This window comes from Taurulus bubalis (assembly GCF_910589615.1).
Source record: "Taurulus bubalis genome assembly, chromosome: 11".
Taxonomy (NCBI): Eukaryota; Metazoa; Chordata; class Actinopteri; order Perciformes; family Cottidae; genus Taurulus; species Taurulus bubalis.
This window is the reverse complement of record NC_136599.1, coordinates 10083522-10301071: the sequence shown is the minus strand read 5'-3', so window position 1 is coordinate 10301071 and position 217550 is coordinate 10083522. Positions and strand designations below refer to the sequence as shown.

General features: G+C 39.9%; 13 protein-coding genes across 14 annotated transcripts; 7 read left to right on the top strand and 6 right to left on the bottom strand.

The window, feature by feature from the left end:
* Positions 1-14433: 14433 nt before the first annotated feature.
* fam43b (family with sequence similarity 43 member B) lies at positions 14434-15628 on the bottom strand (the record flags this gene model as incomplete). Its single annotated transcript, XM_079226442.1, has 1 exon — positions 14434-15628. Exon 1 carries the CDS (start codon positions 15424-15426, stop codon positions 14434-14436), a length of 993 nt encoding a protein of 330 aa, XP_079082568.1. The 5' UTR covers positions 15427-15628.
* Positions 15629-30422: 14794 nt separating this feature from the next.
* Positions 30423-33845, top strand: mul1 (mitochondrial E3 ubiquitin protein ligase 1; the record flags this gene model as incomplete). Its single annotated transcript, XM_079226693.1, has 4 exons — positions 30423-30542; positions 30652-30739; positions 30863-30983; positions 31985-33845. 4 exons carry the CDS (start codon positions 30423-30425, stop codon positions 32712-32714), a joined length of 1059 nt encoding a protein of 352 aa, XP_079082819.1. The 3' UTR covers positions 32715-33845.
* A 6857-nt stretch (positions 33846-40702) lies between these two features.
* Positions 40703-59294, bottom strand: vwa5b1 (von Willebrand factor A domain containing 5B1; the record flags this gene model as incomplete). Its single annotated transcript, XM_079226265.1, has 21 exons — positions 40703-41344; positions 41907-42030; positions 42926-42995; positions 43442-43513; positions 44767-44901; positions 45731-45868; positions 46175-46468; positions 48496-48736; positions 49734-49933; positions 50209-50398; positions 50641-50826; positions 51046-51160; positions 52430-52632; positions 52740-52850; positions 53705-53881; positions 54806-54930; positions 56217-56348; positions 57215-57369; positions 57587-57806; positions 58821-58982; positions 59156-59294. The coding sequence occupies 21 exons, from the start codon at positions 59292-59294 to the stop codon at positions 40703-40705; spliced, it is 3831 nt and encodes a 1276-aa protein (XP_079082391.1).
* A 5381-nt stretch (positions 59295-64675) lies between these two features.
* On the top strand, positions 64676-71409 carry ddx19a (DEAD-box helicase 19a; the record flags this gene model as incomplete). Its single annotated transcript, XM_079226529.1, has 11 exons — positions 64676-64738; positions 64882-64945; positions 65021-65213; positions 65430-65522; positions 67713-67815; positions 67914-68028; positions 68142-68319; positions 68427-68664; positions 70826-70988; positions 71068-71259; positions 71348-71409. The coding sequence occupies 11 exons, from the start codon at positions 64676-64678 to the stop codon at positions 71407-71409; spliced, it is 1464 nt and encodes a 487-aa protein (XP_079082655.1).
* Positions 71410-73112: 1703 nt separating this feature from the next.
* Positions 73113-73805, bottom strand: ubxn10 (UBX domain protein 10; the record flags this gene model as incomplete). The annotated part of the gene is made up of 1 exon (XM_079226527.1): positions 73113-73805. The coding sequence occupies one exon, from the start codon at positions 73803-73805 to the stop codon at positions 73113-73115; it is 693 nt and encodes a 230-aa protein (XP_079082653.1).
* Positions 73806-74971: 1166 nt separating this feature from the next.
* On the bottom strand, positions 74972-77143 carry cptp (ceramide-1-phosphate transfer protein). The gene is made up of 3 exons (XM_079226597.1): positions 77056-77143; positions 76788-76921; positions 74972-76693 (listed from the first exon to the last, which is right to left on the bottom strand). The coding sequence occupies exons 2-3, from the start codon at positions 76913-76915 to the stop codon at positions 76171-76173; spliced, it is 651 nt and encodes a 216-aa protein (XP_079082723.1). The 5' UTR covers positions 76916-76921; positions 77056-77143; the 3' UTR covers positions 74972-76170.
* A 441-nt stretch (positions 77144-77584) lies between these two features.
* On the top strand, positions 77585-85468 carry ints11 (integrator complex subunit 11). Its single transcript, XM_079225570.1, has 17 exons — positions 77585-77748; positions 78037-78134; positions 78787-78860; positions 78972-79200; positions 79314-79412; positions 79505-79539; positions 79624-79762; positions 79854-79918; positions 80103-80292; positions 80377-80460; positions 80536-80625; positions 81386-81548; positions 81674-81784; positions 82434-82495; positions 82652-82794; positions 83201-83330; positions 85140-85468. Exons 1-17 carry the CDS (start codon positions 77721-77723, stop codon positions 85200-85202), a joined length of 1803 nt encoding a protein of 600 aa, XP_079081696.1. The 5' UTR covers positions 77585-77720; the 3' UTR covers positions 85203-85468.
* A 129-nt stretch (positions 85469-85597) lies between these two features.
* On the bottom strand, positions 85598-86566 carry LOC306743279 (lysophosphatidic acid receptor 6; the record flags this gene model as incomplete). The annotated part of the gene is made up of 1 exon (XM_079225784.1): positions 85598-86566. The coding sequence occupies one exon, from the start codon at positions 86564-86566 to the stop codon at positions 85598-85600; it is 969 nt and encodes a 322-aa protein (XP_079081910.1).
* A 1590-nt stretch (positions 86567-88156) lies between these two features.
* On the top strand, positions 88157-92370 carry LOC306743966 (PHD and RING finger domain-containing protein 1-like; the record flags this gene model as incomplete). The annotated part of the gene is made up of 7 exons (XM_079226526.1): positions 88157-88306; positions 89014-89097; positions 89184-89323; positions 89521-89612; positions 90610-90803; positions 92144-92240; positions 92333-92370. 7 exons carry the CDS (start codon positions 88157-88159, stop codon positions 92368-92370), a joined length of 795 nt encoding a protein of 264 aa, XP_079082652.1.
* Positions 92371-100724: 8354 nt separating this feature from the next.
* On the top strand, positions 100725-164122 carry LOC306743186 (arf-GAP with coiled-coil, ANK repeat and PH domain-containing protein 3-like). Its single transcript, XM_079225677.1, has 24 exons — positions 100725-100851; positions 128125-128182; positions 130409-130528; positions 131193-131246; positions 139040-139098; positions 139480-139663; positions 141878-141922; positions 142038-142133; positions 142698-142772; positions 149627-149739; positions 150506-150557; positions 150928-151028; positions 151850-151961; positions 152705-152913; positions 154496-154565; positions 154749-154843; positions 154928-155145; positions 155970-156059; positions 156282-156371; positions 156485-156711; positions 157469-157578; positions 158603-158713; positions 158807-158868; positions 163722-164122. The coding sequence occupies exons 1-24, from the start codon at positions 100805-100807 to the stop codon at positions 163826-163828; spliced, it is 2505 nt and encodes an 834-aa protein (XP_079081803.1). The 5' UTR covers positions 100725-100804; the 3' UTR covers positions 163829-164122.
* Positions 164123-166073: 1951 nt separating this feature from the next.
* Positions 166074-178606, top strand: hipk1a (homeodomain interacting protein kinase 1a; the record flags this gene model as incomplete). Its single annotated transcript, XM_079225749.1, has 16 exons — positions 166074-166113; positions 167821-168554; positions 168752-169125; positions 169207-169330; positions 170033-170152; positions 170643-170729; positions 170949-171130; positions 171249-171399; positions 172159-172363; positions 172467-172585; positions 174229-174380; positions 174513-174653; positions 175397-175558; positions 175652-175836; positions 176212-176342; positions 177012-178606. 16 exons carry the CDS (start codon positions 166074-166076, stop codon positions 177426-177428), a joined length of 3324 nt encoding a protein of 1107 aa, XP_079081875.1. The 3' UTR covers positions 177429-178606.
* A 300-nt stretch (positions 178607-178906) lies between these two features.
* sdf4 (stromal cell derived factor 4) lies at positions 178907-184180 on the bottom strand. 2 transcript variants are annotated; one of them, XM_079226589.1, is made up of 7 exons: positions 183938-184180; positions 182983-183299; positions 182193-182329; positions 181903-182016; positions 181644-181802; positions 180899-181074; positions 178907-180252 (listed from the first exon to the last, which is right to left on the bottom strand). In XM_079226589.1, exons 2-7 carry the CDS (start codon positions 183291-183293, stop codon positions 180076-180078), a joined length of 1074 nt encoding a protein of 357 aa, XP_079082715.1. In that variant the 5' UTR covers positions 183294-183299; positions 183938-184180; the 3' UTR covers positions 178907-180075. The 2 variants fall into 2 exon arrangements, with proteins under 2 accessions (XP_079082715.1, XP_079082716.1); XM_079226590.1 differs by having other exon boundaries at positions 184037-184150.
* A 2838-nt stretch (positions 184181-187018) lies between these two features.
* c1qtnf12 (C1q and TNF related 12) lies at positions 187019-201421 on the top strand (the record flags this gene model as incomplete). Its single annotated transcript, XM_079226160.1, has 8 exons — positions 187019-187198; positions 196405-196509; positions 196673-196784; positions 196964-197148; positions 198183-198291; positions 199055-199148; positions 201154-201232; positions 201323-201421. The coding sequence occupies 8 exons, from the start codon at positions 187019-187021 to the stop codon at positions 201419-201421; spliced, it is 963 nt and encodes a 320-aa protein (XP_079082286.1).
* Positions 201422-217550: the final 16129 nt, after the last annotated feature.

Below are 217550 nucleotides of genomic sequence, written 5' to 3'. Positions count from 1 at the left end.
TATTCAGAGCCTAACTTTCATTTCATTACCACTCATACGTTTTATTACGGAGTCACGTAGTGTTATCCACGCGTCTCACGCAGAACGCTGAGGCGTCCTGAACTGACTAATGTGGGGCTATTTATGGACGTCAGTGAGAGCTTCATGATTAACTGTGTCAAGTGTGGGAGGCAATGCTTTCACACACTGGGAAAATTACACCATATCCTTCCTCTCTACTGATCCTGTCCATGTGATTTATCTAATGGCTTTGGTATCTCAGCCTGCCTCCCTGGTGCCCTTCGCTGTGTTCATATAAAATAGAGAAAGAAGGAGGGGGAAAAAACATATGCTTCATATTCAAGGTAAACACGTGTATTGAAACAAGAGTCTACAGCCATGCTCACAGCTCTCTGAGGCTGCTAACATCAGCGTCATCACAAGCTCACAATGGCAATGCTAACCCGCTGATGTATAGCACAATCTTAATTGTCAGCATAATATCTGCTATTTAGTACAAAATCCACATTACAGCAGAGGCTGAATATCATTATTCTTATAATCATAAAATAGAATGTTGGACATTTTGGCCCCTGGATGGCACTAGATGAAATGGGTCATCAAAGTTATTACAATTCACCCTGAGAAAAACATGAATGTCCGAACCGAATTTCATACATCCCAATGTTGAGATGTTTCACTTAGAACCCAAATATCATCGTCTTAGAACCATGAATGTATATCCACTAAATGTTCTGCCAATCTTTCAAGCAACTGTTTAGATTTATCACTAGGTAAGTGAGAACCTTGACCTGATGATGATATTAGATTAAAAGTCAATGGATTTATTCAGGAGACCTCCACTGGGTAACATGAATAACTGTACTAAATGTCATGGCAATTCACTCAATATGTATGGAGATACTTCACTCAAAACCATAAATGTCAACCTCATTGTGGCGCTAAAGAAAAAAATCAGGGGATCACCAAAGTCATAAGGACACATCCCCTGGGAACCATGAATGTCTGTTCAAATGCAATCCATCAATAGTTGTTGAAATAAGGACCAAATCAGTCTGGACCAAAGCCATGAACCGTCGGCCGGACCATCCCTCGAGCCATACAGCCAGCGTGGCTAAAAGATGAAAGAATGAGGTTCCTTTGCAGCAGTGGACTTGCTTCAAGCACTCTGATGCACATTTCTGCGCTGCACATCTGGCTGCAGCAGAGCAGAGACACGAGTGTTGCTGGGGATCATTTGCCACTCTGAGAGTCAGCTTAGCTGAGGGGCTTGGCGGGCCATGCCTCTGACAGACGCATTGTTTAAAGCTTCAGGAGATTAGCTGAGCCACAGCCGCTGCCAGACGCTGATATGACTGCTGCCGAATTTACAGCAGGCTTGCTGAATGGAAGTCGGGTCTGGGTCTGGCTCTCTGTGTGGCCCTGACAGGCAGGTGTGCTTATTCCAGCTGAAGAGTGGGAGCAGGAAAATCTCTGCAGTGTTGTTAGAGCGGTGAGGTCAGAGGTCAAGGCCCTCCGGCGATGCCCCTAACCAAAAGCAATCTCATTTTAAAAGGTTCTCATTACCCCCAAGTCGCTGCAATCAGGTATGCCGTAAATCCTTTCGGATCCAATTTATTCTGGAGTTGGCTGACACTGAGCCTCCATACTAACTAATACAGCTCTACAGGACGTCCAACCTCAGACTAGAACTCACAATCCACTGATTACACTAACTGTCAAGGGGAACCTATTGCTAATCAAATTAAATAATGTAAACTTTGTGACATGTTTATTATCTGGACAGTTCATTAATTTCTCACATCTTCACGAAAGCACCAGATCATGTCTTTTTTTGCGTTTTAAACTGTTTTTGAAGAAGTATTTAAATCCTTTACTTAAGTAGAAGTACTAACATCACATTGTCAAAAATGTTACTACGTTGAGGTAAAAAGTACTAATTGTGCACAAATATTTTGGATTGGATTTTTTTATTAATATTACTGCTGCATTAATGTTTGTATTTCACTGCTGAAATGTAGTGGAGAAGAAATATAAAGTCCCAAAAATGGTACAAGTGCTTAAAATGTGTACTTTTGTACAGCATGCATCTCAATTTAAATGATCAGTTTAAGTCAGTACATTTACATCTGTAGTATTATAGTGTTTGGCCCTCTGTCTGTTTCTATGTAAAAATGAAATGTAATGTATATGACATTAGTGACATGTTAGTGTTGAGACTAATGAAACCCGTTTATTCATTTGATTTGTGCGGCTCCCTCCGGCTTCTTTTTACATATTTTAGACCCAATCAAGTTCAATGAAGCACTGCCTTAGCTGCCAATTCCTCTAACTCAGATTGGAATCTAATCTCACACACTTTAAGGAGCCCTCAAAATCACACAGCATATGTTTGGAGAGCTCAGCATATGGCAAGGATACTCAGAGCCATTTGCCTGATGAGTAAGCCTTAACGTTGTTGTTAGTAGAGACAAAAGCTAAACATTGAAGACAGATCAATTTACAGTCAAATCCAACTGAAGCCTGTGAAAGGAATACAGTGGAATTCAGGGCAAGTATTTTATTTCTGATTCTTGTTTATGTGGATGTTGGACTTTTCCTGAAGGTAAGGATTTTTGATTTTTGAACATGAAAAGTTCTACAGAGAAAAGGGAGCCCAGCCTGTCTTGGTGACACAACAAAAAAACTCAAATCCTACAGCTGCTTCATTGACATTGAATAAATCTGAATGGCTCATAACAATGTGTTTCCCTGAGTTCAAAGCCTCCAGCAATACAGTAAAAAAAAATTATGATGTAAGACACCCAAATGAAGTCCCCCAAAAAAGAATTCTCACCATTAAATATTTGTGGAACAGCACCAAGTTTCGTCTCGTCGTCATTGCACAGATGGAGGCTTTGGCTCTTTGGTTTCCTGCATTTTTAGATTCAAATAAGATTTGAGGAAATATTGAGACTGTGTTCATGACCATAGGCAAAATGTATACATGCTAATATATGTATCTGTGTCATGAGCACAGCTCACACTTTATCTTCAGCGGTCTTGATAGGTGGCTCCTCTCTGGTCATTACGGAGGATGCACTAAAAAGTGTAAGCTCCTCCATTTTTCATGGAAATAGTGTACATGAATGAGTAATGAAGACTAGGTGGCTTGCTGTGTGCACTGCAGCATTCAGTTTCTGTTTAATGTCTTGTTAGCATCCCATCCTATTACTCTCTCTCTCTCTTTTTCTCTCCCAAGCATGATTGGAGGTAATTGTTTTCAGTATGCATCATTGAAATAGTCCCAAAAAGTAAGGCTCTGCCAGACAAACACAGCAGCATGACAGTGGAGAAAACGTCATCTCAGCCAATCTCTCTCTCTGTCACATTTGTTATTCCTGATAATTAGTGCGGTTCTTTGGAAAAGTTCCTACTTCTGACAGAAGGTCCCACTTGACCCCATAGGCATCACTTTTTAGCACAATTTGAAATAGATTAAAATCTTTTCTGACTCTGAATATGTAGAAAATAGAGTGGTTTAGCAGACAGTTTTCTTGGAAAAGGTTGTGAAACCTTGTAATGAGAAACCCGCCACGAGACCTCAACCTGCAAATGAAAACGTAGAGTTCTCATTTGCAAGAAAACTGTTCGTAGCAACATCTGTTTTGCCTGGAGGGAAATCTGAATTGATACCCAAATCTCACCACATTTTCCTTCCACTGATAACAAAACACTTTTGTAATCCCTTTTTTCTAGCATAACCCAGATACTAACACTGTTAATTACTGTTAATTATCTGCATGTTTGCATTGTGAATACGCACCAATTTCTAAGTACAGTCTCACAGAGCTCCTAGCATGGCTGTGATCTGTTCTCCCCTTTCAGTGAAACCCTCAATGTGTCCTTCCGTCTTTAAAAAAATATATATATTTCAGGCTGTGAGGTGGTGGGCTCTCTGCTTCATGGCTCAATGCTCAACATCCTCACAGATCTGCCTGGCCTTCAAGGTGTCCTGTTGGCGCCATATCTACAGATGGCATCGGAAAGTTACTGGTTGTGCTAGCGTCATGCACAATCTGCTTTTTTACCTGTTCATATCTTCAATTTGTATTTAACAATTTTTTTCTCACATTTCTCACAAGCATTTCTCTACAAAATAGTATATATATACATATATATATATATATATATATATATATATATATATATATATATATATATGTATAATATATGTATATATAACACAAATACAATTCCATACTTCTTGTTCAGATGCATTAACTGTAATTGTAGTCCTTGTGCATAATACACACATTCATACACTCCACATGAGCACCTTGTTAACTTTTGCTCCTGATGAATGTTACATAAGTGACCTGGATATTTCTTTTGATATGATTAGTTGTGATAAATCACCATAAAATGCCCTTCATCAGTGTATTTACCATGAGGGGACAGAGCTGATACAGCAGAGCCATGTGACAGTGTGCATGTACAGTAGTGTAGCACTTGCAGATCAAAGGCCAGAACTATGTGCTAGAGAGAAAGCATTTAGCCTTAGGACTAACTCTGACATCTGGGGAGAACCGAGTGGGCGTTGAATTAGACAGAAATGTAATTTGAATGAGATACGAACATTAATGTGTGCTCAAATGAATAATCTGCAGCCTGACCAAGCACAGAAGACTGAGAAGCCCAAAGTACAAGAAGAAGCTTGAGAAGCTTGGAAGAGGAAAACAACTATAAATTGCAAGCCACAAATTTGATATGACAGTCCTTTGATTGCAGTTTGTGTACTTTTAACTGTTTATCAGTTGACGATATACTGTGCAAAAGCCACATCAACGGGATATTTACTTTCAGAAAACAGCAAAAACGCATCAGACATGTGTGTCAGAGCTGTGGTAAACAAGAAGACTACTGTGCAGGGGAAACCCAAAAGAACATTGCTATTTCACGCGTTGATTCTAGTAGAATATCATTTTTCCCACCTGGCGACATAACCAAGATATTCTTTGGACCCCTAATGTGAGAAGACCCATATTCATTATTGACGATTATAATTTTTTAAAGCAAACCTCGAGCTTAGCCTTTTGAGTTGTTATTTCTAAGCATCCTATTTTACCTTTTAAGAAGATGAAACAACTTTACCGATGTCATTTGGAGGCTCAATTTATGCCGTCTTCTCACAAAATGACAGCTGCATTTATACATTCATACATCTCAGGAACTCCACCACAGCGGGGATAACAGCTTTTTTGTTCAGTCATTGAGCGTGTTCTGTGGTGTTGAAACCGTCTCATAAGTATTCATAGACAAATGTTCAAGTTACATAATTTATATGACAGCATGCACAAAAACAGTAAATGCAGAGTTAGTTGTATTTGTAAATCTGTTTATAAATAATAATACATTCTCTAATTGAGAACTTATACTCTATATATTATTCCTATATTTTCATTTGTACCTCAACTTTTCAATGGAAATATATTTGTGAATCTCCACCTGCTTGTGTAGATTATTTTTGAGACTGCATTTGTACACACCATAGATCTGTGTATCAACATTTGTTACACATTTTGAAAAAACAGGGAAAAGGCGTCTCGTGTCACATTTGTAGGCTGCGTGCTAACGTGCTCAGAGACTTGACTTCATTCCAAGTCTCTTGAATTAAATTCACGTTTCCCTCACTGGCGTCTTTTATAGCCAGCCAATTACATTTCCTAGGAGTCTTAATCCGCCATACTCTGCATCTGATTGGCTAGTACTCACTGTTGTCATTGGTTATATTTTGGCATGAGGAGTGAATGGTTAGAGTAAGACATCAGGTAAAGCCAGTCTGAGGAAAAAATACCGCATATTGGTGTTAGCCGTAAATTAGTTAGCATTGAACTGTGTATATTTGTTTGAACTCAAACTCACTGACTGAACTCAGAAACACTCCAGTCTCTCTCCTTCTTCCACTCATCTTTGTACATTCATAGATCTATATTTTGAAAACGATTAAACATAGTGAACTTGCAAGGACACGTAATCGCCTCTTTCCATTGATGTAGCGTTCTATCTGAACACAACATTGCATCCCAAAAAAGTTAAAGCCTCTTTTGAAAAAATTAAAAATATTGCTCAACAAATATGCTTCGATGTCATTATAACAATAATGCACAAAAAGTCAGGGGAGTTTGATTTACAGTTGAACTTTCAGTTGGATACTTATCAAGCCAGCAGCACACGTTCAGTCTATCTAATGAAGACTCTTGATGAAAGAAATCAAGCACAGCATGAGCAGCAGGCAGACGGATATTCAGAGAACATTATTTGAATGATCTGTGATGATGGCTGTCTGTTTTTCTAGCTCACAGGAGATGATGAGTTTGAAAATGAATTAGCATCACAGTGTGTGTATATGTGTGTGCGTGTGATGTTTTAAAGGGACCACATCAATATCCCCCCTTAGCTATTTATGCAGACAATTTATGGATGCTTGAATGTTCAAGCAGTTGCATGTGTCACGCAATGCTGTTAAAAAATAAAAAATAATGTTATATGTCTTTTTCTGCCTGAAATAAGCCTCCATGTGATGTAAAGGGTTACATCTTTAATCTAGGTTATCTTTTATTGAAACATGCCTCGCATGATGAAGCCCCTCCTACTCTTAGCCTCAAGGTCGTGACCTGTGAAGATTGGCAGGTTTCATAATGACTTCCTGCTGATCTCTCTTGCTGTCTGAGCGACCAAGAGGGATTTGTCATGCATGTCAATCGCCAAATGGGTTAAAACAAGTGCAACACAATATCTCTGGATAGGGAAGTGTTTATTCAATATTTGTATTTCTTTGCACGGGTTAGATTAAATTAAGAAAGATTTAGAAAAAGAAGGCTAGACGTACTTTGAGAATCCAAAGTTATGATTAACCCTTAATTTACTTGTTGTAGAGCTAGCAGCGCTGCCCGAGAGGTTGTGTTTATCATCGTCAGTCCGCCACTTCGGTCCACACTAAAATATCTCAGCAACTATTTAATGGATCTCAATTATGAAATATTTGTCCAGACATCGGTGATGCCCAGGAGATGAAGCCTACTGACTTTGGTGATCACCTGGCTATTCCTCTCGCTCCACCGTGAGGTTTACATTTGTGATTTGGGGAAAAAGTTTCAACAAATATGGATGAATTGCAATAACTTCCGACGATCTCTTAACTTTTCATTTAGGTTGTATAGTTATATGGCAAGGCATTTTTTAACACAGCAAATACTAAACTTGTAAAGGAAAAAAAAATACTTAATACTTAAAGAGTTCATGGATGAAAAAAAAATCAAAATATTCTGCCAGATGTCACAATATTGTGACAATATTCGTAAAACATGGAGACAACAATTAATCCTGAAAAGTCGGAAGGCTGCCTGCCGGCCCTGTCTCTTTTATTCAGTATATTAAAAAGAATATGATGTGCTTTCAAATTAAGGAACCAAGGTTAAGTTTAAGTGGATTAAGTAAAAAATATAATGGAATATTGTCCTTTCCAGCAACTTGATTTGTATATTGTCATAACTTACATTTTTATATCTTTCTACTGTGTGTGCCTACAATGTATACATGTATCGTGATCCTTGATTCATTTGCAATATCCTCATACACCCTAAATAAGGGTCTAATGCAAAATGATTTATTCTGGACGATAAGGCTGGCAAATACAATAAATATGTAAAGTCTGCAATTGGTTTTGTATTTATTTCACTATTGTTGTTGCTGTCTTATAATACTGTTTTATTTAAATGTAATAAAGGGAGAGAATTACAAAACAACAAAAGAAAAATTCACTTTCGGGGGAAGTTTAAATCAGCCATCAGTCACTGACACTGACACTGATGGTCAGCAGTGCATATAAAGTGATGGTAAAATAAAGCTACTGCAGCTTTAAATGTACTGTGGCGTGTCCTCTAAAAGGCTGCTGAGGTCCATCCTGTTTGTTTTGGTGCATCCTTGTTTATTCAGGTACCGTGACCATGGCTCATGTCCACACACGGCCTCCTCTGTGGCATGCCGGCCAAGTCCATCCACTCCACTGCCCACTTTATCCACCTGCCACTCTCCGTAGCTCATCAAAGGCAGAAAAAAAGCCTTATCTTATTCTCGAAAACTGTCTCCCTAAATGAAATGCCCCCAGCTTTGCGTTTCTGTGTCCTGGCTCAGTTTCTTTGTGTGTGTGTGTGTGTGTGTGTGTGTGTGTGTGTGTGTGTGTGTGTGTGTGTGTGTGTCTGTGTGCGTGCGTGCGTGTGTCTAAGTGGTTACTCTTCAGTACCTTGTTTCGCTGCTCCCCAGGTAATAGGAAACTTGGAGACAAACGGATGCTGGAATGATTGCCTCTGTGCTGTCCAACAAAATGCTTCAGGGATAAATAGGAACCTTTTCCTCTTTGCGATGGAGCCTTATTTTCTTCTACTTTACAAAACTTTCATCATGAAATTAGTCGTGCCTTTTACTAAGACATTGGAGAGCTGACAATGCTGCGTCAGACTGAGCCCAGAGAGCCACAGGTATAATGACAACACCTCCACTGTTACTGCAAATAGCGACAAATGTGGTGATAATTGCAGCCAATTACTCCTGTTGGCCCCTGGTGTTTTGAAAGAACTAAATATACGATGCCTTTAGCGAGGAGGTAGATGACATGACTGTAATAAAATGCCTCTCTCCATCTGCAGCAGTGGTTTGAAACAAAGACAAAGAAGACATCTAAAGGGGACATTATATTTATTGCAACCCAGGGGATGTTATTAATCTAAGATAGCTTCTTATAGTGAGGGAGAAGGTTAACGGAAAGGCATGACGTTTTTTTTGTGCCATATTTGAAAGACTTGATCCACTCTGGCACTGATTCCATTGCACTTGTGTCTCACATTTCTTGAAGGAATTGCTAGTGACACTCATTTAAATAAGCTTAATTGCTGAAAATTAGGTAAGAAGATTGATTGATACATGCTGTTCTAGCTGTAACATTCATTGCAAACAGCCATGGAAAGATGACAAAACAATAACTAATACTTCTTTCAGGATCAGGAACTGCTCTCAGGAGCCCATATAGGTCCCTCACTGGTTGAAGTCTCAATTTACCATGTGCCTGTACCGACTCAGAGCAGATAAGACTCACGACTCAAACCGCTAAGGCGGAGTCTAGCTTGTTTTATGACCCCATCTGCACGGCCCATCTCTCCTTCACGGCTCTGATGGTCCCGCCTCTTCTCTGGCCTTTTGTCCCTGACCCATCGACTACGGCCATCCCGAGCCCTCTGATGTGCCATGCAGCTCCAACCTCCGATGCACCATCTATTCCAGTCACTATTGATAGAAAACCTGCCCTAATGACCCTCGCAGCTACGGAAGGGGGGTGGTAAGATGACTTTGCATCTTGCTGAGAGAGATGGAGACAATGAGTAGCTTGTGTTTATCAAACTATTAATACCAAAGTATTGATTTGCCTATCTCTAGTCTACATCTGGTGAGTCGGGGAAGCAGATTAGCGTATTTCTCAAAAAGTACTCCTTCAAAATGTAGTGTAATAAAAAAAAATTGCTGCTCTTTCTATCCAAGTATGTGTTTTTCTGTGAGCACTGCTGATGCCAGTATGTAGTTACAGCGGTCATCGTGTCGCACAAGGTCGATGCAGCGTGTAACTAGATCTCACTATTACAGCCAGCGATGCGGCTGACGCACAACAAGCACAAAACAATTAAAGCAGACCTGCAAGGATACTACCTGCACCGTCTCCAATTGGGTGCCATAAAAGAACACACTACGGTGCTCCCAGGTTATTGATTTCCTAATCAGTCTGTTTAATGGTGTCAGGGGACGAAAGATATGTGCAACCTTCCTGCAATCCTCCCATTCTGTAGCCTGAGGTAGAAAGACATCAGGTGCTGTGTGACAAGGGTTATTACATTTCCTCTTGTAGGTTTTATAAAATAATCTGCTCTAATTTGCGCATCCTTATTCACGAAGGTGTTTAAAGAATATTTTTCCAATTTTACAAGAGTAATTTATACAGGCTTAAGAGTGAAAGCATGGTGGGAAGGGCAGAGGATATCTACTGTAGCTAATTTTCAATAAACTCGGCAGCAGAAATGAGTGCAGGGATGAGCAGGGAAGCCGACTGACACACATGCACTGTTCTACAAAAGAGACGACACAGAGATATCATTTACTTTCCCGGACACAATTATTAATAAGCAAATTGCATCTCCATATGGATGATTTATCGTTGCAGAATTTCTCCCTGACAATTTTGGTGTTGCTTATTATGTTTTTATGGGATGCAACCATAAATGCTTTATGGCAGTGCACCTGATTCTCATGAATTAGTTAGCTCATAGTTATGCTCACTAGCACTCAAGATTTTTTCCTACAGGATTCTTCTCACTTAACAGGAACAGCTGTGGCCTCAGGCAATAATTTGACAACCTAGTCTAATGAGTTCTCTTCACTTTCAGAATAAATAAGTCATACGATATCTTAGTCAATCTAAAAAAAAAATCATGAATGTGCATCTTGCATTTAGAGTGCAGTTTTGTTGTTTGTTCCAACACAGAGATCATCCTCCATCTCAGAATTTGACATTGTTGCTGAGCAGCACAACGCAGGGCGTCTCATTTGCAAATTGCCAGGTGCGCCGCTCCTTTTCTCAGAATATGCTATAAGATATGTATGAGATAGAAAACGATGCTTGTTTGATTTGATAGCCGGATCATTTGAACATGTAACTCTAACTCAAGTTTTCTCCTTCGACTGTAAAATGATAGGAGGATCAAATAATGTAAGAACACTGTTGTCTCAAGAAGAATAAGGCCGTTTCAGCAAAAGCCCCAAAATGGTAATATCAGTCAATGTTCTTTTATTGTCCTGTTCAATACCGTCCCAGAAGCTCCTGTCGAAAAGGAGTTTGCGGTTCAAAGGGAAGCAGCTGTGTGCTGATCTTTCATGGAGATGGTCAACATAACTAGAGGTCATTTCAAATAATTTATTTACTCATTTTTTTGTCAGAACAGCTTCAAAAACTAAATGAAATGTTTGATGTATGCTGAATTAAAGATTGAAGACTGAGACCATGAACTCATGTTTACAATGTTTATGAGGTAATAAATCCAGTGAGAAGGAAGGTCTAGTTATTAGAGAGTGACAAAGTATTAAAATATCGGACAGAGACCTTCATTCGTTTTCCATTTCCAATATATTTTATATATATATATATATATATATATATATATATATATATATATATATATATTGGATGAAGAAATACATATTCTAAATCAAAGAATAATCTTTTCATGTGTGTGCCTACATCTAACCAAACATCATAGTGCTGTCACATGAAATCTGTTTTAATGGTAACTTTGGAAGACTCAGACAAACAGTTTTGTCCTTGGAATATGGATGTGACAACATTAAACATTTCCATGTGTCGTTCTAGGACAGAGACAAAGCACGTATTTTGTCGTTTAATTGGACTTTTTGAGACAATTCATTACTGTTCATTTCTCTCTGTACTGAGCAGTCTCATTGATCCACAGTGTTGCTCCTCTCTGCCACCCTCACACAGAAGCTGCTCAACACCTTTTTTTTTTGTTACAATTATCACTGGAACAAAACGGACTGCCACCTGCTGCCAGCTGCTCTCGGGCACAACATTTTGTTCCTCCGCTCCTCCCCGTCGTGATGGGAGACGAGCCGGCCCCATGGCGCTGTCACTCTGTCTGTGTTTGCTTCACAGACGCTGCATGAGGATGAGGAAGCCTTTGAACAGCTGTGTGCAGGCAGAAGCAGCTTGTTGGCTCTCCAAAGACACCCTGCTGTAAAATGGCACAGCACGATTATATGTGATCCTTGACAGGCCAGTGTGTGCCATGTTTGATTAGATCTCGTGTTCTTTAGGAGCGTCTCCTGTCGCTGAATGATGTGACAAAACAACAACAAGATTTGGATCAGAGCTGAGTCCTTATTATTCTGGAAGATGACTGTGATAAAGCCCAGCGTGCACCTTGCTGCTGCCATCTGCTCCCTCTAATTCTGCTTGCTTGACAAAAGTTACGTTAACACAGAAGCACTATGGTTCCTCTTTTAACCAGTCCACGTGAACATTGGCAGCATTTTGGACACAATGCATTTCTGCATGAACGTCAGTGAGCATACATGACTGTGTTTATCCCTGTTTTTGTGTGTTCGGTTTTATATAAGCAGAACAGGAGCCTGTCAAACTGGCTTGAGATTAAAATGCAGGGAAAATAAAAAAATATGGCAAAGAAATATGGTTTCCCTTAGTATTCACAATGTGTAGTTGTCCTTGCGACGAGATGATTTGTTGCAAGGACACAGGAATCCTTTATTATCTATCTTTTGACATTAGATCCTGTTGTTGTTCAGAGGTGGCTTAGTACTGGAAAAAAAATATATTGATTTTAAAGGTTCCAGCTGAAAGTATCCCTTCAGAACAATCCATCTCAGTAATCCAAACCAATTCAAAAGGATTCTGTTTACTGATACATCAGCAGAGCGGCACCTCTCCAAAAGAAGGACTTTTTAACGGGGACTCTCCACTGTCATCTGTCAAATCAAGAAGCTTTCAATGTTGTTATGTAAGACAATTAAACTGAATGCATGGACAATAATTATTTCCAATAGTTTCACAGGGTATTATTATATTTATTGCACTACAATGTGATAGTGATAAAATAATGTTGAATATATTAAACAAATACATTTGTTAAAAGACAGGGATGATTTTAAAACACCAGATCTCACACATGCTTCAGTTATAAATATTTCATTGTCGTCACTCGCCGATGTTTGTGAGAAGATCTTAAAGACTCAGTCATCACTAAAATGGCTGATGTTTGCAGTAAAATGGTTGATGGGTGAGTCAACTTCCTGGTCCTCGTTTTGGATCACTTGCTTCCGTCAGAGCCTGACAGCAGTCCTGCCGAGCCAGGTGCTTTATGTTCATTTCCTGAACAATTCAATGCACTGATTAATTGCTCCCCTTAGAGTAAAAAGGCTGAGAAGGCCTGCAGGCATTTCTCAAACCACATTAACAAGTAATGGGACTGACTGGCAGTTTTAAGTTGGGTCTTTTCTTGTGGCAAAAATACTTTTTTTAAATTCAGTTTTATAACTCACGGTGCAGATTATGCTGGTGTTGTTTTTTTTTCTCTTTGAAGTGTAGGTCAGACATATTTTCACATCAGGAAATATGCAAATGCTCACTAGTGGGATACAAAATTGTTGGATTCATTTGAATAATCTCTTCGAAAACATCTAGAAATACTCTCCCTCTGTGATTCAAGAAGAAAACACAAATGAGGGGCATTTTTATTCATCAGATTTGGAAAATAAATAGCTTCATCTCATAATAATCACAATGCATCTTTAGAAGGTCGTACAGATATTATCAACAAGAAATTAGCTAAAGTCATATTCAAAACCGTTTGTGTTAAATTGTCAGGGTCCATCAGGGGTTATGTGAAAAATCTGCCTTAGCAAAACGTGGCTAAAAAGAGCAAAGCAACGAGATATGTTTTTGTTGTTGTTGTTGTTGTTGTTGTTGTTGTTGTTGTTGTTGTTGTAATACTGCAATAGGTATATGGAAAGAAATGCAATACATAAATGAGACACTGCTGTATGAACAGTTGTGTATTTTATCCCCGGCCACAAATTTATCACAGTGTTAATTTTAAAAGCCGAAGGATCAAAGGTGTCACATGAATAAGACAAAAGCTCAGCACGAAAAGGTTACTGCTGACACGGCATGCATACATGATAAGGGCTGTAACAAATGACAGCAATAAACACTCAATGGCTTGCTTCCTAAATTATAGCCTTATTCATTAGTTGGCCGTCATCATTAGCAAAATCCGTAATAAACTTCTCGCAATTCTAAGCAGAAAGGTCAGTCTGCTAACAATTTCAGTGAGGATTGTCATAATAGAAAAAAACTAAATACATTTACAAAGAACGTCCCTGAAAAAATATTACAAGTCCATCTGAAAAATGTCCCTGCTGGCAAACACAGCTTTAGTCATACTCACAAAAAATATAACGATACAAGACCAACGAAAAACATCCCGCTTGGTGCCGTGATTAATGTGTGACCCAGTGATCTCAGCATCAGCGCTCGCCTGTTTTTTCTGAAACCGTTGTCCTCGTTCGTCATTGTGCTACATCGTTCGCCCTCTTTGTAAACACGCAGTTTCCCAAACTGCAACAGTCAAACCAGCACTTTAGCCATCTGGTCCAAACAGAAATGACTCCCACAGAACGACCGTCTGCCTTTTCACCAGCACCCGGTAGTGGGAGAAGTTCCTGGTAAACACTTCACATAACATGGACGGGGCAGAGGTGAGCCTGAGTGGGGTACCAGTGAGAGGAATGTGTTACTGTAATGTTGCGTTCCTTAAACTGTCACACCAGAGAGGTTATAAATGTAAACGTGTTGTTGTTGTTGTCACTGACAAAGTTGATTTGGCACTGCTCCAGTCTGGCAATATCCCCAATGTCCAACTCTGATAATAACTGAGTCGGGTCTGTTTTTGTTGTGAAAACCTGTTTCCCCTGCTGCACCTCTACATCCTCCACGGGTTTCTCCATTTCCTGCACGTCATATTCATCGTCCTCCCCCTCTTCTTCTTCCTCCGTGATGGAGCATAGGCGGGTGGCGCTCCCGGGATTGTCAGCAGACGGTCTGTAGTGGCACTGCCCGTTCAGCAGCCTCCTCAGTGGCATTAGAGGAACCGCTTCCTCACCCAGCAGCTGCTGCTGGCAGTGCCGGAAATCGCTCTGACGCTTCAGCCGCTTGAACTCGCTGAAGGCGGAGGTGGCGTTCTGGTAGAGGCGGTTGGCGATGGCTCGGGCCTTCTCCGACCTGCTGACCAAGACGGCGTGACACCGGAGCACCACGGCCATGTTCTTGACCTGGTGCCTGTAAATCCAAGCCAGGATCTTGGGCCGTGACGGGTCAGTGCCGCAATGGGTGATTCTGTTCAGAGAGTAAAGATGGATGGGTTTCTTTTTCCCAGATTTGTCAGCACTCATCCGAACGCCTTGCGGCCCAACTGTTAACCTCATCTTGACGCTCTGCTCCCCGTAGTTGCTCCTCTCCCAGATCTTGGCCACAGCCTCCTGGGTGCAGCCGTCTCCCTTTGCCGTGATAGTGACCACGCTCCCCAGGTAGCGCACATTGTAAACAGGCTCCTCTTTGTTCAGTTCCACCTTTTGCCGTTTGGTATGGAAGATGTTGCCCACCCATTCGAAGGGGCAGTCGGGCAGCAGGTCCGGACAGGAGCGCAGAAGAGAGGAGATGATGGAGTGGTAGGTCAGCCCAGTCCCCAGGCTCTTGGGTTTACTCTTGGCCTCATCCTCCACCAGAACAAACTTATTCCTTCTCCAGGGCAGCATGGTGCGGGAGTAGTTGGAGCGAGGTGGCCCTCTGCCGCTGCGCTGGCTGTTGTCAGCTCGGGCAAAAGAATAAGAAACCGAGAAAGTGTGTGCGAGGAAGAGAGCAAAAGCAGAGAGAAGCTACTTCACTAAGCACAGAGGAGAGACTGAGCGCTGCGAGCCTCAACCAGCCGGTTCCCCCGTTCGCTCCTCCTTCCTCTCTCCCTCCTCCTCTTCCTCTTCTTTCTCCTCTGTTTTCTGCATCATACAGCGCGGATCAGTGCAGGAGCCTCAGCCGGTGCTCAGGCACCCTCAACCCCCTCCTGCTTCAATGTTTTGCTTCCAAATGGCTCCCTACCAAAGCATTATTTATCCTTCCAGCTTTGCTCTGAGGTATCTCTGTACATGTTTATTGTAAACCTGAGGAAGAGGGTACACACACACACACACACACACACACACACCTCTCTCTCTCTCTCTCTCTCTCTCTCTCTCTCTCTCTCTCTCTCTCTCTCTCGCTCTCAGGCTTATGTGACTTGTTAATTCTGCTGTAAAAGTCAGTCGAGTCCATAGTGTTATTAATTATTTATGTTTGGCGTGAGGTTTAAATGCGTTTGTCAAAAGATTGATCTCATTAGCATGAGGATAAAAGAAGTGTGGAACCAAAATCACAACCAGATATGCCTCTTTAATCAATCTGGCAGTCTTTTAAAACATAGACATTGCATAACAACTTCCTCTAAGTTCTAAGTACTATTCCTCTACATGCTATAAAACACGTTTTTACATCAGCAGGTTTAAAGTACAATTATTTGAGAAATACACTGAATTTCCATCTTCTATGAATATGTATGTATGGACTACTAGCCTTATAACTTCCATTAGAGTGATGTCACTAATAAAAAATAGCTTGCAAGCTCTTGCATCTCAAGATTCAGAGGATGAAACATTAATTATGCATTTGAAATAAGGAGTCTCATTTGTAATTTATTTAATGTGATTTACATTCTACACCATGAAGCAAAAATAATATAATATATATTGTCAACTTCCATGATGTTTTGCCAATTACATTTTGAATTAATGGGGTGGTCAAAGAGCAGGATTTTGCGATCCCAGACTGGGGTTCCTGTACTGTGTGTAGGGGTCAGATTAGGGAAGAATAACAATGTAGTTAAGTGTTAATAAAGTAAGGACATTCAGTCTCGCTTGAGGTCCCTATTGACCTTATAGCCAGGCTGACAGCATCAGTCTATGGTTGCAAATCACAGTCGGTGCCTCGGTCCACCATTTCAGTCTAGACTGACATACCTCAACAAGTATTAAATGGATTGCTATGAAACTTTGTACAGACGTTTCTGTTCCCTAGAGGCTGAATCCCACTAACTTTGATGATCCTCTGTCTTTTCCTACAGTGCCACCAGCAGGTCAAATAGTACACTTAATTGGGGAAATAGCTCAACGTCTAACCAATTGAATTGCACAACATTTTTGACAGCTATTCATGGTTCCTGTAGGATGTATCCTCTGGACATTGGTAATCCTCTGAGCTATCATCTAGTGCTATCATGAGGTCAAACTTGAATCTCTCCAATAATTCAGTTCGACAAAATAGTAATTTTCTTCATAAAAAAAGACATTCCTATTAGCTGCACTTTGTGTCTCGTGCAAGTGTTAGCATACTCAGATTTGGATGTTTTCATAAGTATGAAAACCTTCTTGTGTAGTGCTCTTAATATATAATCACATTGTCCTGATTAAGGCAGACAAATGTTTTATTTTTTTTTAAACAATGTATTTATTGATTTTCAGTCTGCAAGTCACATCAAATTGAATAACAAAACAATACACAGCAGACATTTCCCCCCTTTTCCCCCTCCCATAATAATAAAGTAACTAAATAATAGTTAAATTAAAAACAGATAATAAAAAGAAACATAAACATAAAAATATACTTTGCAAACTGAATAATGGGTGTTTTTTGTTGTTGTTTTTCCTACTAGTCAATGTACATAATCAGACAGTTGTCCTACTCCCCCTGAGCCTGTTCTTGCTGAAGTAAGTCACCAACATTTGTATTATGCCTGAAGAAATACCTAAAAGGTCCCAAGATATTATCAAAAACCGTTTTGTTTACGTCTAACAATATACGCCATCTTTTCCATTGACATGTTTGAGGCCATTTCTTTAACCCACATACCAATTCTTGGGCCATCAACACTTCTCCAGTTAAGGGCAATTATACATTTAGCTTGTAATATACACATATCTATGAATCTGAGCTCTTTGCTTTGTAGAAGTGGTATGATAGGATATAAACCAAGAATAAAAAGCTTGGGAGTCAATGGTAATTTCTTTGATAAAATTTGATCAATCATATTAACAACATCTTGCCAGAAGGTTTTCACTTTCCCACATTCCCATATACAGTGAAACAGTGTCCCCCTTGCCTCATCACACTTAATACAGGTGTCAGGAATATTATCATTAAATGTATGCAATTTCACAGGAGTTATATATGTACGCATCAGCCATTTATACTGTAGAAGTTTTAGGTTACTGCTGACTGTCTGCCTCTGTGCCTCTTTACATGCCTCACTCCATTCTTCTAAAGATATTTCCTCCTCTATATCTTCCTTCCATAATCTCAGTTTTGATTCTGATGATTCAATAGATCCAGACACAAACAAGTCATACAGAGTTGAAATTAAACCTTTATCATAGCAGTGTCTAGTGACTGCTACTTCTAAAGCAGAAATGGTCGGTATAACTACTGAATGGTTTTGAGATGAAGATATAAAACTCTTAACCTGAAGATATCTGAAAAAAATAGTATTTGGAATGTCATATTTGGTAGATATTTCCGCAAAAGACATAAATACTTTATCCTTCTCCCTGTACATGTCTAGCACTTTCCTTAACCCCTTTTCAGCCCATAATTTAAATCCTCTATCCTTTAGCCCTGGTTCAAAGTTGGCATTACCCCAAATGGGACTGAAGCGTGAATGGGACAAATTTATATTCAAATATTTGCAAGTGTCAAAACAAACATCAATCATGTTCAATATAATAGGGTTGTCTGTATTTTTCTTCAGATATTTACGGCCTGCTGAGTACAAGTACAAGTGCAATGGTAAACTTGGTTTAACAGAGCAGGATTCTAAATTAATCCAAGCAGGGGGATTTCCGGAAGAAAAGAAAAACATGATCGACCGCAATTGAGCTGCCCAGTAATACCATTGGATATTTGGGCATTTAAGGCCTCCTCGATCATATGGTAAATAAAGTAAAGATAGACGTAATCTGGGACGTTTATTTTGCCAAATAAAGTTGGTAAACAGTTTCTTGATTCTTGTGAACAAGGATGAGGGAGGGGGTAGAAGGATATTCTGGAACAAATAAAGAAATTTGGGGAGTATATTCATTTTTAGGATATTAATCCTGCCAATCATTGAGATAGGTAAGGATGTCCAACGCTCTATCGAAGAAATACTAGCTTCCAAAATTGGGTCATAGTTTATCTGAGCAATCTTATTCACCTCAGGGACAATTTTTATTCCCAAATATGCAAAATTGTCTGTTGATTTGAAAGTAGAAGCACATACAGGACTATGTTTCCTCTCTGTTTCATTAAGTAGCATTATAGATGATTTTGAATAATTAACTTTATAACCGGATATTCTTCCAAATGTTTCAATTAGACTTAGGAGCGCTGGGATAGACCAATGTAGATTTTTAATCATTAATATTACATCATCGGCGAAGAGCGCTATCCTATGTTCTAAAGGACCATCTCGAATTCCATAAATATCGCTATGTGACCTCACCGCTATAGCAAATGGTTCTATCGCAAGGATAAAAAGCAATGGCGATAAAGGGCTTCGACAGATGTTAAAAGGTTTAGAAACCTTACTATTAGTCAAAACTTCTGCTGTAAGCCCTGTACAAAGCAATCTAGCCCATTTAATGAATGTGCCTCCAAAGCCAAATTGTTTTAACATCTCAAACAGATAGGGCCATAAAGCACGGTCGAAATCCTTCTCTGCATCAAGTGAAAGTAACGCCATGTCTGTCGTCTCTCTCTGACTGTAAAATATTGAGCACTCGTCTGACGTTATGAAAACCCTGTCTCCCTTGAATAAACCCATTTTGGTCTTCCCCCACCACCCTAGGTAGAAGGTTCTCCAATCTTCTTGCTAAAATTTTACAAAGTATTTTTGTGTCTGAATTTAGAAGGCTAATTGGACGCATATTTTCACATTTTGTATTTGGTTTCCCTGGCTTTGGAAGTAAAGTGATTAAGGCGCCCCTCATAGAAGTGGGGAGAAGACCATTCTCAAAGGATTCCTGAAACATCTCCAAAAGGGGTGATATTAATTTGGTTTGAAATTTTTTATAGATATCTATAGGGATGCCATCCGGGCCTGCCGATTTACCAGCCTTCATACAGCCAATCGCTTCTGCAATTTCCAATACAGTTATATTTTGATCTAATGCTTTCCTCTTCAGAAATTTTGGGAATATCAAGGTTGTCTAGGAATTATGTCTGCGTGTCCAGATTAGGAGAACACTCAGAGCTGTATAATTTCTCATAGAAGACTCTGAAAGTCTCATTAATCTCTGTCGGGTCCACTATAGTTCTACCACTTGGGTCTTCAATACAATTAATCGATCTTTCTGTTTGTTGTTGTTTAATACTCCATGCTAGAAGTTTTCCGGGCTTTTCCCCCTGATCATAGTAGGACTGTTTGAGTCTCATTAGATCAGCAGCTGCTTTGTTAGCTGCCAATTCATTGTACTGAGATCTACGCAGTTTTGAATGTACATCTGTAGATATATGTCTGTTATGGTAGATTTCTGTTTCCAGTTTCTTAATTTCCTCATCTAATGTCTCCATTTCAAGTCGTGTAGCCTTTTTCTTTGAGCTGGTGAAAGAAATTATCTGGCCCCTAATAAAGGCCTTGAAAGCTTCCCATCTTGTGCTAGCAGAGGTCTGGGACTTGTTACATTCAAAATACAGGTCTATTTGTTTATCTAAGAAATCAATGAGTGTGGGATCCGTAAGCCATCCCGGTTGGAAACGCCATCTTGAAGGATCACTCATTAATTTAGTATCTTCATAGGTCAAAGATACAGCTGCGTGGTCAGAAAGGACTATACTACTATAATGACATTCGTCAATTTTGGAGGTAAGTAGTTCTGAAACTAAAAAGTAGTCTATGCGTGAGTGAGTTTTTTAAGTGCTAGAATAGCAGGAATACTGTACTGCATTTGGTTTACTATGACAAATTTTTTATTAAATGCTATGTATGTTGCCTATGGACGGAATGAAATCACAGACACTAAACTTAATATTACACTTAACGTTGATATGGCACACTAATAAACAAGAACATTTAAAAAAGGGCACTTCATCTCAAAAAGATCTTATCTAAGATGTCGAACAAGGTAAACATTTGTACCAGCATGATAACATTGTGGTTGTGAGCATGCTGATGTTACCTCACAGAGCTGGGAGCCCTTGCTGTCGACTTTTATCTTGTCCAATATGACTACCATCTTTCTTAAAATGCAAACAAGTGCCTCGAGTGAAGATTTGTGAGTGGACGTCTTCAAAAACATTCTGTGTTAACATCTTGCAATTTTGCCGATACATTCATCAAATAGCTTGGCCTTATTATGCTAATGATACTCTCTAGATGTGTCCTTACATTTTGTATATGTATATACATATATATATATACATATATATATGTATATATATATGTATATGTATATATATATACATATATATGTATATATATATATATATATATATATATATATATATATATATATATATATATATATATATATATATATCTGTTGTTGCAAATTAGTAGTATAAATATGTAATTTCCAGGAGATTGGAGTGAACATGAGTTGGAGAACATGGTATGAGCGTCAGTGTGGCTGGCCGACACAGTGTAATGAGGGCAGATAGGAGGCGGCTGCTCTCTTTGAGGAGGATTCTGGTGCAATAATTCAAAAGAAGTATAATATGTGTCTGCCACTGAGCTGGTCCTTGCAGCACGGAATGAATTGTCAAGTGTGGATGGTGGAGGAAGTTCTCTGCTTTGCTGAGAGGGTAGTTTCTGTGGCTATACAGAAGAAAGAATGTATCTTTGTCTGCCTTTGATGTATGTACTGTATATATATATATATATATATATATATATATATATATATATATATATATATATATATATAGAGAGAGAGAGAGAGAGAGAGAGAGAGAGAGGTGTAGATTGAATGGGATTTGAAGGCGCTATCTCGTTTGTAAATGTGATTTAAAGAGCAGTTGGATGTTCAGTGCTCAAATAATGGGACCACGGTCTGATCCAGGATGAGCCGGTGTCTTCTTGAGCCCCCAAAGTGCAGTGAGATTGAGGAGGCCTCATGCAAACAGCTGTAGTCCCATTACTCGTCTCTGCGGCGTGAGATAGCTCATCTCTAACCACAGCAGATAAACACAGACCTTGATATACTAAATTGAAAATAATTCATCATGTTTTGGCCTTTACAGAAATGTGTATTCAGTATTGACTTATCTGCCATCCGAGTTACTATCCTGAAAGAGTGGGTTTGTCTGATGCAATTAGGAAATGTCTCGACTCTCTGCTCTTACATGGCCAGTGTCTTTATGTCAATGCCTCTGAATATGTGGGAAATGTGTGGTTAAAAGCATTATAATACAATAATCTGTGGCATGCAATGTGAGTGCATACTGCTGGGAACAGTGAGGACTGAGGAATATGAATATATTTCTTCTCTTAGAGAATGGGACGTATTTAAATAAATCTCTGTATTCAAGGTTTCTTCAAAGGTAAAAATGTGTCTCACATATGCACTTAATATCATATATATATATATATATATATATATATATATATATATATATATATATATATATATATATATATACATTTTTCTTTTGCATGGTAACAAACATACTCATCATACAGTCTAATGCTGTGCATTATTTCTGTGTTCATGAGCGATTTCCCCTGGTCCCTTTCACTTCAAAGTCGGCCATTCACTGTTTTTACTCATAGCTTGTTCACAGATTATGGGTATTAACGAACCTTAGGCGTATGCCATAATGGTGTTCCTTTCCCTCTCCTGATCCCTTCTTTTTTTATTTGTGAGTTTTGATGTCCTCACGTACTGTATTTTTTTTTATGGTTTGTTGTTTTGTGGATACAATTGTGTTTTTTATTAAATGTACCTGTCATTTTGAGACAGAGAGAGAGAGAACTACATTTATAAATGCATACAACCTTATGACATGCTTGTCTCTGAGATGCCTCGACCAGTACATGAACATTACGATTAGCCTAGAAAAATACATCATATCTGTATTTTTGAGTCGTGAGGTAAAGGTGATGAAGGAAATTGTATCAAACAAGCCTGATTCCTGCTGCTTCCTGCCTGTCCTGCACTCCAAACCATGAATTGAATTTGAATCCATCCAATAGTTAAGGAGAATTTCTATATAAGTTTCCACCAAAAACAAATATCAAGGAAAAAAAACAGGCAACCACCACCAGAGTCAGTAGGCTTCATTCTCTGGAGACCATATAATAATATATAATAATATTTGTGCAACATTTTACTTCAATCCATCCAATAGTTGTTGAGATATTTTAGTCTAAAAACTGTTTTTGTTTAGTCGAGCTACACATTCGATCCCCAGATCAGCCCTGCCTCCTAAGGCATCCTCATTCCCTGTAACTCTGCCTTCCTCTCTCACTCTCCTTCGGTTGAATATACACATCCATTATGAACTCACACAAGCAACCCAGGGAGCAGACTGTTATCATCCCAATCCAATTACTTTTATCAGAGTGATACTACTCCCTCACCTATCTCGTCCTCCCCTTCCTTACCCTCAGTACCCTTTTCATTGCTCTAGAAGACATCCTTCTATCCAGGGCAGCATATGCTCCATTTTTCTGTCCAGCAAAGGCAGCCTAATTGAATTGGTCTCTCTATTCATCACGCCACACTTACTCAGCGTGGTGTAATCAATTAGAGGGGCCTGGCAGAGAGGGTCCCCGCTCTTATAGATGGCGGATTTATGGCAGTACGTGACGGCGTGAAGAATGAGAAAAGGGGAATAATGACAGAAAGGGATACTTCAATATATCAGACCGCTGCCATAAATAACACCCCTACGCCCCGTCAAAAAAAGAAAGATACTCACAAAAATGATAAGGGAGCCACATGAACATTAGGGCTGAGGGGATTCCTTTGTTTACAAAAGGAGGAAGTATACAAGCCTCAAAGGATTAAAATCGATATCATCTCATTCCGACACTATAGATTTCCTTTGGCTCGGATGAATACATAATGCAGTTCAAGTCAGCCGTGGTTTAATGAACAGTGAGTGTGCTAGACATTAGATACAGGAGGCTCATTCCCACCTTTAATCAGGGGCACGATACAGTCACAGGAGACCTGCAGGTCCACGCCCCCTCATTTACTCTTGCAGGGAAAGTGCTGCATGACAGTAAGCCATTCATCAATTTGCATGTTGGGTCAATTACTTTTTTTTTTATTTAGCCAAATTAAATTAGAGATAAGAGCCAATCGGTGCATATTAAAACTATACATATATTCCATATTTGATCTGGATTTGAAGCACTTGAAGGAATAGTTATTCATTTGGAGAAATATGTTTATTCCCTCGCTTGCTAAGAGTTATATGGGGAATATTGGTGCAACTCTCATGCTTGTACAGTTAATATGAAGCTACAGCCCGCGGCTGTTTAGTTTAGCTTAGCTTAGCACAAAGGCAGAAATGGGTAGAAACAGAAAGCCTTGCTCAGTCCAATGGTAAACTAAATACATAAAATAATCTGCCTACCAGCACCTCTAACACTCACTAATTAACACACTATATGTAATTGATATAATCTTTACAAAAACAGAAGTGTACAAATATTGCTGGTTTCATTCCTTTGTCGGGCCAGAGAAGTCCTGGACTAGAAAAAGTCACATATTGAAGTTCATTGTAGACAATAAAACCACTTAGTTAGGGTGAGGAAAAGATTGGGGTTGATGCTAACCTGACTGACTAACGGCTCACTTGACAAACGAGTGCCTAACAAGTCACGTGGTTGATGAGACAAAATAAGATGCTAAAAACATTGTGTGTCGGTATCAGATGCTGAGGGTCGCTGACTAAGCGTCCGTATTTAATGGCTTGCAAGAGTTAGTTAAGAAGACTGATGTCACTCTCCCAATATCAAATTTAATAATAAATCTTGAGTCTCCTCTTTGCTAGGAATCCAGCATTTTCTATCATTGCTTATTCACAATGTGATCACTGATATCCCCATATTCAGTATCATTAGCGCCATCAGTGTTTCATAATGTGTTCAGGTAAATGTGTTATACGTTTGAAGGTTTGAGGGACAGAATATTAGGCATGCCACAATAAAGTCTATGCCAAATAGCTTTATTATACATTCAGTCCTCTTGTTGCGTAATCCTCAGAGGCAATCCTTCAGGCACAGAATGCCAGCTAATTTAAATATCTCAAGGAACTGAGACTTTTCCAAATAATGTGCTTTTCAGTGGAAGAATGAACAGATTGCGTGCCAGGGTAGAGCTAAAAGCCGTGCGATAGGGTGAGAGGACAACAAAAGAAAAATCTGCAAATTATTTCAAATGGGTTTTTCACAAGACGATTCTGAAGTTTTTTGTCCAAATGCCACAAAACGCTTGATTGCATCCTTGATATCATATGTTTGAGTCCATCAAAGGCACCTGACTGAAGTCAAATGAGAACAATGCTATTTGTCAAGTCAGAATGACATTAAAAGTTTTGAGTTTGCTGAAACTTTGAGACAGTAAGGGCCAAATGTGTCCTGTTTTGCAGCTAAGTGGTCAAATCTGACATTTCAAAAGTGAATTTTTGGGCTACATAACAATAAAAAAAATTCTCATTTCTTCTGATCTGCACTGAAGTACTTTGACATTTTAAAAAGTGCTTCAACATCTGAGCTGTAAATCCGACACGTCATCACGTGAAGTGAAAGCGACTACTGTGTGTTTTGGTTCTTAGTGTATAATTGGATAGACTCTACGAGGAGCAGAGTTTGTCTGGAGGATGTCGCACAGAACGAGTCACATCAAATCCCACCTGTCATCCTTTTAACACACCAGCTCAAGAGGACACATAGGATGTTATTCTCGCCTATGTAGTCCTCCCATTAAGCTGCTGCCTCCATCTGCTGTCGCTATTTCTGTCCATCTGAAATCCACATGAATGCGTGTGCTGGCATTTGAATGGAAATCATTATGTGACACACACACACACACAGAGGAAGCGGGATGTTTTTTTTTTTGTAGGCAGAGGGGGCACTGGATCAGCAAGGTAGACTTTGTCCACAACACTAGGTGACTAATGTGGAATAGAAGCCCAGAGGACATGTATGTTCTTTTGCTGGGGTTGAAAACATTGTTGCACCTTTTTCCCTACAAGCCACAAAATCCTCGTAGGGCAATCATTCACATGTCAGACTGATTATGTCAGACTGATTCAGCCAGAGGAGTTTTGTGTGGCAGCTATTCTTGTTATTATTTAAAGTTTCTAGACGGTAGTTCAGAGAAGAAGCCATTGATGTTGCAAATGCGTTATATTTTTGTTTATTTAAAATATATGATCGATTGATGGGAAAAAAAGCAGAGAAAAATAATTAAATAGAAAAGGTGCCTAAGTGGATGCAATAATGTGTTAGATTGGCTGATACAGATGATCAATTGATAACTATTCTTTAACACTTTAGTGGTTCACCACTTTTTGCACACGTTGCTTTTGTAAAATATAATTTAGCTCTATCAAGTCTCTTTAAAATACCTTTTGAATTCTGAACCGCTGTGTGCCTGTCAAAGTACAATGTTTACAGTGTAAAATACCGGAAATTCATATGATACAAAAAATATACAGTGAAGATGGTGGGAATCGTAATTCTTCGTTTGATGATTGTTTTTTTTATGTAGAGCTTGAAAATGTCACCGGAGCAATGCAATATACAGTATGGCCCTATGCAAGTACTAAAAGCATAAATACTGATCTTACTCCAACAGAAAGCATCTACTAAGAAGGTTGTGCCCGGCATTATGAACACTTTCAGTCAGTGCTATATTGCAGCGGGGGTGTAAATATAGACAGTGCTGGCAGTGTGGGTGCATTGAAGCAGGTTTGGGGGGAGTAGAGAGATCAGCCCATCTAATACAATCCTTGTTTTCCACCTCAGAAATACACCTGTGTTTAATTATAAACTCATATTGTACTTGTGGTGGTGCCATTTGGTAAATACATCCTTGAGAAGGCTTTTCCATCTCCAACAAGGTTTTCCATTCTTGAGGTGTAAAACAGTCAGAAGCAATATAAAAAATATGATTTCATACAAGTATATGCTTATTCTACATGGAGTATAAAAACTGTGAAAAAATAATTAAATTAAATGAAAATGTTCATATTTTCTTTTACACTGGTTTGGGTAAAATGCATGGTCTATTTTAATCTGATAATATTTATTTATTTTCTTTATTGGTTTTATTGTGTATTTTACTGTGCCTTCTTTTATTGTGTGCCTTCTTAAATATGTGTCTTGTGTTCAAAACCTCTTGTAATGTATTGGCCCCTTGCATGGTCCCTTTGTGTTCATTCTTGTTGTTCTACTCCTGTCAAGCACTTTGTGACCTCTGTATGTGAAAAGTGTGATAGAAATAAACTTGACTTATTACTTACTCGCTTTGTGTGTGTGTCTTTACTAACTGGCACTACTGGTTAGCGGGGCATGAATTTTCAAGTAAAAAAACAGCTTTGTTCAAGTCCTAACAACTCTGAAGAAGTACACTACACACATGATGCAATGACAATGTGCAAAAAAGAAATATATAAAAAGACAAATTCAGTTATTCCAGTTGAAATATTGTGCTTGTCAGAGTTGGGGCGCAATGTATCATAACAAAAGGCTTACTGCACACATTGTTAGAAATCTCTGACAATCTTTTTTCTGACAACATCCAATCTTCCTGGGATTTTTTTGTTTTTATCCCAAAGCAACTGAGTGCAATTGTTTTACTTTAAAGTATAGACTCAAAGTCATGTTCTTGTTCTGGTTGTTTTTACTTCAGGTATTTACATTACAAGTCATCAGTTTCGCCACTTGTGTCATTCATTCTGCCATATTTATAGTTTTACTATGTGTCTAAACCAAAGGAATAAAATTGACATAATGCTAATAATAATAATAATAATAATAAATATATACCTAAAGTCGTGGTAAAGGTTGCAGTGTGCCGGTAATACTACTGCAGAAAGCATCATCTATGCAGCCTGCAGAGATGATTTATAGCTGAAAGTGTTGATACCCTCCAGGTGGCCTGTGGGTGCCGGTGCCCCCTCACATCTTCATGGATTCAAATCTGAATTAATTTCCCTATCGCACTGACTTTATGTCCTCTGCAGTGGCACAAGAAGAATGTGTAAGAAGGTGCAAGAGACATATGGAATGTGAGATGGAAAACACTCTTAACACCAACAGAGTAACAGAGAGACAAGCTGTTTTTCATCGTATTAGACATGTATGTATTGCTTTGTGATATTAAATTAATGAAATCATGAACATTGACCAATTACTGCAACTCTATGTATTTAGGTGCAGAGAAGCAAATAAGGTATTTGCATACCATTAATAATACTGTAGTTGCACGGATGAGTGGCTTGCCAAAAAGGAGCAGAACCATCATTAATGTTAGTTGTTGCATCTGTGTTTGTCCTGCAACAACACAAGTAACACAGCATCCAAATCCATGCATGCATACAATATGTATTTAACAAAAAAAGCCTTGTACAAACAGGAAATGGTAATAAATGGGCCTTATATCAACATCTGTTCTTATTTCAAGCAAGTCTTTCTTGCAAATCAGATCTTAATCTCGATGAGAAGACCTTACTCAATAAATGTTTTTACTAATTACAATTGATTAACTGAAACTATCATCTGATATTTGGTGTTTAATTATTTTAGAGTTATACTGTATACTGTAAATGGACTGAGCTTTTAAATCTAAATCCATAGTTGTAAATGTACTCTTGTAAATTGTAAATTGTGTGCATAGCTGTCCAATCACCTTTGTTTGCATTGTTTCTGGGAAGTTTGTCTTTCACACAACTCTGATCTCCGTATAAAGTAAATTGTGCTTTTTTGGTGTGAATAGACTACAACTCAAAACCTGCTCCAATAATGAAGGAGTATATTTACTCAAGTACTGCAATTCTTACAATACTTCAGATACTCCCATGTTATGCTACTTTATACTTCCACTAAACTACAATTCAGAGATAATTAGTGTACTGTATAATCCACTATATTGATTTGGCACTTACAGTTACTATTTACTTAAGTTATGATATGATGCAATAATCTACACAATATTATTATTATTTGCTATAACCTATTCTCCACTGCCCTCTGCTGGCAGGGAGGAATATTACATTTCAGAAGCTTTTATTTTGAAGCGTCGAGTCCCACAGCTGTTGTTAAACCTCTGTTGACAGTGGGACGCGTGAGAATACAGGTTAGAAAACCCATTTTTACAGCGCTTCAAATAAGTTATCGCTTATTAAAATACGTTGTAACATGACAGCTACGATAGGCTTTAAACGGGCGGTCATACTGTATTAATTGTGAGGCGTCGTGAGCTACAGTAGCAAACAAACTGCTAATGTAACAGTTAGCGCGAGCTAGTGAGCTCAGTTAACGCTAAGGAAGTGTTTGGCTAACATGTGGGTTAGTTAGCGTTTAGCTCGTTTATCAGTTAACTAACTTAACGCTAAGTTGTAAGGTTTTCCAGGCTGGTTATTTAACCAAGGACAAAATCATTACAAAAGGTCCCGGTTTAGTTCGCGTTAGCATTAAGTTATCTTGCGTTAACTTCAGCTAGCGTTAACGTTCGTGATTGACGACGTAACGTCAACACCACTGGACGCCAATAATCAAAGTGTCTCAATGCACAAGGGAAGTACGTTATGGTTGTCGTTTAAGAAGCTACAGCGTCTTCTGATTGTCCTCGTTGTTGACTATTATCAAGCTAGGCTTCGCACTAAATTGAGTTCAATCTAACAGCCAGCCCAGTCCCATTTGGGCTGGCTGTTAGATTGAGAAAAAACAGTATGTCTACTGTCTGTGTTGTCATACATGTTTTGTTCAGTGGTGGAAGAAATATTCACAACCTTTATTTAAGTAAAAGTTGTAAAATCACTCTGTAAAAACACTCTGTTACAAGTTGAAAATCCAGGGTTCAAATGTTTACGTAGTTAAAAGCGGAAATCTATTCGTAATATATATTTAATGCATCAAAAGCCAAGGTACTCATTCAAAAATGATACTTTAAGAGGACCATATTATCTGTATTTATAATAGGATTAGTATTGTATAGCTGGTCCATAGTTACTTATCCTAAGCAATGCATTTATAAGATGATCATATGTCAAATCTGAATTTATGAAGTAACTAGCTGACAAATTAATATAGCAGAGTAAAAGGTGCACTGTTTACCTCTGAAATTCAACTACAGTCTTTTGATAATTGATTAATTGTTTCAGTCATTTTTCAAGCATAAACAGTGAAAGAAATCGCAAACATTTTCTGGGTGATGATTTGTGGCTTTTCCATTGTGTACCTTTTGTAAACTGATTGTCTTTGTGTTTTTAAGTTGTTGTCGAACAAATAAGACTTTAATACCTTGGACTGTGGGAAATTGAAAAGGAACATGATTATTAATTGTTTCAAATCTCGAATAGAGGAGGAACTAAGAAGAAAATGACAATACTCAGTACAAGTAGCTCGAAATTATATGTCTTTCCACCCCTGGTTTCTTGTAACAACAACAACAAACATACCTGTTATTAATCTGTCATCTCTGTCACAACAGCACTGAATGCTGCAAATCACAGGATGGACTCCAGTGGGAAACCCTCTACTGTACAGATCGTGGTTTTAGCCACGAGCTCAGCCCTGACTGGACTCTTCTATTCTATTTACAAGAGTCGAGCTACAACAGTTGCCAGATTAAAGGTCAGCCACATTTCTGAGCACTCTGTTTTGGTCATGTGAATGTCAGCAGTGTGTTAATGTATTGCCTAGTATGTTCTATTTGTTAATCTTTCAATGTTTGATTCTACAGGAAGCCAAGAAAATATCCATTGATCAGGATTTGAAAAACCTCCTGTCTGAAACTCCTGGAAGATGTGTCCCATATGCTGTCATAGAAGGTTTGTTAGGCCACCTCAAACACCTAGTGCAAATAACATGTCCATTTAAATCTAAGACTAAAAGTTACCATGCATAATTATTACTGTAGTTTTACACTGTGTCCTGTTTATTGCACACTGCAGGCGTAGTGAGGTCTGTGAAGGAAACTCTAAGCAGCCAGTTTGTTGATAACTGCAAAGGCGTGATTGAAAGACTGACATTGAAGGAGGAAAAGATGGTGTGGAACCGCACCACTCATCTCTGGTAAGTGAATGCAAATGTATACAGGCAGAAGGCTTGATGAAGCTTCTATGGCCTATTGTATTTAAGTCCAACTCAAATAGCATTTTTTAACCATTGTCAATACAGCCAATCAATACTGCTCAGTAAATCACATGTTCTTCTCTGAGAAAGGAAGTCAGAAACTGAAAGGGGAAAAAACATTATCATGTTTCATGATGGTTTCTTATTGTCTGCATTAATTTGTCAGAATACTGATTGTTCTCCGTATGCGTTGATGATATGACTTGTTTTCCTACAGCCAATCAAATATTACATAAAGCATAACAACACTGTTCTTCATCGGCAAACAACATTAGTTTTTCTTATCTCACTTAAAAACGTAAACACATCCTTAGCTTGCTGAGCGACCAAACAAACAAACATTCACAGCGGAGAAATTCACCGATGTCAGTCTGCAGCCCAGAAGGTTAATTAGCTGCTGCAGCACAATAAACAGCATGTAAAGTTCTCTGTAAATGTCACTTTGGTCCAATTTAGTCTATTTGGTGTGTTCGATACTCTTATCACAGGCACTGACTCTCCTCCAGCCCCTGAGGGGAAGGTAGTGGTAGTAGACCTGTTTCCCCCCTTTTTATTATATAACAAAAACCTATTAATTATACTATATTTAAAAATGTGTTTGCATTATTTTTATGGAAGGACTAAATATTCATTTGGACTTAATTGTGACCGACATAATCTAACAAAACTAAAACAATAAGTCTGTCTGCGGAAATTTTATCTGCGACTCTTTTAATACTATTTATCCTATAAGCAATTTTTAAACAAACAAAAATGCCCCAAAAATGTCATAACAAATTGAATATCTTTGGGTTTGGGACAGTTGGTTGGACAAAAGAAGATTTGTAAAATGTTCTCTTTGACTTAAGGGAGTTCCTGTGCTGAATACAGAATAATTGGGAATGAAAATAACCTTTAGTTGCCCCAATAAAAACATTAATAACTGTGATATTTGTGAACAGGAACAACACAGAAAAAATCATCCACCAGCGCACCAACACAGTTCCATTTTCCCTCGGGTCTCATGATGACGGTATCGCTGCCGCAGTTCGGGTTGTACGTCCACTAGACGCTGCAGAGTTGGACCTGGAGACCACATACGAGAACTTTCACCCCACAGTCCAGTCCTTGTCCAACGTTATTGGCCACTTCATCAGCGGGGAACGACCCAAGGGCATCCATGAAACGGAGGAGATGCTGCGTCTGGGAGACAGCATCACAGGTGTTGGAGAGCTGGTCCTGGATAACAACCTGATCAAGCTCCAACCTCCCAAACAGGGCTTTCGTTATTTTCTCACACGACTGGATTACGAGTCTCTTCTAAAAAAGCAGGGGAATAGCGTCCGACTGTGGAGGATTCTGACCGTTGTCTTTGGCGTCGCTGCTTGTTCCACACTCCTCTTCATCCTGTGGAAGCGATACTTCCACCACAGAGAGAGCAAGAAGGAGAGGAGCATGCTGGAGGAGTTCACGGAGCAGCAGAAGAAACGTATGCGTGAACTCAACATAGAGGAAAGCAGCGTGTCGCCCACCAGCTGTACTGTCTGCCTGAGCCGGGAGCGGTCCTGCGTGTTTCTTGAGTGTGGCCATGTGTGTGCCTGTACCCAATGCTTCAACGTCCTGCCAGAGCCAAAGAAATGCCCCATCTGCAGGGCGACGATAGACAGGGTGGTGCCTCTTTACAACAGCTAATGTGGTAATACCGACATGTGTAATGCATCACATCAGAAGTCTACTTTTCATTCTACAGTCATAACACTGGAAATGTGTCATTGTGTCATGGCTGGCTTGACAAATATCTTAATGGTACATTTTGTTTCCCTTTTTACATACTGACTGGTGTCTGTGCCGAATCATGTTCCCCATTAAAGTGTTCAAATTAACTTTGAAACCTGTAAAAATAGAGAAAATTAAATGATTTATTTCCTCCCTGGAGAGAAAATTAGTATTCTTCATACTCCTGGCTAATATTGGTTGATCTTAGAAGAGAAGAACATTTACTTGCATTTTACACGTGTCCAAAGCAGCTCTTAAGAGCGAGTGCACAGTTAAGCCCTTCAGTTTAAAGGCATATTTAACTGTTAGTAAGCGGCGCTATATATTCAAAACAATTCTTTTAATTTGGGGATTGCTTTGGTAAGTCATTGGTTTATTACATGTTGTGTTTTGGGTAGCTCAGACCAAAAGGTTGTGGTTTACACAGTCAAATTATCTGCTAGAATCTCAAGCTTCTCTCGGGTTGATTCGATGTTTTGGAGAAAGGGAAAAGGCTGACCCTGTCCTGTTTTTTCCTTTTTAATTTTACTCCTAGACACCAATGTTGTTAAAGGGTACTGTACAGTAGCAACCTCTGTACCTTCACAGCCATTGATTGTTGGACTTTTCTTGGGCAAAAAACAGTTTGCTTGCAACGGAAATCGTATTAAAGAAAGATGCAATGCAGACCAAATACTCATTGTTACTCAATCATTTACAAGATAAAGACACAAGAAGAAAGCCGAAAATGTAGATGTCTGCCAGTAGGGGGGGATGTCTGCCTGTGAGGGAAATCACAGATTCAGGATTTGGAATCCAGGGACCATGAAACACAAAATTATGATGCCACATATGTAAGCAGCTGTTTTCACCTCCTGCATTTTTATTTTTTTATTTTGCTATTTTTATTATAATTTGTGCTTCTTTTAAAACTGGCTGTACATTAAAATATAAGGAACAGAGCTATTTATCCAAAGGCAATGTTTAAGTGCTGCGTCATGTATCGCTTTGTGACATTTGCATTAACATACATACAATCAATGATTGAAAGTGTGTTTGTTTCTCTGTGATCCAGCCACTTCTTTCTTTTTTTTTTTTTTTTTTCAAGCTAATTTTTAGCAAAAATTAAAACAGACTGGAGAGAGGAGAATAAGCTTCAACTCGATTCAATTTGAGGCCAGCAGGGATCCTTGTCTGGCTCTAGAGAAAGCCATATTAAGGCAATTTGCACAGAATAATCCCTTTTTTACTTTCAAATGATTCTGTATTATTAAAAAAAAAAAAATCCATTCTATCATTCCACGTTATTCCATGAATATTTTATTGTGCATTACATTGGGGGGCATTATTAGTATTCAGCAGCTTTTCCACGGATATCTATTTTCTTGGAGTGAGCTGATGCCGCTTGGTGTCTGAGAGAGCCTGAGCTAAATGTCATGTACAGTGTAATCAAGCAGGAAGAGCATTATGCACTCCCTCTTGTACTGTATTGATGGCACTAAAAACTGCATCATGGCCAATTAACTGTCAGGTCCAGATCTGACCCTGAACTATACTTACAAATGTTCATGTCACTCCATTTCTTGATTTCCGTTCCATTATTTCTTGGATTTGTTTTGTTTATTATATATGTTTTGCTCTGCTAGCAGTGTGCCTCTACGGGGCTGGTAATGAGTACATCTCCATCAACCTGTTTCATGAGCATTTTCAATTTGCTCATTAAAAAACTGAGTGGTGGAATAAAAAGTCCAATAAACCATGACCTGCATGAAGCATGGGACTTAAATGTCTGCTGGAGAGACCCAAACATCCAATCTGTTTGGACCAATGAGGAGACGGTGACCCTCCTCAAGCCACGTAAACAGTCAGAAAGACATTTCCTCTATTAATCCCCACATGAGATTATGAATTTCAGTACCACATGAGTGTGCAAGAACTGCATGATGAAAGCTATACACAGGCTGTTTATGTGATCACAGCATTTATTTTTCTGATTAACACCATTTGCAATTGGAAAGAGATCACATCTTCCTGCACAGCCCTGATTCAAATCCTCAGAATTCAAACGGCAGTCAACAGTTTAGATATATTTTTTGCAAAGATAATCTCAGACAGTGAGAATAATCGGGCGAATAGCACCTGAGGCATGACGTTGACCTGAAACTCATATGGGATTACTGTGTAATCTGCTCCGACAAACCATGGAGGCTGGCTGCTAAATTGTCAGATTATTGTTTCACTACTAGTAATTGTTTCACTTTGGTCCAAAATACACTATTGTAAATGTACAATTCACTGCTCTTTATCGCTGTAATTTAATTTACATATAAATGGAATCAGAGGGCAGTATGTACAGATCAAAGTCTTACGGGGCGACTGTGGCTTAGTGGTGAGCATGGTCCTTTAATCAGAGGATCGGCGGTTCGATCCCCGGCTCCGCTAGCCCATGTCGATGTATCTTTGAGCAAGACACTTAACCCTAAATTGTTCCTGTAGATGTTCTACGGTGTGTGAATGGTTGATAATCTGATGTGGCTCCTTGCATGGTGCTCCTATCATCAGTGTATGAATGGGTGAATGATGTCATGTAGCATTAAAAGCGCTTTGAGTCGTCATAAGACTAGAAAAGCACTATACAAGTACGGGTCCATTTACCATTTAATCTTGACTCATTTGTTCATATTGTATTATTTGTTTGTATTTTAAATGTTTTTCACTGCACTTAAAGCTCATTCAAGTTATTTTATATGCAGTACACGGCTATTTTGCAATGGGTAAAAGGGTACTTTAAACGCCACATTGTTGATTAATTAAACTTAATTAAAGCTTTTTGAGTCCTATCATTATTTTTGCTTTATTACTTCCAATTTAATTGTTTGCAAGATGAAGCTGATACCACAGGGACCTTAACACAGTCTATGCATCTGACTGTAGGATTCTGTATTGGCTGAAGGCACACATGCAGAAATATTTAAATCTTACATGAAAATTGCAATATCGCAGTGTAAAAGTACTATCACCAGCCCTGCATTCAAAGTCTTAGTTAGTATTATCAACAAAAGTAACAACACGTATTATGTACAATGGCCCCTTTAGGTGTTATATTATTGATATATCACTAATGTATTTAAGGGTAAAAAGCACTTGAATGTTGTAGCTGTTTGAGGTGGATCAAATATAGCTATTAAATATACTTTTGGGTGGCTTAATGTATAACAATGTAACATTTGATATGATTTGTTTGCAAAATAGCTGTCAAATAATTAAGTGTAATGTAACTGAGTGCAATACTGTCCTCTGAAATGCAGTGAAATAGCATCAAATACCATCAAATGTTCCAGTACATACTTGAGCATCAACTTGAGTAGAAATGTCACTCAAGTTGACAAGTGTAAGCTTGGCTAATGGGTTCAAACTTGAGTACTTTATTTTTAGGAATAATGTATCACCATGACTAAAAGGTGTTGGTCTTTCATTGATTCTTTCCCCGTTTAATAAGACGGGTTTCTTTCTCTCCTGATTGCAAGTGCATTGTGAAATACATATGCAATCATTAAATCAGCCAGTCACAGTTATAACAATGTTCTTTTCTCTCAAAAACACTCTAACATGAGGTTCATCGAAAGTATAAGTGAGTTACAGTATATTACAGGCTGTTCTTTCGCTAAATCACACATTTCTGGTTGACATCATAAGGTAATGGTTCATGAAGTGTGGAAGTATAGACTTCATGTTATATGTATGTATATATATAGAGAGAGAGAGAGAAAGAGAGAGAGAGGGGGAGAAAGAGAGAGAAAGAGAGAGAGAGAGCGAGAATGTGGAATATTGTATTTCAAAGATAATTTAAAAGGTACAAATATTAACAAATTCAATCAATAATTCTAATAACATCAATGATTAAAAAAGATTCCACAATTATTTTCTAATGACTGCCTAATTGTCACTGAGCTACCTCGACCATTAAGGTTTGTATCAACTTACATTGGAGCCAGTTCAAAGGTATAATGTTTCCATGCATTAATGAAATACTTCATATGTTATTTTCAGGACATACGTGATTATCTTTAACAGCATACAGTTATTCATTTGAGATATCTATTTGGATATATCTACAGTATATCAATACATTTTCTAGAACTCTGACTGTAATTAGTGTGTTATTGGGAGACAGAGCTCTGACTAATGGGATTGTTGTATCCATGATTTAGCTTGTACCAGATGTTCACATGAATCACAACAAATGTGTTACTGTGAAGCACCTTTGTCAGGCCAGGTAATACAATTTGCTCACCCAGAATTTTTTTCAGTTGCAAATACATAAAGTGTTTGTTAGTTTGATCATGTTCCTCTTTCAGCTCTTCAAAGATGGGAATGGTGCTCAAGGTATCGCATCCCCCCATCGTGCCAAAGCAACCTAAATATCATCGTTGAGTTTCTATGCAGCACTCCTGATGGACCACGTAGTAGGAGGGGGAAAAAAAACAATGGTTTCCATGGGAACTGCTCATCATCGCCCGAAGTCGAGACAAGTTTAATTTATTTTACCCCGCGACCTGCCCGTGGACTAGCTTTCGACCTGACAGTGTAATTACTTGTGTTTGTTCTGTGAGCTATTTATGTGCACGTTAAACTGTTGTGATATCGAGGCCGACGTCAAATGAGACAACGGCCTTCGCAACAGAATAATTGGCCCTGTTGGACTTCTGTGAAAAAACAAAGGAATATAATGACGTAAAGAATATACCTATTGAAATTATATAATTCAAACAAGTATAAATATGCTCATGCCTTGTCTAGTAGTCAGTAACTTAGCAACAGTATGTGGTCCCTATCTGGTAATTTTCCTTTGATTGTGTATTTGGAAAATGAATAGGCACGCTGTGTTTACTGTTTCCATATGTAATATCACAATGCACCTGAATAGATTGTCAGATTCAGACAACTGTGTGTTTACTGTCTGCATGTATGCTCTTCACAGCACTTAACTGTCAGGGCTGAGTCTTGTTTGATCTGTGAAGGAGGGGCGAGGGGGGCTATTAATCAGTTTTTTGTTTTCACTCATCCTCTTAAATGGCGTGCTCTCATGCTTTGCATGTTTTATCTTCTAAAGGGTGGAAGTTTTCAAATGATGGCTTGGCATCCTAATTGCTATACTCTCTTTGATTTTGAGTAGCCATATTATGGCAGCTTTTGTTGTTAATAAGGCATGTGTCCGTGTCACATGTCCCTGATAAATACAACCAATATCGTGGATGTCGCCTTGACATCACATCACCTATTGAGCCAGGTGTGAATATACAGCATGTCCTTCACGATGAGATCTACTCGAGAAAAAACAATGGGCCTTATTCACTAATTATACGTGTGAATCAGAGAGGTGTACCCTGGAGAAAGCGGGGACGTTGTTGTAGAAGAGAACCGTTGCTCCAAAAGCATAAGAATTTCACGACTAAACACTGACTACATAAGGCATAAAAAAATGGTGGGAGTAACCGTCCATTCATAATATAAACAATTAAAAACTATACTATATACTACTCTTTTCAGTATTGACTGGGAGACACCGTTTTTATGAAGGGTATCAATTGCATATTTATCTAATACGTCTGTCCAACGCATTAGTAAACATTTTAGCTGATTTTTTAAAATTGTTTTCTATTAAAGCCTTTTTAATGAATGCAATTTTAATATGCATTTAGTTAACTGTGCGTCTGTTTAAATTTAGCAGTTCTAGATGTTTTATATATAAATTAAGCCTAGATCTGTGTGTAAAACACTTGTATGCCCAGTTTAAGCATAGATGTAATGCTTGTATGAAGCTCAGTGTTCATTGTGAATTACAACAACTAGATGTGGTATGTTCTGTAAAGTGTGGAGCAAAAAGTGTTCAAAGTGACGTACATATTAAGTACAGTCCAAACCACAGTAAATGGAGAAGCCATTGAGAATAAGTGCCACAACGCTCAGTTTTGAATTTCACACAAAGGGCCACTGGGGTGGGTATATAAAGAAGATCCTTGTTATTGTTGAAAATAATAGCTATAGAACCTATAACTTTAGTGGTAGTAATTTTATTACATGCACCTGCAGAGCTGATCATAGCATCAACATTTATAAGACACTAAGCATTCAACACCCTCAAACAGTCAACAATCATGTATAAAGGCACACACAGCAAGTTGAAATATACTGCACTATACAACTGAACCAGTACATAAAAATACAATTTATAACACTCACAGCTGTACTTAACTACTGCAATTACAGCACAAAAATAGTACTTTATGACATCTACCGTATTTATCATATACTGCATTACTGACTCAGTCATTAAACATCATAACATAAACACATTTGTTCATGCAGAACAATTAATGCAACTCAGCCTTGGAGTGGACAAATTAAGAAATACCTGAGTAAAGCAACACTGTGATGGAATAAGAGTCAATCAATAGAGAAAGATGCCCATAGAGGCCACACACAGATTCAAGAAACAAATCAAAAAGAGAGAAGGGTATATTTGGGGGAAAGGGTCCATCATTACCTACGCAGCTTCTACTGCAATGACCAGATCTACCTTTTCTGCCAACTTCAGACCTGGGTCAGGCACTTGCGGTAAATGAGCTGTGAGCATGACAGAACTAGCAGGGCTCTTTCGTCTGTGATTTCCAGAGCACGACTCCTCAGGATTACCAGTAGGTTGCACCAGCTGTGAAAGAATGAATTGCTAAGTGTGCGTGTATTGGCATGTCATTTGTGATTAAATACTAGCTAGTTTCAAACTACTTATTTACTAAATCTGTGGTAAATGCAGTCGGATTCTCTCATGCTGTCTGGAAAGAGAATTCATACAGACTTAGGTAAAGAGTGTTCGGGGGACATCAGAGGTTTGGAAAAGACATTCTCTCCGCCAGCCAATTATGGGTTGTATACATTTAATCACACATTACAATAGTGGTTGTTGCAGACACAGCTGGCGGAGATGTGAGTGCACCTTTCTATTGAATTCATTTTTTCCCCACTTTTGTGGGGGAAACTGAAGTCTTGGACATCTCATGTTATAAAATCTGGTTTGTGTGGTGCAACCCCTTTTTATATTACATCGGAAACATTTAGTTATAACGAGGCTGATTTTGCACCCTCTGTTTGGGGCTACTGAATCCAGGTCTGTGTGACTCTTTGAATCAAAAAAATGAATGCATGATCAAAACCGTCGGGTGTACTTAGATAAGTGAGAACATATAAACTACATGTATAAATAAATAATAAACAGTAAATGACATGCTACCGAGATACACATTCATAGATTCCCACCAAAGCCACATATTTTTTAAACAAATCTTAACATACATGTTATATTTCTTTAGCTTTTTGCATATTTTTCTGTGTTTGCAGAATGGCAAATATTAAGAACACTGTAATAGTAATAGAAAAGACAGGCAGTAATGCTTGCAAGTACCCAGATGGTGTCATGTAACATTTTCTACCACAATACAATCAATTCAGAAAAATCTGTAAAGATTAAAAAATAGTATGTGTCAATCAGTTTTGCGGCATTCACCCCATAACATCAATATGATGACAATAAGAGCTTTTCTCAGATGGTGACGGTCAGTGGTCGAGCATGCTACTAATTTAACACTGATGTTCTTTGCCATTAAAACTCAAATCTGTGGAATACATCTGATTAGATCCTTGCGCTAACACGGATCCAGCTACAGTATGTGGCACCAGCGAGGTAAAAGCTTGGACATAGTGCCTCTGAAGGGCCTGTGATATGTTTGGAGATACAGCACATAACAGAAGAAAATACATATTGTTTACAACTGCAACAGCAAAATCTGACTCCAGAGGACAAACAGAGAATACTACAGCCTCAGTTAGCATAGTATGGAATTGTTTCATCCTTGGATGAGCAGGCCTCAGACACTGTTCGGGTTGTAACAGAGCATGTTTAGTTGCAGGTTTTCATCCCAGTGTCTGAGGATCATGAAGAGCTGGTTGGCCGTGGCCTTGACGGAGGCTAAGTCTCGGCCCTCTGGAATTTCTTGCGCGGTCAGCCACATGCTGGCCTTGGCGGCTACGAGTTCCCACTCTATGAAATGACTGGCAGAGCTGTGCTCCAGCCAGGCCAGGGCCACAGCTGTGGCCCACACCATGCTCTCTGGATCTAGCATTCTCTTTGGCACACTGCTGGGCGATGCTGCTTCCAAGCCCCCTGGTCCAGAGCCCCGTCCACTGTCCAGCTGGGAGGGTGGGGAGAAGGGGGGCTCCGACGCCGTGGAAGGACCAGCATCCGTCCAATAACTCCTGGACAGTTGAGAAGGGCTGTAGATGCCTACAGTGTGTTCTGCAGGTTGCTGATTTGTTTCTGTTTCACACGGTGATCTGTTTCCATCATCGGCACTCTCAGCACGCCGGCTGCTGGAGTGAGACTGGTGGCCCAGGCTGGTGCGATGGCTGGTGAAGGGGGACGTCCACTTTAACTTGTCCATGGGCACACTAATGGCTTCACACAGAGCTGTGTCCAGTGGAAATGCACCACTAGCCAACTGCAACAACACCTGTGCAGAAGAAAATCGTTTACATCTTGACAGAAAGTAAAGCTCATGTTTTTTTTCCAACCTTTAAAGGGGGCATATGCTTATATCCAGGTTCATACTTTCATGATTTAATTATTTAAAAAACTAAACACTTACCTTATACTGTCTGTCTGTATGTACCTGTATTCACCTTTTGTCTGAAACGGCCTTAAAAAAGCCCAGTCTGCTCTGCTTGCCTTGTGAGATAATTATGGTGCAAGGGAGCAAAAGCTGTTATCATAGAGTTGTAAAACATGACAATATGATCGCACCCATTGTGGATTTACGATTATTCAGAAATTGTAATTGGTTTGTTGTGTGTATGTGTAAGTGTGTCTCTTGCTTTGTCACACACAAGGCCCCCTGTTGTCTCTAGCCAGCCCTTGGGGTTGGATTTAAATCACATATGCATGGTGCAAAACAGCTTAGAACTGACACATTCGTCTCTTCAGACAAATCTACTGTCAAGTCAGTCCAAATGAATGTCCATCAGAATAAATGCAGGTTGACAAGAGCCATCGCATGTTATAGATCTGCAGCTCACCAGAGGAATGTAGTCTTTGTTCTCGTTGTCGCTCTCTCCAATTGAATCACCGGACTTGCTTTGAGATCTACCCATGAATCCTTTGGCAGCCCGAGTCAGGAGACGAGTCCTGCTGAGGGCCAACCTTATAGCCCAGAGGGAGAGGCGGATGTGAATCACAGTATGCTAAGCACACACCACATACTGTTTTCATAAAGATAGAGAAAGCAACTGTTATTGATTATTCTGGTGCATGTGTAGATTTGCTTAAGGAATCCAATAAATTGATGCTTTTTAGCCATGCTAGCAGCCTGTCTTTAGGCATGGCAATGTGGGTTGAGCAGTCAAGGTCACTTTGTTTCTGACAAAAATATCCTAACTATGGATTGTCATACAATTGAGTACATACATTTACTGTACCAGCGTCACCATGAGGCTTTGTGTGAAATGTCTCAATAACTATACATTCAGTACTTAGCCCAAATCACCGCTCTGCCTAAAGCGGCCAGTATATTCTATGAGGTTTGATTAGAAGACTGTCAAATAGCTCCTGAAACTATTTCCATTTTCCACCTTTCCAACGTCTTGATTGGGATTTTCTCACACAAGCAGCACTTTTAATGTAATCAAGCGAGTGCAACACTATGAACGCCTTCCGTCTCGCCAGCTTTCACCTCTCCCTCGAGTGAGGCCACCAGAGATCGGACAACACATAGTACAGACGTATTCTTTGGCATAACCCAGACGTAAAGCCTCATAGAACTACTAGCATGGCTGAAGACTCCTGGTCTTGTTTTTTAAAAGGAGAAGCTATCGTCAATCAACATTACATTGTCGACTGGTCCTCAAATAGTCCAGTATTATCCTGATGCATTAACCTCAAGATAGCACTCTCCAAAGTCAGAATTAGCTGATATACAAAGATGTTAAAAAAGAGAGCAGTTATAAATAGGTATCAGGCTGCATTCCCTGTGTTTGCTCATGCAGCAGTACCACAGCTACAGAACATGTGTGTAGCCAGCGAGTCTCCAATCACCCACCTGGCAGAAAAAAGTCCCTCCACCAATTTCTGTGATTGGTCAGAGGTCACAGACGGACTCCTTTGGAAGACTTGGAGACAGAGAGACAGAGGCAGGCAGTATAAGACAAGAGTAGGAGAGAGAAAGAAGCAGTGTCATTTTTATTCTCTATTAAAGATGTAAAACATCCAATGAGAAGTAAGTGTAAGTGAAACCAGAAGGAGGTAAAACACTTCTTCTTGTGTGTTTTTGCCTTCAATATGTGCTCACTCTATTGTTGTTGTTGTTGTTGTTGTTTTTTTAGAAAATGTGGATAGCATTTCTCCATACAAGCCACAACATTGTGTCAACTTCAGTCGTCACTTCTTAGAAGAGGAACTTAAATGTCAATAATCTCATGTTTCACATTTGGAACAATGCAACTTGTTTGGCCAGAAAAAGACACTCGACTGGCAGACGGTTTGTGTCAGAGGTCTTTCTGGAGGAAAATGGATGAGATGCAACAAATTCACTGACCGGTTGAAGTGTGGCACGTACCGTCTGTGAAGTTACTTCTCTCCCAGCCGGCGGAGGAGGGGGTGCTACATGGAGAGACGCCATCCTCCCCATCTAAGACAATGATACTTTGATTTTATATAGAGCTTTTCTGAATACTCAAAGACGCTGTACATGGGAATCATTCACCCACTGATGAGAGGAGCTATCATGCAAGGTGCCACATCAGGACTATCTAGCATTCATACACCGTAGGCACAGCTACAGCAATTTAGGGTTAAGTGTCTTGCTCAAGGACACATCGACATAGGCTAGCGGAGCCAGGGATCGAACCGCCAATTCTCTGATTGAAGGACGACCCTGCTCACCACTGAGCCACAGTCGCACAATTGAAATGAACTGTCAGCTGCCCTTGATTTGATTTCACTACTTTATTTACAAAATCCCTCTTTTTCCCCAAAACATAACTAGACGTCTAAAGAAAAGACAGCATTACCAACACTACCGGTAATGCTCATGTGCATCTGTTCCCCCGCTGTATGTGCACCTCTTATTTGTAACTGGCGGTGGCAAGCAGATGCTCAAGCAGATGCTCAAGCAGTGTGCTCGTTTCGATCACCTGCTGTTGCTATGCCACCACTGCAAGCCAATTTAAAATGGTGTGCCCTTTTGCTGAAGTTTAACTATTTTTAATGTAAAGCAGCACGTGGCTTTGTGAGGGCTCAATGTCTCCTAGCTACAAGCAATGTAAGACTGCAACCTTTCCATGTCATATGCAAATTGATTTGAATAGATATATAAACATAAACCTGGAAAAATGTAATTCCACCTTCTCCCCAAATATGATATATTTCTACTGAAATGTTTCCCGGATTCTGAGCCTCGGTCCCCTACCCCACTGTGTACTACTTCTATCTCAATGAGGTTTGAAATGAAATGTGAGCTACATTTTTATTTTTTTATTTTTCGGAATATTTTTTGAACTATTTTTTCATTCTTTTCTTTTGTCTTCTTTTCTTTCTTCTTACCGGTCACTCCCCTGCACACTTCATATTTAAACACTCATGCCACTTACATTCACTTTAACTTAAACACACGTCACTTTAACATTCACTTTAACTTAAACACATGCCACTTTAACGTACACTTACATTAACGTTATCTGTTTGTCTGAGCACTTTATCTTATACTTGATTTAATATCATTGCACTGTTGTTGTCGTTGATTGTTGATTGTTGTTTGTCTCATCTAACGTCTCGTGTCTAATGTATGCACCTTCCGCCTAGAAAAATTCCTCGTTTGTGTAAACATTCCTGGCAAATAAATGGTTTCTGATTCTGATTTCTGATAAATTTAAAGAAGCCTACTGTTGGGCAGCAGAACGTCTTCAGGTTCCTCACACATGCCCCCAGACTGAGAGCGACCCAGTCCGATGGAGTACCCTCTGTTCTTCCTGCTCCCTGAACGAGACCCTGAATGTGAGCCCCGCTTCAGACCTTCACCTGAAAACAACATTAAATTGTTTTAGGAGGTTTAAGAAGGCATGCATAAACAGTTTTATAGCTGGATCATTTGAATGTGCCTTTTTAGCTTTTGGATGTAGGCTAGCTTTAGACTGAATGAAAAGCTAGTTTAGTCTCAGTATGTGGACCGCAAGTTGGGAAAAAATGTACAGCTTGCCGCATTGAAAGTGAAAGGAATAGTTCAATATTTGGGGGAAACAGGGGAATATGAATTTCTGGAGTTTCGTATGTTTGCTTGAAAACCTCAAGATGATTCCAAAGCTCCAGCAACTCCCTGTAAAACTACAAATGTAATGTTTACTTGAACAAACCAGTGAGCAGCATTCCAAAAGTTTAAAGTATTTCTTTTAGATTGTTATTAAACACAGAAAAGCTGCATATCTTTTACCTTATTAAACTTTTTGCAAATGAATTTTCTTAACTCCATAATTCTTCACGTTTTACTTTTGTACAGAGTCCAGATAGTTTCCAGTCTCTGTGCTAAGCTACTGCTTACCATTCTGCTGGTTGTCTAGCTTCACATTTGAGAGGGGTATCAACCTTACTTTCAGCAAACAAATAAGCACATTTAAAATAAGCACATTTCCCAAAATGTCCTTTAAAGTGAGAATACTTTTAGTGACAGAGTAGCATACACAAGTGCACATACAAAGTGCCTTTACAGACGATATAACAACTGAACTACAAACAAAAGAAGTTCTACTTGAAAAAAGTTGCTCCAGGTCTGGTTTCAGGTCAATGTTCTGTCCAGACATGTGAGGAACGAGATGGGTGATATAAAGATTACCAGCAAATATATAGGACTTACCACCATTTATGTATTCAATACATGTCTGCAAATACTCATTAGTGTCCAGGTCGATGGGAACAAACGCTGTGTATTTGCTCAGTATATTGCAGGCCTTGCTGGTATGAATAGCGTATAGCTGGTACTTCCTGCCAGGGCCTGTGAATTATAAAATAAAGTCATCACAAGTCTTTAACATATCAAAGGATTACATAATATTACTATTGTAGCCCTTTAAGCCCCCACCCTAAACCTAACCCCTAATCCTATTTATTGTTTGAGTTGTGTTTAGAGGTTGTACATGGGGATTATATATTATTGTAGCCCTGATTCTTATGTTTAATTTGGGGGGGGGGGATTTATACCATGTTTTTTTCTTGATTTGTGACCTGATATAAAAGGGTCCCCAAGAGTTTTGAAATCTTCAACATTTCCTATGAACAATTAAATCCCAGTCGAGCTCACCGTGCTCAATCTCACACTCCTTATCCACCATGTGCTCAAAGTCACATATGATGGAGCGTCCAGCCATGTGGTGGAAAGTCTCGTTCCACAGCTCCTCGTGAACCTTTTCCTCACGCTCCCGGCCGTTCAGGAAGGGCTCGATGTCAAAGACGACCTCCCACTTCACTAGTTTCCCACACAGCAGGCCGGAAACCACAGCCTTGCAGTCACCTTTGGGCTGGTTGGCTGCACCCAGATTTGAAGTGTGGGTCTCCTGTGGGGTTTCTGCTTGGCATAACTGGTGTCCATAGCCATCTGAAAATATCACAGGTTTAATTCCAGAATGAGCATTTTTCTTTTGTGACTAGCCATGTATTAAAATCCATCTGAAGCTTGTCATCTGCTATACTGACTGGCTTTATGTCAAATTAATTCTTGAAATATGTTATCAAAGTTCTCTGTGTTCAGCCAGCGTGAATAGAGCTCAGATAATTGTTTTATAAAATGCTACCTTTTATGTTCCTGAGACATTTTCTCTTCTGTTCCCAATTAGGAAAACCATTTCCTGTCCTTTTCAACAGTCACCTCTGTGCTTGATCATCAGTCATCTTTTCTCATTTTCAATGAATTAATTTAAATCTGTTTTTAAGACACTTGTCACATCAGACTGAATAAGTCCACTGTGGTCTTGGTTTGGATTATAGTCACTTTTCAGTGAGAGTTATTGAAAGCAGTTATTGTTTGAAATGAGGGATTTGATATTTTTATCATTAAAGGAAGTTAAAAGAATACTTTGACATAACCAACTTAATCGTTTCATTGCACCGAGTTAGATGAAGGATTGATAATACTCTTGTGTGTTTACGATAAATTTGAAGCTACAGCCAGAAGCCTGTTAGCTTAGCTTAGCATAGTGACTGGAAACAGGTGGAAACCATTAGCCAAGCCAGCACCTCTAAAGCTTACTAAATAACATATGTGATTTGTTTACTCTGTAAAAAAAGCTAAGTTTTAGAACATAATTGAGAGTGATATGAATCTGTTCATCAGCATAAAAGAGAATACATGTGATTCCAAAAATGCCAAACTATTCACTTAAAAGAAGTGTTGATTGGCTTGGTTTCATTCTGCCATAAAAAACGTTTTTTTTTTCTTTCTTTTTTTTTCTTTATGGCCCTTCTTGTCCAGATGCATGGTTAATTTATTTCATTCTTTCTTACTTTTGAAGGATGTCTTTCTTGTTAAACTGTAAAAATACCTAAAGAAAATATTAAGCATAAAAAGAAAAAAAGAAACCAACAAAAAAACAACAAAACCACATTGATTTAATCCAGTGGTTCTCAAATTGTTCGGGCCCCACCGCCCCAACAAAATTGTAACAAAATGGTTACACTTTTGTGACACCTCAATCCGTGTCTGATTGCTCCATCAGACAAAAACTAATAACATGTCCAATCACTTTGTTAGAACAATGCAAATACAGTTTTATCTGTGCAAAAAATAACCAATATTTGGCACAAAGAAAATACCTATTGTAGCTGCAAACAACCTGTTTTGCACTGAATACATTTTCAAGATAATAACAATAACGTTCAACCTGTGCGAAACAAAATTAATGCAGATGTGTGAGCCATCACATTGTGTCTGTGGCTGCAGTGAGCTGCTTTCCTCTACAAATATTTTTAAAACAGGGTTGTAGATTTGATACAGCCGCTCTCAATTCATGCTCAATGTTGAGCTTAGATCTGTATTCTGTTTTGAGAGACGCAACAGCAGAAAAGCCGACCTCACGAAGATCTCACGGAGGTACTTTTAGCAAAACGGCAAGAATCGGCTAGTCGCGCATGCGCAGCGTAACCTGTTAACGGCTAAGCGTAAACATTTCCACGAAAGTACAGGCATTTCACCATGTATTTATTAATGACATGTTATGTCCGTGTACTTGGTACCTTTGTACTATGTAAAGTTATCATGTTCATGGGGAGAGTGGTTGTCCTGAAACCACAAGGTAGCCAGTTCATCCCTGTTCTCCCCATAGTTTAATGTTGAAGTGTCCTTGAGCAAGACACTGAAGCCCCAGTGTTTCACAGCAGCACAATACTCCTTAATTACTAAGGATGGGTAAAATGCAGAGAATAATTTCCCCACTGTTTTTTTTTTTTAAGAATCTGTATCTCCCCCCCCAGCGCCCCACCTGTAATACCTCCGCGCCCCACTAGAGGGTCACGCCCCACAGTTTGAGAAGCACTGATTTAATCCAAGATAAATCATGCACTTGCAGATATTTTGAATGAATTGTTGGCATTTTCAGTAAAACCGACTGATTGTGTTTCTGGTCTCACCCGTATCTCCCACGCTGCCAACAGAAGGGCTGTCGGTGGACGATCTGGATCCATCTTCCCCAGCGGAGTTGCGAGCTGCAGGAGGCGCGCTGATGCTGCTGGGCTGAGGATTGTCCTGAGGCTGCAAATGAAGCTCTGAGTCCACTTCCTGCTGCAGGAGTGGCTCCTGTTGAGAGAGCGGTCTGTGACAGCTCGCTGGACACTCACTGGAAGATGTGGCACACAAGCTTGCCAACTGTGGCTGAAAATAATATTCAAACCCAGGTTTAAATAAGGTATGGAATCTACCAGTACGAATTGTAATCCTAGTCATTTAGTGTGTTTATTCATGTGTATGTCACAGTGATTTCAAGTATATTGCAGATAGGGCTGTGGAAAACAATTACTTTCATTGTAGATTAATGTGGAGTTCATTTTCATGTTTAATTCCTTGTTTGGTTGATAAAATGTCAGAAATTAGCAAAATAGTACCTCACACATTTTTCTAAATCCCAATTTGATGTGATCAAGTTTTTCTTTTTGTCCTACCGAGTGACTAAAACCAAAAAGATATATACTTTATTATCATAAGGTTTCTGCAGTGTGATAAAACACTTTTTTTTTTAATTCAACAGAAGCCTGTTTTTGTAGAAGGGTAAAAGCCTTCATCTTCTCACCACTCTTGGGCAGATTAAATTAATATCTGAATTGTATGTCATTAATTTTTCAGGAAATAGACAAACAAGTAAATAGCAATCTACTCAATTAACTCATAATTATTGTATATAAATGAATTATGGAACAAGGGCAGTGGATCATCAGCTTCATTTACAAATAGAAAATATAATGTCTCCACAGCCCAGTGAACTCTGTTTAGTTATACTGAGATGCTCCCCGAGCAATATTCAAACCTAATTAACATTCATAAATGTTGCCCTTCATCATTGAGGAGAGCACATTAGTCTGTTCTTCATTACACTCCAGTCCAGAGGGTCAGATGGCTGTTTAATTTATCAACACAGGCCGAATACAAATATTGTTGTGTTCCATATAATGACAATATGAAAACATGACACATGAGTCATGACACACAATGAGATGCTCCTGCTTTTGCAGTTAAAACAGATGTAGTCTTTAATGTGCATGCGTGCACCTAAACATACAACCTGTGTATTATCGTTGTTCAAGAAAGCTCAGTTTTGCAGCACTGGTTTGAGATCTGTCACGTTAATGTTATTCTCGGCGGCGAGAGACCACACCTGGTAGTCGTTCCTCCACTGGGCCTCATGCTCAGGGCTCATCTGCCCTATCAGCTCCTGGACTTTGGCTCTCCTCAGTGGATTCTTTGCCACCACAGAGCCGGGATCACTGGGAGTGAAGACCTTCTTTGCCAGATTACAGTCGGTTATCTGGTTGGTGCTGTATGCACGCCTTCTTGGAGACGTCTTACAATCCGACCCTGATGTTTTGTTGCAAAACAGACATTGTCAACACAAAACAAGTCAATATAGCAATCTTTGACATACATTTTGCTTCATGCTTTTGAATCCTCCCCTCATACGAGAAAAGAGCAGACACTTTGCAGCTAAATCAGTCATTTTATCTACAATACATTGTATGTGCTTAAGCTAACCTATTGGCTGATTGCCATGGCCGGCTCATTAGTCAAGCCGACATCTGTGTTACAAAAGACTAGTGAAATAGTGATAGGTTACATGCACTGTAGGTTCTTACCCGTGATGTCTGCCTCTGTGGTGACAGGGCTATCTGTCATGGAGTCTTGGTAGGAATCAGACAATGGTGCTTCTCTGTAGGACCCTGAAAAGTCGCTGCCTGTCTTCCCCGCGTCCTCCTCTTGAGATTGGTAAAACACGGAGCTGGCTGACTCAATGGAGCGCATCATGCTGTACCGCCTCCTCTTATCCTGTTCAGATTTGGATTTGGTGACACATCCAACATTTGATTAAAAATGTCCTTCACAGTTGGCCTGAGGGCTTTTTTAGTCTCCATGAAAACACCTTTCAGAGGTGACAGGTCATTAAAATGAAACAACTAAATGATTTATCAAGCTGGGTATTAACACAATTAATTTCCTTTTCTAAAATATTCACAACACAGAAGGTCATGCAGCCTCTTGTCTTCTTTCAATCAATGTCTTGCACTTACAGATTTGGGGTTGGCGTGGTAGCGAGTGGCGTCGCAAACCACACTGTAGCCAATCAGACTGTCCCCTGGAAACAGGAAGGTGTTGCCCACAGGGGACAGCAGCACTTCTTTCGTCTCAGGAAAGAGCCAATCAATGGAAATGTCACTGAGTACCGGAGACATGGTTTTCTTCAGCGACTTTATCATCTGTGGAGTAAAAGTAAGACGACTAAAATAGACTTCCAGACATCACACACAGCTTCTCGCTGACCAGTACATACAGCTAAGGCATATCTGAGATATGATTTCCCAATTGGTATCAGTGGAAGACACTCTGTGTTTAGAAGCTAAAGTATAATTGCTCTCTAGTGCCCCTCAGATTAGCTGGCAGTCATGGGAGTGATACACAAAGATTGAAATGAGTACCTTGGGCTGCAGCCTCTCTCCTTCAACCAGGAACTCTGCTGTTCCTTTGGAAACTCTGGCCAGTCCTTGCACCAGCCTCCTGCAAGCGTTCTGTCCTATGCCGAAAGTAAAACATCTGCGCAAACACATTAAACACAGCGGCTCCATGGACGGATTGAAAGAACGGTAACAGGAGTCTTCTCAGGATGGTCACACATTTTGCAGAGAGTGAAAGAGCTGCTTTGGAGATATATCTATTTTGTCATGTTGTAAAACATATATTTTTTGGGGGGAAAGAGCCAAACAGGATATGCTCTTACAGGTTGGAAAGTTGAGACACGCCTGCTGCCTCTTAGAATGCTCCCGGGAGGTTGGTTGATGCAAAATTTACCGTTTTCATTACATTTTTCGCAGAGGGATGAGCTGACTGACTTCATTGCACAAGTTATGTCCCTTTTGCATTTTAATGAGTCTAGATTAAAACAGAAACGTCACCTCTTGCATACTGTTGGTAGAAGACCACCTAACAGAGAGATTCATTGTTGTTTGGTTTTGTCTCTCACTGGCTGCGCTGATTTGTAAGCCTAGTGTGATAATGACCCAGGCAGTGTCAATAAATTGGCTAGGCTCTGTGTACCTAATGCAATCCACTGGGGGCGGTCATCCATTAAAAGGGGGAAGACAAAAGTCAATTATTTCCAGAGTGACTCAGGAGAGGGATTCACAGTGTGAGACTTCGATGCAGGCTTCAAAATGAAATGATTTCCCAGTGTATTCCAGATCTTTTGTGCCACCGGCGCTCACTATCAGTTGCCAGTTTGTGCATGTGCATCTTTAAAAGAGCATTTTCCTTCCTCCAGATGCAACATTAAAACAATGTTTTTCTTTTCTCATCTAAAATAAAAGCTGCACAAATGTCCTCGTCTTCTCCTCTTGGGACAGATTATTTGTGTTGATGCACAGTACATAATGTTTGACATTCACATAACATTCAATACAGATTCCTGGATTTCATTTCAGGGGATTACTGCTGCATAGCGGTTGTTCATTTAAGCCCCTGACAATCCCTGGATGTGACATCATCGCACCCGTCAGCTGTGTTGCTTCTATTTGCATATTTGTCAGAAAGAAAAGATGACTTCATTATCATTTGCTTTGACATACAGTAGCTTCCCAGCCTATGCAGTCACTACAACAGTTGCAGTACATTGCAGTACATGACCCGCAAACACATATCCATGTTAATGTGGGTCATGTACTGCAATGTCTGCGAGTGTTCAACCAGAACAGCTTTGACAACAAGTTTCTTGTAGACAATATGACAATGTGACTCATTATTGATATTTTTCCTTTATTCTAACATTCAGAATGGAGGTCATTTGTGAGCCTGAACAGTAATACTTGCCTGATGTGGCGTGCATGGCTGCGGACCAGGTCAATAACTTTGCCTGTGTTGCTGGCGGCTCCATCGGTGAGCAAGAAGAGTAGGCGGGGGTGTCCGCTGAACATCGGCTGCCTCAGGATCCAATTAAGCGGTGCCAGGACGTTGGTCCCCCCCATGTCGGCTCTGATCTTCCGAACATAATCACAAGCCAGAGCCAGGGCTTCCTGAGATGAAGAGGAGAGAAAATAAAAGTATTTCTTGAGTTACAGCATCTTGTTTTGGCTCAATGTTCACAACAGAGCTGTATCACTGCATTCCAGAGCTGCTTTACCTCCTCGTAGTTCTGGCTGGTTGTGAATAATGATTTGAATTTGGAGCCGAAGCCTATGATGTTAAAAAGGCAGCCTGGAACGAGGCTCTTGAGAATCACCACCATGGCATCCTGAGAAAAAGAGAGAGACCGAGAGCAGATTAAATTAACGTTCATAAGTAGAACAGAGCAAAGGAAATCTTAAAAGGCAAAGCTCTTTTAAGATTAAGATCTATAACACATTCAGCATGCAGAAATTGGGTGCTAATGTCCTGTTGAACATTTCCACTGCATTACAACTATGTCTGCTGATGTCTGGTTGAATGAAAGCACGGTGCACCGGCACAGCTGTCGTCCCTGCACAGCAGATTTTCTCAAGGAGAGGAGAAAAGAAAAGTGGCATCACGCAGTGTCCTTTCATCCATCACTGCTTCTTCTGTGGCAGAAGGGCAATGTCTAGAGGAATACCACTTAGCTCAACCTTCTTTCAGGTAAGGAGTACAAAGACCAGACAATCAATCATAAAATACCTCTTCAAATACATTCACCAAGAAAAAAGATTACTATGTAATGTTTTAAGATATGATTTTAAAGTCATTCTGCAGGATTCTTTGAAGGTCAGTGGTAAATAGTCATAATATCACTGGCCTTTACCGGGGCCTTAGGACTTTGTAGTGTCAGACACATCCAATAAAAAAGTCTTGAGTCCCAAATCAACACCGCCGGTCAGCATCACACCAAAGGGCATAGGCGATGCACATGCAGCCAAATAATCTACCAACATATTGAAAAAAATATTGACCTTGAATGACTTGGCTCTGTAGATATTGAAGAAAAGTCACATGATGTCTGCGAGAAAGTATTTCTGTCTAAAACCTATAGATGAGCCAAGAAATCAATTATACAGCCTCTAATGACATTTATGTTCGCCATGTGTTTTAAGGCATTAGCTTTCCATTTAATACACACACTGAAATTAAAAATACCTTCACACAGTTGATGTTAACCCCGCTCATGCTGCCGCTGCGGTCAATGAGGAAGATAAACTCGCCGTGAACCTTCCTCAGGTCTGAGCTGATGGACTTGAGGTCGGGGCAAAAGTTCAACATGACCACAGGGTTGTGGAGGATGTCCTTGTGGAGTCGCCTGTGAATTACATCTATCTGTAAAGACGGAGGAATAGAAATCAAAGGCATAAATTAAAATGGGTGATTTAGCACCATGAGATAACTGGACTTGACAGGCTTAATTGTCACACTTAAAGAAAGCAATAAATGAAACTTGATCGGGCTGATAGGCAGAGAACATCTATTATTTTAGACGTGCAGAAAATTCCAATCAGAATGTGAAGCTTCCGTGGAGTGTTTCCATAGAAACACATTTTATGGCTAAGTACTCTTTGTTCTTCTGTTTACCTCCACTGGTCACTTTACTGCTTATAGCACATGGAATGGACACGAGGCAGGTACAAAAAATACTGGTGAGATGGGAAATAACTAAGTTTACTAAAGTACAATTTTAAACTTGTACTTTAATTGGTTGTCTTTTTCATATGACAATACTTTATAATTCAACTCCAAAATATTGCAAATATTGTTATTTTTACCCTTCCTGTCCAGTGAAAACCTTGAATCTCCAAATTTGGTGATCTTTAAACTTAAATGTTTCTTATAAACTGGAGAATTCTGTTTTTGTCTGAACAGCCTTAAACACAGTAATACACCAATAATTATAATCCCAAAACATCATATATAATGGAAAAACACTGAAAGACAACAGTTTAATGCAGAATGAGTACTTTTACTTTTGATACTTTCAGTATATTTTATTGATAATACATTAACTTGGAGAGGAGTATTTTCCCCTTGTGGTATTAGTACTTTTGCTTAAGCTAACTGATTATACTTCCTCCACCACTGGATTGCATTATGTTGTTAGATACAACAAAACATTATGACATAATCGTTGCAGCTTCCTAAATATAGTATTCATGACATTGCACTACTTTGTAGTCTTTACCACTCTCCTGGTGGTGTGGTAATGTCATCAGTTCAGGTACATGGTGCGGATGTCAATGGCACACTCACTTTCCTCTCATTGCTGGAGTCCTTCTTGGCAGCCTTGATGAAATCGCTCCGACCGTGGATATATTCATCGTACTCCTCCTGAGTCATGTCTCCATTCTCAATGAGCACATATGGCAGATGAGGCTCTAAAGTGACACAGTTGGTCAAAATATAGATATTACTATAAATATCGCAGACAAATCTGTGGTGCAGAATTATCCACACTTGACGTGAGAATGAGGAGGTGGTTGTTTATAAAGATTCACAGCTGGGTCTCAAGACAACACAATTAACTCAGAAGGTTGAGTAAATCCTGGGGGATTTGGATATTATTTTTCTTCAGTACAGGGTATCGGCAGGTTTTAAAAGTCTTTAAAGGCATTCATTTCATTTTTCTACAAAAAAATGCCTTAAATTGAATGGATTACATTTTATTTACAAAGAACATTAGTTACAAAATGTTTTTAAATGTGATTTTTGCCAAACACTAACTGGAAAATATCCAGTATTGTTCCAGACCATATGTAAAATTCAAAGGTTACCTTTTAATCAGTTAATTCATCATTTCTGCTGCTTATCGCGTTCTAGGTCATGTTAATTGGTTATTTAATTATATTATTGTTCATTATTGTTATATACTGCAGGGAAATACTGCTAAAATGTGATATTAATGTCAATAGATTAATGGATTTAATGAATAACTCCAGAGGCATTATCATCCCTACTGGTTTAGTATATATAATTCTTACTTTGGCAATGAAACAGGTATCAGATTGTTGATGTGGTATTAAAAATGTATTTTAAAATCTCAAATTTAACTAGGTGAACTTAGCAGTAACCTTGTTATAATATATATGGCAAGGCGTGTGTGTCAGTCCATTAATCAACCTAGCTGGTGATGAAAATACACCGCTCCTTTCAGTTTTATTTATTATAACACACGCATGCCTGTAATGCCACTCAGTTTTGTCTATCTCTGCTCGAGCTGAGCATCCATGTTGTGATTGAAACTGCCGCACCGGTCTGAGCTGAATTAAATTGCCCAGCAGTGGCAGCAGGTCTGTTTGTGAACAAAACCTTCATAAAAGGGCTATTGGATCTGCGAGGCCGGGGCTCATTCCTGCCTCTAGGAGACAACTGGTCCACACATAGTGTAGGTCAAGACTGCAGAAAGAAATGAAAACACAAGGAAAGAAAAAACAGACCTGACATTGCACACCCACACAAAACAGTCTGACTGGCATGTCATACAACAGGAGAAACACAAAGTGAGTCCGTAAGTCACGCGGCAGTGACCTTGACACCAAAAATGGTATTTAATAAGCCTGACAGAGTAGAAAGAAATATTTCAAAATATTGTAATTGTGAGTGGAGGTTAGGATAATCAATTGCAGGGTGGTGCTGTTCGTGAGTTTTGAAGCTGTGGACCTACCGCTGGGGTAGATGAGGATTTTGACAGGACAGTCATAAGTGTACTTGTCAGCCAGAGTGATAACAACACTTGTGGCAGAGCGAGCCAGAGGGTCTGCATCAGCGCGGATGGCATGAGATGGGCTTTCTACACCTACACAGAGCAACAAACACAGCAGATCAAATAACCAGTCGCTTCACCTCCAGTAATAAAATAAATAACAAACCAGCAGGTCCCACTGATACATAACACTCATCTTATGACAACCCAAAAGATGTTCAAAGCAACGTATGCTCTAATGTCTTCAGTTGCAGTTTGAGCAAACAACCAGCAATTATGAGTTTCAATGTGAGAATTCCCATTATGCTAAAATCACCAAATGTAAAGCAATCTCTTAGCTTCTCAAAAAAAATGCTTTCTTGCTGAGAGTTTGATGAAAATATCATTACTACTCTAATATCTGTAGGATAAATATGAAGCTACAGCCACTTGACACTATGTAGCATAAAGATTATAAAGAAAATATTTCCCAGATTCACAAAATTAAATTACCACCACCTGTAAAGCTTGCTAACATGTGGGGTTACAGTATTTGACTGTTTCTTGGCTGGCTCTAGTAATTGCCTGAGAACCTCTTTGTGGCAACAAGACATGCACAGATTAACCTAATCAGATAAAACGTGATCATTGGTGAGTTTTAGAGGTGCTGGTACCTTTGAATAGAGGGGGGCTACCCATTTCCCCCTTTTTCCAGTCTTTATGCTATGCTAAGCTAACCGTCTACTGGCTGTAGCTTCATATTGAATGGTCAGACATGACAATGACAATCAACCTTCTCATCTGACTCACACACAAACAAGAAAGCGACTTTGCATACTTAGTGTTGAATTAGTGTTGCCCGATAATGTTCCCAATACCCAGCTATATAAGAGTATTCAGCAATGTGTGAGAGTGAAACACACATACATTCGACAGCTAAACAATCAAATATATCACCAGTATTGAGTAATTCCTCTGACCTGCGAGAAGATAGGGGGCCCGTATCTCTAGCTGGAAGTTAAACTCGTAGTCCATGGAGTTGATGGCTTCCTCCTCCAGCAGTGAAGCCAACCCCAGCTGAGGGAAGTTAGGAGTTTGATCGTGAGGACTTGAGGCAGAACTGTGCCTGTCCCGCCTAAAATTAGCAAAGCATAACTACATTAAAATGGAGCCACCCTGAATGAACATATGAAATGTCAGTTTCCATTCATACACAACAACATTTGGGGCCGTAAAATCCAGTTTACAGCGTCAAATCCAACTTCAAAATATACCAAATTTGAACATGGAACATGGTGTAATATTAACAAGACAGAGACTTTTATATTTTATTAATGTATCTGTTTTCTTACGTTCTGGAGAAGTTTGGGGATAGTCCCTTCTCCTCGTTGATGGTCCTCTGTACCCGAGGTGTACACACCGATGGGGACGAGACCATGATGCCTCCGTTGGGCAGGGTGGACAGCTCAGAGGAGGTGCTCACCAGAATATGGACCGTCTCCATAGGAGGGATGATCCCGAGGTTAACCACTAACACCGTCCTCTCCAAATCCTCATCAATCACTATATGTCCTGTAAAACCAGAATGGATGAGCAACCAATTCTTTTATTTTACCACAATTTATATAGCCGCCCAAGCTAATGCTAAGCTGCTATCCTTTATGCCTGAAATACAACTTCATTTTCAGAGATAAGGAGTGACAATGAGCTTCTTTGTTTAGGTGAACTACCACACTATGGTATTGTTATTCAAATTAAATTACACCCCAAATTAACCATTGTACTTCTGTTGTAGCTACCTTTCCCATAACTATGTCTGTAAAAACTCACCATCTGATATGTTCACCTGCATAACCATGTTACTGAAGACTTAAAGGGGTAGTATTGCATTTACATAAAGTTTTGGTATTTTTAGAGTCTAACTATAAAAAAAGAATGATGAAAATTGAAACAGCACAGGCAGACATACCCTGGCTTTTAGTGTTAAAATGAGTTAAGCTCCCAAAAACTTAGATCCTGCATTTCCCAAATGGCAACATTCCCTGGCTTAGACCTTAGCAATGTCTTTCCAAGCATTCATTTTCAGTTTGTAACGAAGGCTTTCTGTTCAAATTCGTAGTCATAATCCTGACACAAGATAACCGTGCGTCATAATAACATTACAGTACAGCAGGGCCCCTTTAAACCTACATGAGCAGCAAAATAGGCTGTAAGCAACACATTGAAGTATGAACACCTTTTAAGGTGATATGGTTGCTTATTTACAAATCCAGCATACATAGAGCAACGTTAACATAAACATGGAAGTCATGTTTCAGATGACATGGCAAATGTAAGTTCAAAGATCACTCTCTTTTCTTCTGTTTTGTTTTGGACCTCACCAACTCCTTGGGAAAATCTCTTCAGCTGCTAAATGCTCCATTATGTTCACCAGCTCGTCACTAACTTTGTCTGTGTCGTTTGGTGCTGAGCAGGTAACATACAGTAGGGTTATCAGAGATTTTTTCACAGCTGATTAGAAACAGGGTTTCACACAGTAATCCATTACTAATGTAATAATCTTGATTAGAACAGTTTCAATCTTACCGCTGCCACTCTGGAGGGCTCCATTAGATGTGTTGCAGCAATCCACATAACAGTCGTCAATTTTTGCCTTGTCTTTAATTTGCAGAGTTATAATCTGACTCGATATCATGGACTCAAACCCCACAACAATAGAATTTTCCTCCAGTGGATAAATGAAGATCCCTAAAAGGCAGTTGGAGAGGAAAACAGAAATAAGGGCATGAACCAGAAGATGCATCATTAAATACATCGAGTCAATGATGTCACAACAGTGTGTTTCAGAGCATGAGGTTAGTTAAAAGTGGCTAGCCTTCACTGAAGTAAACAAATTAGTTTCCTGTAGAGTACATACTCACCCTCAATTGCATGATCCTCAATATTTTCATAGGTCATAGAGGCTGTCATGGCCAGAGTATAACCCATGACACAAGAAGTGATATCAGAGACACTGAGGGGCAGAGCGCTACGGTTCTCCTTGTTAATGAGTCCAGGCATGGTGTTGGGTTTAGGACTCTGGTTTGTTACAAACAAAGACCAAAGAAATCCACAGATAATTATATAACACTTCAGACACAAAAGCTATTATAATGAAATTAATAAACATATTGTGTATATTGTACATATATTGTGTAAAATATACTTTATAGTTGAAGCAATTTTTAAAACGTAACTCATGACTATGAAATGTTATTTCATTGTTCTTATTGTAATAATACCAAAGTTGTATTGGACATTCATTATCAAATCATTTCTCCAGCCAATCACATGTCTCCTGCCTCTCAAGCAAGCTCAACAAACTGCTACCAAAAGTAACCAGTTTATTTATGATAGTGTGTTATTTTAATGTTATGTCTAATGTGATTTTGTCCTATGTATACTGCCAGGGAGATTGTAGGCTACCCAGGGTCAATAAAATCTTATTTATACATCACAATTTGTTGATATATTTTGTAGGCTTAAATCTGCATCTGCAGAGGAATTAATTAAATGTATCAAATAAATGTATTGGAGTAAAGAGTGCAATATGTCCTTATGAACTACAGTAATGGAGTAGGAAAACATGGAAATAAAGTACAAGTTCCTCAAAACTGCACTTGGTTATGTTCCACCACTGAGCAACAGCAACATCATAAGTTATTCATAATAAACCAACTAGCTGCTGATGTATGTAAAGACAGTACACAGACAGAAAATAACATCTGGCCTGTGAGCTTGAATTATTACTCTGAATAGAAGGGGAGAGCCTGCGTTAGCTACTAGCTGCTAGCTGCTAGCTTCTGTTGGCCTGCGCAACCTCAAAGTTTGCCATCCTGATCTTCAGAGTCTTTCTCTGAGGAACATCTTTAGAATCAAAACACAGCCAATAGTTGATTCAGAATAACTTTGGCATTGTTGTTGTCTAGCTAACTATTACGCTTAGCATAAATGCTGGAACAGTGTGAAATAGCTAAATAGCACTTGTTGAGCCTGCAGGGGGCGTGTGATGAAACCACTGTCATGAAAAATGATCATCAAAAATATCATTATGAAACAAAAACTTTGTTCAGAATCACCTTTATTTGCCAAGTAACCTATACGTGCATATAGAAGGAATTTTACTTTTTTTTGCACTGCATTGGTCTTAATTTAGCGACACAGAAATAGACATAACAGCCAGGAACAAGGACAACAAAGCCGAACAAACATAGACAGGATGTACGTATAGAAAATATGTGTTTTAAAAACTGTAAAATGACAATATATAATGGGAGATGTGGATGTTATTGGCGTTTCAGGGTTAATGGGTATGCATCAGAGTAACGGCCTGTAAGAAACTGTACTTGTGTCTGGTTGTTTTTGTGTGCCAGAGGGGAGAAATTTGGTTGTGTAAAGGGTCAGCAAGGATCTTGTTACAAAGTATGAATCTTCCTCATTCACATGTGAATGAGGCGGAATGAAGCAAGTAAGTTACACAGTAAATAGATCTGTTGCTTCTGGGCCGTGCTTGTTAATGTCGCCTCCTCCACCAGTGATCTTGGTTATGTGCTGTCAAGGGTCTGTATCTGCTGCACGACCAGAGCCCCGGCACACAGGCTTGATAGGAAGTGTTATGACGAAAGCAATTTCCATAGAGACAGCTCTGCTTGCTTGCTTGGCTGCAGGCTGACCAGTTTAAATGCCTTCATTTATGATGCTGTGACTGACTGCAATTAAAATACTATGCCATATATTTTCTTCACATAAAATCACATTCTCTTGTAAAATTCAAACCGGTTTAACTGATCTCCAAAGACTCAACTTTCACACTCCCTTGCCACACAAGCGGCCCTTCAGAATCAATAAAAATCAAATCAGCCTTTCTCAAACCAAACAATCTTAGTCAAACCAACATTTTTGGCACAACTTGGTGATTCATGGTGAGGAAAAGGTCATACATGTGTATGTCTATTTAGTTGTCTGTCTCAACAGTGCCACCATGTGTCCAGTCAACCACTGATTGAGAAGCAAACAGGTACACATCCCTTTGTCCCTCTACAAAAACAGTCTCTTCATGCAGGTTGCTGCACTGCAAACTCTCCCAATGCTAAAAATATGACAACATTAGTGATGAGATACAGATACTGAACAACAATAAATGTCAAATTTAAGATCTAGCTCATACGAAAGGTGATGTGAGTTCAAATTCCGAATAAGTTCATATTAAGCTTTAACAAAAAAAACATTTCCATGAGCTGCACGACAGGTGTTTTTTAGAGGTGTCCCTTTCCTTACGGTCTTTTAGCTTATAATAATTTGTGTTGAAATTGGCAGTCCCAGGATGCTTCCTTCCTGGTTGGCTCAGTCACATGAATCACCCTACCACCCTCCTGGGTTTGCTAAAAGACCACCAAACCATCAACTCTCAACATTTCCTGTCAGCGTTGCCACACTTCTCGGCACTCATTAGTGTCAAAACACAGAGCAGATGCTGTGGTTACCACCTGTTGAAACACAGTATCTTGTATATCTGTTTACACTGTAAATCAAGATGCATCACTGCTAGTTTGAATCATCTGACTGGTCAACCATTTCTGCTTTTCCAATAAATGACGGGGATGTTTAATATATGCATCATCAGAGAGACACACTGTGACATTAAAATACAGCTGATATGATCACAGCATCAGACTCATTATCTTACCTTTCATTTGTGTCAACTGGGTATGCAGCGAGGATCTCTTTCTGTCAGAAGTCCACTTATCATGAAAGATATCCCCCTCCTCTCCGACCTCTCTCAGCTCCCCTTTTTTGTTCTCTCTCTGTGGCGAAGCAGGAATAGGAGTGCTGCCACAGGTGGTAGAAACTACAGATGCAGCGGCCACATCGTTAGTTGGATGTACACTGCAAAGAAAGGAAAGGTAGGTAACCCAGGAGCTGCTGCAGCAGTTCAATCAAGCACAGCAACATGTGGTTACAAAAACAGTTTCATTTATTCTCCGCCTCCTCTTCATCCTCCTCCTCCCTATGGATGCTGGATTTGGAGGGCTTTGAGGGAGGGAGAGAGAGAGAGAGAGAGAGAAAGAGAGAGACAGAGAGAGGGGCTGAGACAGAGGGTCCAGTTCTTCCAATAAACATCCCCCTTCCCATTCAAAGCATCAGCACCACCCACTCACTCGAGCAGCCCTCCCTAAAATCAATGACAACTGGTACCATTCAGGCATCCTTTATAATAGCCGAGGATCAGAATATTTGACATGTACCGTAACACCAGTAGAGTTTTAAAAAAGAAGAAGAAAAAAGGCATGGAGAGACAGAAAGGTGGGTGGGGAGCAATACATGTCTCCCTCACATTATCTATAATCTCTTTCTCTTCCTCTTTTGGGAGTGATTGGAAAAGCCTAGAATGTTTCAAATCCAACGTGGGTGCTTGGCTGTCTCTATGTTTTGTGATTACTTGGATGTATCCATCTGTTTTCTTGAGAGGTTACCATGACAATTAATATGTGTTTATAGTAATTTTCGTAGTCCTGAAAACGTAGATGGTGTCTGTGTGTTTGTGAGTGTGGGTTATCTGAAACTCAGCATCCGCCTCCAAATTGAATTAACTTGCAGCCAATAAAACCAGGTCTGCACACCCCCCTGTCCTTTCCTCTCATTGTCTATGTTTCTCAACCTCTCCAACACAGTCTCACACAGTCTTTCTCTCTCTCTCTCTCTCTCTCTCTCTCTCTCTCTCTCTCTCTCTCTCTCTCTCTCTCTCTCTCTCGCTCTCTCTCTCTCTCTCTCTCACAAACACACACACACACACACACACACACACACACACACACACACACACACACACACACACACACACACACACACACAGAGAGGCTCCATCTGAATTTTTAGAACTACCAAAATGACACAGTGCATTCTCTTTCTCTCTGTCTCATAACAACCAAATAGTAGAAGAGTTAAAGGCAAATGCAAGGCTAAAAGCTTATTGTGTAACAAATAGTAACATAATGGGGCAACAGCTAAAGATTATTTTCATTTTCTATTTATATGTATTATTTTCTTGATTCATTATTTGATCTATAAATTGTTGGAAATAGTGACAATTTCCGTAAAGGATTCATAAAGCTCAAGGACATGTAATGAAATTGTTCAAATAAATTCAGTTTGCGATCACATAAAACCAACAAAACAAACAAATCATCATATTGGATAAGCTGAAACCAAAGATCAGAGGATTGACTCAACAATTAGTCTACTAATTGTCTTAGCTCTATTGAACAGTGAGGCTGTGCCCTCTTCAAACACAAGGTAATCAAGCATGTTGGTATATGTGGTGAAAAGGAAGTCATGCTAAATTGTTCATGCTTTTTTTATACTATTTTTCTAAATTGATTAATCAGTTAAAAATCGATTAATTTAAAAAAATCTAAACATCAAAAACATTTAAATTGAAGTTAGAAAATAATATTCAATTAGTTTAAAACTATGCAGAATAATCAATAATGGCACTGTACACGACACTAGGCCTAAACATACACATAAACTAGACTTACTTAAACTCATACATATTGATACACATCAAGATTACAACAAATGCTTTTATGAAGAACCTAAATCACTCTACACTTCAATTGGCGCTTACTGGTGTAAGATGTATCGCATACAAATTAAGTTTTAAATGGGACAAATTAATTGCAATTAGTTTTTTGTTATTATTGATTATTGATCATGCAACTGCTTTAACTATATATAATTGAATTAGTCAAGTTCAATTCAATATAGTTAACGCAAATGTTTTACGTCGTAGTTCTTTGTCGATAATCTGATTGTTGTGTCAGCAGGTTCACTCTACAAACAGGGTGGGAATACTACGGTGCCTTCAGGTAGTACTTATAAACTTCGTAAATAAAATAGCACATGCATTCAAGTATTTATTTTACGTTGTTTAACCAAGTGAACAGAGCCATTTTGTTTCACAGTTGTATAAAGAAGAACATACACTAATTAGACACATATTTTATAGTTAACATACAAAAATAGAGACTTGTTGAGAATTGGAATTTTGTAATCGTCATTAAAAGCTCAAAGTCTTCTTAAAACACAAGATATACCACAGAATTATGGTTAACATTATTTGATGTTAAAATAACCAGTATCGTCCTATCTCCCGGCTATGTATCACTTCGAATAGCTGGTTCTGGTGGTCTATCTTTTGGAAAAATCGATATTTCCGATGTTATTGAAGGCATCATCAGTGGTGCGGTCCAACGGGTTGCCGTTGGTCCAGGTCAGGAGCAGCCGCACGTCCTTCGTCACTTCACTTTGACGCCCATCATTCACGCTGACATCAAACTTTTGATTAAAAAAAAGAAACGTGTTGTTTTGTTTCTATAGAAACATACAGTTAATGTTCGAAAATGTCCAAAGACTCGTGGGCAGTTGCTGTCGATGTTCAAGAAGCTACAACTCCATCCATACAGGTGAGTTTTAGAGGAGACGCGTGCCTCCTAAAAGTAACATCAAACACGGGCTAACTTGCTCATCGTTCATTAGCAAATAAGCTAATTTGCTACCTAGCTGCTACCTATCTTTTTTTCGCTCATAATTTATTTTCTCCCTCCAGATGGACTTCTCAAAGAAAGTTGAACGAGTGTGTGGTCCTCGTAACATAAGAGGAGACATAAATGGTAACTTAATAAATAGTCCTAATTTTACCGCCTAGTTGTGGGTGCTTGACGTTTTTTTTCTCCCACCTGTGTCAGGCAACGTTGTGCCAGAGAAGGATAAAGATGGAGGTGTGGGGGGAGACGGGGACATGGTGGACCAGGCTGAACAGTCCCTGTTGAATAAACTGATCCGCCGCTCTCTGGTGAAGAACAGAAACCAGGTGGAGGTCCTGCAGCGGGACCCCACGTCTCCTCTGTACTCCGTGAAGACTTTTGAGGAGTTGAGACTGTAAGTGTGCCAGTAATGCAACTTTTATTAATTGTTAATTGTTTTTTGCTTTTTAATTGTTGTTTTTTTAAATGTTTTAATGAATGCTCTTAATTGTTTTTAAATCTTGTTTTCTTCTGCATTATGTTTTAATGCTTTTAATCGTTTTATGTGAAGCACTTTGAATCGCCTTGTTGTTGAAATGTGCTATACAAATAAACTTGCCTTGATCGATAGAAAACCTGAACTGCTGAAGGGCGTGTACAACATGGGATTCAACAGGCCATCAAAGATTCAGGAGAATGCTTTGCCCATGATGTTGGCACAGCCGTGAGTTAATTCTTTCTCTTTTGGAGACAAGTTCTCTTTCTTCATGAGTCAATGGTCAGACAATTATTTATCAGTCTCTTTAAAAACAAAAGTCCCTGAACTCTATTAATAGTCAGAAAATAATAAAATAAAAACCCTCACTGACACTTTTCAAATTGCTTGTGTTTAACCCTATAGGGTCTTAAGCCTTTTTCTCGATTTTACATAATTTCTTAAATTCTCCTTTTAAGGCACTTGCATATAAGATATATACCCATGTGTTACATCTAAAATTGCAGACCAATCTCAGCTATCCATATAATGAGGCACAATTGTCATAAGGCAAAGGTGTAAAGTGATAAGATGAATCTAAAGCTGAAAAATTTAAGTTTGATTTAAAAAAAATCTTCATATATCTTGTGAAAACATACCTTTACTCATGTTGACGAAACGTGTTGGTGCTAGAAGTTGATTTACCAAAGGTATTAGGTTCACAAAAGCAGTGAAATATATAAATACAATGGTAGTTACATGTAAATAAATGTCTAAAACCAATTTTTTTGTTATGATTTTTTTTTTTGAGCAGAAATGTGTTCTGTCACACTGTGTTCTGTGTTCTGTGTTCTGTCACACCTTTCACCAAAATGATAGAAATGGGACTGAGAAATGACTTCATACTGCAGATGAGTGTGTGTAAATGAAAAATGACCATTACAACATTTTTGGTTTTCAAATAAAATATGTATTATTCATAAATAAATATTATATACATAAATAAATAGAAAACAGACCGGGGCTGGTGGAGATGGCTGTGGAGAATTCTCTCTGCAAAATAAATGACTACTAGTTAGTAGTTTGAACAGTTCAATGGGTGTTCATGTGCAGCTGAGCTGTGTACCAACCTGGTAAACAGTGTTCAGGCCTTCTCAGTCTTTCACGTCGACAGCATAGGTGCAGGTGGCTGTAGCGAAGCTGCATGTTGTCCACTGGACCCTGACAGCTGTGAAGCCTCTCTATAAAATAAATGACTACCAGTCGGTACTAAGTTATCCAAAACAGTAACAGAGCTCCGGGAACGAGCTAACCCTTACGTTCGCGCGTTGCTATTGTAAACACACATACCGATAGTTAGCGTTACGTCTTATGCCGTGTTCACACCGGACGCGACGGCGCAACATTTCCACCGGATGACGCGATTGACTCGTTTGAGGCGGCGCGAACAGACCGTTTGACTCGGGGCGAATGAGCGAAGGACGCAAGCAGAACAAGTGGTTATTTATTTGTTTCATAGTCGATACCGGAAAAAACAGCTCTTTTTCGCGCAGAGACCCGATGGCGATAAGCCACACCCCACAGGATCACACAGAAGCACACAGAGGAGGGGGCCGGAAACTGCAGAGTTTGGCGGTTCTAACAGTAGCGGATTCTTTTTTCGGCGCCGTATTTTCGCGGAGATATGATTTTTTTTTTTTACAAACATTGTATATCACGCCGGTGCGACGCAAGACCCCTAGAGGGTTAACCAACAATCCAAAACTCAAATCTTCACTACTGAGAACCTGACACCAGCTATTTTTTTATTTGCTTGAACAATTGCTTGTAAGATTAATCAATAATTAAAAGTGTTGCTGAATGTTCTGACAATCAGTACTAATTAAATGCAGTGCAGGATTTGACTTAAGTGGATAGACTTTTGTGACTTTTTTGACTTTTTGTGCCAGTTCTAGCATATTCCAATGACTAAAACGTAAATTTGTAGTACTTTATATACAATTATCATATCCATGACGTTGCTACTCTAGACAACTAATTGTAAGCTAGATTTGGAACTATAATGTTGTACTTTAACAATAATGAGAATGCGTAAAAGCTGATTCGGCATGACATTAATGGACTAGGGCTCTAACTGATCATTATATATGTTGTCAATTAATACAAATTATTTCCTTGTTTAATTGTTGGGCTATGAAATGTTCCTGAATGGGAAAAAGCCTAGTGCCCAAGGTAAAGTCATCAAACATCTTAAAATGTTTCAGGGTTATACGATAATTTTGTAAAAAACGATTTTAGAGATTATCAAAAGTTTAAATAAATCTTCTCTCTCTGAAATGGACTGTAACTATTGTCCTTGCAGTAGTTCTACAAATCTATTAGAATTTCCCTTATGTCAGGTTTGTCTGATATATATGCATGTTTTTCCTCCTCTTTCAGACCGCAGAATCTGATCGCCCAGTCCCAGTCTGGCACGGGTAAAACTGCTGCTTTTTCTCTGGCCATGCTCAGCCATGTAAACGCAGAAAATAAGTGGACTCAGGTAAGCATAACATGAAATCTGCAGAGCCAGCCAGTGTCGACATTCGGTTGTAGACGTTGAAATACACGCAACATTTAAAAATGTTTTGGCTCTTTCAGTGCCTTTGCATCGCGCCAACATACGAGCTGGCTCTGCAGACTGGTCAAGTAATCGAGCAAATGGGGACATTTTGCCCTGATATGAAACTGGCCTACGCCATTCGGGGAAACAGAAGTAAGAATTTGACCATACTTGTAATTCCGTTTGCTCAAATTTGCGGCAAAATGGTATTTCAAGTCCTTCAAGAGTTGGTTATGTCACGATATGGATTTCTGCGTTCTGTTCAGTGGCGCGAGGCATCAAGTTGGAGGAACAGATTGTCATTGGAACACCAGGCACAGTCCTCGACTGGTGCACCAAGTACAAGCTTATTGACCCCAAGAAGATTACCATGTTTGTGCTCGACGAGGCTGATGTGATGATCGGCACACAAGGTCATCGGGACCAGAGCATACGGATCCATAGGTGGGTTCTTTCAGAGAACCATACCAATGATGAGAACCACAGAGTTTTGTCTGTCAACATGATTCGCTTGTCACAATGTTTTCTTTCTTTTCTTTCTATCAACACAGACGGCTCACAAAGGAATGCCAGATGCTCCTTTTCTCTGCAACCTTCGAGGACTCTGTGTGGAGGTTTGCTGAGCAGGTGGTTCCTGATCCCAATATCATCAAGCTGAAGCGTGAAGAGGAGACGCTGGACACCATCAAGCAGTTCTATGTGATCTGTAAGGAGGAGGAGGACAAGTTCACATCACTCTGTAATCTTTATGGGAGCCTTACCATTGCACAGGCCATGATCTTCTGCAGAGTAAGTCAGCTGAACCCTGCTAAGTACACACTTTTATGATTTAATGTTAAAAAAAATCTGGATTTTAACGCAGATAATATTTGCATGATCACCTGGTATTCGTAATTGTGGTCATTATCTCCATTCTGCTTGCATTGTGCTGAGATAATTTTAGGACTGGAGGAATCTCACTTTAAGAGGAGCAATGGACACCTCTCTTTTCCTTGCTGAGGAAGGTTTAGGCATTCATTTACATCACTTTTTGCAAGTTAACGTTATTACAGATGTTTGTAGCTTGCTAACATTTTTGGAGGATTGGAACCTTTTTTTAAATGTAATCCTGTTTAAACGTACTGTACTAACACGAGCGAGAGAGGGCGTGCGAGTATGGACAGAAGTGTAGTCGTTATATCGTGTTTCTGTACAATTATCTTGTTCATCAGTGAAGTGTATGAACAACACTGCAGACTGGATTCTCTACTAAAAGTATCCAACAGAGCGTTCTCATATGGGGTATACACACATAACTGGTTCTAAAGTTTCTGCACATCAGCAGGTCTGCGTTGTATATGTCTTCGGGGTGGGAATCACCAGAGGTCCCACATAACGATATTATCACGATATTGAGTATTGCGATATATTGAGTATTGCGATTTATTACCTTTTTCCAACTGCAAATTGTCCCCAAAGGATTGTCCCCTTTGTCAACATATTTTATCTAATAAGATAACGTTTTCAGTCTGTTCTTCTCACAGCAAAATGGGATTGACAAGCAGACAAACAGACCAACACTGTCATAAATGTTGCACCTGACAAACTGAACTGTTTGTATTACAGTCCAGTGTTTCCCGGTTTACAGCTTTAGGGGAGGAAACCGACACAAACTTTTTCTGTCACACCCCACTTTGGAGGAAAAACAATGTTCATGCCCCACCGCCCCAACAAAGTTGTAACAAAATGGTCCATGCTGAATTTTGTCAAAATGTTTGACTCCATCTTTGCTTTTATAAATCATAGAATAAAGAACATTGCAATCACTTTAAAGTAAACCAAATTGCTCCATCAGACAAAAACAAATGCAATGTGCAATCACTTTGTTAGAACAATGCAAATAAAGTTATATCTGCAAAAAATAACTCCCCCCTAGTCGCCCTAATATAATGGTAGGGGAAACGATGCAGTCTGCATGGCCGCGTCATTTGAGCTGGACGTGCCGGAGAGGGGGCAGGGCTTATCTCTGTGCAAACAGTTATCATTCTGCCATCCACCATGAAAATAACCACTATTTCTGCTTTATATTTGTTGTGGAAATCCCCCAGACGTCGGAACATTAAACGCGCTCGTGTCTGGGTTCATAATATTATTCGTAGGCACACAGCTCGGTGAATTTCACCGACTACTCCAGGAGCTGCGTCGGGATGATAGTGTTACGGATTACAAGGCGGCCCTGTTAACTGGTAACGTCAACTGCCGATTTTTGGCTATAAGTCGCCAGTTAACAGGGCCGCCTGTTAATCCGTAACACCGGCCGCTTCCAGCGCTACTAGGGTACCAGTAGCCAGTTTGATTTTTGCTTTTCTTAACATCTTTGACCAGCGCTACAAGTGACAGGAAGTCCAGACGTTTGATTTAAACGCGGACGGCGCATTTAAACTTTTTATCTCCGATGTCTCAGTGTTTGTTTTGACCAACTTCCTACTGATCACACTGATCTGGGACCTCTGCTGACCTCACCAGAAAACAACACAGCACCATCAAGTGGACTGAATAAGCAATTGATTTATAATTGATTAAATAAAAGATCGATACTTGGCTTCCGTGTATCGAAACAATATCGCTACACAAAATATAGATACTATGGTATATCGATTTTTTTTTATTTTTTTTCCACCCCTAATATGTCTTGTGTATGACATGTCTGTATCGTCACTGCATTGAGAGGATCTGGTCACATCTCTTGTCCGGGCGGCGTCTCACTCCCTCTTCCTCTCGTAGGATATCCAGATACAGGTGGCATTTTAATGCCAGCTGTTAATGCGGCCTGAATGTTGGTAAACTGACAGATAAGATGTGTATTTATCACAAATTAATATTTCCAATTCCAGGAAAAATGTCCCCTGACAGGACGTAGTATGTTTAGCTGATTTTTTTTCTGACAATCAGAAAACAATTTTTTCTTCAGACTCGCAAGATGGCTTCTTGGCTGGCTGCAAACCTGATCAAAGAGCAGCACCAGGTGGCGTTACTGAGTGGGGAAATGACAGTGGAGCAGAGAGCTGCCGTCATTGAACGCTTTAAGAATGGCCAGGAGAAAGTACTTGTGACTACAAACGTGTGCTCCAGAGGTGAGGGAGAGATTTTACCATTTTAAAAAATCGTTACGTTCTGAGCTCTCCAAATCATGAGTGGTTATATTGATTACAGGTATTGATGTGGAACAAGTGTCGCTTGTGGTCAACTTTGACCTCCCTGTGAACATGGACGGGAAGGCCGACAACGAGACATACCTTCACAGGATTGGCCGCACAGGACGCTTCGGCAAAAGAGGATTTGCGGTCAATATGGTTGACAGCAAATGTAGCATGGATATTATCAACCAAATTGAGATGCATTTCAGTACGTTCCTGTTTCTTTCAGTTTAATCGTGTAGAACAGCGACTGCAAGGATCCTAATATGACTTTTATCTCCATCTTTCTTCCACAGACCGGAAAATCACCCAGCTTGACACTAATAATGTCAAAGAAATGGAAAGGCTGACTATCTGAAGACTAATAAATCAGTTAGAAGAGTGTGTCTCCTCTGAAAACCAGAGTTGAGTTCAAATATCCTTGAGTGACTTGAAGCATTGTAAGGTTTAAATGCCTGCTTCCACCATAGTGGTGCTTAGTTTTCCTGTTATGTTAATTTGATGTTGGACTGTGGAGCCAGAGCTGTTGCTCTTTTTGTGTGGACAAAAAATAAATAATTGCTGTTGCATATTAAACTTGTTCAGTTTCTTGCTGTTGAAATGCTTGACAGCATACAGAGACGAGGTGTTGGCATTGCATCAAGTAAGACCATTGTTTAGGTGCATCTAAAAGAATGAATCGGTTGCTCAGAACCTTTTATTAAACGTAATATAATGAAAATATATTTCTTCAGGTAGTATACAATATATTCAAAAGATAGGAAGCGTGTAACCTCCAAATTCTGTGCATTTTAGTGTGATTGATTTTCACTCTTCATCCAGAACACTTGGCTTTCATCCATCCAGAAATGATTTGATGGATCCATTCGGCAAAAGAACATATAAAAGGAGTTCTTTCTCAGACCAGGTTGAGGGTTATTTGCAGATGACCTTTTTCAAAGCGACCATTTTGACTGAAAGAAAAGCACAGGTGTTACTAATAACAAGGATGGCATTGTTCATTTTAATATTTACACCTGTGCTTTTTCTTCTGTGGCATGTCGAAATATCTTCTGTGAAAGGCCTACAGTTTTCCTGGTTAGGCTACATTGCCACTAAACCTTGTTAACAAGTTTGTAAAATCAATAACCAGTCATAGGATTATGTATTTATGTGTTTGTGTTTGCTACAGCAGGGCAGTAGTTATAGTATAAAAGTAAAGTCAGATGAATTCATCACATTGGCTGTACTGTGCATCTGTATCCTAATTAAAGCATATTTGGCATATAAGCACGTCAATCAAAAAAGAAAAGATGTGAATATTTACAACAACCCATTTTGTTGCTGCATTTGTCAGCAGCATTTCTTATCTCTTATGCTTTGATATTAAATGCCAGATAAACAAATGAATACCCGACCAGAGATAATTTCTTAATTCAGTAATCACCTACTGTTTTGACTGAAACAAACTATACTTTTAAATGTCCCCATAACTGTGGTTATATACAGCCACTCAGGACACACATTAGTGAGTATTCTGAGCAATCGTGCAGCAAGTTAACAAGTAATGCATTAGTGGACCTAATTGTTATGAATTTGCTGTTGTCAAAAGCTCCAAAAAGATTATCTCGAGACATGTTTTCCAACAAAAATAGAAAGAATTGTAAAAAAAAATGGTAATAGTCTATGAGTAATAATTTTAGTCAAATATGGATTTCCCACAAAAAAGTTAATTACCTAATACAAAAATCACATTTATAGCACATCTACTGAAGCCACAAACGTCCTGAAAGATATATGTATCTTTTGCACAACATACTGTATCCATTCCATTATAAATAGGTTCTGCTACTCTCTCAAAAATCCCGCATCTCTGAATATGCAAGTATTTTAAATCTCAAATGTTGAACTGCTGCACACAAAATTACTCTGCGGGATACACCATTCTGCAAGGTGAGGCTCAAACATCCAAGCGAAGAAGTGAAGGGGGAGGTTTAAATACCACCACAAATCTGCAACAACAAAAAAACAGATCTGCAAAACTGAAAAAATCATTTAGGCTTACTAGGACTTCCCTCCACTTTAGTTCTGTGAGATGCACAACACCGATCTGTTCAAGATGCTACACTGGGCCAGGCTCATGTCCATGTCTGTGAAGGTCCTGCGTGGCACATCCATGGTCTGAATGGAAGCCTCTCCGTACTCTGCCTCATACCTGAGCTCTGCACTGGCTCTCACCATCAGCAGAGTGTCTGTGGGTTCAAAGTGCTGCTGAAACCTCCTCCCACATGGGGCTCGGATAGCTAGGAGCAAACTACCAGCTTCTTTGGTCGTTATTGGTCCAGGGGGTTTAGGCCCAGCCCTCTTGTCCACCTCAGAGCCGCTGGTCTGGGTCGCATCTCTTACTGTGGGGAGATCTGGCTCCTCGGGCCGGTGCCTCTGCTGCAGGACGGCATCACCAAACAGGCTGAGCCTGGACATGCTTTGGTCGAGGCTTCTCCCGGGACGCACACCTGACTGCCTTCCACCTATGGGAGGAAGAACCTTGTACTTGTTAAAGGACTGCGCTGGAGCTGCGGGTTGCAACGTCTGCAGAGCCCCATCCTGACTCAGCTGGCCGGCCTGCCACATTATGGGTTGGGACTGGGAGCGTAGGTTGTCCGGCCTGCTGTCCCCGGAAGGCCTATGTGTGCCGGCAGCGCCACCGGAACACGGAGAGTCGTTACCAGCCAGCCGGCTTCTCCCTTTGGAGGACTTTGGCCTTGTTAAATGCATCGACGGCAAAAGGAGAGTTCGGAATAGTCTGTCAGTGAAAATTCACAGTTGTTTCTTGGCTTCAGTCCTTCACAATAAGAGTCGAAGACAATCATACCCTGATATTTATGAGCCGCTTCACTAAAATGGAAGAATAGATGCGTCCTCCCGTTGAAACGGAATTATAAGTTAAAATGCTGAAAATGTTTGTGCGCTTTTCACCCAGTTTCCGCAGGAAGTGCCTCTCGTTAAGCGTCAGCGAGGTTGCTATGACAGTCTGGTTGCCTTGACGACGACTTGTGGTTGGATTCGAGGAGACACCTGCTGGTGGCAGTGCGCAACTGCAGCTACAGTTTTAAACCTCTGACTGCAGCTACAGGTTTAAACCTCTAACTGCAGCTACAGGTTTAAACCTCTAACTGCAGCTACAGGTTTAAACCTCTAACTGCAGCTACAGGTGTACACCCGCAGTGCTGGGGTGTTCTGGCCCTCTGACAGCTCAAAAACATTTTTCATTATCAGATTTTATCATTATCACCTTCACGACCTTTCTTACGTTTGTGAAAATTATCTGTATACATGATTTTGAACTCAAGTCCACCACAGCAAATGACACATTAGCTCCGTTTAAGACCCCCAGATCTAAAAGCAGGGGTGGAAGAACATATTGTTGTGCCCACAAACCAGCTGAAATATATAAACTATTATAATATATAAGAAACAATAAATCAAAATGTATTAATTGATTGTATTTATTTTCATTAATCTGAATCTGTGTAGGAATAGGAAAATAAAGTTGTAAAACAAATGTATGAAACAATATATTTTACTGAAATGTAGTAGAAGAAGAAATAGCAGAAAATGGTCCCACAATCATTTACTTAAGTGCAGTACTTGAGTAAATGCACTTTGTTGCTTTCCACCACTGTATTATATGCAATGCACGTTCATACGCTTCTGTGGTTGGTGTTGAAAGTACTACACAACACTACTTCTCCCAAATCACTATTAATCATAAGAAACATAACTATAAAGGGAACACTATTAAATTAATACAAACATCACACAATGGGAGGTAACTTGTGTCCTCATTTACCTAACAAAAGTAATACAAGATTGTCAAATCAAATAAACACAAATTCACAAGTGACATTTTTTTTCATTATGCGACACTTTATACATTATATTTCAATTAATTGTAATACATGTATATAAAACATTACATTCTTAAGAAACAATACATCAATCACTTCAAATAAATAACAGTGTATTGTTTGATTTATATATTAAAACAACTGCATTGAGATCGATACGTTGGGTTCGCAACTCTGAGTCCAGTGCAAAAATCTTTGTTTCCTCTCAGTAAAACTGTCTTAATATTTGGTTTAGCCATTAAACTGATGTGTTTTTTAATAAAGTATCCACATTATTCCAACATGTTTGGGTATGTTTATATGTTGCTTTTGAATGTCTCAGATAAATTGAATGCTCTTGGCACGTTTAGACTTTCCCGTCCTTGAAGAAGTGTTTTAGAAACTGCTTCTCTCCCATTGAGGCTGAAGTTTGTTGTTGGTCTTTTAAATGTCATTTTTACAACAAGACCATAGAGATTTATGCAACATCTGGTGTCATACAATATCACATTCATGATCTATTAGCTAGATATGTCAGTGTGTGAGTGGAATATGGTATGAGAACATAAAATACTTGACATACTGGCCCTATTGTTACATTATGTCAAACATGGATCTCTCTAATACATAACATCATGATTGCTATCGGTTCTAAATAGAGCAGCAACTCACAATTATGTTTTATGTATTACTTTCTATTTACTATCATTATCAATTTGCTAATAATTAAATCTGTCAACAACAAAAAATCAAGAGGGGAAGCACATTTCTTATATTATTTCCGAACCTAAAACAAAATCAAATATTTAGTATGTTTTAATATTTTGCTTGAAAAGAAAAATACTGTACTCAGCTGAAACAGCAGACGCAGTGCAGATACTTTTTTTGTAGCTGTAGATTTGGAATAAATAATTCAAACAAATAGCTTTCGGCAGTGAGCTAAGACTTGGGCCCCACTGCTCCCTCCATCTACTAAAATGAAAACAGAATACATCTACAAGCAAAAGTTGAATTTAAAAGAGATATATTATAAAGAGTGCAGATACACATGCAACATTTTAATTTACAGTAGTTTTACACATAATAAAAAAACTGGAAATGTAGAAGTTACAGATTAGTGAACATATACTTAATCAACACCATTGTGCAGATGATGAACAACACTTAATTCACCAAAAACCAATAGCAGCTTGATTGACAGCCCTTGTAATCATGTAATGAATGAAGTGGCTTATAATACTACTTTGTGCTATCTATGGTAAGTCCATCAAGTTTTGTTGAGTGTAAAGTTCCTCCGTGATCTGGTACACCTCAGAGATAAGAGGTAGAGCCTCCCCGAGCTTGGCCACGACCTGCTCCGGGGGCCCCACGTTCATCACCTCAAAGAAAGCAGGGCGACCCGGGAGCATGCAGAACGCCATGCCTGCAGCCTTGCGGACCACCCAGGGGTGGAACTGGGACAGAGACTCATTGTAGGACTCTGAACACATGACAGAAGTCTTGCCGTCCTCACTGCTGGTGCGGAGGCGCTCCAGGAAGAGTTCCAGCCACCTCAGTGCACGGTGGAGCCTCAGTAGGGTGCGACAGCCGGACTCTGGATGGCTGCCTCTCTTGGTCAGGTCCACTAGGTCGTTCTCCAGCTCATACTTGACCATTGACTGGACAGTGGCATACTGAGAACCGTTCTCACCATTCAGGAGAGCCACCAGGATGTGAATCTTGTTGACAGCATCTTTGGAGATGAAGCCAAAAACACTTCCCAAGCTGTTCAGAAATCTAGTGGTGGGATACATGAAACAGTTTGCAAACGCCTCAGACATGACACTTTTTAGACTGTTTCATCTGAGTATAGTATGCACAACACACTTACTTTACAAGACCACGCCACCCTGCGACGTAGTGTTCAAGATAGACTTCTTTGTTCTCCGATAAACACAACTTGAAAGTGTCGAGCACCTCCTGCAAGCAGAATTTCTGGTCTTCGTCAGTGCCAGCCATGGTTTTCTATACGGAAGTGTTATCAACAAAAGCCAAAAGGCCACAAATGAATGTGTAAATGTGACGAACGGCTACTAACAAACTGGTGGTCGTAACTCATGTAAGTATTGAGGTGTAAGCCAAGAGGCCGAACACATTACCTGCTAAAACAATTCGGACAAACAAAAGGAAATTTAAGCGATAGTCTTCATCTCAGTGGACCGACAGGTCATTCCTGCTCCGCCTCTACTGCGCAGACTCGAGTCGGAAAACACCGGAAATATGCATTTTTTCCTTTAAAATAAAAGCGGAGCATACGGAGCATTGCTAGCTGCCATGAGATAGATTGACGACAGGGGAACCACACACACACTCTGTGGCTTGCCGTGACAGCTTTTACAAAGACCTCGGCAAAAAACAGAGAAGAAGAGAAACTAACTAACTGTGGAATGGTTAATGCCCTGAGCATATCAGATATGTACATCTTTAATATGGTTTCTACAAATACTGGAATCCACCTTTAAAATGAATGCTTTGTGTAAATTAATGTAAAATAAAAGCACATCACCTCAAAAAGTCGTGTAGTCAACTCTTGTAACATGGTTTGTAGAAAGGGATTTTATTTTGAAGGCGCCTCCCGGAAGTAAATAGCTTGGCTCTGGTAAAAAAAAAAAAAAAGAAAAGAAAAAAGTCTGGACTCGAAATGACCCACATGTAGTTGTACAAGTTAGACAATAAACACATCTTTGTAAACAAGGTGTTATATTTTGGAACCAGACCGGAACCCTGGATCATTTTTCTGTCTTCTACATCAGGCTGAGAAAACATGCCTGAAATAAAAGTAACACCACTCGGTGAGTAACGTTGACGACACAGCTAGGTTAGCATCTACTCTGCTAGTTCCGTCAACAATACATGTGTCTGTAACTGTTTGACGTTACATGTCATCTAAGTCTTTGACGCTTTTGGAGCAGCAATAACTTGTGTTTTTTTTTCTGTCGTGATGTTTGAAAACACTTCGTAAGTTTCACCCGTCGCTGCCAGCAGCCGTTGTTAGCTGACGAAGCTAACTTCGCGTGACCTGTGTGTTGCTTCTTCTTTTTTTTTAAGCTTTCTCTCAACTTCACTGTTCCCTCTCCAAGGTGCTGGACAGGATGTCGGCCGCAGCTGCATCCTCGTCTCTATTGGAGGCAAAAACATAATGCTTGATTGTGGGATGCACATGGGGTACAATGATGACGTAAGTAAACTAGCTTATATTTAAAATATCAAATAACCTTGTAAGATAAACAGCAATGGCATGTCATGCTTTTCTTTTGTTTGATTTCATTTAATAAACACACTACACTTGTCAAATGTTTTACATAACAGTGAATAAAAGACTGAATAATCCAACATCGGAGCTGCACATGCGGAAACTTAAAACTTATAAAATGAAATAGCTAACACAAGCAACTTGTTCTGCACTAAGTTGAATCAGTTTTTTAAAGCAAATAAATCAAACATTCTCTATTTGCAGCTTCTTAAATGTGAGGATTTGCCAATATATGTCATTGTAAATTGAATATGTTTAGGTTATGGTCCATTGGTTGAACACAACAAATTAATTTTAAGACATTTCACCAAGGCTAAACAACTGATCGAAAAATATAATTGAAAATAATCAATTGTAGAAGTATCTCTTTTAAAAGTGTAATCCATCTTCAGGACTCTTTAATTTCATCTCCAAAATCACATTTTGCACACCCACTGTGCATAATTGTTATTTTGAATACATTAGCCTCAACATCTATTTTTAAGACACATTGTGAGTTTCAAACGATTTGGACTTTGTGGAGAAGATACATTACAGTCTTATCCCCATTGAATGCAAGTCTGTATTGTCATTGCAGAGACGTTTCCCAGACTTTTCTTATATAACCCAGAATGGGCGTCTGACTGAATTTCTGGACTGTGTGATCATCAGGTTTGTTGTCCTAATATTCACAGTATGTAGTGTATTTCCTCTCTCACTAATACAGATAGAATACATATCAAAATCCAGTGTTTTTTACATGTCTACCTGTTCCTTTCTCAGCCATTTCCACTTGGACCACTGTGGCGCTCTGCCCTTCATGAGTGAGATGGTGGGCTACGATGGACCCATCTACATGACCCATCCCACCAAGGCCATCTGTCCCATTTTGCTGGAGGACTTCCGGAAGATCACCGTCGACAAAAAGGGAGAAACCAACTTCTTCACCTCGCAGATGATCAAGGACTGCATGAAGAAAGTTGTACCTTTGAACCTGCACCAGACCGTCCAGGTGCAGTGCTCATATCATTTTTGAAGACATTCATCTATTAATAATTTCTGCACCAGCTGCTTGTCTCTTTTGATGGCAAATCAAGCTGTTTCTGTTGTGCTGCTTGCTGGCAGGTGGATGATGAGCTAGAGATCAAGGCGTACTATGCAGGCCATGTCTTGGGAGCTGCCATGGTGCACATCAAAGTGGGATCAGAATCTGTGGTCTACACTGTGAGTGTTAACAAGTCTGCACTGTGTCAGAGTCCATATCAGAGAGTGAATTTGACAGACATGATCTCAGAATACTGTCTTTTCTTTTTTAGGGAGACTATAACATGACACCTGACAGGCATTTAGGGTAAGTGGCCTTTACTGTATTTAATGATTATATGCTGGAGTTTGCACGTACAGTCTCTTCATCCTTGCGTTTGTATATTTGCAGTGCTGCATGGATCGACAAGTGCCGTCCAGACATTCTTATCTCAGAGTCTACATATGCCACCACTATCCGGGACTCAAAGAGATGCAGAGAGAGAGACTTTTTGAAGAAAGTGCATGAAAGCATAGAGAGAGGAGGAAAGGTAATTTTCAGAGCTAGTGGAATTCTGTATTTTGGGGTGTTTATGGAGAGAGTTCGGATTTTTACAAGTTTTAGCTTTCTCATCTTTTCAGGTTCTTATTCCAGTTTTTGCCCTCGGGAGAGCACAAGAACTCTGCATCCTGTTGGAAACCTTTTGGTAGGTTTGTTCTTCCAAAGAAGTAAAATTCACATACACTGTCTTATATTATATATATATATATATATATATATATTTTTTTTTTTATTACGCTTGATAGAATAATGCCGGTATTCTTATCAACTTTTTTATAATAAGTGCTGGCTAGTTGAAAAGAGACTAATTACCTCCTCTCCTCAAACAGGGAGAGAATGAACTTAAAGGCCCCAATCTACTTCTCCACGGGGCTGACGGAAAAAGCGAATCATTATTACAAGCTTTTCATAACATGGACCAACCAGAAGATTCGAAAAACCTTTGTACAAAGAAACATGTTTGAATTCAAGCACATCAAGCCTTTTGATCGCTCCTATGCTGATAATCCTGGACCTATGGTAAGTTTGATTTGTTTCCCTCTAAAAAGTTACAGGATGAAAATTCAAATGGCAGTAAAACCACAACAATATGTGCACTTTCAGGTGGTGTTTGCCACACCAGGTATGCTGCATGCTGGCCAGTCTTTGCAAATCTTCAAGAAATGGGCTGGTCATGAAAAAAACATGGTGAGTCTTGGAAGAAAATGGAAGTTTTTGGGGGGGGGGGATTTTTTTTTTTTTAACAAGTTCTGCCTCTTTTAGGTCATCATGCCTGGGTATTGTGTACAAGGAACAATCGGTCACAAGATCCTGAATGGGCAGAGGAAACTGGAATTGGAAGGCAGATCAACAGTAAGTGTTTTTCATTTCCCCGTCATCTGTGTCAGTTAGGGATCATACTTTATTTTATGGGTTGAACTATTTTTTTTTTGCAGCTCTGCAGATAAAATAAATTCCTCATGTTATCCCCCACTTTCTCTTATTCTCCTTGTGACTTCTGTCTGTTAAGCCAGAGGTGCTTAAAGGAACAGTTACGCTTTTGTTCAATTTCATTTTGGAATATTGCAGAACAAAAACTCTGTGGCAAACAAAAGCTTAACTTGTATGGGTTTTTTTAAGCATAAATGCAATCACTTTTTTAAGACACGTAAAAGCTGCAAAATTAGAAAAAAAAACAGGTTAGGTTATTTACTGACTTTTATGTTGTAGAACAAAATGTTAAAATCTATATAGCTTGTGTTAACCACAGATCCTTTTTAAAGCATCTAATTTTAAAAAAAGCATTCAAGAAACCCATTGACTTTGATCTGGAAGTGCAAACATGCCGACTCATTTCTGGGTTTTAGGACTCACTCCTGCAGAACTTTATTAGAGTCAGGCTAGTTGTTTTCACCTGCTTTCAGTCTGTGCTTAATAAGCTCATTGTCTCCTGGTTTTAGCTCCATATTTAATGAAGCAGCTAAAAGAGTGAGAGAGTTCTAATCTAACTCTCAGCAAAAAAGCCAATAAGTGTATTTCCCAAGAAATCAAAATACTCCTTTAACAATAACCACAAAGATGTGTAAAACAACACTGGCAGATTGATTGACTTAATTTTCTGTAATTCTTACAGTTGGAAGTGAAGCTACAGGTGGAGTACATGTCCTTCAGTGCCCATGCAGATGCCAAGGGCATCATGCAGCTCATTCGCATGGCTGAGCCCCGAAACATGCTGCTGGTACACGGGGAGGCGGTAAAAATGGAGTTCCTCAAGGGCAAGATTGAACAGGAGTTCAGTAAGTGCATTTCCATCCACATCAATAATGTTTTTAAAAATGAAAAGTCATTGGTAAAAGTTTGCATGCTCATAATGGGAGGAGAATGCGTTGTCAGTCCTGTTACTGTTGTTTTTAAATGACAGGCATAGATTGCCACATGCCAGCCAACGGAGAGACGGTGACTGTGACGACAAATCCCAGCGTGCCTGTGGATATCTCGCTCAATCTGCTCAAGCGGGAGATGGCTCTCGGAGGTATGTTGTGGTTGGTTTTTAAGGAATTAGTTTCGTTGAATTCAGAAGCTAGGGGGAAATAAAATGGCACAAATGTTGTCTTATGGTTACGGTGGCGTACAGGGTGCCTACACAGTTTCAGTTTCAGAACTCAGTTTTTTCCTGACATTTGAGAAGACTGAAGTGTTGTTCAGAGTGGTGTACACGGCCAGTCATCTTGTCCCGTGCCACCTAAATACCATAACCCAAATTAGTTTTCATAATGACAAATGTCATGTATGTGAGATGATAGACTCTAAAACCAGAGAAAATAAGAAGTCTTTTCCATACTCCTTCTTGAATTTTTGTCCAGTTTCAAATAAGCCAACACCGGTTCAAAAATGTTTTCAGTTCTAGAATGTTTGAAACATTTAAAATATAATACTAACCACTTTAAAACGCCAACCATTCATAACTGTTCGGACTTCTTCTCTCTGAGCTGCAGATCGCTGACAATGCGTATAGTACGGCGGGTTGCCAGGTCTTCAGGTTAAGCATCTGCTCTTTCTTCATGATAAACCGCTGAGATCTGTAAACATATTGGCAGGACAATCAGAAGCTCCCAAACCTACGCTGAAGATTTATCTGTTTATTTTCTTGTAAATTTATCTAAACCATTCTTGTGTTGAAGGACCGCTTCCTGATCCCAAAAAGCCTCGTACCATGCATGGAACCCTGATCATGAAAGAAAACGTAAGTTAAAATACTTCTGACTATATGTCAGTGCAGTGAGTCGGTCACTATTGGACTTTCTAAATACTTATGTGCTCTGCAGTCTCGTGGCAACTGCTCCATTACAGCACTGGACAGATGATGATGCAACTCCTCGTTTTCTTTCCCTGAGCACAGAGTCTGAAGCTGGTGTCGTCAGAGCAAGCCCTAAAGGAGCTGGGCCTCAACGAACATCAGTTACGCTTCACCTGCCGCGTGCAGCTCCAGGACCCGCACAGCGACGCCGACACACTTCACAGAATCTACTTACACCTCAAGAGGTGAGAGTAGCAGTGCAGGGAGAGGAGATTCACTGGGCCTCCTGCAGCATCTTTCTAATCTGCATTTATTTTGCAATTCACCTACACCACCTACTTTTTTCACCTTCCTCCATTACTGTTTGTTTGCCTTTTTATCCACAAAATACATTTTATTTTATCCCAGGGTCTAGTGTCCAGTACATCTTTTAGTATTTTTGTGATATACTTCAGGATATGCACTACAGGATGTGTCAGAATGTTTGTTTTCTGAGAATTAAGATATTTGATCTTATCTCCTTTTTAAATCATGGATGCTTGAGGTGTGAAATATGTTTAATGCATGTATCATGTAACGCATTTAATTTCTGCTGCATTTTGTGAGATGTAAGATAACATGTATTATTTGCATTTTATTTGTCTGCTTCAGCGTGTTAAAAGGTTACACCATCCAGCACCTCCCCGATGGAACAGTCATGGTAGAGTCCATCGTCATCAAAGTCTCCTCCTCTGCTGAAGACCTCAACACCAAGGTTCTGCTACTTTCCTGGAGTTATCAGGTAAAATATTGTCATTGTCTTTGCGTCACTGATTTAATTTTACAATGTTTTTCAAACTTTTACAATTACAAAAAAACAATAAACCCAATAACAAAAGACAATAAGACAATTAAACTGGCAGGTCAGATGTAAGGAAAATTACAATACGTATGACACAATATTATTAATAATTAAAGGGTCTGTCTGTTTGTTTGTTTATACCCTCTTTTTTTGATGTTGAGAATGACATCAAGGTTCCTTGCTTCATCCTTTGTTTTAATAGACAAAGAATCAAGATGAGACTTAATTTTATTTTCTCTTCCACTCTTTTAATCTTTATATAGGAGGCATTCATTGGCATATATATATGTATGTGTATATGGACGTTATATTTTTCTTTTGAGTGGTAGCTACATACAAGTTAAACAAAAGAGTGTTTTGACTGGATCCCTGTGGAACTCCATATGATGTGTTGATAGACTCTGCTATGCCGATATCCCACCCATGATTCCAGTCTTTCTAATAAGAGAGTGTGATCTACAGTTTTGAAATCAGCACTGAGGTCTAGAGGGACAAGATTGAACACATTTGAGTCCATACTGATGCAAAGATCATTGACAACTCCGACGAGAGCTATTTCGGTCTTGTGGGGAGGTTTGAACGCAGACTGAAACGAATCAAAAGGATAAGCCGTCAGATAATCGAGAGTTGGTTGGAAACAAGCACCAGCGTACTTATAGCTGTCCACATTTTTGCTCCTTTCACAACGTCTGAGAAGGAGGTTGTGACGTTTTTCTCAAGTCAGTCAATATATATTTGGGTTTATAACTGTTCAGTCTCAGATAGTGATCATCACACCGCTGTACAAGCTCACTGACTACGGGCCCATCTGATGACTCATTTCTGTGAAGCTGACAACCTCTGTGTTATCTGCAAATGTACTAAACAGAAGTGTGAATAAGGCACAACCCTGTGGAGATAAAAAAAAAAAAGTATTGCATCCTTTCCTGTCCCAGATCCTTTTGCAACTGCATAAGTGCATTTGTTTTGGGTAAAATCCGGTTTGAACGCATCGCTCACAGAATATCAGTGAAACAATCTTCACATGCCCTCAGGGTCCTGAAGAAAGGTTGATCAAGAAGTGAAAACTTGTGTGGGCAGAGTTGGGGCTTTGTAATGTAAGTACGGGGGGGGGACCATCCTGTTGAACTGCAGTCACTGCGCAGTGGAAGGTGTTTCTGTGGCTTCTTGTGCTTTGTGCAAAGCAAAAGTAGAGACATGGTACATTTCTGCCTCTTTGTCATATTTTGTTTTAAATTGAATACCAGCGTTTGATATAATTAGTTACTTGTGTAATAAATTGTGGTATATAAATTAGCCAAAAATGGTATATAAATTAGTCAAAAATAATGCAAATACTGTAGAGATTAGAATTGAGATATATATATATATATATATATATATATATATATATATATATATATATATATATATATATATATATACACATACACAAACATGTACGTAAATGTAGAAAACTATGATTTTTAGGGTGTATGACATAATGTTTGCAAAAACGAGGGGCTACAAGTAGCAACTGCTTACTTTTAAGGTGTCGTCAGGTAAAGGAAAATGTGGGAACCACAGTAACGTTCATCTATGAGTTACTATAGGAACTGCTTTTTGTCAGTCCTCTTTGATTGGTCCATGTTCTGATACCACTTTCGAGGTATGTGTTTATTTTAACTTGCGTTAAAGTAAAAATATGGTGCTTTGTCTTTCCTTCCAATGCTTCTGCTTTGACTTTGTTTTCTGATTTTTCTTTGTCAGGATGAGGAACTGGGCAGCTTCCTTTCAACTCTGCTGAAAAAGGGGCTTCCATCTGGACTCTGAAATATCTTTTGATCCAAAACAACGAACATTTGAAGGATATTTCACTCTAAAAACAGTGAATGTACTCTCCCATTTATACCTGGATTTGTGGAGGCTCAAACCTCCTTCCCAGTGCAGATGATTACATATTTGCACCTGGAAACTTTGAATTTGCTCCCTCCTATTGTTGGGATAGTGATCCTTGTTGACCCATTGTTTTTTAAGTGATGTAGGAGACTCTTTCATGGACTCATTTATAGACTGAACTGCACACGGTTATAAAAATAAAATACTCAAAGTTTGATTTGTCCATTTTTTTTATTTTGATGTACATTTCAAGAAACATTTTTTTAAAGTTACATTAACAATGACTCGTATCAGGATATATATTTACAGTATGCATACACAGTTACCCTTCAGCTCACTGTAATGGTGTATACATGCCTCCTTCCCCGGACTCTTCTCCACAGCCATGCCATCTTTAACTGCTTCCAGTTGCAGTGGTTGGTGGTGAGGTAATAAAGTACGGGGTCCAAGCATGTGTTGAGGATGACGAGCGCCATAGTGACCCTCCTGGCGTGGTGGATGGCGTTGGCCAAGGAGCAGCTCTGGATGACCTCCAACCGTCGAAGGAGGTGCAGCAGGTACACCAGATGGTTGGGCAGGAAGCAGAGCAGCGTTATAGCCAGGATGGTGTAAATCACCCTCACAGCTTTTTGGGCTGTTTTAGTCCTTATCATGGAAATGCGCTTTGCAGCCAGCGGGTAACACACCATGATGATCATGGAGGGCAGCAAGGAGCCAAAGATCAGGCACAGCAGGCTGTACACCGCCAAGCGTGTGTTCCACTCTTTCTTGGCGAAATTCTCAAAGCAGCTGTGGCTTCCCGATCTGTCTGTTTTGGTTTCCAGGGGACCCATGAGGACAAAGACCAGCATAGCCACAACAATTAGACACCAGAGAATCACACTCACAACCAGGGAGCACCAGGGGCTCCGCAGACTAAAATAGTTGTGCGGGTGTACTGTGGCCATGTAGCGATCCACACAGATACAAGTCATGAAGCAGATGCTCAAGTAGATGTTGGCGAAGAACAGAATCCCAGTGACACGGCAGGCGACATCCCCAAACACCCAGTCGTTTCTGTTTAGGTGGTAGTGGATCTTAAAGGGCAATGTGCAGAGGATGAGGATGTCTGCCAGAGCGAGATTGCTGATGTAAACACTGAAGGCCGTGCGGGGAGTGGTCCTGAAGGTGAAGACGAAGAAGGCGGCCAGATTTCCTGGTAGACCTACAACTAAAGCGAGGATGTAGACCGTTGGGAAAAAGTAGTACTGATACTCTGCTGACGGGGAACTGCAGTTGCCACCGGTCGCATTCATCATTGCAGACGGAGTGTTTTGTCAGATGAAAGTCAGTGAGCGTAGGTTGATTCTCAAACGCTGCTGCATCTGTTCCTGTATAAACACAAGCATGTTTCCATTCAGTTTTTCCATTTCTACTTTTTCACTACCTTGGAAACTAATCTATTTGTGTCAGTGTTTTTTGTTCCAGAAGCTGACTACATTGTTCTGTAAAAAAAAGGGGGAAATGGAGTGGATATTTACTCATGTAATTACTACTTTACGTTTATCTAAGAAGAGGATGATGTAAAACAGAAATAGCAGTGACACACTGATCACTTATAAAAAGCCATAAAAGCTACACTTAGTAGCATTAATGTGATGATTTGAATCCTGCACATTCAATCAGTTGTACGGTTTTAAAGTGGTTTCACTGCTTTTCCAATGCAACTTTTCTGAAACATTAGATGTATATTACAATCTGAACACAAACTACAAATAGACTGTGGACAGTTAAAATAAAACCAATAGGTTTTTAGAAAAACAACACTTACCAAGTTACTTCGCTTGACTCTTTTGTTTGATCTCCAAATGCAGAAATCTGTACTGTATGTTGAAAACACATGAGATGAAAGCTTAGTTTTGTAGCTGCACATTGGTCGAGCAGCTCCCCAGAGTACGGTGAGCATATACAATGCTGCTCTTTGCAAAGGCGTCTTAGTTTCCTGTTTTAGTGAACTGTAGGAGTGGAATTAAGAGAGGGGCAGGAAACCATAGCCTGATGACACTAGAATATGCACACAGTCTGCTTTTACTAGTGTATTTATAATTTGCATAGCTTGACTTAATAACACAAAATACACATAGAGGTCAAGCATGCTTCACATTTTCTTCTCTATAGGGAAGGTTAGTTTTGAAGTCAAGGGCATGCAGAGTGTCCTAAATGCGGTTCTTCAAGATGTCCTTACACTGTATGATTGATAATTATTAATGAAGTAATTGCAAGACATGATTATGGATCTTTTGCATACGATCCATATCTATGTACTCCAGGATATTGTGCTTTCTGTAAAGCTAAGACATATGGTGATGCTATTTATCGCAAGTTCTGTTGCACAGTTAATAAAGTGTTCAGTTGGTAATTCAGCTTGGGTCATTTGTAGTAATATTTTAGATACTCTTCTCTCGAATGAGTTAATAAAATAGTGACTCACAACATGTTGGTATGGTTCCTAAAAACGTCAACGTTAGAATTTTATTTTGAAAGAATAAGACCGGAAGTTGTTTTGAGTCGCGCGGAACAAGGAATACATTGAAAAGTGGTTAACGCTAATATTTTACTTTACAGGCGAATTATAATAATTATGTTGAGCTAATATGTGCTATAATCACCGGCTGCAACAGATAACTAAAAGGCACAACTAGTTTATAGTGTATTACTTATAGACTCTAGCTATATGAGAAGGTATTACCATGTTGAACGGTAATGTTATGCTAGCCACCTAGCTAGCTAGCTGTTAATAACAAAACACAACTAATACAACAGTGTCTTTATGTTCAGATTTAACTCAGCGAAGGCCGTATGAACATCGCCTGTAATCAGTGATGTTCTTGTCTAGTAATATTTAAAATATGGATAAATCAACCGCGTTAAACGCAGCAGATGGAGAGGCTTCAGATAAATGCTACATCTGTCTGAGCCCCTTTAAAAAGCAAATAGTAGCCTCTCTAGAAAACTGCCAGCATGTGTTTTGCATTGATTGTATACTCCAGTGGTCCCAGGTAAACGTACACTTCACCTGTCACTCCTGTCCAGCAACACATTTCATGTCTTTACCACACTTACTTTTATCAGAATATTATCTATTTTACATTCGGACAAGAAGGTGTAGCAATCTCACTGGCAATGCCATATATTTGCAAGATCAATACATTGAGACAAGTTAACTTGCGTTTCAAGATGAGGGGAATTATTTCTTCCCTCCCCCACCCCCTCGTGGCTCCCTGATCTTTTAGAAAAGGATGGCTGCAATGACATGATATCAAAGTGCAACACCATGTCAAAAGACATTTGAGATTAGAGCTGAATGATTAAATGATTGACTCGGTCACTATTTTATTTTTAAATTAGCTCTTTTAATCAATTAAATGCCAAACGTTATATGCCTCTGTTGTATGTCATTGTAAATGGAATATTTTTGCATTTTAGACTGTAAACTAAAGATGTCACCTTCGGCTCTCGGCTTTTGTTGACACAATACTTGATGGATTAATTTAGAAAAGATCATGAAAATATTCGTTATATGCTGGACAATTCGATACACTATATGTACGAGCCTTCACTTTGGTAAAATACCTTCTTTTTTCTCTGTGCAGACTGTGAATCAAATTGTAAAAGACTATTATGTCTAAGCTGCGTTAACATCAAGGTTTGCATTTGTTGTTGTGGTTGAAATTGAGAAATGTTGTTGCTCTGTCTTGATTCTCAGACAGCCAACACTTGTCCTGTGGATCGGATCAGATTTGCTTTCATCCACCAGAGACGGCGCCCTGGAGGGGCGATCCAAAAGAAGGTGATTAGTTGCAGTGTCCCAAAGGAAGCTTCCTGCCAAGTATTTGGAAACGTGTGGGACCTGAACTGTGTGTGGTGTTGCTGCAGATCAAAGTGAGGACAAAGAAAAGGGAAGATGATGATGATGAAGAAGAAGAAGAAGAGGGGAGCAACACTGTTATCTGCGAGGAATGTGGACGCAGCAACCGCAGGCACCTGCTGCTAGTGTGTATACGCTGTGATTCAGGGTATGGTTTTGCAGTTTTATCTCAGGGAATTTTCAGTAGATAGCGGTGTTTATTTTAGTCATAGCAGCATTAAATTGACTACAATAGCTAGTTGTACTGAATTGACTTTGACAACTCAAATACCTACAATCTCTGGTGGAGCTGCTGAAAATATATGTTAAAGGACCTTAATCACAGAACTGCGGTTGTACTTCCAGGTATCATATGGACTGCTTAACTCCATCATTAAACACTGGTCCTGAAGGTGACTGGGTTTGTGCTGAGTGTGCGGTCACTCCCGAGCATACAGGTAAAGCTTTGTTGGTAACCAAGTCGGTATCTGGCACCTTAAATATACATATCATCCTGCTTTTGGTTTGTTTTTTTACTTACTTGTGTTATTATTTTGCTAAATAATTGATTGTGGAAATTGTAGCTGCCTCCTTCTGTAAAGGACCACACTGGTGTTTTTGTATCCTTAGCCTATTTAATTACTGCCAACCATTTTCCAAAGCAATAATAGTACCTGATGAATGAGTCTTCCAGGTAGGCATCTGTTTATGATCATTACGTATGTCAGTTAATGATAATACAAAATATAACATTAAACAAACAAACAATTAACAATATAAATATTAAGTGTGCTGGCGTATGAGGAAGTTGATTTACATACCTGTGATGGCAAATTTAACCCGTGTTGAGTCTCTTAAAGAAATAATGTATTCCCTGCGCAGAGAAGAGGAAAACAGAGTCGCTATGAGTCTGCCTAAGGCTCCACTGAAGAGTAACAGTTTACATAGTAAAAGGTGGGAGGTTACAAAGAAACATGTTTTTTCAGGTTGTGATAGAGACTGAGTGATTGAATCAGTGTGGGCATCAAAACATCCAAATGTCTTACATATAGGTCTGCCTATATGTTAATGACCTGTCCATTTAAGTGATTGATTACTTCATACCAGGTACAGGGGTGGTATGCCATTTGTATTTGACAACTGCAGGAGAGAATATGGTTTGCATACAGAGGTTTGTAGCCATCTCACAAACTAGAAAGAGAGAATACAACTAAGAATACATTACATACCACAATGACATGATCTGAATCTCATAGCTGCCTGCCTGAATAGATTCATCCACACCATGGATACAATATAGGAACATGCCTAAATTGCCCTCTATTTGGAGGTCGTCTCTTGCCCAAAGATAAAATATACTGTAACATGTAGACATACTCGTTCTTTAAAGGCACATTTAAAGGCACATTTTTTTTATAAAACATTTTTCCATTATGTGAAATTGTCCCTGCTCAGATGGCTCCATGGTGGAAGGTGAGATCAGTGATGGAGAACTAACGGACCTCCTAGCTGAAGTAGATGAAACTGCCAGCAGTCGCCTTCGGCCCTCCACTCTGAATCGTCCCAGCAGCTCCGCTGATCGACGACACAGTCAGAGGATCCAGAGCAGAGCCAGCAGCAATCCTCATCCTCTACCCCAAACCTCCAGGGTCAGTTCAACATGACACACAGAGAGTAACATTTGTTTGTCTACCAGACAGCATGAGGTCAAAATTAAGAGGTGCGCAGGTGACAAGATGTGTTCAAACATAATATTAGAGCTTATACAGTGCAATTTGTTCGGAAGGTATTTCCAGAGCCCCCAGAGACTCTTCGAACCATCTGGATGAAGCAATTTTGTCTTTGAAATGATATAGCTGCCAGTTTGTTTTGTAAAGAAATTATAAACAGGTTATTGTTTTATGTAAATATAAAATAATAGAGTAACATTGTTTGTATTTAACAGAAAAGTCACAACTGGGGAAACAGATTAAAATAGCAAATTTAATATTTTGTATCCAGATAGTATTAAGATGTGTGAAATACATGCAGAAAAAAAAGGTAGAACTTAAAAATGTAATGTTTGCCATTAACTCTCCCCATGTGCATTATTCATTTCGGTAAACTCAAGTGGGCCTCTGACTTTATCAAGTAACTAGGGGCAAAGGGAAATTTTTCAAGCAGTAACCAGATCCCCTTACTGTATGGGCACTGCTGTGGCATTTAACCACACTTCTTGCACCTTTCCAGCATGCAACCAACTGACGCGTGTGCATCGTCTCTTGCTGCTGGTGTTTGCGGTCCCTGCCAAACTTCTCTTCTCTTTTGGGTTCATCTGTGTGGGTTACTGCTTCTTCTGCTCATGTACAGTAGACATTGATTTACTGTAACTGTTGATAAAGATTAAAGGGCAGGATAACCTTTGCTTCCCTTCACCAACGCCTTTGTATGTGTCTTGTATCATTTTCCAATTCTAAATATTTCTTTAAGGTTGTAAAGTGCTGGCTTCATTTGGCTGTGCGTGGCTAATACTCTTCTAGTAGAGACAGCGCTTTGTTTACTCACTCAAGGACATCTGGACAAGGATGTAAAATCTAAAAATAAGAATGATTTGATCTCATATACTGAGTCAATAGGTCAATAATGACCGGATCAGCCAGATACGATTCTTTATTCATTGTCACAATGAGATTCAGTGTTTCTGAATTTACATTAATTTTGCAGAATATAAAACATAAACACAATAAAAGCACTATAAGACCGTTTAAGACATTAAAAGTGTTGGGACTATACACCCAACTACATATAAAAAGTAGATAAAAGGAATGGAAAAGTTCCACAATAAGATGCAGTTCACAAGTTGCACCTCATTTTCAGTAATCTAAAATATGCAGTATGTACAAAATCCACATTTTATTGCTGCTTTTTACATTTTGCTTTTGAACTGTAAAATACAACCTATCATAACATTGTTGGTGTAATATCATAAATGATTTGTTTTTGTTCCCAGCATGTACCCCGATACCTGTTACGGGCAACACAGCCTGCAGTAGCAACAGTTGAAGTAGCTGCACTTCATCACGGGGATACCAACAGTGCTGCGGTCAGTAAGTTACCGACTGTTAGTTCACTTCCTCATAGCTTCAAGGTTCAGTGGATTTTTTCACATTTACCATCATCTGTGTTGTGTGTTTCACAGAGTTAAAGAGAAAGGAAAGAAGAAAGCGAGCTACTTGATCTCCTGACACCAGGAGGAGTTGTTGGACGGTGTGTATCCTCACTTCCTGATAAAGCCTCCTCCTGTCATCATTGACCACATGGTGGCAGCATTGTGTTATGAACATGAACCTGACCAGAGGAAGATGTTAATGTTGATTTCAGTACTATTGTTTAATCTTAAGTTGAATGTTTTTGTTTTACTTTTGTTAGAAGATAAGGCTGACATTATTCTATAGTTTTCTTACTGTCAATAAATCCCATGAAAATACCGAAACCAGCAATCCGTTAGTCCGCCTCAGTACTGTATAACTGTAGCATTCAGCCCATTAGTTTCTACCTAAGAGGTCATTTTTGTCAAAAAATGTAAAGTTTTATTTAAAATAAAACAGCTGTGCACTGTAAGTCTTAGTAAACATTACTCAAACAGGATAAATAGTGCATTTATTTTCAGTGTAGGCTTATAATACTCATTAGGTGCCATCGTGAGTATTTATGGCTGCAGGATGGCGAATGCTGGATTGAGCCAAACTAAACTATAGTGTGTGTTTAGGTACATGAAGGGAACCACTGCAACATATTTTTTGTTGTGTGATCAATATGAACTTAATTCACTGATTTGTAAAAATGAGAAGCCACCGCCAAGCTTTAAAATACAAAATCATGTGTTCCGAGAATGTTCATATTGTTTATCAAATTAGAAAGGGAACGCAAGCATTTACACATCTTTTTAAATACCACACTTTAGAAACTTGACTAAGAGTCAACAGCCACTCTTGTGAAGCTGTACTTCCAGCTATACCTTGAGCTGAATGCTAACCTTGACATGCAACTTTTCGTAATACTTTCTAATGCTACCATGTTGATGTTTAGCAGGTATTTACCATGTTCACAATCTTAGTTTAGCATTTTAGCATGCTATATGAAGGAGCGCTAAGCATTAATTACAACTGAGGCTGGAGGGAATGTTATTAGCTTTGCAGACATTTCATCATGATGGCGCTTGAACGTGAATGTATTTTCCAAATTCCTCAGCAATCCATCTAAGAGTAGTCACAATATGGATCAATAAATATCTCAATATATCAAACGTTTTGTGCCATTCAGTAAATGTGGAGATATTGTATAGATAAGGGAAACCTGCTGGGAGGTCCCCAAGGCCAGTAGGATGTATCCTCTGGGGAACATGAATGTATGCACAAACTTTAATAGCAATCCGTTAAATAGTTGTGGAGACATTTCAGTCAGGACCAACAGACCAACATTGCCATTACTTTAAATGTGAACAGAAAGTAAAATTACTTCTCAAGCACCTGGATAAATCAGTGTGCATAGTCACTTTGGTTCAGGACGCATGGTTTGGGTGCATGAAGATGGTAGGCGGACCTTGACCAAATAACGTATGTGAAGGAACGGGGGTTTCTGAGACTACTCCACTCTTCTGCAGGATTTCTTCATCCCTCCTCCTTCAGCAGCCCTGAGCCATCGCCTAGCAACACCAGCCTTAGTCTCATTTCTCAGGATCTTGTTCAGCCATACCCGAGGCTGCCTCAGTCAGACGCTCTCGGGTCTGTTGTTTCTGGTCATCTGATGTTAAATCCCTCCTTTGATGTCCAAAATCAATTGTCTGCTGGATCAGACGCCTTAAAATCAAAACCAGTTTCTAAGAGATACAAGAACAAAAATGAATGTGAGTTCAAGAAATCATTCCATTAAAATAGCTCCCTGGTATTACAGTTAAATTATTATAGCGCCTATCTTTCAATGTTAATCTGTATGTTTGTGTTCGTCATCATCACACGTGTTGTAATTCAGTGGGCGGGTACTTGAAGAGCCTGCAGCTCATCTTGCCCTACTTTTCCCCTAAAAACAATGGGCACAGTAAAAACAAATGTTCACCTTCGTCAGCCAGACATGTTTGCTGAGCAGAATTGTTGAAATGAACAAAAAATGTCAAAGCTAAGACATCATAAGGTGTTTAAAAACAAGTGTACACAAGAAAGCACTCAGTTCCTTGTTTGTTGGTTTATCGCATACTAAGGCGATCACTTTAGGGTCACTGGAGAGCAGTTACTCTCGCTATTGTCTTCACTTATTTTGGAGGGAATATTCTCCACACTCTTATGTCTGTGGAATATGATGCCAAAGCCAGGAGATGGTTGACTTAGCTTGGCATAAAGACTGCAAACAGGGCAAACAGCTGTGCACATGTAAAATAAAACCGGCCTTCCTGAAAAGTACTTTCCTTTGTTGCAGCTCCAACTTTGAGCCAGTACTCACATATCCACGCGTTATAGGGATCCTGTCACATTTTCAGGACCAACATACTGCAGAGTGGATGAGGAGCCGGTGGGCCAGTGACGACGGGCTTTGGGGTGTAAAGCCTGCGTCTCCTTTACGTGATTAGGCATACCCTAACACGATTAAAACAAGTGCCAAGGTCAAAACTTCTAATGACTCACTGTTCCAGAGAGAGACTGTTTATTAATATGTTCTCAAAGATTGACATGCTATGTGACCCGGTATGTTGCTAATGCGTGGTTCACAAATACATATTTTTTTGTGCATTAAAACTATTAATGTGAATTCCCTAAATGTGTTTTACTCACCTGCACTACTCCCTGTGTCTGTATGCAAAATATGAAGCTAAAGTCAGGACTCTATACGCGTAGTTTCGCTCGAGGCATGGGGAAAACAGTTAGCCTGACTCTGTCCAAAAGTTTAAAAATAATTACATTTGTTAAGTTACTTAATTAAACAATATGAATAATTTAACAGTTCCTGTGTAACAGGGCCACACACATGTCTGTATTCTTTGTAGACTAGCTGTTTTCCCCTACTTCCATTCTTTATGCTAAGCTAAGCTAACCGCATGCTGGCTGTATCATTATTCTCATTTCTCAGAAAGAAAGGGATTTTAAGTATTTCCCAAACATTTTAAACTATTCCTTTAATAAACTCTTTCTTTGGTTTTCTAGCGTATTGAACACTTTGTACGTTTTAAGGGGGACTAATAAGGTTCTGCATTTCTCTACATCCTCTACTTTTTAAAGAACCATTAAAACATATAGCTGAATTAAAAGCATGCACCTGCTCCACCCCCAAGTTATTCTGCTGATGCAGTGGAACTGATGCTGGAAGTTGTAACGCTCCCAGGAGCGATGCTTAGCGCTGCAGAGGTAGAGAGGCACTTTGGCTGGAGACATTAGCTACACTGGAAAATGTGCACTGCTAAATAAGTCAGCAGTGATGTTAACATGACTGCAAACAGTTTCTGGTAAAAAGGGGGGTTTCAAACCTCATAAAGGTCATGTGTCATGGGATTTTGTGTGTGACCCAGTATGCAGAACGAGAATATCATTTATTAAAACGAGCATTATTATCACAACATGCCCTCTCCTTTAGTTCAATGGTTCCCGGCATTTTTGCTTAGACACAAGCTTTGTCTACTTGTGACCCCTTGTTACTGATTGCATAAGTCTACTATAAGTCTACTGGTTATGACCAGTTCAAGCCAAGACCTTGTTTTATTTGAATATTTTAGAGGCGTAATTAAACAGCAGTGGACATGAAAAAGCAAAGATTAAAGGAAATACTATTCGGTGCAGCAGATTTTGTTTTGTAATGCTTTCCGATTTAGTTCATTATCTTGTGACCCTCTGTTGGGTTCCCGACCCCCAAACCGCAATTAACTACTACTCTAAAGATCGCTAGTTAACACCTCGTTTGTCTAATCCGTATAAAAACTGGAGTGCAGGTTTTTTTTGTTATGTATCTGACTATTTTTTGGCTGGGACCGGTATATTACTGGAGCGCCCACTGATTGCCTGACAGTTTGTCCTCGCCAAGAAATAGTTCAGCACATAACCCCACGTAAAATGATTTTTGTTTTGTTTTTACACATACATTCTTTTACAGATTAAACAAACAAGATATGACAGGTCAATTAATGTGCTTTTGGAGGACCTGCTCAGTGGATTTTGATACCTTTGGATGAAGGAAAGTTAGCTCAGTTTCCAGTCGTTGTACTAATCTAAGCTAACTAGCTGCTGATAGTAGCTTCCTATCTACTTTACAGAAGAGTAGTATCCATTTTCTCATTTAACTGCAGAGAAGGCTGCAGAGCTCTGTCAAAAGCCGAAACAGTATCACAAACACAATACTGCGATGATCCTGCTAGTATGTTCTTTATCCTTCCAGCCCCCTTCTAAGTGCACTTAGTTCATGCACACATATCGCCTCAAGAATGAGTACAGCAGTACTATGGCAAGGTTAAAATTGATTTAAAAAAGGGAATATATTTTTTAGTAAGTCGGTGCTTGGAAAACATGCATAATACAGAACATTCATGGAGCATCTGTACATGCCTCATTGGTAGTGTCTTGTGCAGCATTGCACCTGCAGTCAGAAGGGATAACATTACAAGCTGTGTGCTCAGCAGTGCAACTCACAGCTCTCTCCAGCAGCCCAAACAGGGGAGCAAAAGTAGGTCATCCTCCCAGAGACCCACACATCTCTCGCTGTGATTCCACACTGCAGCAGTGCTTGTGTCTTCCATGAGAGGGAGCAAAAATGGGAGTCGACAACTCCCTTCCACTCATTTTCCCTGCACAAAGGCAGACCAGCCTCATATTTGCTCCTGTTAGATGCCACAGAGAAAACAAAAGCAGCAGGAGGTGAACAGTCTGATGTGATAGCTCGGCACTCTCTGCTGTAAATCATCTTGCTGTCAAGCACCCAATTCCATTCATCATCATCATCATGACTCAGAATCTGCCTCAAAAACCTCACAGAGTCCCCAATCTTCAAGGAATTGTTCGTTATTTTAGGAATCACAGTTGTGTGCTTTCTAGTTAACATTTAGATGAGTAATTTGATACCACACTATCATATCTGGCTGTTGAATATGAAGCAACAGTGAGCATCAGGCTAGCTTAGCTTAGCATAAAGACAAGGGGAAGCAGCTAGCCTGGCTCTTGCTGAAAGTAACACAATTAGTTTTCTGTCTAAATGCCCATTTAGGCACATTGGTGTTTTGAGCTAAATGCGACTGTTATCCTGTGAATTTGCTCAAAAGGACAATGCTAACATGCTGATGTTTTGCAGGTGTAGGCGCACCATTTTCACCATCCTAGTTTAGCGTGTTAGCATGCTAACATTTGCTACCACTAAACACAAGGTACAGTTGAGGCAGATGGGAATGTTATTATTTGTTCAAGTATTTGGCCATAAACCAAAGTATTGGATATCAAAAATTCAAAAAAAACGTGCCGGGGAAGGCAATAGATGAAAAGTTAAGGGCTCACCAAAGTTATTACAATTCATGCAAAAAGGGAAACATAAATGTCTCTACCTCTGATCATGTGCTGCTGCACTGCAACCGAGAACAGTATATACATATGCATGTTACAAAGTCTGCTCTGAAGTTTCTCCAGCAGTGTGCACTTTGAAATCAGCCAACCGCTGACTCAACACCTTCATAAAGAAGCAGTAAGTGCTTTCATCTCAGATTAGGGAAAGGAACCAGCGATGAAACAGAGAGGGAGAGGGGGGTTGGTGTGGAGGAAAAGACTGAGGGGCTGGTTTAGTCCCCAAAGCAGTAAAGACAAAACAGAGCCACCATATTGGTGGAGTTTTTTCTTCTGTATAACTGGTGATAGTCCCGGTATGGTTTATAATCTCAAGGTTATAGTGGAATTGATTTTTCACCTCCAGCAGTGCTCAAACAAGTACAGCAATGCTGATGTTTAGCAGCTGTAATGTTTATCACGGTCACCGTATCAGCACTAAACTCAAAGTAGGCCAAACTATTGGACAGACATTGGACAACATTTTGATCTGATGAAATGTCGGAGGATCACTGAAGTCATTGCAATTCATCCTGAGGGGAAGATGAATGTGTACACCATGGCAATCCATCAAGCAGTTGTTGAGACATATTTCCCTCAGAAGTAAATATCAACCTCCTGGTGGCACTAGAGGAAAAGTAACTAGAGCACCAGTAGCAGTAAGTTACATCGGGGAACTGTGGATGTCTCTGTAGCATTTCATGGTAATCCATCCAATAGATATTGAGATTTTTGGTCTGGACCAAAGTGGTTGACCAACGCCGTCCCTTGAGCCACGGCACGAGCATTTTAAGTAAACAAACTACCCTAAACAGCTGATGAAGTCTGCGTTTTTCCTCTGAGATTCAGTTATGTCAGACACCTCTGCAGACTCCTGAGAGTGGACGAGATCATCCTCATTCTTGGCCTGAGCCGCGGCTTTTTTAAAGCCGGGATCGGAAGGAACAATGACGCTTTATGAAAACCTGCAGTGAAATCCCAAGCAGGAGCTCTTTCTGCAAGCTTTCCCATTTCCTGTGAATTAATAATAGCCTTGCTGTAGGAAATTGATGCACTTAAGATACCCTCGTTTAATAGCGGCATGGGAAAGTAGATAGATAAAGCGACCCTCTGACGTGTTGAAGATTTCTTTAAAGTGTTTAAGAATCAAGCAATCAGTTTCACAGAGTCAGGCTTTTAAACAGATTTCCTGGCTTTACCAGCAGTAAAACAGGATGATCTCATATGGAAAACACACCATACTGTATCAGAGGTGTGAAAAAGATGAGAGGGGTGAATTTGACTGTTCAGAGCGTCTGAAGAAACCAAAGTGGGCGTCTGTTAGTCACTGCTTTTTGTTAACACACGCAAGTATAACATATCTTCATTACATTAATAGACTCATAGACACACTCTAATGAGTATGGAGCTGAAAAATTAAGAATGATTTTGTCTCTTCTTTGAAAATGCAAAGAACAATTGAAATGAGAATTACCTTGATTATCAGCAAAGCAAACTTGTATATTAGCACACAGCATATTTGTACCTATAGTTACTGAAACTTTTCTTTTTGCTGTTTCAATAGAAAACAATAAAAACATGTTTGAATCGGAGGAGGAAACATACTTGTAGGCTACCTATATTAGATTATTGCTCATGTCATATTCATTCAAATTAGAAGGATTGTGACGTCAGCGCTTCACTCATTCTTATGCAGAGGAGTGAACACGTGTTGCATTCAAATGCTTTCGGAAATATTCATTTCACGAGTTGTAATGAAAATAACACGGTGCAGCTGTTAAATGACGGAATTTGCTTTAATGAGTGGTGGAAAGTAACTCAAAACATTTACTCAAGTACTGTGCTTGAGTATTATCTTGATACTTTTACTTTGCTTGAAAACGTTTATTGTATGCTACTTTTGACCTAATTTATTTGACATCTGTTTTTTTTTTTTTTACATGCACAGCTTTATGAATTTATCCAATGGAATTCTGTCGAAGTAGTTCAATTAGCTTAACCTCACTCAGCTACAACATTACAATTATGTTTGCATGATAATGCATCTTACACAATAATATACTGCAGACCGATACAGTTCTACAACACTTTGACTGGATCTATTCTGCATAGTGTGTAAGACTTATGTTTACTATTGGCACTACATTTAAAGTATTGTTAATACGTCTGTACTTTTACATTTGTAAGCTACTCTACAATTTTGACTGGAGGACTTTTAACTGTCACTTCAGTATATTTTCATTGCGGTATCAAAACATTTATCTGCAAAGTACTATAGCTTTTAACAGTGGTGGAAAGTAACATTTACTCAAGTACTGTACTGAAGTACAATTTAATTGTACCTTACTTGAATGTTTTCATTTTCTGAGAGGGTACTCTATACTTCATCTACCCTACTACATTTCAGAGGCAAATATTGAACTTTTTACTCCATTACATTTATTAAAAAGCTTAGGTTACTTTTCAGATTCAGATTCATAAATACAAAATATGATCAACAAATAAATTTTGCTGTATTATAGGTTAAGATAAGAACAAATAAGCTGTGTAGCAGTATCGTAAGTATTTATAATTTGCCCCATTTTTCAGCAGCAACGTGATGTGCACATGAATGCATCAATAAGTATAACTTCATTATATGATATATCATTTCTCAAATGGGCCAGTCTGCATAATGAGTTATTTTATTTTAAGGCTACATGCACACAGTATTAGTGATGCGTATAGTCTTGTACTTTTTAATTTGACATTTTTGTTTGAGTTCACTATAAAATTTCGTGCAATAAAAGTATTTAGTGCAAAGTACCTCGAAATCGCACTCATTCAAAACTGGAGCCCCTCGAAAATAAACGGACTAGCTCGGCTTCAACTTCTACGTAGTACGTCGCATTATAAAAATCCGAGTTTAGCAAGAGCACCTGAAGGCAGCACATGGTCCAGGACTGACTCCGCAGCTCCGGATCTTTAGACTGAGCCGCTGCTGAACAGAGACGGCGGGAGGATCGGATCTGTCTCGGATACTAACATCTCGTTCAGCCTTTACTTGTACACCCGGGACATGAAATCCCTATTTTAACCGCGTTTAAAAGTTTACCCTCCAGCCCAAAATGACGGTGGATTTTGAAGAATGTATTAAAGATTCACCCCGATTTAGGTAAGAGCGTGACACTCTGAATGCCAATTTGCTCGTTTTTAATTGTTGAATGCCACAATTTATTCACATACACGACTTTTTTACGATTTTCTGTTGTTGCCGTGCGGGTTAATGCACATTATTTATCCCAGACATTGCATGCGATTCGAGGTTTATCAATCCCATGTGTCTTCTCTGATATGGACCTAAATCTCAGAGGTATTTTCATACCATGATCCGATAAATGGTGTCTTTGGTTTCTAATTAGTCTCCAGATCTGGGACATCAGTCCGATTTGTGAGTAATTTGTCCCTGCATGCCAGTCATTTCTTGCAGGAGGCACGATGATGAGCAATGCAGCCATATGAGTTGTCACATGGGCAGAGTAGGAGATCAGAGGCTTGTCTGTTGGTGCATTTTGATTTGCTTCTTCCCTTGTGCTGCCATCGTTTCTTTATTTTTTTTGTATTCATCAGCATCCACTTGGCAGATAAAATGGTGTCCAGGAGAAATGTAATCAAGTAACATAGTCTTAATCCAGAATAAAGAAAGGTAATGTGTGGAGATCGTTTACTGTATTGGTTTCCTTTTATAGAGGAGCTCCTGTTCAAAGGATGCAGTTCAAACTGGAGCTGCAACACATTATTTCTCTTTCATTATTGATTCATCAGTTACTTGTCTGGTCTATAACATGTCACAAAAAGCAAATAATTCACCTCACAATTTGTCTGACTGAAAAAAACCCATAGCTATTCCATTTACTTTCTATACCACTAATCACTTATCACTAAAGATGTATACATTTTATAGACTGTAATCTGTCTTGTATTTTGGGTTCCCGAGCTATATGTCCAGTTTGGTCTAGTGGTTCCCAATCTCCGGCTCAGGGCCATCCAAAGGGTCACAGGATGCATCTGGAGAAACCTGAAAGGATTCAGCAAAGAAACTAGAAAAAGTCCTGTTTCTCAAATTTATATATGATTTTGATTTTTCTCTAGTCTTTGCTGTTTTTGTGGAATACTGGCTAATTTGACCTCTTTGGGCACTGAACAGTTATTTAAATGAACCCTCAGAGAAGTTAATAAAGGAAATCACTCTTTTGGTGAAACTGCACAAATATCTGAAACGCTCCAATATATGATATGGACAAAGTCTGTGAACAATAAATATATAGTCTTTAAATAACCACATATTTTTAATACTCTTTTGTGAATTGCAGACTTGACAAATGAAAGTACAGATTATTTTCTAATTTAATTAAGAATTCAAGTGCAAAATAATAATTCTCTGAGAAAGTTGAGTAAGTCTGTGCTTATTATCAATGTAGATGATGCATTTGTGTATCAGGATATCTCTATATTTGATTTAATCATGATATGATTCCATTGAAAGAGGATAAATTATCATATTGAATTATCGCCCAGCCCTACCCCAATTAGACATAGCTCTACTGTAAACCTGGTTTAATCTTGAAAAAAAATGCATTTGCTTGGATAAACTCATCAAATATCTTTTCTATAAAATAAACTTTGTGCACAATATTGACTTCAGAAATGTAGAGGAGTAAAAGTATAAAGTAGCATAAATTAGTGTAAATACCCCAAAACGTGTACTTAGGAAGAGTGCACTTGTGTGAGGGCTCCTGGAGATGAAATCTCTGCTCCCAAATAAATCAAAGACTTCCAGACTTGGCAGCAGCACCTTAATGACGGCCATCTGGGTTGGAGAAAGGCACATGTCGGGAAACGCTGAGTGAAGGGTATTTGCACTAACATTCTCTTTGCCCGTTTCATGTGCTGAGCATGAAGGCTTCAAGCTGCATGCTAAAGAGTCGCCTCCCAGATCATTTGGAGCTCACTGCTTGTTTTTTTGTCTCTCATGAATAGGTCGATAAAGTTATCTTTGATCTAACTGGGGCTGTGTGTGTGGAATGAAAGTATGCCTCCCGCCTCACTGGCTTGAGAGATGCTCCTTTACGCTCCATGTTCAGTCATTGTGCGCTCGCCTCCACTTTATGTTAAGAGTGTTTTATCTGCTTCCCAGGATGTTTAGCTGCGTTTACTTTGTCAAAAGAGACAAAGTAAACGCACTTTCTTGAAGCCACTGAAGCCTGTAACTGCGTTTTTCAGAGAGCACTCAATTGGTTTCCTTTGTGGAGCTAAAAGCAGCGCTATGTTGCGTTATGTAACAACCCTGGAGGTGGATGACTGGAAGGAAGCAGCACGCCCAGAGTACAGGGGAAAAAAAAAGGCTTTTCACTGTGAGGATTTGCATGACATGGCGCTTCCCACATGTGTAAAAGAAACGCAGGAAATCAGTTCCAAGTTCAAGTTCCACGCCAACGTGATGAATAACCCGCCCTGTTCAAGGCCGAAGTCCTCCTCAACGAGTTGTATCTTTGTTTAGTTTCTATGGATACCACAACTCGGACAGATGTACGATTGCAACCAACGATGCTCTCCACATCTGTTTTGGGAGAAAGTGGTCTGTGATGATTACACGGCTGCAGGAACGTGTGTGTTTGTGTTTGTTCCGGCACAACAGTGGCCACACGCCATGTTTGAGCGGGTTTCTCCCCACTGACGCGTTAATTTGAGGTCGCACTCGCATACCGCTGGAGGTGAATATTGAGGTGTAGCAACCCATATCTTCTGTTGTAGTTCATGTGAAGTATATGTTTTTAAAGCAGCCTGGAATAGAGATAACTATGAGCACTTTTAAACACATTATTTCTGACACCAGTGTGACTTATTTTTCAGCCAGCTGGTTTTAATTTCATACCTTAGAACCTCGGTGACGTCACAACCGCTCTTCACTGTTTTCTCTCGACTGTTGTGTTTACTTTCTCCTGGCACTTTGCTCACCATTGCACACCGTGCTCTCGTGCAAAGCTCTCAATGCTAACGAATGTGTGACCGGTCAGTTAGTTTACAGGATGATGAGGTCACACAGGTTATTCACAGGACTTATCTTGTCTCATAACCATCTGCAAACCACTCCCCTTTTATTTGATATGAAAGTAAATGGTACAACGTAGCTAATAAGGACAATAGCTCCTTCTGTTTTGCTCAAATTTACACGTCCAAGTGAGGAAATAACGTCGTTATAAGGAAAGTCTGCGATGGAATGAATCAATGTCCTTTCAAGTCCTGGTGTAATCGGGCTTTTCATTCAGTACACTCCATCAGCACGGCGTGTTTGATGGTCGAATAGCTTCGTAAACATCATTTGCGTTGTTATTGGATTGTTTTTGATTGGTGGAGAGCTGATCGAGCCATTATTAACTTGAACAAAATATGCCAATAAAAGATTTTATTGTTGTGTATTTCTACAAAAGAGATCCCTGCCGCGTGACACGGACTGTGTAACTGTGTCAGACTTTGGTGTCAGACTTTGGTGCTACTTTTAGTGCTTTGGTCTTAAAGAGTCACACTCTTATTATGTAGCTAACGCAGGAATTTAGTAACTACTTTTAACTTCAGTGAATGCCTTTTTAGTTTTTATGTTAAACTTGAGAGGACTTTTCATGAGCACCCTCTTCAGAGGTTTGGCGTGGTTTCCAGCGTCCTTGCTGGTCCGTTCATGTGTCCGAGACGTCCTCCGGCACAATTTAACTATTGTCCAGAGAGCTTCTTACTTCCGCTGAAAGACGGACTCCTTTCTCTGCGTCTGCACGGCCCGGGGCAGACGGCCCAGATGATCCTCCCTCCCTCCCTTCCCATGTGAACAGCTGGGGGGTGGAGAACTGAGGCGAGGCCTTCATGGTGATGGGGTTTGTCATTGAGTCACAGTGCAGAGAGCCCCGACAGGCTGAGAATCCAAGGCCAGTGACCTATGGCGCTCGCTGCTTGTGTCTGTGAGAGAATGACTGGATGGGTGGATTTGTGACACAAAGTCAGATGACAGGGTGAGGGGGGACCATGTCAAATTCCAGGAATCGCCTGGTATGAAGGAATGCAGAGCGTGGAGTGTCACGCTTAGCGAGACATGCATTCACTACGCTTGCTGAGTGGGTATATAAGTAAATAATAAGATATTGAGTCTGTACGTTTTACTGTTAAGAAATACTGTGTACAGCAGAGATGCATGCAGAGTCATACGTTAGTTGGGTGATATAGCTGAAAACAATACCACACTTTTAGTATTTTAACTGATTTATCTTTGTTATTGAAGGCCTCATGAGACAAATAAATTCAGAAAATCTTCACAAATGAAAAACTGGACCAGATTATTGACTTTCTAGACTTTCTTAAAAATGACATTGTAAAAACATTGTAAAAAGAGCATTTTTCCTCAGTCTGCCACTGGTCATGTATAAAGACCTACACGAAAACATGTCAGAAAACATAATCACAATTATTTGTATCACTATTGAGGTCACTTTTATTTATAAAATGTATATTTATTGCAGTTTTCCATTAAAAAAAACAACAACCCGGCACTGACTTCACTTCATTTGCATCAAAATTCGATTTGTCCTTATTTACATTTTATTATTTTAAAATCAACAGAGCAACAGTTTCCTGTTGTGATCGGCTACATTCCTGCTAAATAAGACTTATTCTACTGAATTCAGTGCTTTTTTGTTTTTCTGTAGTTTAAAAGAGTCATATTCTACTATGGACTGCGGCCGCCACCAGGAACGTTTCTCACAGGCTGCCACTGTTGGGTGCGTGCTAGCTACATAATGGTACCAAGAACAAATCTGAAGTGAGCCCCTTAAATGCTCTGAGCCATGTTTCATTCCAAGCATCCTGATTCATTTCGGTTCATCCTTGTGACCTTTGGGAGGTTGGAGGATGTTTCTTGTGTTCCTGGAAGATCTGCATCTCCAGCTGCATGGAGCTGGAAGGGATTTCTACTGACTGACTGCAAGGTCTTGTTGCTTCTGCTCTACTTCAGACTGACCTCCTTCCATCTTGAATGTGTGTCGTTCAGCCAACAAGACTGGGACTTATTCCATAAGGAGGAGGGGGGGATTGCAGCATTATTGTGATTGAAAAAACACACACATTGCTAACATCCAGCTGGTCTCCATCACATCCATCAAGACAAGTGTTCTGTTGCATTTTTAAGGTCTTACCCATAAAGCCTGCTTGTCTTTGATTTAATGTCATGTCCACATCAGACTCATTTCACTCTACCGTCTCCCCCCATAAGTGTATTCCTCTATTTTAATTTCCATCCATGTACTTGATTTAATGAGAAAAGTGCAGTGACGAAGGCGGTGGGCATTCCCACCATCTTGTTAAAGGGCCTCAGCGAGATCCGTGCCCCGCAGCCAACAACTCCAGGTAATGAAAGTGACGGATTAAAAGCAGCAGTGTGTAGTGTGATGGCCGCACGTCTCTAATCAGGGATTGGCCCACATTCGCCTGCGCACCCTCTGTGGACGGCGAGGTGTCACACCTGGAGGATTAACGTCCAGTTTGGTGTCATCCTGATGTGAAGGACCGCAAACAGACCTAATGATACATGGGGCAATATGATTTCTTAATCGCAGCGCTGTTTCCCTCCCACTGAGACGGCGCTGCGCCATTAGCTGGAAAGGCTTTCATCTTTTTAAAACGAGATCGGATGAAGGGCTTTTGCCAGTTGGAGCCTCGGAGCTCACCAGGCTCCAAAGCATGTAGGGCGGCTGCACTCAGATTATCAGAGTGTTTGAAGGAATATGCACTCAGTTGCCAGTTTATTAGGTACACCTAGTTAAAATGCAGTCTAACGCAACAATGCTGCAATAAATCCTCATTCAGGATCGTTGTGATGTTCTGTTTTAACTGTTTACGAGGGGGGTTGATGCAATTGAATTATAATTTTGGTGGGTGTAGTTTGTAGATGATTTATAGCCGACCCTCGTTTGTATAACGGGGGTGGACAAAATAATAGAAACACCTGTCAGCGAATGATATAACCTTCATGAAAGTAGACTTTATTACAGGACTATTGTGTTAGAATGCATTAGTTCTAGCCAGGTGTAGGCCTACCTGGTAAAGTGTTAACTGTGTGTATGTCTTTGCAGTAAACACAACTCATAACTCAATGTGCAACAGATGCACAAGTCTTCAGGGTTAGACCCAAACAATCTGTGGTTAGACCTCAGGAGGCAAATACATGCTTTAGCATTTGCAGGACAGAAAGGTGGATTGAGATTCTTGTGTTTTTTTCTGATCAACGACTAATCAGGTAGCAGTTCTGGCAGAAGTGGATTTTTTTTTTTTAACCCTTTGTATGTCATATTCCCGGTCATATTGTGCACTTATTTAACAACATATGCAAAGACATTGACAAAAAAATCCATTAATTAGTATTTTCATATCAAATTCCAATCATGTTTTCTTCTTGTAAAGCTAAATATGCTAGTTAAAAATAAATCGGAAACTTGTATAGACAATGGGGGTGTGTCTCGAGCCACATTCCTCTCTCGGTATCAGCCTGCCCACTTTTTTAGCGGTCCAGTCAAATGCAAAATATTTGATCTATTAACAGCTTGTACTCTGCTCAAATATTCTATTTCACTGGGAATAACACAGTACAAAAGCTAAACACGCTCAAACTTCTGTTTCACTGAAAATGTCTGCCTTTATGCCAATATTTAAACTCCCAGATAGTTTCTCCTGGATGACGTTAATAGTTTTGCACTGGTTTGTTCACATGAAAAGTGACAGAAATAGTTGTGTGTAGGATGAAAAGAGAGAAGTTGAAACCATGGCTAAAAGTGATTGTGAATGTCGGATTGCCAGATTTGGAGAGCCTCCTGTCATCTAGCACTATATATATATATATATATATATATATATATATATATATATATATATATATATATACATACACACACACACGATAACTTCCTGCATATAATATATGCAGGAAGTTAATTGATGATTTGTGTAAATGCGGATACATTCCTGGTGAGATGCTTTGGGATGCAGAGATGATGTCATCCCTGAGCCCTTTGTATTGAAGGAGGGGGTTCGCTGCTTGAGCCCCGGCTGTCCCTCTCATTTCATCTTCATGAATGGCAAGACGTTTCACACACTGCTCACACAAAGAGCCATGGAAAGCAGGGTGCTGCATGCTGAAGGCTGCTAATCTGCTTCTGTCGCACATCCTGAGAGGTGACAAAGACCTCGATCAGTCAGCGCACAAACAGCAAGAGTGTGAACAGTTTATTAAGTGCGATGAAATCTAATAGCCAAAGCTGAATTTCTCTCTTTCAAATCGGCCATCCGGAGTTGCCACAGGTTGCGCATGCAGACATTGAATCAGCACCATGGCAACTTCCTGAGCCCTAAATGATGGACGAGTTGTAGTAACTCTGCATTAGTATTCCTATCACACAAACCATGGAAGAGACCAGCAATGACGAATGCGAGGCAGGGGAGTTTGAAAACAACAGCTGGGCCCGTGAGGGAAGTATCGCACACCGAGCAGATTTTTAACACTGATAGTCCTTTTGGGCTTACTTACTTCAGTGAACAAAATCGCTCACAAATCAGCATTTGTTTTCTGTAGCAGATTTAATTATGGAGACCAAACATCTGATCTCAATTGTGTATGGCTGTAGATATCAGTTTAATGTTTGGAGGAGTAAAACCACTTTCCCCTTGATGTGTAGGAGTCAGGCTCCAATTTGGCCAAACCCGACCATGTGTTTTATCAAGACGGGAACGTCTAGAATCACAAGAGAAATGATTTGAATGTGTGTATTAGAGCATAGCTATCAACAGGTTGCAGGAATTCCTCATACTTGGATTAGTATCATCTGTACACCTTCAACCCTTTCTGACCCCGAACAGAGGAAGTTGAGCCTCAGCTGCAACGTGACTCCACGGCGGGCTGACGGTTATGTGAAATGGATTGTGATTCTAAGTTAATATAAATAGTCTGACTAATATTCCTGGTAGAATATCCATACAATAAAGTAGAGCTGTCAGATGTACAGGGAAGGCTTGCGTAATACAGAAGTAGAGTTGTTCTTTCTCTTTATGCGTAGAGGTTTTTTTGTTGCTTTCACAAATGGGATGGAGGAATATACTTATTCGCTCTCGAATTAGATAAAATGATCGATTCACTCTCACACTTGTCAGTTAAATATGAAGCTACAGATGTTCCTATACATGACTACATTATAGACTTTTGTCAAAAGTTAGATGAGAATAATGATAACACCACTATATATATATATATATTTTTTTTTTCTCCTTCCAAAGGATGTTGCTTCAACTGCTTTGAGAGCCTGGTTTGTTTGAAATGGGCTCGTTCATGAGTGCGTGACCTAGAAACATTACACAGACGTTCATGCTTTAGAAATCAGATTAATCTGTATCAGGTTTTCTCATTAGGGTAGCCACGTGTTTGGCCTGGACTGCATTACACCGGCCGCGTTTTACATTCAAAATGGAACACTAATTGGAAAATACCCAATTTCCTTAGCACATAACGGCTGCGACTCGTGGCCCAGCTCTCAGCTGTGTTTCTAAGACTGTGCTGGAGGAGATTTGCGTGTGTCCTCTCAGTGAGACAGCGGCTGGGTTTGGCTCCTTGGTCATTGCTGTGTGTCATTTGTCAGCAGACTCGCAGACGGCAGACGGTATGAGCTGTACTCGGTCTGACCATGACACTCTTGATAAATGAAATAACACAAGGAAAAATCGGAAAAAAGAGAGTTATGAGGAACAGACGTCAGGGTTTAATGTAATGTCTATGATACGTCTCCCCTGATTACCAGGCTTCTTGAAAAGCCGTGATCTCAGGAGGGGGAAGTGGCTGGGTAGTATCCAGGTGTGTCAACATCAGCCCATGCTACATGTTGATCACCCCATAGGTCCGAAAAAAGGGATAAAAGTGAGTAGTCCAACCATGCAACTGTGTGTTTGTCGTCACCTGAGGTCATATAAAAAGGACTCTACATCCAACACAAATACAGAAAGTGAAGCAGATGTAAAGGGTAAAATCTTTCGGCTCCACAAGCCCCCTTAGCTCCGTCTCTACTACGTTGTTAAATGCTGAATCACACGTGTACAAGCATCTGTTTTTGATTTGTTCCATCTCTCTCACTCCCTGCCTCATTCTCTCCCCTTCTCCGTCCTCCTTTGCCTTCCTCTGTGTGCGGGGGCAGACTTTTGGTCGTGGCTGGGCCAGAACCGGGTCTAGGGACAGGCCAGGAAATGCGTCAGTCTGCTGAAATTTTCAAAGCAGGTTCAGAGTAAAGGGCAAAACCCCGGGGAGACGATGTGTGCGAGGAGGTTGCTGACTCCCCGTTATGACACCCAGACCTGAGTCACGACATAAGAAACAACTTCCAGCGTTAATACAAACCAAAATGATGGCCCACACAAGATTTTTACTTCAACTTTTCTGTATTCATTTGTATTGTATTGAGTACTTTTGGGTAGAGCTGCAACAATAAATCAATTAATCGCTTAGCTAACCGACAGAAAACCATTTTAATGATCGATTCATCATTTGGGGTCACTTTTCAAGCACAGATTCAAAGCATTTGATGGTTCTGAGTTGTCAAAGTGGTTCTCATTGTGTTCTCACTGTTTGTTTGTTGTGGTTCTCCTTGGAGAGTGTGGTTTTGGACGAAGAGATCAATGAGCCCTGACTCTGTTTCAATTTTTTCTCTCACAAAACTGTATAATCCTGCTCGTTTCTTTTCTCACTCTTGAGTCCGCCATAACTGCTGTAGCTGTAAATCTCCAGAGTCATTCTCAGTGCCATGTTTCGACATTGTTAACTGAGAGCAGCCAGCTGTTCCATGCTTCATTTCTCGTTTTCCTCTTCCTCACTTCTACGAACATTTAAATGTCCCATATCAGGTTGAGTTACGAAAAGTTCAGGGATCCCTGTTTTCCCAGTGTCCTACATGGCTTGTTGTGCTTCCTTGCTGTTAGTGTCAGGGTCCGGTTAGCTCTCTGCTGGTTGACACAGGAGTCACATCCACATTCAGGTCCATGGACTGATGGGAAAGAGGTCGCAGGTCAATGGAAAAGAGCCTGAGAGTGACGTCAGGGGTGGGTTGCTGACTTCAGCTCAGAGGAAACACCTGGGGGAAACCCCAAAGGAAATGCCACCTGCCCTCTTCTCTTTGACTGTCTTTCAGTCAGCTGAAGTTACACTGTGAGCTCCACATGATGTCTGAGCAAGCACCAGCTCCACATGCTAACATAAACCACGAGTCTGCTGTCTGGGCTGCGTCTTCAAGGCAGTTGTTTTAATTTTGGGATCAAGTGTAAAACAGAACTTGGAGGATTTTAATGTTTTGAGCAGGTTCAGAGTGAAAGGGATATTGGCGTAATTCACGTGGAAGCCGCCCGAGTTGTTGTTTCGACGAGCAACCATCTCTCAAGCTTTCAGACAGGAAAGAGCTGAATGCTTCACACGTCTGGTATGCCTTTCTAGTGCAAGCCAAGCTGCATGTTTAGCCCACAAAAATGCTGGGAAGACTCCCAGCTCAGCCCCACCACATCACGCCTGTGTAGGGATTTTCACAGAGGGATTTCTGCTATTCCACCAAAATGTCAGGGTGTTACACTGTAGGATTGGCTTACTGTTGTGAGTGGCGCTCCATTTTTGCCGCTGTTTTTTTTTACACATGCAATTTGGTGTGTTGCCCAGAAAAAGGCCGCAAGGAGCTTCACGTCTGTAGGCTTTATTGTCTTCCTCTTCAATGGAACATTGTCCAGGCTGCTTCTCACAGCCGTGGCCTCTTCTGGATCGTGAGTGTGTGTGTGTGTGTGTTCCCTACGTACCAAATATCTTCATTGAAATATTTGTGTGTTGCCGTCATCTCGGACCACCCTGAGTTAACATAAACCTGCGCCGCCAGCCGAGACCTCTCATATCCTGACTTTTCTCTGGCCTTTCTCCCGTTTATCCCCGCCGATCAGCAGCGTCCCTCTCCCCACCCAACTCCGACAATACTGTTGTGACGTCGAACACATCCTCTTGCATCCTATGTGATAATAAACACACGATTTGAGGCCGTCTATTCAAGTCTGTTTCCCTTGTGACGGTGCACAGGAAGCACCAGCAGACCACACCGATTCAATTCTTAACGGGGAGTGGTGTAAACGCCACTTTTGCCTCGCTGAAAGGGTTAATCCATGTCACATTTTCTCAACATGACCGTCTTTGTTGGCTCCCTGACTGAAGTGTCATTTCGCCTTGGGCTGTGCTGGCCTAATTGCACGACCCCCGCCACTGCCACCATTGCTGAAGGGGGATGGATGGAGTTGGCATTGCATTATGTATGCCGAATACACCCAGCTGGTTTGTCCAAAGGCCCAAATCCAGCCGATATTAAAGACCTTCTCTGTACTGAGTGCCAAATTTTACAATCATGGAACTTTTTAACCCGGAGGCCCTCTCAGTCCGGATTGCTTCGACATTCAAACCCGAAAACAAAACAGGAAGCTAAGTTGTTTCATCTCAATAACTATTGGACGCTATTGGATTCCGACTGAGTTCCTCCTGATAACTTGACATTTCATCTTGCAACACAAGGAGGTTGACGCTTTTTTGTGACATGTTCCCCAGAGGATTAATTGTAATGTCTGAGCTGTGATATGGAGTGAGTCACACATCTATTTTTGACCAAACACCTTGATATTGATACCGCGATGATATTGTAGGGTTGTCATCCAATGTGATCTTATTTTTTTACACAGCCATAACCAAAGATGGGTATATAACGAGCAACGTTATCCAGCATGAATTTGCCATTTTTGTCTCGCTAAATTACTTTAATGATTAAGCTCTTGTTGAAATTAGCATCCGCTAATTCTTTTGTTTGAGTAATTAAATAGCCAGCTAATTATTTCAGTACTTTAAATGTAAATCCTTTCTACACTGTCCTCACGAAGAGCAGAACGATCTTGTGGCATGTTAGAAAAATAATGTGATATTTGGTCAAGTCGAGTTCCAGACTGATCCATTGAATAAGTGAATGTGGAAGCAGGATTGTTGTTTCTTCCCATCTTTATATCAAAGTGGGAGTTGTAGTTTCCAGAATGACTTCACCGCTGACCCCACAACAACTCAAGGTTGCGCACTCGACTGGCCGCATTCCCATTCATTGTCTCTTTTTATGAATTCCAGTTCAGCGTCCAAGAACTGTGCTGACAGCAGGAAGTTCAGGAGGGGAGCAACACATGCTGCTGCCAGATTCACTGTAAATATTGTACGCTGAAATTGACGGTTGCATTTATAGAAACGGCTGTCCTCTCAGACTATATTGTTCTTATTATACACAGTAGATTTATCTCATTGTCTGGACTGAGCTCCATCACTTGTTGCTAACTGATCTCTATAATCTCCTGTATCTGTTTAGTACAGATTGTGGATGTATTAGCAGTTAATAGAGCTCCAACCACAAAGCTCCCCAGAGGCTTTCAGGAACAATGAATGGCTGTGTAAAAATCTGCGAAAGGAACAAACCACTTTAAATGTGTATCCTTCAATGCAGAATTAAATTTGAAGAGAGAACATCAGGTTGTTTGACTTGTTAATCCTCTTACAGCTGACAGCGTTCATGGTGAAAGTCAAAGACCTGCAAGAAGAAATACTGCTGTCAACACTTTTCATAAAAGGTGTTTAAAGGTCTGATCGTAACCCCCAATGATGTTATTACTATCTATAAAGGTTTGTTTTAAAAATAGAGCTCGAACTTACCAATTATTCTTATAATTTATTAATGTGATTTCCAACATCTTGTTTTGTCCAACTTACCCTCCAAAACCAGAGAATCTTCAGTTTTCAATTTGAGAAGCGGAAAACGGTGAACAAATTTGTATTTATTAAATTAACCTAACCTTAAATAAATAAATAAAACTGATACAATATACAGTATAGCAGGCTTTGGATACACAGACAACACTTATATAAGTGTGTGTATATAGTATATCATCAGCCTCATCCTTTAAAATGTGGGTTTGAATTAAACTTTCAGTTAATGCCGCATTAAATGTTTTCTAACTATTTTTTGCACTGGTTACAGCTTGATAAAAAGTGTTTTTGTTCGGCTCCTCAGGCCACACAGTTACTGATCACCCACTGATTCCTAGATGAGCCTTCAGCCTCTTCCACTCTCGCTGTATACCCATGATGTAACACCAATCAAATCCCTCGGCAACGGACAAAATAACGATAATCTAAACAGCTCGAAATGCTCTGAAAAGATGCTTGTTACGAAGGCAACAGGGGAAGATCAACAGTTTTCAGTTGTGTGGGGGAGATGTTGCTTTGACACTTTGGCTCTTTCATACAACTGTCTTCAGTATTGAAATATGTCCAGCTGCCTGACCTCAGAAAGAAAGGCGATATTGTGACCTTTGAAATATTGGTGGAAAGGCTGAGACACGAAAGACAACCCTCACAGTTCCGACTCCGTAGCATAGAAACCTTCTGCCACATTACTGGTTTATAATTATGGAGTTCAAGCATGTGCAATTCTGCTTTAACGTTCCGCTAATAACTCCGACTTTACTTGGGTCATGTACCCCTAAATCAATCTGTCTGAGCAGATGCTAAAATTAGATAATCCAGATGTTTTGCCATTTGTCTGCTGCACAAAATCCCAGAGCCAGACGAGTTATATATGGAAACAATTTTCTTTCTTTCAGGCATTTGAAAAAAAATGACTTCAGTGGCAAAGAGCCTTTTATCATGTTGTAACTCATGTTGAGATGTGTATTTGCTTGTGGTTCTCAAGCCCACAGTTTGGTTTTGTATTGCAGTTTTGGTTTGTTTTGTCCATTTAGGGAGAAAAAGATATCCATTTATAATGTGTTTGAACTGATTGAAAGTAATGAATGATATTATATGAAGCCATACTATTATATATTATATCATTTGTTTATTATTAGTCTTATAAAAAAGCAGGATTTTACTGTTGTAGTTGGTTGAAATGGAGCTCTGTTTTCAAAACTCATAAAACTGCAACAAATGATTGTTTTCATTTTGAATGAATATGATTAATGACACCTTCACTTGTCCAACCAACGGTCCAAACCTCGAAATAATTAAAATAACTCTTAGAAAAAGCAGACAATCTTCACATCTGGAACCATGAAATGTTTTTGAATGAAAAATGGCTCAAAAAGGTTGATAATTGATTTCCTGTCAACCTATTCATGTTAATCGTTTCAGCTGTACTTATATTTGCTGTTGGGTAGTTGTAATTTATAACAACACGTATATTATCAGCTATTTGTATGTTTTGTCTGCAAATAACATGTAGAGGCATAGAGTGGCATGAGAAGAAAATATTCAAGGAAAGTAAAAGTACCTCAAATTTGTACTCAAGTGCAGTACAACAAGAACTGTCTATATCAGGGGTAGCCAACACGGTGCCCGCGGGCACCTGGTCGCGAGGCATGTTCTAAAATAGAACAAGTTTTGAGCTTTGTCCACAAAAAAAAAAATATATATATATTTTTTTTTTTTATCAAAAGCTCTTCCATTAAAGATTTTCAAATGACAATATTTAATATAACATTTTAAAAACAAGACAAAAATTCTGTATGTATGAACTCTGACCATTTCTGAAGTCAATGTTTCAGTATATCAGCAGGCGCCCTCCGCCCTGTACTTTAAGGTTCTCTTTCCTATAGAACAGGTCTACACCTTGTTCTGCTATTAAACAAACTAAACGGCCGTATGTTATTGATCGTATCTACACGACAGCATGTCATTTCTGTCTCTACATGGTCGCGTCTACTTCTCTGCTCTCTGTGTCGCGCACGGCGGAGTTGTGCTTTTCACAATGGGATTTGCTGCTTTAAGCTATCACTATTTGAAGCTATCAGCTATCACCTTTAAAGCCTAAAAGTTCATGTATCTGCAGGTCAAGACAAACAGCCTGTAGAGCTCCATAAATGACGTTTCTGACTTCGCATATCGAGGCTCTGGAAATATTCTTCCAAAAGCCTGAAAAACACACTACAGTGACAAAGCCTGCTCACTTTGTGGTTGTCATTAAAATAAATGAACACCATGTTTCCTTTAAGTCAGTATTTATCAAACTGGGGCGGTATTTATTAGAAGTGGGGCGCAAGAGGAAATGCTGGTTTTAAATGTTCACCGTACGCCGTTAACAGGTTACGCTGCGCATGCGCGACTCGCTGTTGCGTCTCTCAACATTGAGCATGAATTGAGAGCATAACAAATCTACAACCCCCTTTTAAAAAAGATGTGTAGAGGAAAGCAGCTCACTGCAGCCACTAATACTGATACAACCTGATGGCTCACATATTCTGTTTTGTTTTGCAAAGAAATTGCTTATTGTTTTCCACAAAAAGCTATTTAGTAGTAACTAAATATTATTATTATTTTTTGAACGGATATAACTTTATTTTATTTTCTGCCATCATTGTCGTGGAAATTATTGTTAATAATTATTGTGATGAATAATTAACATTATGTGATCAGACAGTCACTTCACATTTATTATTATTATTATTATTAAAAGGGGATCTGTGCAACTTTGTTGTTCAGGAAGGTTGTATCAAACATGTAGCCCTTCGTTTTATTTTGTACCCTTGAAGTAGCTCTCGGTTTCAAAAAGGTTGGTGACCCCTGGTCTATATGTTACTGTCCAATGTGAGCTGGCTGGATTGAAAAAAGAGCGGGAAAGACAACTTCAGCTGTTGCTGTTGGTCGGTCACTCTCTCACTCTCACTCTCTCTCTCTCTTTCTCTCTCTCTCTCTCTCTCTCTCTCTTTCTCTCTCTCTCTCTCTGACACGTTGTTCTGAAGCAGTGAGACATGCTCAGGTTTTTCTCTGTTGGCTAGCTAACTCTTCTCTGAGCTGCCTGAGCCTGGAGTGTGATCAGACGGGGGAGCTGAGGGCAGCTGCTCACTCCCCCGGGGTCGGGTCACTCGGGGTCACTGCGGGGTCAGGTGTCAGGGTTTGGCATTCAGGTTTGCATGACTGAGTGAAGTGTGAAAGAGCTGCTAGTACATTTACTTTTGGCGAGGAGTAATGTCCAGAGGTTTGTGAAGGATTATGTCATCTGAATGTTTTTTTTAGCCATGCTCACGTTCAGTCCACTTCAGTCCAGACCGCAATATCTCGACAGCTTTTGGCTGGATTGTCATGACATTTTTTACAGACATTTATGGTCCCCAAAGGATGAATCTTTGGTGATCCACTGTTTGTTTGTTTTCTGTAGTGCCACGACAATGTTGACTTTTATGGCTTTTCAGTAAATCTCTCATCTACCACGGAAGGGATTGATTGGCATACAGTTTTGTAAAGATATTATTGTTCCCTTCAGGATAAATTTAAATAACTTTAGTCACGTTTTATTTGCGAATACCTTGATCTATGACTAAATTAAAAATACAAAAATATCACATTTCCATCGGCCTCAGCTGTCTCTAGTGCTAAACTGTCCAATGTTTGGCTGGATTTTGTTACTTTATGACAGAGAAAGCCATTTCCCCCCCGTTTACATTCTTTATGCCAAGCTAAGCCAAAGGGCCGCTGGCTGTAGCCTCATATTGAATGGACAGCTATGAGAGTAGCATCAATCCAATCATCTAGAGGCCTTTTAAACACCAAGGTTGTACAAATAAACAACACGAAAATGCGAAATACGTATCTGTCCAGGTCTTTTTATGTGAAAAGTAAGACTGGAAGAGGTGGAATAGGTCTGCGCTGCCTTTGTCAAGGTTGAAAGGAGTAATAAAGTTAGCTGCCTTGGTTCGGACTGTGAAGCTGCCGTGTTGTTGTTTCATGCAACTCAACCCTTTCCACGCGACTTCATGGGTTGATGCCTGTATTCGCTGTGCGAAAGCTCAAGAAAAATCAACCTAGCTCCGGAAATGTTTCGTATATTATTCCAGTTCTGTGTGAAAGTTCTCATCACAAAAACAGCAGTTTGAAAAAGGATATTGACATAATAAATACAAATCCCCTGGGTGGGTAAAGGCCTTAACTCTCAACAATAAAGCAAGTAAGATTACTTCCAAAAATGTAAAACTACTGTATTACTTTAATATAAAAGTTAATATTAAAGTTTTCACATTTACAAATGAAAAGTTGTGTCCAAATGAAAATCTGAATCCTTGGAATTTTTTTGGAGGTATCATCAAACAGCTCAGGCAGTTTATCTTTTGCAGGAGCACACTTGGCTGTCTGATTCGTATGTTTCAGCAGAAGAATGTCTCTCTGTTCTCGTTCTCTACGTGTGTGAAGATGTGATTCATCTGCTCAGATTAAAACGGGAATGTTATCCCCAACTCAGTGGGCTGTCTGTCTGCTTTGCTGCTTTTACTGACTGTGAGACCGTTGGAGGTTGGACAGCGCCAGAACTAATGTCTCTTGCCAAGGGGGGTTCTGAAAATATGCATGTTGTTCGAGATCCAATGGGACTCTTAAACGCTGGATCCAGGAGGAGCATTTGTCACAGCAGTGATTGTGAAAGTTTTCTTTCTGTACTTCAATAAGCAAGTGCGGTACTGTGCTGTGACATAATTCAACTGTTTTTACAATTGAATTACGTCTTCTGAGGCTTTGCAGAGTCTGAGTGTGACAATTGTTCCACCAATGGTGGTCCAATGAACATTTTTATTGAGTTGCATTATGGGAAATGTAAGGTTCAGTGTTTTTTGTGTCGTATTAGTGACTGAGACTGCATTTGTTTTTGCCAGTAACTGTCTCAACTATATGAAAGTTGGGCCCTAAATTGTTCCCCTTTTTTATACAAGAGTCTTTATCATTTTAAATCAATCACTTGTAAGCGTTTACTGATGTTGTAATGGATTCACAAGGATCAACCACTGACATATCGTCTGTCCTCTGCTACACATTGAGAGTTCACGGTCCCTTTGAATACATAAATATAAAATCTGGTCCGAGCAACATTTGTATTATTTGCCAATATGTCAGACCAATTTTGGCCTTTTTTTTATGGGATATTGTCGAGTCATGCGTTTCCCTCTTGCTGTAATTAAGGGTTTTGTTTGACCACAGCTACATAAAATCAGTCAGTAAAACCAGCATTAAATTATATTTTTTCTTTTTCTTTTTTACAGTTGACTTTTGAATTATTCTTAGATTTCCTCGGCAGTTAAAGTGTCATGGTCATACAGTATATAAAGATATTGACAATAATCAATCTTTCGGTATTGGTGTTGGCCTTCAGAAATTCACTAGTGAAGCCTTTATTTTAAACGCTTGAAATATGTTTGGCTTCTGTCTGTGGCTTCGTTGGGTAAGAAAAACACCAAATGTGTTTTTGACTCATTTGACTTGTGTTTCTGGGCTGAGGGCTTCCTGATGAGACGCGTCAGGCTCTCGGGCTGCTCTTTCCGTCAAGATTTATGTGCCGTGGTCTACAGAGAAGCACCACACAGCCAACCCATGAGCATGTACAAGGGAGGGTTGGCAGGGGTGGGGCCGAGGAGGAAGAGGAGTGAAGAGGAGGAGGCAGACAGGCAAAAGTTCACCCTCAGGAGGCGGACTGGTCATCCAAGGTGGATCGCTCAACCTGCCGCCAGACTAGATATCTTCTTCAGTTAGAAAAAACATCAGGGTTGTTGATTCTGGAGAGGTTGTGTGCAGCCAGGAGAGAGGAATACGTATCGTCAGCCAGAATCAAATTCCCCTCTTTCCTCCTTGTTCAATCTTATAATTTTCCCTCCTGTTCTTTTCATTCCAGACAACTCTCCAATGAGAGATTTTCTTATGTTACAGTATGTTCAGCTGAGCTGCGCATGCAGATACAGTACGTTTCTGACATCCTATTCAAACTTCAGGCCCTGGGGAAATCCTAACAGAGAGGACGCGACAGCCTGAGGTGTATGATTTCGAAAACAAAGATCCATGCTTTCAAGCTTGGTGGACTGACACCTTGTTGACTTTAGTCTGTCATTGTGAAAAATTAAACTTTGGAGCTCTGGGCTGCCTCTAGGCATGATGGGTACACTTGACTCACTTGGTATAACAGCTGCGCCCATCTTCTCCCTCTGAGATGACGAGGAAAGGATATTAGATGATATTGATAGCTATTTTATCCAAAGCATGTGTAACTAGGGCTCTCTGTGGGTTAACTGTAGTGAAATTGGAGGACCATCTGGCTCTGTTGACTCTGTTTTCCTGGTTAGCTCATTCATGTAAACGAGGCAGAGTTGTTCATTAAGTCAATAGAACTGCACTTATTATGACATTAAATCAAACTGTGATGCTCGCTGAGAAATGTGTTTATTGCAGCAGCAAGAATTGGTTTGCAGTAAAGTGAATTATAATTATTAACACAAGTTAATAGAATAAGAGGCCATAGAAATGTTAGGAATTACATCCACATATAGTATTTAAATAGTAAATATACATTGGGCAGTTTCGTCGTGTTATTACCTGAGTAATATTGTGAATATATGATAATAAAAAAAAGTAATGCAAGATTTCTGCTGCCGGTGGATGGGAGAGGAAAATAGGAGAAACTAAGTTTGTTCATGCCTGATGAGGTTTATCTGACGGAAATGTTAAATTTATGATTTCATCGGAGGTAATTAACTGTGTGCGTTTTTTTCTTTTTTTTTTCCAATAATAGAAATAATGAGTTATCATCACAAAGTAGCCTCGTGTTATTTTCCGATGCAGCGTTGGAATAAAAGCATGTTAAAATGCATGTTTAAAACCTGATATGGTTACCTGTCTAATCTAGTTTTGTGAAACAAGTCCCAGATGGCTCAAATAATTTCCTGTGAAAACATCAACTCTGATTTTGAAGCTTTATTGTTCAATTTCCTGATACTTAATAACGAAGACAATTAAAATCAAAATATACAGTAGAAGTCTGCTGCTCTAAACTGAATTTACAGTGGAGACTGAACAAAACAAAAATTGCTCCTGAAAATATATATATATATTTCATCTGATTTGCATTTCAGACGCTTTTCATCACAAGCAAAAACAAAACTGTGCAGAATTAGGTTAGAAGAATTCATTTGAACCCTCCTGTATAATTTTGTATTGCCTTACAGTAGATCCACTATGTCTGGGAGTCTCATATAAATACAGTTCTGATGGGTGTTTTCATGCCAGAGGCATTATGTTTTCTGGGTTGTCCGTCCATACGTCTTTCAGGATGTACGTGTGTTCCATTCTCGTGAAAATGTCATCTCAGGAACTCCTGGAGGAACATTTCTTCAAATTTAGCACAAATTCTTCCTAGACTCAAGGAGGAAATGATTAGAATGTGGTAGTCAAAGGTAACTGTGACCTCACAAAATATGTTTTTTTGGCCATAACTAAGAATGAATATGCTAATTATAGCAATGTTATGAAGTGATGACATTTGAGACAGACATGGACATAAACTAATTGACTGTTTGGCGGAGGCATACTACCGTGAGGCGGCAGGTTTTCATGCATACACAGCGGCCCATGAGTCTCTCTTAGGGGTTTACAAGGCTACACCTGTGTCCTCCTGCTAAAATAGACCACTTTTTTGGGGGCTTCTCCACAAGGACGAGCTCCGTCAGATGGCAGTGTGGCGCGTTACTGTTGATTCAGTTGCTGAGAGCCTTCAGAGCAGTGAGGGGTTCGGCTTTCATCTCGACAAATTTAGATGGCAGGACACTGGACACACACTGAGGTCGTAAGAGAATGAGGGAAGTAAATCATGTTTTATTTTTGTCTGTCTGACAAAGAAAGACATTTTAAGTTATCTCAATGAGCTCTGGTTACTTACTATCTTCTGACATGCTATAGACTAAATGATTGATTGATCGATTTATTGTTTATTCTCGTAAATGTCTCAATGTAGCGAAAAATGCCCTTTATTGAGACACTAACAAATCTCGGAAGATCTAAAATATTAAAATAAACTATTATTTGATTCAAGTCCACTGACATCTGAATTCCACCTGTTTTTTAGAATCTTTTAATCATTTAAGTAATTTGTCTTTGTTGTTAGTCAAAATATTTTTTTTACTATTTTGTGACATTTTCTAGAGGTAAGATTAAGGTAACAATCGTCATTATTTCTGATAAAATAATTTAAAGTCTGTTTCATACTTGTAAAATAAGGCTGCTATGAATGATCAATCAATTATAATTTTTAATAAATTCTTAAAATGTCTAAAATTCCCAGAGCCCAAGGTCACATGTTCATGCTTTTTGTTCCAATCAAAGTCACAAGTGAGAAACAGGAACCAATTAAAGTTCATAGAATGACATTAAACGATCACTTAATCAATACATTTTCTGGAAATCACAACAGTAATGTGACACCATGTGACCCCAAAAGGTTGAAGGTCCCGCCCTCTCCTGAACTTAACGCCACACGGTTTCTCCTCACACTTGGCAGAGATCAGACACTCGAGGCTCCCGTGAGGAAATAGTTTGTTGGGGAGTGTTGGTGGTCTCAGTGTTAAATCCACTGCATGAATGAATGAATGAATGAATAAGTGGGTGGGCTGGGAGGCATCGTCTGCAGATGGATGTTGCTGTAGAAACAAGGCTTGGTCAATGGCTGCCACTCAGCTGTTTTGGCTGCATACATATTTGGCACGGTCTGCAATTATAGGGGGGATGGGGAGCTGAGCACTGTCCTCCCAGTTGTAGAAGAGCAACAAGGCTTTAATATACTGACCGCACATGAGACATGCATGTTAGCCCTGTGATGGATCCAGTACATGCAGCTACATTGATATGGCCTAAATGCTACGGCCTCCAGCATGTTGTAATAGAAGCATAAATGAATAATCATAGCTGCAGGAGACGTGTCACGTCTGTGAGGCCATTAGTGCAGATGTGTGTTGTTGAAGAGGGTTTGACGTTAAAGCAGCGACAGCGACGCACTTCAGACTGGTGCTGAGCGTTGTTTACAGCGCTCGGCTCTCGGAACAGAAAGCGGGCTGTTTTAAGTATGAGGAGCACAGCTAAGCGTTCAAGCGGAGATAAAAGCCTGGGCTTATGAAACAATAGTCAGGGCTTTGAGCACATGTTGGGGAGAGTTGTTACTGAAGACATTTGAACTCCCTATGCACCTTAAATGCATTAGCATTGGGTTACGACAGATTACGGGGGTGGTATAATTCTTAAATTATTCAGATGATGATGATGTGAATATGGCGCCAACTGGATGAGTGTAAAAGTTTCTTTGAAGGTCATAATTAAGCTATTGTTGCAGCAACTGCCTGTACACTAAGCCCCTCCCCCATTATGTTGCTATGTCTGTCAAGCTTTCTGTTCTTGCACGACACATATAGTGATAACAGTAACTCTTGAAACAAGGGGTCCTTGATTTCAAAGGTAGACAAAAGCAGACTTCTAATTTCTTGCTAGCAAACATTAATTTCACATAATCCTGTAAAAAAAACCTGTTTTATTATTTATGTCTTCATGCCTACATACATGATATCGAGGCTAAAGCTACATTACTCGAAAAGTAAACATCCCCACTCGCTAATGATCCATGTAGAAGACATGGACATAAATAGCCTAAATAAATCTCTTACTGTTCTTCCACTGTAGTGAATAAATAGTTAGTATTGGATAACTTTGGTTGCAGTTGCTGGAGTGTAAACTTGTTTGCTCTTTTTAGTTTTGGTTTTGGAAAAGCTTAAAGTGTTGCTCTAAATATTATGACATCAAAAGCTCCGACAGGCTTGCTGTGCCTAGTTACGGTTAAGTGGTTGGGGAGATAAGATATTTATGAGTGACTCTGAAAATGTACTGGGTAGGATTGCTTGGCATTGCATAGCCAGAGGGGCCTCCTTGACCCTGCATTAGTTCATGTACTGGTGAGGAGGAGAGCAGAGCAGGGCAGGGCAGCACCAGGAGCCAGGCAGCTAAGAATAACTCAAGCTGCTGTTCAATGTAGCTGAATGAGATATGCTCATCCCCACCCCCTCCAATCAGCCACCCATCTCTGCAATCCAGCCTCAATTAGGACACTAAAGCAATCAATATTATAACAAAATGCTGCCATTTCTCCAGACAGGAAGTGTCTTTCTCACAATGGGGCCCTCAGACAGACGGGGCCGCCTCCCCCGTCTCCAACCTCTCGGCTCCCCCTCTTCCACTCCACCACACCCACTGTCCCCTCTGTCGCCTCCCAAACTCTCCACACTGATGCAACCTTCTGTGGCAGGTTTTGAATTGAGATTAAAGATGCTGAAGAGCAAACAGCAGATTGATATCAAACAGTCTGCTGATTGCTGAGGATCACTTGAAGCTAGCATGTAGTCTGCTCTACAGCTGTTCTCATTTGTATGCTGGCAGAGAGAGACGAGTGAGCTGACATCTCTGCATCACTCATTGGCTAATTCGCTCTCCCCAGCGGGTCGCCGGCTGTAGGTTCAGTCGGTGTGCCCCAGCTGGCGGTTTGGTTAGGGGGCGGCCACGGCTGTATTTTAGGGGTCACTACCTGGACCCAGTGTTGGCTCCCTCCTTAGCATCCCACCTGCTCGTTCTCCCTCCAGACCACCAGGCTGCTCTGCTGGGATTCACCCTCTAAAACACAACCTTCTGGGGCGTCCGTGCCCACCTGCATCCCTCCGAGCCACGCAGCTCACACACAGCAGCCAAGCCACAAATACTGTACTTTGATGTCCTGATATGTTTAACTTGAGTATTTCCATTTCATGCTACTTTAGTTTTTTTTCACCTTTTTACTTCTTTTTTTTGACAGCTTTTATTTACTGGTTACTTTATAGATTCATATTTACATATAATAAGCTTTAGAAAATATGATGATTTTAAAAAAAGAAAGAAAAGAAATTGACCGAAATAAAAGCAAAAAAATATACTTTTTCTTTAAAGTACATTTGGATTTACATTACTTGGGTTCCATTTTCACGGCAAGACTTTTACCTGTAATTGAGTGCTTTTACAAAGTATTATTGCTACTTTTAGCAATAATACTTTTCCCCTACCATTGCTTACTGGAATAATAATAATAATGTTATTTTATTTAAACATTTCAAAAGACTTTAACCTTACGCACCATGTGAAACTAGTTATTACGTGTGGTGGTTCATGAATTGAGGAGAAACGGAGGTGTTCTGCGACTCGGGGCCAGTAAAACGGCACCTCAGACGTTCCTCTGGACGCACCGTCAGCATGTAGAAACCACCAAAGCTGCAGCTTGCTCAGCACAATCTCAGTGTTAATGATGTTTTCACGCCGCTGCTTAACTGCACAGTTCCATGTCACATAAATGATTCTATCTTAATTCTTCACACAAACACGGACATGTAATCTCAATCTGCCTCGACCAGTTCTAAAAGTATTGTGTTGTTGCTTTACTGCTGTTGAATAGTCTCCTGATGAGCTTTTAATGGGGCGAGGATGGTCATCTCTTGCTGCAGTAGCTGTGTTGTGAGTCAGGTTTATTATCTACTTAGCTTCACTGCTCTCCCGTGGTGTGACTGAGGGTCAACTCACAAGCACATCGGGGACCATCTCTCCGGCCCATTTAGAAGATGGTTGCCGTGGCTACGGGCCTGCGGGAAACTGTGTGCATCCATTATGGGAGACATGTGCAGCGAGACGGGGGGGGTTGCAGCCTGGAGGGGAGGGAGTGGGTCCGCACATCTGGAACAGTTAGCCGGGCTGTCACTACGTTGAGCCACTTGTTCAGCTGCATTCATGAGCAACGCAGAGTGGATCCCTTTGCCTGCGGAAGACTTCCTGCATCTTAAAGGACCCGTCTCACTACGCCCATCACTTGTTTGACCTTTTGCCTAAATCGGAAGTTTGAAAATGACAAAAAATAAAAAATAACCTCACCTTTTTCTGACCCTGTTCAACTTTTATATAGTCCCATAAAAGGATATTGTGAATCCAATCCACAAATACCTTGAATAACCATTTAAACCATGTCTGAAGTCTCTGCACATTGATATAACGGAGTTAAATAAATATTTTAAGAGCAAGTTTTACAAAAGATGGAAGAACCTTCGTCATGTCTGCAGATGCTGCTGATATCGCTGGGTCTACTTCTGGCAAATTTAAACAGGTCATTCACAAACTGTTGGGTATTTGAAAATATAATATTAAAATAACATTTCAAGATCAATGTGGCTGCTGCTGAAAGGCGTGAGGAGAACGAGCCTCCTGGAAAGCGAGAGCTCGCTAAGCTCTGCGTTATCACATAAAAAGGGCAGTTTCAAAAATGACATCAGCAATGAAAACAGCTTTGCTCACAGCAACATTATCCCTGGGTGTGGTTGGCTGAAGGCTGTTCAGCAGGAGATCAGTTGAGGTTACAATAACACACGTCCACATGTGGAATAATATGGTATTGATTATTTTAGTAATGTATGTTTCCATCTTGCATGAGTTGGAGCTTTTGACAGATATTTCCTCTCAGGAGTATTCCCCCCAACCCCCGCCTCACTTCCTCAGATCCTTATAAAAAGAGAGGAGATGGTGAGAGTAAAAGCTGTGGGGGTGGAGGGGAGTATGAGAGCACGTGCCATCCTCCGTCCCCTGAGCTCTCTGCAGCCTCGGCCAAGCCGGCTAATCCACCCAAGGCCAGCGAAAACGAGATGAGACATAGATACAAGTTTTATATATCCTGCCAGCTGTGGCCGGTTTTATGCCTCATACTCTCATCACAGAGCTGCTGTGTGTGTGTGTGTGTGTGTGTGTGTGTGTGTGTGTGTGTGTGTGTGTGTGTGTGTGTGTGTGTGTGTGTGTGTGTGTGTGTGTGTGTGTGTGTGTGTGTGATGTGTTTTTTCCTTGACATCAAATGGAAAAGGGAACTTAATGGGATAGTATAGGTGTTTTGAAGGGGGGCTGTGTGAGGTACTTATACATAGTCAGGGTTTTACCGACTGTAGATATGGCAGTAATGTCCTGCTGTGGACGAGGGCAGCAGCAAAACATATTTTAGCAGCTTAAAAGTAAGGTCATCCTAAAAACTAATCAATATCACTTCAAGTGTACACTATTTAGAATATGTTCTGATGGGGAATTAAACTGAAAATGAAACTAATCCAAACTGTTTTTGTCCCTGGAGTCTTGTGACTTTGAGGAAAAGGCAGTTTGACGGCAAGATAAAGCGGTGAAAATATTCTAAAAACAGGGTACCCTTAACGGATATTGATTTAATGAGGTGAGCCTATTTTTAGGTGACTAAAATAAGTTTTGCTGCTGCATACTCAGGGCATGCTGACCCCCATCTATCTGCATCTGTCGGTTACTATCGATAAGTACCTCATTCAACCCCACCTCAAAACACCCAAACTATCCCTGCCTATCCCAAGCGCTTGTCAGATGTTAATACTTTATAAGAGACTAAATCCAAATAAAAAGTAGCCATTTAAAATGAGTAATGTGATATCTTTGTCAACGGATAAAACCCGTAATTAAGGGAACATTTAACCAATGACATTTTGTAATTGGCACTAAATAAGTACATCTGAGGCCGATGAGAAGTCATTAGAATTGCATGTCATAAACCAAACTCAAAAATTATTACAGTTCATCCTCTGAGCATCATAAATGTGTCTACCAAATTCCATGGCAATCCATCCAACAAATATTTGACTAAAAGCCAAACATGTCAACCTTTTATGGTGGCATTATATGAAAAGTTAGAGGATCACCACATTCTTTAAGATGCACCCTCTGGGGCACATGAATGTCTCTGGCTCCAACAGTTTTTGGGATGTTTAGGTTTGGACCAAAGTGGCCGACTAGTTGGTTGAGGTATGCAGCTGTGGCTTTATGACGAGCCGGACTAATATCATATTTATGCTCCTATGACGCCCCACTGTGCAGCAGAAAGCAGATGCCAACAGGATGAGCAGCAGGTTATCAAGGGATCAATTCATTATACTCGCTCTCCTTATTGACAAAAGCATGTGGAGAAGCCGGGGAGTGGTGCATTTAGGGGCTACGTCATGCAGTGTAAATCACACCTCTCTCTGTGTTGTGCGGTTGGGAGTGGTATTAGTGGCAGTGGTGTTGACAGTGAAAGTAGGTGGATTGGGGTTCGGGATGTGCCAGACAGCCGTGTTCCCTCTCGCGTGTCGAGACCTCGTCTGTCACTTTGTTTTGACAGATCTGAATTGCTCCCAGGACGCCGTCTCGCTCACTTAAAGCGCCCCCAAACTCTCGCCTGTTGCTGCTCGAACATGTCTGGGTTTGGCTACGTGCAAAAACTCCATCTGTCACCCACACATTTCTGAGAACGTGGGAAATCACATGCAGATTGTTGAACGGCTGTTTTCCAAATGAGATAAATTACCGTCAAGGGATTTATTTTAGTCATCCAGTAACACATTATCACACATGCTTTAAAAACTTTTCTTGCTTTTTGTTTTTCAGGGCAAACATCGATGAAGTGGAGACGGAGGTTGTGGAGATTGAGGCGAAACTAGATAAGGTAAGACATTTGGCTGCCAATGCCCGTTATCTCCTTGTCCATCTGATCTTGCATGATCAATGCATTATAAACATACTTTTTCTTTGTTATTAACGAGCCTTGAATTTGTTTGGAAATAACCGTGTGTTTTTTTTCAGTTCTGGGAAACAGCCTGTTAATGGTTTTGGTTTTCAGAGGGTATTTCACACACTGATCTCTATACAGCATTACTGTATTGGATGAAAATGACAAAAAATGAGGAATGTTGGTTTGTTATTCTCCATATTATATTACAGCATATCTTGTTGCAACAGACTTTGGACACAGTTTGCCCATTGCACTGCTCGTCACCAGCATACTCTGCAGTGCCTAATCCCACACTAACATTGCTGGACTCCACTGTCGGCGTAGTGGACAGCGTAATGTCGCTCAGTCCTGTTGATAAGTTCAGCTGAGGTTTGCTGAAGCGTGACGAGGCACTACCACTGGCTTTCAAGAAACCCGGTTGATGAGGCAGCCAGATGTTTAGCCTGTAACGCTTGTTGTGTCACCGGTCCATCTGCTCCCTTTGACATTGAATTAGTGTGTGGGTGTGAGAGCCTGGATTAGTCTGTTCTCCTTTTACTATCTTCAGTGTTGAAAACCTCCAACATAGTTCTGTGCTTTTCAGCTCTACATTAAAGATCCACATCTCCCATTTGCTGCAGGATTAAAACCAGTTCAATTGAACACATTGGAAGGGCTGCAAACAACTATGGATTGCTGTGGAAGAACATAATGAGTGCTTCTGATCTAATCCTTTTGCAGGGTTTAAAATTCGACCATAAAGAGGAGAAAATATTCAGGAATCCATATTTAAATTGATTAATACTCAGCCACAGATACAGGAGCTTTGAACTACATTACACACTAAATGCCAAATTCTATTCAATTTAATTGTATTGTTTATTGGTGCAGTTAAAGGTTGACAAAAAGACATCGATACAAGTAAGACATTATATAATTATTAAAAAAAGGATGATATTAGCGTTTAGCTCCAGGCGTCGCTTTCGCTAAATGGGGATTAAGGGAATAGATTGACATTTTGGGAAATACATTTATTCACTTTTGCCATAACCCGGCTCTGAGGCTATGACAAATATGGAAAAGGACACAATGGATGATAGTAAATTAAAGGTATTTATTATAATGAAGTAAAGAAATAGCTACCATAGTGAAGTGTCAGTCAGTAACATCACTAATGTCAACATGAAGTGTGAAGTGTGCTGGTCAGTGGATTTTTTTTTTTACATTTTTGAAATATGGGTTTCATACTAAGTTTTTCTCTTATCTTATTTGAAGTGTTTGACCCTCTGGATTGACAGTCTTGAGTTAAGAACATAGATGGAGTAATTCATCAGAGTTAACTTAAATGTATCAGACACATTTGTGCAGAGCTGTTCTTGTAAATCATCCATGAACTCTGGATTGATTTTATTAGGAATTCGGCCAGCCGTCTTCTTCTCGTGTTTCTTTGCAGAGCATGCGCGATTTTCAGGAGACGGTTCTGTGATCACAGAATGAACCGGAGGAGGGGTGGAGTGAGGAGAGGTCGTCCTCCAGTTAATAGATCATGGAAGGCATCTTTCTCTCAGATGGATACAATAATACACTTTGGCAGCCAATAATATATCTGGGCGGCATGCCCAAGTAAAGTATGTGTGGAAAACAAAGGGTATCAACCTTCTCATCTAACTAAAGGAAGCAAATAAGCATCCTTTAAACTAAGTGAAAGAATGGCTCAGTCGTATTGTCTGGTTAGCAGCTGGGAGGAAGTGGGACTTTGCTGGAGAATAAAAGGGGCTCGAAAAACCAAAGTCTGCCATTAAAAAGAAAAAAAATCCTCTCATGAAAAGCTGAACAATACAGGCTGACAAATATGACAAATATCTAACAATTTTGCTGACAGGCAAAGAGTGTTCACAACATGTGTGGCATGCTCATGTCACCACTATGCTGGTTTGTATTGCTTATTTTGAAATCTAATGCTTTTCTTCACCTACATCGAACACTGTGAATTACTTACTCTCTGCAATTGTCAAATGTAAACTCCTCAAGATATTGAAAGAACCCAAATTCCCAGAAACTAGACAGCAAACCAGTTCTCAGTGTGCTCAACGATAACGGCCCATCTAATGCTAATATGATGAGGTGTGAAAGTGACACCTTTTTATTTATACCTCCCAAATGTGTGTCTCTCCTCCTCAGCTGGTGAAGCTATGCAGTGGGATGATTGAAGCCGGGAAGGCGTATGTCAGCGCCAACAAGCTCTTCGTCAACGGCATCCGGGATTTGTCTCAGCAGTGCAAGAAGGATGAGACGATCTCGGTGAGGTTTCTGATGAGTCCAAGTCGTTTCCTCCAGCAGCGCTATCTGAAAACCTTATCGCCTTTATATTGTGGTTTTATTTGTCATATTTCTTTCTGACGTTGAGTGGATAGGATTGCGAGAGTAATTGTCTCCTGGGGACGGGGGCTTTCCTCCTCTCCGGGTGTTAGCCTGAATGTGTGTGAGTAAACCAGATTACTAACAGATTAGTAAGTGAGCATCATATGCGGTCTGGAAACTTACTTCTGGCTCGGCCCGCAGCTCCAGCGTCTTGGACTGTTTCATTGCTGCTGACGTTAAGTACTATTAAATGCCTTCTTGGCTCCAACCGTGAGACTAATTGAGAGTTTCTTATTAAAGCCTTGTTCATATTTGTAGTTTCCATTGTAAGGAAAAAAAGAAAGAAACTGAAGCAGGCCTGCAATTATATATATTTTTTCCTGTGCAAAGTTCAGGAGAAGAAATCCTGCAGTGTCACTCAAGTGACATTAACCATCTTACATTTAGCATTACAGTTCTTTTCATATCCTGCTATTTAGATTTTGGTTTCAGTTTTTGACCGTTTTATTTACTACTTTTACTCTCATGTGCAAACACAGCAGCTGTTATGAGAATATTTGTTTTATATAATATGATGCTATTATGTGCTTTTCGTCCTTTGCAGGAGTGCCTGGAAAAGTGTGGTGAAAGCCTCCAGGAAATCATCAACTACCACATGGTAAGTCAGCCTGCTCTCCAGACCGTCCCCATATGCTCCACATACAGTGGACTGAGACGAAGCGGCAGAATGATATCATCCAACATTAACTAGCATTTAAGGCCTCACAAGGGTCCTGTATTCCTAGAACCGATCCCACAAGAATGTCTTCTTTCACACATCACTAAATATGTCTGTCAGTCTGTCGCTGTGTAACTGTCAGTACTGCACCTGTCAGTCAGAGCTTCATCACATCTCAGACAGTCCCCGTATATGAGAAGAATGTTATAAATTGTCTAGAACTACTTACTAATAAGGCACATAAATTGTAACTAATGGATTTTCTAATGGTTTATAAATGGTATATTAATTAAAACACATTCATTGTAATAGTTTGTAACACATTAGAATTCACTTATAAGCATATATAAGGATATTTTAAGTGTTTATTAATGTATAATATTTTCATTAATCATCCTTTTAAAGACTTGACTGAAGACCAAATGCTGTATTATGCTTCATATTATTTGTTTATTTATAAGCATAACACTGGCTGCTAAACAAGGGGAGTTAAAGTTAATCAATAAACACTTAAATCAATGTATTGAATGAACTTGTATAAACTCTTCAAGGATTTACATCTTACTACAGGTTAGAATAACTACAGCCCAAAGAAGTTTTTGTTTTGCTGAGAAGAAATAAATGCTACAGTTATTAATTGTAGTGGCCCCGTGGCCACAACCTGGAGATGAGCTAAGTAGGATAAGATATGAAATGGATGTAAGAGTCACCTCTCTGTTGGTTCCAGTCAAACTACAAAAACACACAGCACTGCGCTCATATTTTGGGAAGCCGGTCTAGATGTTGTAAACTCAACACAAAGGAAGAGAACAGCATTGCTCCCAAAGCTGAAAAAGCACTACATTTTTCTTTCAATATTTTTCTTATTCCCAGCTTTGTTACTGTATATTCATAAATGTACATCTTCCCCCTGACATGAACAGCGTTTCTGCTTTGCTGCTCCGTCGTTTCCCCTCCCCGCCTCTAATATAACTGACCCCACTCCTGCCCCGCCGAGGCCCTTTGAAGTCCATTTGCTTGAATCTGTTTCGTGGTTGACGATGCTGTAAAGTGCAAAGCGTGTGTGGATCACATTCCTTTCTGTTTCTGGAGCCCCAACAAAGATGTGTCATTGCAAATCAGCCACTCCCTCCCCCTCATTCACCTCCAATGTATTGGGAGAGAGAAAGAGAGAGAAAGAGAGTATGGTCGGCTTTACAATTAAAGGGTTAATGGCCCGGGGTTGATCAGCCAGAAGTAGATCAGCTTTAGTCGCTGGACAGTAGTAACCCTGTGTGACCTTGAATGGGTTACATATGTACAGTATGTGCGTGACTGTAGAAAGTATGTAGCCAGACAATAATGTCCTCTTGTCTGATATATTGGAGTGGGGAGCCAGTGAAGTGAAGGTTGTAATCACAGCAATGAAAAATAAAACTCTGGCAATGCTCTGCTGCCCCAGAGCACCACAAACTACAGCCGACAAAATATGCTTTAAGTTGAACACCTCAAATAATAACTTGCATTATAACCTTCATGAAGGCTGTATCTTTTGCAGGAATGTTGTCTCAGACGACATTTGTTTTTTTGAGAAGTTTGCCTAATAAACTGGCAACAGAATGTACATTCACCCTTACTTACCTTTAATTATTATCATCAGATGATAATAATTGAGCTTATGAAAGGCTTGGCTCTTTAGTAATGCTGGTCTTTTGTACATTTCTTCATATTAGAGCTTTGGTGGTTTCAGGACCACATTGTGCTTCTTCTCAGTCAGATGCAGACTTCAGAGCCTCCATCCGTCTGAAAGTGTTTCTGTCTAACGTATCCTCTTGTTGACTGGTTCAATGTGTTACACTTTACGGACCATAAGAGAGCAAGGGTTTGGCCTGAAACCAGCTGGCCACTTCCACTGTGAGCTCAGCTGGGTTTTCAGCCTCCTGAACCCCTCCTCCTGTCCATTAGAGCCAGGAGTCTGACTGGAAATTAATATGATTGTCTCTCAATGGTTTTCTTTGTTAGTTTGATGTAAAAGCAGAGCTGAAGGGGTATGTGTTGTAAGAGTAGATTCCCCTGAGATGTAAGATTTCACGGAAATTATAATATTTACAACGATGTGACCTTAACGTAGCCGTGTGACCTACTGATATTAAAGAACGTTATTAACATTTTATGTTGACATCTTTTACGTGTTCCTATTTTAATCAGGAAAGACACCATTGGCTTTTAGCTGTGTGGCACTCCTGTAGCCGAGGGACTCCAGCAGGGCTCCAATGAATAAGATATGATGATGTTTGTATCTTGCTACTTGTGACGGATGTCCCTCTGCGTGCATGCTCCTGTCATGCAGCTGCCACTGCATAGGCAATATGAAATGGCACCATACTAATGGGACCTCTGAGTGCCAACTGTCCTTGTTGCAGCCATGCTCGGATGCCTTTTAAAACACATAAAATAAACGCATCAAATTAACGTGTACAAGGACGCAAGCTCAGACAGGCAAACGCACAGATCCAAGAAAAGTATGAAAGAGTCTTGGCCTTCGCTTCTCTCCATTTCCTAATCGCTCTACTCTCTCTTGCTAAATTAGCACCACACAACAGAACAAACAGGCTCAGTTTGTATGAAGGTGAAGCCAAGTATAGCTCTTTTTTTTTTTTACTTTAGCTCCTAGCCTGTGCGTCTTTTCCCTTCAGAAGCATCACCAGAATCAGGCCAAGATTTTCAGAGTCCTCATTTAATTCAAGCATGAAACTCTATATGAATACTCAATACATTATTGACTAATGTTTGACTCTAAACATCCATTAGAAATGAGAGGAGCCTGACACAGAGATGCAAAAGAGACTTAACATCTGAGCTGCTATAGGGTTATACATAGCTGGCTGGATGGAGGAATTTAGGTTATAATTACATATTGTTTTATTAAGTCCATTTTCACTTCCATGCAGGAAGCTGTACGTACTGATTGGGTGTATTCCCATGAGCGATGCCAACGCTAGTGTCTCTCGGTTATATTTGGAAATTGGAAAACAAAGAAAGACTCAGCAAGAAGCCGTTTCTGTCTGCCGCTGCAATCCTTCTCATTCCTTACAGACTACAACTGCGTCAATGTTCAGAGAGTAAAAATATATGAAAATAATATAATAAGTCTTTACAGTGGCCTGACGGAGAAACTGATACTTAAGTCAACACTGCAACGTCTTCCCCAACAACTTCATTGTGTTTATTACATACTTAATATTAACAGCTGGTCATTGGTCGTGATGAGATTAGACTTGAAGCCCTTGAGCAGTATGAAAACCAGAAATGTTGCATTGTTTAGACAGATTCACCACACAATAGATAAATAAATAAAAAAGGCATTATATGATCCAAGCTATTCTAGTGTCATATGGCCTTTTCTCCTATACACTCGCATGAATTCTATTTTTACAAAGTTAATAATACTGATGTTTTGGTTGATATTTTTGACACAATGTGTCAATACAATTACAGGTTTAGTATTGAGGTTATATTCATCAGTCTACATTATATTGGGATGTGTTTCTATTTTTTGTAATTCGAATATATAAACATGAGGGGTTAGAGTAACTCCTTCAATATAATGTACTATATAACTAACTATCTCAATGCTTAAATATAGAAATGAATTAACGCCTGACTTTCTGGTAGAACAGTTGTATTGAATTTTACTAGATTGACTGTGGACATACAGCACCCATTGGTTTTTGAAACCTCAAGTTTGGCATTTTGGCCGTCGCCATCTTGATTTTGGGAGGTCGCCATTGTTTTGTTTATTTTTGCTTAGTAATACTAGCGGGTGGAACAAAGTACAACCATTGGCATTGGCTTCACTTTTCAAAACTGTTGTTGCCAGGATTGTAAATTCAACTAGTAAGGTGGCCGCTGAGTGAATACTTCAGCTTACTTTCTGCTTTGATTTAAAATAAGCGGAGTGGTAAATCCTAAATGTTTTTATGCTCTATAACCAAATGTGCAACCGCAGAAGACTGGCTGACCGAATCAAGCCGGGTGGTTCAGGTACGATCAGTCAAGCTGCCTGGATATAAAGTTTTTCCCACACTTTTAAAAGTTTTGTGCTTACTCTTGTGCACGGATCATCCAATTTTGGCTCAAGATTATTGCTCGGCTGCTTTCATTAGATCGGTCTGTGTCCCGACATGCCTGTGGAATGAGACAGTAGTCCATTGTGAGGGTGTTTGTAGCCGTCCCATTCCTAAGCGCTGATAACAGGTCGTGGAAGATGTGCCAGATACTCCGAACTTACTTACTTCGGTCCAACATGTTTGACAGTGTTTTCTTTGTCCGACCACATTACAACTACATTTCGTGTGTTGACCTGTCTGTTAAATATGAGAATACGATTTTATGATTGTCAGATTTCAAATCCAAACAAAAAGGTATCTCATTCATAATTGTACCATGACTGATCGTCTATAGTCAGAGTCTGAGTTTATTTATAACAATGGCATGCTAACATGAAAACGTCTGCATGACAACATACTTACAGTTAGCACGCTCTTGTAAAACATTATAATATTTATCCAATCAAATGTAATTTGGGGCCACTAGCTAACCCGCCAATCATAAATAAACCACCAGTGACTGTTAGCTCATGGGTCATTGTAGCTAATAGAAGGGATGTGTTTGGATCTCATCTGGAAAAAAAAAACTTGAATTTACGTATTTCTCCTTCTCGTTCTGCTCATGCTTATGTATTTCACTTGGAAAGACATGCCATTAAAGTAGCTACAGACACGTTCACTTCTGTTTTACTATGATTATAGCCTTTTAGCCTGCAATGCTGTGATATAATTCTCTGAGTTTTCATGCAAACAAAGTGATAATTGTCATGTAAGCACAATGTGGGGATCCTTGAATCCTAACAAAAGCATTACATTATTTTCCTAACTTAAAATATATTTAAAAACTGGATTGTTTACGTCCATTTTTAAATAGATCTTTGTAGACTTCTTCTTCTTCCCTGCTGACGCATGTCTTGTTTTTCAAGGCATGTGATCGCCACCACTGGCTGCAGAGTGCAGTGTGAAACCATAGACAGGAGCGTGTGTCTCGTTATTGTGTGCTTGTGCATATGCACGCATGTCCTTTCAGCGTGAATAATATACAGACAATACAGGGTACAACTCAAAAAACTAAATTGGCTCAATAGTGATACAGGTGGGTTCAAACACTACTACAAGTGGAGATTTTGACTTGTAGAAGAAGCTACTGTTGATGGTCGGTGAAGGGATGACCAAAATCATTGAGAACAAACCTCTGGGGACCACGGATGTCCTAATTTCATGGCAATTCATCCAGTATATAATGTATTAAATAAATAATATAGTTCACAAATTATTGGGCCAATCAAACCAACGACATTCCTTCAGGCATTGTATACAGTACCTTTTTAGATGGTGTATTGTTAAGTCAGGCTAGTGAACATCAGAGACGACCTCTGGCATCAAAGTAGGGTGTCAACTTGCCACAAAAGCAGCTCAGGAATGCTACAGGCTGCACTACCCCCAGAGCCAGGAAGTCGCACAGCAGTTTTCCTGCCACCACTCACAAACACACACACACACTTAAACACGAATGTGTGCTTGTTGACTCGACTACGTTTAAAGATTGTGGTTGACATTGAGCCTCCATACACCTCACTCCTGTCTACACGATGCCCAAGCTAACCTCGTACACCCGAGTGTTCATGGCCGCTGCCCACCGCTGCCGATTCTGTTTCGAATCCTTGCATGTTTGTGGTACTCACTTGCGCTTTTTCTGCATTCAGGAAAACAGATTGACCACACATGCACAGTCAAACCCTTTGCAGTCAAACAGCCTTTGAACATCTTGCACTTAATTTACTCGACTACAAAGGTTGGCTCACCTGTTGGTGCGTTATTGGTGTGTTGGATAAGCCGGCGTCTGGTGCAGCATTGAAGCGATTCCTTTGCTGGTTAATCACATACAGTACAAGTGGATGGTTTCTGATGGGATGAAGCACCACACAGGATGGGAGGGCTGCATTGTTGTTCCGCTCTCACACTTATTTGGGCCCAGAGTTTATAGAGCAGTAAAATGAATCCTTAACCCACCATCAAAACAAACGCGTCTCTTTTTTAGAGTTGCTAGAATACAATGATCACTTCCATCTCAGCTACACGTTTATTTTTAAGCCTGGTCAGCTTTAAGTCATTTATACTTATTTTGTATGCGGGTTGGTGGCTCACTCATCATCAGTGCTTGTAATCCCTGAGTTAAAACACCCATACGCTTAGTTTTATGGGATCCTTGCAAATCTTCTAATCTACACCCACAGTTGTATATCCAATTATTCAGGCAGGATGAGGATGCAAACCCTTTTAACCAATCTAGCTGCTCAGTTATGGTGAAAGCACATGGGCTCTGACAATTTGTCTGAGTGGGTTTGCCTTGCGTCTGCTTTGGATGCAGACTCTGCAGTGTCACATTGTACCAAAAGCCTCCTCTCCTCTCCTCACTCTCATTCACTCACTCCCTCCCTCCCTCTCTGTCCGAGTGACCTATTTAGCAGCAGCAGCAGCAGAAGCACGGCAGGCGCGATCACAGAGGATGTGCTCAGAGGGTGAAAAAGAGGAGGGGGGATCTCGAATGTAATACACAGAAAAGAAGGCGAGAGTGTTAGTGTGTCGCAGCGGGTGTAGTTTGAGTCAGAGTGGGATTCCTCCACCATTCCTACGGCCATTAAAAGGCTGATTTGCATCATTTGCATGCATCATGTGAAGAAAATAACACATTGTGCTTTGTCGCCCTCTGTTGGTTAGAAATACATTGGTTTGACTGCAGCAAAATGTCGTTTTCCCTCCAAATGTTGTATCACTTTCAATGAGAAATGGCAAAATGCTTTAGGTTGTGCAGAAAACGTGCATTATTTGTATTTTTGTTGTGCTGTATTGGTTAAACAGTCATAAGCAAATATTCAATCAATAGTAAAGGGACTACATCTTTATTTGTCACATTGAAAGTCACTACTGTGGTAACTTAAGCTGTATCAATGACTTATTATCCCCAGTGTTATTTTTATATTACTGTTAATGTACATTAACTAAAGAATGTAAGAAACTTCTTCATACATTCTTTAGATTTTTTTGGGTGAAATATTGGATAATTTGGCCCGTTTTGGATATTATGCATTTATTTCAAAGAGATCATGTGAGAAATTTAGAGGGGAAATGTTTCTTTGGTGGAAGCACTAACGACTCATAGACATGATCTGAGACGTGATAAGGGACCCTGAATAGACACGTCTTTCTTTGAAGGAGTCACAAGTCAAAAAAGTTGGGGACCACCACGCTTTTTGTTTTATTTGAAATGAATGTCATTATTGATCAATCTGCTATTATTTTCTTGATTAATCAAATAATTTTTTCCTATAAAATGTCAGCAAATTGTGGAAAAGCTAGTTTTTTTTTGGGACCCAAAGTCTGAAGCGAAATATATAAAATGTTCTATCACACAAAACAAGGAAAAGCAGAAAATCCTCATATTTGGGAAGCTGACATAATATTTGGCATTCTGCTTGAAAAAAAAGGATTAAAACAGTATATAAATCTATTACCAAAACATTACTCAAAAGTGAGTAATTGACTAATTTAGATATGAATGAAAACCATTTATCTTTAGAGCTATACAAAGTGTTTCAAAGACATCATCCAGCCATGTTAATCTCTTCTTTTCATCTGTTCCAGATCCTGTTTGATCAAGCTCAGCGGTCTGTAAAGCAGCAGTTGCACAACTTTGTGAAAGAGTGAGTAAACCTGCAATTTACGGTACTTCAGTCAGGTATCTCCGCAGACCTTTGAGATGTTTAAAATATTCAACAGAGTTAGAAAATAGCCAGAAGGTCCTGAACCTTCAAAGAGCAGCTGCACCCTTGTTACCCCCGAAAGCCTTTCATGTGTTTTTAAAATATTAAACAGAGTACACCCCTTTCCAGCCAGGATCTGTTGTCGCAGACGTATCATGAACAATGCAGGGTAACCTCACGGCTACCTGGGATCTCATATTGACATTTTGTTCTGGTGCTAAATATCCCCAAATCTGTGATTCTTCTGAATGGAAATGTAGTTTGCTTTGTGATCCAGTGTACAGTTACTGACATCTCACTTCCCTAACTGTGTCTTTTTAGGGATGTGCGGAAGTTCAAAGAGACCAAGAAGCACTTCGACAGGGTGCGTGAGGATATGGAAATAGCTCAGGTGAAGAATGCTCAGGCGCCGAAGAACAAGCCTCACGAGGTGGAAGAGGCCGGCGGCACGCTCAGCATCACTCGCAAGTGTTTCCGTCACCTCGCTCTGGACTACGTACTACAGGTTAGTCTCTGTGAATCCTTGTTTGAGAATAAACAGAATGGTGCAGTGTTATGCACATGAAAAAAGAAAAAAAGTCTAGAGTGCTCAGAAGTACAAGTTGTGTATAGAGTAAAAGGAGGCCCAGATGAATGTAAAGTTAGGTGGAAGTGTCTATGAAGCAAAAAGCCAAAGTAGCAGCCTTCCATATTGGATCATGAAATAGTGAATGTAAAACTATTGAAACAGTCATGTTTTAAGCCTACAGCAAATCTGCATCATAAAGTCATCCTGCTTGGGATACTCGCAGTTCCTGTTTGCAATATAAAGATAGACTCCTGGAAGGAAAAGTCTGAATATGATGACTATGAGCCAAGATTGAGTTACGCTCAAACAGAACTAGTTCATACCATGTGTTGTTCGACCTCCTCTGGAAGTGTTGAGCCCTGTATCAAAAGAGACTCACATGACGGTGGATGGAAAAGCCGGCCTGTCATAGGCGGGTGATATTGGTAAAACACGGGAATAACCACGCACATTTTCAGACGGCCTCTAGTCGAAAGCATTCATAGTGCTGCACTCATTAATTCATGTGAAAAGTGACAGAAAGAGTTGTTTAAAGCAGTGGTTCACAACCTTTTTTCAGTGATGTACCCCTTGTAAAATATGTTTTCAGCCAAGTACCTCCTAACCAGCACAAAGCATTCTTGGTTTAAAAAAAAATTGTAATACACAGCGCTGTGCCATCTGTGTCTGATTTAATATAGAATATATCAAATTCAGTTTATGAACTTACGCTTATATTTTATTGAATATTTACTAAATAACACATGTTCAAGGATTTTTGAATGGATGGTGCTTTTACAAGTGAAAGCACCATTTTTACTTATATGTAAGTAGGGGTACATGAGATTTAAAAAAATAATAATCTCACGTACCCCCATTTGAGAACCACTGGTTTAAAGGATAAAAAAGTGAGCAAACTCCTGTCTCATTCACGGCGTGAAGTGAGTGTAAACGTCAGATTGTAGGTGTGTCTGAAGAAGCAACTAGCAGCGGTGTGTGTGTGTGTGTGTGTGTAACTGAAATAGCGCACATTGTGTCAAGTGTAATGTCTGTGATGGGAGCAGAGGGAGGAGGGGTGAGCATTACTGTAAAACATTTGGCTGATGTTCTTATAAGTAATTTATTTGCAGTCCCACTATACGGACTTATCCTGCGTGTACAATCGCGGAATGGCCGTGACGTGACGTAGCCCTTTTAGCCCGCAGGGATGTCTGCGCCCGTCCTTCTTCCCGTATGACACATTCTCCTCTCGGTTCATCTGTTCATATGCAGCATGCAGTTTATTTTGTCCACAAGTTGTAACCTCCTACCCATGACCGCCCGCGGGCAACAAAGAGACTGATTCAGTGTGATCGCCGTGATGGCCGTGCCCTCTTTTCTATTCTTCATTCTGTCTGCCGGCAGCTTTCTCTCACTACTCTCAGACACGTTACCCTTTTGAGTTTTGATTGAAAGTGTCTCAAGGCAGAAAAGGTCAAAGCTGTAGGGAGATGTGCTATTTGTATAAGTGACCTCTTAAATGTAGCACAAAATGTTATTTAGGTTGTTTAAGCTGCACAATGCAAAGGCTTTAACTCATGTTTACGGCAGTGTGTTTTTTTACTGGGACATATGGAAGTATACAGATCTTCTGCTTGAGTAAAAGTACTAGTATCACACTGTTATAAGTCATAAACATTCAATTGTCCATTTGTCTGACAGTTGTTGTGTTACTGTCTCTACTTGAGATGACGGCTCAGCAGGCGGTTCAAAAATCTGACTGCAAACATCCCCAAAACAGCATAATGCCTTCATGTTATTTTGATTTGTATAATTGATTTGTTTGATTCTGAAAAAAAGGTGTTAAATGTTGTCACATTTACCCAGAATTCAAAGTGACACCATCACAATGTTTATTTTCAAACAACAGTCCACACCTCTACACTATTAAGACATTATATTTGCTCTGTGAATGTTTGCTGTCTCAAGTTAAGTATAAGTGCATCACATTTGTACAGTACTTTGTCTTTTTATGCATTAACTCAAATTAAGGTTGGTGTTAAGGGAGGAAAAATACTGTCCACTAGATGGAGATATCTCATTAGCATGTGGTGTTGTAGATAGCATCAAACAATAATCAATACTTCAGACAGTTGCATCTATTATTTACATGTTTGTCTTTTTTATCTGCAGATCAATGTCCTGCAGGCAAAGAAGAAATTTGAGATCCTAGATGCTGTGAGTCAATGCAGACACACATCAACACCTCTGTGATATATTCCACCTTAAATATAGCTTAGTAGCACTTCATAATGTGAAAATAACAAACAACAAATGCCTCTGTCCCACCCAGATGCTATCATTCATGAACGCACAGTACTCGCTGTTCCAGCAGGGCTACAACCTGCTGGATGAGATCGACCCGTATATGAAGAAACTGGCTACTGAGGTGAGCAAAGCATCTTCATCACCACTCACCACCCATGTGCTCCGTCTCCATTTGAACTGGTTTGATCCTCCTTTGAACTATCGGCAAGACCCAGTTGCGTAATGCATAATTTGCGTTTGATACGTTGGAGTTTTGATCTGATTTTAGGTGTGTTGCACCCAATAAAAAGCTTGCTCTTCGCATTCAATGAAAAGGATCCATTAGAGTTCAAACCAATATGTTCTGGGTGCACAAACATGTTATTTATTACGGATTAACTTGTTTGCCACAGCAGGTTGTCTGCTGCAGGAGAATCGATGCTTCATTACCAAACACTGACCTAACTGGTAATTGGAAGCTAAGCCTGTGTTTGCAAGTGGAAACTGTTGCAGTCAGCTTCTCTGAATCTCCCTGTACCCTTTAGCTCTCTGAAAGTGCCTTTACTTCTCCTATGTATCAGTAGTAGTCACTCTACTGTACTATATCACAGTATCACCTCAAAATGGAGAGTTTTACAGAATGTACCTGGATGTCCCTTCAGAAACACTGAACTTGTTGTTCTTTTTTTGTATCTGTGACTTTCAGCTTGATCAGCTGGTGATTGATTCAGCCATGGAGAAGAGGGAAATGGAGCATAAACATGCAACCATTCAGCAGAGGGTGAGTTCCTGCTTTTTTTCTTTTTTAGAATAACCAATTAAAAATGTTAAAGAATTATACTGAAAAATTCTGCAGATCTTTAAGAGCATTGGTTTAAATATCGCTGCGGGCCGTAACGTTAGTTATAACATGTATTTGTGTTGATTTGATTAATTACATCATTAGGAATTACTGTTACAAACTTCTGGGAAATACTGAATAAAATGTGATGTATTAATAATAGATTGCAGGGCATATTTTGTCTGATTTGAAACGGGTGTTAGATTATCTTTTATGTGGTGTTTAAAAAGGTCTTTTAAAAAGTTTTACATTTTATTTTGAGAATTCTGTAGGAACCCTGGTATAGCTTCAGCATTTTCTTGCTCATAGGATTAAAAGTAGATTTGGCTCTTCAGATACAAAAAAGGGGAAACAGTGAGACAAAGGTGTCATACATAGGAGCATCGTCAGCACAATTTCAACTAGGGAGAAACCTTTTCTACTTTTTTTGATTAGTGTATAGGATTTTACTTCTTTTTTTTTTACCTGACGCTACTTCCTGGCAGGTTGATACTGAGCTGTTAACTGAGAATCTAACAGGGCGTTAATGTGCTTACATCTCACCTCCAAGATCCAGTCTGCCACCTGGCCCAGTGCATTTGTTGTGACTGGGGAGGGATTAGACCTGGGCAGCTGGGAAGTGTTTGATTAATCGCTCAAACAAAGTCCGGGCATTGATTTAAGCATTAGAATCAGGTGGAATTAAGTGCTTTTAAGAGCTATTAATCCAACTGTTGTCTGCTGTAGATGGTCAGCACATTATCTTCTGTTGGTGCTGCTAAGTAGGATCATGCTGTTAGTCCAGTAAAGTGCTGACCGCATGGTTTCAATGAATCCTTCTGACTTTGGGGATCCTCCGTTTTTTTCTGTGCACGACCATGACTTCATGTTTAGCGTTTTTAGTGAAAAATCGAAAATACTGGATGAATTCAAATAGGCTCTCTTGGGGCTCACATAAATACATGTAGGAGGCACTCCCTGTTCGATATCTTGTTATTTAATAATTCAGAACGCCTCATTTCCAGCGGGCCAGTGTCTGGCTCCCGTGTACCCCAAGATCAGTGACCATCTGTCAGACAGCTCCGGTCAGCACTCTCCCTCCAGGCTCTGTGGTCTGTGCTGCGGATAGAGCCGCGGGGAAGGGTCCGGTCACATGTGGGGCTCGTTATTGATCTGTTTTTGCCAGAGCTGTTAGTCAACGAGCATCATGCACCATCCATCACCAAGGGACCTGTACTGTAGTAGTAAATACACAAGATCAGGGAGTTAAAGCCACATTGAAATCTGAATGGTAAGGATATCTTGTGATGGTGGGTGATGTTTTTTGCGGGCATCTTCATTGCTGGTCGACCAGTAAGGAGGATAATCAGAGGTGCATTGAGGCTGCAAGATGGTTGTATTATCCCCACCTAAACTAGCCCGGTGGTTCTAATGCTGTATTTTTCTCCTCTTCTTCTTCTCTTTCCAATGCCACCATCTCCTCTCAGACGCTCATGCAGGTGAGTTCTGCTACATTTGTTTTCTCATCTGAATTTCCTTCTTGGTTTAGTGTGTTGGGGGACGGGACGGTGCAGCAGAACCCACTGTATTAGCACAGGACCTTTGAAGTTTCCTTCAAGCTGTCTGACTTCAAAAGCCTTGGGGGCAAGCTGAAGTACATCCTGAATCATTTATAAAAAAAACAATTAGAAACACAGCTCTTAGTTTGAATGGGCTGTTACGTCGCCTATTGCCAGTGATGGAAAATTATTCAACGTACTTTATGCTTCTCTATTTTTCTACTCCACTTCAATTTATTTTACAACATTTAGATTATTTATACAAGATATAAATCAACTCATTAATTTTGATGTATTATAATGGATTATGCCGTCTGGCAGTATATAAAGTACTTAAAATTAGCCATTAAAAAAGTGAGAAACACCATAATGCATCAATAATTATAATCCAGTAACATCTATATATGAGAGAGAGAGACTACTACATAACTAGTTCTTTTAGGTATATTTTGAGACTAATAGGTTTGTGCTACTAAAAGAAGCTTTTGAACGCAGGACTTTTACTTGTACCAGAGTATTTCTACACTCTGAGTACGTCTTCGCCCTCTGCCTCTTGAATAGGGATAGTTGCAGTGTCCTGAAATGGATAACAATGTAATTGTTGTTTTCGCTCTATATGTTTACTTTCTGAATCTGAAATATTACATGACAGATTTTAGATTCATTCATGCACAAAATTGTGGCATGTCATTGCGTCTTTTTGTCCTTTATTCACCACCGCTTTTACAACAGCGTGTGCCTACTTTGTTATTCTTCTCTACGTATTTTCTTGTTTCTTTTCTTCTCCATCACATCGAGCATGTGCAATAAGCCTTGTGTAAACTTACACAGGGTAAAGGGGCAGCCTTTACTCGGTACAGGCAAGAAACTGGGAGAGCAGAAAGGGAGTTAAAGTGCTCCAGCTGTCACAGTGCAGCAGAACACATCTAAATGCCAGAGCCATTCATTTTTAACTTCAGATTTAATGGAAAAGTCCTGTTCAAGCTCTCGGCTCCTCCTTCTATTCTATACTCCTACCTTTACATCAGCAGCACACATGTGCGTCACTTGATTTGTTTTGACTGCTTGAATCTCCAGATAGATGTTGTCATAAAAACATGATTTAATATGTTTGTTTGCATGATGGCTTTTATGACAGACAGCAACACTCTACATCTTAACACAGATATAAACATCCAGGAGATGTATATTCCACAGCACACACGGTACAGAAATAAAAGTATATACAAAATTCAAGTACATATAAAAAGAGTTTTAAAAGATTTAGGGCTGCAACTAACAAATATATAAATATCTTGATTAATGGGTTTTGTCTGTAATATAATTAGGGTAATATCCAGTAGCCCAAAGAGATGTATTCAAGTTACTAGATTTAGTTTAATATCATATCAAAAGACAATCAAAAGTATAAATCCCCAAATTTGTGAAGCTGGAACCCGTAAATGTTTGGCATTTTTGCTTAAAAAAATAACTACAGGAATTACTTGATTACTGATTATTTTTTTAACTATTTTTTTGATTAATTGTTGCAGCTCTAAGACAATGATATCACAGTACTCGTCAGAGAAACAACAAGCTTCACCAGAAGTTGCTTGAGATATTCTCATTCTTCAGGAGTGAACAAAAATGTCCAACACTTGCTATGCAGACAAGTAACACATGTATTCATGAACATGTGAAGTTTCCGCCCTGGGCCTTCATTAGATGAGCTGTGTTAAAATCAAAGTTTTATTACAATCGTGCTCGAGTAGCCATTGATATTTGACTTTTCCTCCCAAGTACTGTTGTTAGATCTCTTCAACTCCATCTCCATCTTTTACCCCTTTTGAGGGAGGTAGCAGGTCAACAGTAGATGCCACATAGAAGTGATATACATGATGTGAAAGCTGAAGATTAATTTGAGCAAGTCGTTCTCGTCATAAATCAGGAACAAACAATAATGAAAAAAGGCTATGAGCATATGGTATGTCATGGCCATTCCCATGCTAATTTTATCTCATAAATTGTTCAATCATTTTGGTATTAGTATATTTGTTATACAGATTTGGTGCTAAAATAAAATTACCACTTGATAAACACATATATGACAATATTCGGAGATTTCTGCAAGAGTAACATTTTTCAGTAATTTTGGTGGCGAGCACTTCTGCCACAGGTCTCCAGTTTGTGGTTGGAAAGTTTCCCTTAGATTATGTTATTATTGTCTGTATGTCTGTAAAGGGGAGACTTGTGGGAACCCATAGAACCTTTTTGATTTACATATCTTGAGGTGAGCGGTCAAGTGACACCTGTGAAAATGGCTATGCCAGTTTTTCCCCTTGACAAACCTTTTCCTAACTTCGGAGCATATTAAGCCTTTTTCCTGCTAGTATGTCATGTCTTATGAGATCAATACCTTCACTCTAGCTCTATAAATTAGCCTGGATGCTGGCGTGCTCAAGGAGTATAGGAGGAAAAGCATTAACTTGAAGCTCTCTGATCACCACAGTTTGGGCTGTTTGTTGCCCCTTATGTTCAATGTCTAGTACTGGAAAATACTTTTTGGGGCTTTTGTAATTATATCGCAATGTCAACCAGGTCTGTTGAAGATTAGTTGAATGGCAGGCAAGTGCTGTATGTTCGGCAAGAAGGTGCAAAGCCAGTCTTTAATGGAGGAAAGCTTGGAGAGAGAGAGCTGGTTGTGATACACAGAAGGATCCTACAGACGATAAACAGACGCATCGTAGCAATCTGAGTGATCAGTGCTCCCAACTGGGCTCCCAACTGGGCTCACCATTTGGCGTTGGCGCTCTGCAGCAATAGCCTGTAGGTCGACCTAAGTAGTGCACAGCAGGTGGCTTAAGCATCGGGACATGTTGTCTGCGTCATCCAGCGTTTCTGCTGCTCCACACACAACAATTTGCTTACATTTGGAAGTCGCTGTTTCCCAGCTCGCTCAATAATTCACAGATGTTCATTTTCTGTCTGTGTGACGTTGCATCGTTAAAAATAGATAGTCTTTGTCGTGGGCTTGAGAGATTGCAGTGTACCACCCCAGTGCACATCTTGTCTCAGTGTTGCCTCGCATGCTTGTGATGTTGTATTCAAAGAAGAGAGGAATCTGACAGTTGAAGGTAAGCGGCATTGACTACCGACAGATTTTAAACCAGAGTTGCAGCTGTGAGTAGAGAGGAGACGGCACATCGAGCCCTGAGTGGTGTTCGCTTGGTGATCTGAGCAGCCTGCCAGATAGATTCCCTCTGGGTCAACAGGGGACTGAAGCTCCCTCCTTCTTTAGCGGGGGAGGTGTGTTTAGGGAGTTGTAAAAGTGAAGCGGACCCAGACACAGTGTCAAAGCAGCCTGCTTGTGTTTGGGGTCGAGAGCAGCTCCAGTAACATGCAGTGTAGTCCGCTATTCTTCCTCAGCGCCCGGCCACGGACACATTGGCAGCTGTATGGTAATTTGTCCTAATCCTCGAAGCTCACAGGGCGGCAGGCAGGTGGCTGGAGTGGAGGGCACACATGTCAGTGTTGGAATTACAGCGACATCACGATGCGTTAACCTCCGCAGTGAGAGAGTGAAGGAGCCTATTTTTAAATATACTGTATATTGTTTTTTCCCGAATTTTTGGGTTGCTTTTCAATGTTGTTGGAGCGCACTAAACGTTTCCAAATGAAGATCTTTTGCCGGTGGGACCACAGTTTGGTGGGTTGGTTTGCATTACATTGTCTGTTTATATAATATTCAACTTTATTCTCTGTGTTATTATCTTTGTGATTAATTGTTGGCATGCCAAGTTTTGTAATCTCTGTGGCTGTACTGCTGTAACAGCGAGTAGTTGTACTACTGTATTTGCTTTTTACCACAACTTTCCCTCAGCACAGCCTCTCTCATTAAAATGTGAAACTGTTTGGAGGTCCCAGGTGCAATGCTCAATGACGCATGTGTACATTTTAAATAAGTATTATCTAATGCACACTGGTGGATGGGTGCAGAGGAAAATGCAGTCATGTGGACAAAAAGGTTGAATTCCTACATAGTTTGTGCAGTATTAGACTATTTTCTTCATAATTCCGTAACAGAAATTGATTTATTGTTCTTTTCATTATAAATAGATGTATGAATAATTTTGTGTAAAGGTTATGAAGATATTCACAGCTTGATTTTTATATTTGGACTCTTTTTTTTCCCCTTCCAATCTTATAGTTTAAAGAAATCTCTGTAAGATACTGCATCTTTGTATTTCCTTTCATTTGTATTCAGTGGTTTTTGACGTATTGTTTGACTCATTTTAAGAATGTTTTTATGCATTATTGAAGTTGTGTTTTAAGATTTAGTTCTCCTTTTTAATTGTTTTTTACAAACTTGGAACTGATGAAGGAACACAACGAAAACATTGTATCTCGTGTGTGCCGGAATTTAAACAAGTAAAAAGCAGCGAGTCGTTCTGTCATTCTGCGCTCACACACACCCTGTTATGAAACAGTAGGGTAAATGAAATTCAGTTTTTATTTGGGTCACTCCAGTAGACACGTTTCATATATTCTCATCTGATATATCTCTGCATTTGTGCAGTCTAAATTGACTCTGCAGAGAAGACAGATTTTCTCAGGGCTGCATGCATGTGATGTTTAAATACAACTTCAGATAACTTAATGTTCTGTCCCTACTTCATATTATATTACCTCTCAAATGTAGCTAATTACTAGTCTCAGTACAAACTGTGTCATACTTCCCTTTCTAGACATTAAACACTGCTGTTTTTTGTGCTTCACAAAAACATTCAATTTAGAAACGACTCTGCTCTAATAAATGTGTACCACTTTCTGTTAGCATGCATTGAAGTGCTACATGTCATGTTGTAAGTCAAGAAAAGGTTGGAGGCTAATTTCCCATGAATCATACTCTGTTTATGTAATAAAATGTGTCACACTAGCATCTGTTGAGTTACGAAATACCACAGTGTGCCATGCAGAAAAATGACATGCAACTCCTCTGCTTACATGGACTAACACGTGACGTTTCTACATGATCGCACAGTGCATGAATCGGTTGGTTAATGGACTGTATGTACAGTACACTCGCATTAACTGCTACTGGTATTCCAGGAACAGCACCCATGCAACCGCATCAGCACAGAAAAAGGGTTTGTGTCCTGTTTGACAATTAATAGGTTTGAATAGCGTCCTGCCAACAATAAGATGGCATGTCAAGCTTGTCTATGATAGCCAGGGTTCATTTAGAGGTCTTATGTCTCTCTTTCTCTTCTCTTTCAGGACTTTTCATATGACGACTCCAAGGTGGAGTTCAATGTGGATTCTCCTAACGGTGTGGTGATGGAGGGCTACTTGTTCAAGAGGGCCAGCAATGCCTTCAAGACCTGGAACAGGTAAAAATACATCTCAATATATTGCAATGTAATCACTCTATTATGGATAAGGAAATGATGGAGAACACTAGTTTTATTAAGTTACATTTTAATAAAAAAATAAAAAACTTAACTTAAAAATAATTAGTATTGTACTAATACTTTATTGAATGAAATGAATAAAAAGCTGAAATTTAAAGAAATTTGGTCGATGATTTGTGTAACTGCGTCAAAAAAGGCAATCGTTTTCGAGTCATAAGTCGGTGAAATCTGAACGCAAAGACATAATATGCATATTTTTTGAGTATCAAAGTAATCCAGTGATCGTTAACTGTAAATCCATGAGAACGATGCAAACAATAGCGACTACTTTGTGACAATTTGCTAAAATGTAAACAAAAATAGGAACAATATATTTGCCTCAAGTTGTAGCCCACAGCTGACTCACTGACCTCCATGGCCTCTCCTATACAGTAATAATTATATGAAATATAATAGAAATGGAAGAGAATGCCATTATATCGAATTTTACATTTTACAGTATTTCCACAATATTGTAATATTATTCTATTATTGATCAGAGTCATATCATGCAATGTAATATAATAATGTATAGGCATTTCCCTCAGTTTCTTATTCACTGACAGCTTATTTCTGTCCCTCTGTGGCAGGTTCCTCCCGTTAGTGATGCTTGTGATTCACCTTTGCTCCCTTACAGATTGGGATGATATCCATTTTATGATAACTTATTTATCTCTCCCCAACCCCCCTCTCTCTCTCTCTCCAGACGGTGGTTTTCCATACAGAATAGTCAGCTGGTCTATCAGAAGAAGCTCAAGGCAAGTCCATATATCTTGGAGCTGTCAGCTTCCCCCGGGTTAAAGTGGGCTCTAAGAGGTTAAGTGCAAATTTAATGGAAGGATGGCTTGAATGATTTTTAACGTTACGGGGATCTTCTCTGAATTTCATCAGCACTCACCCGATGCCGTGTTTGTGAGTCGAGACATTTCTGCTGATATCGGAGTGCTTAATGTGGAGCATACAGTGCTGCTTGGTTGACACCGTGTGTAAATGTCTAATGGTCACGCACTCTGAGGCTTTCAATTGCCAGGAAAGAAAGTCTTATGGAGTTTTATGTTTGTGTCATGTTTAGGTTCTTTTTCTTTTTTTATAAGAAAGAGAAAAGATAAGTTGTTTGTGTTTTCGCAGGATTCCCTAACGGTGGTGGTGGAAGACCTGCGTCTGTGCTCTGTTAAACCGTGTGAGGACATAGAGAGGAGGTTCTGCTTCGAGGTCGTGTCCCCCTCCAAGTAAGACTTATCTATTGAATGGAGTAGCATGACCTTTAGTTCAGAAATGCATGTTCCTCAGAGGGTGGCTTTCTAATATCTGCATTGATCCCTTCACTTTCCATCTAAAACCATCATCACGTCCAAGTTTTAAATGGTATAATATTTAGGTTTCACATTTCCATCAGAATCTCTACTTTGTATTTACTGCTGATTAGCAAATTTAACTAACTCTGGCTGTGCCGACGAGCACGGCCAGTCATTCATAATTTGACATTCAAATTCTAAATCAACATTCGAACATCTGAGCATCTGTATTTTATTCGTCCTATACTAATTGTAGGATAAGATTCCAGTAGTGGCTGCGTAGGACTGTTTCACGAATTGTGTGATCCAAAGTACATTTGGCACCGCCGTAATGCCAACACACTAAACTAAGATGGTGAACGTGGCCGCTATTAAACCTGCCAACACCAGCAGTGTTAACATTGACATCTTGAGTGTGATAGCATGCTAATGTTAGAATTCAGTTCAAAGGTACGCTGGGTACAAGTAAAGCTCACAGAGCTGCAAGTATGTTTGTATACTCATATCTTCTTTTAATTCTTTATTTGTACTTGGGTAAATCCCAAAGCATAGTTCTATACGGTTAATTATTGTTGTGGTTGTTTTATTGCCCTAAAAAAGATTAACAATATATCTGAATATATGTAAAATGTATAATTATGCAGAAGGAACTTTACTTTTCACATACATTGTTTGCATTTCACATTAGATTATGCAGATCTCTACAGATGGTACATTATAATTTATAACCCTACTTTGATTTGTCTGTTTTACAGGAGCTGCATGCTTCAGGCTGAGTCTGAGAAGCTGAGACTGTCGTGGATTCAGGCAGTTCAAGCTAGCATTGCGTCGGCCTACAGAGAAAGCCCAGACACATACTATATAGAGGTACGGCACAGGTCTGGGTCATAAAGCCTGTACAAATGTGTTTTAAAGCTAGTTTATTACATTTTATTGCATTGTTGCAGTGGTGGAAAGTTAAGTACAATTACCGTAAGTACCGTACTCAAGTATAACTATGAGGTACTTGTACTTTATTTGAGTGTTTCCATGTTATCCTAGATTTACTTGACAGGGATTTTGCAACCTTTACACCTAAAATAATGAATATAAAAAAAATGCTGCATTGTTAGAATTCAAAATAACTGTTACAAAAAGCAGCAAAAAGTAGCTCCACCAAGACTTGCGGTACTATAACACTAAAGAAACAGTTGGACATTGAGGGAAAGACACTTATCGGCTCTCTGCAGAGAGTTAGAAGAGAAGATTCAAATTTAAAAGACGTTAAATATGAAGCTACAACGAGCAGATGGTGGTTAGTTTAGCTGACCTTAGAATAAATACTGGAAACACTGGGAAACCGCTAGCCTGGCTCTGTCCAACTGTAAAAATAATATCTGGCTATCAACATGTTGAAAGCTGACTATTTGACACGTCATATCTTATTTGTTTAACTTTTAAACCTCTTAAAAGCCATACAAAAAACTTTTAAAAACGTTTTCATGAATTAAGATTAATTAAAAAGACTTCTTTTTGTGATGGATTATTTTGATAGTGTGAAATTCCGTACTGTTACCTGAACACATTTTTGTGATCCTCATGCATGTATTATGATGTGTGTTCATTTTTAGCACCTGGACAGAACGGCCTCTCCGTCCACCAGCAGTATCGATTCGGCCAGCGAGCCGCGGGAGCGCAGCGTGCGAGGGGAGACCATCCTGCAGCGGATCCAGTGTCTGCCGGGGAACGAGCAGTGCTGCGACTGTGGCCAAGCCGACCCTCGCTGGGCCTCAATCAACCTGGGCATCCTGCTGTGTATCGAGTGCTCTGGCATCCACAGGTAGAGTCTCGAAAAAGCATTTGTATCTTTCAAATTACTGTAAAAAGAAAGAAATTTTAGAGCAATCTGGACTTTTCCAAATGAGTCTATGATTAACTTAACTTGAGTAAATTTGAGTCCTTAATTTTGCGATTGTAGCGATGAAATATCGGACTGTTTTTAATCTAAGTGAGCTGGTTTCGTGAATTTTCTGCAATTGGGTTTGATATCTGCGATTATATATTCTGTCTTCTTTTAAGATTTTTAAGAGTTCTTAAAACAAGTTGATTTCTATCAGAAAAAGGTTGAAATAAACTATAGTTGCGATTTAAAGAAATTATGAATAGTGGTTGCAATCATTTCCCTTAGAGCACTGATCCTAATGCCCATGATGGGTTAAATGCAGAGGTCAGATTGTACTTTTACTTAAAGATCCCCTCCAGACAAGTTTTAACACAAATTAAAATGCTCAACATTGAATTATTCAATTATTATTTGTGTCTGATATGGTTTTTCCCTTTTTTTTTAAATGCAAGTATTGGATCTCTGTTATTTCCATAAACCATAAAGTAAAGGTCAAACATTAACGTAAAAAAATTAAATAAGCAAAGAACTGCGTGTGCATGGACTTTTAAATAAAATATCAGAATCTGCCAATGTTTCTGTTTGGCTACTGGCACTGAAGACAGGAAGTGGTGCCAACTGTCTGTTACATTGGCCTTTCATTGTGCAGTTAAAGTCTCCAAGCACGTTCTGCCACGCACACACACACACACACACGCACACACACACACTGTTAAAGTGATTAAAGTGTGGAACGCTGCTTATTGGACCAGGCTTTGATTGAGAGTTTTCACTGAGGGAGGTGAAGTGAGAATATAAAGACGAGCTGCAAAGCTGAGATATACACACACACAGTGAACAAGCCACTGAATAGTTTAATTCAGAGTCAGATCCTGGTGAACTTCCTGAACCAGATCTCATGTTCGATTACGTCACACTCATTTGTTTTCAAGCTCCCGGATGGGAAAAAAATATCCCTCCAGAGTTGTGTGTCTTATTTTGAAGTTGCAATTATCACTGCTGATGTAATCACAAACCTCATCCCTGTGTGTGTCGCCCCTTGTTGAATATTCATGTTCCCTTTCGGGGCTCATCCTCTCACAGTGAGTTCAGACATCGTGTTACAATGCAGGGCAACAAAGAGGAGAAACACAGTATCAGTGTTTTGCTATTTTCTAGTGTGCCACTGTGGAACTTGGTCATTTGCATGACATTAGGAGCTCATTTCCCTCTTATGATGTTAGATCCTTGCAGCTATTCAGAGCAGCCGGTCACCATGCAACGACATAATGTATATTATAAATCTTCTTCTCTCCTGTATAGAATATAAACTCCTCTTGTTTTCTTTGTGGTGGCCGCCATCTGTTGCCTTTAGTTACAACAAAGTACAAGTAGCAGTAAATGCTGCTGGAGCAAAACAAATTCCCCTTGCTGGATTAATAAAGTATCTATCTATCTGTCTATCTAACTAACTAAGTATTTCCCTTTTACATCGGAATTGTTTGACAATAGAACATTTTTATTTTTGTTGTCGTTGCAGGAGTCTCGGAGTTCACTGTTCGAAGGTTCGCTCACTCACACTGGACTCATGGGAACCAGAATTAGTAAAGGTACAGTTTGACTCGTATTTGATTATAAAGCTACAGCCAGGAGCCAGTTAGCTTAGTTTAGCATACAGACTGGAAGAAAAAAATCTAATTCTCAGCAAAAAGAGAAAGGTGAATACGGATATTTCCCAAACTGTCCAGTAGCGGAGACCATTAACGTCATGTCTCTTTGTCTTTGCTTTGTAGTTAATGTGTGAGCTTGGAAACAGCGTCATTAACCACATCCATGAAGGCTCATACCAAGAACAAGGTTTAAAGAAACCATTACCGTCCAGTTCGAGGTAGGAATTCAATGAATATGGCAAAATAAAATACATTACTTTTAAGCATTAAAAGTCCCTCATATGTGTTGTGGTCTATTGCAGGCAGGAAAAGGAGACTTGGATCAAGTCAAAGTACGTGGAGAAGAAATTCTTGAAAAAGCTGGGAACAACAGAGATCCTCATCAATGGAGAGAGGAAGTCGGGCCGGCGGTGGAGCGTAAAGAAGTGTCGGAGACACAACAGTGCCACCATGGTACCTAAAACACGTCGAAGGTACCGACAAGAGCCTGGAACCATCTCCCCGTCCACCCTCTCCTCAGGTACGTTACTGGATCTTTGTGTCTGTCAAGGATGGAGCTGTCTAGTGGTGTGGTTCATTTACGAGGGGTTTAAACTCTAAGCCTTGCTCAAAGCCCCAAGCACCGGATTTTTCTAGCCAGAAATGCTGTATCTCCTTGCTCAATTTGTATGAAATTTATAGAATTGAATGTCAGCTTTATTGGTATTGATCAGAAGTGTTTCAACTGTAAGTTGAATGTGATTTAGGGAGACTATTAAATACTTATTTGCCACATTTTGTATAATAATAATAATACTCCTTTTAGTCATATCTTGGTCAAATCTGAACACATAGACATGATACATAAACATCATTGTCCCTGAAGTCCAGCATGAATAAACGCTCATCAATCTGTAAAGAAATCAAAGGAAAAAGACGATACTTGTAACTCCCCCTTTTGTATTATCACGTTGTTAAGTCTTGTTCAGTATCAAAATGATTCAATCTGAGATGTCTGTTCATGCATGAGTACGTTACAAACAGGGACTGTAAAAGCTAATTTGGCATACTTTTAAGCCAATTTTCCCAAAATTGAACAACTCGTTGTAACTTACTGACTCTAAAGCTGTTATACGTTGACTATGACTATTTGTGGACATACCTTCAGAACAGGGTAAGTGTTATGAAATTGCCTGATTTTCAGATTATTAGTGATTCTTTTAGGATAAATTGGAAGTCTAATGCTGTGACTTGAATGTAATGTTGTCAAATGAGAGGCACAAACTAGAGCTATGTATAAATAAGGGTCCAACAACTGTGCTCCAATATATTAGACCAAATACCTTTTCTGTGTTTGTCTCACAGCTGCTGCTAAATTCAGACGAGACTCCCTGTTTTGTCCTGATGAGCTGGACTCTCTCTTCTCCTACTTTGATACAGGATCTGGGCCTCGAAGTAAGCGACTCATTATTTTGACTGCTCCCAAAAAAAACTGTCAATGTATTTACTGTTCACAGGCAACTCCAAGACACTCTATACTTCCAGTATAGACTGTATGATGCTTGGAACAAGTCTCTGTTTTGCATGATTCTGTGCCTTTTTTGAACAATATTGATCAGCCAGAAAGAGACAGCGGTAACTAATGTGTCCATGCTCTGGCATCTCCCGGTCCGGCAGGCCTCAGCAGTGACAGTGGGTTAGGAGGCAGCACAGATGGAAGCACGGACATCCTGGTGTTTGGTTCAGTGGTGGATAGCGTCACAGAGGGTAAGTCCAGTTGAGGGCCGAGTAACAGATGGTCCCTTGGGTATTACGTACAGCACAGTGGGAAATTAATGACACGTGACTCAAGTTCTCCGTCTCTTTACGCTGTCCCTCAGAGTGCGAGGTGTCGGAGGACTCGAGCGGTGAAGCTGAGCTGGAAGTCGAGCCGGAGACATCGGACCCGGAGGACATAAGGGACCTTCATCCCGGAGCACTGCTCTGCAAGGCCTCGAAAGCCCGCAACCTGCCTGTTATGGCTGAAGCACTAGCCCACGGGGGAGATGTCAATTTGGTCAACGATGAGGACGAAGGAAAGACGCCCCTCATACAGGCCGTGATCGGGGTGAGTCAGTCGAGGGAGCGGTGCCAGAAATGAGTCACTTGGGAAGCATCCAGTTTGTGCATCGCATTTAATGTTTTAGTAACACAATAAAAAGACATGAGGAGATGGAGGGCAGTTATGAGCAACTTCTGAACATGTGGAAACAGTTGTTTAAAGTCGGGAGGATCTTTGTCAAGTCTGTGACAATGTTCCTGATGATGTCATAGTGATGTCATCAGGTTTATCTCCGCTTGGACTGAAACACTTTTTGGAACTTGACCTATACTAGAGACTAAAAGTCAGGATACTTTAACATCTCCTTCTTTATCTAAAGATATTTAGGTTTTTGTACTGAACAACATTTTATTTGACCTTTTATTCCATTTGTGTAATTACTTTTTTATGGCCAATAATACTTTTAAAACTGACAGAGCAGCAAGCAGAAAATCATTGGTTCTGCATCTGTTACAGCGACATGAAACACACATGTAAAGTGCTCCTGTTATTTAGTTCATGCTGACGTTTGGAGAGTCAGTCTAAATCCGCCACAGGATTTGGACTCAAATAGACAAAATAATATCGGCAAAGATAATCCAAGCAAAGCTCCGTGGCAAGTTAAAGGCTAAGTAGATTCAATCAATAGATTAATTGTTTCACTAAATCAACTGTAAGTGAACTGCAGCTGGGAACGTGACAACATCCATTTTTGAATACTCTTTGCTGCCAAAAATCAATTGCAGTATGTCATTGACAGTGCCATGTTGTTTTTTTATTACAGGGTTCGTTGATCGCCTGCGAGTTTCTGCTCCAGAACGCTGCTGACGTCAACCAAAGGGATGCGAGAGGGAGGGGCCCCCTGCATCATGCCACATATCTGGGACACACGGGGTGAGTCACGAGGGCAGAAAGTAGATCTTTACCGCGGGCTGTAATATTTGAAACCACATCTCATCAAATACAGTAGTTACTATTTTCATAAAACGTGCTTTGTTGTGGCATTCACCAACGTTCTCATACTTAAAATCTTCTCTTCGTATGACCAAAACCCACACGTGGTCCTGACCTGTCATGCAGATGACTATCTAACATATATCAATATATAACAAATATGCCTTTAATCTAAATTAATTTGGAATTGAAATGTCTCAAATAAGATAAATAATACAAAAATAGCTTAATCTAAAATAAATGTTCTGTTTTGCTGATCATCATGGCTTATCAGTTTATTTTGGATTTTATGATTTATAGGCATTTTTCAGGACAGCAACCTATATAGTTCAGTTGTTACCTCCGTGTTTTTATAAAGGTCGAGCTCTGTTGCAGCCGATGGTGTAACATCACCTTCTGTCGGCTATAATATAATCTTGTCTAATATCTCTAATGTGACTTTCATATCGACTTGACCATCTCATTTTTATAGCATTTAATTTCATGTCAAATCATTCTCTCATTATGTCTGTCACATTATAGTTTTGGTGCTATAGCTTATTTTTCATATTGTCTAAACTCATTCTTCTTTTTGCTGTTTGGGAACATGTTTGTGATTGAAACTTGCTCACCAACAGAGCGGTGCAGACAGCCTTATATGGCAGGTTTAGGGAGCATTGATTATGCTCATGAACAAATGGTATAAACGCGCACGTCCTCATGAACAGCTGACATTCATCACGTGGAATGTAATGATTCACGACCAGTTTCTTGCAGTTAAGAGTTTTGTGCCTTCAACTTGGAGAAAAACGCACAGAAAAAAAGTATGAGATATTTAGGATGAGAATATAAAAATCTTCTTGCTTGAGGCCCATTGTCTGCAACTGCCTCTTCTTTGTCAGTGAGCTAGATGTATGAAGTGCAGAGCTTTGAAAATGACAATCTAATTAAATGTGCGTTTGCTGTGTTTCTCTGGTATTTTCAGGCAGGTGTGTTTGTTCCTAAAACGAGGAGCTACACAGAACGACGGGGATGAGGATGGCCAGGACCCTTTGAGTATAGCTGTCCAGCAAGCAAATGCAGATATAGTCACACTGTATGTTCCTTTTATATACATACTTTCCATAGGGTTTTTAATTAATTCTCCATCTTTGATGAGTTTTTAACACCCTTTCCTTCTTTCCTAAAGGCTGCGTCTGGCTCGGATGAATGAAGAGATGCGGGAGTCGGAGGGACCTTTCGGACAGCCAGGTCATTACCCAATCAGCAGCCCCACTGATCAGCAGTATAAGAGATGCATTCAGGAGTTCATCTGTCTCAATATAGCAGAGTGCCAGTAAATATATGACTGACTGATAGAGACGAGTCGGGGGGGGCTTCAAACTTGTTTCCTCCACTTGTTTTCTCACCACCGAAATAACTTCTTCTCTCAATCAGAAAGATCAGAATAATTAATCTCCCCAGCACAGTCTGCTGACTTGATACCAAAGCAGTCAGCTCCTCACTCAGGATCACACAATAACTCAGTATTAACCTCCTTTAATGATGTCAGATTTCACCTGCAGATGATGAGCTTCGTCAGGTGCTGATCAGTCAGCAGAGTTGAGAAATCACTGCCAATGAAGGGTTAGCCACTCACACTTTATTATTATTATTATTATTATTATTATTATTATGATTATCCAGTAGCACTATTGTGAAGCAATTAATAGACCACGATAAAGCCCTCAGCAGAGTATTCGGGACCAACTTTGTCCTTTTTTATTTGGGGGTTTTTGAGGGTACGGGGTGCTCTGAACCAAAGACCGGCCGCAGCTCATTTGTTTCAATAATTCTACATTTAAGTTAATGATGAGTTGTTATCGTTTTGATAATTTGAAAAGAGTTATTTCGGGCACTGTTCCGGAAGTGAAAGTCCCCTTAATTTTTGCCGTATACGATGTTACTCTACTTTTTCTCCGGCTTGGATCGGCATGAAACTCTCCTGGTTCAATTTATCAGTACAAAAGAATAAAAACGGCATGAAAAGTTGAAGATACAAGTCAGCGTACATAAAATGTTGTGGGTCGACGTTTACTTACGAGTCCCACAGTGCATTTCAGAAAGAAACATCCAATCACTCGGCTTTAATTCCGATTTTACAATTTGCAAACTCACTTTTGGAGAAATCCAGCAGCTATGTCGCCCTCTTCTGTCCCAACATTAACAACCTAGTGCCAACAAGGTAAAGCCATCCATACTAACCCTTATGGAGATACTGCATTGAGAAAATAATTGAGAATTATTACTTCCGGAACCAGCGGGTCCCACTTGGGAACTCTCCACAGTATTTGTAGATCAGATGAGTCGTCGGGTGATTAATGCCAAATTGTTTAGTACAGGGTGGTTCAGCCAATTGCCTGTTCATGGTCAATTAAATTTGAGCTGACTGTTCTTTTTTAATAACCTGAGGATCTGTTGTCCGTACACTTCTGGTAAATTGGCCGTGGAGCTCTTGTATTTAAATTGAGAGAGTCGTAAGGGGAAACTGTGAGGCTGCGATAACTGTGACTGAGAGTAAATGACCACAGAAGAAGTATAATTTCTCTGTATTGATCGTGAAATTGATCAAGTAAAGCTTTTATGTTTGATTAAAAGCTAAATTATGCACTTTTTCTTACCAACAGTGATTTAGTTTGTGCTCTTATGTCGCTGTACCTTCCCTTCTTTTTGATTATTATTATTTTTTCAAAATAAGTTTGAATGCTTTTGTTTTTATTTATGATGAAACGTCCAGAGCAATAGTGCAATGATTATTTCAGTACAGATAATCTGTATTTTTTTTGTATTATGTTTAACGGCAATGCAGATGATATTTTTTTAAGCTGGATATATTTTGTTAGATATTATTTGCTGAGCACTCAAACACGTAGTGCCAGTATTATATTCTCATTATGAGATAGAGAGCCAATTCTCCAAATTGTCATGATATATAATCTCTTGGAGTAACTCTGCAGTAAAAACTGCAGTAGAAGATGGACTTTTTTATTATAAATCACAATAACCCAACATGTATTACTGCATACAGAGTATTTGTATGTTAAAATGTTTATTTATGGTATTCTAATGTATCACAACTAGGCCGATATTAGATTTGTTCTTTGTTTTTAGTGCATGGGTGGCTGTTGCCAGGTCTTCTTCAGCCCTGTTTCTTTTGGTTACTTCTGTGCCCAGTGTATGTGAATATTTGACATTTAGTATTGTTGAATAATGTTGATATCCATGTTATATACTGACAGAAATGACAAACTGAACACCCATCTCCCACTGTCTTTCATTGGCTGGTTAGTGCAAAAAGCTTGATGACAATGAAAAGGGCAACCTGGCTGCTGCCCAAAACTGTATCTAATGATCCAGTTTATACCCTAAATTAGGTCTGATGAGTACTTTATGTTTGACTTTCTTGGTAGCTCACAGTAAATGGCGGTGATCCAGAAACTGTTGGTTATAGCATTGAACAGCCCTGTTTGAGACTGACCACTGCGGTTTTTTACATTATCTCAGGCAAAACTTGCATAGAAAAATTATTTCCCCAAAGATCTTGCTTGTCTTTGATAGGTGCTATGGACTGTTAGGGTTTAGTTCAAACCAAAGACCACAGACAATTTTTCAGAGTGGCAGCAAGAGTTTTTTTGACTTCCATTGGTATAACGTCTAACCTTGTTGCCGTGATGTTCGAGTGCACTCCAGGACCCTGTCACATCACTGTTTCGTGGTTACAGGTGCAACAAAGCACATATCTGACCGTTCAGCTCGGTGTGACCAGAGTCACCGTAATTTATTTTGCGTCACCCATTAGTAGGACAGGTTGGGTTGTGCTATAAATGCATTATATTACCTTCACCTTTAATACTGGACTCTTATAATGTTGAACAAAGTGAAGACAACTGCTGGTTAGTGAAAATGACGTGTGCTTTAGATGGATAATGTGCAATCCTTACTAATTATCCAGACCCACCTTAACAGTTTCTCAAAACTGACATAGCATAAATTTGATTTAATTATTCAATATTTTTTTTACATTATTAGGAAATTATTAAATAAAGGCACAGTCACAAAAGAAAGTCAAGACAAAAATAATGAGTGTATTTTCATGAGTTACAGAAACTTGTTGATGAAGTACTGCAGCTAGAGAGCTAACCGCTAGAGTATTGCCAGGAACGTGTTCACAGCATGTTTGTCCCAATAGCTCCCTGAGATTTCGGTTTTCTTTGAACTGAAGCAAAAATAGTTTTATTAAAGACTAAACAAATAACTCTCTTAACTTTTTTTATAGAATAATAAGATCACACAGTTTATTCAAAAGATGTATTCAATGTTAAATAATAGTCTAACTCAAGCATAGATATGTCATTCCATTGAAATTTATTGAACTTGCCACTATTAATTTCACCCTTTTTAAATTGATTTATGAAGTAATGTAAGACCACCCAGCAAAAAGAAAAAAATACCCACCTTCCCCGCGAGTAGTTTTCATACAGGTTCTAACTTGAGTCACACACTGGTCGGAGCCCTGAGCCCTGAGCAGTAAAGCTTAGCAGTAACATGTATTTTTCAAACTACGCAACAGAAAGAGCAGCTCACTCCCCCTTCTTGATGGTCAGTGATAGTCAAAGCACTTTGAAAATCCAGCCTTTTCTTATCGTGTGCAGTACTTATTGTGGTAGCTTACAAAAAACAGGAAGCAGATGATGTCATCACTGACCAAACAATGATTTGCATCAAGCCATTGAAGGATTATGTGTTGTACAGTACGATGTGTCTGTTGACTGTTGTGTGTGTATAAACTAAAAACTATTAACACTTTAACTGCTTGCTTCTAACATGCAATGTTTATCTTTCTTGTAATTTTTTCTGTCTCTGACTGTTAACTGTACAATTTCTTTGAATACTGTGCCTCTGAATATACCTGTGCATATTAACACTAACTGCTATCTATGTTTGGTTTTGACTCCCTTTTTTTGTTCAATAACTCCTCCCAGTGTCTTCTAAAATGAAAATAAATTAAAGATGTTACTAAAAGCTAACCTCTCCCTTTGCTTCTTTCTTCTTTGCCTTTCACCACATCTAACAGCATTAACAGACTTCTAATAGCATGCACTGTTGGTGCACTAATAATGGATCAAATTACTCAGATTTTCAACGCATAACATTATGACATTTATTTAACTAGAATATTAATGAGTTTGTATCTGCATGGAGAGAGATTAACACATGAGTTTCAAATGAATATTTTTTCAGCATTTACAAGCAGTATATACTTATGAATACATGGTTTATAACACTATAATGTTAGTAGTTAAAAGTCAAACATTTTAAGTCTTTATCATTGTTTTTCACCCCACCTATGAATCATAATATATATTATTCTTAAATGGGCCATTGTGCATAATGAATACGTTGTGCTTTAAGTATATTTTGATGCCAATACTTTTGTACTTTTACTGGAGTATAACTTTGAATGCATGACTTTTACTTCCACCACTGGTACTTGGTAACTTTTGCCTGTTACACATGATTCACAGGAGACATTATAGTTGTTGACAAATACATTCATATATACTTAACAAATACTCTTACTTTCACTTACATTATAAGGTGTTGTACACCTCCAAATGGAAAGTTGAAATAAATTGTTACCAAGAAGTAGTATCTATCTATTATAAGGCTTTTAATCTGAGATATCTCCTTCTCTTTCTCACACTCACACAAACGGGGAAAGCCAGGAATGTTCATGCTCCCTTTTTTTTTTAATTAGCCGAGCCTGGACGCTCTCATGGGGCACAAAAGAGTTCAACTGCTTTGCTTTTGTTATGCCTGTGGATTCAGCAGTTACCATGGCCACGAGAAAAGTAAAGGCTCAGAATTTGGAAAGTTGAAAGAGGCAAAGCTTCATGGTGCCTCGGCCCTTTTTTTTACCCTTCCTTTCATGCATGGGCCTTTTCCTTAACTCTGCTTTCTGTTTTCTCTCATTGCTTGTATTCACAACTTGTATATAAAGGTTGTTTTGACTGTTCAAAATGCTGAAGTGGCATTCATATTTTTACTTTTTTTTTCTTTAGCAGGAGACGCCACATACCTTGACATCTTCCGAGAATTTTCCCACATGGCATCCCACAACCCGGAAAAGCTGAAACGAAGGAGTGTGCATTTCCGGCACTCATTCAGGTAGTCCGCCAATAAGCGGCTGGAGATGAGCAAGATTGTGCACTTGAAAAGTTCCATATATAGTCTCATTTGGGGTTGCATCAGTTCAACATTACAATTAAACCTATACCTATAAGTTTCCTGTTTTATTCCACAGGGAAATCCACCTCTGAAGTGCATTAATGTAGAGGAACCATTGCAATTTTGATGCTGTTATTCATTATCATGATTTGTTTTACAATAGCTGCATTATATCTGCAAAAGTCTTGTGCTGTTTTTAGATAAACCTTTTATTTTGAAATAAGGATTTGCTGGTCTTGTCCTCTTAAATGTCTGTTTTTTCATAAATATAGCATTGCTTTTATACAATGTTAAATGAAACCTTTTGGATAAAATGCCAAGCACTTGTGTAGTTTATTTTCTTTCTTTGTTTGTTTTTTGGTATGAGTCATTTGTTTGCTGCATCAGTTTCATTATCTGATCAACATTTCTGATGAATTGAAGGAGTTTATATATATATATATATTCTTCTGTTTTCTTTGTGTGTGTGTAATGCATGCATTTATTCCCATTATATTTCATTCCTAAACTTGAATACAGCTACATTTTATGGAGTGTCATATCATCATTAGTCATCATCATCAATATTGAAATCGGAGTGTTATTTCTCTTGATGAGCAATGTATTTTGTTAAATTCAGTTATTTTTGCATCGACTATGCTGGTGTAGTCTTCATAATGTTTTGTTTAAATGTACTTTGCATCAGTACCACTATGAAATGCAGTGCTTATGTGACTGTATACATGCTGTAGAAGCAAAACAAATGCTAATATATCGGAATGAACAGGAATGCAGATGCAGAGAGATGGATGAAAAATAAACATTGTCTGCAGTTCTGTGTCAAGTTTTGCCACATATCACATCTCCATGTAGCTGGAACAACAGCGCCCACCAGTGTTAATAGATGAGATCAGTGAGTCAAAGAATGAGAAGTAAAACACTAGTTGATCTGAAGTTTTAATGTCAGGAGATAGTTATGAAAACACACACACACATACACACACAGCTAATTTAATTCATCTTGAGGGATATTGTTGTGCAGCATTTGCAGAACATGGGAAAGAGTGCAAAATAACAATTAAATCAATAGGGTGTCCAAAATATACACAATGCCAAAAATATGAAGGCTCGTTATTGGTGAGTTGCATATTTATATGTATGAGCAGTGACATAAAACTTTGTATGTTGCCCACATATTCAATGAGTATGTTCATGAGAGTTGTAATGATTGAAATGCTCAGAGAGACACACTTAAAACACTTCCTCACGTCTGCTGGATGAAAGTTACCCTGAAATCTTTATTTTTTTAAGATTATTATATGAAACCTTCTGTTAGGAATGATGGTGGAGGAACAACAAAAGAAGAAGAAAAAGGTAAACCCTGTGTGAAATCTAATTGTTTTTAATCAAATGAATGGCTGAACAATACAGCCCATGTATTGATTGTGGTATTATCAGATAATTTAGTGGACATAATGAATGATTACCATCCAATCTTAGAATGATGTCATACTGATATAATATCGCAATAATTATCATCCTATAATGTAATATACTATACATGATTCAAAATGGATGATTCTGCACAATGACTACTTTTGGTACTTTAAGTGTATATTGACGCTAATACATTTGTACTTTTACTTTAGTAAGACTTTTAATGCTTTTAATACTTTCACCCTTCGTATAAAGTAGCATACAACGGAAATATTCTCTTAGTTAAATCACCTCAAAATGTTACAGTACTTGTAACAATAGTAGCAACTTGATAACTTTAAACTGACCCCTGTCTTAAAACTAGATGTAAACAGCGGTGCCGTGTTTCAGTACTGAGTGAAACATGGAGCGACTCATAGACGATCTTTGGCTCGATCACTTCGTCCGTTGACGTCCGTGTCGTCTCGCCGTTACGTCTTCTCTGTAGAAAGTACGGCGAGACGACGATGGAGCCCCGGTGTAGTCGAAAGTGACCGTTATGATGGCGTCTGGCATGTCCAGTGACATTATGCACATTTGTCTTTTTCACGCTGTGATGTGACTGCGACTTCGCACTTCGCAGTCAGATGTGACTCGGATGTCCGCAGCTCGCTAGCTAAGCTAGCTGTTAGCTCATCCCTCAGCCCTCCTGCTCCAGCGGGCGGCCAACGGCTCCAGCGGATCCGCTGCAGCGCCACACGGAGCCCGGGGAGCAGGGGACGATGAGGCCTTAAATGTCAGATCGACGTCGGTGTGTTCAGTCACCAAATACAGGTATTGTCACTCGCGAATAGATAAAGCGTTGGTACTACCAGTCCAGACTGCAGTTACCTTTTAATTTACAGTTTTAATTTAATTTGTTTATCGCAGTTGCGTTCAGGGACACTTGAAGGGGGGCAGGGTCCAAACGCAAACCCCCTGCCCCCTAATGTGTGATCAAGGTGGGCCAGAGCAGGTAGACAAGAGGGAAGGACACATATCAGTGAACTGACATTGGTGTGTTGTGGAGCTCAAGAGATAAGGGTCATTGCTCTAGAGACGGTTAATACTAGTTAATTGATTAATCAATTACTTAATTAGTTAATCTGACTCACATGTTATAGGCTTCTAAAGGTTGGAAATAGCTGTTGTTTTGATGTTTTAAACATAATTAGTTTAACTAAGACGCCAACCTGTATTATTTCCATTTCAAATAGTTTTTAGCTCAAAATAATTTAGGGATTTTTAATTGTTATTATGTAGTAGAGGATTGCACAATGTAATGTAGTTGCAGCCCCCTCCATGCTACACACACTGTATACAGTATACAGATCTGTATACAGATGTTCAAAACAAGGGAATTAGAATAGAATTTTAATAATTAATAAATTCAATAAAATAGAACAAACTAAATAAAAGTAGCACTAAAGGAAGCATTGAAAGGGAAAACTAAATTGTTTTTACTAAGAATGTATACAATTACATTTACACTACAATTATAATTAATACTACATGGTTTTATATGAGTGTTTTAAATTATACTATGAATAGGAGACTTTGATTAAAGTGGGAATGAGGGTATGTGATTTATTCTATTCTTACTGAGCTAATCAGACTCAGAGGTATCTTTGTCACTTTCTGCCCTTTCAATTGTCCGTCTGGTTGAACTCTTGTTTAGATTACTAATTGGTGCAAGGCTGCTTTTGAGTTTATCTATAGTCCATAATAACCAATAACAAAGCCTTCAATCAACATGAACTCTGAAGGGGTTCTATTAAGGGTGCGTAACAACTAGTTAGTAAGCAAGCAGATATCAAAATTGGTAGTTGAAAGCATAAATGGTTGAAATTGTTGTCTTTCTTATGCATATTTAAATTTATGTTTGTAATTTTGTAAAATTTTAAATATTATATAGGTGGAGGCTTCAAATAAGCCCAGTTGGCTTTTTGTCTCTTCCTGCACTGTGATATTCATTTTCTGTTATGATTTTTTGTTTTATTGTTTGAATTGTGCAAAATAAATAATAAAAAATATGCATAAATGGTTGAAATGCATAAATAGTTGAAATGCAATTTCCTGCCACTACAAGTCATGAAAACTTCAATTCCAAAAGAGACCAAGCCTAAACATCCACAATTCCAGGATCACTATGTCTTAAATGAAAAATACACGTTACATTTTCCCACAAAATCTTCTAGCCTAATCACTAAGCCCTGTTTTGTCAGAGCAACGGCCACAATCCAAAACTGGTAAGATAAGGCAAAGCAGTAAATTCTCACATTTAAGAATCATTTTTGCTTCAAAGATTACTTCTAATAATGAATTATCAAAGTAGTTAAAGATTGATTTTCTGTCATTTTAATTGTTGCCGGTCTAGATTAATTTCATATCTTGTTTGTATCCTCTTCAGTAACTAACAAACTCGTAAACGCCATGTCAACGTCTTGTCTGTTTTTTGGTTAGATGTCATAGTGATGGTTACTGCTGATCTTTAATCTGCAGACATGGCGTCGCAGCTCCAGGTGTTCTCCTCTCCCTCCGTGTCCTCCAGTGCCTACTCTCGTTCAAAGAGGCTCAAAGTTGAGAACACTGCCTGGGATGTGTCCAACCAGCTGGGAGACAATGCGTGCTACCAGCAGAGCCCCACCCAGGGAGCTGCACCCTCCACTTCTGGCTCCAATTTCAACCCAGTGTACAACTCCAACCAGGCTCCCCCACCGACAGCCAGCTCCAGGGAGCAGACGGTGGTGCGGGCGGCAGACAGCACAGGCAGTGTTCGTGCACCTCCCTCTTCCTCCTCCTCATCTTCCTCCTCCAACCGTCGTGTCAAGGATGCAGAGTCCTCCTCCCAGCCGTGCGACCTCTACCAAAAGCAGTACAGCTTGAAGCGGAAGAGCGAGGAGGTGGACAGCAGTGACAGCGTGCAGATACTGGAGGAGCTATCGGCCCCCGTGGTCTCCAACCGCGCTGCTGGTGGAGGGGGAACCACCACAGCTCAGTCCATAGCACATTCCACTTCTACCACAAAGAGCAGCAACTCCCACAGCGAGGGAGACTACCAGCTGGTCCAGCATGAGATTCTGTGCTCAATGTCCAACAGCTACGAGGTGCTTGAGTTCCTGGGACGCGGCACCTTTGGCCAGGTGGCAAAATGCTGGAAGCGGGGAACAAACGAGATAGTGGCAATTAAGATCTTGAAGAACCATCCCTCTTATGCTCGGCAAGGTCAAATTGAAGTGAGTATGTTGTTTTGAGAGGAATAAAAAGGCTAAGATATGTTTTGACTATGATAAAAGCCTGTAAATGTAGGGAGTGTAACCCAAGTAATAAAAGCCTCGGGTCCAAAGGGTTAAAATCTAAAACATGGTTCGTTGGTGCTTTCTTCATTATTTGTCTATTAATGAACACAATATTTTCCTCTTCCTCCCTGTAGGTGAGTATCCTAAGCAGGCTAAGCACAGAGAATGCAGATGAGTTCAACTTTGTCCGCTCATACGAGTGTTTCCAGCACAAGAACCACACGTGCCTTGTGTTTGAGATGCTGGAGCAGAACCTCTACGACTTCCTGAAGCACAGCAAGTTCAGTCCGCTGTTGCTCAAGTGCATACGGCCAATTCTGCAACAGGTCGCCACGGCACTGATGAAGCTGAAGAGCCTGGGTTTGATCCACGCCGACCTGAAGCCTGAAAACATTATGTTAGTGGATCCTTTGAGGCAGCCGTACAGAGTGAAAGTCATTGATTTTGGCTCCGCCAGCCACGTGTCCAAAGTGGTTTGCTCCACCTACCTGCAGTCACGATACTACAGGTGAGTACATCAGCCGGATGAGCTTTGAATAACATGTAAATGTCCTGCTGTGATCATTTGTATTTTATGATGTGCTTGCAGAGCTCCAGAGATCATTCTGGGCCTTCCTTTCTGTGAGGCGATCGACATGTGGTCATTGGGATGTGTCATTGCTGAGCTGTTTCTGGGATGGCCCCTTTATCCCGGTGCCTCAGAGTATGATCAGGTCAGCTTCAGCCCCCTCACAAATATATCTACTCTAAACTGACATGTATATTCTTTTGTCAATCAACAGCCTGTTAGTGTAGCTTAGCATAAAGACTGGTTACAGAGGCAAACAGCTAGCCTGGCTGTCTCCAACGAGAAAGGAAACAAGATTTTAAAAAACACACACATCTGAAACTCACTAATTAACATGTAATATCTTGTTTGCTTAACAGGTATAAATACTAAATTGGGTAAAAATGACACAGTGCGGTTTTACGAGGGCTGTTATGTACTATTTCCTTTTTGTGTGTCTTTTGATATTGACATATCACATCATCTGGCGAAGGAAATCCATAAGTGGGTAACACACAAAAACACAGCTAGACCCATTCACTAATAATAATCGTATCTAAAAGGTCATCCTTTAACCATAAGTTGACAGTTCGTATTTAACACTAAATTACATTTGTTTTTCTACAGCACCAGTTTTCAGTTCAGTCTGTGCATCATACATAAGAGGAATATGTTTGAATGTTTGACACGTGAGAGTTCAATTAAATAGTAACCACAGTGTTTGCGTGTCATCCAACAAGATGTCATTCATAGACTGACACAATTGGCTCACATGATGATAACTCGATAAACTGCTACTGAGCACAAGTAGAGGTCACATTACTTTTTTTTTCTTCTTCTTCTTTTTTTTTCCAATTGTCTCTCGCAGATTCGTTACATTTCCCAGACCCAGGGCCTTCCTGCAGAGTACCTGCTGAGTGCCGGAACCAAGACCAGCCGCTTTTTCAACCGAGGCCCCGACGCAAGCTACCCCCTCTGGAGACTCAAAGTAAGAGACTCTGCAGAGACAGACATTTCTGAGACAGTTTATATCATCAAGCATATATACACTACATACTGTATACACCACTGGCATATTAGGGTCAATACAAATGATTATATATTTGTGTGTGTGTTTGTCTTCTTCTTCTTCTTCTTCTTCTTCTTCTTAACTAGTCATTTAAATTGTGTGTTTTGATGACAATAACCAAGTAAAACTAATTTAGAATTTCTGCCAATTTACACTGACTCTTGGACAATTCAAATACAATTTTAGGACGGTGGTGAAAAAAGTTTGGAGTTTTCCTGTCAAATATAGTCCTTACCAAAAAAAAAATTGAAATCTGCAGGTCAGACATTAAAAACATCTAAAATATAAGTCATCCAATAAAATCTTAATCGGTGCATCTATTATTTCTTTTTTATCTACAGTGGCCCTTGTATACTATGCGGTCATAGTACATTGAGGCTTTGCTGTATTTGTGCTTGTTTTTCTGCAGACATCTGGAGAGCACGAGGCAGAGATGGGCCTCAAGTCAAAAGAGGCAAGGAAGTACATCTTCAACTGTCTGGATGATATGATGCAGGTGAGGACAGAGCCGTTTCAGATAAGCTCCTGCAGTTTACAGTAATATTGTTGCAGAACTGGTAATTTAAAGTGGTGAAAAGTTGAGACACTGTATGTATAGGCAAATAATTCATGGGTGTGTCAGTTTGCACTTTTACTATTACATGAATTTTGATGTGATGCCGTTGGGTCTACCGGGACACAGTTTGACAAACCCAGACTTCCTGTCATTCTGCAGGTGAACATGACAAACCTAGAGGGGACTGACATCTTGGCAGAGAAGGCTGACCGACGGGAGTTCATAGACCTGCTGAAAAAGATGCTGACACTAGACGCAGACAAACGGATCACACCCATGAAGACGCTGAACCACCCCTTTGTTACCATGACACACCTGCTGCACTTCCCCCACAGCTCACAGTAAGTTCAGGACTGTAACAGAAAGGATTATGCTGTCTGTGGTTCAGCATCCCAGTTAGGTTTCAAGGTTGCATCTTTGTTCCTTTTTAACAATTCAAAACAATTCTATGTATTACAGTGTGAAGTCCTGCTTCCAAAATATGGATATATGCAAACGCAGATGCAGTGCGTTTGAGAATGGCAAAAATATGTTTGCCAACAACAATACACCAAGTGCAGCCACCAACCTCACTGTCACCTTCAGTAGCCAACTAAACCAGCACAATCAGGTGAGAATATCTCTGATCTGCCTCAGGCTCATCGTGGTCTTCATTAAGTTATTCTTGTTGCCGTTCATATCAGTAGCTTGTAAAGTGATCGCCTCATGTATCTACTGTGTCAATGTGCTCATTTCTACACATAGAATCTGAATTATCCGTTTCCTCTTGTCAGACAAGCATTTCCATTTTTATTTGAAATTTCTGAAATTAAACAATAATTTCTCTAGTTCTGCCCCACTGATCACTTATAAGGCTTCATATAGAAGACACAGTGGATTCAATTAAATCAATATGCATTAATGTTTATGTTATGTTTCAGTATCATTAATTTCAATTGATTTAACTGAGCCGCACATATTTTCTTTTGTTCTAAAACTGTTTATGTGCACCGATTTTAAAACAATATCGTGAGGGCATTGACGTTGTACTTTGAAATCACCTCTGCCCATAATGTATCTTATTTTATACATCATTTGTGCACTTTGATGATTGGGTAACAGATGCAACGTCATTGCAATATTGTTGTTTTTTATTCAAAGACACTGTGAGGATCTTTTTACTGGTTATCAAACCAGTGTATATGACCAACATTGGCTGGTCTTATATACTTATTCTCCATAATTCTGTATGTAAATGAGCCTCAACATTCATGTACAGATGGATGAAATGTATCATTGTTCATGCATTGAGGCCCCTGGAATTCCTTGCTGAACTTCCCTTTTTAGGCATTGATAACCTTTCTTCATGTTGTGAAACTTTGTGTTGCAGATGGCCTCAACGGGGGGCCAGTCCCTGTCCCTCAGTAGTAACGTCCCTTTGCTGAACTACCAGCCTGGCCTCTACCAACAGGCCACCATAAACATCCCTGGCCTAAGCCAGCAGGGAGTACCGCTGCAGACCAGACCCTCGCAGCTCTGCGCCCAGACCGAGCCCTTCCAGCAAACACTCATAGTTTGCCCTCCCACCATCCAGGGTAAGAAAGAAAGATGTTAGTGGCATTGTGCTTCAATAAAAATGCATCTTATTCACTCATGATTTGACAAAAAAAAATGTCATCCTCCATCTTTTCCTTACAGGTCTTCAGACATCCAATAAGCCCTCTGGTTATCCAGTGAGGATGGACAACTCTGTACCCATAGTTCCTCAGAACCAGTCGTCCCAGTCTCTTCACATCCAGCCCAGCATGCTGGCACAGGTAGGAACCACTTCATGCCCACCCGGGTTGGGCTTCGGCTGGAGTTGACCATATCAGTGGTGGAATGGAATGAAGCCTCATTTATTACACTGGGCTAGACGAGCATGACGTTGAACTGCATAGTATCTTAATTACTCTAAATATAAGGTGAATTAAAAAAAGGCACCCATATTTCCAGCCAAAAGCTGGTTGCATTGTATTTGTATGGAGCCCTGCATTGGAGATTCGTCATCTACGGAACTTAGCGAATCCAGGAATTGTATCAACTGGGAGACAGATGTGCTTTAGTTTGTGTACATCCGGTTGGTTATGTATGTTTGTTTGTACTCCTTTCCACTCTCTTCTCAAAACAAAGCCTCTCACAATGATTAAGAATATCAGTATTCTTGTTCTGGTATAAAATCTTGATCCAAAGGAAGGACTCCCTCTTTTTTAGGATGCAATACAATATGGAGCAGCTCCAAATGTGTTCTCTCAGTCTGTTTAAATGTCATAACACCACCCCTCACACCTCCTCCCAGGCCTCCCTCGCCCCCCTGCTGATAGGCAGCCTGTACGCCTCAGTGGCGGGAATGTCACCTCTAGGCTCGGTCCGGTTGCCAGTTGGCTGCAGGGGTGCGAGTCTTGGCGACTTCCTGGATCAGAATGCCTCCATGCTGGTAAAAAAAAAAAAAAAAAACGCTTTCGTAACTGGTTGAAATCTCTTCTTTCTTCTTCCTACCTCTTCCTAGCACATGTAGTGTATGTCAGCATATGCAGCCGAACCAAGGATGCATGTGCTACTCACCAGTCGGGTTTGTGCTTGCAGCTTGAGGCACCAGATGCACTACATTCACAACTCAAACTTGAACAGAAAGTTTCATGCACATAAACTTAGTTCTGTTTTGTAAATCTCAATCATTGTGGAAGATTTCCAATACCACAGTTCGCCATGAATGGATATATAAACGCCCTTAAACATCGGTTTTCATTTCAATACTTGTGCCTCCGCCACTCATTAGAGCTGTCAATTCAAGGAACAGCAAAGAAGAAGTGCAGTTTAACCGATGATGGGCATCAGCAGGGTTCTTCATCAGGCGAATGGTGTTACCACGTCTTTGCACTCGGCGGCTCAGTCCTGGAAAGGGAGGAGTGAGTGGAGGGGTATTGGTTGTAATCTACAACTACACCACTAGATGCCACCAAATTCTACGTACTGTTCCTTTAACAGATTATTGCCAAGTTAATTTTGGGTGATACCAATATAACAGAACCTTATTAAAATGTGTGTTTTTATTCTCTTTCTTGAAGATTTGTCTGCTATTTTCTGCTTCTTAAGTCTCTTTTTAACACATTTCTGTCTGATTCTTAACAAATGCAGATCTCTCTGCACAGGAATAAATCTGGAAACAAGATTGAGATGGTGGACTTAGCGTCTGCTGGATGTCTTGTTGCAGGACAGAGATGGGAATGTTGGTGTTTGTCTACAAACTGCATGTGCTCGTGATGCATTTATTTCAGTGTGACTCCAAGAAAATAACTCGGACTTCTATTTTACTACAGTCAAGACACTGCACTTTGTTCTCCTCTCATGGAGTCACTGCTGTATTTTTCAAATGCAATATATTTGTATGGTTTAAATGTATTTATGTGTGTGCATACAGCAGGGCTGGCCAGCAGGCACACAGCAGATCCTCATCCCTTCCACATGGCAGCAGATGCCAGGCATGGCCATCCACAACCCTGGACAGGCAGTGGTGCCTGAGTCGCCCATGGGAGCCCCGGTACCCGACGGTCAACAAGCTTCTAGCTGGAGGTGAGTTTAGTCTGATGGGACTCTGTCTTCATGCTGTGATTAAAGGCATAGCTTCAGGTCAGTCTAATATTCTGATGAAATGGAAAGTTTAAAATGTAAGTGCAAGTTGAAGCGTGTTCTTTGTTTTCATAGGGGTCGGCATGGAAGCCAATACGACGGCCTCAGCCAGCAGGACTCTGGTGTTGGCCGTCACGCTGCCTCCCAAGGAGCTGCTCACTCAAGAGCCCAACAGGGAAAGAGGTCAAAGGCTCGACATGCAGAGAGCAAAGCCAGGTATACTCTCAGAATCTCATACGTTCACATTCTTTCGGGGGGGGTTGGTGGTTTGATCCCTGGCTTCTACTTGTTCGAAGACAGAAGGGCTCCAGCGAGTGTCATTGAAAAAAAGTGTTTCCCATGACTACACCAAAACTAACATTGAATTGATCTACGTACAGGTGTGTCTGTGTTGCCAAAGTCTGAAATATCTTCTTCGTCATAGAGCTCTGTTGTTTAAAAAATATGACAAACACACTGTTGTTGTCACACTGTTGCATTATCATGAACAGAGACAGTGTTCTGTAAATACTTCTGCTTCTGTAAATACTTCTGTAAATACTCACTCAAGCGGATTAATGTGGATTAATCCACTGCTGAAAATGTTCCAAACAAATAGACTATTTGCTTGTGTTTGATTTAAAGTTTGTTAAAAACCACAGTGCTTGCTGGCTAAGAGCCACAGACGGTTGGAATGTATTGAGGGACAGACTAACACATTGGTGGTTTTGGTCTTTGCATTTTATATAATAATAACAATATACATTAACAGAACCTTGGCCTCTGCCAAAGGAAACATTTGTATGTGCTCCAGCAGTGTTTACTTTATTTAATAAGGATATAAGAATGTGTTATTATTTAGTATTAAAATGAAAGTTTTTTTCAAGCAAATTCAAGCTGTAAAGAATATTAAAAACCACAAAAATAGGTGTCTGCCGTTGCAATAAAAAGAGCGTGATGGAGCATCTTATCCCCTCCAGGCCTGTGTCATCGGCCACCACTGTGGTCCACAGCGCTTCTGCTTTTGCTGGCGACCAGTCTCAGCCCATCGTCATCTCTGACACACCTAGCCCTGCTGTCAGCATCATCACCATCCACAGTGACTCAGAAGACGACGATGACAGGAAGTTCCCTGCTGTCTGGTGAGCTGATTTGCATTTCCTTGGAATTTTAATTTTCACAGAGATACATTTTTTGTTTGTTTATTTTACTTCCTCTCTTATTCTCTTCTTTAGCTCTGGAACAAGCCAGAGGACCAACGTGATCAGCTGTGTGACCGTGCACGACTCCGACTCCTCCAACAGCAGCCCCCTGAGCTCCAAGACAACCTCACAGCCCACCAAGTCTTTGGCCATCATCATGCCCTCTGTGAAGAGCCAGCCGGGGGAGAGCACAACCCACAAAGCCCCGGCAGCTCCAGGTCCTCCAGGTTCATATACTTTCATTTTGTTTTAAATAACTAGATGTGGATCCATTTTAGGTACACTAATTATCAGCTCAGCTTTTATGGCCTTTGCACAAATAAATGTGTGACAAATAAACAACACGAAATATGTAAGTAGCATGTGTCTATTCCTCATTGTGAAAGGAACAGAAGGAGTGGATCTGTTTGTCAAGGTTGACTGGAGTAATACAGTTTTATGTTCGGAAATAGATATGGGCGTAACTTTTTGCTCAACCTTGTTCCGGGAAACAAGTCAGTGTAAAGGCCTTAACTGATTCATTTGACTTCAAGCCGTTGTAATCTATTTTCTTCTTAGTGCTCACAATGTTCTGTCTGGTTTTGCACTCGTAGATCAAGCTACAAGTGGCTCTGGAAAATCCAAGAAAGTTTCGACTCAGCAGTCCAGTCGGGCAGGAGACTCCAACACCGATCGCCATCAACGCGCCGCATCCAGCAGATCTCAGCCTCTCAATCTGAGTCAGGTAACGGCTTTCAAATGTTGCTTGTGTCTGCGCAACAAGTTGAACCCACAAAGAGTCTGGTTCTGTCCCAATAACCAACATTTGTGTTACGAATTTAGGTTACTCCCACAGTGCTTGTTCAGCCTGCGAGCATGTTGAGGTTAATCCGAGCTCACTGGGACTCAATACGAGGCAATCTGCAGGTAGATTTATGTCCTCAGATGCTTTTCAATTTGCACAAAGAGAACAAATAAGTCGGACCAGATCTATTCGTAGTAGATAAGTGTTAAGTCGCATGTTGGCAAAATACTGAGACACAGTGAACTTAAGTCCACACTTGATGTAAAACTTTCCCAAATGCTGCTTTGAAGCGGTATTCAGAGTGAAGCATATCCCAAAAATCACAACTGCAACACCATTTTTGTTATGGCAGAACCTCTGCAGATAATTATCACCTAAAATGTCAAGTTTCTACTTACTCCTTTATACTACTGTCATCTTATACTTGTATACATACATATTCTACTGCATTCACCTGCTTACTTACCTAATTACTTACATCTCAGCATTTATATTTATTTCTACCTTTTCACATCACCTGTACACATCACAGTATTTATATTTATTTTTACTTGTGTCCTACTGAGCCCACTGTACGTGAGGGTATTTATGATCCTCTCTCTGTTTCAGGTACAGCAGGCTGTGATGTCATCATCCCACGATCAAACAGGAAGCAGTAGTTCCCTAAGGCGGCAGCCCACATACCCCCCTCCCGTCTCGTCCCACTCATCCTACCGTCTTCACGAGAACACCCTCTTCAGCTCAACCCCAAACCTGTACGCGTACCCGGCATCTGCCGCCCTGGCCTCCGTCTCCCAAGCTGTGGACCAGATGCAAGGTGGATCATCCCGCAATGGCAGGGCGGGCGGAGCTTACTCTTCCCTGGCGCTACTCCAAAAGAACGGCAGCCTGGCCCTGGGAGGGTCTGCTCCGGGACAGTACAGCCTCCAACAGCAGCAGCAGCAGCAGCAGCAGCAGCTGGGAGGGCAGCCTTTCCTCCACGCCGCTACTTACCAGCGGAAACTCAACCAGTATCCCTTCCTGTAAAGACTAAAATGCTGCATGTCGACCAAATGAAGACCGAGACTAGAGACGAGCACAAGCTCATCACGGGCTGCTGTGATTAGACTTTTAACTTTCCTTTACTGTCCAGTCCTTTCAGTGATTTTATTTTCCATGAAATAATCATGGAATGTATTTATATTTTAATCATGTTTATATATTTGTTATATCCATTCCAACTTTGGAGTTTCTTTGTGTCGCATACAGCAGGTTAACAGTGACAAGCAGGGCAGTCTGTAAGTATGTGAACAGTGACACATTTATTGTCGTGTTGGTTCTTTGCTCCATTAGAGTACATTTTGAAATGACACGAGTATGAGGTTTAAAGTGCTGACTTTCAGCTTTAATTTAAGCGCGTTAAAGTTGCATTAACATATAGACAATTGCCTTACTTAAGTCAATTTATTTTATTTACAACTTTAGTATGTCAGTACATTGTGATAAGTGAGATGTTGTATGTTTAATTTATGAATGTACTCTGTGTATTATCTGTTTTAAAAAGAGAGAGAAAAGAAAGTAAGCTATACCGTGTATAATAATGTGTCACTGTGTTCTTCAACTGTTTTCCATGTTAGCTCTGTTTTACTGCTGACCATTGACCTATTATATTTCTATGTTTAGTATGGCGATTGATGCAGTACATTTCAGCGTAGGGTATGGTGGTATTTAGAGGGGACTGTCGTGTTTTTTACAGTGAAAGTTATTCTTAAGGTTGCATGTGTCAGACTTGGAGTAGCATTCAGGAGAGGTTCGTAAAAACTGCAGCTGCACTGATTTTAAGTGTCACTCGCAGATGATGGATTATTAATGTTTAGTTAAATTTGTACGACAAAACACAAATGAAATTGGGAAAATGTAAGAGCTCTTGTCTTGTGAAGTGATGTCTGAAGTAAAAGCGTGCACATAAACATCTGATTGGGTATCAGTGTCATGTCAAAGCCATTTAGAATGCAATTGTAAAATTCAGTTATGCTTTTGAATTGTGAATAATCAAATCTGACAAGATGATTTATAAAAAATAAGAATTGATGTTCAGTATGTACCCGCTTCTAAACAAATCATTGGTTTGGTGAAATGGTGGTTTTTCTTACAATCCTGTGATGTGAAGTGCTGCATTACTTAGAACGCACAATGAACCTTAAACCGTATATACGCAATAAAGATCCTCTCAAAACAGAATCTTGGACTCACGGACGACTGAAACTGAAGAATCTTCTCAAATTACACAAACGTCAATATTCAATGCTGAATTCAGGATAGTTGATTCAGATTCAGGGCTGTACCTATCATAATTTCAATTATTGATTAATCATTTAGTCTAAAGAACTCCAGAAAACAATTATGTTTTTTTCCGACCAAAACCAAAGATATTCAGTTTTTAATAATATACAGAAAATTCTCATTTTATAAAAGCCAATGCTTGGAAATTAATCTATTGTCAAAATAGTTGCCAAGAAACCAGGTGCTAATTAATTGATAAGAAATATTTATTCCCAGTACATTTGCAATACATTTTATAAAGCTGTGTCACATTGTTATCTTAAATCTTATTTTACAATCCAAGCCTGACGCAGGATACAACCAGTCCACAGATTTAGGGAGTGTTATGCCGTTTGTCCATGCATTTGCAAACAAGACCACCCTCTTACAGCAATTAAGAAAAAACAAGAGATGTTCAAAGGAGGCAGCTGATCCAAATTATACTGGTCAAATAAATAAATTCCACTGTATCCACAGCCTCGATAAGAGCATGAATTAGATTGTTTTTAGTCAAGATCAAAACAATAGGCCTTTACAAACAGGAGACATTTTGACTTGACAGGTGAATGCAATTATGGTCACACCTGTGCTTTTCCTTCAATAAGTCAAAATATCTGCAGGGGAAAAAGGCACATTGTTCTCATATAATAATTGTTAATGGAAGTTTGTGCCAAGAAGGGTCACTGTTCATTATTGAGGCAGTTTTTAAAAGTTATGCTTTTACTTTTTTTTTTTTAACCCTCTTGTAAGTAGGACGGATACTATCTATAACAGAAGAAAATGACAAAATCACCTTGGAATTTGGGCAAATTCAGGTGTGTGTCACCATAAAATGATATCTCTATAAAAAGGATTGTTTTTCTTGTAGCAGCATTAAATATAATTTATCAGCTTGTATCTCTTGCCAGAGGCATTGGTATGGGACAATTAATATATATTTACACTGTATACACAAACGCCAGCTAAAAAGACAGATCCTGCAGAACAAATGATGACGTCGCCTAGCGGCACAGTCTCCCTCACCACTATACCAGGTACGACAATATCTAGTCGGGGTTGAAATTCCTCATACACACACATTTCACTACAGTATATCACACAAATACATTTGGAACAGCCTAACATTTAAAAAGTCCAATGGCGCGCAGAAGGTAGACCATGTTAACTTTGATGGCTGGCAATTAGTCCAGGGCTCAAGAAAGGATTAATTGGAGTCAGCAGTGAAAGAGACCGTTGAGGCTTTTAAACACAGAATTGCACACTAGAACATCCTATCATTAGTTTGCCCCTGCCCCTGGTCTAGCTTGTCCCTGAAGCAGATGTAGGATGTCGCCCTGCTTTGCTGAGGAGGACTGAGAGGGAAAGAATGTCCTCAGAACTCCTCGTGAACATTTCTGGCATAATCCATGAGCTTGCTGCCCGTGAAGTATTCGCTGTACTTGAGAATCTCATCCAGCTCCAAATTATGATTCTGGTTTTCGTCGGCGACGGCAATCATCTGCTTGGCCTCGTTCAAAGCGTTGTGCTCGTTCATTGGGTCCATGTACTCCTGTAGGACACGCAAGAAAAGAAAGGGAGTGGTGATCAAGTTTAAATTGAATATCTATTTTTTTTTTAAATAAACATTTATTTGCATTTATGAAATGGTTGACGGCACAACTAAACAAATATTATGTTTTATGAGCGTTTTATGGCCCCAACAGTGCTCCCTGGAACATTCAGCAGTTTAGAAATCCAACTGTAACCAATGCATCAGTGTGGTTGCAACAATAAAGGTTGAATCCAATAGAAAATCTATGGAAAAGAACTAAAGATCAGAGTTTCCATGGAAGCTTCAAGATTTGAAGACTGTTTGTGTGGAAGAAAGAGGCAAAAATCACACCTGAACAATGCACGAGACTAGTTTCTCATAAAAGAGGCGTCTTGAACGACAAAAGCTTTTGTACAGCGTGTTCAATACTGTGACATTCCATTTTATTACAAGTAACTTAATTTCTGAACTTATTTGTTTGATTTTCTTTATATGTATGGATTACTTGGGTTGTTACCAACATCTGGTGAAAATTGCATGTTAATAGCACCTTTAGAAATATATTTACTGAAAAAAATGGTGACGTGTTTAATACTTATTTTACAGATATATATATTAAAGAAAGGGATAAATCAAACAAGACTTTAGCTTTTTCATTGCTCACCTCCAGTTCGTCCATGGTTACAATGCCATCACGGTCTGAATCAATGACGTCTTCAAACTCCTTCTTCCTCTCACGAACCCAGTCATCATCGATGTCCTGCGCCTGCTGGTTCTCCACGGTGCCCACAGGTAGAGAGATGAACTCCGACAGCGTCAATTTCTTATCGCCATCCTGGTCTACAAGCAAAGCAACAATGAACATTTCACTTCTTTTTTTTTTTACCCTGTATCTGTTAAATACATTTTTGATGAACAGATGAGATATTTGCAGATTAATAACATGTCTAGAAAGGCTTTGCACAATTTTTTAAGGAAAATGTATCAATGGTGGGCTGTTGTCTAAGACGCATACTAAAGCTGGAGCAATTAGTCTATCACACACTTTCACTGAGAAGATGTTTCCATTCACTTACACTTGGGATTAGCAATGACAATCGATAATCATGCAAGTAATTTTTTAAGGAAAATTATTTGCAGCTTCCAGCCTCTAAAATATGAAGATTTTCTGGCATTTCTTTGTTTTATATGATAGTACACTTATCTTTGGGTTTAAAACTGTTGCTTTAGACATAAACAAGCTAATTCAAAGACGTCACCTTGAGCTTGGGGAACTTATGATGGGCTTTTTTTGTATGTCAGGGGTTGTCTTGAGTTTGTTTCCACTGCCAACAAGTGGCTTAAAGAAATAGTTCACAAATGTTCAACAATAAGGCTCATGATTCAGGTATTGGGTGAGCAAAATATACCTAAGTCTCGCACAATCTCCTTGACCATGTATTTGAGCATGCCTCTGCTGTGCTCAGGATGAAGGAAAGACAGGAACTCCTGCTCATTCAGCAGCTGGTCAGCTGGAGGGTTGTCAGCCTGAAACCAGCGGTCCTTCAGGCTTTCCAGCACCTCCTGAGCTGCAACGATGAGAACATTTCATTACATTGACATTTTTGCAGCAAAAATTCTGGGATTTTCTTGAAGATTAAAAAATATTCCATATTGTTCTACACTTACTTTCCTCATCCAGTTTCAGATCTTCATTATTCTTTATTTTCTCAGCCATTTCCTTTTCATTGAAACCTTTGCTGGCCAGAAATTTGACTCTGTATTCATCCCATGTGACATGACCTATGGACAAAGCATGAATTGAGAATTTGGGTTTGGGCGAAACAGAAAATATTAATTAGTTTACGACACACTGTTGCAACATGACCCCCACAGGCCACAAGCCTGAAAGGGTATGAAAACAGTCAGCATGCTTTGAATTATAAGTGCATGCGACGCTGCCTCTCTGTCTCTCTCACCGTCACGGTCTGGGTCAACAGCATGGAAACTGTTCTTGTTCTCGACCATGGCCTCTTGAAAGTGCTCCTCTGTCTTCTCCATAATCCAGCGCTGCATCTCCTTGGCGCTAACACTCCTGTCTTTGTTGAAATCAACTCTGTGAGGATAGAATTTAAAAACAAAACAAATTTACACAGTCATCAACTATCATCTGCAATGCCCCATATCACATGTGTGGCTCGTGTCCAGTCGGGGGCTTTTGTTTAAACTGGCCAAGCGCTAATACCTTTTTAATGCTGACATGTCTATACCATTTAAGGTAAAATAAGGGAAGCAGGAGGGGGCTGTTTGAAGTCATGGTGAAGGATAAAAGAAAGATATGGAATGGCCTTATTCCTTTGCCAACATTCTCTGCTCTAACAATAGCAGCTTGCCTTGGAAAGTGATACTATGCAGATGAATATCTGCACAGCTTGTTCTTCAGCTTCAGTGCATTCTATCTTCCAATGTAGGTATTCAGATGTATTGCCTTGTGTGTTCTGAAGTTCTTTTTTTCTCATCTGAATTTTAAGCAACAGGATGTGCAGTAAATATTGGAGTTTCACAATACTCAATTCTTGCTCTCATACTGTAGGTTTTGCAATACTGTGTTGTGACACACCTTCAGCTTTACAGTGGTATGTCTCTAGACACTCACTTATAGCTAACTTCTGAAGAACCTGATCACTGATCAGCAGCGAGGCTCACGCAACCAGTTCAAGTATGCTGGAGCGCCTGACTGAGATACAAATGATGACGAGCATGTCTTACTTGGTGAAAATGTCAATCAGTTTCTTCCTGTTTCTCCTTGGCTCAGAGTCCTCCTCAAACTCCTCCATCTCTTTACCCAGGAAAACCTCCTGGTGGAAGTCCTTATTGAGGTGGCCGTCCAACTCCATCTTCACTCCATTCAGGTGGTCTGCGGGGAGGATCTCGTTCTCGTCCTTGCTGGCTGGAGACTTATCTTTTGCGGTTGACATGTTGGCCGGTCGTGCATGCACATCCATGGTGTGGAGCAGGACATAGAAAAGCAGAGACACTGCCAGGACATGTCTGTGCCACAGTTTCCTCCAAACAGTCATGATTGCCTATAGAAGGGGGTAAAAGTAACGTTTTTGAGTATGAACTAACTCTGAAAATGAAAGACACCAAGCAAAGACAAAATTATGTCGCTGCACGTCATCAAGCACACGGTCTCAACCTGAATGCCGTGTATATGACACATTTGCACGTACACTATTTCTGTATCGATATTTAAGTGGAGGATTTTTCTGAGTAAGATCGGACCAGGAAGCATCCACAAAGCCAACAGCAAAATAAATTGCATAAAAAAAATATATAAATAACGGTTTAATAATTAACCTTTAGAAATGAACGCGTCATGTCAAACGGAGATATGTAAGGCTTAGCATAGTTACTCTAAACGCACCACAAGTTACGATTATTTAACGCTAGTTGTTAACCCGTAAACCTTCACATTGTCCACTGTATTATGTTTATTATATTGTAATTCAATGCTGGCGAATAATAATAAAGTTAAAAACAGGCCCCTGAACGTGCATAACTGTATTTAGACTCGTCACGTCAGTCGACAAATTTTTACCGTAGAACGCAGTTGCCTGTTAGCTAAGTGGCTAACACAAGCAAGCTAACGCCAATAAAACATTGTTAAAGTTAACGCCAGCTGAAATAAGTTAATGGTATTAATATAGACAATGCGACCAACCTGTCGAGCACGAGGACTAAAAACGACACTGTGGGGGAAGTTCAACAGACTTCGGATTCTGAGAGACGGCTAGCAGGCAGCGTAAGTAGGCGACATTACCAGCTGGCTAGCGTTAGCTTGACGTCCGAGTCAAACAGAGTCGCAGTGGTTTCCAGTCAGGCTGTCAGACTCCAGTTCCTGTACACGTGGCCTCCCCAAACACCCCGTGTACAAAATGTGCACCGACTTGGTCTAAAAGCTCCACTGAAGGTAAACAAGTCGGGCTGTAATGGTTGTCTCTCTCTAGTTAATGTTCCGGTTAATTCACTGAAGCTGCCAGCTGAGCTGGTCACTGACTAGTTGCTAACGTTGCTATGATTTTTTTAAACGTTGTTACGCAAACAAAATTCACAAGTACAACTTCCGTGCAGCGCTTTCAATGTAAAATCTGAGTAGCTTCTACAGTTTTCTGGTGGTGACATTTTAGAGTAAGTTGGATCAACTCATTTGAAAACATAGATTTACATGAATACATGTTTATATTTAGTCCCTCTATAAAACCTGGAAAGCATTAAAGTGCAACGAAGTCTACATTACCAGTGCTGGAAGTATCAGATAAATGGTTGAAAACGAGAGCTCCAATAAATGGATATGTTGTTAAAATAGATAGCAACGGATGAATGTTTTAAATTTAGGTAAATGTAATCTAATGAGTACAATACAACTCTTTCAGTTACTTGATTCAGTGGAATTAGAAGACAGAATCAAGAGTATCAAATGCATACTTAAAAATCATTAACACCGCGTTACATTAGATTCAGTTTTCAAAGCTCTATCGGCTGAGGATGAATGTTTAAGTAGCTAAGTAAATGATGGGTAAAATGGTGAAACTGCCAAAACCAAATGGAGAATTGTTTTAAATAACGTTAGTGGATATAAACAAAAATGCTTACATAATGGAATAAAATCAATGAATAAAAAGGTAAATTAGCTGAAAAGAAATAAATACATTTAAAGATCTAAAGTAGCAAAGTTGCAAATATGAAAACATGAAATATAAAATAAAAAATACAATATTCGTATGGTTCGCCCACATTTGTAATTTGTAATTTTTTTTAATTTTAACACATGCAATCTAAATGTCTTTCTTTTATTTTGAAGGCAAACCTATCAAATTTCCTGTTTTGTTCCGTTTGCCTGTGACGAGCTTGACGCTGTTGGCTGCTACCTGCTACGTTTTTAGACAGACGTGCCAGCGGATACAGGAAGTAGGGTGGCACCAGTATGAAGCCATACTGGAAAGATACTGGTTAGTGGTTTGTACTGCAGGCTGCTGCCTCTGGATGGCGCTGTGATAAAATGTAATAATATCAATTCGAGGCAAAAGCGGTCTAAACGCATGCAAGTTGTGAAGTAAAAAAAACAATCTTGTAGCTAGCATGTTATTTATTCTAATAAGACTATGAGAGGGCTGGATTCCCTTTCTACAATTAGCTGATTGAATATCCAGACCAATCATTTGTTCAGTCGTTATTTACTGAAACCTGCAAATGACAGTACTTGAAAGTGCTTAATTAAATTGAAAAGTGACAGAAATTCAGATCCTTGGTGGAGGTGGAAATGGAGGCGGAGTTGTTTGAATTGTTTTCTAATGAAGCTTTCAGAAAAGTGATACTTCTATCAGAACATTAAAACAGAATAAAACAAACATGTATGCACGTGTTGTACGTGGCACAGTCAGGGTACTTTGGCAGGTTTTTAAGCAGCAGATTACACAAGATAATGACTTGCGGTCACACAAAAAAGCACATTTCTATTTCTTGCTTGGATGTAAACAAAAGGCTTTGGTAGAGTAGTCTAATATTGAGCCAAAATGACAAACACACTTGGCCAGATACACAACTTGATACACATCTCACACACATAACTTATCTGCCAAAGAACCTCTTCAGCTTGAACATTTCATCTATGAGATAAAACAGATCTGAATAAGCTAGTAAGGTTGCCAATAGTAGCAGGGGAGAGAAACAGAGAAAAACAGTGTGAGAGAGACAGGGAGAGGGGGAGAAGGAGAAGCGGGAGGGAGAAAGGGTGATGATAAAACTTAACTGTGAGCCGTCCTGTGAGCTCAGTCAGAGCAAAGGAGCAACTGAGACCAGAGGTGCAGGGAGTGCCGAGGCAAAAAGGGACCTAGCGCACAACAAATCACTGCTCTCTGACGTGAAAGTTGCACGTGGCCTTGGACTTGATGACTTGCTGCGAGCGAGGGAGCACATGAGTTGTGTCAGACAGAAGCAGAAGAGCAGCCTGTAAACTTTCATGTTTTATGATATCAGTGAGGATAAAAGGAAAAACTGGACCTCCTCCATCTCCTCTTGGGCTTAGTTCACTCTGCATCCCTCGCGGGTGTGCATGGTTTGCAGGACAGACAGATTGAACACCGAACTGCATCTTCTGATGAAAGCCCATTTTTTGTGGATCTTGTGGCTTTTTCAGCAACCACACAACTCTGCTGGAGACTGGATCCACTGCACAGTGTGAGAAACAGCAGGAGAGAGCGGAGGGGGTGGGAAAGAGAATATTGCTATCCATCCCTAGCCCCCACAGCCCACCCTCAGCATTGGACGCCCCTCCTCACTGCCTCCTCTTTTCCACCCCTGATCCCCTCCACCCCCACTCCCACCCCTCTACACCTCACCCACCAACAGAGCAGAAAGCGTGAAAAATCTCACTAATGGGTTTATTTGCTGTCAGATCTGCGCCGATCTGTCATTCCCTTGGACCATTCTGCTTGACACATTTCATAGTTGAGTAAGCCTCCTAGCTCTCTGGCTAGAGTTAACAGTGCCCCTGCAACGTTGCGCTGGCTGAGAGCTCATCAAGAGGGGAGCAACGGCGGCAGCAGTCAGTCTGACAGTCTCTTGGACAGGGAGTCCCTGAAGCTGCATTCCTCCAGTCTCCTTCCCCCCGTTGGGACTTTGTGTTTGTGAGCCTTGTGGGCATCCTCAGCTTCTGTCTAATCCTTCACGGCTGAGTCCTCCACAGAAGATCCAGGCTGTTTCTACAGAGATTCTGGTGCTGATTTTGAAAACGAGTGTGAAGATGCGGTGTGGGGCTGGGCCTCTGGCCGTGGTGGCTGCAGTGTTTTGGACTCAGTGTGTGCTCCTGGATGGGGTGGATGCCAAGAAGGAGAGAAAGAAGCCAAAGGAGGCCACGCCACAACACACAGAGACCTACAATGCTACTTTTTCCAACAGTGAAGAGGTCGGTGGAATCGTCAAGGTAAAAATTCAATCTAAATGTAAAAATGTAATTTAAAAATTACTTTTTTAATATTTTAACTTGTTACATACATTATATTACATGTATTTGCTATTTCCTTATGATAATGCATCAAGAAAAACAGTAGTGCAATTTAAAGTTTGAAGTAAATCTGCAGATATGTGCAGCTTTCTTGTCAGTACAGGCAATATGCAAGGGAAATAAATTGTGGCAAAGGTAAAAGCTAGGGCAAGACAGGTGTGCCCTATAGGTCAAGCTTCAGACAGTCAGACGGACCAAAATGTGTGAAACACTAAATGGATGACTTCCGGAGGTATGCCAGGAATGTGGACATCCTAAGGCTGATCAATGCATCAATTAGTGCATGCTGCGGGTGTCTGCCACCAATATTCCAGCCTTAGTGAACACACCGGGATTGAGGAAAGTTTCATGTAACAGTCAGAAGGAGATAAGATAAGATGCAATCAGCTGAGATAAGATCATTATAAATGCTGTTTCTGCAGCAGGAAATTAAGTTATAAACAGAAAAACTGAAGATGATTTGGAATTGCTGTGAGCCAAAGAGAATTTTACACAAGAAAAAATCGTCTGTAACTGAAGACCAATGTTGTTCACATCAGAAACAGTGGTACAATTCAATTTTCGGGAGCAACCGTTGGCCCTTGACTCTGTTATTTATTGGTTTATTGCTGGTGTTGCATATTTGCGAGAGTTTCCAACAGGCTATTTGTTTTGCTTTCAGCCCACCCATTATGTTGGCATTCTCGTATAACTCTCACTGCCCTCACATATACCAGCCTTCAGCTCCTACCAGCCGCCAGTCTCTGGAATCCTAAACGTAACCCACCCCTTCAAACCAAGCAGTGAGGTCTCCTTTGTATCTTTAAGAACACATTGTAGGTGGTTGTGGCCTGGTGGTGTTTATTTGACTTGGTTTGCCCTGTAAAAGCAGAGGCTATGAAGGATGACCTTGTGTCAACCCTCAAGCCGGCTAAAGATTGCACCCCACTGCGGTTTCACTCCTCTGTCTCGTCCCACAGGGAGACGGGTGTCTTCACAAACACTATTTCCCTTGGGGTCCCTAATAGGCCCGCTGCCATGATGTAACTCCTGGGAAAGTTAGGTGGACAGATATTTAAAGACCTTTGGCGATGTTGTTCCCAGCCCATTGATTCTGTCATTCACAGGCCTAGTCTGACTCCGCTGTGTCTGGGACATCCGATAGGGGCGGTGCGGCCCCAAAATCTGGGGCAGCATGCCGTGTAAGCCCTTCACAAAGCCCCATCGAAAGGGTCCTGAAAGAGAACACCTCGGTGAGGATTAGCCCCTTGTACCTCCCTCTCTAACATTCTTTTCATCTCATCTCCCACAATCAGAGGGTAATGACATAATCACTCTTAAGACGCAGTGTTATGCCAGATAGTGTCTTTGCCAAACATTGTCACCTCTGATGAGAACCTGAGCTTCGAGCTTGACATCTGTGGAAGTGGTTATATTCACGGTCACATTTGTTGTTGCCACCCTAACAAGGTTTCTGTTAAAGAAAAAGAAGAAGAAGAAAAAAAAGGGTATCACACACCATGAAAAGCGGTAAACTTTCTTTCCTTGGGTAGTTTGTAAGTTTATCCTATTACACATCTGTTAGGTCCCAGAGAAAACAACGCGTCCATTGGAGCTGTCTTGGCAAGGCATTTGTGTTCTCAAAAAAGCCAAACATTTACACTCCACATTTACATGTTTTCCCTTGTGCCCTGTGGAAACATTGCAAACCGTTCTTATGATGGCATTTGCTTTCTATCTGACCATTCCCGTGTGTGGGCTGCTGGCAGCCTGCAGTCGTACACTGCATTCCTCAGGAGATTTTCCATTTGAAAGTGATCACAATAGTGAGGTGTGGAGTTGTGCTGTGACTGGAATTTTTTTAATGAGATGATAAGTGAAGTTCATTTCAAACAACTGTGATCTCTGTGAGCCATCACGTTGTACAGTTTTAGAGCAATATGTCAAAGGTGCATGTTTGTAAGCCGCGTTGCTCTCCTCTCCAAAGATGAGAGGAATCTGTCATTGTTGAGAACAGTGAGGGATCTGTGATGGCTGTAATTGAGGGAGTCAAGTCAAACATAACGCCTGGCGTGTTGAGTAATGGCTGGGTTTAGCCCGAGGCGAGGGTTTTTGTTTCCTCTCTCTCATCCCCAGTGATGATTAATGTGGCAGTGTGTGGGACCTTTTGGATCAACCTACACATACGAGACGGACCAAGCCCCACTGTAGGGCACTACTGTGAGAGCTCACACCTCTTATGCGCTTCCTGTAGCCCTTGTTGTATGACAGTGAACTCTCCTTTAACATGTTGGACTAAAACGTTAATTCAACATTAAAATGACCTCATGAAGTCAGCTAAGAGAGTGGTTATATTTTTTTTACCACACAGACATAGAGAGACTTTTTTATTTGGATTTTGTTTCATTTAGCTTCAGATTGATGCCAGATTTATATAAATCCTTCTAATCTTGCCTGATTCTTATCATGTGCTGGTCCTGTTTGTGAAACCATGATTTCAGAAATATTGCTACACTTAACAGTAAGTACATTGGTCAACTATGGTTTCAAGCAAAAACAACTATTAGTCTACATAAGATATACAAGGAAGTTATTTCAGATTACCCTGCAAATGCATAGTATGCCCATTATAATAGGCAGTTGGAGAGATTCAATGTTAAATATTTAACTTCAACTATTTCCCAATAGTTATAAAAGAGTAGGTTGACATTTTGGGAAATAGACTTACTCAGTTTCTTGGAGAGAACAATTAATACAACGTTCTCATCTGTGCATTAAATGCAAAGCTACAGTCAGACGGTGCTTAGCTTAGCATAAACACCGGAACTGGGAAACTACTAACCTAGCTCTTTCCAAAAGGTAACAAAATCTGGGAGGTTGTGTTGTTTTTAGACTTCTCTTTTTTTGTACAGATTAAACAAACGAGATTGAACAATTTAATTAATGAGCTCAACATTTTCTGGTAGATACATGTTGTGACCTTCTGACACCGAGCTAGCGGTTTGCTTTCAGTTGTTATGCTGAGCTAAATGTCTGCTGCTAGCTTCATATTTACCATACAAACATGAGTGGTGATCTTCTCATCAGTTTGTCAAGAGAGTGAATAAGTGTATTTCCAAAATGTTGAACTATTCATTTGGCATCTATCATATGTTCTCGTTAAAATGTACACGTACAACAGTGTTTCAGTTAATACCCCGTAACCCTGCTTGTGTCACCACTAATTATATTCCTCCAACTACTTGTAAGATCTAACACTACAGAGGGTAAATTGGTTGCATAATAAAAGTAATAAAAGAAAAATGCAACATTTACAGTGTGCACTTATGTAAAATATTGCACAGCCACAAAGGAATCATATAAAAGGAGGAGGCTCTAATGACTTCTTACCTGAAATGGTCTGCCCACACAGTTGAGCCACGGGGCAAACCTGCGTACCTGAGATGGATCTGGATCACTAGTGCTTTTCATCAGCTCATCTTACCTACCACAGGGAAAATGAGCACTCACTCCCATTTCAAGGCTATAATTCGTACACAAAACAGATGTCACACAGTGTTCAAAGTCTTTCAGCTTATATATATATATTTTTTTTTAATATCAAGAGGAAGCCAAGATTGTCTTGGGTGATCTCTTCAGTATAAACACAAATTTATTCACTTTCGCTTACACATCATAAATGTATACACACCTTTGTTGGGACAACAGTGACGTAAAAATCAAGCCGTACTATAAGAAGCATGTTCAACTATATTATTATAAAGTAACTATATTTTATTTACACTTCCAAATAGTGTTCCTTCAGCATTTGTTGAACTAATAACAGCATGCACATAGTGTGATGGAGTAATTGTGTTTTGCACACGATGCTTGCCAATTGAGTAATAACACAGTGAGAAGAGAACAGAGTCAACATTGCATGCCTAACTGTATTTAGCTCTTAGGCGATAAATCCTCAAGGCAATCTGTTTCTGTGAAGTGCAGCGGTGGAGAATACGGGGGTGGATGCATGACGGCTGGGATGCACGCAGGTAACCAGGATCCTCTCGTCCCACACAGCCTGGGGATCCCTGCCTCCTGAGGTGGGATCGACCCAGCGTTGGGCCCGTTCACCCATGCATGGATGACTGCACAGGGAGCAGTACAGGGATGTAAAAACAAAGGATTAAGGCTCTCCATCATCCTGTCCAACTTGAAAGCCGCCTGTGCAACAGTTTTTTATCAGCAGCAAAAAGTTTCATGTCGTCTGGAGTGTGCCAACAGGTAGAAAAACAGATAGCACGTAAAAGAAAATAAGATAAGTTAAAATGGAAGAATCAGGAGCTGTCTGCAATGGAGTCGAGTTTCAGTCTCTGGTTTCAGCACCAGAGACATGTTTTAACAGTTGTGTTTGTGTTTTTGGTGGCATGCTGCCCCAGGGAAATATTTTCCATTTTATTGCTTCAAATAAATTCAGCCTAATTTTCCTCAAACTACATGACAAACACACTTAAAGCGGTGCGCATAATAAGAAAACCATTTTTTTTCTTTTCAAGGGGATACAATCTCACAGGGCCTCTGTGAATGATCAACAATGAGTAAAACTGATTCACTAATTGATCCTAGAAACTCCAAACTCACTCTGCTGTGTGTTAACAAAACAAACTCTGCTCACTTTGACTGTGTGCAATGGGCTGTTTTTCTTTTTTCTGCTACTTTATACTTCAAGAAGGAAAATATAGTACTTATTACTCAACTATGTTAATTTGACAGTTTTAATCTGACATACAATACAGGTAATAAGCTTGTAAAATACAATGCATTGTTTCATTTTAACAACCCTTTTGGCTCATGATCCTTTATTAAAAAATGTGTAGTTGAGGTCCCTTATGTTTCAAATGTCTATAAGCTGTTAGCAGTCATACCAAAGCGGTATTCCTCCTATAAACTATTCAGATATATTTAGTGTTCAAGACCCAGAGGTCAAATTATACAACATTTCGCAATAATGCAAAAAAGGAAAAAGAATGCATGGATTTTTTGTTTTCCCCTACCCCGTTCATCATCTCATGACCCCTCAGATTTGTTTTGTGACCCTTGAAGGGACAGGACCCCCAGGTTAGGAGCCACTGGACTAAACTACCTATGATATACACAGTAGTTAAAGGACTAGCAGGGACATAGATCCCACTCTTACATGTGTCTGCCATTTCAACATTGATAATCTTTGGTAACTAAGCATAGCTACCGATAGCTACCGGGTAAAACAAAAGCTCGATCCCCTCTCCATTGTCGTTGCACAATGGTCGACCCACTCGCCGTAAATGAAGCTATCATTTTGACAGAATTACATAGGTGTAATTATTTTAGAGCCATTACATTGTGGAATCACCATTGACTGATGAGGTAAAGCAAAAATGTCATGTATTGCCACTTTAAGTACATTTTGCTGATTATACGTCTCTGTAATTCATGTAAAATTATGAATTCCTGGCTTGTACTTGTAGTGGATTACCTTTACATTGTTGTGTTGGTACTTCTTCTTATTAGGATGTGAAAACGTCTTCCAAACCCTGGATACAATGCGTCCCATTCTTAAGATCTGAAGCCTTAGTAATGTGTCATGATTTAGAGCCCCATCAACAAGGATATACACTGTCTAGAAGATTTAAAGTTTCTCACCTTTAGACAGAATACCTGACACATTCCCTCGGTCTGCAATGGAAAGGCGTGCGCTCACAACCGCTGACAGACGAGGCCACTTTGAGGCACTCGCACATCAGCGGTGATCAAAGCCAGAGCCCTGGTGTTCTTCATCAGCTCTCAGACTGATACCTGGATCTGCTCCCTCCCCACTTTGTTCACCAGTTGTACGTGCTGATACAGAGCTATGCGAGGGAATCCGTAGTTTACTTTACGCCACAGTCAATAGCAGTCAATGAGAGATTGAACGCTTCTGACAGATTGTTCTGTGTCATCAAGCAATATGGTTTTCAAGTCTGCCTGTGTGGAATCTTTGATGTTCTCAGTTGAGACAGATACTCACCTGCATACAATGAATCAGATTTTCTTTTGGCAAGTTGTATGAGCCATCCCAGCTGTCACTATATATGGTCTATGTTACGCTCCAACAGTGCACATGCTTAAAATAAAAACACAATCTGTCTCATGGAAAGAGTTGAGCATTCCTTAAGATGATGATACGATTATTTATACAGTGATTCTGTTATTTCTTTGCTCAGAAATGAAGGTAATAATTACCTTGGTCATAGCCTTTCTTCCTTGAGCACAGAAAATCCTTGAGGGCAAGGTTTTAATGGTTTAATTACAATGGTGTGTGTTAAAGAGGATAACAAGCTCAGAGTATAGCTGATTTCCTGGCAATGACATGCTGTCTTGTTTTATTATTATGTAGGGAATAGCTAAGATGTGTAATTATAAGTCACATGTGTGAGCAACTTGCACTGTTTCATATCCCTATCTATGACATTGATATAAACGCAATAATTAATGTTGAACTTTGGGTGGGTGTGTTATTTGGGTGGGTGTCTTTTATATCATACGAAGCTGTCTGAGGTGATGATTCACAGTTTTACAATCAATCCCAGTGGAAATATACAAGTACAACCACATCACCACCGCAGCCCCTTGGTTGTCAACATGTTAATATTTGTTCAAGCTTACAGGAATGGTATGTTAAAGGAATAATTCAACATTTTGAAAAATGTCATGTTTGTTCAGCAGATACAAGCAGCCAGGAGCTGGTTAGCTTAGCTTAGTACAAAGACTGGAAACGAGGGGGAAGCAGCTAACCAGACTCTGTCCAAAAATAAAGACCTACCAGCACATCTAAAGCTCACTAATTAACATGTTCTATCTTGTTTGTTTAATCCTTACAAAAACAAAGTGTAAAAACAACATTTTACTGGAGGTTATTGCTCACACAACCAGCTCTGTAATCAATTTAATATTTGAGCTTACAGTGAACAAGGGACTTTGAGGCACCTCCATGTTATTTAGTGCTAAACCGCATATATCCAAGTTTTCCGAGTCATATTTAAGGCTTTGATGTTAACTCCAGGAAGTCACAGCGCCACAGCCTAGAAAGAGTTCCAAACATTACCAGAACTTTATCTTTTTACACATCATTTTTTTGTCCAGATTTGCCAAATAAGATAGAGGTGCTGTCAGGCAGATGCCTTTTGATAGAGCCAGGCTAGCTGTATCGCTCTGTCTCTGGTCTTTATGCTAAGCTAAGTAGCTGCTAGCTATTGCTTCATATTGAACAGACAAATAAATATGAGGGTGGTGTTGATCTCTAAAGCAGTAGCGAAAGAGCTAGACATTTCCACCAGGAGTGGGTGGAGACCAAAAATTGCTTGAAGAGAGTGAATGTTGGACTAATATTTATCAGGTGGACACAAACGCGATTCCAATTAATTATAATAGTGCTCTGTAACTGCTAGATGTGTAAATAAGCAACTGTTTAATAACAGGTTTCCCATACCAATTGTTATGTTTCTACTGCGTCCAAGTTGGCAAAGAAATCTGTTATTGCACATGTAGGTATTTCTAAAAATATAAAACTATTCCTATAAGGCTTTCAGAACTGGTATGTTAATGAATATGAAAAATGTACATGTCAGAGGAAAAAGCTGTTTATCCGACAGGCGCCCAGTTTTATGGAAACCGTTTTGAGTAGCGTAAAAGTGTTCTTGTCTTGACTAAATCAGTCTTGCTTTTATCTGTTTCCAAACCTCGAAATCACAACAAAAACACAGAATGATCCAACATGCAGCCAGGGCTGTGCCTGTTTGGTTGTTTATTTTGACTGCTGTCAAAGAGAAAAAGTCTGAGAGAAAGGGAGAGGCGGCCGAAAATCCAAGATATAGAAAAAATATATATTACAGTATATTAAAAAGACAAACAAGGAGTAACTTTGTTGTGGTGGAACTATAGAGGCAAGTCTTCAACAGTGAAGAAAGGGTCATGTTGGTTTTGTAGATAAGTGATCCGTGTCCTGCTGCCAACCCTAAACAAATTCCATTTCAGGCAGCTCACCTCCATGGCGCTTCTTTATCTCCTCTTCTATCTCAACTCAAGACACTTGACATTTGGGGAAGGGTTAGGGTAAAATTCAAGCTGGAATTCTTTCAGATTCACATTTTACTGAAAGGAAAACAAGCCATTCTAGTTGTAGTACTGTGCATAAAAATGCTGCTTCCAGAGGTTTTCTTGGACTGTGTTTCTTATCTCCGTAAAATATCCCAGTCTCCTATACAGTAATTTGTTATAAATGAGTTATTATAGATAAGATCGCGTGTTAAGAAACGGACTAACAATCTTAAATCATTTCTCGCCGCGGTACATATACTGTATATACATTTGTTATCTCGTCTATTACATTTTCCATCATTACATGACTCAAACAAGCAGTATTAATAAAAGAAAATACTAGAATGTCTTTTGGTGATGGATAAAGTGTTGGTCATTTTGACATGTTGTTATAAACTACAGTAATTGAGTTCTGCAATCCACAGAATCTACATCACACGTACACAGGGCAGCCTCATTTTTCACCAGAGTGCTCATGGAAATGTTCATGTGTTTAAAAAAAAAAAAAGAAAATCAAGGTTTGTTTACATTTGTCCAAGCTCATTGGGCAAATAAGAACTGACGTGGCACCTGAGTGAATTATCTGGAATAAAATAATAAGCATAAGGTGAAGCTTTCAGAGAAGAATAGTGGCTGAACTTAGATGGTAAAAAAAAGAGCTTCTTTTGAGGAATAGCAGTCGACTGGGCAGGAGCCAGGAAGAGAGGTTTCCCTGTGTGACCTTCCTAGGTGTCTGGCACCATTTAATTGTATCTTCAGGCAAAATTTTCCAGTGATGGTCTTAAGGGAAGAAATACTGACTCATTGGATTTTGGTTTTGAAGGTACCAACCTTTGCATCATGCCTCATTTGTGCAACGTCATTTCGAAATAAAATATATAATAAATCTGATAAATGGCACATTTGTAATAGCTGTAATTATTTAACAAGAACAATGTGGTGGCTGGGACTGCCACTGTGAATGAAATGTGCACTCCTTGACATTATGTTGTGTCTGTTCATACTCACATTAGGCTATTATTTCATTATTTGTTGTCTTGTTTCTGCTGCAGGTTTCTGACAACCAGCGAGTGGATCCATTGGGATCATGGATGGACTTTGTCAAAAGACCGGTTGGCAACTTCCCTGGAAAGTGTCGCAAACGCAAAAGACCCCTGGTAAGCCCAATAGTTGGACTGTGCTTTGCAGTTTTTACAAACAAATACTTGATGGTACTGGTTCTGTTGCACTTCCTTAATGGGTAAATAAGACAAAATTGCATTATGATTTTCAGATCAAGTTTGAGGCATGACAATGTTTTGTTCATCTGTCCTCCACTAGCCGGGCCCACCTGGTCCCCCAGGTCCTCCTGGCCCACAGGGGCCTCCTGGCTCTCCTGGAGCTGAAGTGACCCAGGAGGTTCTTCTCCAGGACTTCAAAGACATGATTAAAGGTAGAAACATGTTGATTGTACAGCCCAGAAACAGTTAAGCCCCTCTTTTCTTAATTTTGCAGAGAGGACCTATAGCTACAGTAAACATTTGAATTACCAATTTTACGTCTATATTAATGATTTTCATCACATTATCATGAAAGAGTAGTTTGACAATCAATGTTGACTCCTTCTGTCAGAGGCTACAGAGAGGAGAGCTGCAGCATTGGACAGACAAACCCGCCCCAGCCAGCTACCTACGGCTCTCCTCGCCCTGGAGGGGATGCCCTCTTACCGGCGAATAGAGGAGGCTTTCCACTGCAAGCTCAAGGGACCTGTGGTGGTCGACAAGAAGACTCTGGTGGAGCTCCAGAACTTTCAGACAGTATGTTTGTTTGAAACTAAGTAAATGTTTATGAACTGGTTCAGCCTCGCTCCCTGTGCATGGCTGAAAAAGAAAAGTTTTGGCTAATCCTCCTCTGCATGGTTACAGGCTTTGTTTCTGACCCATTTGCTTCTCTGTCTTAACTGTGTTTGAAAGAGCGAGTGTTTGTTAACCATCGCCTAGTTTGCATGTGGGGGAATTAAGAGAGGATCATCCCCTCACTGGTAACTGGCACTGGCAAGGCATGCACTGGCACTCTGAAACTCAAACTGGCTCTTTGGTCAAATATCTACTTTTTCAATTCTACACATCACTCTGTGGGCGGCGTACAAAAGGCACTCTGTCTCCTACTTGGAATAAAGTGTGGAGAGGACAAAAATAGACACTGTTTGAAACAGCATGCTGTAGTGGAAGAACTATGCCCCGTTGGGATGGGCTGACAAGGCTGGAGGAGGGAGGATTAAGCTTTGAGAAATATTTAACATGCTAACACAGCACTATGTTTGAATAGGTGTGTTAACTATAGCTTTGGAAATGTTTTTGAAGATTCAGAAGTAAAGAGTAAGGTATTGAAGGGGGACACAAGGGGGCAGAGGATTACAATGAAAATGTCTTTTGGAGCCTGGTCACACCAGATAGTTGAACAGTGAATTTGTCTGCGCGTCTTGACACCATTATGCAGTTCTATAAGCTTGGTGACATAGAGACAACTTGCAGGGCTCGTTGATACAATGTCTCTCTGTTCCCTCTCGGTAATAATCAAAGGAACAAATTCCCCAAAGTCAAGCTCAACAATAAACAAAAATGACTGATTGAAATTATTCAATTAACATGAATTTACTTCTTTGTTTTAAATGCTGGTGGAACCATGCAGACCTTTTGGATTGTCAGGGCCTAAGTGCCCTTAAGCAAGAAACTGAATACCTGCCTACTGTTCAGTGGCTGAACTCTCAGAGGAGGGGTGTAAAGAGGTGATCAATGCATTATTGCGCTAAAATGTGAACATATTATTAAAATGTTTTCTGTGCTTTCAGCCACCAGCTAAAGGAGCCTTCCTCAGAGGGTCAGGAATGGACCAGTCCACTGGGAGATTCACAGCTCCCATCACTGGGATCTACCAGTTCTCTGCTAATGTCCACATTGGTAAACCAGTCACTATCTTATAACTAATATTACAGTACATATGGCAAGAAATTAAGACTATAAAACAGTCTCAGTAAAGTCGTGACTGAACACTTTCCGGCTGCCGTTTCCAGCTGACTCGTTTTAAAAGTACAATCATGTAAAAGGGGCTTCAATGTCCACTTGACGGTTGCATACATGATATTGTGCTAAAAGACACAAGCTAAAATTGCATGTCAATATCTTCACTAATTAATCATTAATTTACAAGATATGGAAATAAAGAAACAGCTTTGTTTGTTTTATAACAGTATAGAGCTAGTAAGTCATAATATTGTAAGTGTGATATGGAAACGGTTTTCACTGTAACGAGAAAAGGCTTTTAGGACAAGGACTAACCAATGTGTCTGGCAAATGTAACACTAACTCTGGTAATGTTGGCTGGCGTGTAAACGTCCCCAAATCCAATAAAGAGCAGAACAGGACCACTAACATTAGCCTGAGCCTCAAACTAATGCAGTAGTGGCCGGTAAGGTTAACACACAGTTTAATCCATTCCTTACACTTTTACGCTTGAGGTTTTGCTTTTTTTTCAAGATCTCTTCAGGGTGTGGAGAAATCCAGATCTAAACAAACTTGTTGTGTCTATTTACAGGGATTGGACAATGCATGTTCAGGGGTAGAATTTTAGTGAATGATCATTTCAAGGGGAACATATCTTTTGTGAAAAAAGCGTGAGTCAATATCTTCATATAATTGTAAACATGTTGTTGTGTCCTTACAGACCACAATGAGGTGAAGAGGAGCAAGAGTCAGCTCAAGGCCAGGGACAATGTTCGGGTGCTGATCTGCATCGAATCACTCTGCCACAGATACACGTAGGTATTCTTTATTTGTCGGTCATTTTTGTTGTTGTTTTTACCATTGAGTACCCACATGCACACTAGGTTTTGAGTCATCCTGCTTTTGATCTTATTCCAGATTTGGATACTTACAGATACTTTGAGCATGACAAATCTGGTAATTCCTGAATATAATTGTATCAGGTTTCTGATCTTCTGTGTGTATTTCTGTCTCCTCAACATCTTAGCCTGTACGTTCTTTACCAACAGAGCATGTTCAGAAACCTGGATACGGTGTTGACATGGCACAGTATGCTGGGTTCTATTGGAGTACTCCATGTTGCATATCCAGACTCTCAAATCTAGGAAAAGGCCTTAACCACGTTAAACCACGCAACAAACGGTCATAACCAGCATACTAGTGCGCATGTACACACCCTCATTGCGTAATATGCTGAATCAAATAATACACTCTTGGTTAACTCAATAGATTGTATCCTTGTAGTTTTCATTTGATATGGCTATAACACATGCTGGACAGTCATACCACCTATCACTAATACAAGTTAATAAAAAAAGATCTTGTGACGTAATTAATCTGACTACAACAACCACACGTTGCATTCTTGACATTGTTGTTTTGACAAATCGTTTACTCTCCCTGTGTAACAGTGAAATTTTATTGGTGTTTAATGCTACCTTAACTATCACCAGAATTTATGAACTGTTAAAGGTGTTGTCTGTTACAATTTGTGTGGAACCGGTTTGGCATTTCCTGTATTAAAGCAGAGCAGGTCTTTTAAAGGAAATGTCCTCTCACTTAGAGCCCTCGTTCCTGTCGCCTAACAAATCTTTATAGACTCACCTTTGACTCTTCAGAGAGACTGTTACATTCAGCAACACAGCAGTGAAATACCTTTGTTTGGGATGTGGGAGACTGATAATGAAGTATCTGATGGAGTGTTTCTACATGGCGAAACATTACAAATCCAGTTGGGGAAGGTTCTTTCCAATATTTCAAATGTTCTATTTACATAAAATCAGTGCATACTGCAGCAATGAATTGCTCCCTAAAGTCTCCCCCGGCCTGTGCAGAGCTCCACAGACTCCCTCCTAGCTTGGTACAATGAGGGGAACATATAAATAATATTATTATGATGGGTTGCCTAACCCAAAAGAGTCCTTGGCTTTTTTAGCCCCAGCCAGTCTCGCCCTCCCACACATATAAATGCAGAGAATGTGAAATGAGGTTCATTGTGATGGCAGTTGGAGTGAAGACAAACATGATTGATTTGCCATAAAAATGTAGCATTTTCCACTTAACAGAAGCCAGTGCTCTCAGTATGGTTAAAGCCTGTGGCGATGTTACAACCATCTGTACAGACCCTGATGGCATTGAGTTGTTAAAGAACACTCTGAACATTATGGGAAATAAGTTAATTCTCTTTCTAGCTAAGAGAAACAAGTATACCACTGTCACGTTTGTATGCTTTGTATGAAGCTACCAACTGCACCTGGCTAGCTAGCTTTGCATAAATACTTGAAACAGGAAGAAACAGCAAGCATGGCTTTCTCCAAAAGTAACAAAAGGCGAATTATTGTTTTTACACAAAGAACTTTTTTACCTGTGCAGTAGCCAGGAGATGGTTAGCATAAAGACTGTATACAGGAGGAAGCAGCTAGCATGGTAACAACATCCTTCAGGGTCTATGAAGTAGTGTTGTTTTTACAATTGTTTTGTTTTTATATAAATTAAACACACAAGATATAACATGTTAAATCTACATATTATATTTATTTAGACTGAGCCACTGTTCAGCTGACAGCTGTTTTCCCTTGTTTCCTGTCTTTGTGCTAATCTAATTTATCTGGCTCCTGCTGGTAGCTTTATATTTGACAGTGGTATCAATATTATTCTATATCTATAACAATTCCTTTGAAATAAGACATTAAAGGATTTTATGTTTGCAGATTCTTCACAAATGTTGTTGTTGAAAACACAGTATTTATTCAGAAATGTCCTTTTCAAATATGTTTGCAGCTCACTGGAGATGATTGTTGGATTAGAAAGTAACAGCAAGATATTCACTGTCAACGTGCAGGGGCTGCTGGAGCTACAGGTGAGCAGCACACTAAGAAACACACAAACAATAAATATCTGTTTTTGTTCAAATCTTTCCTGCATCAATGTTGTATATTTTCCTCTGCAGGTCGGGCAGTACACATCTATATTCGTGGATAACGCAGCAGGCGCTTCCATCACAATACAGAACGGTTCCGATTTTATGGGTATGCTGCTTGGTGTATAGCCTCACTCATGAGCAGGGTATCGTCCAGGCCATCCACTGCTGCAGTTTTCTTTTCTTTTCTTTTTTATCCAATGGACTGCTTTTGAGCACCATCACACATCACCAAACCACAGAGGAGGTTTAAAGGAAGGAAATGAGGCTGACATGGACTTGACCGCTTGTCAGATGGTGAAGGGACAGTGTGAAGAACTCAAGGACTGAGTTTGTTTTTCACAGTGCATCACTGACACTTCCCGTAAGAACTTGGATGCCTGTTGCTTCACCAAAAAAAACTGAAAAAAGCAGTGAATATGTCTGATACAGTGAGTTTGTTGAAGACCTTTTGCAGTAAACCAAATATCAATGTTTTTAATGTTCTCTGGATAGACATTGGAAGATGCTAGGTGACACATTTGATGTATACTGACATGTTGATGTTTTCAGTCTACATGATCTATTATGTACACACATAAAATATAGTTGTATTTTTATCATGGATTGAATCTCACATTTATATATGGTATATGGTACATAGACTGTGAGTACACTGGACAATGGAAACATGCTCAATAGACAGAATACAGCCTTACAAGATCTTGTCCCACTTATGTAATGACATGTTTCGTAAACACAACTATTACTACATTTTTTTTTTAGCTATGCTAGCGGCGTAGCAGTCTCGGATGTAGGGTCCACCATTTTGGTTCAGACCAAAGTCTCAACAACTATTTGATAGATTCCCAAGACATTTTGTACGGACATTCATGGTCCCATGAGAATAAATTCTACTGACTTTGGTGAGCCACATTTGAGAGTTTGTGTGAAATATCACAACTATTGGATGGATTGGCTTTAAATTCGCTACACACATTCATGTCCCGCTAAGGAAGATATGCAACTGATGTTAGCTTGCTAATACATTAAACTAAGATGGTAAATATTTTACCTGCTAAACATCAGCATGTTATCATTGCACATTGTGAGCATATTAGGAAGCTGGTGTAAGCGTTTAAGAACCATTGTACCTACCTAAGTACCATCTTACAGAGCCGCTAGCATGGTTATAGACTATTAAGGCGAATTCACATTACAACAGAAGAACAAGGGTCTCGCGCTCTGTGTTTGTCGATACAATAATTACCACTCCGTGACTCCCAGTGGCGCTGTACCAGGTTTTTAGCCAGACGTAAGCCTTCAATGCTTGGGGGGGCTGATAGACTTTTCCCCCCATTTTTGTCAGCTATATGCTTTTTTCAAGCCATTTGAGATGATGGAATGCCTAAAAGTCTGTACATAATTTTGGGGAAAACCCAATAGCTGCCAAGGAAAAACAAACAAACAAAAGGAATTTGGTCTTTCAGTTCAAGCAGTGGACCACAGCGATTGGCTGCGCCCACAACTTTCTGCAAACCGCAGACATCTTCACAGAGCTTTCACAACACACCACAATAATGGAGGAGGCGCGTGCCAAAGCTGTTTTTCCACGACAATGTGAATACACCTTTAGTCTTATTAAAATTTGTCAGACAAATTGAGATCCACCTTTTAAGAAAGCTTTAGGAGAACTTTTTTGAACTTTAAGATTATTTTTACAGTCAGATTTGTGTTATCATTTATTATCTGTTTATTCTTTACTGTATTTTATTATTTTCTTGATAGATGTTTGTAATTTATAATACATACTACACCAGTAACATTGGAAAGCATTGAAATTGTATATGGTATTTATGTTTGAGGAAATATATGAATCACTTGTTGATTGACACTCTTGTGGACTCTTGTGAAACCACAGATTATTGCAAGGATAAAATTATATCTTCTGCTATTTTTCTATTACCCATACTATGCTGTAATTAAACTTTTTTTAAAGTTGCCATTTTTTCTCTGCATCTATTAATGATGGTCAAATTATTATAATTTAGTCAGTGAAGGGTCATATCTAAATTAAATAGAATTTCTATTAGAATTTCCTCCTTTCAGTGTATATAAGATTCATTTTATGAAAGCATCCTCGGGAGTTAAACAATACTTAACATTTCTCTCTGCCGTCATTTGATTTGCAAAATACCCAGAATACCTCAAATACCTTTGCAAAAACTGGCAGACTGCCAAATGAATTCAGGACTACCTGTGAAATATTACTACAGTATCTTGAAATGGGACCCTCTGTGTGTCTTTTAGGATCATGTGTCCAGGGAACCAAATCCAATGGCTATTACCTTTCGTTCAGGCTGATTTTCTTATTTTTCTCAAGTTTCTAGTTTAATTAAAACTGAATCGCTGGTGTACATCACAACATACTGCAGTCCAGTAAATTAGACTTTATTGCTTGGAGATTATTAGAAAATCTGTACTATCACTATATTGTTTCTTGGGTGGTCTCACAAAGCACTAATAAGAAGGCCTTTATTGCACACATGCTCATCCAGCCAGTAAAATTAGCTTGTTAGCATCATTGCATGAATGCCTTATAATAGAGGCTTCTCATGGAAGCATTGCTGAGATGCCAAGTGTCACATACTGTACCCAAGAACCAACCACAAGAACGTTGCACCCATGTGCTATTTCAGCCACCTACTGCAGCACACATTTCAAACAGAAATGGGCTGCTTGCTGAAAAGCCAAAATTTGAAAAACAAACAATCCTTTTTTTATTTTTAAATGAACTGCCAAACATCTTTAGGTACCAGTAAATTTGTGTTTTTTCCCCCAACAGCTTCATTTTCACATAAACTACCAGTTAAGAGAAATGTTTTGAAAATGACAAATGAAAATAAAGATGTTGAAAATAGCTCAGCCAGACGTTATAGTGTATATTAGGTAAATAGGATTGCTAAAAACATATTCACTTTCCCTTTTTTCTTAAACTTGAGTCTTTCAACATGTTTAACTGTGCAGGGATGACAGACAATATACGTTTACATAATCTTTGCCTTTTCAATGCTCGAGAACCAGGAGAATGGCACACACTTGCGAGTTTTGATTGTCTCGTGTTTTTTTTCTCTTTCCAAAATGTGTTTAATGACAGCTATGTGAGCATGCCGTAACGCATTCGCTGCCCTGCAGTGGAACACAGAGCCTGCCAAAGTGGTTGCGAAACCACCCTGCGCCACGACTCTGACAGGAATTTCCCATTGCCCCATTATCAGCATCAGACAAGCTGAGTGATTGCAATTACATCTGCCGAAATGCTAAGAGCAACTGCCTTTTCTCTTTTCCTTCAGAAAAGTGATGTATTATGAATAGCCCCATTGTGAATCTGTGAGGTTTCTGTCTGCCCAGTAAACCAACATAGTTGTGTAGCTTTAATGAGGCCTTAATTATGAGATTCCTCTACCTTAGTGACTGACTCATTGAGTGACTGCTTTAAGCAAATCCCTGTGTGTACAGGCGTCTCTGAGACGAAGGGACACTAGAGATAAATGTGACACAATAAATGATGCTTAGTTTACAAATTCAAAATTCATATAAAGCGGGGGAGTCAATCCGAATCACTTCTCTTTATTATTAAAAGTTCTGCAGTTTGCTCAAAACACTCAAGTCAAGCGTGTTTATAAGAGGTGACCATAGTTGGAGCCTGATTATGAGGAGGATGTGACATTTTGGCTAGAAGCCAGCCACCGGCCTGGACCCTATTATGCATTCTGTCTTTCTTCTCTGTTTGTCAGCACTTCCAAACATGGCTACCTGCAGAGAGGAACAGACAGTGAGACTCTCACTAACGGATGCCAGGCTCCTGTGTATTATGTTTTAGCATGCCTTGGATTTTTTCACAGTAGCCTAAGTTACTCCAAACAGAGCCAAGCAGTCCGAGTCCTGCTGATAGCGAGGCGGCCCTAAACAAACCTGTTGCTGTGATACCATCCCAAGTGGAGAAAAAGATGAAAGATAAATGCAAGGCAGTGGAGCTTATTACTTGCAGTTTTTTCACACAAAGATTATATGTGTTTGTGTATGTGGCTACAACTTTATAATAAAGCACATTCTATAAAGCCTTTATCAGCTGCAATTACTGACCTTACTTATGTTAGATAAATCATGTACTCGTGTTTGACAGATCTGTTATAAGCCTCGTGCCTAGATGGTTATCCTGGATTTACGAAAACTCACGAAAACTTTCGCCAGACTTGCGGCCCGATGGCCGATCCCAACCTTAACCCTTTGAGGTCAATGCCTATAACCTCAACCATCTCGCCAGAGTTTCGCAAATTGAGGGTTACCATCTTGACACGACCAGCCATTGAGAGGTACGGATTTTGGATTTCCAGGTTATGGAAAATCCTATTCCAGCATAACACTTGCTTTGTCTTATATATATATATATGTATATATATATACATATATATATATTAAATAACATATATATAACACTTTAAAGCTGCTATAATCAATATTTTCATATTAGATAATGGAAAGATTTCAGCGCTACTGAGCTTTATAACATTTTTCATGTAAAAAAAACTCTGTAAGTGCTGGATGTGTAAATAAACAACCGTCTAAGTTCCCGTTAACAACTTAAAAACAAAAAATATGTCAGTGTGGGTGTTTAGAGCGTGTGTCTGCTATCCCTATCCGGTCAACACTTAACACACAACCCATTAATTCTACTAAAGTCAGATATTGAGATGGCAGTTAGTACTACACTGCTAAGCTAGGCTTGTACAATTTAGCTGGATAAATTAACCAGGTGCTTCTTTCTTTCGCCATTATGATATACTAATGTGGCGAGAGGTGGAAGATATGTAGTTTAAGGTTGAATATTAACTAATCGTCAGAGCACGACAACGCCACATCAGGAATTTCCCCTAAAGATTAAGTTTGCCCGCAGTATTCAGGACTCAGAGGACACTCAGGTTCATGATACAGAAATCAAGCGGAGACGTGGTTCCAGTACAAAAACAATTGTATATTTACCACAGAGGTTCACAGATAATATTAAACACAAAATACTAATAAAAGAACCATTATTTATAAAAGGGGTTTAGGAGGAGGGGAGCCCAAGAGACCGGCTGCGACCGTTGCGGAAGTCCAGCCAAAAGGAAGCGGGACACGCGTTTGACGTCAGGGAGGGAACCAAGGGAATCCCCGTCGCCTTTATGTGATGTTTGATGTTGATGTTGATGATGTTTTACTTTGGTTTTATTTCAACACAAGGGCAGGGAAATCAGCTTTAGCACAGGTACGCTGTGGTTACTTTATCCAGCTCGCCGTAGCTAGCTTGAAGTGTGCAGTCACTGCGGTTTGATTAAAAACAAGTAAAGATCTGAACATTTCGTATTTCTATACTTTTTGGATGACTTTTTTTTTCTTCAGAATGTCAGATTCTGATTTTCAATCAAGTTCAGCTTTTGCTAAGGGCCACGGACACTTTTCTGTATCCTATATACAAACTGAACGTGTCATTTTTTCCTCTGAATAATCTTGTATTAATGGTGTCTGGGCGGTTTCAAAATCAGACAGCAGCTATGTAAGTACTTTTAGCAATTTAGTTCTCAAATTGCAGCTGTCATGTGCAATTGAGGCTTCCCTCAATCACACATGGCCCCTAAAAAGGTTTTGTCTCATGTCTCTGTCATGTCTACATCTCTGCACCTTTAAAGGTTCACTCAGCAACCTCTGGTGCAATTACACAAAAAGTTATATGAGGACAAGGGATACATTAGAAACACTGGTCCAGCTTGACATTTCACGCACACACACACCTCACAGCATGGACAGGCAGAAGGAAAGAGTCTGTTGTAGTTGCAGTGGAGACGGTGGGTTTTAATGACACGGTATCTCTCAAAACGCTGTTCCCATAATTACGCTCTGCCTGACGTGGATCTGTCATTGGCATTGATTGTTTGTCCTGATGCCCACCTCCTTGGGGGAAAAGTGTGTGAGTGTAGAGGAATGGGAGGGTTAGGGTGGATGTTTGGATCTCCTCGAACTGGACAGGTTGCATTCAGGAGCCCATGGGAGGCCCAAACTGGAGCCATTGGTGAGATTGGTATCGTGTTAATGGCTCCACAGGCTCCAAGACACATAGCAGCTAAACCATAAGAGGCACTGGAATGTGGAGCTCCCTTGAATCATTGTCATAATTAGGGACAATTGCACAAGCAGACCCAAGACCTATTGTGCTTATTTGGAACCTGCTTTGTCTGACTTCGCTCCTGCGTCTCTGCACTGCTTGTGTGTTTAAAGGAATAGTTTGACATGTTGGGAAATGCATCATTATATTTTTTTTTGCCGACAGTCAGATGAGAAGATTGATACCACTCTCATGCCTGTGGGTTTCATCTGATGCGACAGAGAGGCGACAGTTAGCTTAGCTCAGCATGATGACCAGAAACAGGTGGAAACACCTAGACAGCTTTGTGCAATTTGTCTTTTTTACATTCAAATTTTGTTTCGGATTAAACCAGGTGTTGCTCTGATATTGAAGAAAACTTAAAAAAACAGGCAAGTTCTGGACTCAAAGGCTAAGGTGCACCTTTACTATATAATTTGGATATAATTTGTTTGCATCTGCGATAATGATATCCCTCAATAAGAGTAAGTCAAACTACATTTAAGAATGTGTATCATGGATGTGTGTTCTGATTTTAGTTATGAGTCTTAGAAGGGGTCAGATTTGTTTGGCAAGTATCTTCATTGAATCATGAGCTGTTTGTCAGCCTGTTAATATCTATCTGTTTAAACTTACGATTCCCCAAACTTCCATTTATAGCAGTTTGTTCTCAGGCTTCCTTATGCAACAGCAGCACTAAGCTCAGTTGTTATGAAAATACATGTCAGACATCCAGTGTAATACATGCCTCTCCAACTGAGATAATAAGGCCACTAATAAGGGCAAATATCCCTCATTATCTTTTCCCAGAGTGATAGCAGAGGATAGAGTGGGGCGGTGCAGGTGAGCTGACTCAGACGTGGGGGCTCCTGGGAATAAAAACAGCAGACCTGGTCTTGTTGTGTGCCGGTAGCTCAGTTCTGAGGGACAAGTCTGAGGTTGATGAAGTGGATAAGATAAGGTCTTGCAGTGATAACGCTGAGGGGCCCCAGAGTGATGAAGCAGGCGGTACATGATTGGCGTCACTGCTACTGGAGACACAACTTGTGTTTAGACCAATAACTGCACAACTACAGCTTGTATGACGTATTTTCAACCTCTGAAAATGGGATATTGACAGGTGCTATATTTCTTGATCCAACTTCAACTATTTGACATTATCGTCTTAATGATTCACTTTATTTTAGTGGCATGTTGTGATACATTTATTTTTGTTTTATTTATTTCATATTTTCATAGCAAAAATCGGTGTCTTCCCTTGAAATGTAATTTCAGATAACCCGTCATTAATGCAGATTCACCGGATTTGTGCTAATGACTTAATTTCAAATCCACAGAAAGTGTCCACGAAATTGAGTGAAGTAAAGTGGAAGGTAGTACAGTAAATGCACTTTGTTGCATTCCACCTTTGTGGCGTAAAAGCTCTTCATAAACAAGCTTCACACTTTTAGTTAACCAAGTTATGTCAAATAGTGGCCCAAACTTCTTGAAAAGAGGGAATCATAACTTAAAAACATATGAAAGTAGCAAAACTGTGATCTAATTTCTGTGAAAGCAGCAAGTTAAAGAGAAACAAGATGTTTTTGATGTCTTCCCTTTATAACCGTTTCTTTCTCTCTCTTTTATCTATCCCAGTCTTGTTAGCGTGTTAACTGTAAATCTCAAACATGTCCACGCCGTGCCTCGCCAACAACACCCACCACATCCAGTTTGGGTGAATCCACTCTTGGGTGATGATGGCATTTTTGCCATTGCATGCTCTTCAGGGACGGGCCATTTGAACCTTAACCCACTCCTCCCTCTGCAGCTTGGCTCTCGGAAACACCTCCGCCAGTGTCAGACCATCCTTTTCTCACTCTGCAGGGAGAGCCGGTGTGGTTTTTCATTACACAAATCAAGACTGTCAAACGATTGTGTATATCCTGGCGGGGACTGATCCAGTAGGCTCATAAATGCCCAGGCGTCTGCCATCCATTTGTTCACATGTGTGATCTCATATATCACACTTGTCACTCTTGGGCAGCTATAATCTCCCAGAAGCTTTTAGTAGAAATCCTGCTGTCATTGTTATTTGAAATGCACTGTTATTATTCATTATAGCGTGTGCACATTTGTGAGAAAGATAAAGACACGCAGAATAACATAATAATCAGATATGTACTGAGTATTTCACTTTTTATTGCCTGTTGCTAAGACCGTCGCCTAAAAAGCTGGTGTATTACCACCTTAAGATGCAGGGATATAATGAGATGACATGTGGGAAGAGGTATTCAGTATGAAAGGATGAACACAAAACAGCACAGTACTTTCACACAGTTCACAGACTGCAAACTATAATCTTCCAAATCCTGTCAAAATCCTGGGGATGTATGTTTCACTATTAAATATAGGCACTCACTCACTGTATGCACCTTCTTTCTCCCACTGTTATGTGATTAGGTGCATTTGAATGAGAAAGAGCATCTCTGGATGTTTTGGCAGGGCAATAAAACCGTTAAAAAAGTAATATTTGTGGACGTAACTCTTCTGCCTTGAGACAGGTTTACAGTCTCGTGCTGGCAGGACGGATTCTTGAAATAAACTTTCCAGACCCAGGGAGTGAAAACAACTCCCTTTCGTTTGGGAGGGAGACGAGGCTCGGCCCGATATTCATCAGTGGGGATAACCTCTGACCCCAGAATCATATGACGTTGAGTGCTGAAGATCCCGGTGCAGCCAGACAGTCTGTCTGAGACGCAATCTATCTCTCTCTCTCTTTCTCTCTCTCTCGCTCTCTTGCTCTCTTCCCGACACTTTTCCCCCCTTCTTTTCTCTCTGTCTCCCCCTTATTCCTCTTTCCTCACCTTTCCTGCAGTCTTGGGGACTGTATGACAAATGTTAGGGTGTGAAAGGGTGCTGAAACTCCAGAGTTGTTAGTAATAATTTCTATGGACTCTCCCTTTGTCGTCCTCTCCCAAAACTGCAAAACCATCCTTCAACATATAAAACAATGCAACAATAAGAAATAGATGCATCTCTTTTTAACACGAATACTGATCTCAATAGCTGTAAACTCTGCACAGATAGACCACACAAGCACAAACAATGTTGTTTACTTTTCACATTCATTATGAATTTTTTTGTTAAGAAAAATAGCAGTTGTTTTTAGTATTGAGTAGAAACATAATACTTTTCAACTTTATTGACTAGAGTTGAAAAACAATCATTAAATGTATTTTAGTTTGCATAGCTTTAGTTACTTTTACAGATTTAGATTATTAATACAAAATACAACTAACTTTTAATATTGAATATATTTTGGCTCATAACTTTTTAATTCAGGAATTTTACTTGAAGCAGATCATTTGTACTCTGTAGTATTGATATTTTGACTTCCACCTCACATACATAACCCTTCCCCTTTTCTGACCCCCACCTCAGCCCTGTTAATGTCTATACAGCCCCTTACTTGCCTATGTCTCCAATTTGCCTCTATATGTCTTGTAACACAGAATTAAGTTGTTTTTAGAAGCAGAGGAAATGTGGAAAAAAATGTGAAATCTAAGAAGAATATTTTTCCCATAACTGCCCTCCCCCGAACCCCTCAGATACCAGCATGCAGACAAGACGGTGGACTCTCACCGCTCCAAACAATTACCATTAGGTAGGCCATGACAGAGCTTTTCCACACCGTGCAACAGACTGAAACAGCTGCTGACAAGCCCATTTCTCCTGAGCCCTGCTCCAGTCTGTCGTGATGCTCTGATTATGACACTGGTTTTCGGGTAAGGTATGACCTCGAGATGACGGCCTGATGAACAAATACCTAATGGACTTCCTACAATATTTGATTGAATTTAATTGAGGTCCAGGAACTGCTAAATTGTTTCCATCTTGCAGCACTATACTGTAACTACTTGAAGTTGCTTATCAGTGTGATCACAGGATTTAACCTTAACATGATGCAATGTATGTTATGGTTGATTTATTGGAGTTTCTCTTTTTTTATAAGAGTTGCACAGTAATTACGGAGCATATTGATGAATCTCATAGATGCATTCATACTTTCACTAATCCAGACATGGAGCGTCTAAACATGTAATTACATAAAAGAAGTATGCGCCATTTACATGCACTCAGATCAGTCGACAAAATGTAACAGCAGATAATGTGATGATTTTCACAAAGATAACTACCGGGACTAAGCACTAATCAGTGTAGAAGCATGTTGCTCAGAGCATATATAATGAACTTGAGCAATTATAACTATCATTTAATGTTCTCGTCTGTCTCTTACCTCATTTTCATTGCTCTGGTGTTGCCATGAAATAAAATACATGTATTCATGATGTATGGTGGCAAAACATGATGGTTTATTTTGATAAAAAAGGGTCTTGCAGGTGGGTTGCAAGTGACTGTGTCACCCCTCCCTATGTTTACGGGCAGAGGAGGCCAAACCCCATGCATACATTTCTGTTCACTTCATAATTTGACAACCGTAAAGTTTAAGGCATTTCACTCAAGTGAGTCATGGTTTGAATACAGCCCTGTGCCAAAGAAGTGTTGGATTTGAGTGCTGCAGTGTTCAGAATGAGGCGTAGAGCGTGAGGTGACATGTTTTGCTGGTATAGGGGATATGGGAGATACTCCTGTAATGAGTGCTTTGTGAGATAATGGTATGCACGAGCCCGCCTCCTGCTATGTTTCCTCACTCAGCTCCAGAGGCACAGAACAATGCCGAAACATGTCATGTAGTGTAGACAAGCTTGGGAGGCATGCAGCGCTCGAGGAGGGGTTGGCGGCGCGTGTTGGCAATATAATCTGATTTTTACATGGCACATGATTGTGTTGTATTAAATAAAACTCCAAATACTCCTGACAGCTGTGGAATTCTAATCCACGTGATCAAAACACTTAGCACAAGTTCCCCACTTGTATCTCCCATATATACACTATGCTAAAGGCCAGGTTCACAATTTTTCCAGTCTGTCTTAAAAAAATTGGGATTTGATGAACATACTCTATATATGTCATTGTCTTGGGTTTTGTTTTACTCAGTTTCCTGTTTTATTTTGAAGTTTACTCCACTTGCGTCTTGTTTTACTTTCTGCCTTTGTTTGTTTTCACACTTTTGTGATTGTCCTCATGAGTTTTACCTGTGCCTTGTGAGCTCTGCTGTCACCTGTCTCTCATTATCTTCCTGTTTTCTTGTATATTTAGTCCATGTGCTTCCATTGTCTTATGTTGGTTCGTCCCTCACCTTCGTTGCTCTTTGGAGCCTTTAGTTACTTCTTTCATTAATTTAAAGTTTGTTCTTTGAAGCCTCCTGTCTGATGTGCATTTGGGTCCTTTCGCTGCTGTCTGCTCGATAAAACTGTGACAGTAAGAATCAACCGAAGACCCAGCAGACGTTGTTTTTGTTCAATAATTTTATGACTTGGGATATTCGCTGGGTGCGTGTACAGGGACTGGCCAGTTAAGGGGGTCTGTGGCACAGAGGTAGAGCAGGTTGTGCCATCGGTGTGTGAATGTGAATTATTTAAGGGAGTTGATAGGCAGATGGCACCTTATGGTAGCTTCTGTCATCAGTGTGTGTGTGTGTGTGTGTGTGTGTGTGTGTGTGTGTGTGTGTGTGTGTGTGTGTGTGTGTGTGTGTGCGTGTGTGTGTGTGAATGTTGACATGTAGAGTACAGCGCCTTGAGTAGTCTGAAGACTACAAAGGTGCTATACAAATTGAAGCTTGGTAGGGTCAACGACTTCAACTTAGATGGCGATGGCAGCCGTATGGCGCTGTCATATATATATTCTAATTTACGTTAGAAACGTTTTTCTAAAATATTGTTATGCACCTTGCATGTTGGAAATAAACATTTAGATGTGGTGTCATAATTAAACTCTGATTAACAAGAAAATTCAAATTATGCACTTCATATGTAAAAAGGTTGCCGACCCCTCGTCTAGACTAGACCAAGAAGCAGTGTGGCTAACAGCTGTGGTTGGCTGTGACGGCATTTCCTTGGATATTCTCTCACATACTGTGTCTTTATTTCCAGCGGTCAAGGTCCCATTGCAGCGCCGACCATGGATAAATGCTGCTTTTGTCAAGAGTTTTCACCCTCTGAGCAGCTGTCCTCAGCCCCTCAGGCACTCTTCTGCTCAGCAACCCAAGCAAGTGCATGACGGCTGTCAGGGCAGCAAGAAATTCATTCAAGTTGAGAGACAGTTTTCATTATAGCGCACGGCCAACTTTAGATATGTTGGAAAAGATATTTCTCTCAAGATGCCCCTGTATGCAACAAATTTAAACAAGACACACCTGTGTACTGTGTGTACATGATGCATACCTCATTGGAATCTGGCTATGATACATCTCAAACCATTTCCCAATACCTGGTATAACATGACTCATTGGATGTTCCCAAAAGTTGGTTTGGAGTCACACCGAGCTGGTAACTTTTCAAGAACACTGCATATTCTTCCAATAAAAAGGAAAACAAAGGAGAAGAAATGTTTATCTAAAACGCGGCTGATTAAATACGGGAGATGCCATGAAGCCTGGCAGAGCAAGCGTGTCACTAATAAGGCCTTGACTATTACCTGGACTGACAACCAGAGAATGGGAGGACAGGGGCTGGCTCCACACTGCTCAGTCAGCCAGAAAGCCTCCAAGTGGCAGGGCTAACGCAGGTCAAGTGATTTGGCGCCTCGGGTGTATTAAAGCTATTTACAAGGGACTAAAGGATTTACGTTGCTTCACCCATTCAGTCTGCGCTTTTATAGGACCTGGCACCGGGCTGCTAAGTTTTCTCTCAATCAATACGAAAGGGTAATAAAGAACGTTGTTTGGCTTTTTGTTCACTTGCAGAGGAAAGGAGGTTTTTATGGGTGGCTCCTGACGCCTGGTGTGAAGGCAAACGTGTGAGATTACATGCATCCATGAATGGAGACTGCTGCCTAGACAGATAATGAATGACAATTAAGTGAAACAGTTGTAATAATCTGTAATATTTGTAATATAAGATCAATTATAATTGTTGTCTAACACTTTTAAAAACATATAAACTGTGCGCAACTTCAGTATAGTGTGTTATACATATTTTGTTAATTGTTTATGTGCTTATGAACGCTAAATAAGGGCTTTAAAATATTTCTTATTGTATTTAGCATTAAGTTTGTACTTAGCATATAAACTAAAACTCTCTCTTTTCACAGAGACATTCAGCTATTTTTTATTGAGGCAGATATGTTACCCCTAATGTTCTTTAGGTCCCCTTTAAGAACTTGAAAAACATACTTAAAATTGTTTTATCAGTTCAATAATGACTTTTCCTAGTTTTATGAGCATTACTCATCCCAAATAAATCCATTTGGATTTCCATTATAGGAGTTTGATCATAAAAGGTCTACCAAGGAATTTGACCTCTCTGTATATATTTGTGATTTTCCACTTACTTAACACTTAAAGCAGTGGAACTTCAAACGATGAACACATTTCTGATCCAAGCCACAATGAAGCCGAACAAACTCAATGGTGGAAAGTCAGAACATCTACTCAAATACTGCACTTAAGTACAATTTTGGGGTACTTGTGGTTTACTTGAGTAGGCCTATTTCCATTTCTTGGTACTTGCTACTTCTACTCCATTACAATATATAGGGACTTATTACTCTGGTTTATTTTCAGACACATTTTGCATTGGAAAAGCATAACAAATACAATGCATGCCTGAATTAGTTCCCAACATTCCTGTCTAGTTGGGGGCCTCTTGACACCTTTCAGATGTCTATTAATTGTTAGCAGAGCCATCAAAGAGACATTTCCCCATCCATGCAACGGTTTCACTTAAATAACAGTTTGAGGTACAAAGAGGTACAATTATTTAATATGAAAAGATTAAAGAAAAGTCCCAAACGTTTGTGAGTTTTTTTAGCAGAACGTTGTTGTTTATTCCTTTTTCTCCTCATTAACCATTTAACAACCCCTCAGATTTATCTTGTGACGCTTTGGAGCCGACCCTCAGTTACCTGACTGCATCTAAAGCTATGTATCTATTACAACTACTGTAGCTCCACCTAGAATATTGATGACTTTGTATTATTCATACACAATGTGAAATTTTGTGCTATTTTTCTGTAGGCCAATTTTTTTTACTTTTGATACTTTGAATACATTGTGTTGATGATAGTTTTGTATCTTTAAAGTAAGATGTGAAATGCAAAACTTGTAATAAAGTATTTTTACATTTCTGAACACTTCTTCACTCACAGTTCACTGTTGATGTTTTCCCATAAAGAGAGATGCTGCCATCTTGTGGTTATTTTTTGCAAAGGAACCATGCACAGTAGCACGTCAGTAAAGCTTTCAGTGCCAAAGGACATTTCTCTCTTCTGTCCCCTGATTAAATTGAATCAAAGAGTCCCACCCTGAAACTGTCTGAGCTACAGTTACACCTCTCATCTGTTCACCAGCCTCGAGCTTAAAGGTTATGAGACTGCAATATGCCGATGTTTAGAATAACATAATGAATCCTGAACGATGCTTTGCCTTTTGATCACATTACACTAGTCAATGGGGCAATTAAGCCAGTAATTAATAATAGATTAAAAATCTACACTGAGTGGCTGGCAGTATGGGACACATGATTCAAATTGATTGAGCAAAATGAAGAAAGAATAGGCATAAAAACTGTAATTACTTACATTAATCAAGAACTATGAAAACAACCTCTCGGGCATACCACACACACACACACACACACACACACACACACACACACACACACACACACACACACACACACACACACACACACACACACACACATTTTATAGCCAGGACTGTCAATGCTCTCGCCTGCCAGCTCCAGACAGGCAATGTGTTCCAGATTAGATCAAACTCCAGGTTGCCCATCTTGATTTCTAAATGCAGCTGTATGGCACTTTGTTACCATGACGACACTCACCGTCTGGCCTGCGGTCTGTTGGCATAAAAATAGAGAGGGGGTTGTGGCTCAGTTCAGGACTATGAAATGATGGCGACCAGCAGACAATCAAAGAAAAGCATTATTAGACTTCAGTTATTAGCTTATACAAGCTGTATGCCTTGAACCCGAACATCTCTGACTTTGTGGTTTGTTCCCTGAAGTGTAAACAACTTTTACGGCCTATAGTTTGACCTGTTGTGACAGGGATAGAAACAGGGGCGGGGCTAGAGGAGCGGCGACCGAACCAACCTACATAGTCAGAAGGTAGTGAGCGGGTCTACCAGGTAAAGGGCCCGGGGCTCCTGGACCAGAGCCGCTGCATGAAGGGGCTGTTTACAACCACAAACAACGAGACACAAAATAACTACAAAGACACACACAACTGCCACAAAGAGGCATGAAACAACCACAGAGAGACACACAACGGCCATAAAGAGATGCAAAATGACCGCAAAAATAAGATAAGACAAGATATACTGTACTTTATTGTCCCGCAGGGAAATTTGTTTTGCTTCTAGCAGCTGCAGCATAACACGCACTTGCCAGCATCACAATCCATATGCACCCATAGAACATATACACTCATGCATAATACGTTTAAATACACATGTCGACTTTAAAAATGGAAAAACAATAGAAGGTAATAAAAAACAATAGTTTTGGACAAAACAAGAGAGACAAAGAAAAGATGTGAAAAAAAATTCTTACTGCCCCTGGGTTGAAAAGTCCGGCATTGTCAGTCAGTGTGATCACAGGTCTATGTAATCAAACCCTCATGCACTGGATCACTGAGCATGATCTACAGTATACACCATTTGCGGGCACCAGAGAAAAGCAATCTCCTTCCAAGAAGCAATGAAGTGTTATTGACTAATTCTAGCTGTCAATGTGCGAGCGGAGCTGTATGTTTGAAACCAATAAGGCGGATCAGCTGACTCTGGAACGAATTTACCACTGCAAATCCCTTCAAATTCTCTTAACTTTCAAATAAGTGCAGTTTGGTACAAGTTCAACAGTTTTCGTTGACCTGAAAACACATTTTCTTAATAGAATAGCATGTTTTAAGTTGTTTAACTCTCTTTTTTATTTAATCGCCTTTTATTACTTCATTGTGTGATTTTCTTCCATTGTGATG

Excerpts from the sequence above, each read along its gene's own strand:
- cptp (XM_079226597.1), bottom strand. The coding sequence starts at position 76,915 with ATGGCTGGCACTGACGAAGACCAGAAATTCTGCTTGCAGGAGGTGCTC. Across the intron at positions 76,694-76,787 it reads GGGTGGCGTGGTCTTGTAAA|ATTTCTGAACAGCTTGGGAA; the intron begins GTAAGTGTGTTG and ends TCCCACCACTAG.
- ints11 (XM_079225570.1), top strand. The coding sequence starts at position 77,721 with ATGCCTGAAATAAAAGTAACACCACTCG. Across the intron at positions 77,749-78,036 it reads AATAAAAGTAACACCACTCG|GTGCTGGACAGGATGTCGGC; the intron begins GTGAGTAACGTT and ends TCCCTCTCCAAG. Across the intron at positions 80,293-80,376 it reads CTGATAATCCTGGACCTATG|GTGGTGTTTGCCACACCAGG; the intron begins GTAAGTTTGATT and ends GTGCACTTTCAG.
- LOC306743186 (XM_079225677.1), top strand. The coding sequence starts at position 100,805 with ATGACGGTGGATTTTGAAGAATGTATTAAAGATTCACCCCGATTTAG. Across the intron at positions 141,923-142,037 it reads AATTTGAGATCCTAGATGCT|ATGCTATCATTCATGAACGC; the intron begins GTGAGTCAATGC and ends TGTCCCACCCAG. Across the intron at positions 158,869-163,721 it reads GGGACCTTTCGGACAGCCAG|GAGACGCCACATACCTTGAC; the intron begins GTCATTACCCAA and ends TTTCTTTAGCAG.
- sdf4 (XM_079226589.1), bottom strand. The coding sequence starts at position 183,293 with ATGACTGTTTGGAGGAAACTGTGGCACAGACATGTCCTGGCAGTGTCT. Across the intron at positions 182,330-182,982 it reads CTGATTGACATTTTCACCAA|AGTTGATTTCAACAAAGACA; the intron begins GTAAGACATGCT and ends CTATCCTCACAG. Across the intron at positions 181,803-181,902 it reads TCTGAAACTGGATGAGGAAA|CTCAGGAGGTGCTGGAAAGC; the intron begins GTAAGTGTAGAA and ends TCATCGTTGCAG.